The sequence below is a fragment of the Aquarana catesbeiana genome, linkage group LG05 (assembly GCF_042186555.1).
Source record: "Aquarana catesbeiana isolate 2022-GZ linkage group LG05, ASM4218655v1, whole genome shotgun sequence".
Classification (NCBI taxonomy): Eukaryota; Metazoa; Chordata; class Amphibia; order Anura; family Ranidae; genus Aquarana; species Aquarana catesbeiana.
Window position 1 is genome coordinate 495,875,758 of NC_133328.1, and position 288,358 is coordinate 496,164,115.

Genomic DNA, 288,358 nt, shown 5'->3' on the forward strand with positions numbered 1-288,358 from the left:
TTACAGGGTCTCAGGTGTGGATGGGGAGCAGGTGTGTTAAATTTGGTGTTATCACTCTCGCTTTCTCATACTGGAAGTTCAACATGGCACCTCATGGCAAAGAACTCTCTGAGGATCTGAAAAAAAATAATTGTTGCTCTACATAAAGATGGCATAGGCTATAAGAAGATTGCCAAACCGAAGCAAGAAAAGAAGTTGGGACTTTGCATGAAGCATGCGGATTTGGAAGCAAACAATGTGTTATATAGTCTGATAATGTTAAATTTATTAAATATAAAATACATCAAAAGCATTGATACATATTGCGTCTTCCGTCATGATTAATTGATACATACAGAGGCATACTGCACATTAACGATTATATTCAAATAAATTGGTGAAACAGTATGTACAAAATGTGTTACAAAACTGCATGATTGTAAATTCTGGCATCTGATGCTCAACGCGTTTCGCGGCTAAACTTGCCGCTCATCAGGAGCTGATGTAAACCGGATGTCTGTAAAACGAGAGTATTGTATCAGGCAATAAGTGGGTCTTGTATATGAAAAGTAAAAAATAGATGGGATTAACTTGAATCAACAGCCCATACTCACAGGTGAGGCAATGGAAAGGGCATAGCAGTGGTTACGTGGGCAGCCAAGGACAGAATCTGACATGGGAGCTGAGGCGGCACAAGAGGCCGAGCAGGAGAGCAAGCCCTGTGCTGAAACTGTGAAATGCAATAATCAGTGAAAAATTAAAAAAAAAAAAAAAAAAAGAAGATTGCCAAGACCCTGAAACTGAGCTGCAGCACGGTGGCCAAGATGAAACAGCGGTTTAACAGGACAGGTTTCACTCAGAACAGGCCTTGCCATGGTCGACCAAAGAAGTTGAGTGCACATGCTCGGCACGTGCACCCTGGTCTGTAGGGTTCAATATTGAGTTGGCCCACCCTTTGCAGCTACAACCGCTTCAACTCTTCTGGGAAGGCTGTCCACAAGGTTTAGGAGTGTGTCTATGGGAATGTTTGACCATTCTTCCAAAAGCGCATTTGTGAGGTTGTCTTTGGGAAATAGACGTATGAGTGCTGCCAGCATTGCTGCAGAGGTTGAAGGGGTGGGGGGTCAGCCTGTCAGTGCTCAGACCATACGCTGCACACTGCATCAAATTGGTCTGCATGGCTGTCATCCCAGAAGGAAGCCTCTTCTAAAGATGATGCACAAGAAAGCCCGCAAACAGTTTGCTGAAGACAAGCAGACTAAGGACATGGATTACTGTAACCATGTCTTGTGGTCTGATGAGACCAGGATAAACTTATTTGGTTCAGATGGTGTCAAGTGTGTGTGGCGGCAACCAGGTGAGGAGTACAAAGACAAGTGTGTCTTGCCTACAGTCAAGCATGGTGGCGGGAGTGTCGTGGTCTGGGGCTGCATGAGTTCTGCCGACACTGGGGAGCTACAATTCATTGAGGGAACCATGAATGCCAACATGTACTGTGACATACTGAAGCAGAATCTCCTCCTTACAGAGACTGGGCCACAGGGCAGTATGCCAACATGATAACGACCCCAAACACACCTCCAAGATGATCACTACCTTGCTAAAGAAGCTGAGGGTAAAGGTGATGGACTGACCATGCATGTCTCCAGACCTAAACCCTATTGGGCATCTGTGGGGCATCCTCAAACAGAAGGTGGAGGAGCGCAATGTCTCTAACATCCACCAGCTCCGTGATGTCGTCATGGAGGAGTGGAAGAGGACTCCAGTGGCAACCCGTGAAGCTCTGGTGAACTCCATGCCCAAGAGGGTTAAGGCAGTGTACTCACTTTTGTTGCCAGTGGTTTAGACATTAATGGCTGTGTGTTGAGTTATTTTGAGCAAATTTACACTGTTATACAAGCTGTACACTCACTACTGTACATTATAGCAAAGTGTAATTTCTTCAGTGTTGTCACATGAGAAGATATAATAAAATATTTACAAAAATGTGAGGGGTGTACTCTCTTTTGTGATATACTGTGTATATACACACTCTAAAGAAATGTAAACATTTATCCACAGAGCAGTGGACGTGTCGATAGGGCAGTGGACGGTGTCAGCAATTTATTTATTTTTTATTATTTTTTCCAAATTCATTTTTTATTGTTGTACAATTTTTTTCACTTTTTTTTTAAGAGCTTTGGTGAAATATCAGCAGGGGGAATCTGCACCACAGGGGGTAGTTAGGGTATGCTCAGGCACACCCGGAACACCCCCTGAGCACGCCTGTGGTCAGGGTCATGAGGGATACTGTACAGAGATGCTTGCATAAGCAGCTTTTACAAATGATCCACAGTGTTATATTGTAACCAATAGGCAATAAATAATCCTTATGGTGTAGATATAGCACTATAAAGCTTTGCTCTTATAGTGGGTTCTCTGCCTTGTCCATTAACAAAGGTCTTGAAATAGTTTTTAATACAAGATGTTCTGTGAATGGAAATGGTGTGAATGGTTGTCACAACCCCCCCCCCACACACACACACACACACACACACACACACACCTTCCTCTCCTCCAATCACAGACATTGGATTTAATGAAAAGAATACAAGGCATTCTGAGAATGGAGGAGGTAGAGAATGAGTGGTCCGCTATCAAAGTTGTACTACAGCTGGAATAGTAAGCCCAGTGCTGGATGTTTGTCGCTTACAGTACTTTATAGGCTGAATAAAAGTAAGAGTTTTCCTGAACACATCAACAGCCACATATGACACAGGCATCAGCAGAGGTCATTCATATTTACATAGCAAATGTACAAAAATCTTTAGGCAGAGATCAGCTTTAAGCACAGATGCACATGTCTGTTGGTACAGATGCACATGTCTGTTGGTACATATGCACATGTCTGTTGGTACAGATGCACATGTCTGTTGGCACAGATGCACATGTCTGTTGGTACAGACGTGTGGTCAAGTCTGCACACATGAATGGGGGAGATTTACCAAAAGTGGTGCACACAGAATCTGGTGCAGCTGTGCATGGTATCCAATCAGCTTCTATCTTCAGCTTGGTTACTGTGCACAACTGCACCAGATTCTGTGCGCATTGGTTTTGGTAAATCTTCCCCATAATGTCATATACATAGGAGCTGTAAACTGCTGTAACCACTAACAACCAGGGTGACAGGCGCTGGATCCAGAACATACTGTATCTACTCTAGCTGGTGATTGCCACCTGAATAAGAAGGTAGTGGCTTGATTGTGTGGTTGTGACATGCAGTGCTGTGCATTGAACTGTGAAAAAATTCAGACCTGCTATATTTGTATGCAGTGCATCCTAACGCAGTCTATGTGCCTTTGCATAGAGCTATGCAAATCAACGCATGTGAATGTGATCGGTGTGAATGAGTCCTTATAACATCTGCCTCTTTATGGCCACTGGACCCCATTCAGATCTGCGAATTCCAGGAAAACGTGCAAAACGTTGTACTTGTGTGCGGTGCCATTAATTAGCAGACCCCATTCATACCTGCTAGTCACAGTAATGTGCATTTTTATCATGCTTTTTTTAGCGCATTTTTTTTTTTGTGCAAACGCACGGGGCAACCCATTTACTTGAATAGAAAGCCCTACGCATGACAAACACGCCACAAAAGGTTACCGCTTCTTTCAACCTGGTAAGCTTTGCAAGCTTTTTCACCAGGTTCTGACGCATTTGTCTTTTGTTTCCTAACCATATATATATATGGGGGTGCCAATAAAAGAGAAGTAAAGGAATTTTTTTTTTTTTAGGAATCATACTTCATTGGATGCAGCATCTGTCCCCCGGCACCTCTAACAGAGCGATCGAACATCACCAATCGCTTGGTTTTCCGAGCTCCGTGAGCAGAGAGCTGTAGACTGTCAGTGAGCGGCTCTCTGCTCTGAGAGGCTGAGCCCGATGTCAGTCCAGGCACCTGGCGGATGCAGACTTTACTGTCGGGAAGACGTGGTGCCTGGACTGATATTCGTGACGTCAGCAGAGAGACGACTTCAGCCTGCTCTCCACTGAAAACAGGTCACAGGAGTGCAAAGCGGACTGCCCTCCTGTGATCCATAGGAGAAGCCCAGCTAAACGAGCTTCTCCTTTAACAATCAATGGCACGGCGAGCACGATGCACAGTTTTTGCACTTTTTCTGCACTTTCCCAGAAAGCGTAGTTATAAATGGGGCCTCAATGGCACCGAAATACAACTAGAAAATGTGCGTTTTTGTTGCCAAGATCTTTCAATAACATAAGCACACAAAGCTCACCATCCGAAAAGGTGTGGAGATTTTTTTAGCACGTTTGACGTATGCTGCCGTATGAAAAACGCACCAAAAAGAGCAGGTTATCGTGACACGCAGGTGTGAACGGGCCCTTACTGCTTTGTGTACGTCTGGGTATTAAAAAATATTTAATGCCTTGTGACTTTTATTGCTCCAAAATCACAAATCCCCCCAATGATGAAAGGGTTAATCACCTGTCATAGTGTGTGAAGTAGACATAGAGATGGGATGGATGGAGGGTAACAGCAGAATATGAATCCTCCTGCTGAGTGATGATGATGATCACTGATGATCGGGATATGAATACATTATTATAGTACACAGCATGCTCGCAGTGTTGTCAGAGAAGACCAAGATTAGAACACACCTCACAGCTCCGGAAGTTTTACTTCTCGGTAACACCAAACGAACATTCTTCTGTCTATCCCTAGAGCCGCCCCTCCCCCCCATAGACCGTCCGTATACCTTCCTCTGTCCTGGGAGCACCGATCACCGGAGCAGCAGCGGCTGACATCACCATGGCAACCCCAGGAAACATAGTCGCCGAAGCCCCGCCCACACAGCACAGTGACCTCTCAACTCCGCCCCATCTGAACGATCCAGATCTCTCTGTAATCATTCCTCATCAATCTTCTATCTCTGGATACACATCTGTAGAAAGGAACTAGTATTCCAATACAAGAACTTGTTTATGTTGCACTGTACGACCATCCTGCAGATTAGTGCATTGTTTCAAAGGGAAATGCCGTGCCAACCTATGCTAAAGAACAATACTGTAAATGCACTTGTATTGATTAAGAAAAAAAAGCACATTTACATACCTTCCAACTTTTTGAGATGGGAATGAGGGACACCTATCAGCAAAAGTATGTAGACATAGGACACACCCCCTACCACTACTATTCCTTTTTATTGGCTTGTGGAATTTACAAATGCAGCAATTTAGAAATCAGATGAAAAGTTTAGCACTAGGAAACACTTTTTGATAGATAAAAAGTGCATTTTATATACAACTATATAGATCACCAAAATGAGGGACACATGAGGAGGAATGAGGGACAGAGGGACATTGCTCCAAATCAGGGACAGTCCTTTGAAATCAGGGACAGTTGGGAGATATGCATTTATTACATGTTTTTGCATTGCAACTGCTTGGATGTGGGGGGTGCAATGCTCAGGCTACTGTTGTCTATCCTCCAGTCAAGTGGCGGCTGGTGCTAAAAAAATTTTTTGGGGGGGAGTGCAAACCAGTAGCGGCTAGTGCTTCATTTTGGGGGGGTGCAGCGAACAAACCATCTGTCACCCACCCCTCCCCCCGTTCGATCAGTCAAACATGCCACACACACACACCCTCCCTCCCTCGCTTGTTCGTTCGCCCACCAACCCCACACTTACCCTATCTAGGTCGTGGGCAGCTTCAGCTCCTTCCTGCGTCTCCTCCTCTACGGCAGCTTACCCTATGTCTCCTCCTCGGCGCCCAATACGATCGCTTCTCCTCTCAGCCAATCGCGTCTTCAGATCCGCTTCCTGGTTGGCCTGGGAGGAGAATCAGGCAATAGCAAATATTAATTCGCTATTGTCACACAGCCAGGTGGGCTAAGGGCGCAGTGCACCCCAAGCTCACCCTTTTTTAAAACCATGTGCTTAAAAAAAAAAAAAAAAATAACCCAAATAAAATCCATGCGTTCCGCACCTTGCATGTAGATTGAGGGCCGGGCGCATGGATTAGGGGGGTGGCACCCCTGTGCCCCTTATGGAAGGGCCGCCACTGGTGCCAACAAATCCCTCCAGGTCCGCACTCATCAGAGGTGTCACGGCTCCCCTGATACCCGGTGGCTTCCGTGTTAACTCGATCTTCTTTCTGGGTTCCAAATCTTCAGCCTCCTGATTGGCCCGGGATGAGAAGCCGGAAACCGGAAGTGACGCGATGGCGAATATTTATTCGCTCAAATTAAAAGTTGGAGAGTTTGGGGCACAGAAGACAACCTAAGACAAGCCAATTAGAGCCTCAGGCTTTAATCACATGCTTGTCAAAAATTGACAGACCTAATAGACAGCCATTAGTCTGGCGCCCTGAAAAGTGCACACACATAGAACGATTTATTTTTAAGTAAGTGATAATGTGACTAACATTTTTTTACTTTAAAGAGGATAATTTGTAATAAAAACATCTTTGCCATTTTGAAGCTTCCCTCCAACCACTTTGCATATTATTTTATATATATAGTGATTCTGTACTTGCCAAATATGCTTCAGAAATCTCCTTCCACTGAGTCTGGCCGCAATCATTAACTGTGGGCAGCTGAAGCTGCTGCCCGTTCACTTCCTGGATTTACACAGACATACAGCGGCACACCTCCAGCTCTGCAGCTCTCATTGGCCCTCTTATGACTCCCCCCCCTTCCTGGAAAACTCTCATGAGAGTGAGAACTGTGCATGATGTCATAAGCCTAGGCTAATGACCAGACAAGAAACAGGAAGTGGGCTGTATAAGGTATTTACTGGCAGAATAAAAATGTTTTACTATCCAAAGATAAAACAACAAGGGCAGAAGATTTAATAGATGGAAAGTTCGAAAAAATGACTGAAGGTCCTCTTTAAGATATTAAAAGGCATATTATCACTTATTGAAAAATAAATCATTCTATGATTAGATTTTTTATTTGGCAAAACTTGGGGGGGGGGGGGGGGCAGCAGCGCCCCTTATGGACCGACCGCCACTGCTCCAATCACAGGTTCATACCGAGATACAAAAATTCAAGTGGGTCTTTAGTTTTACAAAAAAAATCAAAAGTCAGCAGCTACAAATAGTGTATCTACTGACTTTTGAAAAAAAGGACATTTACCCGTCCAAGGATCCAGCGCTGTCCTCACCCGGGGCCAATTCTTCACCAGTCTTCGGGCCCATGGCACCAGCATATTTACTAAGGGTAGCCGCCTGTGATTCCTTGTGGCTTCAAAGCCGACTTCCCACTGCGCAACATGTGAAAGTCACACTGAGCTTTGTGAATGGACTTGCAGCCCTCTGGGACCTGTGACATGTCCAAAAAGGTTGTGTGTGGAGGGGGGGGGGATTTGTAGAACTTCCCGCTATGATCTAGGTACCTGTAACCCTTATTAACGTGGTGACACCAGTCCAGTGAGAAGGGATCAAGGCATCACAACCATTTCTTTTAAATTTCCCCAACCAACAGCTTTTTTATTTTCTAGGTGCCTGCCCATCCCCCCACCCCCCATAAAAAACCTCCTAAAGTGGGAGAGGAGGGGGAAAGAGGTGTAGCACTAACTCTCGATGGAGCTGCTGGTTTAAACGTGCTTGTTAACTTCACTCTTCTTCCCTCTGTTTTATTGGCACCGGGTCTAGGGTTCCGTTGAGTTTACCTCTGGGCGATACACGCACCAACACTTGAATACGTTTTCAATGCTTTATTAAATGATTTACTAAGGAAGTAGCAGGGAAGAGGCAGAAGGGAAACCGCAGAAGAAACTCAAATATCTTCTTGTAAGATTCTTGACAAATGTCCTGGTAGAATTTGGATATTATAATAGAATGCGCTCCCCTCGTGGGACACACTCTTTGCTCACCTGGATAGGCCTCTCTCACTTGCCTAGCAGCCAGTACGCAGCACGAACAAAAGTCTCTGCCACAGACTTGTTTGGGATAAACCTGTACGATCCTCTGCCACAGGATGTATTGGTTTTCTGCAATGAACGTCAGTCACAGTGCTTGAACGTTTAAGCCAACCTGGCAACACTATGCTGTGTAGTTACTTTTAGGATACGTCCTCCAACCGAGTCACCAGGCCCCTCTCCAGACCAGCACGCTGCGTGATCCTTCCATGACGGGTCCTCCCCTGGGATTTCCTCGGTTGTCCAGCTTCTTCACTTCTGGATAGACAGCTCAGGACCATTCCTCCGCTGCTGTGGTAGACCCCAGACAAGCTTCTGGGCCCACCCCTGCGCCGCAGCGGCGTGGGCCTCCGGAACGGGATATGGGATTTCTAACTTATTTATTCACAGATTCCCATGAATGAATGATGCAACTGTGCAGGTGAAGCATAGGGAGCTGAGAAAAAATCTAGGATCCTGTAAGGAAGCGTCAGTTTAGAGATGGGGGACTGTGGACCGTGACCAGGGTGTAACATGAAACATGCTCAGAAAAGCACTTTTCACACAGGCAAGCAAATCAGTCTCTTGAGTCATGGTTTTACCGCCTCCTGGTCACCCACCTAAACAGGAGCAATGAAGCCTCCCAGGGCTGGACTCATGCCACAGCCATGATGCCCTGCTTTGTGGCCACAGCATGTTGCATTGGGCAGGCAGTTCTGCCTATGAATGCGTCCCATTCAAGTGAAAAAGGACACGCAGCAACCGCCTGCACCCATATGCAATGCACACACTTCGGTGCACTGAGTCGGCATTTTGAGGGTTAAAGCAAGTGATGAGGCAACATTTCACTTCTTGTCAAACACATGTGAAAAGCAATCCACTTTTCAGAGGTGCAGCAAGCACTACCGCACATGTAATCGCTCCCTATCTTTGGCTGATGCCAGTTTATGGGTGTTTCTATGGGTGAAATATGCCTAGCACTGTAGCCACTGTCTGCTCTCAGGAAAATCAAAATAACCCTTTTGTGGCTTTGAATCATCTCCTATTTTTAACATTAGATGGCAGAACCAGACATATATATACAGTATGTCACAAAAGTCAGATTTTTGTAAATATTTTATTATATCTTTTCATGTGACAACACTGAAGAAATGACACTTTGCTATAATGTAAAGTAGTGAGTGTACAGCTTCTATAACAGTGTAAATTTGCTGTCCCCTCAAACTAACTCAACACACAACCATTAATGTCTAAACCGCTGGCAACAAAAGTGAGTACACTGCCTTAACCCTCTTGAGCATGGTCTTAAAAATAATACAAAAATAAAAAATACATTTGTAAAAAATAATACAAAAATAAAAAAACAAAACAAAAAAACTGCGGACACTGTCCACTACCCTACTACATTTTAAAAATGTTTACATTTATCTAGAGTGTGTATATACACAGTATATCACAAAAGTGAGTACACCCCTCACATTTTTGTAAATATTTTATTATACCTTTTCATGTGACAACACTAAAGAAATGACACTTTGCTACAATGTAAACTAGTGAGTGTACAGATTGTATAACAGTGTAAATTTGCTGTCCCCTCAAAATAACTCAACACACATCCATTAATGTCTAAACCGCTGGCAACAAAAGTGAGTACACCCCTAAGTGAAAATGTCCAAATTGGGCCCAGTTAGCCATGTGACTCGTTAGTGTTACAAGGTCTTAACCCTCTTGGGCATGGAATTCACCAGAGCTTCACAGGTTGCCATTGGAGGCTTCTTCCACTTCTCCATGATGACATCACAGAGCTGGTGGATGTTCGAGACCTTGCGTTCCTCCACCTTCCGTTTGAGAATGCCCCACAGATGCGCAATAGGGTTTAGGTCTGGAGACATGCTTGGCCAGTCCATCACCTTTACCCTTAGCTTCTGTAGGAAGGCAGTCGTCTTGGAGGTGTGTTTGGGGTCGTTATGTTGGAATGCTTCAGTATGTCACAATACATGTTGGCATTTGTGGTTCCCTCAATGAACTGTAGCTCCCCAGTGCCGGCAGCACTCATGCAGCCCCAGACCATGACACTCACACCACCATGCTTGACTGTAGGCAAGACACACTTGTCTTTGTACTCCTCACCTGGTTGTCACCACATACGCTTGACGCAATCTGAACCAAATAAGTTTATCTTGGCCTCATCAGACCACAGGACATGGTTCCAGTAATCCATATCCTTTGTCTGCTTGTCTTTGGCAAACTGTTTGCGGGCTTTCTTGTGCATCATCTTTAGAAGAGGCTTCCTTCTGGGATGACAGCCATGCAGACTAATTTGATGCAGTGTGCGGAATATGGTCTGAGCACTGACAGGCTGACCCCCTCCCTTTCAACCTCTGCAGCAAAGCTGGCAGCACTCATACGTCTATTTCCCAAAGAAAACCTCTGGATATGACGCTGAGTACGTGCACTCAACTCCTTTGGCCGACCATGGTGAGGCCTGTTCTGAGTGGAACCTGTCCTGTTAAACCACTGTATGGTCTTGGCCAGCGTACTGCAGCTCAGTTTCAGGGTCTTGGCAATCTGCATATAGCCTAGGGCATCTTTATGTAGAGCAACAATTTTTTTTTCAGATCCTCAGAGAGTTCTTTGCCATGAGGTGCCATGTTGAACTTCCAGTGAACAGCATGAGAGAGTGAGAGTGATAACACCAAATTTAACACACCTGTTCCCCATTCACACCTGAGACCTTGTAACACTAACGAGTCACATGACACCGGGGAGGGAAAATGGCTAATTGGGCCCAATTTGAACATTTTGTCTTAGGGTTGTACTCACTTTTGTTGCCAGCGGTATAGACATTAATGGCTGTGTGTTGAGTTATTTTGAGGGGACAGCAAATTTACACTGCTATACAAGCTGTACACTCACTACTTTACATTGTAGCAAAGTGTCATTTCTTCAGTGTTGTCACATGAAAAGATAGAATAAAATATTTACAAAAATGTTAGGGGTGTACTCACTTTTGTGAGATACTGTGTATATATATATATATATATATATATATATATATATATATATATATATATATATACACATATACACACACACACACTCACATACATACATACACACACACACACACACACACACACACACTGCGCAAAATTATAAACATACGGTAAACGCACGATACATAGGGGCAAACACATTTGTGTTTGCCCCTATGTATCATGAGCTGAACTTAAAGATCTACGACTTTTTTCTATGTACACAAAAGGCCTATTTCTCTCAAATATTGTTCACAAATCTGTCTAAATCTTTGTTAGTGAGCACTTCTCCTTTGCTGAGATAATCCATCTACACCACAGGTGTGGCATATCAAGATGCTGATTAGACAGCATGATTATTGCACAGGTGTGCCTTAGGCTGGCCACAATAAAAGATCGCTCTAAAATGTGCAGTTTTATCACACAGCACAATGCCACAGATGTCACAAGTTTTGAGGGAGCCGGCAATTGGCATGCTGACTGCAGGAATGTCCACCAGAGCTGTTGCTCTTGAATTGAATGTTCCTTTCTCTACCATAAGCCATCTCCAAAGGCATTTCAGAGAATTTGGCAGTACATTCAAACAGCCTCACAACCACAGATCACGTGTAACTACACCTGCCCAGGACCTCCACATCCAGCATCTTCACCTCCAAGATCGTCTGAAACTAGCCATCTGGACAGCTGCTGCAACAATCGGTTTGCATAACCAAAGAATTTCTGCACAAACTGTCAGAAACCGTCTCAGGGAACCTCATCTGCATGCTCATCGTCCTCATCGTGGTCTTGACCTGACTGCAGTTCATCTTCATAACCAACTTGAGTGGGCAAATGCTCACATTCGATGGCTGCCACTTTGGAGAGGTGTTCTCTTTACAGATGAATATGTGAACAATATTTGAGAGAAATAGGCCTTTTGTGTACATAGAAAAAGTCGTAGGCCCTTAAGTTCAGCAAAACTGATATTGTGAATTTTGAGATTCTTTTCTGCTCCTTACAGTTGAAAAGAGGATTGCCTGGTTTACCCTGACCCGTCTGCTCTAACCCATTGCCCATTCTCTTCTTACCTCTCTCATAAATCAGGAGTTCCCAAATGTAATACATCCTGATGGCCACTGCCTCATTCCTTTCCCGTGTAAACTCTAGAGCCTGGTGTACTTGAGAAAACCAGCAGATCAGCAGTGACAGAAATATTTAAACCAGCCCATCTGGCACCAACATTCACGCCACTGTCTAACTACTGATATCACATTTTCCCCTATTCTGGTGTTTGATGTGAATATTGCTTAATGTAATTGTCATACATGTAGGCCATTTGCATAACCCTGCAAAGCCTTGCCCTTGGTATCACAGGAGAAAGCACCCTCCTAAGCTCAAAAGCTATGCAAGCGGACTGGGGAATGCAAACAATATGGACGTTTTTCTGTTAGACTTAGGGGGTGCAGCAAATGGCCCACTGGTATGGCAAATTTTTCAAAACTGCAGTGGATATTAACCTACTGGGGCCCTTTGGCAGTATATTCTATTTTACTGAATAGTTGAACTCACCCTTTAAGTGTTCTATGAGCTGTCTTTTAAGGGCAGACAAAAAATTGTGTAATTCAAGGTAGAGATAAGATAGTAATTCTTAAAAAAACGGAAACAAATAAGAAATAAAGCCTTTTAAAAAGTTTTGCAATGTGTAAAGAAATTCCACACTTATGCACTATTTATTGATGTAAACTGAACATTCAGTTAAGAATATTAAATGTACAAAAGCAGCAACTGGAGCAGACCTTATGCCATTTTCTAATTTTAACCCCAGGATTCACCCTGCTGAGCCTTCTAGGAGTTTACTGAGCAGGGAACAATGATGAAATCATCTCCCACCTATATCTGTAAAAGGTTCTCAATCTATCCTAATCCCAATCTATCCATGGTATATCTAGTAGCAGTTAGTCACATTCAACTGGGCTTGTTTGGTCATTTTCAAGATACTTTGTATCTTTTTCACACCACATCTGCAGCTCCAAAGAGTGTCAGGCAAATACTCCAGCATTTATAACCACACAGGTAGCATTGGCACCTCGGTCCAATCACCATGGAAAGGAAAATGTCTAAGAACAGGATGGGAGGTGTGAAAATTGTGGAACCACCCAGTTCTCTTTACATAATCCCATCCTTGTCAGGAAGGTTCATTGGTATTAACCCTTTACTTTTATTGGCTGAGTTCTGGTTCACACCAAATACGACTTTGAAATCGCATTACCTCACTTGAAATGGCACGATTTCAAAGCCGCATGTCAGTGCGACTTGGCTAACATCTATGCAACCATGATCCCGGGTATGCGATAAATAAGCTCAACAGCATAGTATGAGAAACATCCCCATATCATGATGCTTGCGCTACTATGTTTCACTGTCTTCACATTGTACTGTGGCTTGAATTCAGTGTTTGGGGGTCGTCTGACAAACTGTCTGCGGTCCTAGACCCAAAAAGAACAATCTTGCTTTCATCAGTCCAGAAAATGTTCCGCTATTTCTTTTTAGTCCAGTCAATGTGTTCTTTGGCAAATTGTAATCTCCCCAGCACATTTCATTTTTTTCAACAATGGGACTTTGCGGGGGGCTTCTTGCCGATACCTTGGCTTCACATAGGCGTCTTCTAATTGTTGCATTACTCACAGGTAACTTTAGACCTTCTTTGATCACCCTGGAGCTGATCATTGCCATTCTGGCTATTCTTTGATCCATTTGAATTGTAGTTTTTCATTTTCTTCCACGTCTTTCTGGTTTTGGTTGCCATTTTAAAGCATTTGAGATCATTTTAGCCTTAGCAGCCTATCAGTTTCTGCACTTCTTTATATGTTCTTATATGTAAGCTGTTCTTCTGAACAATGTCTGGAACGACCCATTTTACTCAGATTTTTTAGAGAGAAATGCACTATACTCAGCATGTACAACATTTGCTGCCTTAGTCTTTAAACAAGGGCCACCTGTTTTTTCACAGACAGAATTAATGATTCAATTATACAAAATCAGCAGGATGCATATCATGACTGTTGGTTTTCTATTACTCTACTACACCTACTAGTAAGTTATTTGCTATGTAGAAATAGAAATTATACCCAAAACAGTGGTTGATCTGGTTAGTGATGTTGGACTGCTATTATTTTGAACACAACCGTAATTGTTCCAACCATAAATCTAGAGTATGTGCTATGCAGGTGGTAGCCAAAGCTGGCTTAAAGTTAGCATCTCCTGCTTCCCAAGACCCCTTTTAAGAAATCTTCTGCTTTCCAATCCACTGGGTCTTTTAAAGTCTCAAGTCTTTAAAATACAGGTCTGTTTTCTTAGACAAGACATAGACATAGAAAGCGAAGCATTCAACCTTAAAACTTGTCTTATAAATTGGCATATTCTTCCTTTAAAGGGGAACTAATCCTGAACTTGTTTTTTTGGGGTCTGCCCATTTTGCAGCAGTTTCCTCCAAGGTCTGATGTCCTGTAAACTGAACTTCCCACAAGCTTCTCTACCGTGCCATGTTTCTTGCTGCTGATTACAGGGTAGCTACTAAAGTTGATAAATCTGAAAAAGTGGCTTGAATGGGGTGGTGGAGGAGTCCTATGGGTTTTTAGCTTGTGAGACTTTGGCCTAAAGCACACAATGGGTTTTATTTACTAAAGTTGGGAGTGCAAAATCAGGCTAATTTCTGCACAGAAACCAATCAACTCCCAGGTTTTATTGCCAAAGCTTAATTAACCTCCCTGACGGTATTCCCGAGTCTGGCTCGGGGTGGATTTTCAGCACTAAAAGCGGTAACCCTAAGCCACACTCAGGATCGCATTGCAGGATCCAGGTACAGCAAACTTACCTTGTCCCCAGGATCCTGCGATGTCTCCCTGCACTGCGAGCGAGCTGTCCTCCGCTCGATCTATCACAGAGCCAAGCTCCGTTCCCTGCGAGCATTGCGACGCACGGGGGCGGAGAACGACGCCAAATTCAAAAAGTAAAACACATAATACATATACAGTACACTGTAATCTTACAGATTACATTACTGTATCAAATTATTTCACATCCCTTTTGTCCCTAGTGTTCTGTCCAGTGCCCTGCATGCAGTTTTATATTATAAATAATTGTTAATCTGGGGTGATTTGCTTCCCTAGGTCAAGAAAAGCAGTGCCACATCCAATAACACACATGTATATAAGAAAAGAGTTTCCCCTAGGTGGACTTTAACGGCACTTGCTAACAAACATTTGCGTAATAAGTATGTGTAGCAGAGTATAGAGAGTAAAAAGATTTTTTATTTCAACATACCATAGATTAAAAACATAATGTATCATACAAACAATGAAGCATATTACAGAATCAATAAAATTGTGTTGTTATCAAACAATAGATTATACGAGGGCTCTTTTTCACCACCAACGCGTTTCGGAATAAACAGTGTTTTTGTCCTTCTTCAGGGAGGTAGCAGAAAAGAGCAATTCATCTAAAGTAATTAAAATGTGAAATAATGAGTGGGTTACCTTGACATGTAAATATGGATGTATATATCCAGTATTTGGTTAGATAATAAGGTGTGGCTCTCCGTGTCGGTCGGTCGGGTGTGCGTGACGCCGCCCCAACGTAAGTGCGCTCGCGCATGCGCGGTAGGGGCGGCGCCGCGCATACACTACTCAGGGGGCAAGTACGAGGCTTCCCCTACTTAGAACTACACAGATCAGCTGAGCGCAGTTACTAGCGCCAGCTGATTGTGAGTTCACCGACATAAAATGCCAGATCCTCTCACTCCCAGCTCATGCATCACACACGCTGGATGCTGGGATGCGTGGCTGGCATATTTGAAACTTGACACAAACAGGTAAGGAAACTGCTTTATATTGTGCAACATGGCTTATCTATTGTCATTTAAACAACACTTGAGCAATCTTCCCCTTGTTTGCTCTATAACTACTTGCTCTGAAACCATTATTTGCACATATAATTGCATTACATGCACCAGTATCTAGTTCATATGGCCTATTTATAAAGTATGTATAATCCCTATGTATGGGGCTCTTTTTCCTACATCGCTTAGAGTTACAGCTGGGGTAGCAGACTATAGTCTTTTTACTTGCTTGCCTCTATGCTGACACTAATACCATTGGTTAATATATTCTTGGGCCACATCTAATGCCACACAATTATATGATTTATGACTCTTTAAATTGTATATCTATGCACTTATCTGTATTATCATCAGTAATAGAAAATACTTTGCGATATTCCAGTGTCGCATGCAAACTATATATTCAGAAACTAAACCATATATATCAATTACGTCTCTTTTATTGATAAACCTTATGTTGGTGTACATTCACTTTAAAGACATAGATACATAAGTAACCATAGTTGTACCATATATATTCTACCCATTTGGGACACACATTATATATTTATATAGTAATAAACATCATTTCTTATATGAGATACTATGTACACCCAATCCTTTAGACCCATGTGTAATTTCTGCTTTCAAATACTTACAAATACTTCAAATACTTCAAATACTTTCAAAAACTGATTTAATAATGGATGACAAACTGATGTAAACTTCATCTGTTTTTTCTTTGAAAAAAACGTGACTGAACTAATGAAATGAAGGGTCCACATATGTGAAAGGGGCCAAAGAAGTCCCTCTGTTCACAATTTTTTAGTTTGTAAATTCTCCTTTAAAACGGATCTAAACCCATTGATTTAATGGTTTCCCAAAGAAGTTACTTTCAAGGCATGCCATGAATAATAACTGTCACAGCAGCTTTATGCTCTCAACTAAACTATCAAGCTTTTAAATAACTGGTGTCATAACTGATTATGTATACAGAGCCCAATAGCGACTGCAGAACAAACATAGAATGAGGGCCTTTTCACACAGGCCTTCAATCTGGATCCATTTGTCAGTTTTTCAGATGGATCCAGACTGAACCACAACGTATGTCTACTGGCAGGACGATGTAAATGATCATACATTTAAATCTGTCTAAATCCATGTTCCGTAAGGTCTGTTTTTATGGAATGGAACAAAACTTTGGCCTTATCAATTTAACGGATCTAAATGGATGTTGTCCCTTTATGCCTGTTTTGTTTATGTCTGTTTTTAGACACATATGATTTGTTTCTTCAAAAAAAAAAATTGCAAATATGGACGTAGACTGATGTAAACTGAACTGATGTGCGAACTGAATCCGTATTCATCAGTTTCTCCGTAGCCAAAAAATGGAACTGAACTGATGTGAAGTGCATGAAAGGACCCTAAGGTTGCATCTTCTTTAGCTGTAAAGGATAGGAGGGTTTAGTTCTGCTTTAACTAACAAGTTGAAGATAGAAGCTGATTGTACGCCAGGAACCTCTGAACTGCTGCTGCATTTTTGTAACAAATTTCCCCCATTTTTCTTCATGTCCAGGAGCAGATTAGATAATCTAAACATGTCTAAAGGCAAACAGAATAAAGTAGTATTAAACTCAAAAGCAAATATTTATTATATTTCAGCTCAGCAATTCACAGATGTGAGAGCCGTATTCGTTTTTAGCAATTTTTATTTTATTTTCACCTGGTTATCCAGCCAATAAGTCTGTTATTTTTTTAACAAAACAAGATTTCCTGCAGATGTAACAAGCACAGCGATGGGACAAACCATTTAACACTGACAGGCGTTCTTACTATGTTAAGTTTTTATTTATTTAAAAACTTTATCCTAAAAGGAACAAAACTGTTGCTCTAACTGCTTGTGTAATTGCAGTGTTAGCTGGAGTTTGGCTTCAATTTGTTAGCGCATCTAAATCTGCTAGTACGTCTAACACTCTCCTCCCCCCAGATTAACAATGCTGCTGTCCAAAGATGTCTCAGTTTCTCCTTCCTCCAGAGTGGGAGCGCTCCAATACAGAATGCGTGTCACTAAGGGGGTACGCCACGTACACAGTGTGGGAGTTCTATACGTACACAGTGCGGGGGTACGATACCTACACAGTGCGAGGGTACTCTACACAGTGTGGGGGTACGATACCTACACAGTGCGAGGGTATTCTACACAGTGCGGGGGTACGATACCTACACAGTGCAGGGGTACACCACGTAGCCACGTACACAGTGTGGGAGTGCTCTACATACACAGTGCGGGGGTACTCTACCTACACAGTGCGGGGGTACGCTACCTACACAGTGCGGGGGTACGCTATCTACACAGTGCGGGGGTACGCTACCTACACAGGGCGGGGGTACGATACCTACACAGTGTGGGAGTACTCTACGTACACAGTGCAGGAGTACGCTACGTACACAGTGCAGGGGTACGATACCTACACAGTGTGGGAGTACGATAACTACACAGTGCAGGAGTACGCTACGTACACAGTGCAGGGGTACGATACCTACACAGTGTGGGAGTACTCTACGTACACAGTGCGGGGGTACGCTACCTACACAGTGCGGGGGTACGCTACCTACACAGTTCTGGGGTACGCTACGTACACAGTGTGGGGGTACTCTACATACACAGGGCAGGGGTATGATACCTACAGTGTGGGAGTACTCTACGTACACAGTGCAGGAGTACGCTACGTACACAGTGTGGGAGTACTCTACGTACACAGTGCGGGGGTACGATACCTACACAGTGCGGGGGTACGATACCTACACAGTGCGAGGGTACTCTACACAGTGCGGGGGTACGATACCTACACAGTGCGAGGGTATTCTACACAGTGCGGGGGTACGATACCTACACAGTGCAGGGGTACACCACGTAGCCACGCACACACAGTGTGGGAGTGCTCTACATACACAGTGCGGGGGTACTCTACCTACACAGTGCGGGGGTACTCTACCTACACAGTGCGGGGGTACTCTACCTACACAGTGCGGGGGTACGCTACCTACACAGTGCGGGGGTACGCTACCTACACAGTGCGGGGGTATGATACCTACACAGGGCGGGGGTACAATACCTACACAGTATGGGAGTACTCTACGTACACAGTGCAGGGGTACGATACCTACACAGTGTGGGAGTACTCTACGTACACAGTGCGGGGGTACGCTACCTACACAGTGCGGGGGTACGCTACCTACACAGTTCTGGGGTACGCTACCTACACAGTTCTGGGGTACGCTACGTACACAGTGTGGGGTACTCTACATACACAGGGCAGGGGTATGATACCTACAGTGTGGGAGTACTCTACGTACACAGTGCAGGAGTACGCTACGTACACAGTGCGGGGGTACGATACCTACACAGTGTGGGAGTACTCTACGTACACAGTGCGGGGGTACGCTACCTACACAGTGCGGGGGTACGCTACCTACACAGTTCTGGGGTACGCTACCTACACAGTTCTGGGGTACGCTACGTACACAGTGCGGGGGTACGCTACGTACACAGTGAGGGAGTACGCTACGTACACAGTGAGGGGGTACGATACCTACACAGTGTGGGAGTACTCTACGTACAGTGTGGGGGTACGCTACGTACACAGTGAGGGGGTACGCGACGTACACAGTGAGGGGGTACGATACCTACACAGTGTGGGAGTACTCTACGTACACAGTGTGGGGGTACGCTACGTACACAGTGAGGGGGTACGCTACGTACACAATGCTGGAGTACTCTATGTACACAGTGCGGGGGGTATGCCGCGTACATAGTGCGAGCGTACGCTGGTCTTTGATAACGCCCTGTAGGTTGGTGAAACATGTCGACGTATTTCCGGTGGCACTGACGTCATTTCCTGCTCCTTGGAACGCACTTCCTGGTTTCTGGAACGCACGCCATGAGCATCGTCCAGATCCATCTCTAATCCCTTTACATGCCTGTTTTTATCAATTATTTTGTAAGCACCCATTTGTATATGGAATAAATCCCTTTTCAAACGGTACTTTTCACTATTAGCTCCATTTTTTTAATCCTTTTTTGGTGCCTGTTGAGAAATTCCAACAAGAAATCATTTGATCTGATGTGCACAACACCACTCCGGAGCTTCTCTGGATACCATCACATAAGCCTGAAGTGACCCCCAGACTGCAAAGCTGGGGGGTCATCGCCATTTGGTGAGTGGGGACACATGTGGGGGTGGTGTTTCTGCACCTGAAAAGTCCTGGAGCGTCTGTGGTCCATTGCACTTCAAAAGTTTTTTTCCATTGCGGATCAGAACATTCAGCACATTTATTTGGACTTTATTTACATGTTTTTTGCTTTGTATAGTCACATCTGCACTCATCTACACTTGGTCACACATGTTTAATAACATTTGCGTGCGCCACATTTCCATAATTGTACTCTGCACTGAGGTTGATTAAAGGCAAATACTGTGAACTAGAAGTGCAGTTGCTCTAGATCTGAGGGGAAGCTCTGGTGATTTCTATCATCCAATCATGTGCAAGCAAAAATGCAGTTTTTTATTTACCATGCATGTTCCATTTAGAACTAGAGCAACTGCACTTGTAGTGAAGACTATTTACCTTTAGTAAATCAACCCCTGTATGTACAGTAGCATTTCCCCGCACTCTGTACAAAGCGAAACCCCCGGCACTCTGGGTTTGAATCAAGGCAAATCCACTCTGTGCTACAAATGCAGTTGCTGTAAATCTGAGAGGTAGATCTGAAATGAGGGGAAGCTCTGCTGATTTTTATCATCCAATCATCTGCAAGCAAAAATGCTGTTTTTTTTATTTTCCTTGCATGTCCCCCTCGGATCTATCTTTGTATAGAGTTCAGGAGTGTGCTATGTACAGAGTGCAGAGGTTTGCTCTGAATAGTGGAGGGTTTAGGGTGCTGTGCAGGGAGATCGCTCTCTCTATCTGGAGATCTTCTGTGCAGGGATCTGTTACATCCAGGAATCACTGAGAGCAAAGCTATCCCTTGTAAAGTTTTCTGTGTGTACAAGTGACAGCAGGGAGAGGGAGCGGAGGGTGAGAGCCAGAGGCGGCGGAGTGGAGTTCCGCCATGTTCCAGGTCTCAAAACTGGTTGCGAGGGCCACATGATCAGGCCACAGGCCTTGCATTTGACATATGTGTTCTAGTTGATCTCAGTGGTTGACTGTGTAGGTGGTGGGTCCCAGGAGAGCGAGAACACAGACTCTGCACACATGGCCATGTGCAGGAAGCCATGATCACAGGACTTGGTCTGGGAGGAATTCTGGGGTTACTAAAACAGGAGAGTGTATAATCGGACTCACTTCTGCATGGTAACCAATCAGCTTCCAGGTTTTAGCCCCCGTTCACATGGAGTGCGGGAATAAAATGGTGCGAGTTCAGCTGAGCGTGCATGATTTCATTCCCACGTCAGTGTCGATCTCGGAGACATCTTTGCAGGATTCTCCACAGATGTCAATGGAAATCGCACCCCGAAATCGCCAAAAGTGGTACAGAATCTACTTTTGGAAATCTGTGCCGCAAATTGACGCTGATTAGGACGGTGCCATTGCCACTGATGTGACATGTCAAATCCCACCAATGTGAACCGGGACTTATTGTCAAAGTTTAATTGAACATGCTGATTGGCTCCCATGTACAGCTGCTCCAGATTTATTAAATCTCTAGCAATGTCAGTTCAGATCATTCCTTCCCCATGTTCCCCCCTGAGCTCCGCAGGTCAGTGTTCAGGCAGCCCAGAGCAGATGGGGGGTCACACCTCCTTCCATTCGCTGAGCCTGACCACACGGGAGAACGGCGGCCAATTCCAGGGACCGGGCCGCTCTCTTACAGGGGTTCCTAGCGCTGTGTGGTGGCGGGGAAGGAGAGGAAGGAGCGGGTGTCCGGCTGGATCCGGCCAAAGCCAGGGAAGGAGGGGGGGGGGAGATGCGCGCAGGGAAACCCCGGCCCCGCTCACTGGAATTCCAGGCGCTGCTTGACCACGGAGATCTCGCGAGGTTTGCCCGCCTCTGCCTCCGCTGCCGCTTCTCTCCTCGCGAGATCACCGGGTCGCCATTCGTAGTGACGTCAGTGTGTATTGTTGTGAGGGGGAACGGGAGCATCCCAGAGCTGTCAGCTGAGTAGTGTCGCTGCCTCCTGAGCCAGAGCCGCGGCGGCCCTTCTGCTCTTCTTGTCACGCCGAGCCATTGTCTGCTGTGCCCGTGGATTCCCCACGTCACCAGAACCATCAATGAGATGCCAACATGAAAGACAAGAGGAAGAAGAAGGACCGCACCTGGGCCGAGGCTGCCCGCCTGGTATGTCCTCTCCTTCCCGTCCTCCTCTCTGTAGCCGGATGTGGGCTTTGTTATCATAGGGGGTGAGGGGTGCACTGCCAGGAGCCTGACCCCTCCATACACTTCTATCACTATACTGACCACTCTATACATTCCCATCACTATACTGACCTCCCCATACACTTCTATCACCATACTGACCACTCTATACATTCCCATCACTATACTGACCTCCCCATACACTTCTATCACCATACTGACCACTCTATACATTCCCATCACCGTACTGACCTCCCCATACACTTCTATCACCATACTGACCACTCTATACATTCCCATCACTATACTGACCTCCCCATACACTTCTATCACCATACTGACCACTCTATACATTCCCATCACTGTACTGACCTCCCCATACACTTCTATCACCATACTGACCACTCTATACATTCCCATCACCGTACTGACCTCCCCATACACTTCTATCACCATACTGACCACTCTATACATTCCCATCACTATACTGACCTCCCCATACACTTCTATCACCATACTGACCACTCTATACATTCCCATCACTGTACTGACCTCCCCATACACTTCTATCACCATACTGACCACTCTATACATTCCCATCACCGTACTGACCTCCCCATACACTTCTATCACCATACTGACCACTCTATACATTCCCATCACTATACTGACCTCCCCATTCACTTCTATCACCATACTGACCACTCTATACATTCCCATCACTATACTGACCTCCCCATACACTTCTATTACTATACTGACCACTCTATACATTCCCATCACCGTACTGACCTCCCCATACACTTCTATTACTATACTGACCACTCTATACATTCCTATCGCTATACTGACCTCCCCATTCACTTCTATCACCATACTGACCACTCTATACATTCCTATCGCTATACTGACCTCCCCATTCACTTCTATCACCATACTGACCACTCTATACATTCCTATCGCTATACTGACCTCCCCATACACTTCTATTACTATACTGACCACTCTATACATTCCCATCACCGTACTGACCTCCCCATACACTTCTATTACTATACTGACCACTCTATACATTCCTATCACCATACTGACCTCCCCATACACTTCTATCACCATCCTGACCACTCTATACATTCCCATCACTATACTGACCTCCCCATACACTTCTATTACCATACTGACCACTCTATACATTCCTGTCACTATACTGACCTCCCCATACACTTCTATCACCATACTGACCACTCTATACATTCCCATTGCTATACTGACCTCCCCATACACTTCTATCACCATACTGACCACTCTATACATTCCCATTGCTATACTGACCTCACCATACACTTCTATTACCATACTGACCACCCTATACATTCCCATCACTGTACTGACCCCCTCCATACACTTCTATCACCATACTGACCACTCTATACATTCCTATCACTGTACTGACCTCCCCATACACTTCTATCACTATGCTGACCACTCTATACATTCCTATCACTATACTGACTACTCTATACACGTCTATCACAATACTGACCCCTCCATACTCTTCTATCACCAGACTGACCTCTCTATACATTCCTGTCACCAGACTGACCTCTCTATACATTCCTGTCACCAGACTGACCTCTCTATACATTCCTGTCACCAGACTGACCTCTCTATACATTCCTGTCACCAGACTGACCTCTCTATACATTCCTGTCACCAGACTGACCTCTCTATACATTCCCATTACTACACTGACCCCCTCTATACATTTCTACATTCCTATCACCGCACTGACCCCTCCATACACTCCTCTCGTCAGCATGACTGACCCCTCTATACATTCCTCTCATCAAACTTTCTGACCTCTCTATACACTCCTATTATCAGAATGACTGACCCCTCTATACACTCGTCATCAAAATAACTGACCCCTCTTTACACTCCTTGTCATGCTGACTGACCCCTCTTTACACTTCTCTCGTCAGCATGACTGACCCCTTCATCACACTCACTTTCCCCTCTATGCACTCCCCTCATCACGCTGACTGACCCCTCTATACACTCCCCTCATCACGCTGACTGACCCCTCTATACACTCCCCTCATCACGCTGACTGACCCCTCTATACACTCCCCTCATCACGCTGACTGACCCCTCTATGCACTCCCCTCATCACGCTGACTGACCCCTCTATACACTCCCCTCATCACGCTGACTGACCCCTCTATACACTCCCCTCATCACGCTGACTGACCCCTCTATACACTCCCCTCATCACGCTGACTGACCCCTCTATACACTCCCCTCATCACGCTGACTGACCCCTCTATACACTCCCCTCATCACGCTGACTGACCCCTCTATACACTCCCCTCATCACGCTGACTGACCCCTCCTATACACTCCCCTCATCACGCTGACTGACCCCTCCTATACACTCCCCTCATCACGCTGACTGGCCCCTCTATGCACTCCCCTCATCACGCTGACTGGCCCCTCTATGCACTCCCCTCATCACGCTGGCTGACCCCTCTATGCACTCCCCTCATCACGCTGGCTGACCCCTCTATGCACTCCCCTCATCACGCTGGCTGACCCCTCTATGCACTCCCCTCATCACGCTGACTGACCCCTCTATGCACTCCCCTCATCACGCTGACTGACCCCTCTATGCACTCCCCTCATCACGCTGACTGACCCCTCTATGCACTCCCCTCATCACGCTGGCTGACCCCTCTATGCACTCCCCTCATCACGCTGGCTGACCCCTCTATGCACTCCCCTCATCACGCTGGCTGACCCCTCTATGCACTCCCCTCATCACGCTGGCTGACCCCTCTATGCACTCCCCTCATCACGCTGGCTGACCCCTCTATGCACTCCCCTCATCACGCTGGCTGACCCCTCTATGCACTCCCCTCATCACGCTGGCTGACCCCTCTATGCACTCCCCTCATCACGCTGGCTGACCCCTCTATGCACTCCCCTCATCACGCTGGCTGACCCCTCTATGCACTCCCCTCATCACGCTGGCTGACCCCTCTATGCACTCCCCTCATCACGCTGGCTGACCCCTCTATGCACTCCCCTCATCACGCTGGCTGACCCCTCTATGCACTCCCCTCATCACGCTGGCTGACCCCTCTATGCACTCCCCTCATCACGCTGGCTGACCCCTCTATGCACTCCCCTCATCACGCTGGCTGACCCCTCTATGCACTCCCCTCATCACGCTGGCTGACCCCTCTATGCACTCCCCTCATCACGCTGGCTGACCCCTCTATGCACTCCCCTCATCACGCTGGCTGACCCCTCTATGCACTCCCCTCATCACGCTGGCTGACCCCTCTATGCACTCCCCTCATCACGCTGGCTGACCCCTCTATGCACTCCCCTCATCACGCTGGCTGACCCCTCTATGCACTCCCCTCATCACGCTGGCTGACCCCTCTATGCACTCCCCTCATCACGCTGGCTGACACCTCTATGCACTCCCCTCATCACGCTGACTGCCATTTATGACCACACATAGGCTACAATGACACATGGTGCATACCACACACCACCGCTGTACAAACTGCGCTTCATGTATGTATATCCTCTACAGCAGGGGTCTCAAACTGGCCGCCCTCCAGCTGCTGCGAAACTACAAGTCCCATGAGGCATTGCAAGGCTGACAGTTACAAGCGTGACTCCCACAGACAGAGGCATGATGGGACTTGTAGTTTTGCAACAGCTGGAGGGCCACCAGTTTGAGACTCCTGCTCCCCCTTCATGTACAGGGTTATTCGAATAGATTGAGCAAATTTCACCTTTTAATTTCAGACAAACTTTAAGGGATAGAAGCAGATTCTGCACATTACTGGATAGAGGAAGGTTCAAAGCCCGCCCAGAAGTTCCATTCAATCACACACAACCGTATGTCATGTTCTTAAAAACCGTCTGCATATGGAGCTGTACAAGTTGTAGTTACAGCAGGCATTGCATCCAGGCAGACCATAACAGAAGATTTGAATTTTGCACTGCCATTCTGCTGGATGTGGAAGAGGATAATTTTTCTGAACAACTAATGAGAGTCAATATTTTATCTCTCTGGTAAGGTTAATTGCTACAATGTTAGAATTTGGGGTAGTGAAAATCCTTGCATAGTCATAGAACAGGAAAGAAACTCGCAGAAGCTGAATGTGCTTTGAGCCATTTCTGTAAGCAAAAGTTTATGGACCATTCTTTTTTGCCGAGCAAACTGATAGGAATTTCATATCTGGACATGCTACAAAACGAGTTGTTTCCCCAACTTCAAGAAGATTTGAATGACTTCATTTGGTGCCTTGCCTCACTTCCACTTGGAGGTTTGGCGTTATGTGAACCGCATCATTCCAGGATGATGGATTGGAAGAGGTGGACATCAAGATCTTATTCGTTGTCTGTGGCCTTTCAGGTCACCAGACCCTATCCCCTGAGATGTTTATCTGTGGGGGTACATAAAAGAAAGGGTGTCTGTCCCATCTATGCCGGCTACTTTTCAGGATCTTAGACATCAAATTGGTGAAGCTGTGAATTCAATAGCTAGTGACCAGTTGATTCATGTGTGACAAGAAATGGTCTACCATTTTAATGCATTTCACGTAACACATGGAGCTCATGTTGAGTGCATACAACCTCAAGGACCATAAAACTCAGAACCTTCCTCTATCCAGTGGTGTACGGAATGTGCGTCTATCACTCATAGCTTGTCTGAAATAAAAAGTTGAAATCTGCGCCATCTTTTTGAATAATATCTTCTACAATCTGCATTCCCTTCATATGTATATCATCTATAGCCTGCTCTCCATGCATCTATACCAGTGATGGTGAACCTTGGCACCCCAGATGTTTTGGAACTACATTTCCCATGATGCTCAACTACAATGCAGAGTGCATGAGCATCATGGGAAATGTAATTCCAAAACACCTGGAGTGCCAAGGTTCACCATCACTGATCTATACCATCTACAGCATGTACTACATTCATAAATATCTTCTACAACCTGTACTCCATTCATATACATGGGCATCTCATAAAATTAGAAAATCATCAAAAAGTTAACATATTTCAGTAATTCAAAAAGTGAAATGCATATATTTTTATATACAGTAGATGCGTTACACACAGAGTGATATATTTCAAGCATTTCTTCCTTTTTAATTGTGACGATTATGGCTTGCAACTAGTGAAAACACAAAATTCAGTATATCAGAAAATTTGAATATTACATAAGACCAAAAAAAAAAAAAAAGATTTTAAATACAGAAATGTTGGCTTACTGAAAAGTATGGCCATGTACAGTATGCACTCAATACTTGGTCAGGGCTCCTTTTGCATGGAAGTGATCAGCCTTTGACACCGCTGAGGTGTTATGGAAGCCCAGGTTGCTTTGATAGCGGCTTCCAGCTCGTCTGCATTGTTGGGTCTGGTGTCTTTCATCTTCCTCTTGACAATACCCCACAGATTTTCTTTGGGGTTCAGGTTAGATGAGTTTGCTGGCCAATCAAGCACCGTGATACCATGATCATTAAAGCAGGTATTGGTACTTTTGGCAGTGTGGGCAGGTGCCAAGTCCTGCTGGAAAATCAGCATCTCCATAGAGCTGGTCAGCAGAGGAAAGCATGAAATTCTCTAGAATTTCCTGGTAGAGGGCCGCCCTGACTTTGGGCTTGATAAAACACACCAGCAAATGACATGGCTCCCCAGATCATAACTGACTGTGGAAACTTCACACTAGACCTCATGCAACTTGGATTCTGTACCTCTCCACTCTTCCTCCAGACTCTGGGACCAAGATTTCAAAATGAAATGCAAAATTTTTCGCAGTCCGTGATGACTTGAAGTCCTTAAAGGAGATGTATGGGATTTTTTTTTTTTTTGTTAAATCATACTCACCTAGGTAGATGCAGCACCGGTCCAGAAATGCATCTGTTCTTCGCTGGCTCTAACACTGAGAACTGAGCAAACACCACGATCGCTCGATTCTTGCAGCTCATTGAACAGAGAACTGGTGACTCAGTTACTGCTCTCTGAGCACCCCCCTGCTCACTGGAGCGCTGCGCTGTAGAGGGGGCAGGAGCAGCCGGTTTAGGCTCACTGAGTGGCTGAGCCAGGTGCTGGTCCAGGCATGTGGGCGGATCCCAACCATATGGTATGGTATGGTATATGCTTCCCTAGCCTGGACCAGCTCTGTGACATCAGACGAGGGTCCACTGAAAACGGATCACAGGAGTGCAGAACAATCGGCACTCCTGTAATCCACAGGGGAAGTACAGCCAAAAAAGCTTTGGCTGTACTTCTTTAACCACTTGGCGACCAGCTCCTGTACATATATGGCGGCAGTATGGCTTTCCTGCGCAAATTGCCGTATATGTATGGCGGACAGGGGAGTAGAGACGGATCTGCTGTTCGCAGTAATTGTGAACAGCGATATGTCTCCTCCCCCAGTCAGTCCCATCCCCCCACAATTAGAAACACTTTCTAGGGAACACATTTAACCCCTTGATCGCCCCCTAGTGTTAACCCCTTCCCTGCCAGTGACATTTACACAGTAATCAGTGCATTTTTATAGCATTGATCGCTGTATAAATGTCAGTGGTCCCAAAAATGTGTCAAAAGTGTCCGATCTGTCCGCCGCAATGTTGCAGTCCCCCTAAAAATCGCAGATCGCCACCATTACTAGTAAAAAATGAAATAATACAAATGCCATAAATCTATCCCCAATTTTGTAGATGCTATAACTTTTGCGCAAACCAATCAATATATGCTTATTGGTATCATTTTTTTTTTTTTTTTTTACAAAAAATATGTAGAAGAATATATATTGGCCTAAACTGATGAAGCAATTTGTTTGTTTTTTTTTTTTTGGGAAATTTATTATAGCAAACAGTAAAATATATAATATAATTTATATTATAATTTTATTTTTTTTTTTAAATTGACGCTCTTTTTTTTTTTTTGTTTATAGCACAAAAAATAAAAAACGCAGAGATGAGCAAATACCACCAAAAGAAAGCTCTATTTGTGGGGAAAAAAAGGATGTCACTTTTGTTTGGGTACAACGTTGCACGACTGTGCAATTGTCAGTTACAGCGATGCAGTGCCATATCACAAAAAATGGCCTGGTCATTAAGGGGGCAAATCCTTCTGGGGCTGAAGTGGTTAAAGTGATAATAAAGACAATAAAAAAAATAACAAACATGTTACACTTACCTGCTCTGTGCTCCTGGCCCCTCCCTTCTGCCGAGTGCCCCCATAGCAAATATACAAAGGCCTGTGTTATTAATTACACTCACTGTGGCAACGATAAAACAAAAACTAGACAAGGGTGCGCAACCCTGCGCACCAAAATGCCCCTTGTCTAAAACTAGTTATAAACATTTATAATAAACGTTTTAGACAAGTAGCTTTTTGGTGCGCAGGGTAGCACACCCTCGTCTTGAGTGCCCCAATAGCAAGCAGCTTGCAAAGGGGGCACCTGAGTAGGCGCCCTCCTGAGCTGCTGCCCTGCGTGTCCATTCACACACAGAGCCGTGGCTCGGCCCCACCCCCCTATCTCTCCTCATTGGCTCACTGGCTGTAATTTCTCAGCTAATGATGAGGGAGAGACCCAGCTCCCATGCACAGCCCTGGAGAAGGATATGGATCAGGTAAGTATTGTGGGGCTGCTGCAAAGAGAAGAATTTTTACCTTCATGCATAGAATGCATGAAGATAAAATACCTCAAGCCTTTAGAATCACTTTAAGGTAGAGTGAAGCCCTAATTTAAGGCAAATTCATACTAGAATGGACAGCTGCCAGAGCACTTTACCTCTTTGGCAGCTATCCATTCCCAACTGTGGTAGGAGGTGCTGTACGGTGCCATGTGGTTCTGTACAGTGTGCTGCGATAAAATGCATTTCATTGCAGCATGCTGTATCGCATCTCTAGACCATGTTACATTGTGAATGGGACACACAGAAAGCAAATATTTTCTGTGTTTTTGCAGTGACGTATTTTCCTATGCAATATGTGAATTCACCTTAAAATAGCAGCTCCCCCATCCCTTCAAGTGACATTGAGGAGGATTGCAATATGCACAGAGAAGTCACCCCATATGCATTGTCTCTACTGACACCAGCTGTCTACAAATGCATCGGTGACAGCCAGGTTAAAGTGATACTAAAGTCTAATTTTTTTTTCCTATGAAAATAACAAACATGTTATACTTACCTGCTCTGTTGCAGTGGATTTGTACAGAGCAGCCTGGATCCTCCTCTTCTCGGGTCCCTCTTCTGTAATCCTGGCCTCTCCCTCCTGTTGAGTGCCCCCACAAAAAGCAGCTTGCTATGGGGGCACCCGAGCCGCAGCTCCCTGCGTCCATTCAGACACGGAGCCACGACCCGGCCCCCTTTCTCTCATTGGCTGACCAACTTTGACAGCAGCGGGAGCCAATGGCTATTTGGGGAGGCTGCTGCACACAGAAGGTTTTGAATGTTTATGCATAGGCTGTATTAAGATAAAAATACCTTCTGCATTTTCAATCACTTTAATGATTGTACTATTATCCTGGTTTACTACAGGAGAATGAAGGTTGTAGCTGTGCCCCTGGACATTCAGTAGGGTACAGGCTCCTGTCTAGCTTGCCCTATAGATGATCTGATTGTTGGGTGTGATAGGTGTACGTTCAGTTAGTTTTTCTACCAATGCCTTATGATACCAACTTACATCATCTATGACCAGTGTTTGGTCATATTATTTTTTCCATATGTACAGTCCCATGCATTATCTCCCACCAGTGTACAGCCAGCACTCCATTTATAGATTCCGTTTTCTATAAAGACATAATGATACCCACATGCATCATTTGTGACCAGTAACAAACAAATGGCCCCTGCCCCCACCTATAACTGGCCTTCACAGCAAGGAGCACATGGAAGGGCAAACACATGAAAGACAAAAACAGTACATTCCATAGCTCAACTCACCAACCAGTCTGTCAACTGACCAAATAAACCTGTCCAACAATCTGTGTTAAAAACAGGGGTTTAGTTAGCGCACATTTGCAACCGCATGCATAAGCTGCAAGGCCTCTTCACGGCACCCTGTGTAAGCTTGTAGTCCTAACGCTACTGAATTTATAAGCGTGTCCACAATGGAAGCACATGCATTAAATGGATAGATGAGAGCAGGTGGGCCTGGAGGCAGCCCAATCCCCCTTAAAGGAACAGGAGCACACTGGACACCCAGCACATAGCACTGTGGCAGCAAAGGTGTACAATAAAACAGTATCCCAAAAAGATGTGCATCAAAGTGTAATAAAATATGTGAGAAATACTGTAAATGAATACGTATATGGTAGACAAAAAGTGTGTCATGTGCAAAAACCATATGTGCAAAACATCACATAATATATAAAAAATCAAATGCAAGTAAATACAGGTGTAGCTGGAACATCAATGGTCATATAAGAAAAAAATACACCTGAAAATGATAATATGGATAAAAGGGTGTAGTATTGGTGCTAGTTTAAAATATCCCAAAATATATATATGACCATTGATGTTCCAGCTACACCTGTATTTACTTGCATTTGATTTTTTATATATTATGTGATGTTTTGCACATGTGGTTTTTGCACATGACACACTTTTTGTCTACCATATACGTATTCATTTACAGTATTTCTCACATATTTTGTTATTACACTTTGATGCACATCTTTTTGGGATACTGTTTTATTTTATTTCACTTTTGAACAGCGCCATATCCCCCACGTGAGTTCTTTAGTCTTTTGGATTTCACCTTGGTGTTCTCCTTTTCTGGGGGGGGCTGCAGTTCTTATAGGTTACTGTCCTAAGCGTGGGTTCACAAAGGTGTACAATGTGTCCCCGGACCATATTTACACCAGTAACAAACAAATGGCCCCTGCCCCCACCTATAACTGGCCTTCACAGCAAGGAGCACATGGAAGGGCAATCACACGAAAGACAAAAACAGAACATTCCATAGCTCAACTCACCAACCAGTCTGTCAACTGACCAAATAAACCTGTCCAATAGTCTGCGTTAAAAACGGGGTGCCGTGAAGAGGCCTTGCAGCTTATGCATGCGGTTGCAAATGCATGCTAACTAAACCCCTGTTTTCAATGCAGACTGTTGGACAGGTTAATTTGGTCAGTTGGCAGACTGGTTGGTGAGTTGAGCTATGGAACGGTCTGTTTTTGTCTTTCATCATTTGTGACCAGTGTACAGCCAGTACTTTGTTTAAACATTCATTTTTCTGCGTGTATATAATTACATTTTCATGCATCATGTATGGCCAGGTAGTACATTATTCATACATTTATTGTTTACCCACATTACACTGATATAGAAACCAATCAGCTTCCGGGTTTTATGTCAAAACTTAATTGAGCAAGGTGAAATTTAAAGCTGATTGGTTTCTATGCAGAGCAGCACCAGATTTTGCACTCTCCATTTTTAGTAAATCTACCCCATTGCATCATGTATATGGTTAGCTAGTACACCATACAGTTATTGTGCACATACATTGAACTCACTTTTATTGTGTAGGCCATTACTTATTCATATATTTCATTTTATTTACACAGTTATTACAAATATCTTATATGACCAGTACACAGCACACAAATGACTTATTTTATACACATATTGTGTTATCGGTCATCAATTATTTTGAACTCCTATTGTCTCATGTACCATGTGTACTCTCATTAACACACATACATGTATAGGGGCAGAATTTGCATCCTCCTAGTTGAATGCATGACTCTGCATTCATTTTCTGTATTATCTGCCCACTTGCATAATTTAAGTTGCTACATAAATATTTAATCTGCCATGACAATATAAACAAAGCCTAGTTCCCATTAACTAAATTCTGGGATAGCCTTATTTTGTTTTCACTGCCTTGCATTTGTTGTGTATATAAATAGAACATTTATCGGCTATTACTATACTTTTATATCATAATTGTGCAGTTGTTTATGTTGAATTGTATTCCACTATTCCCATACATATCATTTTGTATGAAAATATACAACACGTGCAATATAATCATGATGTACTCTTTTTTGGATATTCTGTATTTCAAATTGGAAGTTATTTTTTCAGTTTGTGGGAATACTGTAAAGTCTTAATTCAGAGGGCATACAGCTTTCTTTCCCAGTATAGCACTCCCAATACTTCATGGGTCAGCTCAGAACCCTTAAAGCAGAACTCCGTGATTTTCAAAAAATCCCCCATTAGTACACAAATACTAATACACAAATAATAAGTGTTCTGATATTATACCTGACACAGCGGGACATCCCCGCTGTGTCCTACAACTGTTTTCTAATAATAATCCCCACTGTGCACGGAGATAGCAGGCGGGGGGCGGTGTGGCGAGGACAGTGGATGGAAGGATTGGTGGCAGGGAGGAGGAGGAGGGGGAGGAGGAGGAGGGGGAGGGAGGAGAGAGGACATCTCCTCCATGGGTGGCACAAACCGGTGCTGTGATACCCCTTCTGCCCACAACATGTCTGCTTCCTCCCTGCTAGAACTAAAACGGGGCATGTCAGACCGCTGGCTGAGCTTAGGAGAGGGATAGAAGCCAGCGGTTTTACAAACAGGATATCAGCAGGCAGCAATGTTTTTTCAGCAAGTTCTGCAGCCTATTACAGAGGAACTACAGTGCTCAGAAGAACATGGATGGCAAAGTTGGTGAAGGTAGGAGAGCAGCAACAAGGATATGGGAAAAAAAAATTTGTCCGGAATTCTGCTTTAAAAACCAGGGTCAGTCCGGCATCCTTAAAGCCCTCAGTTTTCTGGTGGCTTGCTCTTTTCCTCCCTATCTGTTCTCCCGATCCTAATTTTTAGTTGGTGAAATCCATCTTCAGGCTCCATGAGTGGACTTGGATGTGACTTGTCTCTCTGCAAAGTCGGACCCACTGTTGCATGTAAAACTTTCAGGTGTGGCCCTCAAAGTTGGACCAAAGTAGTGTTTGAACTACTCCTGAAGTTGTTGCGACTTTAATTCGCACATATATGAATGGTTATCATTGCAAAATATGGGGTATGAGTTGTCATGCGACTTTGATGTCCAAAGACAACTCACACAAGTGTGAATGGGGTGTCACAGTGATAGGATAACCATATAGGGCTGAAGAGGGTAAATCAGAGCTGGTGGACCAGGAATCTGGTTGCTCTTGGCATGCTTGTGCTATGAAGGACAAGGAGGACTATGCAGGGATGTTTTTGCTCTATAGAGTAAGACTTGGGTTACCATGACAACAGATTTTTAATAATAACATTTTGTTCATGCCTTCTCAATCCGAGCATTACCCCAAAGCATCACAGACTAAGAGCCCATTCACACAGGGACGACTTGTCAGGCGACCTAGTCGCCTGACAAGTCGCCTCCCGTTCTGTGCTATGGAACCGTTCTAAGGGGAGCGACGCAAGTCGCTCCGACTTAGAAAAAGGTTCCTGTACGACTTCAGGGGCGACTTGCATAGACTTCTATACAGAAGTCGTTTTGCAAGTCGCCCGGGCAGTCGTTTGCAGGTCGCCTCGCTGAGGCGACCTGCAAGTCGTGTTGCCCCTGTGTGAATGGGGTCTTAGTGTTTAAGGTGGAACTCCAGGCTAGCAGCTTACACATACTGTATGTTTACAGTTTTTAGGGTTAATGCACACAGGCAAATGATTTTATTTTTAAATATATGTTTTTATTAATTTTCAAAAAAACAGACAACAAACAAAAATGAATATTTGCAGCAATTAAAGAAACTATATACATAGAAAACAAAACACAAAAAAAAACAAAAAAAAAAAAAAACACAAAACAAACCCTACATACATACATACATACATACATACATACATTGGTCATACCTGGTTCCTATGCCAGTTTAATTTTAGAGAAAGGTGTCATCCCGTGTTACATATGTACACCTAGAGCCCAATAACTAATGGAGAGATTGCAAAGAGTCATATTCCTCTAGGAGGCTATTGAGGCTGTAGAGGGGTCCGTGAGCCATTTGGACCAAACCTTTTCATATTTGAGGAGACAACCCCTATTTATATATGTTTATTTGTATAATGGTAAGCTATTATTAATGAGTTGTTTCCACAAAGTCAGCGATGGGGGGGGTGGTTTTCTTCCAGCTGAGAGCTATGGCTTTACGAGCATAGAACAAAAGCAGCCCCACCAAAGTGCGCCCTGCTGTTGTAGGAATAAATTGCTCTATCAGACCTAAAATACATATTGGCATTGATCGTTGCAGTGGGATATATGTTATTTTGAATATAAAAGCTAGTATTTCTTCCCAATACCTTACGATAGCTGGACAAGTCCAGAATATATGGGTAAAGTCTCCAGGAATCTCCCCGCATCGCCAACAGCCAGGAGCAGAGTCTGAATTAATTTTTTTTAATATATGGGGGGTGTAATATGCCCTGTGGACTATCTTAAACTGAATAAGTCTGTCTCTCAAGGAGACGAGAGAGTTGAAGGGAGAGTCCCATATATTATCCAAATCATCCTCATTAAGTTCAGGGATATCCTTAGACCATTTTGATCTTAATTTCTCTAAATCAGGTAGAGAGGCAGTTGTTAAGTGAAGATACAATTTAGATGCGGCATTCTTTGTGCAATCCAACCTAAGAAGCTTCTCTAAGGCAGATTGGGCTAGTTGTAGAGGAGAGCCAGAGAATTGACAGCTGAAGGCATGGGAGAGTTGAAGGAAATGAAAAGAATACGACTGAGGGATATTGAAATCAGAGATTAATTGGGAAAAAGAAATCAAAGATTTATCCAAAATGATCTGTGTCACTGTTTTTATCTTAAAATTAGTCCAAGCATAGGGGTCGTGTAGTGAATAGAAATGCTCCAGAGTGGGATTTAACCAGAGGGGAGCATTAGGTGATATTGCCTGTAGGGGATACCGTTCAATTTTGAGGCCCTCTCCCCATACACGTAGCGTGGTAAGCATAGATGGTGTCAATGAATATGGAGCACGAGGGCCCCGAAACATCAAGAATTTCAGCGCCTCTAGGGATCCCAGCGCTGCTGCTTCTATCTGAGTAGCAGAATTTGAGGTATCTGGGTTAAGCCACCAGGCCGTAGTTACTAGCTGAGAAGCTAAGTAATATTTATGGAAATCTGGACATGCCAGGCCACCTTGGGAGGTCGGGCGTACCAATGTTGCCCAGCTATACCTAGGGGGCTTTGATCTCCATATGAATGCTGACAAATGAATGAAGGCAAATGATTTTAAGAAGTATCTTTGTGACAGCAAGATCCTATGTAAAATCTTGTTACCTACACTGTACGCATGTAATGTTTGTGGTAACTCTACATGTGTACAGTGAAAATGTGCCTTGTTTGCTGAGACACAGGTGGCTTGTGCTGCCTAGTGTCTTTGGTTGCTAGTATACAGATGGCTCCTGCTGCCTAGTGTACTGAGTTGCTAGGATGCAGGCAGTCAGTTACCAGAAGTGGGTCTATGCAGCTATGTGATAGAGTTTATTTTCAAATGGCCTTGACGCATTGAACCCATAGGATCTTTAGCCATGATGTACAAATGTGTACATCATATTTGACCTACCTAAGGGCTCATTTGTACTTGCGGACTCACATTTCAGAGGGCGCTTGACTGGCAGCTGGAAAGTGATATGCAACACCACAACCACATGCATTACACAAAATTGTAGGGCAGGTTACAATGTAACCCCATCCTTTTAATACCCCATACTACTTTAACAAAAACATTGAATGGCTTATTAGGGCCTATGGTAACCGCATATCCCCTAATCATGATTTAAAGAGTCTTAAACTGTAAGCTTTAGATGTTGTCCCATCCCAACAAACAAAAAGAAAAAAAAATGTTGTTAGGGTAACATTAAGATGAGACCAATTCATATTTCAGTGAACAAAAATCATCATTCATGATGCTAACATTTTCACAGGTTTGCAGTTACTACAATTTGGAAGGACATTGAGTTGGATTACACAGGTGTTTAATGCTCACACAATAAAAGCAAATGTCATTGAGAGCATCCAACATATTTGTTGGGAAACAGGTGTATAGGCGCTGCAACCTTCCTACTATATTTGTTGGGACATGAGAATTCATTGTTTTTTGTGATTATTTTATTAATCAATGTATTTTTTTTTTTATTTTGCAATGATCATTTTATAGAACACTATGTAGCAGGAACTCAAGCCTAGGAGGTAATTGATTAAACTCCTGGACATAGTGCTGGATTTCTGCTGTAATTGACAGCCAGCAGTTCTGGCTCTAAAGCCCATTGGGAGGGCCGGAACTAATTGTTCAGCTGTCTGGAGCACAACAGGCTACGTTAGGCACCAATGATAGAGGCACATCTAGTGTCAGTTGTATCTTGGGAAAAAGTAGCAGTTGGCCAAATTCTAGTCCAACTGTTCTTGATAACAATCAGCTGTGAGTATACATTGATACGGATAGTCATAACAGTTATCACAATTAGACACCTGACCTACTGATCATCTAATGGCTCGTAAACATGATCCGAAAATCGGATGACAAATACCGCTTTTGTCGCGCTAGTACGATAATCGGATTGTTAGTACACCGCTTTTGAGAGCCAATCACGACAGGATTATTATTCGATCGGACAAGCATGAAAATTTTCCCCGTACGATACCAGATCGTACGATTTTCGTTTAGTCAGTACAGGTGTCATCTGAAAATACAATACAAATACACTACGACACATGACATCACTTCCGATTTTTAAAAATTTTTTTTTCCTGTTGTACAAGAATTTTTGTGACTTTAGTAACCTATTCAATTTCTACTTGCGACTAATAAGCAAATAAAGTCGGACAATCTGTCGTCTTATTTTCGGATCGTGTGTACGGAGCATTATTCTATGAGTACATTCAGACAAGAAATGGAAGAACATTTTATGATGTTTATAAACCTTTTAAACATTGAGTTTACTCTTTTATATAGCGCCCAGTAAGATTCTAGGTGCTTGTGCCTACACAGTTTTGTAGTGGCAAATAAAACACCACTTTATTATTATTTTACAGCTACTTTTTTGGACAGGTAACCTGTGGAATAAGTCCATTAATGTAAAACTCCAATTTTGATAGGCCCCTTTCACACGGGCGCTCCAATCAGGTCTGCCTGTCAGTTTTTCAGGTGGACCTGATTGGACCCTCCATTTACCTCTATGGAGCAGCAGATGTCAGCAGTGACATGTCTGCTGACGTTATCTGATCCTGTCCGTGAAATCCAGATGGATGGAAACCCTATTTTCTATCCGTTTGGAGGATGGGATCGGATGAAAACGGACAGGTGGTCTGTTTTCATCCTTTCTCCCATAGAGGAGAATGGGGCTCTGACTGGTCCGTCTCCTCACATGGACCTGTCATCTGCCTGCTCAGTGGGGATCAGTGGCTTGATCCGCCTCTGAGCAAGCGGAGTCCATGTAACAGACAAGCCCATGTGAAAGGACCCTTAGAAAATATACCCTGCAGGTCACCTGAATAATCAGCAATCCTATATGTGCTGTTTTGTTTTTTAGATGCCAAGATAAACTAAAATGGACCTTTTCCATTAGAAGTTACTATTAACTCTTTGATAAGCTGAGTACACACAAATGGTCGGTTCAGCAAGAAACCGGCTGACTTTCAGCCTGTGTGTATATAGCTGTCTGTTCTACAGAAAGGGTCTTACGACCAGCCTCTGTTAAACTGACATTCGTCCAGCATCTGATCAGCACTGGCAGCCAACTGACTGCAAGTGCTGATAAGTGTGTTCTGGCGGGGGCAGTCTCCCTGTCGAGACACAGCTGGGGAATTCAATTTACCTAACCTTTCTTGTGTGAGTACAGCGATATCTCCGTTTTTTTGGGGTTTTTTTGTTTTTATTCAGCCCGCTGGGTTAAAGTGGTTGAAAACCCTTTACTACCACTTTTACCTGCAGGTAAGCCTATAATAAGGCTTACCTGTAGGTACCGTAAATATCTCCTAAACTTGCACCGTTTAGGAGATATTCACTATATCCGCATGTGCCGACATCATCGGCACATGCGTACTGAAGAAACATCTTGCTCGTGCCGCTTCTTCAGTAGCTGTGCCATGACCAGCGGCACCCGGAGCCAAGTGTGGGAAAGATGACCCCCACTCGGCTCTATAGCATTGGATGGCGGAAGTGACGTCAAACGTCACTTCCACCCAATGCTCTTAAAGGGGAATTTTTTTTTTATTTTTTAAATGACATTTCAATTTTTTTTATTTATTTTTTTTAATTGCATTTTAGTGTAAATATAAGATCTGAGGTCATATTTAAGAGGTCCTGACATGCTTTTTTTCTATTATAAGGGATGTTTACAATAGTATTTTATAACAGGAATAAAAGTGACCCAAACGTTTTTTTTTTTTTTTTTTTTTTTTTAAAGGACAGTGTAAAAATAAAAAATAAAAAGTAAAATAGGAAAAAATAAGTTTAACGCACCCTGTCTCGCCGAGCTTGCGCGCAGAAGCGAACGCATACGTAAGTCACGCCCGTATATGAAAACCACACATGTAAGATATCTCCGCGGTCGTTAGAGCAAGAGCAATAATTCTAGCACTAGACCTCCTCTGTAACCCAAAACTGGTAACCTGTAGACATTTTAAACATCTCCAATGGAGATTTTTAAGGGTAAAAGTTTGTCACCATTCCACGAGCAGGCGCAATTTTGAAGCATGACATGTTGGGTATCAATTTATTCGGCGTAACATTATCTTTCACAACATAGAAAAAAAATGAGCTAACTTTACTGTTGTCTTATTTTTCCCACGTTTTAGGGTGGAACTCCGCTTTAAAAAACTTCTAGTGTGTTTACCCAGCCTTAGGCTGGCCATACTTTATACAATTTTCTTATTCAATTTCCTTTAGATTTACCTTTTGACTATGTAGTGCAAGGGCCTGTCTGATTGCATACAAATTGAAAGCGTTTAGGTTTTGACATCATATTATAGTAAATCTAAAATAATTGTATAATGTATGGCCTGCATTAGTGTCTCCATTTCCTAATTGTGCAGGGTGTGCAGTTGAGGTGGGAGCCTTCCCTGCCTCTGCATTTCCCAGCCGTATCCTGCATTGTGCAGGACAGAAATGTAAAATTTCACAGCTCAGTTCAGTGGATTACTGTCAATAACCATGAATCAGACGGAGACAGAAAATGCAGTTAAAATTACACCTTTTAATATAATGGTAAAAATAGTACAAATGGAAAACGTAGTCAAAACCGTAGCCAAAGCGAGTAGTTAGAAGAAGACAGAGATCAGCGTAGTTGGAGGCAGCAGACAGGATCAGGAAGTAGAAGGGACGTCAGTGCTGGCAATTAACCAACAGCTGAGCAACCTAAGCACTGAGAGGAGAGGGCTGAGCAGCCCTGACCATTGCACTGGGAGATGGCAGCTCTCTCTGTGTAACCAGAGGCACTCAGGGTTAGAGCTCTCATGGTTACACTCTCCCTGTGTAATCTGTATGACTGGGCTATCTGCCTGCTTGGTCTTGCTCTGTGTTAATTAGGTGTTCTTGCATAGCAAGACCACTTACTGTTATCTCACATATATATTATTATTATAGCCAAATTTACCACCCTAACTCCTCCCACAGTTTTTACACTACATAGACAAGTAATATACTGAAACGTGCGGATTGTTCCCGATTGGTGTGCTATTAATTTGTGGAACATTTCCCCAAATGGTTCACAAAATATTGTCGTTTTTGCGGCGAAATTGGTCCCATAGGAATGAATGGGGAAATGTTCAAAACTAGAGTGGGAGGTGACAAAAGCTGAAAAATCAGGACATGATATCTAAACTGCCACCACTCCCTCATTTTCAAGCCCACCTACACAAATCTTATATCAAAACGTTCAGCTATCCCTGCTGCCACTAAACATGTCCACGGCTAAGCCATAGTCCTGATAGTTTTCACAATATGACCATTTGTTTGTAACTCACGCCGTCCATTGACATTCATTGAAACTACACTCTAGCCCCCTCCAAATTTGAAGGGCAATATCTAAACTGTGACTGTGCCTTCATTTTTAATATTTCAGAGATATACTATGCATCAAAATCTAGGTCTGGGTTTTGTGATTCTCACAATATAAAGATCTTCGCTGTAGGATTTATAATTTTTAAAATACGACCGTTTGAATTACTGCACAGTTATTACAGCTATCATGATCCTATGTATTGTGTATTGAGCAGTGGTTGTGAAGCATAAACAGGACATGTGCGTTGCTAGGAAACAGTGAATGTAAACACTGATTATCATCAAACAGATAGCACACCTTCACCTCCATTCTAAGTCAAGATGCTGAGACCCCCCAAATGTATGTGATCATACCTTCATCTGCTAGGCTTGATAATGCTTGTAGACTACTGGTGGAGGCAAGAACACTTCACACAATTTCCCCAGAAATTGTAGCTTTTCTAGTTTATAAATAAAAACTACTGCTTTTATTTATGAATTACTTTGTGTAAATGGAAAAAAAAAATCTTCATTATGAACTGTCGTTGACATAGATGTAGAAGCAGAAGACATGTTTACAATGATAAGACATCATTATGTGTTTTAAAGCGGGGGTCCACCTATCTATTGTTTTTTTTTTTTTTTTGGAGTTCATTCACAAACTTTTCTTCTCATGATTATCTACTCACATGTTCTGTGTAATAAGTCCGCCTGTGTCCGATTTCGTTGTAAAGAATAACTTATAAAATTCACTGAAGGCGGTTTCCATCTTCATTGTGCATGTATTTCCTGGATGCGGTGAATGCTGTGCTCCCAGCATTCACCGAGATGTTGTGATGACGCTGTTGCACAATGCATGCTGGGAAGCCTGAGACTAGCTCCCAGGGAACTGTGGGATGTCTGGGAGAGGCTAGAAACACGCCTACTCCCATGGGAGGAAAACCAGGAAGTGCTAAGAAGATTAGAAAAAAAAGGTAATTACGGCGATTTAAATTTTTTTTACACAGCATGTCAGCATCTAGGCAAGGAAGAGAATGCATAGAGATAATGTTCAAAATTTGGGTGGAACCCCGCTTTAATGAAAATTCCAACTTTGCCATCAAAAAGTCATCTTTGTACACAGGGTGTGTGGGTAGCACATAGTCTCTCTCTGCCTTGCTTCTGGGACCCCTCTCTAATTACAGCATTTGGTCATGGCGGTCAAATGATAACAATGTAAACAACCTGTCATGAATGGCTTTCCATTTATAAACCGTTTGCTTATGCCCCGTACACACGGTCGGACATTGATCGGACATTCCGACAACAAAATCCATGGATTTTCTCCGACGGATGTTGGCTCAAACTTGTCTTGCATACACACGGTCACACAAAGTTGTCGGAAAATCCGATCGTTCTGAACGTGGTGACGTAAAACACGTTCGTCTGGACTATAAACGGGGCAGTAGCCAATAGCTTTTGTTTCTTAATTTATTCTGAGCATGCATGGCACTTTATGTGTCGGATTTGTGTACACACGATCGTAATTTCCGACAACGGATTTTGTTGTCGGAAAATTTTATAGCAAGCTCTCAAACTTTGTGTGTCATAAATTCCTATGGAAAATGTGTGATGGAGCCTACACACGGTCGGAATTTCCGACAACAAGGTCCTATCACACATTTTCCATCGGAAAATCCTATCGTGTGTACAGGGCATAAGGCTACTTTCACACTGAGGCGCTTTGCAGACCTTTTAGCACTAAAAATAGCGCCTGAGAAATGCCTCTCATGCCTCCCCAGTGTGAAAGCCCGAGTGCTTTTACACTGGGGTGGTGCTGAAAGCTGCATCATTAGGCCTGTGCGGGATCAGTGTATACAGCGCTCCCGCACCGCCCCTGCCCATTGAAATGAATGTGCACATAGACCTGGGGGCCTCCAGATTCCCATTAGTCCCCTGCCCGCAGACCCCCACAACCACTGGCCATGAGGGACCTTGTCTCCATCATGGGGACAAGGAGATTTGGGCTGTGGGCGCTCACTCGTCCCCCCCCCCCCCACTCTTTTCCTAACCTGCCGGGCTGCATGCTCAGATGAGGGTCTGGTATGGATTTTGGGGGGGGGACCCCATGCCGTGGTTTTTTTATATTAATTTTTTATTCAGCCTGATATTGACTGGGGGGGAACCGCAGGCCGTTTGTTTTTGTTTTTTCAGACTTTTTAATTGCCGCGCCCTTAACAACTGATGATCAACTTGCTGGGGAGTTTACTGACTGCAGAAAAAAAACATCTGAAGTCAAAAGCAGCAGCTGTAAAAACGTCCAGTGTGCATGAGGCCTAAGCCCTGGTTCATATTGGAGCGATCTGGCATGCGATTTGACATGCCAAATCGGCGGCAATGGCACCGTCCGAATCGGTGTGACGCCGCACCAATTCCCAAAAGTAGTTTCTGTAATACTTTTGGCGATTTCAGGTGCGATTTCCATTTCATTCCTGCATGTCAGTCCCGACTCCCTTGGGTAATTTCAGAGACATCTGTGCGGGTTGCAGCACAGGTGTCTCTGAAATCACCCCCCGAAGTCAGGACTGACATGCAGGAATTAAACTGTCTAAACGTGCATAAACACTTGATGTGTAAAGGATCATAGAGATTAATGCATTTCAGTGGTCAAAATAAATATTCTGGCCTATAGAAGGCATTTACGCTCAGATGCTGTACATGCCTAAATGCGTGTGCAATATACGGCTTTTTATGCATTATTTTCATGCCAGGAGTTCTGACACAAATTTTTACAAATGCCCCATGTGCATGAGGCCTAAAACATCATTTCAGAAACCAGATTTATGTCCACCTTATTTTCAGCTGTGAGTTATACAAGAAACAAGAGCGCAATAACAAGAAATAGAGCGCAGGAGATTCATAAAGGAATTCTATATCAACATGTGAGAAGTGTATACCGGTAATTTGCCTCAACAAACAGGAGATCAGCCAAGGGTTTGGCAGTAAAGACCCATATCTGGGTCCAGTCTACCGCTGTAATAGGCTTTGTTATGGGCTTTCCTCAGAGGGCTGAGGCTGGAGAAGTCCAAGAAATCAGAACAATTTCAGGTGTTTGGAGGTATACAGGCGCCTGACCTAGCTGACATATATTAGCTCAGGTGCCATATAATAAGGTAAGTCAGGTACAAAAGGGACCTGCTAGGAGCACACGGTGTGGTGTGGAATGGAGTGTATACTACACTATTCATGCAGGCTTGAATTGTGTGAAAGGAAGAGTCACAAAAAAGAATTATAGTGGCATATATACATGTATATGTATATATTGTTTATGGAATGGGCTCACTGATTTTTGTTTTCTGATTGATAAGTTGCACATCACTCTCAGGTGGTGTTCGATATGACATGGTTGAGGTGATTCTGGTCACTGGGTGAAATTTATTATTTAGATTAGTTGCTGCACTGTTTATTAGGTGTATTGATTTAAGGACATGTGATTTGGTGAGGATTCGCCCAGCTCCCAACCCAGGACATGATGAGCTGTAAAAGAAAAGCATTTAATATATACCACTTTAACATAATACTGACTAGAGCTGCACGATTCTGACTAAAATGAGAATACCAATTTTTCTTTGCTTATAATAAAGATCATGATTCTCGCGGTGTTACATCAGCTTTCCCATTATACAAAAAAATTGGGCTAACATTACTGTGTTTTTTTTTTTGTTTAAATTCATTAAAGTGTATTTTTCCCCAAAAAAATTGTGTTTCAAAGACCGCTGCGCAAAAAACAGTGCGACATAAGATATTGCAACAACCACCATTTTATTCTCTAGGGTCTCTGCTAAAAAATATATATAATGTTTGGGGGTTCTAAGTAATTTTCTAACAAAAAATACTGATTTTAACTTGTAAACAATAAGTGTCAGAAAAGGTTTAGTCTTCAAGTGGTTAAACTGCCCTCATTTACAGACAGAAGTTCAACCCTTTGATCTAATAACGAAATATTACAATGTTTCTCTTTATCTCCTAAGCAATGTTGTGAGAAACTTGGCAAGCTGTCTTTTTTTTTTTTTCTTTTGACAGCTGTTGGCAGTGAGCAGAGAACGGCTCTGCACTGAGGCTGGGTTCATACTGGTAAGACCCTGTTGTACGACTGTCATCCTACTTTGCCCTGGGACATCGGTCCTACTTCCATCCTACTTGAATGAACAAGATAAGATTTTGCTCCGACTTTGAGATCGTACGACTTGTCCTTTGACCAATAAAAACAATCCCAGTGTGACATAAATTCTGCTACTTTAATCACCATGTCGGATGTCACAAGTCAGATGGTTAGGACAAGGATCCTACTTTGATCCGACTTCAATGATATTCAATGGGCAGAAGTAGGATCAAAGTAGTGCAGGAACCCTTTTTAAAGTCGGACCGACTTGTGTTGGACCAGTTAAGACGGCTCTCATAGGGAATCATTGATTTACACACATCATGCGACATGTGCTCCCAATGTCGGAGCGTATTTCGTACCAGTGTGAACCCAGTCTCAATCAAGGAAATGCTTTTTTAAGAATGGCAGGGGGGTAGAATCATGATTTTGTTTTAACGATTAGTCGTGCAGCTCTAATACTAACCAATAAAGGGATGGTGGCATGGGGGAGTTGGTGGGGTAGGGAGCATGCCCTTTTTAAATTTCATTTATTTGGTCATCTCTTCTTTATTTGTTTAATGCATAAGAATGTTATGTGTAACAATAGGAAGAGCTGTGCTAGAGACTTGTTGTATCATGTCCATAGAAGAACATACAGTTGTGCTCATAAGTTTACATACTCTGGGAGAATTTATGCTTTCTTTTTTTCAGAGAATATGAATAACACAAAAACTTTTATTTCACTCATGGTTAGTGTTTGGCTGAAACCATTTATTATCAATCAACTGTGTTTACTCTTTTTAACCACTTCCCGACCGCCGCACGACTATATACGTCCTAAGTTTGAACGGGGATATCGTTGTTATGGCAGCAGCTAGCTGCCATAACCCCGGTATCCCCGTTTTCGTGCGGCGGCCGGCTTTCAGATAAAAGTGGTCCCTGCGGCGGATTCGCCGCGAGATCACTTTTATTGGTGGCGGGAGAGGGGCCCCCCCCTCCCGCCGCGATCCGGTGCCCTCCGCCGCTTACCGGAGCCGTCGGTAGCGGCGGGAGGCGATCGCGTCCTCTTCCGTTGTGTGTCAGGAGACAAGTGAGGCCAAGATGGCGCTCACTCGTCTCCAAGATACTGCTGGGCGGAAGCGACGTCAAAACGTCACTTCCGTCCACGCCTCTTAAAGGCATATTTTTTCAAATGTCATTTTTCTAAATGACTTTTTTTTTTTTTTTTTTTTTTTTTTATTGCATTTTAGTGTAAATATGAGATCTGAGGTCTTTTTGACCCCAGATCTCATATTTAAGAGGTCCTGCCATGCTTTTTTCTATTACAAGGGATGTTTACATTCCTTGTAATAGGAATAAAAGTGAAACAATTTTTTTTTTTTTAAACAGTGTAAAAATAAATAAAATATTTTAAAATAAATAATAAAAATAAAAAAAAAATTTTTAAAACCCCCCTGTCCCGACGAGCTCGCGCGCAGAAGCGAACGCATACGCGAGTAGCGCCCGCATATGAAAACGGTGGTCAAACCACACATGTGAGGTATCACAGCGACCGGTAGAGCGAGAGCAATAATTCTAGCCCTAGACCTCCTCTGTAGCGCAAAATATGCAACCTGTAGAATTTTTTAAACGTCGCCTATGGAGATTTTTGAGGGTAAAAGTTTGACGCCATTCCACGAGCGGGCGCAATTTTCAAGCATGACATGTTGGGTATCAATTTACTTGGCGTAACATTATATTTCACAATATTAAAAAAAATTGGGCTAACTTTACTGTTGTTTTATTTTTTTATTCAAAAAAGTGAATTTTTTCCAAAAAAAGTGCGCTTATAAGACCGCTGCGCAAATACGGTGCAAAAAAAAGTATTGCAATGACCGCCATTGTATTCTCTAGGGTGTTAGAAGAAAAACCATATATAATGTTTGGGGGTTCTAAGTAATTTTCTAGCAGAAAAACCTGTTTTAAACATGTAAACACCTAAAATCCAAAACGAGGCTGGTCCTTAAGTGGTTAAATCATAATGGCAGCAGAAACTACCCATATGACCCTGATCAAAAGTTTACATACACCAGTTCTTAATACCGTGTATTGCCCCCTTTAACATCAATGACAGCTTGAAGTCTTTTGTGGTATTTGTGGATGAGGCTCTTTATCTTCTCAGATGGTAAAGCTGCCCATTCCTCTTGGCAAAAAGCCTCAAGTTCCTGTAAATTCTTGAGCTGTCTCCCCAGAGTGGCTCAATGATTTTGTGGTCAGGTGACTGAGATGGCCACTCCAGAACCTTGACTTTATGCTGCTGTAGCCAATGACAGATCGACTTGGCCTTGTGTTTTGGATCATTGTCGTGTTGGAATGTCCAAGTACGTCCCATGCGCAGCTTCCTGGCTGATGAATGCAAATGTTCCTCCAGTATAACATACTGCATTCATCTTGCCATCAATTTTGACCAAATTTCCTGTGCCTTTGTAGCTCACACATCCCCAAAACATCAGCGATCCACCTCCGTGTTTCACAGTAGGAATGGTATACCTTTCATCATAGGCCTTGTTGACTGCTCTCCAAATGTAGTGTTTATGGTTGTGGCCAAAAAGCAAAATTTTGGTCTCATCGCACCAAATGACTTTGTGCCAGAAGGTTTGAGGCTTGTCTGTGCTTTTTGACATATTGTAAGTGGGATACTTTGTGGCATTTGCATAGTAATGGTTTTCTTCTGGTTAATCTACCGTGCAGCCCATCTTTCTTCAATTGCCTCCTTATTGTGCATCTTGAAACAGCCACACCACATGTTTTCAGAGAGTCCTGTATTTCACGTGAAGTTATTTGTGGGTTTTTCTTTGCATCCTGAACAATTTTCCTGGCAGTTGTGGCTGAAATTTCAGTTGGTCCACCTGACCGTGGTTTGGTTTCAACAGAACCCCTAATTTTCCACTTCTTGATTAGAGTTTGAACACTGCTGATTGGCATTCTAATTCCTTGGATATCTTTTTATATCCCTTTACTGTTTTATACAGTTCAACTACTTTTTCCCACAGATCCTTTGACAATTCTTTTGCCTTCCCCATGACTCAGAATCCAGAAACGTCAGTGTAGCACTGGATGAAAGATGCAAGGGTCTGTCAGGAGTCCAGAAACTCATTGACCTTTTATACACACACACACACACACGTGAATTACAAGCAAACAGATCACAGGTGAGGATTGTTACCTTTAATAGCCATTTAAACCCCTTTGTGTCAACTTGTGTGCATGTTATCAGGCCAAAATCACCAGGGTATTTGATTAGTTTCTGTTGTCATTATGATTTAAAAGGATTAAACACAGTTGATTGATAATAAATGGCATCAGCCACTAACCATGAGTGATAGGAAAAAGTTTTTGTGTTCTCATTCATATTCTCTGACAAATGGCCAAGAAATCCATAAAATCTGCCAGGGTATGTAAACTTATGAGCACAGCTGTATATCTAAATTGCATGTTATTAGACATTTGGACAAACTCCTGTAAGAATACATTGTTTCATATGGTACACCTTGTGATGGCCTTGTGTTTAATAAAACCAAAAATTTGGAAAAAATAATGCATTTAAGTAGTTTAGTGTATATAGAAAAGGGGTTAAACCAATGCATGAGATAAAAATGGAACTGATATTGAATAAAAAATATTAGATCGCTGAGATGAATATTTTGAAGAACTAACAAATATAATATTAAGTACTGAAAATGGGTTACTGTTTTTTGGTACAGAAGCAGAATTGGAAGTGCTATGGCTCTAGAAGCAGAAACCACTAGTAAACAACTGAAAAAGAATGACACTTCAGGGTAGTATACTATAGGTTAGGGCTGGGAAAAAATAGATTTTAAATCTTGAATCGAGTTGAGCTTTCAAATCGATTCAAAATATAAGCAAATCTATTTTTTTTTTTAGATTTTTTTTTTTTCACCGCGCCAGTCCTAAGGAGCTGCGGGCAGCAGTTTTTAGGTGAGGCCGCGGCTTCGGCCTAGTCCGCGGCGTTCGGCCTCGCGCACTAGGGCGAAGCCGCGGCCTCGCCCAAAAACTCCTGCCCACAGCTCCTCAGGACCGGCGCGTTGTCCAAAAAAAAAACTCGATTCAAATCGTGAATCAAGTTTTTTTTTAAGAAAATCGCAGATTTTTCTTTTTTTAGAAAATCTCTCAGCCCTATTATAGGTTCAGAATTAGTAAAAACAACTTACTTAATTCACATGTATTTTTTAAGGAAGTGCATATATGAACCCATGATTAAGCTACAGGGGGCAGAAATACATCCAGCCCATTTTGACTATTAATTGACAAAACATATCAGCCTGGTCCAGACAATGTAAGGCTTTGTTTTGTTAACTCTCTGTTTTGGGAATGCAGCTTAGTGGGCCTTTCCAGGCCAATCTTTTTAAAGTAATTTGATTTATCAGAAATAGTGTTGTCCTGATACCGATACCAAGCATTTGCCCGAGTAATTGTACTCGGGCAAATGCTCCCGATACTTTACCCGATACCTGGTCACTCAGGGATGAGTGGGGGAGTTACAAGCTTCTCCCCCCCCCCCTTCAGCTGCTTTAGTGAAATGATCTATACAGCGGTGATCGGTGCTTGTAACTCCCCCACACACGATCAGCGCTGACTGTCACCGCATCCTCCTCCAGTCCCCCTCCAGTCCCCCCCCCATGCCCCCTCCATTCTGCTGTCCCCCTCCTTTCTTCCTCCGCGTCCCCCTCCATTCTGCTGTCCCCCTCCTTTCTTCCTCCGCGTCCCCCTCTGTTCTGCTGTCCCCCTCCTTTCTTCCTCCGTGTCCCCCTCTGCTCTGCTGTCCCCCTCCTTTCTTCCTCCGTGTCCCCCTCCGTTCTGCTGTCCCCCTCCTTTCTTCCTCCTGTTCCCCTCTGTTCTGCTGCTGTCCCCCTCCTTTCTTCCTCTGTGTCCCCCGCCGTTCTGCTGTCCCCCTCCTTTCTTCCTCCGTGTCCCCCGCCGTTCTGCTGCTGTTCCCCTCCAGTTTTCCTCCATGTCAACCTCCGTTCTGCTGTCCCTCTCCGTGTCATCCTCCTTCCTTTGATGTATGAACAGAGTCAGTGATCACTGACTCTGTCCATTCACATAACTGAAACATTGTAATCTCCTGTGATTACGATGTCTCAGTTTATGAATGGAGAGGAGCCGCTGTCTTCTCTCCATTCATTTTCGGTGTAGCTGAGGCTGCAGAGAAAGGAACTGGGGAATCTCTATCCCCGGTCTCTTTCTCTGTCTCAAGGGGGAGATTTCAGGGGTCTATTAAGACCCCTGATATCTCACAAAGCCCCCCAACAGGGCTGATTAAAAAAAAAAAAGTATTGCAATAAATAATAAAAAAAATTATTGTAAAAAATAATAAAAATTAAAATAAAAAACACAGACACCATCCACCCCCCCCCCCCCCAAAAAAAAGAAAAAAAAAGAAAGCATTGAAAAAAAACAATAACAAAAAATTGTAAAAAAACCCCCCAAAAAACACTGTCACGTGACATAAAAAAAAAGTATCGGTGATCGCCATCGCTGAGTACATGAAAAAAAGTATTGGTACTTGTACTCGGTCTTAAAAAAAGTGGTATCGGGACAACCCTAGTCAGAAACATAATGAAATCTCTACTGAATACAGTGTGTTTAATTTAGAAAAATGTCCCACAGTGAAATTTTATCTGGAATATCTCTTATTATGTAGCTGAAGAAATCTATACCTGTAGGGTACACCAGATCCTGACGAATTTGAAAATTGTTATCAAAAGGAAATGCACAACTCTGCTCCAATGCTGATAGATTTTCGACTAAGGATCGAACTTAAGCTTTCCACCCATTACAGTATACAGCAGTGACAAGGGGGTCAGCAGGTGGAAATTGTGAGAGCTGCGGTCCCTTCATAGTTTGAATGTAATAAAATTAGGTCCTCCATGAAAGCTTGGAGAACAGCCCACTTAAAACGATGCCACAGGGAAGTTTCTAGTCTTAGCGGGATTAGTAAAGGGCATTTTCAAAAATTAGGCAATAAATATCAGTTCCTTTAGGGCTCTTTCACACGGGGCGGATCAGTGATGATCCGCCCCGTGAACACCCGCTTGCTCAGCGGGGAACGCTCCGCCGATCCCCGTTGAGCAGGAAGATGACAGGTCCGTCGCTGCACACTGTGCAGCGACGGACCTGTCAGAGCGCCGCTCTCCCCTATGGGGGATCAGATGATGACGGACCGTAGTGTCTGTCGTCACCCGATCCGATCCGAAAACGGATGGAAAAGTAGGGTTTTCCTCCGTTACACTTTTTGGATCGGAGTGGGTCGGATGTCAGCGGACATGTCACCGCTGACATCCGACGCTCCATAGGGATACATGTATGTCTGTTTTTCATCCGAAAACGGAAGGATGAAAAACGGACATACGGATCCTCCGTGTGAAAGAGCCCTAAGTCTGTAATGGTGGCTTCAAAATAAACAGCTGCAATTATTTTACAGTATATCTGTACAAGCAGCAGTAACATCAGTGTCTCTCCTATTCTCATGAAGGTAAATTGACAGCATAGTACCAACTGGTGGACTATATTTTTCCTTACTACTTCTAAACCATTTCGAGTCTGGTCCACAATCTTTTTTATATGACTGCCAGTACAATGTATCTTGGCCACACATTAGCGTTGCACCGATACTGATACCGATTTTACCGGCACAGGTGTCGATACTAAGGATTAACACGTGTATAATACTTTTACTCATGTAAATGCTCCGATACTAAAACCTATACCTGTGCAAATTACATGCGGTGTCTGCACTACAGCAGTGTGGACCCAGGCTAACTGATGCTTAAGCTGGCCACACACGAGTCATTTAATTTTCTTTCAACCGCATGAATTCATACATGAATTTTGATCCATACATGGCTGGCTTTACACTGACACTAACTGACACCTACAGTGCCACTAACTGACATTTACACTGGCACTAACTGATACTGAGGGCTGGCTCCATCACTAATTGCAATCCGGCTGAGATCTGCTCAGTGAGGATGCGCTGAGCTCTACAGATTGCACGGATTCCTTTTTATTTATTTTGTTTTTTGTTTTTGTTTTTTAAAACAAATTACCTTGAAATATCCCACAGCATCTCATAGGTTCAGTTGCTGACCATGTAGTGCAATGCAGTGGATTGCCTCACACTGTGCTTCACTGAAAAAAAAAAAGTACTGTATTAAACGCAGCATGCCCAAACACCTCTGGTTTGAACCTGGCACATAGGGGACAAGGCCTATACTGCCACTAACACTGCCACTTACACTCAATAAACTACTAGGTCAAGCACTAAACTATTTAAACTTTTTTTTTTTTTTTTTTTTTTTTTTGTGTGTGTGCAAATGCCTCTTCCAGAAAGGAGGAATATATACAATGTATCTTTTCCTTCTTGCTAGCAGAGAATTCTGTTTTTCTCCTATTCACAGGAGACAACACAGGGAAGGGCTATAGAATGAATGATCACTGTGACAGCCAATCAGAGGCTATCACAGCAATCATGTGATTGGGATTCAGTTCCCCCGGGTCCCAGTTGTTAGTAGAAGACTAAGCCTGGTTTCAGTGCAGTGAGTGAGCTTCCAGCACAAACAGAGGAACACATACAGTGTGGCAAAAAAGTACTTAGTCAGCCACCAATTGTGCAAGTTCTCCCACTTAAAAAGATGAGAGGCCTGTAATTGTCATCATAGGTATACCTCAACTATGAGAGACAAAATGTGGAAACAAATCCAGACAATCACATCTGATTTTTTTGAAAGAATTTATTTGCAAATTATAGTGGAAAATAAGTATTTGGTCACCTACAAACAAGCAAGATTTCTGGTTCTCACAGACCTGTATCTTCATCTATAATTGGCTCCTCTGTCCTCCACTTATTACCTGTATTAATGGCACCTGTTTGAACTTGTTATCAGTATAAAAGACACCTGTCCACAACCTCAAACAGTCACACTCCAAACACCACTTTGGTGAATACCAAAGAGCTGTCGAAGGACACCAGAAACAAAATTGTAGACCTGCACCAGGCTGGGAAGACTGAATCTGCAATAGGCAAGCAGCTTGGTGTGAAGAAATCAACTGTGAGAGCAATAATTAGAAAATGGAAGACATACAAGACCACTGATAATCTCCCTCGATCTGGGGCTCCACGCAAGATCTCACCCCGTGGGGTCAAAATGATCACAAGAACGGTGAGCAATAAATCCCATAACCACACGGGGGGGACCTAGTGAATGACCTGCAGAGAGCTGGGACCAACGTGACAAAGGCTACCATCAGTAACACACTACTCCGCCAGGGACTCAGATCTTGCAGTGTAAGACATGTTGAAAAAAATGGAACTGCGCTAATAAAACAAACTTATGTAGATGACAATTAACCATCATAAAGTGCAAAAAGCTCATAAGGATATATGAAACATATATATAGTGCTCATAAAAAAGTGTGCATTAAATAAACACACAGAAGTGCATTTTCATGTGCATCAGTACAAATTTACTACATATTGAAAGTCCATAAAGTTGATACGATGATCACGCAAGTGTTGATAAATGTTGGAAAATCTTGATAATTAAGAATGAAGTGTCAGATCCACCATCACCAATATAAATGCTGGCCGCTTACCAGAGACCCATGACCCCCCACTACAGAGGGTCTGGGTGAGCTGTTAAGAAATGATTACTCCGGACCACCATCAAAGAACCAGATAGTTTCGCTATGTTGAAATGTTGGGGGCCTCGATGTCAGATGGATCAATAGCTGAGCATCAAACCCTCAGATTTTCAATCCCCTTTCTTCCCCATGGATCAATAGCTGAGCATCAAACCCTCAGATTTTCAATCCCCTTTCTTCCCCATTCTGATGTTCAAGTTTGAACTTCAGCAAGTCGTCTTCACTGCATCCAGATGCCTGAGGGCCAGTTCACACCACGTGCAGTCCAGTTCTTTTTTGTTCTTAGTCACACGAGCCAGGAAGCACGCATGTAAGACGTGTCCCCCTGCTTAAGCCAGTACATGTCCGGGCCCGTCTGATGTTTGCTAGAGAGCATTTGGATGATCCAGAAGAGGATTGGGAGAATTTCATATAGTCAGATGAAACCAAAGTAGAACTGTTTGGTAGAAACATAACTCGTCATGTTTGGAGGAGAGAGAATGCTGAGTTGTAACCAAAGAACACCATACCTACTGTGAAGCATGGGTGTGGCGACATCATGCTTTGGGGCTGTTTCTCTGCAAAGGGAACAGGACAATTGATCCATGTACATGAAAGAATGAATGGGGCCATGTATCGTGAGATTATGAGTGCATACCTCCTCCCATCAGCAAGGGCATTGAAGATGAAACGTGGCTGGGTCTTTCAGCATGACAATGATCCCAAACACACCGCCCAGGCAACAAAGGAGTGGCTTCGTAAGAAGCATTTCAAGGTCCTGGAGTGGCCTAGCCAGTCTCCAGATCTCAACCCTATAGAAAACCTTTGGAGGGAGTTGAGGTCCGTGTTGCCCAGCGACAGCCCCAAAACATCACTGCTCTAGAGGAGATCTGCATGGAGGAATGGGCCAACATACCAGCAACAGTGTGTGACAACCTTGTGAAGACTTACAGAAAACGTTTGACCTCTGTCATTGCCAACAAAGGATATATAACAAAGTATTGAGATGAACTTTTGACATTGACCAAATACTTATTTTCCACCATAATTTGCAAATAAATTCTTTCAAGAATCAGACAGTGTGATTGTCTGGATTTGTTTCCACATTTTGTCTCTCATAGTTGAGGTATACCTATGATGACAATTACAGGCCCCTCTCATCTTTTTAAGTGGGAGAACTTGCACAATTGGTGGCTGACTAAATACTTTTTTTGCCCCACTGTATATGCGGCACCCAGGAATAAAGTCCGCTTCCAGGTTAACATTACATCTCATTTTCCAAATAGTTGCCCAATCAAAAAGTGAATTAAAATATAACTAAAGGCAAAACTTTTTTTCAGTTTGGATAGCGTAAGAGAGGGTTATAACCCTCGTCATATTTTTTTTTTTTGCTATCTATGTCCTGTTTGGGAGATTTCACTTCACCTTCTCTCCCACAACCAAAACCGAAAATGAGATTAAATACCCCCAAAGTGGGAAAATTCCACTGTGTCATCAGGGTCACCTGAATTGGTGTCCCCATTGGAAAATCTCCCCACTAATAAATTTCTGATGTCAACCCAAAATTTTGAATTTTCTTTTACTTTCACTTTTGACGATAATGGTAAACAGGACAAATAGAGAGGGTGAAACTCCCTAATAGGGACAGAGATGGCATTAAAAACTGACAGGTGTTCTAATCCTTCTCCATTCTGTCCAAAATAAAAAGTTTTGCCTTTAATTACACTTTAACCAATTCACATCCCGCCCATTGCCATATGACATCCGCAGATAGGAGCTCCCATCCTGGGCGGGCGTCGTATAAAGTTCTCGACAGTATAGGGGGCGTGTGCGCGCGCTTCCACGTCACTGAGGAGCTGATGTGCGTGCCCGGCGGCCGCTATGGGCGCCCACGATCGCTCGTGGCAGAGCAGGAACGTTGATCTGTGTGTATAAAGGCAGGGGAGAGGAGACAGATCGTGTGTTCCTAGTATATAGGAACACTGATCAGTCTCCTCCCCTAGTCAGTCCCATCCCCCCACAGTTAGAATCACTCACTAAGTAACACGTTTAACCCCTTGATTGCGCCCCGGTGTTAACTCCTTCCCTGCCAGTGATTTTTATACAGTAATGAGTGCATTTTTATAGCACTGATCACTGTATAAATGTCAATGGTCCCAAAATATTGTCAAAAGTGTCTGATCTGTCCGCAGCAATGTCACAGTCACAATAAAAATCGCAGATCACTGCCATTACTAGTAAAAAAAGAATAATAATCAAAATTCCATAAATCAATAACCTATTTTGTAGGTGCTATAACTTTTGCGCAAACCAGTCAATATAGCCATATTGCGATTTTTTTTTTCTTTTTTTTTTTACCAAAAATATGTAAATATGTAGAATACATATCGGCCTAACCTAAGTAAAAAATAATTTTTTTTTTTTTTCAAAATCGTCGCCCTTTTTTTTTTTTTGTTTATAGCGCAAAAGAATAAAAGCCGCAGAGGTGATCAAATACCACCAAACAAAAGCTCTATTTGTGGGGAAAAAATGATAAAAATTTAATATGGATACAGTGTTGCAGGACTGCGCAATTGTCATTCAAAATGTTACAGCGCTGAAAGCTGAAAATTGGCCTGGGCAGGAAGGGGATGAAAATGCCCTGTATTGAAGTGGTTAAGGTCTGCATTTAGGTTGGAGACATCCTGGAAGGATGTTTTTCCACTAAATATCTTGGTGTCATCTGCAGAAACAGACATGGTACTCTTAATCCCAAGCTCATTTATAAATACTGTAGGTTAAAAAGTAAGGGTCCCAACGCTGAACCGTGGGATACATCACTAATAACCTTAGACCATTCAGAGTACGAATCATTAATCACTACTTTCTGAATATGGTCTTTTAGGCAATTTGTTTTCCCTTTTACAAATTGATTTTTTCCCAAGCCTATAGACTTTAACTTGCACATGTGAGGAACTGCATCCAAACGCATTCACAAAGTCCAAATATATACTTTATCTATAGCTATCTCAATTTTTCATTTTTTTTCTTACTTTCTCATAAAAAGAAAGCAAATTTATTTGACAACATTGCAGTCATTTTTTTTCTAACAAAAACTCTTGTATGTGTGTTTTTTTTTTTTTTTAATTTTATCAAACTTTATCAAGTGTCTTCCCTTCTATAGATTTTAAACTATCAGGTCTGTATTTGCTTGGTAAAGTTTTTTTGATCCCTAAAATAGTCTCTAAAAATTAGAAACAACAGCTTTACAATTCCAGAGTTCATCTTTATGAGGACATGTGGGTGTAAGCCATCTGGTCCTGGTTCTTTATTCACCTTTATTTTGTCTAAATGTTTCTAGACCATATTCGTTTGGAACCATTGTGTAGTATTGACTGTGTCAATACTAATCCCCATTATGAACTTGAGTGCCCTCATTTTTTCTTGCATACACAGGGATGAAGAAGGCATAAAATACATTTGCCTTCTCTTTGTGCCCAGTCAACAGCCAACTCCGAGTTCTCTTGTTAAGGGCCCATTTGCTCAAACCTAACCTTTTTTTTTTTTTTACTATTTGTTTATAAGGGGTAATTGCATTTTATCTTTTAGAATTTTCTACACTGGGAATCATTCATGTCAATAGGTCGCTAAGACCCCCAATTACAGTGTATCATTCAGTGCATGTGCGTGGGTTGGGTGCCTCAGCATTAACTATTCAAAAAAGTTGAAGTAAAAAGACATTTTGAATAAAAAAAAACATTTTTCTTAGTTTCTGTTATAAAACTTTGCAAATAAATAAACTTTCTTCATAAATTTCAGGCTAAAATGTGATTAGTGTGGTGGTAATCGAGGTGACGATTATTTTGTACATCCCTGTGCAAGCAGTCCTATTGATGTCTATTGGTTTGCAACAGCCACAAGGACGCAACTGCTGTGTCCCAACAGACATCAATGGGACCACCTGCACAGTGATGCACAGAAAACGTTTACATTTCTGTGCGCCTTTACGCATCAATAAGCCCCATGTGAACGAGGCGTTATAGTGGCAGTTATCAGGGACACTGTGATTGGTTGCACTAGCATACAGTGTCATTAAAGCAGTAAGCCAGTGCCTCTATGATCACTAGCAAGGGCAGTGCAATGTCCTCATTACACTGCTCTGCTGACTGCGACTTTTTTTTTCATTCTGCTGAGCACTGCAGTAAACTTTCCTTTCTCTCACATCTGATAGCTGTGAGAAGAAATGTTTCAAAGTTTGCAACATGCAGCCTTTGTTTACAGATGTGATTGGATTGATTTTGCACAATTTCTTTTCCCAGCAATGCTTGTTGGACGGATTATTGATGTTTTGATTTATGAACCTTTATTGATTTCATATAGTTTTTGTCATTAATTATTTTATTTTTATATATTTATTGAAGCGTTGATGTACTGATTTAATGCACATTTTATTTGTATAGAATATTTGTTATGATTTTTTTTTTTTTTTTTTTGAGTAGTGCTGTATGTTGTGTGTAAAGTGTTTGATACCAACCAGATATTTATACAGCAGCTTGGGTTAAGAGGGTTTAGGGTAAGCACAGATTTTTTTTTTTTGTATTTAGTTTATCGTGCCCGTATTGGCTTGAAATATTAGTTATGGGGCTTTAGAGCTAATAATATTCTGTACTTCTTTACATATGATTTTTATTAGAAGTGTATAGATTTGACTAAAATGTGAAAAAAATGCATGTATATAGCCTTTTTAGTGCGTGCCATTTTTTTTAATAACTTATACTTTTGCAAAAGACATTATGGAAGTTCTATACAGGGACCCCAAAAATGCATAAAAAATTTCAGACACATACTGGCAGATTTGTTTTGCGGAATATGTTTTGTACATTTAGATATCAAGTTACATAGTTACATAGTAGGTGAGTTTGAAAAAAGACACAAGTCCATCAAGTCCAACCTATGTGTGTGATTATATGTCAGTATTACATTGTATATCCCTGTATGTTGTGGTCGTTCAGGTGCTTATCTAATAGTTTCTTCAAACCATTGATGCTCCCCGCTGCGACCACCGCCTGTGGAAGGGAATTCCACATCCTTGCTGCTTTTACAGTAAAGAACCCTCTACGTAGTTAAAGGTTAAACCTCTTTTCTTCTAATTTTAATGAGTGGCCACGAGTCTTGTTAAACTCCCTTCCGCAAAAAAGTTTTATCCCTATTGTGGGGTCACCAGTATGGTATTTGTAAATTGAAATCATAAACCCTCTCAAGCGTCTCTTCTCCAGAGAGAATAAGTTCAGTGCTTGCAACCTTTCCTCATAACTAATATCCTCCAGACCCTTTATTAGCTTTGTTGCCCTTCTTTGTACTCTCTCCATTTCCAGTACATCCTTCCTGAGGACTGGTGCCCAGAACTGGACAGCATGCCCAGTGTATAGATTGCATTCATATTTTTGCCACCCAAATGCATTATTTTACATTTTTCTACATTGAACCTCATTTGCCATGTAGTTGCCCACCCCATTAATTTGTTCAGATCTTCTTGCAAGTTTTCCACATCCTGCGGAGAAGTTATTGCCCTGCTTAGCTTAGTATCGTCCGCAAATACAGAGAATGAACTGTTTACCCCATCCTCCAGGTCTTTTATGAACAAAACAAATAGGATTGGTCCCAGCACAGAACCCTGGGGGGACCCCACTACCCACCTCTGACCATTCTGAGTACTCCCCATTTATCACCACCCTCTGAACTCGACCTATAAGCCAGTTTTCAATACATGTACTCACCCTATGGTCCATGCCAATGGACCTTATTTTATACAGTAAACGTTTATGGGGAACTGTGTTAAATGCTTATGCAAAATCCAGGTACACCACATCTTCTGGCCTTCCTTTATCTAGATGGCAACTCACCTCCTCATAGAAGGTTAATAGATTGGTTTGGCAAGAATTATTCTTCATGAATGCATGCTGATTACTGCTAATGATACCGTTTTCATTACTAAAATCTTGTATATAGTCCCTTATCATCCCCTCCAAGAGTTTACATACTATTGATGTTAGGCTTACTGGTCTGAAGTGATTTAGCTATCTCTCAAACTATTGTTCAAGGGCTATAACTCACTAAGCAAGCTGCTCCCTCTATGAAAGCAGACACCTCAGGATATTCAGTGAGTGGTATAATGTAAAACTCTCTGTTTTCCATTTTTTTACAGGTTTTATTGGAATGTTGCTTAAAAAAAATGTACATTTCTTTACCCAAGTTGTCTGTTTACAGGTTTATTTTACACACATCAATATGGGAAAAATCCAAAGTTTCTTTTGAGATTATGTAAATATCCAAACACGTAAATCATATATATGTTGTTTACCTGCTGCATTGACTTCTTGTAGGGCTTAAAGTAAGTATTTTAGCATTTAAATCGCATTATTTACATAGTTTTTTTTATAACAGCATACCGTGTTAAAGTAACCTTTAACACGGTATTCTGTAGTCATCCTAAAGAATTAAAATCGATGTATTAAAAGTTAGAAGGGTATCTTAATGCATGTGCTTCTAATACCTGTCACGTGAGTCTTGGTGGTCATCAGCAAAGCAGCGGCTGCCTTAAGAGCTAGCAGATGTTTAATCACCTGTTGTCCTCTGTAAAGATTGGACCAGGTTCACACTGGTACGACTCAATAGTCTTACCATTTTGGATCCGACTTTGCCCTGCGCCGACTTCAAAGAACAGGGATCCTACTTTGATCCCTGACAATACCAGGCACTGTGTCTGGTATTAATCTTTAAGGGGAACTCCATGCACAATGTAAAAAAAAAAAAAAACTGCATGGGTTCCCACTCCAAGACATACCAGGCCCTTCGATCTGGTATGGATTTTCAGTGGAACCCCCACGCCGAAAAAAAAAAGCGTTGTGGTCCCCCCCAAAATCCATGCCAGACCCTTATCTGAGCAATACAGCCTGACAGGTCAGGAAAGGCAGTGGGGACGAGCGAGCGCCCCCCCCCCGAACCGTACCAGGCCGCATGCCCTCAACATGGGTGGGTGCTTTGGGACAGGAGGGCCCTGCGCCCCCCCACCCCAAAGCACTTTGTCCCCATGTTGATGAGGACAAGGGCCTCTTTCCGACAACCCTGGCAGTTGGTTGTTGGGGTTTGTGGGTGGGCAATTTATCGGAATCTGGAAGCCCCCTTTAACAAGGGACCCCCAGATCCCGGCTTCCCACCCTATGTGAATGAGTATGGGGTACATTTTACCCCTACCCATTCACCTAAAAAAAAGTGTCAAAAATAAAACATATTACACGTTTTTAAAGTAATTTATTAGGCAGCTCCGGCGTCTCTTCCGATCTCTTCTTCCCTCTCCAGTTCCTCTGTCTCCTCTGCTGACGTCTTCTGCCTCTGTTGGTTTTCTCCCCTCTCCGGGTCTCCTCTGCTATCTTCTCGCTCTTTTGCTCTCTCTTTTGCCCGATCTTCTCTGCTGTCTTCTCCTTCTGTTCTTTTTCTGATGTTCGACTCAACGCTCTCTCCCGCTCTAATGCCGGGTGCGCGGTATTATATAGGCATGGGGCGGGGTCATCGTGTGACGTCATCTGGAGGCCCCACCCCTTATGACATCTCCGCCCGGGGCATGATGTTGAGTGAACAGAGGGAGAAGACAGCGGAGAAGACCCAGCAACAGAGCGAGAAGATAGCAGAGAACACCCAAAGAGGGGAGAAGAACCAACAGAGGCAGAAGACGTCAGCGAAGGAGGCAGAAGAGCTGGAGAGGGGAGAAGAGACGCAGGACCTGCCTAATAAATTACTTTAAAAACATGTAACGTGTTTTATTTTTGACACTTATTTTTAGGTGAATGGGTAGGGGTACAATGTACCCCATACTCATTCACATAGGGTGGTGGGCCAGGATCTGAGGCCCCCTTGTTAAAGGGGGCTCCCAGATTCTGATAAGCTCCCTCGCCCACAGACCTCGACAACCAACGGCCAGGGTTGTTGGGAAGAGGCCCTTGTCCTCATCAACATGGGGACAAGGTGCTTTAGGGGCCCCCTTCCCCAAAGCACCCCCCCATGTTGAGGGCATGTGGCCTGGTGCGGTTCAGAAGGGAGGTGGTCCACTCGCTCGTCCCCACCCCCTTTCCTGACCTGCTGGGCTGCGTGCTCGGATAAGGGTCTGGTATGGATTTTGGGGGAATTTTCAGGTTCCCCTAAAAATCCATACCAGACCGAAGGGCCTGATATGCTCTTGGAGGGGGAACCCATGCCATTTTAAAAAAAAAAAATGAGCATGGAGTTCCCCTTCAAGATAATCAGAGCTCAAGTCACATGCCAAAGTCTGATCAGTCAAGATGGCAATCCGACTTCAGTGATATTCAATGGGCTGAAGTAGGATCAAAGTCGGACCAAAGTAGTGCAGGGAGCATTTTTAAAGTCGGACCGACTTGTGTTCGACCAGTTAAGACGGCTCCCATAGGGAAACACTGATTTTCACACGTCATGCGACATGATCTCCCAATGTCGGAGCATTTGTCGTACCAGTGTGAACCTGGCCTTATGCCTGTACCAAGTAAACACAGATGGTATGACCAATTAAAGAATCAGCAGTGAGTGGAGGTTGGCTTACAAGCACATCCAGTTGTTAAAAGAACTATTTTCTTAAATACAAGGGGAAAAAAAGGAAGAAAAACTGTGTGCCTTCCATATTTATCCCTTAGAATTCTTTCACACAGGCATTCCATAACCATCTGTTTTTCTGCATCTGTTTTCGCATTGGTTGTTAGGAGCCGGCACTCGCTGGTGTCCTAACAACCAATGAGTCTTCCCTGCTGTCAACTGCAGTCATTGGTTGGTAAGGAATTAGCACCCACTGGCTTCCTAACAACTGTAAGTCATCCCTAGTGTCAGTGGTGAATTTCCCACTGACAGCACAATGTAAACAAAAGAGCTGAATCTAAAACAAAAAAAAAATGTGTGGAGGGTCCCCCCCAATCCACCCCAGGCTGTTTGGGTTTGGTATGATCCCCCCCCCCCCCAAATCCATAGCAGACCCTTATCTGAGCATGCAGCCCAGCCGCTTCCTTCACCATATCAGGTCACATGCCCTCAACATGGCAAATCACCTTATCTCCATGTTGATGAGGAACAAGGGCCTCTACCCCATAAGGGGGCCCCCAAATTCTCTTCCTCAAAGGGAATGTGTGTATGTAGGTGTGTGTGTGTGTGTGTGTAGATAGATAGATAGATAGATAGATTACCCCTACTCATCCTTTATTTTAAAAAAAAGTGTCCCCCAATGTAATTCTATTGTCAGTCACATTGTCCAGCTATGTAGATCCATGTCAATTGCAATGAATGACAGTCGCCGACCCCCACGAAAAAAAAAAAAAAAAAAGCCTGCCGAACACGACTACTCCTATTGCTTGCCGGTTCTTCCTGCAGCAAAGGTCAACACAGGGGTGGTGATGTCTGGTGATGTCACGAGATGACCCCGCCCCTTTATGATTTTGCATATGGCCAATGACATAATAAGGGGCAGGGCCATCTGATGACCCCACACCTTTTGTCTACTTTAGTGGCGGGAGAAGCAGCACTTACATTCGACCGTACCGCTAAAATAAGCGAGGAGGTCACTGATCACATCGGGTTGTTTTTGAATAAAGCATTTTAGTTGATTTAGAATATAGTTAAATTGTTGTCTCTTTGGTAATAAATTGGTATTCAACCAAAAATGTAATATATTGCAGCTTAGCAATCATTAGATATGGTGGCTGCATTAGTTCTCTTTTTTTTGGCTTGTTTTCCTGTGTTTTTACAGAGGTGATCTGGGCAGTAACACCTCTCCTGCATTAGCGTACCTACACTCTGGATGAAGGAGCAAAAGAGACACATTTGCAGCAGCAATGTTAATCTGGGGGGAAGGGGGTGTTAAATGCACTTGCAGATTTAGATACACTAACATGTTGATACCAAATTCAAGCTAACACCTTTAAAGCAGTTACAGCAACAGTTTTGTTTCTTTTGGGAAAAATGTTTTACATAAATGAATAACAGCTGACTATTGTCAGGACCCCTGTAAGTGGTAAATTGTTTGTTTCAACCCTCTGACTGCTACATCTGCAGGATGACTTTCTCTGTTGAAAAACAATAGACTTACTGGCAGGCTCACCAGGTGAAAATAAAACAAAAAACCTAAAGAAGAAAACGAATGCAGCCGTCACATCTAAGAACTAGGAACTGCAATATATTCCGTGTTTGCTTTTGGGTTTAACACCACTTTAATTGTAAATGTTCTTATTGTTTTAATATTTCACTTATGGCAGACTTGACTAGTGGTTATGCAGAGTAAAAAAAAATATAATATTATCTTGCCATTGCTTACCCATCTGGGTAATTTCCTAAAATACAATTCAAGATCTATAAATAAACTGTTAATATTCATAACATTAATTTGTATTGTGAAGTAATTTAGTTTTTACTGGGAAACCAAACATTGTAACCTCCAAAGACAAAATCTATAATTGCAGGCTGTAAAGATTTAGTTTGAAATAGAGAAATAATAACATCCATAAATTGCTTTCTTGGGGTTAAAATGTATTAGTGCTCTGCTTGTGCATTTCCTGCTCCTAATATACTGTATCAGTCCAACAGTTTGCACTGATGGGCAAATGAAGCTTGCTTTCAGATGCATTACGTTTTTTTTTCTTTAGGCTGCATTTACACCTGAGCGTAGCGATTTACTGGGGTTTTTTTTGTGAGTCTTTGAGTGTTTTTAGAACAGTATTACAAGAGTTTTATAAGTGTATTACAAGCATTTTACAGCTTCAGGCATATTTGTTTAGCCAATAGAAAGCACAAGGGAGAGGAAACGAGGGGTGGGGAGCTGCTGTTTGAGCAGAAAACGTGCAACAAAACGCTTGTAAAATGCTCAAATCGGGCGTTTCTATTGAAGTCTATGGGGCCAAAAACTATTGTAATCTGCCAAAATGAAGCTCATGTACTTTTTTAAGCGACTGGCACTTTGCTTTAGGCAACAGTACGCTCATATGTGAACAGGGGCAATTGAAATTAATGGGATTTGGCTTGTTGAGCGTTTTAGAGCTACAAGCTTCAAGCAGAAAATCGCTCAAGTGTAAACAGGGCCTTATATCAGTTTGAGATGCTTATTAGATCATTCAGTATTGAAAGGTAAACTAAACCTTCAGCTGACCTGCCTTTAACCCCTTTCTAAGCTACAATGTTTTTTTTGCATCTCGCTTTACTTTTATGGGAAGAGAGGAGGCTTGGCGGTGCATGGATGACCTGTAAGTTGCTATCTGGCAATGGACCCCACAGGAAACACTCACAGTGACTTGCAGCTGCATTGCATTGCGAGGCTTATGGAGTGCTCTACAGATCCAGGGTCAAGGTCTGCTGGTGGAGCCCAGACTCTGAAGACCCCGTTAGGAATAAACCTGACCTTGGAAAGGCAAAGATTAGGCTAGGACCCAGAAATAGTTCTGCACCTGAAAGACATCTGACTGGTAATTACCCCTGACTGCCCATTCTCATGTGCTGTTGCTCCTGTTTTGTGGGGCATAGAGGAGCATTGACCATGGTTAGGGCTATGCTGCCACCGGTGTTTACCTTTCACTGTTGCAGAAAGAGAGGGGCAGGGCCTCTGCATCATGTGTACGAGCCCACCTAGCGGGTCATTCTGCGCATGCACACGCCATTTCGGATTCTTCCTTCCGGGCTTCTGATCAGCACAGACACCATGCAGCTCTACCAGACTTCAGCAGCATAGAGCATAGGCTTTTTGGGGTAATTCTGGGCTCTGTAGACTTCACGTGTTTGGACACAGCAAGACTTTGCTCTCCATGTACTGGGGTCTAGGTCATGAGTAACCTTTGGGGGACACCTACATTGCAGAACACAGCATTCATTATAAAGAAGAGGAAATATCGAGATTCCCTTCGGTGTGTTTTCCCTTAGTCTTCCTCTCAGAGGCACCTTCCTCTGCCGCCTTTGTATGCAAGAAGTTCTTTGTTACTATGGTAGTCGTCATGGAGCAGTTGGCTGACCTTGGTGGGTGTTAGGTGCAAGAGCCATAAGCACTCTTGATCATTCTCTCCAAGATTTGTCCTGGGATTTTCTTCTAGCTGAACTGTCTGGCAGGCTTCAGAGGAAGACGAATCGGGGGATGCAGCTGCATCTCCCAACTGAATTGTTACAGAATCCTCATAGGAGAGTGTCCAATCATCTGTCATACCTCCACCTCTAAATCTATGTCTGGGACACTTATTGGCGTGGTGTGCAAAAGCCCAGGGTCTCAGGTTTAAGTTCTTGAAAGGCTCCCAAGCCTCCTAAAACCTTTCTAGTTCATTCTCATATGCGGAAGGGTACACCCAGACAAGGTTTTCATTCCTTTCAAAATGTTTTATGCAGCAGTATCCCATGGATTAAAGCCTCATACACACGATCGGATTTTCGGCAGGCAATTGTGTGATGACAGACTGTTTGCCTAAAATCCGACCGGTAGTACTCTCCATCAGACAATTGTTGTCCAACATTACGCCAACAAATGTTCAATGGCAGGCTAGTACATTTTCAGCGGACAACAGTCTGTTGTCAAATTTTCCTATTGTCTGTACACAAGTCCGTCACACAAAAGTTGAAAGTACAAACACGCATGCTCAGAATCAATGCTCACCAAACACGACATTAGCAGAAGGTGCCCAAAGGGTGGCGCTCAAGAGCTGAAATTCCTAATAGTACGGCACTACGTTTGTGTTTGTTGGCCGACAGTTGTGTACCGTTTGTATGCAAGACAAGTTTCTGGCACACGCCCTTCGGACAAAAGTCTGACACTTTGTTTGCCAACAATCTGAACGTGTGTACGAGGCTTTAGACTTCTACAAGCAATGGACTGTTTTGGCTATCGATTTTACTGTCTTGTACCTGAACAAGACCCTGATGGTTCATGTGGATGAGGTTCTGGTATTAAAGGACCCTTTGCCCTCTGGTGTCTTTCTTTCCTGGTGTGTACAGCCACGCAGTCTTCTGTTGTTGCAATGGAGGTCTGCCAGGCGTTGTAGGTCTGCATGGTCTTGGAGCTCCCCTATAGGAAACAGCTTGACCAGGTGCACCTTGGATTCCTTTATCCTTAGGATTACTATGGGCAAGAGTATATTGTTGCCTCTAAATGAACTGCTAATAGCAAAACTTACAAACTCTTGCTGTGGTTTTTTTTTTTCAAATTTTTCTCCTCAGAACTTCCTCCTCATACTGCACTCTCTTTACAAATACAACCTTACAGGCGCCTTTCATGAGAAGGACACAGAACCAAAGCTATGCTAACTCAAGAGCCGCAGTCCGTCACTGCTATGGAGGACTTTAATATTACCATATCACTTTAAGGATCAAAGAGGACTCTTGAGGGTCCACTTTTAGAGATAATCTTGCTTTTCTTTACATAGTGAAGGCTTTTATGCAGGGAGTTGCTTGCATTACTCCTTAGAGCACTTTCACACTGGGGCGGGCGTCGACGGTATTTTTAGTGGCGCTTTACCGTAGTTTTTCCGGAGCTTTTCTGCCTCTAGCGGGGCACTTTTAACCCCCACTAATGGCCGAAAAAGGGTTAAAAGCGTCCGCAGATCGCCACTGCAGCAGCGCTGCCCATTGATTTCAATGTGCAGGGGCGCGTTAGGAGCGGTGTATACACTGATCCTACAGTGCCTCAAAGATGCTGCTTGCAGGGCTTTTTTTAGCGTCCTGCCAGCGCACCGCTTCAGTGTGAAAGCCTTCAGGCTTTCATACTGGAGTGAGAGGAGAGGAGCTTTGCAGGCGCTATTTTTAGCGCTATAGTGCCTGTAAAGTGCCTCAGTGTGAAAGCAGCCTTATTTGTGTACTCAATGAGACCTCAGCCTGGCTTTGTCTGTCTGTTCTTCCTAAACCATCATTTGAGTCTACCAGGGATGTCACCCTTCTCATTTTTACTTGTATTGTTGTCTTCTTCGTGGCGATTACTTTGGCTTGTAGAGTTTCCAAGTTAACATCCCTATTGTTACTAAGCCGTTCATTGTACTTCAGAAAGATACGTTCGTTCTGCAGCCTCGGCCTTTCATTTTTTCCAAAAGTGGACATTGCACTACCATCTTTCTTACTTGCTCCTAAACGTGTTAAGATTGATTTCCATTGTTTGGAATGTGGTTCAGGCTGCAAGAGTGTATCGCACACCTACGCCCTCGATTCGTCAGTCTCACTCATTGTTCATCTTGCTGGAGGGCTCTCGTAGGGGGCAGGCTGCTTCTTGTTTCACCATTGCTAGGTGGATTTGTCACTTCATACCTCAAGCCAATGTCCTAGGGGAAAGGTTCCTCACTTTCCCTTCCGTGCTCATTCTATCAGCACTGTTATGCCCTGTACACATGGTCGGACATTGATCGGACATTCCGACAACAAAATCCATGGATTTTTTCCGACGGATGTTGGCTCAAACTTGTCTTGCATACACACGGTCACACAAAGTTGTTGGAAAATCCGATCGTTCTAAACGCGGTGACGTAAAACACGTACGTCGGGACTATAAACGGCAGTAGCCAATAGCTTTCGTCTCTTAATTTATTCTGAGCATGCGTGGCACTTTGTGCGTCGGATTTGTGTACACACGATCAGAATTTCCGACAACGGATTTTGTTGTCGGAAAATTTTATAGCAAGCTCTCAAACTTTGTGTGTCGGAAATTCCGATGGAAAATGTGTGATGGAGCCCACACACGGTCGGAATTTCCAACAACAAGGTCCTATCACACATTTTCCATCGGAAAATCCAACCGTGTGTACAGGGCATTTATTGCTTCTAGGGCCTTCCAACGTCTGGCTTCAGTCTCAGGTCTTTAAGGTTTTCTGTTCACGTGTTCTACTAGGTGGATATCTAAGCCCTAGTGATGCCAGCTTTGGTGCTTCTGTCCTTCAGGTGGCCCCTTGATGTTTAAATAGCATTAAAAAATGTTCTGTGTAGCCATTATTTTGTTTTTTAACTTAAGTTTTCATCACATAAAAATGTAGTCCTAAATAGAGATAGATTAAAGTAGAACTATAGGCAAAAAAATTTTCATTTTGAATAGAGCAAGGTTTATAACCTCTGTCAGATTTTTTTTTTTTTTTTTCGCCATCTTTGTCCCTTCACTTCTTCCTGTCCCATAGCCAAACAGGAAGTGAGAGGAAATCCCTGCAAATTAAGGGAATTCCTTGGGGACTCCAAGGTCACCAGAACTAGTGTCCCTATTGGAAGATTTCCCCTTTATTACTTTACTGGGGACGACCCAAAATTTTATTTTCAATCATAATGGTAAACAGGACAAATGGAGAGCGTGAATCTCGCTAATGGAGGCACAAACCGCAACAGTTCTTATCCCCCTCCACTCTATCCAAAACGTTAAAAAAAAGTTTTGCCTATAGTTATAGTTATAGTTATACTTTAATATTCTTACAAAGCATGTGATAACAATTTTATCGTTAGACCATAAAGTCTAAAAAAAAAAAAAAAAAAAAAAAAAAGTATTTGCAATGAATAATTATTTTGTTATTTTAATATATACCGTATATACTCGAGTATAAGTCGAGTTTTTCAGCACATTTTTTTGTGCTGAAAGTGCCCCCCTCGACTTATACTTGAGTCAAGCACTTTTCTGCAGCAAAAAATTTCTTTTTCCGAACCGACTTTGGGGCCCTGTATCTCAGGGCCACTTGGTGCTAGGAACCCCAAACTTGGTGTGCAAACACAGTGCACCTGGTACCATAGCACTAAGTGGCCCCGAGATACGGGGCCCCAAAATATGTTCGGAAAATGTAATTCTCTGCTGCAGAAAAGTGCTTGACATTTTCTGAACCGATTTTTGGGGCCCTGTATCTCGGGGTCACTTGGTGCTAGAAATCCCAGCTTTGGATATTTTATGGTGCTAGTTCCACTGGGCTTGCACACCAAATTTGGGGTTCCTAGTACTAAGTGGCCCCGAGATACGGGGCCCCAAAGTCGGTCAACTGTGTCCACCTGCAGCAATGTCATTTCGGGACACTTTGGGTTAAGAGACCCCAAATTTTGGCTGCAGCTAGGGGGCATCTAGGAACACTTAACTACCGAGTTTGAAGTTCGGGGGACCTATGGCTGCAAATGGGCACAATGAGGCATGCAAATGGGCACAGTGAGGCTGCAAATGGGCATTGTTGACCCTCTTTTCCACTTACAGTAGCTGTGCATTTCTCACCCTCGTCTTATACTCGGGTCAATAATTTTTTCCCATTTTTTTTGTGGTAAATTAGGGCCTCGACTTATACTCGGAACGACTTAACTCAAAGTACCTCAAAGTTATGGTTTATTTTTCTGTTCTTGTAGGATTGCTGTGAGGTAAGAGAAGCAGTTACTACAATACTAAGTGTAACAGTTTGGAATGTCATGACCAAATATGGCTGCCCCACATACAAATATAATTACGTATATAAGCAGACATTTTTTTACACATTAACCGCTTGATAACACCATTCACTTTAAACTGAGGACAACCACATTTAAAAATATACATTTTGCTACATTCCTTAATCTCTTTGCTAAATTCATTTTTTTCTATTTTACACAGCGATAGCTACAACTTCTTTGGCCAGTCACTGTGAGGCCTCATACACACTGGACGTTTTTAACACTGCTGTTAGGGGCGTCTGCCTCTAAACGCCCCTACATATTAGCCTATATTTCCATGCAGAGGAGTTTAGACGCAGGGTGTTTAGAGGCAGGAAAAAAAGGCCACTACCTGTGCATCCAGGTAAAGCAGTGTTTTGGCAAAAGAAATGCTTGACGCCAGTAAGTTGTGTTTAGTGCTTAAGCGTTAATTAATTTCACTGACCAGAATAAATTATTGTTCTGGCCAATCAAATGAATTAACGTCCAAGCGCTTGATGCGCCTAAAGGCGTTACACGCATTTACAAGTGTCAAGCGTTTTTTTTTTCTGCCAAAACGCCATTGCCAGGAGGAAAGGCGTCTAGGAGAGATGGCCAAACGCCAGTGTGCATGAGACCTGTGCATGAGTTGGCTCACTGCAAAAAATATTAACAAAATGAGAAAATAGGGACACACTATACTTTGTCACATCGGCTGTGCTTTGCTGCGTTTTTTTTTCTATAAATACATTTTTTATATGTTGATATGCATACAGAGTAAACTTTTTACTAACGTGTATGCATGGCATTTTTTCCTTTAACCTCATGGGTTATTGAATTCTGTTAAGGTACCTATAGAAATGGGTCTGTCTGTAAAGCACCTGCTACTACAGTTAGGACACAGAAATATAGGGGATTATATAGAGCGACATTACCAAGCTGATAGCTAGATATGTGTTAAAGCATTTTCCACCCTTACCAAGAATGTAGGATGCTGCAGTCACGGGGGGGTGGGGGGGGTTGGAGACACAAAATGCTAAAGGGGTTCCCAGACTTGCTAAATGAGCTGGCGGGGGAGCTGGTTGGTGTTTTTCAGGATGTTGTAGTGCCAGTATCACAAATCTACTGAAGTAATGGGTGTTCTGGTATGAAACAAGGTTGTGCCAAGCAGGCCAAGCAGCTCCTCATCTTTAGGAAGACTCAAAGCTGCTCTCGATCTTCACTGAAATGGTAGATAAGTAGGATGGTGACCCCTTTGTGTGTCATAATTATCCTACTGAAATTATTTTCTTTTTCTTTCCAGAACGTCGCAAGCCCCTCTACAGTAAGACCTCAGAAAATGTATTGTAGCTGTTATAATAAATTTAGGTATGCAATTCAATTCCACCTCTCTTAATAAAGTGTTACGCTGATGGTAGTTTACCTTTTATCAAAAAGGGCCTCGGGTGCTTTTTTAGAAAAAAAAAAAACCCCTTTTAACTCATATATATTTGTTTCCTACTGTTTTCCTCCACACTGACCAAAAAAGCAATTTTCAAATCATTTTAAATAAATATAAAATGGCAAAAATAATGTCCAAATAATTTGTATTCAAATGATATCCTCCTTTTATTAATCTCTTTATTAATATCTCATTGCATTATAGCTTCTGGCTTTGCCTCTGGCGTCCACTCCTCCAGTAGCAGCATAAATGTTGTTAATTTGCTCCCCGCTTGTGACTGTTAATTTAATATTTTCTCTTCCCACTTTTTTTTTTACATTTCTAATTCAGGAGGTAGCATCTGCTGCCCTGTGGCTAAAGCAAAAATAAAACTTGTGTTATAATTAATTTCTTGGATGCTGTGATATTATTTAAATTGCAGAAGGTCCCCTAAAGCTTGAAGTCAATCCTTTTTCTTTTTTTTTTTCTTTTCAATTGTTTGTAACTATCTTTGCATTACCTATAAAAATGTTAAAATGGTTCACCTGAAACCTGTTTTAGAAAATAACAGAACCACTAAGTTTAAAGGGTTAGTTAACCTTCAGTGACTTTTGCAAAAACATCCCTGTGCCTCACAGGGTCCACAGTACATTATTATACAGAGCTCCGTTTTGTAATAGAATGCTTATTTTAACCCTTTTGCTGCCAGAGCAGGTTTTGCATTTTTTGCACACCACACATTCTTAAAAAAAATCATTTTAGGCCTAAAGATTACATAAACCCCCCAAAACATTATATGTTTTCTGAAAGCAGACACCCTAGAGCAGGGATATGCAATTAGTGGACCTCCAGCTGTTGCAAAACTACAAGTCCCATCATGCCTCTGCCTCTGGGTGTCATGTTTGTTGCTGTCAGTCTTGCACTGCCTCATGGGACTTGTAGTTCTGCAACAGCTGGAGGTCCACTAATTGCATATCCCTGCCCTAGAGAATAAAATAGTGATAGTTCCAATTTTTTTATGTCACACAACACAATATTATCGTAAAGGTCTAGAAAAGGCAACATTTCAATAAAAAATACACTAAAGTTAGGGCACACAGACACAATAAATTACCCAATTGTTTGGTAAAATATAAAAGATGAGGTTGCACAGAGTAAATAGATGCCCAACATGTCAAACCTTAGATTTGCATGTGCCCATGGAATGGTGGCAAACTTGAGTACCCTATATTTGCCATAGGCGACACTTTAAAAGCCCCCTTTGTGTCATCAATTTAGTGTTACATAGGAGGTCTGGTGCTAGAAATATTGCTTTCACTCCGACATGCGCAGCGATATGTAACGTGTATTGCAATTGGTGTTTTCATGCGCAGGTGACTCGGACGTGTGTGTATGTCTGTTGGTGCGTATATGTGGAGGTTGGAAGGCCTCAAATATTTTTTTATTTTTTTGGGGGGGGGGGGGGGGGGATTTTATGTGCTTGGGTGTATGTGATGATTTTTTGGTGACAGGTTCTCATTAATGAGACGACCCTGGATGTCTCCCCTGTGCTCCACTGACTGTAATGCAATGTCGTTCCTATCTATCTATCTATCTATCTATCTATCTATCTATCTATCTATCTGTGAAAATCTATTTATTTTTTAGTGAAGCATATTTTTGCTAGAGGATAATGGGACTATTTTACAAAGAAGAGATGACGGTGACCTGGTTATGCCATGGACTGCATAGCTTGCAAATGTTTAGTGCTGTGTGTTTTGGCTATTTGTTTGGAAAGCTCAGTTGTATGTCTGTAGGACACTGTCATAGAAGATAACTATATCTAGTGAAGCGATACTAAGTGTAAAGGCATGTATGTCTTGATTTGTTTATTCCCAGGAATACTGTTGACAATCATTCCACACACTCTTTTATAAATGGGACATCTGAGTACCCGCTTACAAAATTTGCCCTATAGAATAAAGGCTGAAACATGACCTTTCTGATTTTGCTTCTTCTAAATATACTGAGATTAGTATTGAATTGTATATTTTCTATGTTTACCATATCAGTTGACTATAAAGAGTAATTTTACGGTGACGTAATTATACTGGATAACGAACGTGTAAATCCTTTCTTCAAACATGACTTTATCCTAGAATGACTGTTCTGGAAAAAAAATGAATTTATGTTAATTTTTTCACCTTTCTGTGATGTTTCATAATGCATTGTGAAATAATAACACATTTGCACACTTGAGCGGACTCGATCCCGAGCTGCGCCGTGTGTGTACAGAGACTTACAGCACTAAACGGCCCTGCCCTCCACTCTCTCTCCTCGCAGTCTTTGATTGAAATCATCAGGAGCCTATGGCTGCTGCCTCTTTGTTTAGTGAGGAAAGAGCTGCTGTTCTTGTGCGCAGCACTGGATCGAGATCGGGCTCAGGTAAATATAAGGGGAGAATACATTTACATTGAGGTAAAAAACCTTCTACCTTTACAGCCACTTTAACTGTAAAAAGGTTACTTGTGAATGGCATGCCTGAATAGAAATCATAATGTTCCACCATTTGTAATCTGAAGCTTGAATCCGATTGATGATCTGGTGCAGTACAGACAATGTGCTAACTCGGGCTAATCATTTTTTATTTGCCTTTATAAAATAAAAAAAATAAAATGGTCTATTTATTTTGATCGTACATACTAGGACACAGCCTGAGTATTCATAGACCTTGGGTTATAGGCTCATTCCTTCAAGTGATTAGTCACTGGCAAAGCTTTTGAGGACATGCCTCCAGGTTGCCTCCCCCATAACTCTACTCCACTCAGTCCTCAGTTTTTTCATAGTGGCCTAAGGTGATCGATATTTTCCCTTTATAAAGAAACCACTATTAGCTTAACCAGTTTATTATTTTATCTTTGGATTGTTCAATCGACTCATTCACTGTCCTCTAATGCCACAAGCAGCACATCTGGTTCAATGATGCCTCAGGCACTGGATGATACAAAAGAGCGCACCTCTGCATTTTGTCCAATGGCTGTAGTCAGCCGCAGGGCGCTATTACAGGTCCAGGGCCGTGGTCCATTCCTATGGAACCCAGAACCTGAAATGCAATTCAGAGGTAAGCCCGCTGTGAAGGGTGAAGCCTGGACTCTATATAGGGCCCAGTATTGTGGCCATATAAGACAGGCTCACCCTGTATATTTCACTGTCGCTATAAAAACCAGGGATATCTTTGGAATGTATTCACTTTACAGTGTAAACTTTTCAAACTTGGTTCTAAAACGCAACCACTTGGAACTTAGTCATGCAGCCTTGAAGGAAGCAAGCATCTCATGAACAGAGATTCACTGTTTAGCAATCTCTGCGGTCCACATCCCAGGAGTGTACAAATGAAAAGTGGATTACCTCAGCCGCCACCATCTAGATCAAGGGTAAGGGGCCCTTCACCCTGATATATAAGAGGTGGGGGCCCCAGAAATCATGGCCTTTAAATTTAACAAACTACTTTTGTTTGTGGCCAGGACCAAGGAGCCTCTAAAGCTGGCATCTGATACTTTGATAATCCTCTGGTTTCATTTAGGCTAATCTATATATCACCCCCCCCATGCGAATTCTCCCTTGCCTGCTCCACAAAATAGTGCAAGAAGAAGATAGTATTTCTCATTGTGCCAAACTGGCCCAGATGTACCTGGTACACAGACATACTTGGACTATTAGGAGACTAGCCCTAGCCTCTTCCCAACAGGCCAGATCTGCTGTCTCAGGGCCCTCAATTCCATCCTGCTTCTCAGTCACAGACTTTAGCGACATGGCTGTTCTGAAGCCCAGGTCTTAAGAGATGGGGGGGGGGTCTCTCAGGTCGGTCATTTTCCCATTACTAAAAGCAAGAAAAGCCACTTCCAAAAAAGATCTACTGTTGTACATTGAAATCCTGCTTTGCTTGGTGTGGACACAGGCACGTGCATCCCAGAGATTTCTCTGTGACTCTCATTCTGGCCTTCCTACAATCAGGACTTGACCAGACCGTGGCTTAATTACTCTGAAAGGACAGCTTCTGGCTTCGCTCTCCATTGTCCAAACCTTTATTAAAGGTGTATCTCACATCGAGCCTTCCTTGCAGCCCCCTTGTGCTTCCTTGGGACCTTAATTGGGTTTTCTCTGCCTGGTAGAAACCACACTTTGAACCCATCTGCGACATCCCCTTGGTGACCTCTCTTGCAGTATGTCCTTTTGGTTGCTATCAAGACTGCTTTAGACATGTCTCTGATTTAGCGTCAATTTTCTGCTTTCAGCGCTGTCGCACTTTGAATGACAATTGTGTGGTGATGCAACACTGTACCCAAACAATTTTTATTATTTTTTTGAGACAGCCTTCTTTTCACCACTGGGTTTTTTATTGTTTTGCTAAACGAACAAAAAAGACCGAAAAAAAAAAGCTTTTCTTAATTTCTGTTTTAAAATGTTGTAAATAAGCAATTTTTCTCATTCACTAATGTACGCTGATAAGGCTGCACTGTTGAGGCAGCACTGACAGGTATCACTGGTGGGCACATTTAGGCAGCACTGGTGGGCACTGTTGGGGCTACACTGATCATCAGAGTGGGGGTAGGGTTATATAGAAGGAGGCCGAGGGGTGTATCCTCCACAGCTTTGCCAGTGTCCAATCACCCAGAGGTACTTGCCTATAACCCAGTGTCTGAATACTCAGCCTCTGTCCTGTACTGTACTTCAAGATATGGAATTTACACATATATCTAAATTCCTCTTTTTAAAAACATTCTTACAGCATTTCTTCACATCTGCCTATAACTTTTGCACACTGCTGTATGTGGAAGCTGCCAATGTGTCCTCATACCAAATCATTGAAAGCATTTTATTATAGCTGTTCAACAAGTGCAACAAAAATTAAAAAATAAAAAGAAACTGTTTATCTAGCCAGAAGTCTTGTGGGCTGATAACTTGCTATGCTTTCTGTCTTTGAACTGTCATCAGTTAGCATTGTTCCCTGTCATCTCCGTGGACTACAAAACACTTTTCCCTGTTATGGAGAATAGAGGGATGTGTTATGTAGTCATGACACAATATTATGTTATACTAACACACTCCCTGTCTAGGGTGACAATACTGCTCCGTATGGTTGTTTCTCTAGGACCGGAAGTGATGGCAGGATTACTGGGTAAAAATACAGGAAAAAGTGTCAAAAAACAGATGCAGCCACCACATCTAAGGACCAGTAAGATACAATATTATACATTTTTGTTTATAGGTTTAGAAGCGCTTTAAAACAGAGCTTTGCACTAAGCAAATATACAAGATATGTGCATTATTGTGCCCGAAATGGAGAACCAAGTGGAAAATAGACCTAATGCCCTTTTCACACAGGTGTGCTTTTGCCGCAGTAAAAGGCACCTTTCCTGTGTGACAAACGTGCATGAAAAATAGTTCCCTTTAAATTCTATCTTTTCAAATCTCTGTGCTGGGTCCTGCTTGCTGCATCTTTGGTTTGAAAAATGCACTGCACGTTTTTTTAATTGTTTTTTTTTTTTTTTAATTCACGTCACGTAATTTTTTCCCCAGGTGACCTGGGATGAAAGTGCATGCAAATCACATCTTAAATACATAACGAGCCCAAAACTGCTTACTGTGAAGCCCGGTTCACATCAAAATGCGATGCATTAAAGGTGCATTCTGTGCGCAATTTCCACATTGTAGGTGAACTTGCTAGTCGCATGCGAGTGCCAATGAAGTGTTAAAGTGGTTGTAACCCTAAAAGAGCCTTTTATCGACAGCCCCTCTCCTTTATCCGGAGATAACTCACTCTGTGTTTGCTTAAAAGGATGCCTTTAAATATCTTTTTCCAAGTATCTTCAGGCCGGTCACGTGACTCCAAGCTGCTCTGCTACTACGATCCAGGGCTACAGGAGGAGCCGAAATCTCCTTCTGACATTGGCCGGGAGTCACGTGGCTACCATGCTGGCCGCTTGGCACCTCCACTGTAGCCTTGGATCGTAGTAGCAGAGCGGCCAGGAGTCACGTAACTGGCTTGAAAATAACTGAAAAAAGGTATTTAGAAGCATGTTTTCAAACAAACACCGAGTGAGTTATCACCGCATAAAGGAGAGGGGCTGCCAGGATGTTTTGTAAAGGTTTTTTTTTTAACAGACTGCAAGCTGGCAGGGAGGGAGGGGGAAAGGAAGACAGAGGAGAACTGCGGATGGCAGAGGGACACAAGCTGACCACGGTAGTTAGGGCTCAGTAGCCATGATTATCGTGGTCAGCTCAGATAGGGGGACACAGGAAGTGGCAGAATCGGACAGTGTTTTTTTTTTTTTTTTTTTACAGTTTAGAGAGGGGCAGATTAGACCGCACAAGCACTATGCTGTTTAAACTGCTATAAGAGAACAGGAACGCTGCTATTTTTTCATTTTTTTTAGGGTTACAACATTTTAAAGATACCCTAAATGCATCTTGCAAATGCAGCGCATTTGTGGCCGCTAAATCGCATGGTCATGCAGTACCATGTAGTTTGATTCAGTGTGTTTTGAAAAAGTAGTGCTTGCACTACTTTCTGTGTTCCAGTGTGTTTTGCAGTCCATTCCAATTAATGTGCTGTCAAAACGGACCACACAGGAACATCCGGAAATCACATGGGAATGTGCACAGGTCAAGTGTGAAGCAGCCCTGAAAGTTTCGTATTTGGAAATTCTTTCTTTTAGCTACACACGTAATGGGGGAAAAAATATATAGGGAAACTTTGAGAAAAAGGCATGACAGTTGTTTGCAGAAAGTAAGAAAGTGCTTTGAATAAATTTAGGTTCAGAATACCAAATGGAAGTATTCATGCCTTGTTCTGACGGTTATCTAAATATTATTGGTACAAATAAACCAATAATTAGGCATTAAGCTATATTGGCCACTCTGGGAGACTAAGCCCTATTCTATGTGTATAATTTCACCTGAGTAATAATTGCTTTTACTTACTCACAGTAAAATAAAGAATGGTAAAGGCTTATAGTATTATATTTGAAACTCTCCCAGACAGTTTACATGCAAGAACTCTTTCATTCTAGCTAATATCTTTACATCTTGTATATTATATAAACGTAACCACTTAGCGCCCATCCACCCGCAATAATCTGCAGACGGGCGGCCACTGCCAACTTCTAGGTTTTGGGCGCGCGGAAGTATCATTAGTACAGTGACAGTGTATAGTATTAGCACCAATCACTGTATTAGTGGCACTGGTGATGTCAGTGGCAGTTAGTCAGTTTCCCCCAGCGTCAGTGTCAGATCGCAGTCCCATTATAAGTCGTTGATCGCCGCCATTCGTAGTATAAAAAAATGAAAATTCTAGTATATATACCATAGTTTGTTGGCGCTATAGCTTTCATGCAAACCAATCAATTTACACTTTTCTTTGTAATCAAAATCATATAGCAGAGTACATTTTGGCCAAAATTTTTATGAAGAAATTTGATATGTTTTATAGCATAAAGTAAAAAATATTGTTTTTTTTTTGGTCTTGTTTCGTTATTGCAAATAATGGGAAAAAAAAAGGTGATCAAATGCCACCAAAAGAAAACTATTTGTGCAAAAAAATGATATAAATTTAGTTTGGGTACAGTCTTGCATGACCGCGTAACCACTTCACCTCCGAAAAGGTTTACCCTCCATGACTAGGCCATTTTTTGCTACACAGCACTTTGTTACTTTAACTGACAGTTGTGCGATCGTACGACACTGTACCCAAATAAAATATATGTCCTTTTTTTTGCCCACAAATGCAGCTTTCGTTTGGTGGTATTTGATCACCACTGCGTTTTTTTATTTTTTGCGCTATTAAAAAAGACAAACAATTCTTTTTAATTTCTGCTATAAAACATATCCAATAAAAAATGTCAAAAATCTAATTTCTTCAATAGTGTAGGCCAATATATATTCTGCTACATATTTAAAAAAAAAAACCCAATAAGGCCTCTTGCACATGATACTCCTGTTTGAGCATCTACTTTTTCAGATTTTTTTGTATGTATTTGCGCTTATTTTCGCACGCACTCACGCAGATGCGCAAAAACTTATTATCTTGTTATGCACAATATGTAAATCAGAATTTTCGCGCATGAGGCATAAATTACTGACCAAAAAAGCAGATTTTTCTATTTTTTATTTATTTTTATTTTTTTTACTGAAGAATGCACAGCGTTTGTAAAACCTGTATTGAGCTTCTTTAAGCTGCAATGTGCAAGAGGCCTTAGCATATATTGATTGCTTTGTGCAAAAGCAATATCATCTACAAACTATGGGATATTTTTATTTTACTTTTCTTCTTTTTTTTTGTTTTCTTTTTACTAGTAATGGTGGTGATCAGTGACTTATAGCAGGACTGCGATATTGTGGCGGACATTCTGACACTAATTGACACTTTTTTTGGGGGACCAGTGACACTAATACAGTGATCAGTACTAAAAATATGCACTGTCACTGTACTAATGACAGTGGCTGGGAAGGGGTTAACATCAGGGAGATTAACCACTTCAATACAGGGCACTTTTCTGCCTTCCTGCCCAAGCCAATTTTCAGCTTTCAGTGCTGTCGCACTTTGAATCACAATTGCGTGGTCATGTAATGCTGTACCCAAATAAAATTTTTATAATTTTCTTCCCACTAATAGAGCTTTCTTTTGGTGGTATTTGATCACCACTGGGGTTTTTATTTTTTGCTAAACAAAGTAAAAAAGACAGAAAATTTTGAAAAAAAAAAAGTTTTTCTTTGTTATAACATTTTGTTTTCTCCTTCACTGATGGGCACGGATGAGGCGGCACTGATGAGGAGGCACTAATATGCAGCCTGATAGGCGGCATAAATAGAAAGTAAAAAAGACCGAAATGTTTGAAAAAAAAAAAATAAAAAGTTGTACTTTGTTATAAGATTTTGTTTTCTCCTTCACTGACGGGCACTGATAGGTGAAAATAATAGGCAGCACTGATGGGCACTGATAGGTGAAAATAATAGCCGAACAGTGCCGATCGTCGGAGTTCGGAAATGCACGAAAAGGCCTGAGGACAGTTCGGCTGACCTCGGCAAACCTCGGAAAGGCTCGTGAACTGAGTCTTTCCGAGGTTTGCCGAGGTCAGCCGAAGTGTACTCAGGCCTTTTCATCCATTTCCGAGGCTCTCCGGCGCCCCCGCCTCTGGCCGCATGCGGTATTGCATCCCATTGAAGTCAATGCAGAACAAATTATTTTCATTTCAATGAAAAACTCGCTTTGATATGCGAGTACTTTGGATTACGAGCATACTCCTGGAACGTATTATGCTCGTAATCCGAGGTTCCACTGTATATAAATCTTCTATAATTATTATAATGTATATGTTGAGGTTGCACTTGGCAAATACCCAACTAATTGCTTTAATTTTTTTTTTTTTTATTTTGGTTTTCCAATCTGAGCCAAAAAATGAATGGCTTAATGTAACCAGCACTTCCTAATTTCTCCATTTATGTTTACACACCAACCTCATGATACAAGAAAGGGTTATATCCAGTAGCTTATATCAGAAGACAAATATAATTAGTCTGTATGGCCAATTAATAAAAAATAGCAATGGCTAGTTATTAGAGTATAGAGTATACCAGACATTGCCTTAGGATGATTAATAATGTTTAAAACCTGTTAATTGAGTTGTTGCATATTATGTCAGTATGGTGGCTTAGAAATAAGCACTGTAGCCCGGGAAATCTGGGACTCTGACCTCCATTCCAAAGAGGACACCATCTACTTGGAGATCATATGATCTTTACACATTTATGTAAGTTCCTGCCCATAATCCAAAAACACATGTTAATTGGCTTCTTTCTTACAAAATCTGTTATAAAATGTAATGCTTCTGCGTGGCTGCGATTGAGACATGCTTCTGTAAAATCACATTGTTAGGTTAACTGACTTTTATCCAAAATTGGCCTTTCTGGTGTCTGGCTGCTGTAGAAATGTGTGGATTAAATTAAAATAAATATTAGCTAGCAAGTGAGTTCACAAAGTCTGAACTCAGTAAAGCCCTGTACGCTTTGAATTATTTTGCCATTTTTCAGAAGTGACAGAAGCAGCTACTAGCAGATACAAAGGAATGCTTTTAAAATAATGCAACAAAGAGTTTTTATAAATGAAGAAACTTTCCAGAACGTGCAATAAATAGAACAAAGATAAATGAAAACAATATATGCCATTTGCCTTAACCACTTGGGGACCAAGCCTATTTTTTTTTACTAGAAATCCAAAAAAAAATGTGTATGTGTGTGTATATATATATATATATATATATATATATATATATATATACACACACATTTTTAATTTATTTTTTTATTTTTCAGACACCCTACAGAATAAAATGATGATCGTTGCAATACGTTGTCACACCAAGAATGTAAACATTCTTGTAATATAAAAAAAAAAATCATGACAGGCCCGCTTTAATGTTAGATCTGGGGTCAAAAAGACCTCAGATCTCACATTTATATTTAAAAGAAAAAAAATAAATAAAAATGTCTTCTTTTTTTTACATTTTTTTTCAATAAAAAAAAAAATTGTCCCTTTTAATTCCCTCACTCGACTTCCTGCCCATCAGGGAAAAGCATGAGATCGTCTCTGCCGTTACCGACGGCTCCAGTAAGCGGCGGAGACGACCGGGACGTGGCGGGAGGGGACACCTCTCCTGTCCCCTTTAAAAGTGATCTCACAGCAAATCCACCTTTTATCCTAAAGCGGACCGCCCACCGTTGAAAGAAATACCAGGGTTATGGCAGTTACTTGCTGCCATAACGGTTTTTAATGTCAAATTAGCGATGTATATCAAAGGTGGGCGGTCCGGTCCGCAAGTGGTTAAAGGGTAACTCCACTTTGGTGAGAAAAAAATAAATAATATAAAGTATACAATGGTGACACAAGTCATATTGTATGGGAATGATTTTAAAATTGCCAATCGGCTGGTGTGCTTGCAGGGCTCTAATTAGGAAAGCGGCAAAGTCTGTATCCCTTTAAACATGCTTTCCTTTTGTGAAAAGCTCACCAAAAATGACATTTTTGTTGCAGGGAGTGCCCAAAATCTGATTTGTATCTTACTGCAGACTTCTGGGCAAATCAGTAATCCAATCACACAAAAGGAAATTAAATTGCTAGGGGGAAATCTGTACACTATCTGTGTACAGAAAGCCTCCAGGTTGTGATATTGCATTGCAATTTACAGAAAATTACAGAGCTGCATATAGAAAAGGAAAGGTAATTTTTAATAACACTCAGTTACACAGACAAACAGCTATTTCTTCAAAATAACAATAAGTAGGAACTTGAAACAACGTTTGTTAAAATCCTTGCAATGTACATAGATCACCCAGAGGGTTTTTTTATCAACAAAAGTGCAATTACTCTTTAACAAATTCAGCCCCGGAAGGTTTTATCCCCTTCATGACCAGGCCATTTTTTGTGATACGGCACTGAGTTATTTTAACTGACAATTGCGTGGTTGTGCGACGCTGTACCCAAATAAAATTGATGCCCCCCCCCACAAATAGAGCTTTATTTTGGTGATATTTGATCACCTCTGTGTTTTTTTTATTTTTTGCGCTATAAACAAAAAAAGGCTGACAATTTTGGAAAAAAAATATATTTTTTACTTTCTGCTATAAAACATATCCAATAAAAAAAAATTTAAAAAATCTAATTTCTTCATCAATTTAGGTAAATATATATTATGCTATTTGGTAAGAAAAATCCCAGTTGGTCCCAGTGGTCTCCTCAGCCTGCTCTGTGCTGGAGGTCTCGGTTTCTTCTTTTGTTGAAGGAATGGCGTTTGCGAATTTACGGAACTTTGTGATATTGATTGGTTTGCGCAAAAGTTATCGCACCTACAAACTATCAGATATTTTCTTATGGCATTTTTATATATATATATATATATATATATATATATATATATATATATAAATTTCTAGCAGGTCTGCGACATTGCAGCGAACAATATGGACACCTAACTGACATTTGTGACACTTTTTTTTTTTGGGAACCAGTGACATTATTACAGTGATCAGTGCTAAAAATATGCACTGTTACTGTACTAATGACACTGGCAGGGAAGGGGCTAACAGCAGGGGCGATCAAAGGGTTAAGTGTGACCCTAGGGGATGCTGTCTAACTGTGTGGCAGATGGACTGACTGGAGAAACACAGAGATCTGTGTTCCTGCTTAGCAGGAACACAAGATCACTGTGTTCTTCGCTGTCAGAATGGCAATCTGCCTTGTTTACAAAACCACTGTTCTGCCTCTCTGGGGAATGATCGGTGGGTCCCAGCGGACATTGCATCTGCCGCATCCGCTGATTGGCTCCCCCTCTGTCTATTGCACGAAATGACGTTCAGATACGTTGTTTCGTGCAATAGAGCTGCCCTGCCGCAGTATAACTGCGGTGGGTGGTCTTTAAGTAGTTAAACACAGCAGCAATTCTCTAAGGAACTTGCACACAGTTTCTGAAGATACTCATATATTATGTTTTTCCAAGCATGCTTTACATACTTGCCACATTTACACAGCAGACTATTTCTAACATTGATCTCAACATCATCGATCCATTTTTTAATTATTGCAGGTCATAATCTTCACCTTGTCCTACCAGAGAACGCTTTGCACTCATTGAGAAAATGCAAAGTATTCTTTGAATGGTGCCTGTGCCAAGTGAGCGAATCCCTGTGTTCACCAAGTAGCGGGGCAGCTGCTCTGCATGAGACCTGGAAGCTAGCAACAATTGCTGTTGTAGTGGTACCTACTACAGTAATGTTCAGCTTCCACGGGGATGAGCCAGGTATGTCACATGCTTATATTAGACCAATGAAACTATGCATGCACTATCCATACTTAACCACTTGCTTACTGTGCACTTAAACCCCCCTCCTGCCCAGACCAATTTTCAGCTTTCAGCGCTCTCACAATTTGAAAATTACTCAGTCATGCAACACTGTACCTAAATGCATTTTTTGTCCTTTTTTCATACAAATAGAGCTTTCTTGTGGTGGTATTTGATCACCTCTGGGCTTTTTATTTTTTGCACTATAAATGAAAAAAGACAGAAAAAAAAAAATGTTTTTCTTCGTTTCTGTGATAAAATTTTGCGAATTAGTGATTTTTCTTCATAAATTTTGGCCACAATTTATACTGCTAGATATCTTTGATAAAAATAACCCAAATTAGTGGATATTATTTGATCTGTGTGAAAGTTAGAGAGTCTACAAGTTATGGTGCAAATCATAAAAAATCTATTACATCTCATGTACTGGCGGTGTATATCATTTCTTGAGACCCTAACAAGCCAGGAAAGTACAAATGCTCCCCAAATGACCCCTTTTTGGAAAGTAGACATTCCAAGGTATTTAGTAAGATGCATGGTGAGTTTTTTGAAGTTGTAATTTTTTCCCACAATTCTTTGCAAAATTAAGATTTTTTTTTCACAAAATTGTCATTGTAATAGGTTATTTCTCTCACATGGCATGTGCATAGCAAAAATTAAACCTCGAAATACATTCTGCTACTCCTTCTGAGTATGGCAATACCACATGTGTGAGACTTTTACACAGCCTGCCCACATACAAAGGCCCAACATGCAAGGAACACCGTCAGGTTTTCTAGGGACACATAGCATGCACATACCAAGAATTACACCCCAAAATACATTATGCTGAGCAAAAGATAAACAAAAGATTAGCTGTGGTTTTAGTAGCGCAGTTGTCCACAGGATGATAGCACTGGTCCAGGCAGCAGGCAGGGTCTTGGTCAGCAACAGTGAACACAATTGTCCAGGCAACAGACAGGAATGTTGTCCATAGTCAGTACAGGCAGCAGGCAGGGATACTGTGCATATACAGTCCAGGGAGAGGTATTGTGAGCAGTGCCAAAATATTGGTCCTGGTAGTAGGCAGGAACATGGTCCATGTGGTGTGGTCAGTGCGACAGGCAGAGGCATGATGGCAGTAAGTCCTACAGGCAGCAGGCAGAAGTTGGGCCTCATTCAGGACAGAATGGGGACAGGGGTAGAGGCTTCTCCCACCCAAATCTCTTTGAAGCCTCTGAGTCTCTAGACCCTAAGCTAGGAATGAGAAAACAAAAAAAATAGTTTTCTTCATCGAGAAAAGAAATCTCACATATGTGAGACCCCTGTGTTATGAATCCCACTAGTTCAGTAGCAGGGTACAAGATCAGTCCAAGAGGCTAGCAAAAAACATGATCAAACAGTCCAGGGTCAGTTCCAGATCAGGCAGAAGTATGTACAGAAACGGTAGGCAAAAGTGTGGTCGAATAACAGTCCAGGGTCAGTTCCAGATCAGGCAGAGGTATGTTCAGAATCGGCAGGCAGAAGCGTGGCCGAATAACAAGCCATGGTCAGGTACAGAGCAGGCAGTGGCATAAGGGGTGTGAAGGTAAATGTCAGGAACAGAGGATTACGTTTACCATACTTCACTAATAATTTACTGAAGTATGGTAATGGCAGAAACAGTCACCTATGCAGAGGACACTGGGTTCAGTAATAAGATGCGTCTCTTATGACTCCTCCACTGGTACACACCTTACATTTTTTCTGACGTCTTTGGTCCACATATGTATATGGCCAAATGAAAAAAATAAATTGCTCTTTTTTTATACCAATGGTATGTCCGTCTTGTGGCAAGGTAGGGTTCAAGCATTTGGTCGTTGAAGTCGACTCCCCCCATGAACAAATTGTATTCATGGACACATGTTGGCTTTTGGATGGGGCCATTCCTTCTGAGGATTTCCACGAAGGTATTATTGTGGATCGAAGCCAGCATGTTGACATCCCTTCTGTCCCTCCACTTTACTGCCAGAATTTCCTTGTTTCGCAGATTTGCCTTCTCCCCTCTTCTCAACTTCATATTGACGAACCTTTGAGGAAAGCCCTTCCGGTTCTTCCTTACAGTGCCACATGCTGAAAGGCCGAAAATATAATTTTTAACCAATATATTTTGACTCCCGAAATTTCAGTGCATCACTACCCCCTATAGTGTGTACTTCTGTGTACAGTTAAGAGCACTAAGTGTCATTTCTGTCTGCTGCTTCCTTCCTCTGCTATCAGTATGAATCGCTACTGACATGTTTTCCTGACACCAAGAGATAAAAGGTGACAGGGGAGGAGCTCCAGCACACAGCCTGCGATTGATAGCCGCAGCTCTGTTCCTGTGTGCTGTGTGAAGGGGTGTGTGAGCTCCCCTCACTGAGCTCTGCTGTGTGTATTTCAGCTCTCCATTACCTGTTTTCTAAAAGCTCAAACAAGCTTTATAACTTCTGGATTTTGAATGGTTGTAGAAAAGACAGCGGATAAATGGATACAACTTATGTAGGAGAATTTGTTTCATCCCTGTGTTTCACCCGAGGCTCGTCACTGCACTGGGTATATGTAAGGGTTTACAACCGCTTTAGCGTGTGCCAAAAAAACGATGGAAAAAGAAAAGGCTCTGGCAGCGAAAGGGTTACAGACATTCAGGTATCTTTATTTATTTATTTATTTTTTTATTAATTTACTTTTCCAGAAAGAATGTTAGGAACAATACTCCCTTTTCTACTTATACAGTAGACAATTACTTTAAGAAAAGGATCTTAACAATGTCTGTAGACCAGAAGCAAAGTATGTTGCCATGGTGTGTATATATGTATGTGTGTGTATGTGTGTATGTATATATCTGTATGTATATATCTTTTGGTGGTATTTGATCTCCAGTAGGTTTTTATTTTTCATTATATAAATGAAAAAAGACTGAAGATTTTGAAAAAAAAAAAAAGCAATATATTCTCATTTTTGTGATAAAACATATCCAATTAAGATTTAGACCAAAATGTATTCTGTTACATGTCTCAGGTAAAAAAAAGAAGTGTATATTAATTGATTTGTGCGAAAGTTATAGTGTTTACAAACTATGGTATATGTACTGGAATTTATGCAGCTATAGACTCTATACTGTAATGGTGGTGTTCAGCGACTTATAGTGGCACTGTGATAGAGTTGCGGGCAATCTGGCGGTAACGGACACTATCTGGGAGAGTCACTAACCGACACTGATATCGCTAATACGGTGATCAGTGATAATACTGTACACTGACACTGTACTAATGACACTGGCTGGGAAGAAGTTAACATCTAGGGGCAATGTTTCTAACGATGTGTAATGTGTGCTGCTTTTACTTTCTGATCTGGCTGTTATTTTTCCCTGCTTTTCAGGGAGAAGGAACAGCCAGATCGCTGTTCCTATACACACTAGAGCTGCATGATTCTGGATAAAATGAGAATCACAATTTTTTTGCTTAGAATAAAGATCACAATTCTCTCATGATTCTCAGCGTGTAACATCATCTTTCACATTATGTAAAAAATTGGGCTAACTTTACTGTTCGTTTTTATTTTTATTATTCATTGAAGTGAATTTTTTCCCAAAAAATTGTGTTTAAAAGACCAATGCACAAATACAGTGTAACATAAAATATTGCAACAGTCGCCATTTTATTCTCTAGGGTCTCTGCTAAAAAAATATATATATATAATGTTTGGGGGTTCTAAGAATTTTCTAGCAGAAAATACTGATTTTAACTTGTAAGCAACAAGTGTCAGAAAAAGGTTTAGTCTTTTAAAGTGGTTAAACTGACCTCATTTGCAGACTGAAGTTCATCCCTTTTGATTTGTAAATAATGAACAGAAAGATATTGAGCAATGTTGTTGATAATCATTGTCAGCTGCTTTTTTTTTTTTTTTTTTGACAGCTGTGAGCAGGGAACTATTCTGCACTTGTTACATGAATCGTGGAATTGCTGGATTAAGATTGTGTGTGTGTGTGTGTGGTGGTGGTGGTGGTGGTGGGCTGTTTGAATCAAGATCGCAATTTTTTTAATGGTTAATCGTGTAGCTCTAATGCACACAGAGTTCTGCTGATGCCAATCAGCTGATTTCAGCTGAAATCTGCTGACAAACTCATGCTGTGTCCAATCACAGGGGTGGCAGGGGGCACGCAAACCCGGAAGAAGGCCATGTGTGTGATTGTGCCTGTACCTGTTGTCCGCTAGCAGTATATTTTACTGTGAGCGGTCGTCAGGTGATTAATTCTATTCCTTGCCCCCATCTCCTCCGCCTTCTCTTTTTCCACTCTCCTTTCCCCACTGCTGGATGGAGGACCCCATAGGTTTTATCTGTTATTTAAATCTATTCACCTAGCCGTCAACCTATATTACTGTACGTGTATACTACCTTTGTATTTTATTATATGCTATTGTAAGCTAAGCTACTCTGTAAACCCTAACATTTGTCCTACAAGGATATGTGCAACTGTTGATTGTTGGCTTATTTGTACAAACTCAATAAAACCTTTACCTATTTAAAAAAAATACCATTTGCAATATTGCACCATTAAGTGCTTGTAAGTATATTTACCAGACTTCTAGACACCATGAGAGACCTAGATTCCAAAATGCATAATAGGCAAATACCAATCAGGATCTCTTAGGTTGAGGCTCCGTATGCCAGTACACAACAGAAACTCTCTATTGCATGGGTGCGGCCCTCCAGCTGGTGCGAAACTACAAGTCCCATCATGCCTCTGCCTTTGGGAGTCATGCTTGTACCTGTCAGCCTTGCAATGTCTCATGGGACTTGTAATTCTGCAACAGCTGGAGTGCCACAGGTTGAGCTCCCATGCTCTATTGGCTAGCAAGGCATGTTGCATTGATTGGAGGGAAGGGGGGTGCTTGTCAGAGCTCCAACCTCAAATCCAGAAAGGTACCATTTCGGATGGTGCTCCTTGGGCTTTGGTGCTCCAGTAAACTCTTAAAGATTGATAGATGTACATTTTGGCATCTACAATTGCCTACTTTTATATTTCAATGTTACATTTTATATTGCTGAATTAGACCATAGGTTTGCTTTAAATGCTTGTACATTGGCTAAAGCATTGGGGTGTCCAACCTTTATGATCAGAATTCCAGTTACTAACCGTAATTTCCTTTTATCCTTCAGGCTTTAGAAAAACATCCCAATTCACCAATGACTGCAAAACAGATCTTGGAAGTCATCCAGAAAGAAGGCCTAAAAGAAACCAGGTGTGTACAGCATGTCACATACACCATCTATGTTTCATGTTTAACAGTCTAAACATGTGACAAACACATAAAGAATTGGACACCTTAGTGGCACTGTGAGCAGAATATTATCATAACCAAAATGTTGGGTGGCTGCCATGAACATAAGGTCATTGCACTGTCATAAACAATGTGCAGTACATCAGTGAAAGTTGTTGTAAGTGCACATGGTGCTTGTTCTTGTCAGCTCATGTTATGTGTTCCTCAAGAAAATAGCATAATGCCTTATTATTCTTGGCTGCCTGACTAAACAGCGGGTTACCGTATGGGGTCTGTGTTGTATAGAACTCTGAAATAAAACTCTTTGGCTTGTTGTTTGAAAAATAACCACATGCAGCTGTGGATTTAGATGATGACTTTGTGTGCCTAACCAAAAGCAAATATTAAAAGTCAACCCCACCCAAAACTGATATATTATTTTCTGGTTTCTGGCAAGCTTAAAGTGATCTTAAAGGTTTCTTTTTTTTAATAAAATAATAAACATGTCATACTTACCTGCTCTGTGCACTGGTTTTGCACTGAGCAGTCTCGATCCTTTTCTTGTGGGGTCCCATGATGGTGCTCCTGGCTCCTCCTCTTCGGTACGTGCCCCCATAAGCGCAGCGTCGCTGTGTGAAACGCGTCTACCTGTACATGTTTGCCTGTCCTGTGGTGTTATTCATGTTACGGATTTTACAATAAAGAGATTCATCACTACCTCGGTGTGCAACCATCCATTCCTTTTATCCAAATTGCACCGCTGGAGAGCCAAGGCTAGCACCCCTGGGAGGAGTCCATTCCCTAGCCTAACTGGTTCCATCACTCACCTGGCACCGCATTTTCTTTTCCTATTGCTATCCCTAGCCACCCTGTCTGCATCTATTGACACAGACCAGGCGGTTTGACCCTGCCTCCCGCTCCTCTTCACAGCATTTGGTTGACAGCAGCAAAGGCTCCTGCTGCTATCAATCTGCCCAGAGAGGAGGGACAGAGTCGGGAGAGCCTTGGCTCTCATGCACAGCACTGGATTGGGAGTATTAAAAGGGGCCTGGGGATTCTGTTACACAGAAGATTTTTACCTAAAGAAAAAACTTTAGGCTTTAGGACCACTTTACATATAGCTTTGCAGTGAAATAACATCCTAACAGGATGTCTCCAACCTCAATGCACTGTAATTGGGCAACTATGTGGCAAATGAGGATTAATGTGGATAAATGTAAAGTTATGCACTTGGGGGGCTAAAAATATGCATGCAGAATACATACTGGGGGAGTACAGCTGGGGGAATCAATGGTGAAGAAGTATCTGGGTGTTATGGTAGATCATAGGTTTAATAGCATGCAATGACGAGCTGCAAAGCGAGCAAAATCCTTTCTTGCATTAAGAGAAGTATGGACTCCAGAGAGAGAGAGATATATCATTTTGTCCCTGTACAAATCATTAGTAAGACCTCATCTGGAAGTTTTGGGCACAGGTTCATAAAGAGGATATTGGGGGACTGAGACAGTGCAGAGAAGGGCAACCAAACTGATAAGAGGCATGGAGGAGCTCAGCTATGAGGAAAGATTAGAGGAACTGAATGTATTTTCTCTCTTGAGAAGAGGAGATTAAGGGGGGATACTATCAACATGTATAAATACATAAGTGGTCCATATAGTGAACTTGGTGTTGCGTAATTCACCTTAAGATCATCACAGAGGACAGGGGGGCACTCTTTACACCTGGAGAAAAAGAGATTTCATCTCCAAATATGGAAAGGTTTCTTCACAGTAAGAGCTGGGAAAATGCAGAGTAGACTCCCTCCAGAGGTGGTTCTGGCCAGCTCAGTAGATTGTTTTAAGAGAAGCCTGGATTCTTTCCTAGATATACATAATATAACTGGGTACTATTATTTATAGGTAAAGTTGATCCAGGGAACATCTGATTGGCTCTTGGGGGATCAGGAAGGATTTTTTTCCCTGCTGCAGCAAATTGGATCATGCTTTATTGTGTATTTTTTTTTTGCCTTCCTCTGGATCAACTGTGGGTATAGGATTGTACACCCCCCCTCTATTGGTTGAACTCGATGGATGCACTTGTGTCTTTTTTTTTTTTTAACCAGACTAACTAACATTGGTGAGATACTATCATCAAAGTTCATATTTGTGCCAAATTACTTTGGCCACTGCCATGAACGGATCTATGATACTAGAGAATTAACTACTAGTTGGGGAATCCAACTGAAGTAAAGTGAAGAATCTGTGCTATGACTTTATGGTGGAGGCTAGAGGGCTAAAAGTGTGCAAAAATGATTGCATTCTAATCTCTGAGAATTGTAGGAATTCAGGTGGAGATTTAACCTACCATTGCCAACCCAAAACTGTACTATAACTTTTGGGTAGAGCTGACTTTTAAGAGCATATCATTTGTGCTGGCAAATCATTGTGTGCTGGAAATAGCAACCAATGGCTTCTATAGTGGAAATGTACAGTGATTAGCACATAAATGAAATGTCATAGGAGACTTCTTTCAAGTGTCCGCATGCACAGCAGCTTGAAGTAGTGAAAATCCTGGTTGGAAGGTAAGGCACATGAGAGGCTACAGTATATGTGTTCATTGTAGCAGTGGATTTTCATTTGGTGACCGCCATAACAAAACATTATCAGAAGCACGCATTTAATATAAATGCATTTATTAATAAAAATTAGATTGCATTAAAATAGCCACAAAACCTTTATTTCAGTTGTAATGTACCCTATTTGAGCATCATCATAATATAGTATGAAATCATATTATAGTAGAGCAGGCATAGCTACCAATAACAATTATAATTAGGGCTGTTACTGATTAAAATTTTCGTGTCCGATTAATCGATTTTTTTTTTTTAATCGATTACTCGACTAATTTCGATTAATTATAACGCACATACAGATCAAACTACTTTTAGCTGATCTCCTTGCATTGCAAGTCTGCATTAGTCAGTGGTAAATGTGGTGTACACTATATACAATCACCTGACACTAGTTAGTTTCCACAATCCATGACTTAACTTCACAGTTCACACAAATACGTTTTAAATTCAAACTGTAGCCAGTCTAACTAATCACTCTCACCTTATGGCATGGACCCCTGTGCAAACAGGTGGTCATGCAAGCGGGTATCAAAAGGGTTAACACGGACCATAAACTTCTCTCAAGTCTCCTTAGATCTCAGCAAGGATGCCAGGTCATGGGTAGAAAGAAAAGATCGAAGTGCTCAATACTTAAGTATAAGATTTAATTTTTGTGTTCAAACACAAACTACTCACATAAAGATGATAAAAACACAGCATGTAAAGCCGACAATCGTGTTAGTTCCGTAGGGCAGGAGCGGGTGACATCATGCGTAGCTTCTCCCCCGTACGCGTTACGTTCAATCAGAACTTCAACGTCACTGGACTCCTCCCCCCTTCCCTTCATTAGCAGACGGAGGCACTTGGGGAAGGGGGGGATGGAACTCCCTGAAGACCCAGAAGCTGGTGGAGAGGTGAGTACCGAGCAAAAGAATTTTGATTGATCAAAAAAATTAATCGATTAATCGAGGAATTAATCTTTAATTTCCACAGCCCTAATTATAATGTTATTGCCTGATATCATGATAGATATTGCAATATTTAAAATGAATACATTAAATTTGTTGTTTTTTGTGAGAAAGTTATGTTTTTTTAGATTTTTTTTTTTTTTTTCGTCCAATAATATAGCAGAAGTGTATGAAATTGGGAATTCTAACATTTTGCTTTTGTAGTGAAGGTTAACCTGGGAAACAAAGAATCTTTCCTGAACAATGCATACCCATATCCTATTTTTCGCAGTCGTCCCTATGTAATATAAGTCAGCTTTCTCATATAAATATTTAGGAAAATGCACATGGGGAAAAAATTCTCTAAAGACTCAAGATTAAATGTTTTTACATTTGCAAATAGTAGATTCAGCAGCATAAATCCTCTGGGATAATGTACATGTTGGCAACATTAGGAATGTATTGGCAAAGATAGTTAAGCACGTTGCTCAAAAACTCCAACTGTGCAGAGAGTCATTCTCTATAAACATGAATATTTAATGTTAAACATGATCTACTGAGGGGCATGCTTTGAAAGTGTGTGTCATTTAATGAAGGTAATTAAACAAACTTGAATTATACAGAAATGGAAGATCTATTCAGCAATAACTATTCAGATCAGTCATTAAAAAGTAGCCATATGATTACCAGGAGGAGGTTTACAGTATTAGACTGATTTTAGTGAAGCTGTCCTTTAAATATACCTCCCACCCAACCCTCCCCCCCTTTAGCGTAGCCACCTAAATACTTAATGTTTTTGCTGCCCCAACATTTCATATTCATAATATGTGTCTGTTGTACCATGTACTTGTGTTAAAAAGTATCCTGTTCCCTTTGTATTGCTTCCTTTGTGTGAAATACCTGGTGATCCTGCCAGTCTCTCTGCATATCTTTAGCATTGATCACTGTAATAATGTCACTGGTTCGCCAAAAAAGTGTCAAAAATGTCAGTTAGGTCGACTTGTCTGCCGCAATGTCGCAGTCCTGCTAAAAAATCGCTGATCGCCGCTATTACTAGTAAAATTAAATAAATAAAAATGCCATAAAAATATCCCATACTTTGTAGACTCGATAACTTTCGCGCAATCAATCAATATGCGCTTATTGGCTTTTTTTTTAACCAAAAATATGTAGTAGAATTCATATTGGTCTAAATTGATGAAGAAATTTTTTTTTTATTGGATATGTTTTATAGCAGAAAGTAGAAAATATTGTTTTTTTTTTTTTTTTTTGTTTTTTTAAATTGTCAGTCTTTTTTTTGTTTATAGCGCAAAAAATAAAAAGCGCAGAGGTGATCAAATACCACCAAAAGAAAGCTCTATTTGTGATGAAAAAAGAACATCAATTTTATTTGGGTACAGTGTTGTGCGACCGCGCAATTGTCAGTTAAAATAATGCAGTGCCGTATCGCAAAAAATGGCCTGGTCATGAAGGGGGATGAAGTGGTTAACTGACAACTGCACGGTCCTGCGACGCTGTACCCAAATTAAATGAATGTCCTTTTTTGCCCACAAATATAGCTTCCTTTTGGTAGTATTTGATCACCTCCTGCGGTTTTTATTTTTTGCCATTTAAACAAAAAAAAGACCAACAATTTTGAAAAAAAAAAAAACAATATATTTTGCATTTTGCTATAAAAGATACCCAATTTAGGTTGGGAAGTTTTTTTTTCATCAATTTAGGCTGCATTCACACCTAAGCGTTTCAAAGTCGCGCGTTTTTACCACGATTTTGCCGCGATTTTGTTCAGGTCACCAATGTAAAAGGCAGAAAACCGCCTGTAATCTGCCCCAAAGAAGCTCATGTTCTCTTTTGAGCTTAAGGCGTTTTTCAGGCGTTTTGCTTCAGGAGACAAAACATTTAGATGTCAACAAGTGCCATTGAAATGAATGGGGTTTTGCTTGTTGGGCGTTTTTCAGACGTTTTACGAGCTTTTTATGAGCTTAAAACGCTCAGGTGTGAATTCAGCCATAGGCTAATATGTATTCTGCTACATATTTTTGGTAAAAAAAAAATCACAATAAGCATATATTGATTGGTTTATGCAAAATGTATAGCATCTACAAACTATGGGATATATTTTTGCAATTTATTTATTTATTACTAGTAATGGCGGCGATCAGCAACTTATAGCAGGACTGCGATATTGTGGCAGACAAATCAGACACTTTTTGGGGAGCAGTGAAACCAATATAGTAATCAGTCCTAAAAAATATGCAGTCACTGTACGAATGACACTGGCAGGGAAGGGGTTAACGTCAGGGGCGATCAAAGGGTCAAATGTGTTCCTAGGGAGTGCTTGCTAACTGTGTGGAGGGGGTGCTTGTACTGTGGGAAGGCAGAGATCCGTGTTCCTGCTTAGCAGAAATACAGGATCACAGCCTTCCCTTGTCACAGAACGGCAATCTGCTTTGTTTACAATCTGCCTTGTCTCCCGAACAATCGGCCGGTCCCGGTGGACATCGCATCCGCCGGACCCTTGTGTCCAATCACATCCGGAGCAGGTAGCAGGTGGCACGCATGTGCTCCCCAGACCCGGAAGTACAGAAGCACGTGGGGCAGTCTGCATCTGGTTAAAGTGTATTTCCACTTTTGAAACCAAGTTAGGAAAACACCTACTGTATTATTGTGACATGTGGGCAATCACATAGCATAAAATAATATTTAAAGATTGGTGCTAACTTTTTTTAGATGCTCTTTTCTTGAAACTCCAGGGCTGAAAAATCCTACTAGTTCTCTTTATGAGGGGCCTGGATAGCTGTGTTTGCCATAATTACCCTGCCTATACTTTGCTTTCATATCATCAGTTATATACTAGATTTGAACACTATGAAGCAGCGTTAACTTCCTTGACGAAAACTTTTTTATCATAATTTTCGTCAGCGGCATGTCACCAGTGACGAAAACTAAACTAAATTACTGTCCGTCCAGACCACTGTGCAGCATTATAGGCCTCCTCAGACCACCGTCCAGAGCACTGTGCAGCATTACAGGCCTCCTCAGAACACACCGTCCAGACCACTGTGCAGCATTACAGACCTCCTTAGATCACCATCCAGAGCACTATGCAGCATTACAGTCCTCCTCAGATCAACATCCAGAGCACTGTGCAGCATTACAGACCTCCTCAGATCAACATCCAGAGCACTGTGCAGCACTACAGGCCTTCTCAGGCCACTGTCCAGAGCACTGTGTGTAAGCATTATAGGCCTCCTCAGACCACTGTCCAGATCACTGTTCAGCATTTACAGGCCTCCCGACCATCCAGAGCATGGTGCATTACAGGCCTCCTCAGCAGTGTTCATTTCGTCCTCAAAAAATATTTTCATAGACTAAAATACGACTAAACAAAAACAATTCACATGACTGAAATACGACTAAAACTAAAATGGCATTTTAGTCAAATAACTATGACTAAAACTAAATCAAAATTTGACATCAAAATTAACACTTATGGAGTTGATTTACTAAAACTGAAGGTTGCAAAATCTGTTGCAGCTGTGCATGGTAGCAAATCGGCTTCTAAAGTCGGCCATAGATGGAGCAATTTTTTTTTCTTCTTTTCCCGCAACCCTGCAACTGACTGTGTTGCTAGGGGAAACCCTCCTGCAGAGCTATTGTATTCTCCTTGTGGGAGAGACGCCCTGGCCAAGAGAACACAGTAAATATTGCCAGCGGCTATAGCTGCTGGCAATAATCACATGAAAAATCAGACAGGCTGGTTGTACCCAAGTTTAACGATCAATAAATTTGGGTACAATCCACCTGCCCATACATGGTTCGAATCTCGGCTGGTCCTTGCTGAATCAGCCAAGATTCAAATCGTATATGGCCAGTTTTACTTAAAGGGGTTGTAAAGATGTTTTTTTTTTTAAAATAACAAACATGTTATACTTACCTTCACTGTGCAGCTCGTTCTGCACAGAGTGGCCCCGAACCTGGTCTTCTGGGGTCCCTCGGCGGCTGTTTCAGCTCCTCCCCGCAAGCATTTACCACCTTCATGCGAGCTCCCTCGCACGGTGGTGAGTGCTTGCGGGCGCGCTCCCGTGATACAGCCGGCGGCTATAGCCGCTCGCTGTATCACTCGGCCCCGCCCCCCGGCGCGCCGCGTCATCGGATGTGATTGACAGCAGCGCGAGCCAATGGCTGCACTGCTTTCAATCCATCCACTGCAGCCAATCAGCGACCAGGCTGAGCTGCAATGAAGCTGACGAGGACGAGGAGCGAAGATTCGAGGCGTCAGGTAAGTAAAACGGGGGGGCTGGGGGCGGCGGTACTGTCAAAAGTTTTTTCACCTTAATGCATAGAATGCATTAAGGTGAAAAAATTTTTACCTTTACAACCCCTTTAAGCTTGTTCAATTAAGCTTTGACAATAAAACTGGAAGCTAATTTGTTTTTATGCAGAGCTGCACCAGTTTTCACACGTTTCGGTTTTAGTAAATCAACGCTTGTTTATAAGCTAGGCTTCTCTATTGTATGTTAATGAAATGTACCTCACCTCAAGCAATTCTATTGGGACAGATCACACTGAACTTGTTGAGAAATGCTTGCAGTTAGTAATGACACCTTCTCCTACGAAACATATAAAGGGCAAGAAATGTTTATTTATGGATGAGGGTTTTGTTTTGTTAGGGACTAGAAGGCAGGGTCTCCCTATTCTTTTTTTTTTTTTGAGCCAACGACAAACATTAAAGTAACATAAAATAACTAGTATAAAAAGGATCTTGTAGAGGATATATGTACAGTGCCACATTGGAGGGTTTTTCGAGCATGAACGGCCTGTTTAAGAACATGCCACAGCATCTTTATTGGATTTAAGTGATTCGTCACTGCGTCGCTTTAACAGACAATTGCGCGGTCGTGCGACATTGTACCCAAACAAAATGTATGTACTTTTTTCCCCACAAATAGAGCTTTGTTTTGGTGGTATGTGATCACCTCTGAGGTTTTTAGCATGCTCTTCTTTATCAGCCAGCTTCTATTTAAGTGATTTCAACAGGTCTGGCAGTAATCAGGCCTGGGTGTGGCTAGGCTTTCCAAAAAATGTGTTTTAATTACAGTTTGTTCATTATTTAGCAAAGGGGGGATTACTTTTTCACATAGAGCCAGGCAGATTTTGACAGCTTTTTTCTCTTAATAAATAAAATCATCATTTAAAAACTGCATTTTGTATTTACAATTTTTTATGTAATATTAAAATTTTGTTTCATGATCCTAAACTGGTTGTAAAGACTGAAGGCTTTTACCTTTATGCATTCTATGCATGAAGGTAAAAAAACCTTCAGTGTGCAGCTCCTCACTCAGCCGCCTCTAATACTTGCCTAAACCCGATCTCGATCCAGCGATGTGCACGAGACCCGAGTCTCTCCCTACTGATTTGGCTCAGATGCAGCAGCAGGAGCCATTGGCTCCCACTGCTGTCAATCATAGCCAGTGAAGCGGGGGACGAGGCTAAGCCACGCTCTCTGTGTCTTCTAGACACAGAGAGCTGGCTTGGGAGTGAGCATGCACGAGTTCCCCCACAGCAAGCGGCTTGCTATAGGGGCACTTGGCAAGGGGGAGGGACGGGGGACCCAAGGAGAGGAGGATCGGGGCTTCTCTGTGCAAAACCACTGCACAGGGCAGGTAAGTATGACATGTTTATTTATTTTAAAAATACAATGTTTTCCTTTACAATCACTTTAATCATGTGACATCATGCAAAAAAAAAAAAAAATCATGAAGGGGCAAATATTTTTTCACATCACTGTATATCCTCCATCTTTTGTCACTCTTATAGTTAAAAACATCCTCTATATACACAGAGCAACTTATTTCTCCCTTTGAAATTATGGTAGGGGTACTTGCCCCTCTGATGGGTGAATATAGAAAATTATGGCTTCTAGATCTTGTTTTCTTCTACACCTCCTCTCCCCCTGCCTGTAAAGGAACAGTAAAAGAGCAGCAGATCATCCCCGTGCTCACCCATCCTGTATGAATGCCCACATTTGTTAGACTGGCAACACCATGTAAAGCAATTGAGCCCTGCGTAGCTGAAAATGCTTTAATTTTTGTCATAAGATAGTATATTGCGCTAACATGCTTTTTTGTCATGAGTCAGCAGCAGGTTCTCTGAAATAATTGAAATATAAGGCAGAGCAATATATGTGTGTGCATGTGTGAGACTTTATGAGCAAAAGTCTCACATGCACAGACCCCAAAGAAAATTACAACTATGGAGACTGTTACACTGTAAGAAAATTTTTATAGTGGCACATTGAAGAGTTGCTGCTTTATTACTATACACCTCATCTCCTGGCTTCAGGTGTGAGATTAAGGCCTCGTGCACACTGAACGTTACAATAACATTATAAAAACACCAGTAGCTTTGCAGTGTTTTTTTTTTACGTTTTTTAATAGCGTTTTTCAGCGTTAGCGTTTTTTTTAAATTATTTATTATTTTTTTTCAAATGGATCAAAAACGTCAAAAACCGCTGGTGAGATGCGTTTTTTAGCACTTAACATCGTTTACCACCGTTTTTTAACGTTAGAGCATTTTTACAGCTGAAAAACTCCTCTCAGAACCCACTAGTTTTGTTTTTTCTTTAAAGCCAACAAACGCCCCAGCCAAAAACTGCTGATAACAGCTTATGTGTGCGTGAACACATAGGATAACATGATGGGGAGTTTATTGACTGTAGAAAAAAACGTCTGAAGCCCAAAAAACCAGCTGCTGTAAAAATTTCCAAAAACGCCAGTGTGCATGAGGCCTAAAAGAGCCAACATTAATCTTGCTGCTGGACCAGTGACCAGCTGTCATTTGCTGCGACCCCAAACACACGGAACCTATGTAGTTCAAATGATCCAGAAAATAAGCTTTCACTCAAGGTTTGCAGAAATGATATAATTTATATTGTGCTAAAATATTTCTGAATTTACAGAAACAAACTAAACTCTTTCTCCTTCTTTTCCTTTACTTTTTGTGTCTCCTGCATCACTTGGATTTCACCTTTCCAGAAAGTAAGTAATTTTTCTAAGTTCTACATAGAAATTGTAATATTAAAGTACATTTAAACCGAAGAACAAACATTTGATGCATTGCATTTTATCATTCCTTAAATGTGCTTTCTGAATTAGTTTTCTGTTTTATAATTGATTCCTTTATTATGACCCAGTGATCATTTCAGTAACACACTAACTGTCCTAGGGAGACAGAGCTGAGGTGAGCATCATCATGCTTATACAGGTTGTGTATTGCTACTACACAATGCGGTTGCTTTACTAAAACTGGAGAGTGCAAAATCTGATGCAGCTTTGCATAAAAACCAGTCCGCTTCTAACTTCAGCTTGCACAATTAAGCTTTGACAAAATAAAACCTGGAAGCTGTTTGATTTGTATGTAGAGCTGCACCAGATTTTGCACTCTCCGGTTTTAGTAAATCAACCTCAATGCCGCCTCCTCTTCCTCTCGCTTACATAGCATAGGGGCAAGAAGTACTTCCTTAGGCCCGGTTCACACTGGTGCACATGCTGGCCGACATGGAGAGCACAAGTGGAACCCCAATAAGTGCATTGGAACAGTTCTAATAGGAGCGATTTCAGTCCTTCCTACTTTGAAAAAGGCTCCTGCACTACTTTGGCCAAAAGGGAGCAAAAAAGGGGTTTGTTTTCTTAATCGTGCATCACGGGACACAGAGCCATAGTAATTACTATGTGGGTTATAGGCCACCTTCAAGTGATGGACACTGCCACTCCCTATATAACCCCTCCCACTACTGGGAGTACCTCAGTTTTTCGCCAGTGTCTTAGGTGTTGGTCACGAGTAAAGATGTGCTGTGCTGAGCTCCACTGGAGCAATCCTTGCTGGGACTAGATATGCAGCAGGATCCATTCGAAGTGTCTTTTTAGGTCGAATTGAATGGTACCTGGGCCTCGTGGCGGAAGAAACGAGGTTTAGCTCTCTTTTTAGAGAGCTGGACCCTGGGATTCAGTACTTTTGTTATTTTCAGCCATAAGGTTTTTCTGGAGGGGTCTTTTACGGGTCCAGGAGTGTAGATCCCCTGATAAAAAAGGGGCCCGGTTCCTGAAGGTTTTTAAACGGAGCCCACCACGAGAGGTGAAGATTGGGTCTGTTGGTTTTACCACAAAAATCCCTGTGGTGGGAAAGGTAAGTGGAGATTTCTAAGGAATTTTTAAGTTTCTTATGGATTGTCTCCTTTAAAAAAGTAAATGTTGTCATGCCTAAAAGTCACCACTGGAGGCTGTATAGGACACTTACCTTGTCATGCTTTCCCTAAAAGATCATGCTGTCTCAGCAGAAGCTGCAGATTCCCTCCGGCAAGTAGCCCAGGCCTCCGGTAAGATTGGGGGGATTGTCTTACAAAAAAAATCCCCTCATCTGGATAAAGCTCCTCCGCTCTGTTTTATACTGTCCCTGCATGGCGATTTGTTACCAGGTCTCCTCCTCGATACCCCACCACCACCACCACACACACGCCGATCCCATCGAATCGGAGGCCCGCGCGGGAAAGACGCTCTTTTGAAAAGAGAGGGAGGGCGCGATGTGACGGAGGGGGCAGGGCTTAGTGTGGCATTGGCGTGCGGCATTGGCGTGCGGCAACATCCAGCGCGGGAGTATGTTTTAAAAGCTCCATTTTTGCTGGCTGCAGCTGTCGGAGGGACAGAAGAGCAAAAAGGGGCATGTAAGAGGTTTGGTGACAGGCATTTCCTTGGCACATTTACTAAAGGCATCAGGCTGATCATTAAATAGCAGTGGCAGTCGCTGGACTGTTTGCTCAAGCAGTGGATGCGATTTCTTTAGGTAGTACCTCTGCATTTGTGCATCGGGCTATGGTCAGAAGGGGGGTAGAAACACATCAAAAAAAGGGCTCAAGAGGGACTCCTTCAAGCTCAAAAAAAGCCTAAACTCATCTCTATAATGGCATCCTCCCCTGAGAGATCTGAAGTGGCTGGTCAGAGTGAGCCATCAGGGACATCAGGTGTTGCAACTGTTTCCAACACTGCAGCCCCTGTCTGTTACTGAAGAAGTTTTTTTCTCAGCCATATTAGGATTGGAGCAGAGGTTAGCAGCTTTAATCACATCCCAGAGTGGGACTAAGCGCGATAGGTCCCCTTCCGTTACCCAGGACCCTCAAACTGAGGAGCCGGGGGCGGGGGGATGATGAATTTTTCTCAGGGGACCAGGAAGAAGCTGATGACTCCTCTTCTGAGGGGTCAAATGCAGAAGGATCAGGTTCACAATCTGAAAGATTGATGGTACAATCTCTTACTGAATTGGTCCGCTCCACATTTATGCTACCCTTAACTGAGTCGGTTGACAAGCCTACTTCTTGTTTGGGTTCGCTAAAGACTCCCCAAGCTGTGCATGTCTTTCCTATCTATTCATTGCTGGAAAAGCTTTTGTATTCTGAGTGGGATCACCCCCATAAGCATTTTTATCCTCCTACAAAGTTTTCAACACTTTATCCTATGAAGGAAAAGTTTAATTAAAAAATGGGCGATACCAGCAATTGATGCTGCTATATCCTCTGTAAATAAAAGTTTGACTTGTCCGGTAGACAATGCTCAAATGCTTAGGGATTCAAAGAATAAGAAGTTGGAATTCCTAATAAAAAACACTTTTTCTCTGACAGGTTCAGTAACTCAGCTGGCAGTAATTGGTGTATGTCAATCCTTTAGAGACCAGTTTAAACAGGTGCCTTAAGATTATTCCTGATCAGCAGGCCCAAGATTTGGCTGAGCTACCAAGGGCGTTATGTTTTGCAATAGACGCTATGAGAGTTTCTATTCTCCAGGCCTCACGCCTTACGCTTGGACTGGTGTATATGCGTAGAATACTATTATTGAAAAATTGGTCAGCCAAAGTGCCCTACAAAAAGCTCCTGGCTAGTTTTCCTTTTTGCGGCGAACGGCTGTTTGGGGATGATTTGGATAAGTACATACAAAGAATTTCTAATGGGAAAAATACCCTTTTGCCAGTTAGGAAAAGGAGTAAGTGTATTTTATTTAAACAAGCCTCTTCTCCAGTGCCTGGAGCATGAGCCTCCAGGCAGTCTCAACGGCCTCCACCGTCAAATTCAAGAGGTGGGGTTGACCTCAGGGTCAACACCAGGGACAAAAGAAGTCCTGGGGAAGGAAACCTACAAAACAAATACTAAAGCTATAAAGCTTTTGAAGGGGTGCCCCCTCTCGCTTGAGTTGGGAGAAGACTTCTGCAGTTCTCAAGGATCTGGCAGGAAGAGTGTCAAGACAAATGGGTGGCTTCCTCAATAAATCTAGGGTACAAACTAGTTCCGAGAGTCCCCATTTCCTTCTTTTCTCAGATCAAACGTTCCCAGGGATCCAGAGAAAAAGAAGTCTCTCTTTCAAGCATTGGAACATCTTTTGTCTCAAAAGGTGATATTGGTGGTCCCCATGGAAGAGCAGGGATTGGGGTTTTATTCAAACCTTTTCACGGTACCAAAACCAAATGGAGATGTCAGACCCATTCTATATCTCAAAGATCTAAACCGCTCTTTTCACATGAAGGCAATCCGATCAGTAGTCTCCATCCTACAAGGTGGAGAAATTCTGGCGTCAATCGACATCAAGGATGCATACCTCCATGTGCCCGATTTTCCACGCTCACCAGAAATATCTACGTTTCGATATAGAAAATCTTAATTTTCAGTTTGTAGCTCTGCCTTTCGGACTAGCTACTGCTCCTCGAGTAGTTACAAAGGTTCTGGCCCCTCCATTAGCCAGGATAAGGGCTCATGGTATAACGATTTTAGCGTACTTAGACGATCTGCTCTTGATAGACCAGTCGGTAGCCCGCTTAGACCAAAGTATGTTCACCACAGTTAACTACCTGGAATACCTAGGTTGGATTCTCAACCTAGAGAAATCTTCCTTAAAACCATCAAGGAAATTGGAATACTTGGGTCTGATCATAGATACAGCCCAGAAGAGGGTATTTTTACCCCAGTTGAAGATCGTTACCATAAGGGAGCTGATTCAGGTAGTCAAGGCAAAGAAGAATCCTCTATTCGACTTTGCATGAGGTTGTTGGGAAAGATGGTGGGTTCACTCAAGGTCGTTCCTTATGCTCAATTTCATTCGAGACTGCTGCAAAACGGTATCCTATTGGCTTGGAACAAGAAGGTCTAAGCTCTAGATTTCCCAATGTGTTTGTCTCCAAAGGTGCGCCAGAGCCTCAGTTGGTGGTTGATAACCAGTTACCTGGAAGGTAGTAACAACAGATGCCAGCCTTTCGATTTGGGGACCAGTCCTGAAAGAGGTGACTGTCCAAGGGAAATGGTCCAGGTCAGAAATTACCTTGCCCATCAATATTCTAGAGATTCGAGCAGCGCGCTTCGACCTGAGGGCCTGGACGTTCAGATTATGGAATTGTCCTGTCCAGATCCAGTCCGACAATGCCACAGCAGTGGCCTATATCAATCACCAAGGGGGCACGAGAAGTTGTGTGGCCAAGAGAGAGGTGAATCATATCCTAACTTGGGCAGAAAACAATGTACCTTGCCTGTCGGCAGTCTTCATTCCAGGAATAGAGAATTGGCAGGCGGACTACTTGAGTCGCCAGCAATCGTTCCCGGGAGAAAGGTCTCTTCACTCTGATATCTTCCTGACAATATGTCAAAGATGGGGGATTCCGGACGTAGATCTGTTTGCGTCCAGGTTCCACAAAAAAGGTCGACAACTTTGTGTCAAGAACACAAGATCCGCTAGCTTGCGGAACAGATGCATTGGTATTCCCGTGGAATCAGTTTTCACTGATTTATGCATTCCCTCCTATTCTGCTGCTTCCACGACTTCTTCGCAGGATCAAACAGGAGGGGAAGTCTGTGATTCTTGTGGCCCTGGCATGGCTCTTGGTTTGCAGAGATAGATCATAAAGATGGCGGTAGGGGACCCATGGACCCTACCTCCACGTCCAAACCTTCTCTTGCAAGGTCCGGTTTTACATCCTACCTTACAAATGCTAAATTTAACGGTTTGGCTATTGAGACCCACATTCTGAAGAAGCGTGGGCTGTCAGGTTTAGTGGTATCTACCTTTGTTAATGCAAGGTATCCGGCCTCCAAAATCATATATTATAGAGTCTGGAAAGCATATGCCTATTGGTGTGAATCCAGGGGTTGACACCCCAGGAAGTATGTCATAGGTAGAATCCTTGACTTTCTACAAATGAGGTTAGAAACTAAGTTGGCCTTGAGTACTATCAAGGGCCAAGTCTCGGCCTTATCGGTATTATTTCAGCGACCACTTGCTTCGCATTCTTTGGTTCATAGCTTTATTCAGGGGGTAACACGGCTTATTCCTCCGTTTAGGTCACCCCTGAACCCATGGGACTTGAATTTAGTTCTGTCAGCATTACAGAAACAGCCTTTTGAGCTGATACGACATATTCCCTTGGTCCTTTTGACAAGGAAACAAATTTTTCTCGTAGCAATATTTTCTGCAAGAAGGGTATCAGAGTTGTCTGCTCTTTCTTGTAAAGAGCCATATTTAATTATTCACAAGGATAAGGTAGTATTGCGTCCTCATCCTAACTTTCTACCGAAGGTAGTGTCACGTTTTCATTTAAACCAGGATATTGTTCTACCTTCATTTTTTCCAGAACCCGGATCTATGGAAGAAAAGTCACGACATTCTCTTGACGTGGTGAGAGCAGTTAAGGTCTACTTGAAGGCGACTGCGAGGACAGGCAGCATCGAAATCTACTATTTCTAAATGGATTCGACAAGTAATTGTTCAAGCTTATGGTTTAAAGAGGAAGATTCCACCTTTTCAAATCAAAGCGTACTCCACAAGGGCTGTTAGTGCTTCATGGGCAGTGCATCACCAAGCCTTCATGGCTCAAATCTGTAAGGCCGCAACTTGGTCTTCAATCCATACATTTACCAGATTCTATCAGGTAGATGTAAAAAGTCATGAGGATCTCGCCTTTTGGCGCAGTTTGCTGCAGGCAGCAGTATAAGTCCTCTGATCTCATACTGCCCTAATTTTGTTGTGTCTCCCTCCCTTCAGTTGGCATTACTCTGGGACATCCCACATAGTAATTACTATGACTCTGTGTCTTGTGATGTACGATTAAGAAAATAGGATTTTTATAACAGCTTACTTGTAAAATCCTTTTCTTTGAAGTACATCACGGGACACAGAGGTCCCACCCTTCTTTCTGGTATACACGTGTATTGCTTTTCTACAAAAACTGAGGTACTCCCAGTAGTGGGAGGGGTTATATAGGGAGTGGATTTCCTGTCTTAGGGTGTGCCAGTGTCTATCACCTGAAGGTGGCCTATAACCCACATAGTAATTACTATGGCTCTGTGTCCCGTGATGTACTTCAAAGAAAAGGATTTTACAGGTAAGCTGTTATAAAAATCCTATTTTAAGTATACATTGATTATACATCTGCAACATGGTCAGTGTATTATTGTGGTTGTTTTGGTTATATTTTCAAACTGAATTCCTGTTGCATATGATCAGTTATTTGCATATTGTGTGATGGGGCTAGAATATTTAATAGAAATTGTAAGTTATTGTTTAGTAGAAGAATATATCAATGTACTATATAAATATTCTGCTTAAAATGCCCTTTGATAGTTCTTTCTACAATTTTAGCAGTCCCTCTTTTTAAACAACAAAGAAGAGTTTCTCCCCCCCCCCAAAAAAAATGAAAAGGCAGCAGCTACAAATACTGTAGCTGCTGACTTTTACTATTCGGATTATCAGTCCTGTCATCCAGCGGTGTCCTCAAGAATCGGCTCTTGGTTTCCTATGTCACCATCTTGGTTAAGGGAAACCAGCTGTGAAGCCTCAATTCATGAATCGCGCTGCGCTTCCTCAATGGACCGGCTGCGAGGGGGAGGGGCCGAACTTCCGGCTCACTTCACCTTGCTGAACTGAGCCAGAAGTGGGAGCTGGTACCTGTCAACCCCCCCCCCCCCCCCCTCCACAAGGTGGCAAATGTGGCAGCAGAGGGGGGAGGAGGAGGCAGGCAAGCAGAGCTTCTCCTTTTGGGTGGAGTTTCGCTGGAACCAAAAAAAACATTAGAAAAAAGTTTATGGGCATACTCCCTTTGTTCAGGTCTGCTTCCCCTTCCACCACTCCCCCGACACTATTATTGCAATTACCGGCTGTCAAAATGACAGGTGAGAATTACATTGTATTACATAGCATGAGCAGCTGTCAAAATGTTGCCACTCCTGTAAATAATGACACTTGCAGATAGTCGGCAGTTATCATTGCGTAATACAGTCCAGCGATGTATTCACGGTTTCACTCATGTGTAGATCAGAAGTGTACAGAACTAGAAACAAGCATATGTTTTTCACAAGAGACGTAACATTTTTTATTTATTTCAGGTACTTATATAGTGCCGTCAATTTACACAGCGCTTTACATATGCATTGTACATTCACATCAGTCACTACCCTCAAGGAGCTTACAATCTAAGGTCCCTAACTCACATTCATACATACTAGGGACAATTTTAGACAGGTTCCAATTAACCTACCAGCATGTCTTTGGAGTGTGGGAGGAAACCCACGCAAGTACAGGGAGAACATGCAAACTCCAGGCAGGTAGTGTCGTGGTTGGGATTTGAACCAGCTACCCTTCTTACTGCTAGGCAAAAGGGCTATCCACTACACCACTGTGCCGCCCATCACCCCTGTGACATTTGTTTTTCTGTCTGTGCTCCTCTTCAGAAGATTTCACCTCATTTTCTGTCCCAATGACAAATGTTTTTTGACAAATACTATTAGGGTTACCTTTACACCATTTTGGAAGTTAATAGACGCAGATAGGATGCTGATAATTGCATTTAGTTCTTTCTTTGTTACTTTGAAATCATAATGCTTTTCATTGCTGTTAGTTTACCTAATTTTGTTTTCTTTTTTTGAAAGTACCAGTTTAAATAGAATAAGAAAGGGTTGCACTTTCTGTCAGGATTTATTATTGCCTCTGACCCCGATGAAGAGATTTGCACTTTCAGTCAGCATCACACTGCTATTATTACTTTTTCTCCTTACTCCGTTCTCTGAAGCTTCTGGAGTGTAGACAGAATCCTCAATGTCCTTGCATACAATGAAGGACCACTGGTCCTGATTTGAATGCAATGACATCAGGAAAGGCTGATATGGATGAGCAAATAGGTATGTTGCGCTAAATAAAATAAACAATACATTAATTATATTAAACAAGAGAGTCCAAGAGTCAAAAATGTGACAAAAATTGAAAGTTTGACTGTTGTGTCACCAACTTCCTCCACCTTGTGAGACCACCACCAAAAAATAGGATGTGCCCTTACCAAAAGCATTGACCACCTATTACGGGGGGTCAGCATAGGCTTGTATATCTGGGATGCTCCACGTCTATGAAGAGGTCTGCTCAGCAAAAGCTCCAAGCCACCACCGGGTAAGACATCAGGTTTATTTCACTCCAACCGTGACATCTGGTAATATACCCCAAATAAGAGACAAACGCCACAATAGTGTAAAACCTTTTCAACTTCTTCCGGTGCCCTGGAAGAAGTCAGATTAGCGACGAAGACGGTCGGGCGATAGCATCATTTCCTGTCATTGCGATTGGAGGATGGATACAGCTTTGAAACCATTGTGTCCAGTACATGCTGTTTTTAATTGTCTTTCATGTAAGTGCCTTATCTTCATTAAATCCCGGTTCAAAAGGTTTTACGCCATTGTGGAATTTGTCTCTCATTTGGGGTATATGACCCAGGTTGGAGTGAAAGAAACCTGATGTATTCCCCGGAGGTGGCTTGCTAAGTGGGTATTCCAGATACACAAGCCTATATTCATCCCCCCATAATAGGTGGTCAACACTCTTTAGTAAGGGTACATCCTATTTTTTGGTGTTGGTCTCACAAGGTGGAGGAAGGACACAACAGTTAAACTTTCACTTTTTGTCACATTTGTGACTCTTGGACTCACTTGTTTCATATAATTCATTCATTGTTTATTTTATTTAGAGCAACATACCTATTTACTTATTTTGTTTTGTGATAATATCTCACTTGATTGTTGCAGTTGTATATTTAGTTTTTTTATCATAAGCGCAGTTTATTTTCTGTTTTCCCCATGATATGGATGAGCGGCAAAGAGGAGCAGCAGGGAGGAAACCTGTGAAAGCAATTTATACGGTTGCTGACTGGAGTTTAGTTTTAAAGGTTTGGCAGGAGTGTTTGCTATTAAGTGTTTATTGGTTACTACAGCTAGCAGATTTTTTTTACATTTTAATGATTAAGCTGGCCGTAGTGTAGCACAAGCAGATTTATAGATGTCCGCTTTATATGTATTCAATAGTAATTCCCGCTAATTTCTGATAACTTAATCTGCTCTACAAATTTGATTCAGCAGAAGAGAAACAACAAGGCTTATAGGTTTACATTCTCCCCAGAGACCAAGATCATGAAAACAAAGACTGATTTGGAAGTGGAACAGCTTAATTGTGTCTGTTTAAACATAAAAATCACTAAAGTTAATCCTGTTTGTAGCATAATCCTAAAATGTAGAAAGCCTCAAGTGGTTTGATGACCCTGCACTTCTACAGAAAACAGTCTTTTTTTTTTAAAAAAAACTTTACATTTACTGTAAAATGAAACCCTTTTTTTGCCAAAAAAGGGCTTCCTCATTAAAGAAAATAATTTAATTAAAACTGATTTTCTTGTGTCCTTGAAGAATCAGGAGGCAAACAAAGATGCTTTGGTCTGTTTTTTTTTTTTGTTGTTTTTTTTTTTGCATATCAAGCTGCAGTGGATACTGAACTGGATATGAAAATAAATGAATCGAGGAGCAGAGGTTTTGCCCTTCATTTTTTTTTCAATCAGCCTCTGGGGGAGATTCAAAAAAACATTTGTGGCTATTTTCTGGTGATAGTTAAATTTAGAACTACTTGTTTCTAATTCAGGCAAGAATTTGTACCAGTTTCAGTAAAATTACCACCTCTTATGCCAGGAACCTTTTGCTGCGGCAGCGACAGGTTCTCAAAGAATTACTGCAAGTTCGCAGATTAGAAAACTGGCCACAATAAAGACCAGCTCTAAACTGGTGTACAGAAATACACCAGTGCTCAGAGTTATAGGGCATGTCTGTGATAGGACTCTGTTATAAATGTGACAACTTTCCACACAGGACTCTATCCCTGGTCCACTTCGTCTGTCAGCCGGGAAATTCTGGGAGAATGTAAACAAATGGACCAAGAGGATCCATTTTGATCTTTACCGAAATATGGCAGATATGGCTGTGCCCATATTCGGGAAATGGGCTGAGTCACAGGGAAGGCTGACCTTACTGGGAACTTGGTTCCCATGGCTGCAGTGTCTGTTAGATGGGCAGAGCATTACGAAGAACTGAGAAACTAACCTTTGATTGACAGCAGATGGCAGCAGGCAGATTTGAAAGCTGCTGTTGAAATGAATCGTGGCTGTGAATTTGCCCACTGCTATGTGCTCACTGTCAATCAGCAAGAAAGACTTTATGGGTATTAGTCCCTCAGTTTCCTATCAAGCTTCGCCTGGCACACTACAAAACTCCTCAGCCATGTACCTGTCTGTGTGACTGGCACAGTGGCCAGGGAGGGAGGACACTGAGGAGGGAGTATCCAGTATGGACATGCCAGTCTTAGTTCCAGACTCGGACAGATGTCTCTGACAATTACACAAATTGGGCACAAACACCATCAGTTTTGGTGCCTCGTACCGAAGAAAATTCTATCTTTCATTTTCCCAGTGCAGTTTAGATGCTGTAAGGTAGATTAACATGTGTGTTTTTGTAAGTACATATTCTCTCTTAACTCTAGAGATATGCTGGCCAGAATGGATCATATCATCGTTCAGTTGCAGACTGCACCGACTTTTTTTTTTTCAAATCTACATGTAATAAAATACATATAGATATATAAAAAAAAGTTTTCATTTAAATTGCTTTACCACTATAGCAGCATCAGGACAGTTACCCAGCGTGACATTTTAGCTAGTTTTTCCAAATTATATAAACGTTTACAAATCAATTTAAAAGCAAACTGACTCTTCGTGCAGTATCGGTAACCTTTTCTACTTTTGAACAGTACTTTTTTTTTTTTTTATATTTTTAATTCTATTAAAGTAGAACTATACAACTATAAAGCTTTTTTTTTCATGCATAGAATAAGAGAGGGTTGCAACCCCTGTTTTTTTTTTTGTTGCTATAGCTACAACAGGAAGTGAGAGGAAATGACTCCAAAATGATTGGCTCTTTGGTTGTCACCAGGGTCACCAGAACTAGCGCCCCATTGGAATATTTCTCCTCTTACTATTTTTGAGACGACCCAAAATTTGGGACTTAATGTAAAGAGGGCGTATTACGTATAACAGGGGCACATAAAGCAATAACAACTTAATCCCTCTCCAATCTATCCAAAACGAAAAAAAAAGTTTTGCCTTTTATGTATACTTTCATTTTTTCAATTTTTTTTTCACTGTATCAGGCTTCCCTGATTTAGTTATTTTTTTCTAAAAGTTTTAGGTGACAGGCACAACTCCATTTTTGTTCTTTTGCTGTGCTTTTAGTCTGTATCAAATTTGTAACTGTTATGCCCTGTACACACAGTCAAATTTTCAGACGGAAAAAATGCGATTGGATTGTGTTGTCGGAAATTCTGATCGTGTGTGGGCTCCATCGGACTTTTTCCGTTGGAATTTCCGACACACAAAATTTGAGAGCAGGATATAAAATTTTCCAACAACAAAATCCGATCCGTTAAATTCCGATCGTGGGTACACAAATCCGACGGACAAAGTGCCACGCATGCTCAGAATAAATTAAGAAACATAGCTATTGGCTACTGCCCCATTTATAGTCCCAACGTACGTGTTTTAAGTCACCACGTTCAGAACAATCGGATTATTCGACAACTTTGTGCGACCGTGTGTATGCAAGACAAGTTTGAGCCAACATCCGTCGGAAAAAATCTATGGATTTTGTTGTCGGAATGTCCGATCAATGTCCGATCGTGTGTACAGGGCATTATTGTGAAAAGTGTCTTCTAAATATATAAATGTAATCTGTTCACAGGTATGTAAAAACAGAAAAAATCTATATGTCTGTAGCGCAATATAAGGGAAGACTATAACTGAAAAAGATAGATCCCCCCAAATATCTACACAACAAATTAGCTTCGGTATTCAGTAAATGCTTAAGGCTCGGTTCACATTATTGCGGGTCCTTCATGCCGCAACTGCGTAGACACAGCAGCCCATTTAGTTGAGTGGACAGCAGTATCTGCGGGAAATGCAGGAAAAATATCCTCGACTCTGTTTTCAAAACAAAGCTGCATGGAATCATGTGCTGCTGCGGCACCATGCAGTTTTGCGCACCAAAAATGTGCTGCGCTTTCGGATGTCTGGGGGTGCCATTAAGGGTGGCGTTTTGGGTACGGGAACAGATTTACACACACTTCCACACCTGCGGTAGTGTGAACCTAGTCATAGGCAGTGATAAATAGCAGAAATTTTAAAAAAGTAACAAAATAAAACAGCAGAATGTAACTTTGTTAAGATATAAATGGACAGGAGATGAGTTCTGTCACAAGCAGTCAGCATTACAAGTTCCTCATAACAAGCATGAATATAAAAATCATATTGACTCACTCATCTGCCTGTGTATGTGGCATCCTGCTAACTCATAGCATTTTGGATCGTAAGGTGGATCCCCTTGGCAAGAACCAGGCAGAGTAGATGTAGGCAAAGGAGGAGTTGGCCAAACCTGCCAGAGCCCTGGCCACCAGTCTCCTGACAGGCATCAGGCAAGATGGTGAAAGTGTTGCAGGGAAGCTCATTGTGGTCTAAAACATCTACCTGCATCACTTCCTACGCGTTTTATTTGTAATACCACTCATTATGTTACAAGGACTAACACAGAAATGTAGAGCCTCCCTTCTAAACCGCATCCATTGCCCTGTAATAAGATTTATCTGCTTCATTGCTGCATCTTCTTTTCAGGTTTTACAAATCCATCAGTGGAGTAATATTCCACAGAAAAAGGGAAAAAAGAAAAATGATACTAATAAAAAAATAAATAAATAATAATTGTAGATGTTTTGCAAACAATGCAAAAATGGGAGAATCTGTGCATACAGGAGCAAACTGCCTTTTTACACATTGCAGAAGATTAACCCTTTAGGTTGCACAGTGAGTATAAGGCCTCTTGCACATGATACTCCTGTTTGAGCATCTACTTTTTCAGACTTTTTTATGGTATGTATTTGCGCGTATTTATGCGCATTTTTGTATGTTTGCGCACAAACTTATTTTCACGTTCTCTTTCTGCATAATATGTAAATGAGCATTTGCGCATGTTGTGAGCATTCACGCGTGTTTGCGGGCATGAGGTGTAAATTACTGAAAAGCAGGTTTTTCTAATTTTTTTTTTTTTACTGAAGAATGGGCTTGTTTTCATGCCTGTGTGCATAGGCACATTACAATTAATGAGCTGTATTTTAGCTCAGTAAAAAAAAAAAGCTGTACTGAGCCTTTTCAAGCTGCAATGTGCAAGGGGGCTAACAAGCATTCTTTACTGCATATACAGACTGATTTTACTGTTGTGGGTTTTGTAACACTCTAATTAAAACCCAAAAGCTCAGTGTCGTTATTGAGACCTGCAGAACATTTTGTGGATGAAATTGCCACCCCTCAAATCTTTCTTTTATGCTTTCTATTGCCCAGAAAGATGTCGTGATACGAACCTAAATGGATTGTGAAGTAAATATGCCTGCAGGTCTCATTGATATTTTCACTTATTATTATTATTACAACAATAATAATATTTAAAATAAAAATAAAGTAATTATTATTATAATATTATTTATTAATAATGTTAAACATTTTTTTTTAAGTATCTACAATTAAAGTTCATCTTTTTATTTATTTATTATCTTTCACTGTACTTCTTCCTTTTTATTTTTTTGTGAAACATTACTTCACAGGCGAATTTGTGAAACTTGAACTCAAAAATGATGCAGCAATGAAGCAGTTAAACCTTTTTTGAGGAGGATAGATGCGATTTTTAGGGAGGCTCTACACTCTTCTTTTAGACCTTGATAAAGAGAGGCATTACAACCAATACGTGCCAGAAGGGACACAGGTAGATGTGTGACATCACATTGAGCGCTCTCTGCTTCTATCATCTTGCTGCTACCTGTCAGGAGACCAGCGTCCGAGGCTCAGACAGGTCTGGCTCACCCCTCCTTTGCCTACATCTACTCTGCTGGATTCTTGCCAATAGGATGCACTTAGATTATTCAATGACGATTTGACAGTGGGATGCCACACACACAGCCAGATGAGGGAGTGAACGATATGATTTTTTTATTCATACTTGTTATGAGGGACTTACTACACTGACTGCTTCTAAAAGAACTCATCCCGTCACAGATATTCTAACACCCATCCTGCTGTTTTATTTTGATACTTTTTGATTCTTACTACCATTTAACTCTGCCTATAGCGCTGACTGAATACCACAGTTTACCAGTTCACAGATAAGTCTCATTTGATAATTTAGCAAGAAGCTATGGCTGATGCGAGTTCTTCTCAGGAAGTTTCTTTTGTGTGCACTGCACGTGGATATTCAGTTTGGGCTGTGTACTTCGTATGGAAAAATGTGTCATAGATGTTGAGCCGAGTAGGGCAGCTTGGAAAGCAACAGTTCTTGCAAAGACAGATTTGCTAAAGGCAATGCGCACAGCAAGTCTGTGTTTGCATAGGGAAGTATTCTCCTGCTCAGTGTTATGTCTCCATTTCAGCTACAACCTTTTTTGTCTTTTCTCTTCCCTTTCAGAAAAAAAAAACAAAAAAACTGGCCTGTATGGCCAATCCAATTGGATTGGATTTTTCATTTATTTGCTTTTTTTTTTTTTTTATTTCACTAAGCTGTTTTCTGTTTTTCCTGATGCTTTTTGATGCATACTCATCTCTCCAGACCGGCTGCAAACTCGAGCATGCAGAAGCAACTTAATTTTGACTCTTGAGGCAGATTTCTAAAGGGAGAATCATTACCACTTGTAACTTAAAACTGTTCTTCCGGGGCCTTTTCTCACTCTGCTTTTGTTGCCTTTTATCCCACTGGATACAGCTGCCAATGAACTTGATTTTTTTTTCCCTTCTGATCATTCATGTGCATCAGTGGCATTGTCTGCAGCATGTTGAAAATCCACAGCTTTACTGTGTTATTTACTGAATGATTTTACTTAAATATTTGTACACTGCTTTCTTGAAAGCGCATGGTTCATTTTTTTTTTTTTTTTGTTTGCATGGAAGAAATATAATTATAATGCACAGATTTTTCCCCTGAAGCCTATGGAGCAGATGCATTTGATTAGGATTGTTGAACCCTTTATTGTAATGTAGATGCTTTCAGGCTCCGAAGAATTTCTCTAAAGGGAACCATGAACAGAAAAAAGGAAGAGGAAAGAAAGCCAGGGGGGAGAGAAGGCATTGTAGGATGTAGATGAGCTCACGTGTTTTACACTCATTTTCATGCATGCTTTTTCTTCTCTCTGTTTTGTTATTGTTATCTTGCATTGCAGTGGTACTTCTCCGTTGGCTTGTCTAAATGCAATGCTTCATACTAACACTCGTGTGGGAGATGGGACCTTCTTCAAAATCCCTGGGAAGTCAGGACTCTATGCTCTTAAAGTAAGTACATTTCTTGGACACTGACCAAATTCTATGTTCTGCTGCTTCTTATCAATGTAATGTAATGATTAATCAGCATTAAAGACCGATCTTTTAGGATGCAGGAACTAAAAAGCAGAGTGTGCTAAATGTAACCATGTTACTGTTATATAAGGAATTTTCTTGAGGCAGATTTTAATGGCGCCAGACAAGATTTGCCCAAATGAAAGATCTGGCTCACTCTAAACTATACAAACAGTACTATTTATTAAAGTGAAATGATTTACCAAAGGGCAAAAAAGCCAGTTGATACAGTAATTCATAGCACACTAAAAGATTTTAATATTCTGCCCATATTGGTGACAAATATGTATGCTGTCATTTTCACATTGTATTTTGCGTTGTTATAACCTAAATGCCAGGTGTTTTCATGGGTTCTAGCACTATTAAGACAAATCTTTCACATATTTTCTTAACTTTATAGTACACTAAGCTAAAAAGCGTGTGGAATTATTTATTTGAAGAACATTCACGTTAGTCAGTTTAGATGTGTTTACCCTATTTTAAAACTGTAAAAAAAATTTTGTAAACCCATAGAAAGATTCTGGACTCCAGCATGAATGCCTTCTAAATAATGATCTGGACTCCACAAATATTGCCAATTCCTTACTAGACAAATGCATTAAAGATGAAGGTCATTAGTGGGAAGGGAAATGTAAACCTTTTTGCTAATGACATTGTAACACCTCAAGGGTACCCCAAATGCCAGGGCCCATAATCTGTAGGCAAGAGGCTCACATTCAGTCCCCTCCAAAAGCTCCTGTCCCGGGTGAGTCTGTCACAGACATTTTAAAGATGGGTTCATTGGGCTATTGCAAACAGTGAGTCAAGTGTTTTAATCAATTCAGGTGTATGTCTGACCTGTCCTGTCAGATAAAACACACAATTTTGCTGACCTGATATTTTCTGTTAATGCACGCTATGGCCTGATTAAATGAGTATGCAGAAGACCTAATGGCTCGTACGCACGATCCGAAAATCGGACAAAAAATACCGCTTTCGACACGATCGTATGATAATCGGATCGTTAGTACAGAGCTTTCGAGAGCCGATCACAACAATTCATCCGATATTATTCGATCGGACAAACACGAAAATTTTCCTTGTACGATACCAGATCGTACGATTTTCGTTTAGTCAGTACAGTTGTCATCCAAAAATACAATACAAATACATTACAACACATGACATCACTGCTGATTTTTTTTTTCTGTCGTACGAGAATTTTCGTGACTTTAGTAACCTATTAAATTTCTACTTGCGACTATTGAGCGTAAAAAGTCGTACAATCTGTCGTCCGATTTTCGGATTGTTTGTACTGGCCATTAGAAAAGTTTTTTTTTTTTTGTTTTTTTTTTAAACCTAATAAGGATATAAAGAGTTATTAAAGATTCTTAAAGACTTATGGCTTCATCAGTCCACAGTGAGATCATTCACAGAGGACACAGTGTGCAGATAGCTGAAAAGTATCTGCAGGCATCTCTTTATTTTAATGAATCTGCAGCAAGAATACAGTAAACGACTTGAGATTTGTGATATTTGTATTTATCATGGAGGAAACCACTGCACTCCAAAATAATTCTGTTTGTCTTAAAGTGGTTGTAAACCTCTAGCATGAAATATGAACAAAGCACAACTCTCTATAGTGTGTACTTGTCTAAATTCAGAGTGTCATTTCTGTCTCCTGATCATATTATTGATTTTTTTTTACAGCACTACTGGAACAGTTTTCTGTAATGACATAAAATGAAATTGTGTTTGCAGAAATGCATACATACAAATACTGTACCCTAGCTGTGAAGCATGAAGTAGTGCCAGTTTATTTATGATTGATTGTCTTGGTCTGTTTGGTTGCAATAATTGCTGATAAAGCCAGTCCATCTAACTGCTATGTAAAAGTTTTTTTTTTTTTTTTCACTCTTTGCATTAATGACCTTGATCTCTTTAAAGCAGAGTTCCACCTTCCCCGCAGAAAATGAAACGTCAGCAGCTAGACATGCCTGACATGACACTTGCCTGTCCTGGAGGCCAGCGATGACGGCACCGGAGCTGATGTTTCCATCGGCTGTTGGGTGCTGTCACCGCCATTGCTAGTAAGGGAACCCAGCCATGAAGCTTTTCGGCTTCACGACCGGGTCCCTCCTGCGCATGTGTGAGTGTGGCTGCACTCTCCTACTGGCCCGACAGGGGGAGGAGGAGGGGTCCGGACTTCTGATGTACCTCGCCGTGGCGAGGTCCGATGGAAGTGGGAACAGGGTACCTGTCAAAAACAGGTACCCGCTCCCCCCGACAGGTGCCAAATGTGGCACCAGAGGAGGGGAGGAGACAGATAAGCGAAGGTTCCACTTTTTGGTGGAACTCCGCTTTAAGCATTTGAATATATGACAGTGTAATCATTATATATGTAATTTGTTAAATAAGACTGTGTTTATTTATCACTACAACATGAAGATCAGATCCCACTAGAGCTTCTGTCACTGATGGGAAGGTGGCAAACTGCTGCATGCATGAGATGCAGACATCTAGAGGTGGCTGTGTATACCTGCAGCATTCTATAAAGCTTTCATGTCATGGCTAATTCTCAGGATTTTCTTAGGCAAAGCTTCATAATCTCCTGTTTGTACTAAAGCTTCCTACATTCTGCAAATTCCTATTGGCCACTGAGGCTGCCCATTTTAATGATGGGCTAGAAGGAATGTGTAGAAGCAGGACTTATAAGCAAGCTTCAACATTACTGGAGGATTGTCCTGAAATGTGCCCAATAAAGAAAGGTTTTAGAAATGTGGGTATAGGCATGCACCTCACACCTGCAGTAGTTTGTCGGCATCCCATTACAGAATCTCTTAAAGCTGAACTTCGCCACCCTGTTTTATTTTTTTAATCCCCTCTTACCTTGTGTGCTGGTTTAGCCACAAAAACATACTCACACCCAGTGAAAATAACGTTCTGGAGTAATTCAGCACTCTGTGCTGCTGTGCACCCAGTCCTGCACCTCCATCTTCTCTACTTGCATCACTGCGAGACTGCTGTTTCTTCTTGGTTCTTACAGCCATCATTGGGTGGCCAGCTGCAAGAACCAGGAATAGACAACCAGCTCCCTAATGATGCTTTTTTGGTTGAGTGGCTCAATGACATGAGTATTCCAGGGGGCTGCATTTGGCTGCTGGGTACTTCATTCTAACCTAGGCAAGAAATCCAGAAGGGATGGGGGGGAGAGGTGCATGCTTACTTTAAAAAATATAAGAAAATAAATGGTATGACGGGAGAGGTGGGTGAAGAGTGTGAAGGTCCATTTTAAGCAAAGAGCCAAAAACAATCCTATGGGTTCACAAAATCCGTTTTTACTATTGGATTTTCAGTTAAAGTTAACTTGTACAACATTATTATTATTATTATTTGTTTGTTAGCACATGATGACTTAAAGTCTATTTTAAACTGCAATCAGATTTCAGGTGCATCAAAAAAAACAAAGGGTGTGCAGAGTCATAAAGTCAGCTTTGATTAGAAAGCAGCTACAGCCCGAGTAGAAATGCCTATCTCCTGCCTGCATGCTGCAAAGGACCGACCCTTGCTGTATGTGTGGAAGCAGTGGTCTTTCTGCAGAGGTATGAGACATCCCTTGGTGAGTTGGAGCTAGAGTTCTCCAATCAGCATGGAGCATGAGCTTCCACACAAAGAGAAATTGTCTGTCTTTGCAGCATGCTGCCAGGGAAGAGGCTTTTCTATTCAGGCTGTGGCCGCTTTCTAAAGAAAACCAACTGCAGGTCTTTTAACACTTTTTGCTTTTGATTGTATGTAGCCGATTTAAAACTGGAAGTTTAGTTGGGCTTTAAATAAATAAGTGTGCACTTCTGCCTAGGGATTTTTCTTTAAGCGAAGTAGAGTAGTGGGTTGACTAAAACATATTTATAAAGGTTGTTATCTTCGAATTTGTTCAGATCTACTTTTTCTGTTTGTTTACTATAATTTCTGTCTTTTACTGTTTCTATCAGAAAGAAGAGTCTAGTTGTCCAGCTGATGGGACACTGGAGATAGGCTGCGAATCTGAGTTGGATGGGACAGAAATGGCGGAAGCAAGCAGCAATGGAGAGGAAAATGAAGGTGTGTAATTATTGGTAAATCCTCAACTTTCTTCATGCTCAATAAAAATAATAAATACTTACAGGAACTAACTTGTATTTTCAGTATGTACACATAAGCACAGATTAGCAGTTCTTCGTACAGCTTTGGTGGGTCTTCTGAAGCAGATCTTTTATTCCTCAGTCCCTGTGGTGGAACAATTACATGAGTGTTATTCATACCTGTTCACAGTTCTGAAACTATAGTGGGGTGTCTGTCTTATCTCCAGTGTTTGGGTGCAGGAGGTGGAACCTTAGCACTCCACATGTGTTTTCGCTCCCCCATCCCTTCTCTGCTTATTGTCTTCCATCCTTCTTGTGTCACTGCACAAGTTGGCTTATCTTCATCTAGCTCTCTTGGATCCTCTAGATCAGGATGTCTTTTCTGTTAGGGAGCTGTTCAGGGGGTTTTACCCCAACCTGTTCATATTACCAAATCAAGAGAGGATATGTCTTCATCTAGGATCAATAAGCTGTGCAAGTCTTCTTTTGAGTCCAGAAAATATTCATGGAATCCACCAAACTTGTCCTCACCTCCCCTCACCATGTAGATTTCCTGGCTTCTCTGGACATCAAGGCTATACATTTGCATGTCCCCATCTTCCGGTGCTCTGTGTTTACTATTTATGCTGTGGAAACTCTACTCCATATGTTTGTGACATTGCCCTTCAGCCCAGATGGCTTCCCCAGTAAATGCTCTGCTGCACCCTTGTAGCATACCCATTGTTGGGTATTTAGATGAACTTCTGTTGAGAGAAACAATCAGTACAAGTTTCTGTTGGCCACCATGGCCTTGACTGTCCAGAGAATGCAATGGTTCAGGTGATTCATGAACCTTCAAAATTATTGCTAGAAGCTACTCTTCAGTGGGGATTTTTAGTCTTAGACTCAGCTCAGGCACGTTTGTTCCTTCCTCAGGAGAAACTTTTAACTTTCTGGTCTCAAGCTCTCTAATTTAGAAATCACCTGACTCTGGTTTGGCATGAGAACCTTGGCCTGGATTGTAGCCTTCTTTGAGGTGGTCTCATTTTCTCAGTTTATCACCAAACCTCTAACATTGCATTATTCTGTCACTGTAGGACAAGTCTATCAGGTTCTTGTGTGGATAAATTCATAACCAAGGACCAGGTTGTTCCTGGCTTTGTGGTCCGGAAGCCAGCTCTGGAATCTGGAAATGTTTACCTTCCTATCTTGAAGATCTTTACTATGGATAACAGCATGTCAGGCTGCTGAAAGGCCCTAGGCTCACTGTTGCTGTGGGGCAGTTTGACGTTGTTAGCGTCTCATCTTTTGTCCACTGTCCTGTTACTTCAGGTGATCAACTACCTCTGTGGTGTTTAACTACCCATCATCCCATCTGGATTCATTTAGACTGTGCCATGGCCTTGGCATATATTGACCATTGGGGTATTTGTTTACCACATTTTTAAAAAATATATAAATGAAAGAAAGGTTGAAAATTTTGAAGAAATGTCTTCATAAATTTAGGCAAAATGCATTCTGCTACATGTCTTGGAGACACTATTCTATTGAGTACACCAGTATAGTTTTGATTGTGTTCAAGATACTGATCTGTGCAAACACTATACTAGTAATGGCGGTGATCAGCGGCTTATAGTGTGACTGATAATATGGCGCTAACAGACACTGGCTAGGAGGAACACTAAGGCTACTTTCACACTGAAGGCAGTTTTCAGGTGTTTTGGCGCTAAAAGAAGTGCCTGAAAACTGCCTCCCGTGCCACCCCGGTGTGAAAGCCCGAGTGCTTTTACACTGAGGCAGTGCGCTTGTGGGACGGGGAAAAAAAGTCCTGCAAGCAGCATCTTTGGGGTGGTTTGGGAGTGCTGTATACAGCGCTCCTAAACCGCCCCTGGACATTGAAATTAATGGGCAGGTCTTCCGAAGCACCTGAAAAGCGATTTGGAAGTGCCGCAACACGACGCTTGTAACCCCTTCTTGGACCGTCAGCGGGGGGTTAAAAATGCTGCTAAAATGACGGTAAAGCGCCGTTTAAATGAGCGGCGCTTTATCATCGGCGCGGCCACAGTGTGAAAGTAGCCCAACTGACGTTGCTAGTGACACTAATACAGTGATCATTGATACCATACACTGACACTGGCTGGGAAGGGGCAATCAAAGGGTTAAATGTGTGTCTAACAAGTGTAATGTGTTGCTTTTATTCACAGATTTGGCTGATTTCTGGGAGAAACAGCCAGATCGCTGTCTGAGTACAAAGTTCTGTGTGTTTGTAAACACAGAACACTGTGCTGTGATTGGCCACAGCTGATCAGCAGGTGTACAACACTAATTATTGGCTGTAACCTGCTGACAAACTAGTGCTGTGTCCAATCATGGCACAGGTCAGCAGGGGGCTCACGCATGTGCACCACTAAACCAGGAAGTACACCGTGACATACTGGTACGTTGCGGTGCCTGGCTGTGCCACCCACTTGCAGCAAATCTACTGTGAGTGGGCAGCAAGTGGTTAAAAAAATGACATGAAAAATGTAAAAATCTTAAAAAAATGATAGAAAGTAAATCCTTCAAAATAAAACTTCAAAACACATACTTGAATATAGTCAACACTTTTCCTCTAAATATGGATGGCAATGTTACAAAACCTTTGATGACTTAGACCCCTTTCACACGGGGGCGTTTTTCAGGTGCTATAGTGCTAAAAATAGCACCTGTAAAGTGCCTGAAAAACACCTTCCATGCCTCCCCAGTGTGAAAGCCCAAGTGCTTTCACACTGGGGCACTGCGCTGGCAGGACGTTAAAAAAAAAAGTCCTGCAAGCAGCGTCTTTGGGGTGGTGGAGGAGCGGTGTATAAACCACTCCTCTACTGCCCCTGCCCATTGAAATAAATAGGCACCGCTGCCAAAGCGCTTCGGCAGCAGTGCTTTTCAGCCGCATTTAATCCTTTGGCCACTAGCCGCTAAAACGACTTAGATTAGATTCGATTTTTAACAATTTACAATGTATAGTTTTTTTTTCCTTTAGCATTTGTATAAATGATACATTACCATACGTCTCCGTGTGTCTGTATACTGTATTTCTAAAATATAAAGGTACCAACATATTGTGATCAGATTGTAAAAAATAATCCTAATTTATGGGAAGTCTGTAATGTACACTGAACATAAATAGTATTCACTTCTTTATAATTCATATTATTTTAATTTCATACATTAAATTCTTTCTTTTTTTTTTTGCTGCTTTTACCCTGGTCATCAAAAATAGATTGTTTTAAATGTATCCCTCAAAAGTGATTTCAATTAATTACAGTACAACAGAAATTAATAGATGTCATGTATACACCCCCTGTACAATAACACATCAAAATAATTGCTTGCACAGCCAATTCTGTTCCACAGTTACATAATTAGTGAAATGGAGATCTCCTGTGTGTGCAAATGGGTCTCAAGTGATTGCAGCATAAAAACACATGTAAGTCAGTATAATGGCATAACCTTACACCGTAAGGACAAAGGAAAGTTCCAAAAAAACTGCATGGGAATATTCCCATGTCAATGAATTCCCTTGGAGCACAGTTAATTAAATCGATAAGAAATAAATAAGGAGTATAGCACAGCTCCATATCTGCCAAGAACGGGACATGGGATTGCAGGCTGCATGCTCACAATATCACAAATGCCATTAAAGAAAATATACACAGACCAGAAAATTGGCCGCAGCACTTTATTGGTTTACAAAATAAAATGCATATCCAACGGATTGAATTAAAATAACAAATTCAAATAGCGTATTCTACTTAGGCTTAGTCAAAGGACTCAAGCCAGATAACAACAAAGTTTTTCAAATACAAGTCCCCCCCTTGATTCAAGGGTGACAAACCACATAACACTGCCAGTGATAAGGGTGGGTGGGTGCTTGCTCTCCTTAGGTTGTCAGAAAAGGCCCGCTCTCCAGGGAAGGCTGCTTATATAACCTTCCCCCAGCCAAGGAAACTTCCAGAACGGCCTGTGAGGATGTGAGGAAGGGAGAAATCAATAACGCCTATACAGTTAAGCTGCTACAATTCAAGGGGCAATGGCCCCACACCTGCCCCAATTGGCTTGCATCTGACTGGGGGGTAAAATTTATATCAGAGCCGCAGCCGCAAGCCCATGATGGTGGGCCTACATTGTGTCCACCCTAATTAATTCTTGCAAAAGTGAGTGTCTGTGTAAGGAGGAGACCGGTGAGAGAGGCCACCTAGAGACCTATGACCACTCTGAAGTAGTTACAGTGGTTGTGGTTGTAGAGACTATGCAATTTGTTGCTGGTGTGTTTTACAAGTTGAATCTTTATGGAAGATTGTAATGAATTTAAATAACATTGACAAGAGTATATTTCTGTTGATAACTGTAAAAGGAAAAAAAACAAGATTTAGTCCACTACAATTCAATGTTCTATGGCAATAAAAGGCAAATATTTTTTAATATTGATGACTTTTTGTAGACACTGTAGTGTATAGGCATCAATATAGGGTTATTTAAAATAACTAGAAAATGACTGTGTTCATTAGGCTTTTTGTGTTTTTTGTTTCCTTGAGTCTATAGCAGCTGGGTCTGTGTTGTCAGATTATCCCTATTATGAGAATATAATCTATAAATGTTAATTAAAAAAAAAAAAACTTAACAAACCTCATACTTACCTGCTCTGTGCAATGGTTTTGTACATAGAGCTCCAATCCCCCTCTTTTCGGGTCCTCTGCCAATGCTCCGAGCTCTCCCTCTTCAGCCAGTGCCCCAAATAACAAGCTGGTTGCTCTGGGGCCACTGGTGTGTGCTCGCTCCCGAGCCCCGCTCTATACATTCATCAGACACAATAAGCCACAGCTCTGCCCCGCCTCCTGCTCTCTGCTCTTTGGCTCACTGGCTGTGATTGACAGTAGCAGGAGCCAATGGCTCCTGCTGCTGTCTTAGCCAATGAGGATTGAGAGACCTGGGAGAAGCTCAGCTCTTGTACACATCACTGGATCGCAAGGGAGCTCAGGTGAGCATTAGGGGGGCTGAGGGGGACCGCTACATACAGAATGTTTGTTTTTTTACCTTCATGCATGAAGGTAAAAACCTTGAGCCTTTAAAACTGCTTTAAGTATGAACATGGTGAATTTGTCTGAAACATCATCTTCCCAAAATATAAAGAAATATGTTTGTCAGTTGAAAGGTAGTAAATTATGTGGGTAGCATAACCCTTCTTCAACCCTGTACATGCATACAAAGGATGCGCTTGGGAAGTGTAATTCACATTGATCTGTATGAAGAAGAAATTCAGCTAAAATAGAAAGAAAAGCCCATTTACATGAACCAATAGGCTGGTAAAATTCAGAAAATGATGTCGAGGTGGACAATACTTAAGTTAGTAACCGCTTCAAGTTTGGCAATTATTATTTTTTCCAGATCTTATTTTAATGGCTGCACTCTGTAACTCAGAGGATTCAACTAGCTTTTATTGTGTAAGCTGGTTGATGACCCCTGTTGAAGAATGGAAGCTGTGTCTGATGGAAATGTTATTAAAGCAGAACTACACTGTATCTGAGCACCACAAACCAAAAGCGCTCTTTAACTGCTTGCCGACCACCCGCTGTCAATCGACGGAGGCACAATGGCACTCCTGCGCGAATCGCCAAAAATCTATCCCCTATTTTGTAGATGCTATAACTTTTCCGCAAAGCAATCAATATACGATTATTCCGTTTTTTTGCTTTGTTTTGTTTTTTTTTTACCAAAAATAAGTAGAAGAATACATATCGGCCTAAACTGAGGAAGAAATTACTTTCTTTATATATTTTTGGGGATATTTATTATAGCAAAAAGTAAAAAATATTGCTTTTTTTTCAAAATTGTCGCTCTTTTTTGTTTATAGCGCAAAAAATAAAAACCGCAGAGGTGATCAAATACCACCAAAAGAAAGCTCTATTTGTGGGAAAAAAAGACGGCAATTTCGTTTGGGTACAACATCGCACGACCGCACAATTGTCAGTTAAAGCAACGCAGTGCCATATTACAAAAGATGGCCTGGTCAGGAAGGGGATAAATTCTTCCGGGGCTGAAGTGGTTAATTTATTTTTAATAATCAAAGTAAACTCACCCATCCATCCATCTCCATGCTTTATTTTGCTGATAAATCACTTTGAAAAACGCCCCCTAGCATTTCTGGCCGTGGCCATCTTGAGTAAGGGCAGATGATTCATGTAGCATTTACTTCCTGGAATCCATCTGCCTTTAACTCGGGTGTGCAGACAGAAAGGTGTGCTTAGCTGAGAAAACCCCTCCTGAAGACACCTGGGATGTATGACATCATTTGCCTACACATGAAAATAAGGAAGTAACCAAAGAAATAAAAAAAAAAAGTTTAAAACAAGTAAATATGATATACTTTCCTATCTATTCATTAATGCTAGCAGCATAAGGGTTCAAAATAGTCAATGATGATTGAGAGAGTGAAGTTCTGCTTTAATTATGACAGTTTTCAATCTCTCATTGTCATAGAGCAGATCTTGCATGTTGTGATCCAGTCATTAAACACCCCAATACCGGACACTTCCTGCCCAGGTCAATGTTCAGATTTCATCGCTGCCGCACAATTACTCAGTCATGCATTACCAAACGCAAATGAAAAATTCCTTTTTTTTTTTTTTTTTTTTTTTTTTTTTTTTTTTTAGACAAAGCTTTCTTTTGTCGATATTTTTTCACCACAGGGTTTTTAATTGTTTGCAATATAAATAAAAAAATAACAATAAAAATTGGAAGAAAAAAATGTTTTTCTGTTATAAAATTTTACAAATAAATAATATTTCTTCATATATTTAGACTAAATTAATTCTGCTACATTTCTTTGGTAAAAATAACCAACATTAGTGTACATTATTTAGTCTGTGTGAAAGTTTTAGAGTCTACAAACTATTGGATATACAGTACATTTGAAAATTGATTCTGATGTACTGTCTGCCTATCTAATCTCTTGCGGTTCTAGCCAGGACAGTAGAAATCCTCCCCAAATGACCCTAATGGGTCGGATGTGCATTCCTCGGCCCTTTGTTACTGCTGGTACTCTCACCTAAGAGAATTAAGGTTGGGCTCTCTCTATTTGATGTTAAGATGTTTTATACTTGGCAGCCTTTTGAAGGAAACACATTTTTGTACTTGGGATTATTTGCACTATCGTTCTAAAAATGTGCTTTGTACAACACTATCTTGTTACTTTAACCACTTGCTTACTGGGCACTTAAACCCCCTCCCCTCCAGACCAGTTTTCAGCTTTCAGCGCTGATGCATTTTGAATGACAATTGCGCGGTCATACAACACTGTACCCAAATGAAATTTGTATCATTTCTTCCCACAAAGAGCTTTCTTTTGCTGGTATTTGATCACCTCTGCGGTTTTTATTTTTTGTTAAAAAAAAATTTAAAAAGACCGAATTTAAAAAAAAAATGTTATCTTTTTATATTTTGTTATAACATTTTGCAAACAGGTCATTTTTCTCCTTCATTGATGTACGCTGATGAGGCGGTACTGATGGGCACCGATAGGTGGCAGTGATGGGCACTGATGGGTGGCAGTGATGAGTACTAATGGGTGGCAATAATGGGCACTGATCGGCACTGGTTGGTTACACTGATAGGCAGCAATGCTAAGTGGCACTGATTGGCACCACTGTTGGGCATTGATAGGTGGCACTGGTGGGCATTGATAGGTGGCACTGTGGGCACTGGCAGGTGGCACTGGCAAGGGATACTGGTGGGCACAGATGAGGCAGAATTGCCTCTTCCTCTTCGAGACCGATGTCCCTTGCACATAAGTGGTGATACACATAAGGTGATCGGCATTTTTTTAAACGATTACCGAGATTTTGTTTACATCATGTGATCAGCTGTCATTGGCTGATCGGCCCCTTACTCGGATCTGTGATCACCCGAGTCTCGGTGACTCGGTGATCACAGCGCGTGGCCACGCAGAGAGCGCGCAAAGGGTAGGCCGTCAAAGGACGGCCTCCTGGAAATTGAGGTCCGTGCTGTGGCCATCATTCGGCTATAGTGCGGACGCCAAGTGGTTAATGAAAACTATTGTAATTAAATTAAAATAAATAGTGATTTTATGGCGATACCACACTTTGTCGGCTTTTGTTTGATCTGAGCACTTTAGTGACTGGGCAAGCTGAAACCAATCCCTTAAAGTGGTACACACATGATTTGATCTGGCGAGAGCTCCTGCACCTCTCAGTTCACCCTGATGTTTTGGAGAAGGTGTGCATGACCTGTATATATTTATGGGTCCATATTGTAAGGTGAGAGCACATCTTTACACAGAGGTGGACCAGTATTGAATGTGAAGCGTGTCACTGGAGTTGTGGTATCACTTCATTAACACACAGAAGTAATATTGGACTGTATTGTGGAATCACATGGACATTGCACAGTGATATTAGCTGGGACTGTTATTTGTTTGGCACCTTATGTTCGTTTATTGTGTGGTTTATCTACAGTATATCGGATACTTCACGTAAACTAATTCATTTACTTTGTTGATTAACACAATTTATTTGTCTTTCCTTTCAGCAGCGCAAAACACTTATTTTTTATATATTCTACATATACATAATGAGCTAATTTGATTGACATTCATTGGTCCTTTATCTCAGCATCGCAACACTTATTATTTATTTATGTTCTTTAATTTGTTTGTGAGCATCAATTCTCTTTAGGTGGCAGTGCATTAGGATTTTTTGTTTATATTCCAAGGCCATCGACAAGGTAAAGGAGGACTCTGATGGAGACATCTAATGTAAACGAGGACTCCGATGGGGACATCTAATGTAAAGGGGGACTCTGATGGGGACACCTGATGTATAGCGGGACTCTGATGGGGACACCTGATGTATAGGGGGATGCTGATGGGGACACTTGATGTATAGGGGGTTGCTGATGGGGACACCTGTTGTTGTAAAGGTGACTCTGATTGGGACACCTGTTGTAAAGGGGACTCTGATTGGGACACCTGATGTACAGGGGGACTCTGATTGGGACACCTGATGTATAAGGGGGACTCTGATGAGGACACCTGATGTATAGGGGGATGCTGATTGGGACACCTGTTGTAAAGGGGACTCTCATTGGGACATCTGATGTAAAGGAGGACTCTGATGGGGACCTCTAATGTAAAGGGGGACTTTGATGAGGACACCTGATGTATAGGGGGATGCTGATTGGGACACCTGTTGTAAAGAGGACTCTCATTGGGACATCTGATGTAAAGGAGGACTCTGATGGGGACCTCTAATGTAAAGGGGGACTTTGATGAGGACACCTGATGTATAAGGGGATGCTGATGGGGACACCTGTTGTAAAGGGTGACTCTCATTGGGACATCTGATGTATAGGGGGACTCTCATTGGGACACCTGATGTATAGGGGGACTCTGATAAGGACACCTGATGTATAGGGGGATGCATATTGGGACACCTGTTGTAAAGGGGACTCTGATGGGGACATCTTATGTAAAGGGGAACTCTGATGGGGACATCTAATGTAAACGGGGACTCTAATGGGGACCTCTAATGTAAAGGGGGACTTTGATGGGGACATCTAATGTACAGGGAACTCTGATGGGAACATCTCATGTAAAGGGGGGCTCTGATAAGGGCACCTGATGTATAGGAGGATGCTGATGGGGACCCCTGTTGTAAAGGGGGACTCTGATTGGGACACCTGATGTAAAGGGGTGCACCTGCTGTAAAGGGGGACTCTGCTTGGGACACCTGATGTATAGGGGGACTCTGATGAGGACTCCTGTTGTAAAGGGGGACTCTGATTGGGACACATGTTGTAAAAGGGGAATCTGATTGGGACACCTGATGTATAGGGGGACTCTGATGGGGACACCTGATGTATAGGGGGACTCTGATTGGGACATCTGATGTAAAGGAGGACTCTGATGGGGACATCTAATGTAAAGGGGGACACTGATGGGGACCTCTAATGTAAAAAGGGACACTGATGGGGACATCTAATGTAAAGGGGGACTCTGATGGGGACATCTAATGTAAAGGGGGACTCTGATGAGGACACCTGATGTATAGGGGGCTGCTGATGGGGACACCTGTTGTAAAGGGGGACTCTGATTGGGACATCTGATGTATAGGGGGACTCTGATTGGGACATCTGATGTATAGGGGGAGTCTGATGAGGACACCTGATGTATGGGGGACTCTGATGAGGACACCTGATGTATAGGGGGACTCTGATGAGGACACCTGTTGTATAGGGGGGACTCTGATGAGGACACCTGATGTATAGGGGGACTCTGATGAGGACACCTGATGTATAGGGGGACGCTGATGGGGACACCTGTTGTAAAGGGGGACTCTAAATGGGACACCTGTTGTAAAGGGGGACTCCCATTGAGATACCTGATGTATAGGGGGACTCCCATTGAGATACCTGATGTATAGGGGGACTCCGATTGAGACACCTGATGTATAGGGGGACTCTGATTGGGACATCTGATGTAAAAGGGGGCTCTGATGAGGACAGCTTATGTTAAGTGGTTTTATCTTCTTTTACTTGAAATGTGGATGTGATTGGCCTGCTGTGACGGGCACAGTGAGGCTGCATATGATGGGCACAGTGAGGCTGCATATAATGGGCACAGTGAGGATGCATATGATGGAAACAGTGAGGGTGCATATGATGGGCACGGTGATACTGCATATGATGGGCACAGTTAGGCTGTAATTGATTGGCACAGTTAGGCTGTAATTGATTGGCACAGTGAGGCTGCAATTGATTGGCGCAGTGAGGCTGCAATTGATGGGTACAGTTTTATCTAGCAGTAATGATACACATTCACCTGGCAAATGGCTAATTACAGTCCTGCATTTCTAACAGTTTAATTTTTCAGTTTGTTAGCTTCCCGGTCCCTGCTGAAGAAAAGCATCTCCACAGCATGATGCTGCCACCACCATGTTTCACAGTGGGGATGGTGTGTTCAAGGTGATGTGCAGTGTTAGTTTTGCTTTTAGGCCAAAAAGTAAAATTTTGGTCTCATCTGTCTCACCTTCTTCTTCCACATGTTTGCTGTGTCCCCCACATGCCTTCTCGAAAACTACAAACAGGATTTCCTATAGCTTTCTTTCAACAATGGCTTTCTTCTTACCATTCTTCCATAAAGGCCAGATTTGTGGAGTGCCTGACTAATAGTTGTTCTGTGGACAGATTCTCCCGCCTGAGCTGTGGATCTCTGCAGCTTCTCCAGAGTTACCATGGGCTCTTGGCTGCTTCTCTGATTAATGCTCTCCTTGCCCGGCCTGTCAGTTTAAGTGGACAGCCATGTCTTGGTAGGTTTTCAGTTGTGCCATACTCTCCATTTTTGGCTGACGAATTGAACAGTGCTCCGTGAGATGTTCAAAACTTGGGATTTTTTTTTTTTTATAACCGAACCCTGCTTTAAACTTCTCCACAACTTTATCCTTGACCTGTCTGGTGTGTTCCTTGGCTTTCATGATGCTGTTTGTTCACCAAGGTTCTCTGTGGGCTTCACAGAACAGCTGTGTATGTATACTGAGATTAAATTACACACAGGAGAGCTGTAATTATTAATTAGGTGTCTTCCGAAGACAATTGGTTCCACTAGATTTTAGTGAGGGGTATCAGAGTAAAGAGGGCTGAAAACAAATGCATGCCACACTTTTCAGATATTTATTTGTATTAAAAAAAATAAAAACCTTACCCTCAAAAGATTTTATTAGAGGTCGACCGATATGGGTTTTTCTCTGGCCGATGCCAAAGCCGATATTTAGAAATCGCAGTGGCCGATGGCCGATATATGATGCCGATTTTTTTGGGCCGATATATTAGGCCGATTTCTTTTTTTTTTTTCCCTTCATCGCATAAAATCTAACAGATAGACCCCTTTCACACTGTGGCGTTTTTCAGGCGCTTTTGGGCTAAAAATAGCGCCTGTAAAACGGCTCCCCTGCAGTCTATATGAAAGCTCGAGTGCTTTCACACTGAGACGATGCGCTGGCAGGATGTTAAAAAAAAAGTCCTGCAAGCCTCATCTTTGGAGCGGTGTATACCGATCCTCCACCACTCCTGCCCATTGAAATGAATGCGCACCGCTGCCGAAGCGCCTGCAAAGCGTTTCGGCAGCAGCGCTTCAGGGGCGCATTTAACCCCTTCTTTGGCCGCTAGCTGGGTTATAAGCACCCCGCTAGCAGCCGAATAGCGCCGCTAAAATGACGGTAAAGCGCCGCTAAAACTAACAGCGTTTTACCGTCAACGCATGGCCGCTCCAGTGTGAAAGCAGCCTTAAGTAATAAGTGATACAGAAAATTTTTTATATTTAAACATTTATTAAACAAAACAATCAGTTCACTTCTCTGTATAATTTAGATTAAAAAAAAAAATAACTATCTTAAATATTAAATACACAAAAACAGGTAATCAAAACTTTTGGATGAAAAAAATGGGCTAACTTTACTGCTTTTTTTTTTTTTTTTTATTTCATTAGTGTATTTTTTAAAAAAAAATTGCGTTTGAAAGACCGCTGCGCAAATACCGTGTGACATAAAATATTGCAACAACCGCTATTTTATTCCCTAGGGTCTCTGCTAGAAAAAATATATATAATGTTTGGGGGTTCTAAGTGATTTTCTAGCAGAAAATACAGGATTTTTACTTGTAAGCAACAAGTGTCAGAAAAGATTTAGTCTTTAAATGGTTAAACTGAGAACTTCTCCAGGAGTTCAGTCTATTGATAAAAGAACCTGAAAGAGATACAAATGTATCTTCTTATCAGACTTGGCAGGCTGCCCAGAGGAGGAGAGAAGAAAACTTCAGACAACTTGCATTGACTTCTATTACAGAAGTCCCGCTGAAGGTATAATCGGCTTTTTTTATCAGCACAATCGGCCGATGCCGATTAAGTAAAAAAAGCCAAATATCGGCCGATATATCGGCCGGCCGATATATCGGTCGACCTCTAGATTTTATAATATAAAAGCAGCTAAAGATGCACCTATCATTTGCATATAGCAACATCCTAGAGAAAAAAATTGCATTGGATGTATTAGAAGAACTATATCAGGAAGGAACTGGACCGCTCCTTAACCCTGATAATCCTGAATCGGACGCCCTTTTATATACCCAACATCTAAATTGTTCTCCCGCAGTTAAACACACCAATTTTCGTCCCGTCTAATTTTTATTCATCAAAGGACATTCAGTTCACGACTCAATTTCATAACAAATACAAGAATATGGAACACATAGTACATAAACATTGGACAATACTACTGCAGGATCCCCATCTTAAAGACAGTATACCAAATAAACCCAAATTTTCATATAGGAAAGCACCTAACATTAAAGGAGAAATTGTCCCAAGCAAACTTAAATAGAAGTATAGCCACCCCTGTAACACTTCTATATACGAATTCACAGTTCAGTTTTACCCCTCACAGTGAGATTATTGCTACGGGCATAATCTGTACAGTTTGTATAAGCATCCACTATTTTCCTCTACCTCTTTAGTGTATAGACACCTGGCCGCCCTTGTAACACCTCTATACACTTATTGATAGTCAAATAATATTCAGCATTGTTTTATCATTGTTGCTGCCATAATCAGTACAACTCACACAACATCCACATATGTATAGACACCCGGCCTCCCCTGTAACACGTGTGTATAGACGCCTGGCCGCCCTTGTAACACGGCTGTGTTTATTCATTGTCAACTCAACATTAGACTTGCGACCTTATTTGCAAGTGTACAAACGCCCGGCCGCCTTTATAACAAGTGCATATAGACACCCGGCCGACCTGTATACTGATTCAATGTCAACCTTAGGTTTGTATACTTATTTATTATTGCTAATTTAACCACTGCCATCTGTGCCCTGTACCTCTGTTTAAAATTCCTTCAGGACTTCATTGTATGTAGCACTGACATTAACGGTCCAATTTGCGGGTGCACGGTTGTCTTGGCTGTCCTCGTAATATACCTGTCACTTCCCTTATCATTGTGTATCCAACATCTGCCCATACTCCTCCCCCTCACCATTCATAAGCCAGCTTGAGGAGTATGGGCGTAGGTCTGACAAAGGAGCCGCACATGCTCCAAAATGCGTTACCGCCCCTATCTCCTCACTGACGCCATCAGCCTTGTGTGTCCCGCAGTGGGCTAGTTCTACAGTAAGGAATTTTTCAAGTAAAGGCTCAGATTGCAGTTTGTTTCATAAATCTCTCTCCCCTCTTTACTGCTCAGAGGTAGCACTACATCTTTACAAAACAAACCCATGTTTTGCTTAATTAAAAATATAAAGGTTGAAAATATTTTGGTAAAAGTATCTTCCATATTTTCAGCAGGGTGTCCATGTTTGTACGGTCTGGGAGATAGACAGAACGGTTAAAAACCTGGCCGAGGGACGCAGCATCTAAAAACAAACTGTGCGGGGTCCCTTTTCTAGGGGATTTATTGTTCGGCCCCGATTTGGACTTAGTTCTTGACAGGACTGCAGATAAAAAGAAATCTTTTCCTGTCAAGAAGAAACAGCCAGTCAAACGTTTTTTTTTCATCCTCAAAGGGCTCAGGAACAAAACAAGCCTCAAGAGAAAAAGAAAAATTGGTCAGGTCAGAGGGGAAAAGGCAAAGGAAATGTCCTTTTCCATCCTCCTGCGTCAACCAGCAAGACGCAATGACAGCCGGTTACAGGTGGGAGGAAGACTTCAGGGTTTTCTCCTCTATTGGGCAAGTATAACAGAAAACCAGTACATTCTGTGCATGCTGGCCCAAGGTTACAGAATAGAATTTTCGGTTCTCCCCCCAGAAAGGTACTTTATAACAAACCTACCAAGAGATGCAACAAATTTCCTAGCGATGAAGAACCTGTTTAAAGGATCTGATAGATCAGGTGGTTGTGACTCAGGTTCCACAGGGAGAGCATTATCGGGGATTCTATTCCCATATATTCCTGATAAAAAAAAAGCCATCTGGAAGTTTTCCATTAATCCTCATCTTGAAAACGCTGGACAGATCAGTCCCATACAAAAGGTTTCGTATGGACTCCATCTTCACGGTCAGAAACATATTGACAAGGGAATGCTTTATGGCATCAATCGACCTTCGAGATGCCTATCTGCATATCCCCATAGCCCCTCAGTCTCAGAAATTCCTAAGGATGGCGATAAACATGGGGTATGAGGTCCTGCACCTACAATTCAAGGCCCTCCCCTTCGGTCTTTCTTCTGCCCTGCGAATATTTACAAAGGTGATTGCAGAAGCTCTCGCACCTATCTGCCTGCAAGGGATCGCTGTAATTCCATACCTGGACGACCTGCTCTTCTTTGCCCCTTCCAGGGCGAAATTGTTAGAGGACCTCGGAAAAGCCCGCGGTCATCTAGAAGCCTTGGTTTGGATCGTAAATATGCAAAAGTCAAATTTCAATCCAGCCCAAGAAGTACAATTTCTGGGGTATCAAATCTGTTCAGTGGAACCAGTAGAGAAGAAAATATGCAACTCCCGGTGTTCTTCTCCATTCACAGAAACGACAGTTCCCAGGGGACAGATGCATTGATACAGCCTTCGAACTTTCATCTAGGTTACACCTTTCCTCCGTTTCAACTAATCCCGTTAGTATTGAGGAAGATACAGAGGGAGAAAGTGGCAGTAATGTTAATTACTCCATTTTGGCCAAAAAGGGCATGGTTTACCACCATTCTACAGATGGCAGTCAAACCATCGTGGCAGCTGCCTCTCTGGCAAGACTTGCTTCTACAAGGTCCAATACATCATTCGGAAGTGGCCAGTCTAAGCCTCAGCGCCTGGTATCTGAGGAGCAGTTGTTAAGAAACAAAGGTCTGTCACAACCTTTGGTAACTACCTTACTTTCCAGTAGAAAAATAGTAACCAGAAAAATCTATGCTAAATATTGGAAAGTCTACAACTCCTGGTGTCGTTCGACAAATAGAACTGTAGAAAATTTGGTGTCAATTTTAGCATTCCTTCAAAATGGGGCAGACAAAGGCTTGTCAGTCAGCACGCTTAAAGTGCAAATAGCCCCATTGGGAGTTTTTCTGGAAAGACCAGTCTCTTCTGAGCCCTTAGTTACAAGATTTTTCAAGGGGCTTACTAGATCCAGACCAGCTCCTGCTAAGCCCTTTCCCAATTGGGATCTATCAGTGGTCCTACAAGCCCTCACGAAGGAACCTTTTGAACCACTACAATTTTTGGTTGCAATAACATCGGCAAGGAGAATAAGTGAGCCGCACGCCCTATCTGTTAAAAAAACCCTTTTTATCCATCTACACAGATAGGATTATACTCAAAACCGATCCGGGTTTTTTTTGCCAAAGGTAGCATCACCCCACAACAAGTCGCAGGAGATCATCCTACCAACCTTTTGCTCAAACCCTTCAGGGGAGAAAGAAAGCCAATTCCACAATTTGGATGTAAGAAGGACTTTATTATATTATCTTGAAGTAACAAAGAACTTTCGGTCTTTGGACTCTTTGTTTATACTTTTTTCAGCAAAAAAAGAAGGGCCACCAAGCATCTAATGGGTCAATAGCTAGATGGCTTAAATCCGCTATTCTGGCAGCCTACTCTCAGTCGGGGCTATCTCCCCCGCTGGGAATTAAAGCACATTCTACCAGGGCTCAGGCCACTACATGGGCAGAAATAGCTGGTGCCACCCCAGATCAAATTTGTAAGGCGGCTACATGGTCAAGTTACCTAACGTTTGTCCGTCATTACAGACTGGATCTTCTGTCAGCAAGTGAGCAGGCTTTTGGCAGAAAGGTCTTGCAGGCTGTGGTCCCTCCCTACCTCCCTAGTGGGTAAGTCTCTTTTATGCTCTCAGGGTGCTGTCCTGAAAGACGTTGAGGGAAAAATCAAGTTAGACTTACCGGTATCTTGATTCTTCCCTTTGAGCGTATCTCGCCAAAAATGCAATTTTTGTTTCAGGGGATGCCCGAAATCCGACTTGTATTTTAATGCAGACTTCTGGGAAAATCAGTAAGCCAATCACACAAGCAGGAAATTACATATTTGGGGGGCATTCTGTACACCCCTGTGTACAGAATGCCTCCAGGTTGCCATATTGCATTGCATTTTACAGAAAATTACAGCAGTGTAGATTAGAAATGAAAGGTCATTTTTAATAACATTAAATTACAATATGACTTGTGTAGCAATCGTGTATGCTATATACATTTTTTGCTATTTTTCCTTCTATGAAAGTGGAGTTACCGTTTAAGGATTTTTTGTGCCTTCAGGATTGGGCTTTCACACTGGAGACAATGCTGCAGCTGTTTGAGGGTGGATTGCAGGCGCTATTTTTAACGCTATAGCGCCTGCAAAACGCCCTCAGTGTGAAAGGGATCTAGGGGTTTGTTGTGCCTTCAGAATTGGTAAAAATTTATATATATATATATATATATATATATATATATATATATATATATATATCCCTTCAACTGGATCAAAATTGTTGGTTCCCACAGGCCATGAGTTTCTACTATGCAAATGGTATTTTTATAATATAATGCAGCTGCATGTAATATAGAAGGCAATCATGTTCTCACTTTTTTTTTTTTTTTTGAACGCTCCCTGAAATATTTTCTTTAAAGTAGTAACTGCGATGCTAGTGAATGCCATGCTTACACATCACGTATATAACATCATATTTTTAATAATACAGCAGGTATGTAGAGTTTTTTTAAATATTTTCTTTCTGGTATCTTTTTATAATCTTTTAAATTGTTTAGTATTTTTTAAATGTAATGTCTTTCTTAAAAATAACTGCTATGCTTTGTTTTATGTGCAGTGTGCCTGAAGCAAGTCACTGAAGAAGCATCTTCCAACAGAGTACAAAGCAAGCTAGTGTCTTCCTTTCAGCAGCACACTAAAAAGGCGCTAAAGCAGGTAGGTATACTTTAAAGTGTTTGTAAAGTTACTATGTGACTGTACATGTATCCTACCATTTAACAAAAGTGTACTTGTTTATTTAAAATAAAAAGGCTAAATACCTTTTCTGACGTCGCAGCTGTGCAGTCACGTGATCCCCCTGTACTGGCCGGCCCCAATCTATGGAGAGAAGCGGGAGGGGCAGAGATTACACTGTGATGTCAGCCGGCCAGCAGGGGGAAATATCGGCCCCTCCCACTTCTCTCCATAGATCGGGGCCTGCCAGCACAGAGGTGTCACGTGACCGCACAGCTACGGTCTGACAAAAGGTATTTAGCCTTTTAATTTTAAACAAACGCATACACTTTTGTTTATGCAGCTGAATAGCAGCGTTAGGGGCAGGGAGGAAAGCACTCTCATGCTGACAGGGAGGGAGGGGGAGAGGGGAGAGACTGTCAGAGGTGATCAGCAGATGACAGAGGCATGTAAACTGACCACGGTGATCAGGGCTCAGCAGCCATGATGACCGTGATCAGCACAGACAGGGGGACACAGAAACTGGCAGGATTAACCAGGTTTATTACAAGATAGGAAGAGAAGAATTGCACAGCACTGTGCTGTTATTCATGCCTTAAAGGAATAGGATCTTAGGTTTTTTTATAAGGGTTACACACACTTTAACACCTGAATTTATACAGAAACCCAGGTTTTAATGTGAACCCTGTTCTGTAGGCTCTATGCATGAAAGGTAATTATCTGGTCACTTTGAAACATAAACAATTAATGTGTGATTCATGGCCAGCTCTATTTTTTTATTTGAAATAACAAACATGTCATACTTACCTCCACTGTGCAGTTCATTTTGCACAGAGTGGCCGGGCGCGCTCCCGAGTCCAGCATTCGGCGTCCATAGTTGCCGAATGTATGACTCGGCCTCGCCCCCAGGCTCCTGCATCATTGGATTTGTTTAACAGCAGCGGGAGCCAATGGCTGCGCTGCTATCAATCTGTCCAATCAAGCGCCAAGAACCCCAGACAGAGGGACAGCGTGTCCTCGCCGTGGGATATTCCAGGGCTCAGGTAAATAAAATGGGTGGGGGGGGGTGGGGGGCTGGTGGGCTGGTCACTGCCTGGTGTGTTTTCACCTTAATGCATAGGATGCATTAAGGTGAAAAAACACAAGGAGATTTACGAGGAAATCCAAGTAGGGTATATAGAGGCCACGTCTGCTCGCTAGCAGCATGCCCTGTCATGGCTAGATCTGTCTGTCCATTTAACTTGGTTGTCAGAACCCACATGGTGGCAAGATCTCACTCTAAACATACGCGGAAAATAAATTGCTGAATCGCCACAGAAATTTTACAACCTGCTGGCAGAACTTCATTTGACATCCAGCAATTATGATATAAGTACTTGTTATTCATAGGGAGTTTATACTTAATTGGCTGGACTTTCCTGCAAGCAACATTTAAAAGCTTATACATATTTTATAGTTTGTAAATATCTGCCAATGTGTGTGTCTGACCTAAAACCACTGTTTTAAATTCCCAAGATGTTGCTGTACATGGGTCTGTACATGATGGAGGAATTTTTATGACGTACTGTATTATGTCTTATCCAAAGTGTGTGATCTAGACTTCTAAGAGTAGGAACTGATGACTGACGTTTGAGTACAGTGGCAGTTTTCAGACCAGGGAGAGGTGTCTAGGATCTCTATACATTAAAGACATCTGAGTCCTTTCAGGCATCAGATCAGATTACTACATTGTGTATTCAGCCCCCTGTATTATATCTAGTTATTTAACTACTATAATACAGGGCACTTTCACCTCCATCCTGCCCAGGCCATTTTTCAGCCTTCAGCGCTGTCGCACTTTGAATGACAATTGCACGGTCGTGCAACACTGTATCCAAATTAATTTTTAATCATTTTCTTCAAACAAATAGAGCTTTCTTTTGGTGGTATTTAATCACTCCTGGGTTTTTTATTTTTTATAAAAGAAAAAAGAACGAACATTTTGAAAAAAAAATTTTTTCTTTCAGTAAACTTTGTAAATAAGTAATTTTTCTGCTTCATTGATGTGCGCTGATGAGGCTGCACTGATAAGGTGGCACTTATGGGCACTGATAGATGGCACTTATGTGCGGCACTGAGCACTGATGAGCAGGCACTGAGAGGCAGCAATGACTGGCATTACTGATGGGCGCTGATTTGCAGACAAGGTGCCTGCTACAGTAGCTGAATAAAATGGAGATTGTATTGTTCTGGTCGAAGGTGAATGGCTAACAGGTGCCCAGCAGTCGGTTTAAAAGTAGGACGGTCCTGGCATATGCCAGCAGCACAGGTACCTGCTAGAGATGTCGCTTGGGAGGCAAAGGCAATAGCTCCCTTGCAGAGAAAAGTAAACCTGAACAAAAGTTCTGAGGGATGCTTTCCAAACTACCACTAAAGGTCAAACACTCAGTTGCAGTTTCCTATTACCTTTCAGTTATTTTGGGTGCAGTTACATCAGATGTAATCCTGAGCCACCGTACAACTTAGCTGCTGACATCTAGTTGGAGCAGTAATATAACAAGTGATGGTTTTCTGGGAAGTCCAGAAGAGGATCTTGGTGGAGATGTGCCATAGCAGTGCTCTAACCCTCTTTGAAATGGTTATTTTATAGAATGAGAGAAATGAAAGAATAAGGTTACAGTAAAAAGGGACTGCTTTGGAAAAAACTGTATTGAGGAAATCTCCAACTTCGTTTGCAGAAACGCAGCTCCAAATTTGCAAGGAACCTCCACCATGCTTCACCGTTGCCTGTAGACACTCATTATTGTAGCACTCTCCAGCCCCTCATTAGCAAACTGTCTTTTGCTACAGCCAAATATTTTGGCTCATCAGTCCAGAGCACCTGCTGCCATTTTTCTGCACCCATGTTCCTATGTTTTCGTTCATAGTTGAGTCACGTAGCCTTGTTTCCATGTCCTATGCATGAAAACATTGGAACTGGAGTGCAGAAAAATGGCAGCATGTGCTCTGGACTGATTAGTCGAAATTTGAAATATTTGGCTGTAGTAAAAGGCAGTTTGTTCTCCAAAAAGGCTGAAGAGCGTTACACTAATGAGTGTAGGCAAAAGTGAAGCTGTATTTCTGTAAATGGAGTTAGAGATTTGGTCAGGATCAATGGTGTCCTCAATGCTGAGGAATACAGGCAGATACTTGTCCATCATGCCGCACCATCAGGGAGGTGTGTGATTGGCCCCAAATTTATTCAGCAGCAAGACCCCAAACATACAGCCAATGTCATTAAGGACTATCTTTAGTCTAAAGAAGAACAAGGAGTCCTGCAAGTGATAGTTTGGCTCCCACAGAGCCCTCATCAAGTCTGTCTGGGATTAACCACTTCATGACTGCGCTATAGCCAAAATACGGCTGCAGCGCGGCTCTCTCGTTATGGGAGGGTGTCCATGGATGTCCTCCCAGAACCACACCCCCGGGGCACACATCTGGTGCACTCTGTGATCGTTGTGTCTTTCAGACAACTGATCACAGATCATGGTAAAGGGCCAATCACAGCGGCCCTTTACCATGATCAGACACAGCTGATCCCCTGTAAACAAATGCCGTTTATTAGTATTTCCTTTCTTCAGCGCTGTCACTGTGTGAGTAAAGGAAAGCTGATAACCGGCAATCCTGTGACAGCTCACATTTACACTGATAATCAGGGAAATGATTATCAGTGCAGCCTCGTCAGTGAAGGAGAAAAATTACTTATTTGCAAACTTTTATAACAGAAACTAAAAAAAATTTGTTTCTTCTTTTTAAAATGTTCGTTCTATTTTGTTTGTTTAGCAAAAAAAAGATAAAAAATGTAATATCTGTACAGTGTTGCATGACAGGGCAGTTGTCATTTAACCACTTCAGCCCCGGAAGGATTTACCCCCTTCCTGACCAAAGCACTTTTTTCGATTCAGCACTGCGTCGCTTTAACTGACAATTGCGCGGTTGTGCGACGTGGCGCCCAAACAAAATTGACGTCCTTTTTTGCCCACAAATAGAGCATTCTTTTGGTGGTATTTGATCACCTCTGCGGTTTGTATTTTTTGCGCTATAAACAAAAAAAGAGCCACAATTTTGAAAAAAAAAACAATATTTTTAACTTTTTGCTATAATATATATCCCACAAAAATATATAAAAAAAAAACGTTTTCCTCAGTTTAGGCTGATATGTATTCTTCTACATATTTTTGGTAAAAAAAATCGCAATAAGCGTATATTGTTTGGTTTGCACAAAAGGTATAGCATCTACAAAATAGGAGATAGTTTTATGGCATTTTTATTAATTTTTTTTATTAGTAATGGCGGCGATCTGCGATTTTTTTTTTTTTTTTATTGTAACTGCGACATTATGGCGGACTCGTCGGACACTTTTGACACTATTTTGGGGCCATTGTCATTTATACATCGATCAGTGCTATAAAATGCACTGATTACTGTGTAAATGAGCCTGGCAGGGAAGGGGTTAAACACTACGGGCGATCAAGGGGTTAAGTGTGTCCTAGGGAGTGATTCTAACTGTGGGGGGGATGGGCTAAATCACTGTTCTCAATGACAGGAAGCAGTGATCTCTGTCATGTCACTAGGCAGAACGGGAAAATGCCTTGTTTACAAAGGCATCTCCCCGTTCTTCCACTCATCCGCGGGACTCATGGTTGCGGAGCACGCAAGGGGCGCGCGGGTGCCCACAATGCTGCTTTTTAAAGGGCCTGGGCAAGATTGGCCTGGGCAAGAAGGGGGTTAAATTGCCCAGTATTGAAGTGGTTAAATGAAAAGACAGAAGGATTAGAGGCAGCCTACATCCACAGAGGATCTGTGGTTAGGTTGTTGGGTACATCCTACCTGTTCAGTTCCTGCAAAAATTGCGTGTGAGTGTACCTAGAAGAATTGATGCTGTTTTGAAGGCAAAGGGTGGTCACACCAAATATTGATTTGATTTGTATTTCTCTTCTGTTCATTTACGTTCCATTTTGTTAATTGATAAAAACAAACTATTAACACTGTGTGTGTGTGTGTGTGTTTGTATAGTATATTTTGTACTGTGTACACACCTTAGATCAAACGTGGAGCTTCAGGAAGCATGGAGCTTTTACAGTACCGAAATCTGTTTGGTTTTTTTTGTTTGTTTTTTTTCAAACAGTCTGACATTGACATGCAGTGAACTAATACTGCTAATATGCTATGCTTTTCTTTGCGACTGGGCACACATGTCATGTATGAGAGTAGTTGCTACAGTCATATCCTATGACCATGCTATAGATGGATGTCTGCTTCGTTAAACTGGTTCTTGAGAATGAATATCAAGTTGTTGCTTGAGTTACATTTTGGCTAATTTAGTGTTTGTATGTAATACTGGCCATATGGGTATTTTTCTGACTCTTTAACATGTCCGCTGATCCCCGCTGAGCAGTCAGATGGCTTGTCTGTGTCCGCTCTGCTTATGCAATGTCAACGGTTGTCAATGGGCACATGCCTTTTGAAACCACTGCTCCATAGAGGGCAATAGATGATCCAATCAGGTCCGCCTAAAAAGCTGACAGGCGGACCCGGTAGATCTACCTGTGTGAAAGGGGCCTTAATCCATATAATATGGATCATTTTTACCACTGTTTCAACTCTTTTTGACTGATTTCCCAGGACTGAATTGAAGTTAAAAACAGACATTGGATAGTTCTGATTGTTTATGCTAATCATTGATAATTTGTCCAAGCATCATTTGAGTCACTTTTAACCGAAAAGAAGTGCATTTTCTTTAATCTCCTGTCACAAAAAAAAAAAAATAGTCAAAGTGCACAACAACAGATGAGTAACTTTTTGCCAATCGGTGCAGACAATTTACAATTTGTATTACTTTCAACATCCAGTTTATTAAACTGACAGAGTGAACAGTCAATTGGATAAAAAGAATATTTGCCCAGATTTAGAGTTCACATCCTCTGAATATTTACAGGAATCACCAGGTCATTTTCTTGTAGTAGTGTCTCTACAGATTACTTTATTATAAGACTACCATGTCTGGACTTTAACATTGGTAATTGAACTTGAAGTGTACCTTGAATACAGAAACTACACTTGCCAAAAAATGTTGCCTAAATCTTTGTGCTGATTAAAATACAATATTCAATTCTGTTAGCTATGAAAATTATAAAGTACACTGTAACTTTATCTACAAGTTATCTGACTGGCTTTTTTTGTTCAGACAGTCTTGGTGCCAGTGAAGCTATTATCACCTTGTTGTTTACATTACCAAAGCTGAGTACATCTGTACATTCAAATATAACAGCACTGCTTTGAAAAATAGGATTTTTGTGCTTGCTGTAAAACTCTTTTTTTCTGAGTTCATAGAAGGGCACAGCTGAGGTCTTGGTCTTTGACCTTTTTAGGTTATAATGCCACAAGACAAAAGCACAGTATAGGGCAGGGATATGCAATTAGCGGACCTCCAGCTGTTGCAAAACTATAAGTCTCATGAGGCATAGCAAGACTCTGACAGCCACAAGCATGACATCCAGAGGCAGAGGCACGATGGGACTTGTAGTTTTGCAACAGCTGGAGGTCCGCTAATTGCATATCCCTGGTATAGGGGCATCCACTAAAGGTGGCCAATGCACTCTTCTGCTAAAGGCAGCTCGGCTGGTCAGAAAGCATTTAGAGAACAGCCAGTCATAGACAAAAAGCAAATGAAGGGGGGGTGCCTGCATGCACACTGAATCTCATAAACGTCCGTTTTTTTGAGTTTTGATGTTTTTTTTGTTTTTTTTTAACAGCCCATAAACTCCTCTCTATGTTATCCTATGTGTCCATGCACACATGGACGTTTATGGGCTGTTGTCTGAACATGAAAATCTAACAAAGTCATAGGAGAGAGTACTGGAAAAGCTGCATAGGATAACCCCTATGCAAAAACAAAAAACTTTAACAAGGAATTGAACTCAAGTATCCCAATGCAACCCCGGTGGAACAATATGACCAGCGCACTGGTCAAGATCTTCCCCATAGAGATATTCCTGGAGCAAAGTTTTTCGCTTTACAACAGGCAAGAGTGCTAATATGTACGACGGACGACCCAGTTGGAGGTGGACCAGTGTTTTTCAACTCCAGTCCTCAAGTCCCCCCAACAGGTCATGTTTTCAGGATTTCCCTCAGATGAAACAGCTGTGGTAATTACTAAGGCAGTGAAACTGATCAAATCACCTGTGCAAAATAATGGAGAGCCTGAAAATATGACCTATTGGGGATACTTGAGCACTAGAGTTGAGAAACACTGAGGTAGACTACCCAGTATTTTTTTTTCTGATAAATTCTGTTTTATTGATTTAGAAAAACATACAATACAAAAAAGCAGTCTAGCAGTCAGCTGCCAACTAACCAAAAACTTTTAGAGCTTCTTTTCTTGCTCTAAGCCAGGTACATCGATTACATCAGAGGTAAGAAATCAGGATTACAGAAACAGAATTTAAGGCCAGAAGCCTGCATTTTGCAGTCAGACAAACACAATACTGTGTATCATACTCCCACAATAAGAGAGGATGCAAAGCAGACAAATGCGTAAGGCCATCTCAGAGGACCCAAGTGTACTTAAGCCACTCGTCAAGTGGAAATACAGGAGGGATATATAAGCAACTAGGGAGTCTGCCCAGGCATCCGTACAACTTATGGATCATGAGCAGTATCTGGGTGTTCAAGCCACTGAACCCAGATTTTGTCAGAATTTTTTGGACATCAAAGTACCCAATATTTCAGCACAGGAACGACCATCTCAGAGAAAACCCTTTGCACTCATGGCTGAGGAAACAACAGCGAAGCCGTTAAGTCTGCAATGCAATACATGTGTGCACTACTTACTTTGTTCCTGCCTTTTCAACGTGAGGTAGCATCATTCTGCCATTGCTCCTGTTTTTAGAGTCGCTCAATTTCACCTCAGTCTTTGCTGCGGCTTGCAGTGACCTGGGCACTTATGGTCATTTAAACCTTCAGGGTCCATGCATACTGGGCTTAAAAAATGTTGCTTCTACAGGAGTTTTGTATTTTGCCTGTAGAAGAAGCTCAATGTTATCCTATGTGTCCATGCACATTAGGACGTTTAGAGGCATATTTCAAGCTCAGTGTTTAGAGGCAGAGAAAAAACCCTTCTGGATTGTGTTTTTGAGAGGAGTTTTCTGGAAGAAAAACACTAAACACTCCTAAATGCTTGTACAAAAACACTTTATATGAACGTTTTTTTCTGCCTGGGGAACTTGCTTTTTTTTTTTTTTTTTTTTTAAGCCTAGTGTGCATGGGCCCTTACTGCTTTCAGCAGCTGCATTGTAACTACCCAAGGTTTTTACCCATTGTTCTCAATCTGCACCGGGTCTCCCCAGCTCACAACACATTAACAGTTCCAGGGACTTGACACTGGATCATTGTCCCCTGCTTGTTTCCCTACATTCTTCAGAGACTTCCTTAACTCCATCGGTGTTGTATGTGAGTTTAGCTGCATGATATATTGTTTTTATGCAATTTTACCTGTTCATTATATGCTCTTTTAATAAATACTACACTATGAGGCATATCTTTTGTTTATGGCCTTTGGTATTTGGTATGAATGGAGCTCTACCCTGTGACGTGAGATATGAGAGGAAATCCTTGCACTGATACCCTTTGGACATACCCATTTTTACCTTTGATGCTTCTTATGATCTTTTGTTGGGTGAGTGCGCACTGCATTTGGGTGAAAGCTGGTGGAGCCTGGAGATTATTATTATTATACAGGATTTATATAGCGCCAACAGTTTACGTAGTGCTTTACAACTTGAGGGTAGACAGTACAAATACAATACACTTTAACCACTTAACAACCGGCCCATAGCCAAATGACGGCTACAGGGCGGTTGGATAACTCTGGGAGGGCGTACTATGACGTCCTCCCGGAGAAACAGTCCCGCGCGCCCCCCCTGGCGCGCACACGGGAACATCCGTGTTCGCCGGGTCCACGGGACCCGGCGCAACACGGATCGCGGTAAAGGGCCAATGACAGCGGCCCTTTACCATGTGATCGCTCCGTCCAATGACGGAGCGATCACAAATGTCAACAAAGGCTGTGCTGCAGGGTCAGCACAAGTTCATCGCTCTCCTCTCCTCACACCGATGCAGCGTGAGAGGAGAGGAGAGCTTCACAGTGCCGAACAGTGATTTTTTTTAAATTACCAGTGCCCAGCAGTGCCACAGCAGTGCCCCAACAGTGCCACAACAGTGCCCCAACTGTGCCACAACAGTGCCATCTGTGCCACATCTGTGCCACCTGTGCCATCTGCCACCTCTGTGCCACCAGAGCCACACCAGTGCCACACCAGTGCCACACTAGTGCCACTTGTGCCAATCAGTGCCACCTGTGCCCATCAGTGCCACCTGTGCCCATCAGTGCCACCTGTGCCCATCAGTGCCACCTGTGCCCATCTGCGCCACGACAGTACCTCATCAGTGTCGCCAGTGCCGCCTGTGCCCACCAGTGCCACCTGAGCCCACCAGTGCCGCCTGAGCCCACCAGTGCCGCCTGAGCCCACCAGTGCCACCTCTGTGCCACTACAGTGCACACCAGTGCAACCAGAGCCACACCAGTGCCACTACAGTGCACACCAGTGCCACCTGTGCCCAACCAGTGCCACCTGTGCCCAACCAGTACCACCTGTGCCCATCAGTGCCACCTGTGCCCATCAGTGCCGCCTGTGCCCATCAGTGCCGCCTGTGCCCATCAGTGCCGCCAGTGCCACATCAGTGCTGCCTGTCCCACATCAGTGCCGCCTGTGCCACATCAGTGCCGTCAGTGCCGCCTGTGCCCACCAGTGCCGCCTGTGCCCACCAGTGCCGCCTGTGCCCACCAGTGCCACCAGAGCCACCTCTGTGCCCACCAGAGCCACCTCTGTGCCCACCAGAGCAACACCAGTGCAGCCAGAGCCACACCAGTGCAGCCAGAGCCACACCAGTGCAGCCAAAGCCACACCAGTGCCACCTGTGCCCATCAGAGCCACCTCTGTGCCCACCAGAGCCACCTCTGTGCCCACCAGAGCCACACCAGTGCAGCCAGAGCCACACCAGTGCAGCCAGAGCCACACCAGTGCAGCCAGAGCCACATCAACCTCACCAGCTACCAGTATGGCAAAACAATTATTTACAGCCGAGGAGGCCTACCAGCGTCTCAGCATGACCGATGAGAGCAGCGGGGAGCTCTCTGAGTCTCTGTCCGATTCGGATTCGGCCTATGAACCCGTGACAAGCAGCGGGTCCGATACAGAATCAGAAGAGGAACGTGTGCCCGTGAAAAGAAGGCGTTCTGGCGTGGAGCAGCAGCCTACTACCACCTCGAGTGCAGTGCCGTCCACCTCCAGGGCAGCGCCGTCCACCTCCAGGGCAGCGCCGTCCACCTCCAGGGCAGCGCCGTCCACCTCCAGCGCAGTGCCGTCCACCTCAAGCGCAGTGCCGTCCACCTCAAGCGAAGAGCCACTGCAACAAAGGCCAGGCACCAGTAGGGTGTCATCTCAGCCCCAAAGGGATAGAGGCCATGCCAGCCTACCCTATGCCCTTCAAAACCCCCTGTGGCTTCCCCCTAATTCCGGAGCAGCAAATATCCCCCCTTTTACCGCCCAGCCAGGTGTCCAGGTGAACACCGATAATTTTGTCATGCTCGATTTTTTTTATTTGATTTTCACGGAAGACTTTCTATCATCCATTGTGGCCCAGTGCAACCTTTACGCACAGCAGTACATCGTAAGCAACCCTGGCTCTAGTTATGCCCGTCCCTTTGAGTGGAAAGAGCTTACCATAGCAGAATTTAAAATTTTCTTAGGCCTAACTTTTACAATGGGTCTCACAAAAAAAACCCAAATGTACTCATATTGGTCAACTAACCCCGTCCACCACATGCCACTCTTCTCTTCAAAAATGCCAAGATCAAGATACCTTATGATTTTGCGCTTCCTTCACTATAATGACAACACCCAGTGCCCTCCCCGAAATGACCCAGCATTTGACAAATTATTCAAACTTCGGCCACTCCTAAATTATTTCTCAGAAAAATTTCCCCAGCTATATACCCCCGACCAGAATATTTCTGTTGATGAGTCCCTAGTAAAATTTACAGGCAGGCTTGGCATCAAACAGTTTATCCCCAGCAAAAGGGCCCGATATGGGGTTAAAATGTATAAACTTTGCGACCGAGCCACGGGGTACATTTACGCCTTCCGGGTGTACGAAGGGAAGGACACCCAACTGCATCCCCCTGAATGTCCAGAATATATTGGAACCAGCGGCAAAGTTGTCTGGGAGCTCGTTTATCCACTGCTTGGAAAGGGGTACCACCTTTATGTGGATAATTTTTATACTAGCTTGCCCCTCTTCCGCAATCTTCACCGGAGGGACACCCCAGCATGTGGTACTGTAAGAACCAATAGAAAAGGCTTCCCGCAAAAATTGGTCAAGGAAAGGCTACGCCGAGGGGATACGGTGGCTTTGCGGAACCAGGAGCTATTGGCTGTCAAGTGGAGGGACAGACGAAACGTCCACATGCTGACGACAATCCACAATGACACCTACGTGGAAGTCCCAAGAAGAAACGGCCCAGTCCAGAAACCTGCTTGTATTTATGATTACAATTTATTTATGGGGGGAGTGGACTTTAACGATCAGATGATTGAACCCTACCTTCCCACAAGAAAATCCCGTCACTGGTATAAAAAAGTGTCCATTTATTTTTTCGGTTTGGCCATGTACAACACTTACGTAATTTACCAAGAATCTACTGAGACCCCCGTATCCTATCTGCAATACCAGGAACAAGTAATCTCCTCCCTTTTGTACCCTGAAAGCCCACCAGAAAATATTCGCTCTGATTCCGTGAGCAGACTTCACGAACGCCACTTTCCTGACAAAATCCCCCCCCGTGAAACAGGCCACAGACGTCAGAAAAAATGCCGGGTGTGCTCCAGAAGAGGAATTAGAAGAGACACCACGTATTATTGTCCCGATTGTCCTTCCCAACCAGGCCTCTGTATAAGCGAATGTTTCCGCCGTTACCATACTTCTCTACAATATTAGGGAAGTATGGTAAACGTAATTCTCATTTCCTGTAATTTTCCTCCACACCCCTTATGCCACTGCACTGAACCCGATTTACCTCTGCCTTCTCCGGAATCGACCCTGGCCTGTTATACGACCAAGCTTCTGCCTAACACTAAAACTGTACCTACCTCTGCCTTCTCCGGAACTGACCCTGGCCTGTTATACGACCAAGCTTATGCCTAACGCTGATTTGTACCTACCTCTGCCTGCTCTGGAACTGACCCTGGACTGTTTGACCACGTTTTTTGCCTGCCTCTTGGACTGATCATTTACCCTGCTATGCTAGTGGGAACACAGTGGTCTCACATATGTGAGGGGCTCCAGAAATGTTTTTCTGGATGAAGAAATCTAACTTTTTAGCTTTCTCATTCCCAGATTTAGGGTCTGGAGACTCGGAGGCTTCAAAGAGATTTGGGTGGGAGAAGCCTCTACCCCTGTCCCCATTCTTTCCTGGTCTGCTACTTGGACCATGTTCCTGCTTACTACCAGGACCAATATTTTGGCACTGCTGGCAATGTCTCTACGTGCACTGACCCTGGACTGTACAAGGACATTATCCCTGCCTGTACTATGGACAATATTCCTGCCCGCTGCCTGGACAATTCCATTCACTGTGGATGACCACGTCCCTGCCTGCTGCCTGGATCAGGGCTCTCCTCCTGTGGACAACTGCACTACTAAAACTACAGGTAATCTTTTGTTTACCCTTTGCTCAGCAGAATGTATTTTAGGGTGTAATTCATGGTATGTTCATGCTATGTGTTAGAAATATGAAGGGCCTTCAAAAATGTAATAGACTGTAAGGAAATTAGATGTGTAATTTATGCTCCTAGAACGCCTGAATGTGCTACTTCAATGTTGGGCCTCTGTATGTGGCCAGGTTGTGTAAAAGTCTCACACATTTGGTATCGCCATATTCGGAAGGAGTAGCAGAATATATTTTGGGGTGTCATTTTTGCTATGTACATGCTATGTGTCGGAAATATCTTAGAAATGGACAACTTTGTGTAAAAAAAATGCGTTTTCATTTTTTTTCCACATTTTCCACAAACTTCTGGAAAAAAATGAACCATTCAGAAGACTCAATATGCCTCATAGATTATACGTTGGGGTGTTTTCTTTCCAAAATGGGGTCACTTTGTGGGCGTTTCCATTGTCCTGGTGCTCCAGGGCCGTCAAAAGTGTAATAGGTGGTTGAGAGATTAGATGTGTAATTTATGCTCCTAGAACGCCTGAATGTGCTACTTCAATGTTGCGCCTCTGTATGTGGCCAGGTTGTGTAAAAGTCTCACACATGTGGTATCGCCATACTCGGAAGGAGTAGCAGAATATATTTTGGGGTGTCATTTTTGCTATGTACATGCTATGTGTCGGAAATATCTTAGAAATGGACAACTTTGTGTAAAAAAAATGCGTTTTCATTTTTTTTCCACATTTTCCAAAAACTTGTGGAAAAAAATGAACCATTCAAAAGACTCATTATGCCTCATAGATTATACGTTGGGGTGTTTTCTTTCCAAAATGGGGTCACTTTGTGGGCGTTTCCATTGTCCTGGTGCTCCAGGGCCTTCAAAAGTGTAATAGGTGGTTGAGAGATTAGATGTGTAATTTATGCTCCTAGAACGCCTAAATGTGCTACTTCAATGTTGCCCCTCTGTATGTGGCCAGGTTGTGTAAAAGTCTCACACATGTGGTATCGCCATACTCGGAAGGAGTAGCAGAATATATTTTGGGGTGTCATTTTTGCTATGTACATGCTATGTGTCGGAAATATCTTAGAAATGGACAACTTTGTGTAAAAAAAATGTGTTTTCATTTTTTTTCCACATTTTCCAAAAACTTCTGGAAAAAAATGAACCATTCAAAAGACTCATTATGCCTCATAGATTATACGTTGGGGTGTTTTCTTTCCAAAATGGGGTCACTTTGTGGGCGTTTCCATTGTCCTGGTGCTCCAGGGCCTTCAAAAGTGTAATAGGTGGTTGAGAGATTAGATGTGTAATTTATGCTCCTAGAACGCCTAAATGTGCTACTTCAATGTTGCGCCTCTGTATGTGGCCAGGTTGTGTAAAAGTCTCACACATGTGGTATCGCCATACTCGGAAGGAGTAGCAGAATATATTTTGGGGTGTCATTTTTGCTATGTACATGCTATGTGTCGGAAATATCTTAGAAATGGACAACTTTGTGTAAAAAAAAATGCGTTTTCATTTTTTTTCCACATTTTCCAAAAACTTCTGGAAAAAAATGAACCATTCAAAAGACTCATTATGCCTCATAGATTATACGTTGGGGTGTTTTCTTTCCAAAATGGGGTCACTTTGTGGGCGTTTCCATTGTCCTGGTGCTCCAGGGCCTTCAAAAGTGTAATAGGTGGTTGAGAGATTAGATGTGTAATTTATGCTCCTAGAACGCCTAAATGTGCTACTTCAATGTTGCGCCTCTGTATGTGGCCAGGTTGTGTAAAAGTCTCACACATGTGGTATCGCCATACTCGGAAGGAGTAGCAGAATATATTTTGGGGTGTCATTTTTGCTATGTACATGCTATGTGTCGGAAATATCTTAGAAATGGACAACTTTGTGTAAAAAAAATGCGTTTTCATTTTTTTTCCACATTTTCCAAAAACTTCTGGAAAAAAATGAACCATTCAAAAGACTCATTATGCCGCATAGATTATACGTTGGGGTGTTTTCTTTCCAAAATGGGGTCACTTTGTGGGCGTTTCCATTGTCCTGGTGCTCCAGGGCCTTCAAAAGTGAAATAGGTGGTTGAGAGATTAGATGTGTAATTTATGCTCCTAGAACGCCTGAATGTGCTACTTCAATGTTGCGCCTCTGTATGTGGCCAGGTTGTGTAAAAGTCTCACACATGTGGTATCGCCATACTCGGAAGGAGTAGCAGAATATATTTTGGGGTGTCATTTTTGCTATGTACATGCCATGTGAGAGAAATAACCTGTTGTGATGACAATTTGGTGTGAAAAAAAATAAAAATAAAAAAACTCTTCATTTTGCAAAGAATTGTGGGAAAAAATAACAATTTAAAAAAACTCACCATGCCTCTTACTAAATACCTTGGAATGTCTACTTTCCAAAAAGGGGTCATTTTGTGGGTATTTGTACTTTCCTGGCTTGTTAGGGTCTCAAGAAATGAGATAGGCCTCAGTACATCAGGTGTGATCAGATGTGATCAATTTTCAGTGATTGGCACCATAGCTTGTAGACTCTATAACTTTCACACAGACTAAATAATATCCACTAATTTGGGTTATTTTTACCAAAGATATGTAGCAGTATAAATTTTGGCCCAAATTTATGAAGAAAAATTACTTATTTGCAAAATTTTATAATACAAATGAAGAAAAATGCATTTTTTTACAAAATTTTCGGTCTTTTTTCATTTATAGCACAGAAAATAAAAAACCCAGAGGTGATCAAATACCACCAAAAGAAAGCTCTATTTGTGTGAAAAAAAGGACGAAAATTTCATATGGGTACAGTGCTGCATGACTGAGTAATTGTCATTCAAAATGTGAGAGCACCAAAAGCTGAAAATTGGTCTGGTTATTAAGGGGGTTTAAGTGCCCAGTTGTCAAGTGGTTAATACAGTAGGAATCAGAGGGCCCTGCTCCTTAGAGCTTACAATCTAAGAGGAGATCATCAGTTGCACTTATAATTTATGCATGGAGTGTTACTCACCTGGATGTAATTTGTCAGAGTGGTAACAATATTACACCATATTAGTTTTTTTTTTTTTTCTTTTTCCAGCCTATCTGGAGTTCCAGAGATAGGGATAAAAGGAGAGGATTCATCATACTCCACATGAGTGGCATTATCAAAGCGTGTTTGCTGTACTTAATTGTTTAGCCACAAATTCTAGTAAGCCTCCATCCTTATGGTGGTCAGACACCACCTTTTGCACATATTAAGTGGGAATATTGGACTTTTTTGTTTTACACAGAAGGACTTTTTTATATTTTTTTATGTTTATGTAACTCAAGTTTATAATCATCATAGCGCTGCATGTTTTATGTTCATCATAGATACTAGCTTCTGTGGACAGCAAGGATAAATTAAACCCTCAACTCCCACACTCCGACTCTACAGTCCACGAGCGGTCCAACAATTTTATATGAGAATTCTAGGCTTGATGGTAGCCTCCTTTGATGCAGTACCATCTGCTCATTTCTACTCCAAACCTCTACAATACAACATTCTGTTTCTGTGGAACAGATTGGTTCAGTCTCTAGACAAACTAACTCAACTGACTCAAGATTTTAAGTTTGAGAAACTGGAGTTTGAGAAATCCTTCCTCCCAGAGTCTTAGAAGAGCCGAACATAGGATGCCAGTTTTAAGAGCTGGAAAGGAGTCCTAGACACCTTGTTTGTGAAGGGCATTTGGTCACCAGAGGAATTTGATCTCCTAATCAATATTCTGGAGCTCTGAGGGATTTGGTAGTCCTTGCAGTGCTGGATACCCACACAAGTGGGTCATCCAATCAAGATCCAGTTAGACAATAGTTGGACAAAACCACAGCAATGGTATACATCAATCATTAGCGAGAAACCAAAAGTCTTACTGCGGCGAAAGAGATGGAAAGGATTTTAGTCATGGAAAAACTGTTACAGCCCTGTCCACCATTCACATTCTAGGAGTGGACTGTTGGCTGGCAGACTACTTCAGCCAGCAGCATCTGGTCCCATGGGAATGTTCACTACATCCAGAAACATTTCAGGACCTGTGTGACATGTGGGGGAGGCAGTTTATGAACCTTCTAAACTCCATGTTCAACAACAAACTGGACAGGTTTGTCTGCAGATGCAGAGATCCTCTGGTGGCTCATTGGAAACAATAGAGTCTAATCTAAGCCTTTCCCCCTCTAAAGCTCCTTCCTCCTCTACACGGCAGGAGCAATATGGAGGGCATTCTGGTGAGCCTCATAGCTCTAAATTGGCCCAGGCAGATGTGGTGCTCAAACCTGACAAACTTCTGGCAGACACCCTGTGCATATTTCAGATTGATTGGTTAACCACCCTGCTTCATGGTTGCTGACTTCAATAGTGTGGCCGCTTTAGCCCAGGTTTTCAAAGAAAGGAGTCTCTCTGATTCAGCAATTTCCAAACTCTTAAAAGCTAGTTTACCTCCCACAAGATCTACTATCGCACATGGAAGGCTGGGAAGAATATTTACCTTTCTGCAATCAAGCCTGAATAACATACGGCCTTGAGTACCTTGAAGAGGCACATCCCAGCCCTTGCTATCTTATTTCAAAGGATGCTGACCTCCCATTGATTGATCAAGACTTTTGTATAAGGTGTCTCTCACTTGGTTCCTTCTGAACAACCACCTGTGACGCCATAAGATTTGAAGCTATTTCTTTTAACACTTCAAAGATTGCTTTTCAAACCAATCAAGGATGTTCTTTCTACTCACTCACACGGTTGCATTCCTTGTTGCTATCACCTCTGCAAGGCTTGTGTTTGAGCAGGTAGTGTGTCCTGTAAAGAAACCATCATCACTTGCCTGACGAAGGGGTCCTGCGCGGCCCCGAAACGTTGCACCTTCCTTGTGATGTAACTTTTTTCATTAAAAGAACCTTTTTTGGACAACTTTCCTTGTCGATCCATGGTGTGCTGGCGAAGATGTACGTTTGTCTGATGCTTCCAGAACCCAACTGGTAATCGCTACAGCACCCATTAATTTCTTACGCCATTTTTCCGGGAACGCGTGCGATTGGAATATCTGATTGACTGTAAAGAAACCTATCTGGTCTTACACAGGGATAATCGGATGTTGAGGCCTAGAGTCTCCTTTCTTCCCAAGACTGTTTTGGCCTTTTAGCTCAACCAGGACATTGTTCTCTATGCTCTTTGGCTTCAGTACAGCAAAAGAAAATTTCCCTTTTACTGCCTAGATGCAGTTCATGATGTGTAGATTTATCTCTCAGCCACTGCATTCATTAGAAGTATTGACTCTCTTTTTGTCATTCCTGATGTTCCTTGTAAATAGAAATCAGTCTCTTGCTCCACCATTACTCAGACAGATGACTGTCCAAGCTCAAGGTCTTAAAGATTGGGTTCCACTTTCTGCCCTGTTAATGCTCACTCTACTAGATCTTCTGATGTTTCTTGGGCTTTTTGTAAAAGAAACTGTTTCCTTTCCCAGATTTGCAAGGCTGTCACCTGGCCTTCTGTTCACAAGTTTTACCAGTTGAATGTTCAGGCTTCATCTGATGATGGCTTCAGATACAAAGGTTCATCAAGCAGCTGTTTGAGCAGTAGGCTGCCCTCTCTTTTATTTTATTGGCCTGTTAGTTCTTTGTTACTGTTACACACCCCTCAGTTGGACTGCTTTTGGCCATAGCCATTGTCTCTAAATTACCGAATCCTGTGTCTCTTAAAGAATGAGAAAATAGGACTTTTGCAACTGCTTTAAAATGCGTTTTTTTTTTTTTTTCATGGAGTTCATTAGAGACATAGGTTCCATCCCTCTGTATTTGTGATCTATGTCTAGTACTGCTTTCTATAAAACTAAAGCATGCAGGCAGTAGTAGGGGTTGTACTTGGTTGTACTTGTTTGCCAGTGTTGAAATCCTACAGCCGTATAACCCAAATATCTCGGAATAACTGTGTTCTGTGTACTTTAATGAATACCATGAAAAAATGTTATGGCAAGTACAAAAATTCTATTTTTTGTTTTCTCAGAATCATAATAAGTCCTGTCCTGGAGCCTGGAGTCTTTTTAGAGCTTTGGGTAGTAAAAGCTTCTATTCCTATGTCAACATCTTACCTAGTAATCAGACCTCGTTAAAAGAATTATGGCTTTTTTAAAGAAAAACAAACATTATACTGACCTAGGTGGATGCAGCATCGATTTAATGCTGCATCTGTCCCCTGCCAGCTCTGCAGTGAGAACTGAGTGATCAAACCCCACTGGTTGCTCAGTTCTCCCCCTCTGCTCTGAGCAGAGAGCTGTGACTGTCAGTCAGTGGCTCTCTGCTCTTCCCTCCAGCACTCTCTGGAGCACTGAGCTGTGGAGGGGGCGGAAGAGGCTGGCTCAGGTTCTTGGTAGATCGCTGAGAGGCTTTGCAGAGCCTGGACTGGTTCTTTGACATCAGCCAATGGTGAGCTTCAGCCCACTGTCAGCTGAAAACAGGTCACAGGAGTGCAGAATGGAATGCACTCCTGTGATCCATAGGAGAAGTATAGCCAAAAAAGCTTTGGCTATACTTGTCCTTTAATTAGTCTCAGCTGTCCACAAGCCATTTTAAATGTGAGCTGACTGATGCTCAGGACTCTCTCTCATGCTTCCTCTGCTTTAGAGCCTGCTGCTTGGAGAAAAGACTGAGTGCTGACAGAACACCAAAAAGGTACAATGGTCGCCTGCTTGTTTTGGGGAACATATTGGGGAGTACCCTGTTAAGTCTGAACTGGCATGAGTTTAGTTAGTGACTTTAAGATATACCTACAGTGATGTCACTGGTTTAAAGCATGTGGTCTGGCTGTCAAGAGAAGGAGCTTATCTTCCTGCTTGTGTAATAGATGAGTTGAATAACCTGTTGGGAGATTGACTCCTGCGGGAATTGTCTTAAAACAAATGAATGCGGGTTGATGGGATTTTAAGGATTTTATTTCAGCTATTACTTTTATCAATACGTTTTAATTTTGAATGTTTTTTTTTTTTAGCATCTGTTTTTCTTTAAAGGTAATAGTTAAATATATTTTAGGATATGCACATGTGATTAGTTTAGGGCCCTTTCACTTAGGTGGTCCATCTACCTATTTTTTGACCTGTGATTACACAGATCACAATGGACACCAATATGTCCTTATGGGTGGGTTAATTTAAGCAGACATGCATCCGCCCAACTCCAGGTTAACTCCGGTCCGTCAGACTGGGTGGAAAAAGTTTGGGCTCAGACCCATTTTTACTCACCAGACCAAAGGTGGGCAGATATTGGCAGATGCAATAGAGATAATAGGAGTCCACTTACATCTGCCCACCCATAGGAATTGCATGGATCTGTTTTTGCCATGGAGGAATATTCTCAAAACACACGCTTCTGATCCAGCCTAGCACGGGATCGGCCCAGGATCCTCTAGTGAGACTGGACAGACTGCTAAATTAAAAAGGGCTGTAATGTAATTTATGGTATTTAATATGTGTTACCATTTTAAAAAATGTGTGTTTTTTTGCATTTGATTGTTAGAGAAAGTCAATCAGTGCTTTCCACCTTGTCTAATCACTGTACTTTACATTTGCTCGCTCAATGCATGGCTAGCTGTCTGCTTGGTCTTTAGCTTGACCTGTGTATTGGTTGTATTTCAGCAGTTGTTCAAAGAAAGTGCTATTTGATCTTTTGTTACATGCCAATAACTACTAAGGTAAGAATGATAAAATCTCAATATAAAAACATGAACACTTGTCAATAATTACATTCAGATAAACTTTTCAATGACACGTACTGTATACATCGTATAATCACAAAAAGTCCACTATAGTTTCCCTATAAATGGCCCGTATATTTTGTTTCTGCTGCACTTGATAGTGTAATTGAGGCATAGCTGCTAGTGGCCCTGCTGTGCAATTGCTCAGAAGCTACAGACTTTGTAGAACAATGTGTGTTCTTCCAGCACATTTAATGTAAGCACTCAGAGATACTGACTGAGAGCAAATTCCTGCTTCTTTGACTTCATATGTCATATGAAATACTGTCAAAGGATTGGTATGGCAGAGAAGTGACAAGCCAAAGTCATTTATGCTTTTTATGACTTGAAATATGAGAGCAGATTTTTGGAAATGCGAAATAAACTCCCTAGATAGAATAGAATCTTCGGGCTTGTCATTATTTGACACTGCTTTATTATTTGTCACATTGGATGGGATTTTTATTGTACCTGTAAACATTACCATTTTGTTTAAGATATATTTATTTTTGCTAAATGCTTGTCTTGTGTCAGTTTGCCATTGTGTGGAATAGTCTCATGTCATTAAGCCAGATCTTCTGTTTTGGTTTTGTTTACATTGGTACATTATTACATATTATTACCATTGTTCTTGTCATATAAAAAAAATCTTTAGCTTATGCTATGATATTTTCAAGCATGCGCAAAACTATCATGCTATATTTTTTGTTAATTAAGTGAAGTTATAACAATAAAAAAGGAGGACATCTATCTGTAGCCCTGGGAACTAACCATTTTGGAGTCTTCACAACTTCCTATTCCTAATTTAATACACAGCATGGTATAGCTACTAGTATCTAACCAGTAATTTAACATGTTTGCCAGTCTTTGGAAAATTTCTTCCTTAATCCTAATCATATCCATGACCGTTTTCAGTCAATTTCATCCACTTTCGTTTCACCAGTAAACACGATGCAGTTAAAGTGAAATTCCTACTTACACATAACTAGCCTTAAAACTGTCTCCTCTCTTCCTGTTAACATCTATGCTAACTAACCCATGTAAGAAAGATGCATATACTTACCTATTTTCATGCTGCAGTTGGTTTGAGCTCTCCAACAACAGCTAGTAAGGCCTGGAGTGGTGACGTCACCCTTAGGCTTCATTGGCTCATCTGTTGTCAGCGCTGTCTCCTTTCTTCTTAAGCCATGCTGTCTGACACGAGGGTGCTGGGTCATGTGACTGGACCGGAGCAGCCTGAAAATAGGTAAGAATATACATCTTTCTTACACAAGCTAGTTAGCATAGGAGTTAAGAGGGGAGAGGGAAAAGTTTTATGGCTAGTTAAGTGTATAGCTGAAATTCCACTTAAAATGTTCTCTTCAGAGACTAAGTAAACTAAGAGACTCCTTGCAATTTAACTATGAGTTAAATTGACTACCCAAATTGAGTCAATTTTGAAGTCAACACTGGCCACCAGCATTTCTGTGTATGGACTTGAAGCTGGATCTTTGCATTTTGACCACTATGTTTTGGTGCCATTGGCAACCCAGGGACAGCCCTTGCTAGTGGCCAAACCCTCTCCCCCACAACTCCCAGGTCCAGTCATCTCTACCCTAGCCCTGCTTGGGGTTGCTGCGGCAGGCTTTCTGAATGGCAGTGGTATCTGCCACCACCAGCTTTGTTGAATTTCCTCTTTCCGTTGTGGTAAGGAGATGAGCTTGACCATGGGCGGTTCTTGTAGATCTTGGAGGGCAATACAGTTGGGTCAGCAGCTCAGTGAAGGATCGGTTATGAGCTCAGTTTCTGCCTGTGCGCACAACTGCTCCAATTCCTCTTCATCCTGTCTATTAGTACGTTTTATATATGATAATGTAGATCTCGTTACACCTCTTATAAACGCCTTAAAGGTATCCCAAAACATACCCCCCATTTTCCTGTCCCCATGCGCTTCCAGAAACCAGAAAATTTCCAGCTGCTTCGGTATTCTATCATATGGGTTAACCATCGAGATTGAATCCTATAGCCCGGAAGTCTTCCTACAGGCCCTATTTTTAAATCAAAGGTCAAACCAGAGTGGTCAGACACTCCTCTAGGCCTGTAAGTGGCAGATTGCACCATTGGGAGTATCTTCTCATTCCCCAGAGCCAGGTCTATTCTAGACATGCATCCTCTCCCTGGTGCATGCCACGAATAAGACCTAGCATCTGGGTTTCTAATCCTCCAAAGATCAGCCCATCCAACTTCCTTTATACATTTTTCCAGCACCCTCGACCCTACTATTCCTTTTTGAGTATTCCTCCCAAACCTATCCATCTTTGGATTTAAACAGATATTAAAATCTCCCATGCAAACGACATGTGCCTCTGCATACTCTGACATAAATAACATTGCTTCCTTCAATACTCCCATCGTAGCAGGTGGGGGATTATATATTCCCATAATTACAAATGGCAGTGAGTGCATCAGGGCAAAGATGAAAACATATCTCCCATCCGGGTCCCTCTTTACCCTGATGAACTCCCATGTCACCGCTCGATGCACCATAAGGTAGACCCCTCTTGAATATGATGTGTGACATGAATGACTCGACCACTGTATTTAGGGCTTTTTTAAATAATCCAGTCTTTCTTTAGTCAAGCGTGTTTCTTGAAAGCAAATTATTTTAGCTTGCACTTTACTAATTTCTGTAAAGACCTGTGTTCGTTTTAATTGTGTACCCATACCTCTCACATTCCATGAAAAAAAAGTATACTGATTACTCATGTTTATTATTTTTTTGTTTTAACCTTCTTTTCACCAGGAATCCTAAATCTCATTCTTTCCCTCGTGACCTTTCTCCTTTCTACATACCCCTCCCTCCTACCCCATCCACTTATCCATTCATCTTCATTAATCCATTTAAAAATTTTTAGGGCTTTACCGACATATTGCATTTTACCCTTATATAGATAAGTCGTATCGATTTCAACCTCTCTGCTCCTCGACCCCCCCTCTTTTTCTTGAGAAAGAGTATGAGGACGTGGGGAAAGAGGAGAAAAAAAAACCCTGCACCCGTATAAGTACACATATACACCCACATATAAATATACATATACATACATTTCCTTTCTTTTCAACTCACACCTATACCCTATCGCACTTATACCCACCCAACTATATGCACTCCCATATCGCTTCCTATACATGTGAATATTTCACATACATCTCTCCCCCTCTTCCCACTACTATGTGCTTTCATATATCTCCTATATTACCTGAGTATCCTCATGTGTTATCCATATTTCATTTTGGTCTCTCTCTTGTGTTACTTCGGCTCTTAACCCCCCCTCCCCCCTAATTATAATCTACCCCCCCTCCCCCCCAACCTCCTTCCTCAGTGTTGCGTTTGCTTGTGTTTACACTTTTAATCTTTAGTGTCTATACCTCCCCTTCCCCCTCCTTCTCAATCCACTCGTGTATTCTCAATCCCTTGGTATTCACTCACCCCGTGCATCATTCTTGCTCCAAACCACCCCCCCCCCCCCCCCAAAGTCCACCAAGAAAAAAAAAATTAAACCATTAAAAAATAGAAAAATCTCAGCAATCCAAAAATAAAAAAATTTAAAAAAAAACATCCAAAAGGAGAGAAAAGAGGGTTGGGGAGCCCCCGGGGGGGGGGGGGGGGGGGGGGTCCAATCCACCTACCTACCAAAAAAAAAAAATTTCATTTAATAAAATAAATAAAAACACCTCCTCCCCCCATTCCTTCATAATAAAAAAAAAAAAACATAGACTCCCGATAACGTCTGTACTTTGGGGGCTTCCGTCAGCCCCCTATTTTCCTTTATCGAGGTAGCAATTTAACAGTCCGCATCCAATCTTTGGCTTGTTCCGCTGTACTAAAATACATAGTCTTTCCTCCTTCCTCCACTCTCAGCCGTGCTGGGTACACCATAGAATATTTAATTCCTGCCTCTCTCAATTTCCGTTTTATCTCATAAAAAGTTGCCCTTTGCTTTTGTAGCTCTAAGGAGAAGTTCGGAAATATTGACACTTTGCTATTCTCATAATGAATCTCTCCCTTTTGTCTTGCCTTCCGCAAAGTCAAATCTCTGTCTCTGCAATTCAATAATTGCGCCAACAAAGGTCTGGGAGGGAGCCCTGGCTTTGGTAATGCTGCCGGCACCCTGTGTGCTCTGTCCACTGCAAATGCTGCTGAGACCTCCATATCTGGAAATACATTTTTCAACCATTTTTCTATAAAGTCTCCAGAGTTAAACCCCTCCATTTTCTCCGGTAAACCAACTATTCTTAAATTATTGCGGCGCATGCGATTCTCAAAATCGTCTGTTTTTTGTTGCCATGTAGCAATCTGTTTTTCTGCTAATAATATTATTTTGGCCATAGGGTTAACTGCATCTTCCAATATAGATATCCTATTTTCCACTCCTGCCATCCTGTCTCTCATACTCTGCATATCATGCCTGATCAGTCCTATGTCATTTTTAATCTCATCCATTTTACCTGTAAGGGCTGCATTGCTTGAGTGGATGGCCTCCATTAATTGTGAATTCATCTGCTCCAGTGTCAGCTTAGGCAACTTCTCTCGCTTTTCTGGCTTCTCAGGCTGTGGCTGGGGCGTGCTGGGCTTCTGGATCTCCAGAGCTGATGTTCTGCCTCTCCATGTCTGTGGAGGGCTTCGCCCGCCATCTTGCCTGTCGGATCATGCAAATTCCTTGAGGCGATCCTCCGACGTCTGCTTGCTGCTCATCTAGCCACCAGGGGTGTTTGTTTTCCGGGTTATGGGTCTCGGTAGCAGGAACTACACAGGATTCTGACGGAGACTCAGGCTGATCTCGGAACTCCCGCTAATCACATCCGCCTGTGTCAGCGGAAGTCACGCCCCTCCCTTGCACCTTGTTTCTGATGAACCTTAAGCTCTTTGCTTCTTCCATGAACTTCCTGATATAGGCCATCCCTCTGCACTTTCTGTTTGCCAGATATTTTGCTGTTCTTCAGCCGATATCATGCTGCTTTCACACCCACTGCCATTCATATCTTCACTACCACTCGTTACCGACCTTTGGTTTCTTCCTCGACTACACGTCCACTTGATCCCACCCTGCAACCATTTGTTATTGATCTTTGGCTTGTTCCTCGACTACACTTACACTTAATCCCTACCTGCAACCACTTGTTGTTACTGACCTTTGGCTTGTTTACTGACCATATTCTGCTTGATCCTTACCTGCTATTGGACCCTGACTTGCTCACCCCCTAGTGCAATCCTGAGGACCATGACCTGGCACTAGCCTGTATCTATCAGGAGCTCTGGGGAAGTCCTGCTTAGACCCTGTGCTGTTGAACTGGGCATTAGGGCTGTGGTATTGAAAGAAAAAATGATTACTTAGAGATTAGAATATTGAGTTATTGAGTGAAGGAAATTGAAAGTAATGATTCCAGGAACCATATGCTTCTGAGCCTTGAATGGGTCACACAAGGTAAAAGAGGTTTATGTGTATACGGTTTGTTTCACCCTCTCAACTGCATAATGCCAACTTGCACAGTGAAACCATAGCTAAAGTTTCTGTTGGATCTTAGGGTCAGAATTTTTTTTCTCGTTTAGGCTTATTCAGCTATGGTGTACTGTTGTGGAGGATTGGCCTTATGCTGGTTATGTTTTTTTTGTTTAACAGACGGATTGGTAAACCACATAAACCATCATTTTTTTTTTAAGGAAATATCTATTCATTTTTTTGTAATACAGCTGTGGTCATACAAAGATTGCCAGGAGTTACTTTAAAGCTTGACACAGCATAGCCATGAGATTCTTACCTGATCTTCTAGACTTGTTTAAAAAAACCTGTCCAGTCATGAATGGTTTGTCCAAGTTGTGCCTGGGGTAACAGATCACTCTTTCTCTTTACTGCTTCATTCATTTAAATGTGTATGCTCAGATATACACAGGGATCCAGGAGTATGTTTATTTGAATGCCTGTAGAAAGAAAGCTTATAGAATGGTTGGCCATTTGAACGTTGCCCACAGTTGAGATTAGTTTGAGAACCCAGAAAGTATATTTTTAAATGTGCCAACAGACCTGTTTTACATGCTGATGAAATGTGAATACACTGCTTGTTTTTTCACAATTTTTTAAAGTACCTTGTTAATGCACCTGTTGAAATTATTTTATTATGTAGCCCTTGAACTGAACCTATAAAAGAATCCTATTATATGTTTATGTTCTGCCCAGTAATATGTAATCATTTGTCTTCTAAATGTTCATTGGCTTTTAACAGACTGCTACCGTGCTGTGCGCTGATAATTTCCCTGAGATAGATTCCCCTGTAATTTACTTTTCTTCTCTGGATATAATTGGTTCAGGGTTTAAAAAAATGTGCAATAAAAATGAAGCTGTGGCAGTACAAATAATAACAGAATCATGATTGAATTTGTAGCCCTATTTCATGATGCTATGAAATGAATGCAAACTATCAGCGGTACATTTTTTGCATTGATTTAATATCAAAGGATGTATCACTGTGTTTCCATTTTTTTTATTTAGCATAGAAGAATTTCCCAAGCTACTTTGAGCCTTTATTCGTATTGCAGAACGGTTGAGTTCCCGTTGCTTTGCCGTGGCTCTTTGTCTTTGATCAGTATTGTGTGAAATTTCAAAGGTTATCTTTCATGCTGTTTTTTTTAATTTTCTGGGGACATTAAATTGACATTTTGGAACAGTAGTGACAAAATAAAAGCGGTTATCACTGCAAAGAAAAAAAATACTTGAATGATGTCTTAACAAAAGTCGCAATTGGTATATCTGTAAAACATTTCCTAAATAGCCCACCTATTGTGCATGGATGGTATATAAAAAGGGGACTGAAAATCTTTTTTTTTTTTTTCTTTAAACATGTATCTTTATCGCTAATGAGCCCAGGAAATCTCTTCATGTTCTAGTAAATTATTCAGTGTTTACAGTCTAAAGGAATCCAATAACTTTTTCCACTTGTGTTTTAATTAAATCAATTTTCTGACTTTGCCAAATATTTGTGTATAGGGCCTGTTATACAAAAAGCCTTATTCTAAAAGCTGACCCTCCTTTGTCAATGTTTTCTTCCGCTAAACACAAGGGCATACACATACATGGTCACATGGATTTTTTTAAATGTCTAGTTACAGTATTTAGTTTTCCCCCATAAGTATAGAAAATTGTTATATAATCCTGTTGATTTAAAAAAATATTTGTGATTAATGGGAATGCAGATGTCTGCAGAAGATATTTTAACATGCTGGCCTCCTACCAATTCTGGAATCTAGTTTCTTCTACTGAGGTATCCATAAGAAATCTAAAAATATCTCTCATGTCTGTGGGTACTCTCATACATATTTTGGGAAATGCTGACTTTTATATAAAGAAAAGCAACTTTTAACTATGTCTGTAATTTAGATAATGGTCTCTCATTTGGGTGTGGAATAGAATACTTTTCCAATTCGTAATGTCTTACTATTATGTTCTATATTTTACACACATCAATGCATCATTTAATACATTTAAAGTGTAGGCTGCCATTTTGAGGACAGATTTATTAATGTTTGTCCTACTGTCAACTAGTGTCATTAACCGCTTGCCAACCGGCTCATGTACAGGCAGATTAACATACCTGTACATTGCTTTTTAAGAAGTGGTTTGTGGGCGCACGCACCCGCCGCAACCTCCGTGAGTGTGATCGTGGGTCCCGCAGACTCGATATCCGCATGGGATACCCGCGATCGTCTCACGGAGAGGAAGAACGGGGAAATGCTAATGTAAACAAGCATTTCCCCATTCTGCCTAGTGACAGGACACTGATCGCAGCTCCCTGTAATCGGGAGCAGTGATCAGTGTCGTGTCACACATAGCCACGCCCCCCACAGTTAGAATCACTCCCTAGGACACACTTAGCCCCTACACTGCCCCCTAGTGGTTAACTCCTTCACTGCCAGTGTCATTTACACAGGAATCAATGCATTTGTATAGCACTGGTTGCTGTATAAATGACAACGGCACTGATTGCTGTATAAATGACAGTGGTCCCAAAAATGTGTCAAAAATGTCCGATGTGTCCGCCATAATGTTGCAGTCCCAATAAAAATCGTAGATCGCTGCCATTACTAGTAAAAAAAAAAAAAAATTAAAAATAAAAATGCCATAAAACAATCCCCTATTTTGTCGACGCTATAATTTTTTCGCAAACCAATCAATAAACGCTTATTGTGATTTTTTTTTTTTTTTTTTTTTTTTTTACCAAAAATATGTAGAAGAATACATATCAGCATAAACTGAGGAAAAAAAATGTTTTTTTTATATATTGTTTGGGGATATTTATTATAGCAAAAAGTAAAAAATAATGCGTTTTTTTTTCAAAATTGTCGCTTTTTTTGTTTATAGCGCAAAAAATAAAAACCACAGAGATGATCAAATATCACCAAAAGAAAGCTCTATTTGTGGGGAAAAAAGGACGTCAATTTTGTTTGGAAGCCACGTCGTACGACCACGCAATTGTCAGTTAAAGCGACGCAGTGCTGAATCGCAAAAAGTGCTCTGGTCTTTGGCCAGCCAAATGGTCCGGGGCTTAAGTGGTTAATATTACTTGTAAACTAGCCAGGTACCTTGTGTTTAAATAAACCTGCCTACCTTTTAAATTAGAAAAACGGGTCAGAATAGGATCAGAAAGGCAAAGAGAAGAGCAATCAGAATGGCTTTTTTGATCTATAAGGATGACAACAGGAACTACAAGCTAGAATTTATAAGGATGAGAGCCGCACTTCAATATTTGCTATTCTTGGCATTTTTATTCAGCCATCAATGAGGTAACTGCACACATAGTATCTCCACCTTAATGCCACACTTCCTTAACCACTTGCCACCCAGGCCAATTCTGACATTTCTCTCCTACATGTAAAAATCATAATTTTTTTGCTAGAAAATTACATAGAACTCCCAAACATTATATATGGGTTTTTTTTTTTTTTAGCAAAAACCCTAGAGAATACAATGGCGGTCGTTGCAACTTTTTATCTCGCACAGATTTGCGCAGCAGTTTTCCGAATGCGTTTTTTGGGGGAAAAAAACTGTTTTGTGCTTAAAAGTAAAGTTAGCCCAATTTTTTTGCATAATGTGAAAGATGAAGTTACGCAGAGTAAATAGATATCTAATGTCACATTTCAAAATTGCACACGCCAAACTTATAAATCCCCATAGGTGACGCTTAAAGTTTTTTTACTGGTTACATGTTTTGAGTTACTGAGGAGGTCTAGGGCTAGAATTATTACTCTCACTCTAACGTGCGATATCTCACATGTGTGGTTTGAACACAGTTTTCATATGTGGGCGGGATGTATGTGTTCGCTTCTGCGTGGGAGCACACGGGGACAGAGGCACTTTACATTTTTTCTTTTTTATTGTTAATTTTTTTTTTTTTTTTGACACTTAAAAAAAAAAAATTGATCACTTTTATTCCTATTACAAGGGATGTAAACATCCCTTGTAATAGGAATATGGCATGATTGGTCCTCATTACAGTGAGATATGGGGTCAATAAGACCACATCTCATCTCTAGGCTGGGAAGCCTGAAAAAAAAAAAAAACAAGAAACGATCTCGACTTCCCAGCTGAGGCGGCACCATTTGTTTGAATGCAGAGGCCGGGCGTGACGTCATAACATCGCGCCTGGCCTCCGAACGATCATAGAGACATTGGCAACCATCTGGTCCACCAGAAATCTCTATTGTAAATATCCAGGGCCGGCGGATCCTGTCTCCGATTCACCGATGGAAGCGGTGAGTCGGTAGAAGCACCAGAGGGCGGCGGGAGGAGGGGTGTCCCCTCTCACCGCCCGCAAGAACGATCAAGAGGTGGAACAACCACTATGATTGTTCTTATGGTGTAGGGAATTGCCAGCTGAAAAAGCCGATATCTGAATGATGTCTGTAGCTGCAGGTATCATTAAGATATACCCGCACAAAGTCAAGGACGTCATATGACGGCCGGCGGGCAGGAAGTGGTTAACAAATTTAACCACTTCAGCCCAGAAGATTTGGCTGCTCAATGACCAGGCCATTTTTGCGATACGGCACTGCGTCTCTTTAACCACTTAAGGACCAGCCTCGTTTTGGATTTTAGGTGTTTACATGTTTAAAACAGGTTTTTTTTGCTAGAAAATTACTTAGAACCCCCAAACATTATATATGGTTTTTCTTCTAACACCCTAGCGAATAAAATGGCGGTCGTTGCAATACTTTTTTTTTGCACCTTATTTGCGCAGCGGTCTTACAAGTGCACTTTTTTTGGAAAAAAATCACTTTTTTGAATAAAAAAATAAGACAGCAGTAAAGTTAGCCCAATTTTTTTTTATATTGTGAAATATAATGTTACGCCAAGTAAATTGATACCCAACATGTCACGCTTGAAAATTGCGCCTGCTCGTGGAATGGCGTCAAACTTTTACCCTAAAAAATCTCCATAGGCGACGTTTAAAAAAATTCTACAGGTTGCATATTTGCGGTACAGAGGAGGTCTAGGGCTAGAATTATTGCTCTCGCTCTACCGGTCACGGCGATACCTCACATGTGTGGTTTGACCACTGTTTTCATATGCGGGCGCTACTCGCGTATGCGTTCACTTCTGCGCGCGAGCTCATCGAGACGGGGGGGGGGGGGGGTTTAAAAATTTATTTTTATTATTTATTTTACAATATTTTATTTATTTTATTCACTGTTTAAAAAAAAAAAAATTGTGTCACTTTTATTCCTATTACAAGGAATGTAAACATCCCTTGTAATAGAAAAAAGCATGACAGGACCTCTTAAATATGAGATCTGGGGTCAAAAAGGCCTCAGATCTCATATTTACACTAAAATGCAATAAAAAAAAAGTCATTTAAAAAAAATGACATGTGAAAAAATGTGCCTTTAAGAGGCGTGGACGGAAGTGACGCTTTGACGTTGCTTCCGCCCAGCAGTGTCATGGAGATGAGTGGGCGCCATCTTAGCCTCACTCGTCTCCAGACACAGGACAGAGACAGATGCGATTGCCTCCCGCCACTGATTAAAAGTGATCTTGCAGCGAAGCCGGCCGCCGCACGAAAACACGGATACCGGGGTTATGGCAGCTAGCTGCTGCCATAACAACGATATCCCCGTTCAAAGTTTGGATGTACATCGTCGTGCGGGGGTCGGTAAGTGGTTAACTGACAATTGGCGGTCGTGCGATGCTGTAACAAAATTGATGTCTTTTTTTCCCTACAAATAGAGCTTTCTTTTGGTGGTATTTGATCACCTCTGTGGTTTTTATTTTTTACGCTATAAACAAACGAAGAGCGACAATTTTTAAAAAAACACAATATCTTTTACTTTTTGCTATAATAAATATCCCACATTTAAAAAAAAAAAAACACATTTTTTCCTCAGTTTAGGTTGATATGTATTCTTCTACATATTTTTGGTAAAAAAAATCACAATAAGCGTATATTGATTGGTTTGCGCAAAAGTTATAGCATCTACAAAATAGGGGATAGATTTATGGCATTTTTATAATTTTTTTTTTTTTACTAGTAATGGTGAGTAATGGGTAAGCGTTGATCTGCAATTTTTATCGGGTCTGCGATATTGCGGTGGACAAATTGGACACTTTTGACACATTTTTGGGACCATTTACAATTATACAGCGATCAGTGCTATAAAAATGCACTGATTACTGTATAAATGTCACTGGCAGAGAAGGGGTTAACACTAGGGGGTGATCAAGGGGTTAACTGTGTTCCCTAGGAGTGTTCTAACTGTAGGAGGGATGGGACTGATTAGGGGAAGAGAAAGATCGGTGTTCATACTTTGTATGAACACATGATCTGTCTCCTCTCCCCTGAAAGAACCAGGATTTGTGTGTTTACACACCCAGAACCCGGTTCTCGCTCTGTCACGAGCAAGCGCGGGTGCCCGGCTTGCATCAGCTCCGGGCACATGCTGCGAGTGCACCCATAGTGGCCAAAAGGCGAAGCAACATAGGGTAACATTGTTTTGCCCAGCCGCGCCATTCTGCTGCAGTAAAACTGCAGCTGCTGGTCGGCAAGCAGTTAAATGCCTGCTAATTGGTATCTCCTGAGCACCTTTCACAGGTATGCTATTTATTCACGTATTCAAACCGCTCCCTGTGCAGCCAAAATCCTTTTCATTGATTGTCAGCAAAGCAGGAACTACAGATGCAAGACTTAAGCTGGCCATACACCTATAGATTATCTGCAGATTTTCTATGGTTAGATGGAAAAAGTGGGAGATTCCTCCATCCACACAGTTTAGCGAACATGGAGAAATCTGTTGCACTTTTTCCATCTAACCATAGAAAATCTGCAGATAATCTATAGGTGTGTGGCCAGCTTTAGGCCCCTTTCACGCATGTGGACTGTTTGTCCGTTTTTCATCCATTCGTTGACGGAAGAAAAACAGGCATCAATGCACCTCTGTGGAAAAACAGATGTAAACGAATGATCATCCATTTACTGACGATTAAATCTGCTTCCGTCAATATCCATTTTTTGGAATGGTCCTATTTTTCTTCAGTTAAAAAAAACGGATTGGACAAAAATTGGATGCAAAGGGACAAGTGGTCAATTTTTGCATTAAAGACGAGGTTTGGGACTCAAGTAGTTAGGACAGGCAGATGGGAAAAAAACTGATGTAAACTTTACCTTTTTTTTCTTTGAAAAAACGTGACCGAACTGATGGGGAACGGTCCACAAGTGCGAAAGGGACCTTAGTTTCAAAAGTTTACAGAGGCTTACAAGTTTCTTCCAGAAATTAATTTGACTCTTTCCAGCTTGCAAGTGTTGTGTCTGATCCTGGGTGCTCTTCCTCAGAGTGGATCCTCCCTGGAACTATTGGATTTTAAACCTGTTTTTTGTTTTTACAGACTTTGTGTAAGTCTGATTAGTTATGTGGAACCTAGTCTCTTAATACTGAATTATCCAATTTTTAACAGTTTGAAATTCTGGTAATTAAGCATACATAATTAATTTATGTGTAATGCCCATGTTTGTGTTCTTTGCTTCCTTGCTGTGTGATTCAGTGATCAGCCTTGCTATATTTGGAGCGCAAGCTGTTCAAAATGTACATTACTGATTTATACCAACCTACAACTGGTATTGTCTAAAATGAACATTGAAACTAATACTGAAAAGATCTGTCTTGCTTGCACAGTCCATTAGTAAGAAAGAAGGAAACACTGTGTGAAGCCATGCAAGTGGTGAGCTTGCTGGAGAAATGTCCATAGGTAGCACTGCAAATCTGAACTGATGATCAGTGAAGGAATTTCTCAGTTGGACTTCCAAAGCTATCATAACTTACACTGAGTAGACATCTTGCAGTACTGGCACAACGCCTTAGCACTTTATGTATCAAGGCCATACATTTTTTTTTTACATTGCTGGGATAAATGTAAACAAAAATATAGATTACTGACTATTCTGTTCAGTGGAACAAAAATAATGTAAAGAATGTGAATGTAAAGCTTCTCTGACACATTATGTAAACCATGTTTGTTCTCTGTCTTGCATTGGCAAGAAGGTGTGAGGTCAACGTTTGTAGAGATTTCTTGTTTACTGGAATACGTAGTGCAGACTAACCAAAGATGAAAATGCTTACAGAAATACATATATAAGCAAAAAAATTCTAATGGAAGGGTGATTTAGTTCTCTAAATATAACCTAATAAAAATTATCTGCTTATATTGGGAAGGCTGTTCATATGCAAATAGATGAACTCCTAAATTAGACATGCTAAGTGTCTGTGTACCATCCCCTGGAGCATCAACCACAGGTTTACCATTTAATTGTTTGTAAAATAAGTGTTTCTTATTTGAAATGTTAGCAAATTGTTTTATTTTCTGGAGGCCCTATAAAAAAAATGACTTGTGCAGTAATTGTTGTCTGTACTAATCCTAAATCATTTAGGGTCGGTGGAACTGAGGCTGAAGTTGAGAATGTTCACAATAATTTGTGTGATTATTCACGTCAAGTATACAATCGTGTGTATATAAAAAAAAAACAGATTTTTTTGTATGATTGGATAAATAAAATGAATCTTCACGCAATTGTTGTGTGAACTTTTTTAAGTCAGCCTTACTGTGTCCCCTCCCCACCATATCCTAACCATTCACAAACTAAGCACGGGAAGAAAAATATTCTGTTGGGTTTTTTCTATTGTTTTTATGTTTCAGACCTTCTTGCTAATGACATGCTGACAGTCAGAAGTGGACACACTAAGGTTATAATTGTTGAATTTGTCCACATGTGTGAATTTTATGTTCAATCAAGGTAGTTTTTTCATCAGATTGTGCATATCAAATGGTCAAAGTAAGTTTTTATTGTAATGCTGTGTGGACTTTAAACCACTTTTATTGAACATACTTATTATTTGACTTTTAAGCACTGCCTATGTCTTCCAATTAGCATGCAGCATTTCTTTAGCAACAGTAATCTGACATATTGATTTCATAGAAGGCAGATCATAATAAATATGTGCTAAGAAATATGAATCTGCCACTTGTATCTGCAGCTAATGATTATATCTGAGACGATTGGAATCTCCAATTTATTATTGCTTTTTCTTAGAGTAGCCGAGATAAAGCAAGCAAAGATTACTCCTGCCTTCTGGTAGCCAAGAACCTAAATCCTGAGATCATTTATTATATGAGGAAAAAAAAAAAACACTGTTAACTTTTGAGAGGTCTGACAGTTAACTGAAAACATGTTTTACTCTCTAATCTTACAATATAGAAGTATTTTGTTTTTATGTAATGGCAGTTAGGCATTGATTGAGCCATGTACACACTCAGGTCCCAGTGAAGTGTGTGAGAGGTTTGCAAAGCCACATTTCCTTGCTTTGATATGTTATCAACAAAACAGCACAACCCCCCATCCCACATCCTCCCATCCCCCATCCTTTTAAACAAAATTCTGCAGTATCATGAAATACTGTTAAACGCTTGTCATTGCCACAATTGAAATGATCTGGTTACTCGGCTTGGCAATATATCATAAACATTGTCCAAATTAGATTTTATATGAAGCAAGCAAAATCCACCCTTTATATGTATATTTATAGAGCATTGAATGTGACAATTACCAAACACTCAGTGCAGTTAAAGACTTACTGCTGCATATGTTATAAGTGACAGTAATTGATTCACCTGCAGTGAAGTTTTGGTGAATGTCACAAGCACTGCTCTATAAATAAAAAAGTTGAATGAATATTCACTATGTTCCAGGAGCATTACGTTCCTAAAACATACAGTGTTTGTTAGCGTTACTGGCTGGAACCAAGACATGGACTTCTTCAGTAAAACAAAGAGGGAAAATACAGTAACCTTGGCAACTAGTAAGATTTCATTATTTACTGAGTTGACTCCAGTTAAATGGAAATCTGTAGGTTACTGCACTTTCAGTATCATAATTGCTCTTCATATTGTTTTCATGGTGTCAGTTTCACCTTAGAAAATTGACAGCTTGCTTTCCATTCTGGAAACGTATCTAGGGTCGAGAAGTTTGAAACAATTTTGGGGAAAAAAAACCTTAGCTGTTAGTGTTTTATATATTTTAAGTCTTTAGTTCCATTTATATCTTTGCCTTCACTTTAGAGGCCCTATTGTCTTGTACTATTGCATAAATGAAAGAAAATAGTTTTCAGCTCCTACACTGCATCTTACTGTTATGGTTGGCTGGTTGTCCAATATATACAATAAACCTAAGTTTTAAATCTGAAGTAGGAACTGTATAAGATGGGTCTTATCTTATTTAGTTCTTATGCAGGCTACCAAAAGTGAGATTTAGACTTTTTATTCTTGTTTTCTCTGTTGCTTTCTACAGGTTACTATATTGTATCTGATGTAGACTGTACATCTAATGATAAATGAATAATCATCCATACATTCAATCTTTACAAACAATCTCTTTGGCAAATATGATAGTTTGATACAGAAAAGATAAGAATTCTTTTGACCAAATCACCAATTTATCGTGGTCAATTCCGAGACATTTCTTTCACAGAGTTGTTTGCCAGCATGACAATTTTCTGCCCAAAGTCACTTTTAAATAAGTTCCTTTTAAAGCTGAAATATGAATGGCTTCTGGCTATTGGGCTTCTAACATTTACTGGCGTTGTCAGATGGAGGTAGGAAATATGGTAGAGCTGAATAATTCTTTAATCATTTTGGGGCAGGGTATGAAGAACCATATCAGAATGTTCCATTTTTTGCAATAGAGAATAAGCCTGAAATTATACTCTATATCAGGGATATGCAATTAGCTGACCTCCAGCTGTTGCAGAATTACAAGTCCCATGAGGCATAGCAAGACTCTGACAGCCACAAGCATGACACCCAGAGGCAGAGGCATGATGGGACTTGTAGTTTTGCAACAGCTGGAGGTCTGCTAATTGCATATCCCTGCTCTATGGAATCTATCTAACCATAATCGTGGACACTCAGATTAGAGCAGAATGGTAATACTGCATTCTTTTTAAAGGATTCTAATTTTAAGTAGATGTAAAGCAAATCAATAAAATTTCATATAAGCTTTACCGTGTTATTGTAATTTCAAAAGTAATTTTACATTTTTTAATTCTTTCATTCAAATAATACTATATTATAATATAAATTTATTATAAAATATATAAATAATGCCTTGTTCAGGCACTACCTGTTATGTGGTGACCACACTCTGTCGCTCTCTCCTTGTTGATTTGCGGAGTTGTCACCATGTTAGGTGCTTTCAGTTGAGACTTTAAACAGCCATGCATAGGCATGTTCTGTCGTTGCCATCAGTAGGAAATATATACTAGTATTGACATGCAGCCACCACTGCAGTGGGAGATGGGGAGTGACTGAAAGAGGACGCAGGGGATCAGCAGCAATGAGATGTAAATAAATAAATAAAAACACTTTTCTAAAAGAGGTAAACAAAGAAGCTGTTGATGTTCCACAGTGCTTTAGCAAACTTAACTCATCCAGTTAGAATTTACTTTTATTTTACTTTATTTACCTAAAGTAATTGATATCACTATACTCCTTACAGCAATGACAAATCTGTTTTCTTTCTTTCTCTTTTTTCCCTTTCCTCATTATTTTATGTAGCTCCTCTTAAACCATTTTTCTACTTTTGCATCCCCCCAACCTTTTTTCCCTTTATTTTATTCTGTCTTTTTCCAATCTCTAGAACCCCTTATTAACATCTAACAATTGCAACCTCAAAATCTTCAGTTATTATAATTCTTTACTTAGAAAGCACCATACAAGTTGATAAATACTAAATATGTACAGAGGATCACATTTTTATAAATAAGGCATTGATGTGTCACCTTTATACGTAAACCATATAATCAATGTTTGTTTCTGTATTTCTCTGTTCCGGGCTTAGGTCAACATTTAATGAAAATATCTGATTTGTTTAATAAAAATGTATGACTTTTAGCATTTTGTTCAATTGTTGTGTTTAAAAGCAATGAATAAGAGACCAACGCATTAATTGCCACTTTGTTAATAATTACGAAGGGTTAACGGAAAGAATCCAACTTATTATCATGGAGTATAGTCTGTAGGAAAACTGCCTGGGGCTTTTACTTCTTCTGCTTCTATTTCCATGAGACATTTTGCACAATTGGATCTGAACATTGATCGTGAATGTATTGTTGTCAAGTTTAAACTTTTGTTTTGTGTCTTTTCATTGAAGCATATTTAGTTTGCCTTTTTTCCCCTTCTTTTTTGAACCACCCTCAAGGGTTCATAATACACTGTTATTGGCCCGCGTTCCCCTCCCAAATTGAGAAGGAATGGAAGCAGCAATAAATGCCTGTTTTATAAAGAGCTGCTATTGAAGGGCATGAATAATTTGTCTTGTAAGCATGGATTATATTGGTAACAGTTGGGTAATTTTGAAAAACATGAGTAGCAGACTTAATGTGCATAACTATGCGTAAAATGTGCTGTTATGTGTTGATGGTTTTATAACGTTACACACTTGAGCAGTCCGTTGTGTCATTTAAATATTTCTTTCCATGCTGCGATCGTCCTGTCAGTTTATTTGCTGATGTGTTCATCTCTGTTGATTTGCGCTTTTCAGTTAAAAACAGCTTGCTGGGGAAAATACAAACAAAAATTAACTGACTTGTCATACATTGCCTTGAATTAGTAATCTTTTACAATTGTATCCTTAGAAACACAAACAAAGAGCACTTGAGTGATTGAGCTCTTGGCCTGTTATGGATAATGAACAGATCTTTAGAAAACATTAGCTCATCTGTAGCAATTTCGTGCTTTGTCATTCGTTGTTGGCGAGAAGAATCTATCCCCCCCCCTTTCAAATGGTGGATTTTTCCAATCATCTCCTGTTGGTAGCTTGAAGGTTAATCCCCAAAGCAAAAGCAGACAGAAGCCCTGCAAGAGCTGCAAGTGTTCCAAGGCTGGGAGCGATTCCTTCCCTGAAATAAACGATTCCTGCCTTGTTCAGTGATTTTTGTGCAGCACTCCACACGGCTGAGCAAGTGCATCAATACTGTAGTCCTTACATGCTGTACATACTGATGACACTCTCTCTGTTTAACTTGATTGACTGAGCAGGATAGCGAAGCAGAAGCACCTGCGAGAGATGTGCAGCCATATACAAACTGGTCTCCAGCCTGCTTTTTTTTTTTTTTTTTTGTTAACACTTAACGCTGTGTATTTGACTTGAAAATCATGGTGTGGTGAACTGGAGGTAGTACAGTCAGCTACAGATGCCTTTGTTGTGATGAGCTGTGACAGTAATGCAGTTAGGTGCCGTCTGATTGTGTTTGGAAGTCCAAGTTTTCGTTTTGCTTTGTCTAGGGTCGAGCAGTGTATCGTTCATGAGGGCTGGCACCTGTAAAACAGACAGAGACAGTATGCTGTGAATACAGCTAATGTGCTGGTGATTGAATGCTTGTTTTGATATTGTGCCGGCTGGTATTGCTGGTAAACCTAACACTGTATTCTTTCCTTTGTTTAGGCTTTGAGGCAGCAGCAGAAAAGAAGAAATGGGGTCTCTATGATGGTAAACAAGACTGTCCCTCGTGTTGTCCTGACGCCTTTAAAGGTGTCTGATGAGCAGTCAGATTCACCTTCAGGTAAAGATGAAACAGACTACACATTTCATGTGAAAATCCACTCGCTAAAGCTTTATGGAAGGGGGGGGAGGGTGGTGAGATAAGGGGGGAGCTGAATAATAAGGCAGATCTGCTGCTGTTTTCCTAGTTTTCTAAAATTCACAGATAGTTATTTGTACATATTGGCTCACACCTATACATGCATAAGTATACATTAGAATTCAGAACACATAACATAACAGTCCGGCTGCAGCAGAAAGATACAGGAATCCAATCATTGTAGGCTGGTTGAAGAAATGTAATACCGGACCACATGCTGGCGCTAAATGCCTGCAAATAGAGCTCAGTTACACACTGTTATTTTGTGTGTTTGCCTTTGAGAACCTTAACAAATACACCATGTGTGTATTTGTACTTGTTGCTGACTGATATTAGGCTGGAGTTTATTCACTATGTACACCTAGCTATCACAATATTATTTTTCTCTATTTCTTCCTTTTTTCATCGTTATGCAAGCATGGCTACACACAGTGTTGTTTTTGTATTCCATATATGGAAAAGTAAATATGTTTTTATATTCCACCTGTATTTTTACCTGTTACTTTATAGCATTATATCTGATTGCTTAAAGTTTTTTTTACCACTGTAGTGTTTTTCTTCAAATGGCTATAGTGACTGCCTTTTTATATTGTGTCCTATAAGTATTTAATCATAATTTACTGTTCTTGCTTCACATGAGTAAAAAAATGTAATTTTTTTTAAAGGTAGAATGGTACAGTTTTGATTTTTGAGATTAGATGCAAGACACATTTTTTGCAGAAACTGTTTCCCTATCCTTTTTTTTCCTTCTTTTATAACTAATAACTATTAATTTATAAATAAATAAATAAAGTACACTATAAGGATGGTAACATGTATGCCACGAATTCCAATGCTGCTCCTCAAGTCATGACTGTATGTGTGTAAACGGCACTGAAGTTAATGACAGTGATCGGAAGGGGATAACTGTTCTACTGGCTTAACAAGGATAATACCAGGAGCAAGAACATCCTCTGTGGGGATAGTCTTCAAAGCAATGCATTAGCTGGACACAATTTCTCTTATCTATTGTAACACTCTCTGCAAGTTATTGATTATGTTATTTTATCCGATTTCACATCCTCTTGTCTCTCTTGTCTGTAGTGTACTGAAAGAAAGGGATTTAAACATTAAAAAAATGATCGTTTGGACCAAATAATAGACAATACCAAGATGACCTCTTTGTGTACCTATAAGAGCCATATAAATTTGAATTTGCATTTTCTTTCCTCCTCCCCAAGGGTCTGAATCAAAAAACGGTGAAGCAGACAGTTCTGATAAGGAAACCAAGCAAGGGCAAAAATCACCCCCTGGCAAACAAATAAGCCAGCACTTGAAACGGCTTAAAAAATCAGGTTTAGGTAAGTGATGGTAATGCATGCCTTCTTATTCAACATTACTATCTAGCCTCCACATTACGTCACTGTGACAGTGCAAGTAAAAGAAAGACCTGAAAATCGTGTTGTCCTACTAAAATTTGTAATATATACTTTGTGATTGCCATTTATCTTTTTATTTTACAGAAAATATTGCTGCACACATTTTGTATCTTGTGACAACTCCAGAAGCCTATAACAGTTAAAGTAATAATCACCTTTATAAGGAATGATAGGGAACTGTTGTCTTTCTCCTTGCTGATTTTACTGGGGTAACTGAGCCTTGGCTGTGTGGACCCCTTTATAGGCTTTGTACTAATACATTTACGGAGCTTCAAAAAGTTTAACAAATCCGCTTGTATGTATTGTATATATGTCTAAGCATTGCAGTGTCATTTAATCCAGCACTGAGTATACCTATTCCACAGCTTCAAATTTTTAACAAAGTAATTTTGACTTTAAAGTGGTTCTAAACCTTTAACTTTTAAAAAATAACAAACACATTATACTTACTTGCGCTGTGTGATGGTTTTGCACAGAGCAGCCCCAATCCTCCTCTTCTTGGGTCCCCACCAGCATTCCTTGCTCCTCCTGCCTTCTGAGCACAACCCCCCCCCCCCCGAGCATTGCCATTGGCTCCGGCTGCTATCAATCTGCCCTGTAAGGAGGGAGAGAGTGGAGAGAGACGCACTCTGGTAAGTATAAGGGGGCTGGAGGGGTGGGGATCCTGGACACAGAAGGTCTTTTAACTTAATGCAGAGCATGAATTAAGTTAAAAAATCTTAAGGCTTTAGAACCACTTTAACCACTTGCTGCCCGCCCACCGTCATATGACGGCGGAATGGTGCAGCTGTTATCCGGGGCCGCCGTCCTATGACGTAACAGCCTTCCAGGCCCTCCAGGGAGCGCGCCTGCCGCATCACTCGGGTTCCGGTGCACGTGCTTGGCGACCGAGATATCCGCCGGGCACCCGCGATTGCCTGGTAACTGAGCAGGACCATGGATCTGTGTGTGTAAACACACAGATCCACGTCCTGTCAGAGGAGAGGAGACCGATGGTGTGTTCTTTGTACAGAGGCCTTTGACAGGGTAGACTGGGGGCTCATGATACAGACCCTGGAAATCATGGGAATTGGCCCAAGAATGATCCAGTGGATCAAAACTCTATACCAGCACCCAACAGCAACTATAAGAATAAATGGTTCACTGTCCTCATCCTTCGAGATGAAAAAAGGGACAAGGCAGGGATGTCCTCTATCCCCACTCTTGTTTGTGCTATCCCTGGAACCATTACTGGCATCGGTACGAACGAACCCTGATATAAATGGATTCAAGATTGGAGAGGAGGAACATAAACTTGCAGCATTTGCGGATGACGTAATGTTTTTTGTCTCTTACCCGCGGATCACAATACCCAATTTATTAAACGCTTTGAAATATTATGGGGAGATATCCAACTTTAGAATCAACTTAGCAAAATCAGAAATCTCAATATAAGTTTAAGCAAGACAGCAGAGCTAACACTGAAAACGGAATTCAAGTTTGCCTGGAGGAAGGAACTGAATTATTTGGGAATCAAGCTAGCTAACACCATGAATAAGATATATAAAATAAATTTTATAACATTGTTAGACAAAATTAGAACTGAATGTAATAAAATAGTAGGGAGGCCTATATCATGGATAGGTCGTATAAATATTATAAAGATGGTCCTCCTACCAAAGATTACATATAAGTTTCAGATGTTGCCACTGTCCCTGCCCCCATCTTATTTAAAAGAACTAAAATCAATAATCATGAATTCAATATGGAAATATAGAAAACCGAGAGTCTCTTTTGCAACCCTAAGACAGGAAAAGAAAAGAGGGGTCCTATCGGTACCAGACACCCACAATTACTATAATGCAATTGTGCTGTCCAGAGTAGTGGAATGGGTCAAGGAAAAGAATGAAAAAAGATGGGTTAAGATTGAAAAAGCACTTAGTAGGGCACAACTAGGAAATATCATTTTGAATCCACCACAGTACAGAACGATTGATGTAAACACACCCTCACTTACACAAAATGTTTTAAAAATCTGGGACAAAACGTACAAACAATTAAATGGGAAATATAACTCGCCACTAATTGGGTTAAAAGATAACGATTTTTTTGCACCAGGGGAAAAGGCAATGGGGGGAAAAAAAACACAATACAGTTAAGAGATATAATTAAAAAGGGAAAATTAATACACTCTTATGCTGTACACATGGTCGGATTTTCCGACGGAAAATGTGTGATAGGACCTTGTCGGAAATTCCGACCGTGTGTGGGCTCCATCACACATTTTCCATCGGAATTTCCGACACACAAAGTTTGAGAGCTTGCTATAAAATTTTCCGACAACAAAATCCGTTGTCGGAAATTCCGATCGTGTGTACACAAATCCAACGCACAAAGTGCCACGCATGCTCAGAATGAATTAAGAGACAAAAGCTATTGGCTACTGCTCCGTTTATAGTCCCGATGTACGGGTTTTACGTCACCGCGTTCAGAACGATTGGATTTTCCGACAGCTTTGTGTCACTGTGTGTATGTAAGACAAGTTTGAGTCAATTGATGAATGGCGGTACCTCCAGTTGAGTCACTTTATTCAAAGTCATCCTCACCCCATTAGATCTGGGGAAGAGTTGACCCCGCTGGAAAGGCTGTGTTGCATTGACAGAGCAAAAAACACGATATCTAAGTTATATAAACTCTTGCTGAGGGGGAACGAGATGGAGATGCCGCCATACATCAAGAGATGGGAACAGGATTTGGGGTCACATAGAGATAAGATTAGCATTGGAAAAATACTGACCTTGACACATAGCTCAGCGGTTAACACCAAAACCACGGAAATGAACTATAAATGCTTAAAGAGATGGTACGCAACCCCTGACAAAATTAGCAAATACCAAAAGGGTAAATCAGCTAACTGTTGGCGGGGTTGCGGGGAAGTAGGGACAATGGTTCACCTATAGTGGGTTTGCCCCAAAATCAAAAAAAATTGGAAAAAGATTATTTACTACATTAAAGAAATAACTAAAAAAGAAATAGAGGAAGATCCGTGGGTAGTATTGTTTCACGGAGCAGGGGGAGACTTGAAGCAATACAAGGAGTCATTGATGCCACATTTGCTAAATACTGCCAAAAAACTCATCCCTAAGAAATGGCAAGAGGAGGAAAGTCCATCAATATGGGATTGGATAGATTCTGTTGAGGAGACATTTAAAATGGAGCGATTGAGAACAAATTTTGAAAACAACAATGAAGGGTTTAGAGCGAAGTGGGCGTGCTGGAGGGAGTTTAAAAGATCCTGGAGTTTTGCTGAGGTATTGAGAATATAGCTTTACTATGGTGGTAGAAGAATTTAAAGGTTTTCTTGTAGGGCAAATATGCAGAGGTGGGATAGGGGGTGGTGGGAGGGAGTGCGGGGGTAGTTGGGGCTCTAGATTGGGTATCCCGGACAGTTACCCTTGGGGAAGGCATGTTTGTATTAAATTTATCAGTGCATATACTAAGCTACAATGATGTGACAAAGAATTGGTATAATAATGAGCCAGTTGGGTGATTTAAGTTTCCCAATTAGAGTACGCTGAAGTAGCAAGAAAAAAAACAGAAGAAAAAAAAAAAGAACCACTTTAGCCACTTGCTGCCTGCCCACCGTCATATGACGGCGGAATGGTGCAGCTGTTATCCTGGGCCGCCATCATATGACCTAATGGACTTCCAGGCCCTCCAGGAGGCGCGCCCGCCGCGTCACTCGGGTCCCGGTGCGTGTGCCCGGTGGCCGCGATGTCCGCCGGGCACCCGCGATTGCCTGGTAACTGAGCAGGACCGTGGATCTGTGTGTGTAAACACACAGATCCACGTCCTGTCAGAGGAGAGGAGACCAATGGTGCGTTCCTTGTACAGAGGAACACCGATCAGTCTCCTCTCCTTGTGAGTCCCCTCCCCCCACAGTTAGAATCACTCCTTAGGAACATAATTAACCCCTACAGCGCCCCCTCCTGGTTAACCCCTTCATTGGCAGTCACATTTATACAGTAATCAATGCATTTTTATAGCACGGATCACTGTATAAATGTGAATGGTCCCAAAAATGTGTCAAAAGTGTTCGATGTGTCCGCCGCAATATCGCAGTCACGATAAAAAAATCGAAGATCGCCGCCATTACTAGTAAAAAATAAAAATGCTATAAATCTAGCCCCTTTTTTTGTAGACGCTATAACTTTTGCGCAAACCAATAAATATACGCTTATTGCGATATTTTTTACCAAAAATATGTAGAAGAATACATATCGGCCTAAATCGAGGAAAAATTTTTTTTTTTTTTTTTAAATGTGGATATTTATTATAACAAAAAGTAAAAAATATTGTGTTTTTTTTTCAAACTTGTCACTATTGTTTTGTTTATAGCGCAAGAGATAAAAACCGCAGGGGTGATCAAATACCACCAAAAGAAAGCTCTATTAGTGGGGAAAAATGATAAAAATTTAATTTGGGTACAGTGTTGCATGACTGCGCAATTGTTATTCAAAATGCGACAGCGCTGAAAGCTGAAAATTGGCTTGAGCAGGAAGGGGGTGAAAATGCCCTGTATTGAAGTGGTTAAGGATTTTTACCTTAATGCATTCTCTGCAATAAGATAAAAACACTTCTGTGCTGCAGGATCCCCCCACCCCCTATTATGTACCCGAGTCTGATCTTGATCCACATCTGTGCCCAAGAGCAGTGGCTCTTTCAGCTCTCTCCTTCCTTACAGGGCAGATTTATAGCAGCGGCTGCCATTGACTTGGGCTGCTCTCCATCAAATCCTATAATGAGGGAGCGGGGGTGGGGCAATGCTGGGAAGGGGGGTGCTCGGAAGGCAGGATAATTTTAGTGTTCTCACTTTAGTGTTCTAGCTATTTGTATAGACCCCCCCCCCCCCCCCCCCCATTTTTTTGAATGCCTTGCTGCCTCTGCCTAACTCTTCAGGTGATAATATGGCTGGGAGCACACAGGTAATTTATAATCATGCAGTTATACAAGCTTTAAGTTACTAGCGATCAATCACTACATGTCACAGGACAGTAGCACATGCTTCAAATCGGTCGTATTGTGAACAAGCATTGCATTCAGTAGAGGGATTTGATTAATCCCATGCTGTAGTACTGATAGGGGACGAACCATACTGTACAAGAATATAGAAAGAGGGGGAGTGGAAGGATGCACCCATGGCTCACAGAAAAAAATAACTACTAAGACAGACTCTCATGGGGAGCAATTGAACCAAAAGTGACAGAAAAAGGCCACAGGTACTGTTGAAAGCTGCAGCGTATATAAATCAGCTGTGGGTGGAGTTGCACCTTAATTTTATAAAAATGTTTTGGGAGCTTACTGTAAATAAATAATTATACCAAATATGTGTTCACAGGCTAATATAGGTTTCAAAAAAATAAACCTTTTTTTAAAACAAGAACAGTAGGTACATGACAAATTGCTAATTAAACCTACATCTTGAAAAGACATGTACAGATTTAACATCATTAACCACTTCATATCGTTAGGCCGTCATATAACGGCCTCGACTTTCCGGGGTTATATCTAAAGGATGCCTGAGTCTACAGACATCATTCAGATACCGGCATTTTCAGCCAGCGATTCCGTACACCATAAGAATGATCATAGCGGCTGTTCCACCACTTGATCGTTCTTACAGGCGGCGAAAGGGGACGTCCCCCCCCCTCCCGCCGCCCTCCGGTGCTTCTACCGTCTCACCTCAGCGATCGGTGAGTCGGAGAGCGGATCCGCCGGCGCCGGATGTAGATCATAGAGATTTCCGGTGGACCAGATGGTCGCCGGAGTCTCTATGATCGTTCGGAGGCCGGGCACGATGTTATGACGTCACGCCCGGCCTCTGCATTCAAAAAAACGGCGCCGCCTCGGCTGGGAAGCGGTGATCTTTTTTTATTTATTTATTTATTTATTTATTTTATTTTTAGGCTTCCCAGCCTAGAGGTGAGATGTGGGGTCTTATTGACCCCACATCTCACTGTAAAGAGGACCGATCATGTCATATTCCTATTACAAGGGATGTTTACATTCCTTGTAATAGGAATAAAAGTGATCAAAAACCATTTTTTTTTAAAAAGTGTCAAAATAAAAAATTTTAAGAAAAATTAACAATAAGTAAAAAAAAAAAAAATTTTAAAGCGCCCCTGTCCCCGTGAGCTTGCACGCAGAAGCGAACATATACGTAAGTCCCACCCACATATGAAAACGGTGTTCAAACCACACATGTGAGGTATCGCCGCAAACGTTAGAGCGAGAGCAATCATTTTGGCCCTAGACCTCCTCTGTAATTCAAAACATGTAACCAGTAAAAAATTTTAAAGCGTCGCCTATGGGGATTTTTAAGTACCAAAGTTTGGCGCCATTCCACGAGCGTGTGCAATTTTGAAGCGTGGCATGTTAGGTATCTATTTACTCAGCAGAACTTCATCTTTCACACTATGCAAAAAAATTTGGCTAACTTTGCTGTTTTTTTTTTTTTTTTAAAAACGCGTTTGAAAAATTGCTGCGCAAATACCGTGCAAGATAAAAAGTTGCAATGACCGCCATTGTATTCTCTAGGGTCTCTGCTAAAAAAATATATATAATGTTTGGGGGTTCTATGTAATTTTGTAGCAAAGAAATTATGATTTTTGACATGTAGGAGCGAAGTTTTAGAATTGGCCTAGATGCGAAGTGGTTAAACAATCAATGCACCAGACGTGCTACTATGTGTTACTAGGGTAACAGAGTAAAACTATCATGCTTCTGTCCCAGGTTTATGGCAGCATGAAGCTTAAGACCTATAAGTTGGTTTAGTCAGAGTCTCCTGGCTACTTGCCACCTTCTGTTCTATAAAAAGAAAAATTTGTATAGCAGAAAAAAACATATATATTTTGGGTAAATAAACTTAAACTTATATATGGGAGCCATAAAGACGGAAAAGGGGGGAAAAAAGGCACCTACATTAGATCCATCCTGCAAAATTGAGGAAGGAGAGAGGTATGGTCTTCTCACCAGTGAAGAAGAAATTTATATTCTTTTGATTCTACAAATTAATTTCTGTAGAACCAGGTTTTTGTGGAATCACAATTATCAAAGCAGAAATTATGTCTTTCATGTATTTAATATTGTTGACAGATTTAATATTTTTGACAAAAACCCCAGGCCTTGTTCTCTCAGGCGGTAAAAATGGACAGTTTGACTGGGTTTTTACTGCCTCTTGACCACCAGCAAAACCTTAATAAGGCAACGAGGAGGGGATTGTACACATGCCCTGGCTGCAATACTTTGCAAATTTAACTCTGCTTGTTGAGTTTGACAGGAGGCATCACCTATCAGACTAGCCCATTAAAATCAATGTAAATGGAACGCCTTGCTTGCAGTTGTGGCTAGTTGGTTCTGCAAAATCGCCTATTGGCAAAAAGGAAAAAAAAAAACAACAGACCTCTAGGAGGTGGCATTATCAATTTCTGAAGCCCTGGAAGCTGCTGCTCTACCGTACTCTGAAAAGCATTCCACCGCAGACTGCTTTTCAGAGATTGTCACTATGTGTACCTAGTCTAAGGGTGCAGTAAGCTTCAGTGACAGAGAACTAAGCACTTTTACATACATTTTTATATATTTTGTTATAATTGCTAAAAGGGAGTCTGTGGTATTGAATATGTCTGTTAAATGGCATGCAATTTGCAAATTGACCAAAAGATGCTTAACATAGGACAGGCACAAAAGATACAATCTCCACAGCCATATGCTATTTTAGAGATTTGAAATAGCAGAATTTATTAAAGTGTAATAGTGGTCTTATATCAAGGAAAAGAATATTGACACTGTGTTTTTAATAGTGTTTACTGATAAAATATTTATGTGTGAAGTGCAGGATTTTATATCTTAACCTCTTCATGCTGGCAGCATGCATACATGTGGCCGCATATATGAGTAGCAGAATGTAAACAAAGCTGTGCCAAGAGCGCACGCCCTGCTCGCTCCCAGCACAGTTACCGGCAGCTGATGGAAAGCTCCCGATCTCTACTTGCGATCAGGAGCTTTCTGATTATGTGACCACTGTGACAGTCAATCACGGCGGTGACTTGATCAGAAACCCTGTCCCACGTCCTGGCATCAGAAACCTCTTTGAGAGCCGTGAGGTGCTGGCGGTATGGGCCTAACCACTTCGACACTAGGGCAATTTTTTAAAATTTTGTAAACACATAAAAATACAAATTCTTGGCCATAAAATTACTTAAACCCTTAGATCATTATACATTTTCTGAAAGCAGAGACTCTGTAGAATAAAAAGATGATAGTTGCAGATTTTTGTGTCGCTTGATATTTGTGCGACTGTTTATCAAATTATCAGGAAAAATATAATCAAATTAATTTTGGTGCAAACACACACAATATAATACCCATTTTTTTTTTTTTGTAAAATCTAAAGGGCTTGCATTTGGTAAATAAATACCAAACATGCTAAGTCTTAAAATTGTGTGCACCCGTGATAACGCAAAAAACGAAGGTACTCAAAAATCTCCATAAATGACCTGAACCTGTTCAAAAGGCACAGCAGCGCAAATTCTGAGACTTCTGCAACCAGTATTAACCGATTTAGTTCAAACAGCTTGATAAGGCAGTATTTACATACCATTATGTTATCAAATAATATCAGTTATATCTTCCTGTAAAATCACTTTCTTTCCCATAATAAATATTCCATGTTTCATTTCAGTAATCCAGTTAATTGGCTGTAGGTCCACTATAGCTGAGATGGGGGCAGTTACAGAAATTTGCTGACCCATACAAAGCTGAATGTAAAGATTTAAGAAATGGCATTAGACTCTGTATTGTCTGTAATGAGCGCAAAATGAGTACTATCCTTCTGAAAATGAGGTAAAAAAAAACTATTTCCTCTTAATGACTGATTGCACCATTCCTTTAACCTCTTGACGTCCTCATATGACGGCCTCGACTTTCAGGGGTTATATCTGAATGATGCCTGAGGCTACAGACATCATTCAGATACCGGCATTTTCAGCCGGCGATTCCGTACACCACAAGAATGATCATAGCGGCTGTTCCGCCGCTTGATCATTCTTACGGGCGGCGAGAGGGGACGCCCCCCCCTCCCGCCACCCTCCGGTGCTTCTACCGACTCACCTCAGCGATCGGTGAGTCGGATAGCGGATCCGCCGGCGCCGGATGTAGATCATAGAGATTTCCGGCGGACCAGATGGTCGCCGGAGTCTCTATGATCGTTCGGAGGCCAGGCGTGATGTTATGACGTCACGCCCGGCCTCTGCATTAAAAAAAATGGCGCCGCTTCGGCTGGGAAGCGATGGTCGTTTTTTTTTTTTTTTTTTTTTATTCTAGGCTTCCCAGCCTAGTGGTGAGATGTGAGGTCTTATTGACCCCATATCTCACTATTAAGAGCACCTGTCATGTCATATTCCTATTACAAGGGATGTTTACATTCCTTGTAATAGGAATAAAAGTGATCAAAAAAAATTTTTTTTAAAAAGTGTCAAAATAAAAAATTTTAAAGGGGTTGTAAAGATGTTTTTTTTTTTTTTTAAAATAACAAACATGTTATACTTACCTTCACTGTGCAGCTCGTTCTGCACAGAGTGGCCCCGAACCTGGTCTTCTGGGGTCCCTCGGCGGCTGTTTCAGCTCCTCCCCGCAAGCATTTACCACCTTCATGCGAGCTCCCTCGCACGGTGGTGAGTGCTTGCGGGCGCGCTCCCGTGATACAGCCGGCGGCTATAGCCGCTCGCTGTATCACTCGGCCCCGCCCCCCGGCGCGCCGCGTCATCGGATGTGATTGACAGCAGCGCGAGCCAATGGCTGCGCTGCTTTCAATCCATCCACTGCAGCCAATCAGCGACCAGGCTGAGCTGCAATGAAGCTGACGAGGACGAGGAGCGAAGATTCGAGGCGTCAGGTAAGTAAAACGGGGGGGGCTGGGGCGGCGGTACTGTCAAAAGTTTTTTCACCTTAATGCATAGAATGCATTAAGGTGAAAAAATTTTTACCTTTACAACCCCTTTAAGTAAAATTAACAATAAAAAAAAAAAAAAAATTTTTAAAGCGCCCCTGTCCCCGTGAGCTCGCACGCAGAAGCGAACGCATACGTAAGTCCCACCCACATATGAAAACGGTGTTCAAACCACACGTGAGGTATCGCCGCGAACGCAATAATTTTGGCCCTAGACCTTCTCTGTAACTCAAAACATGTAACCAGTAAAAAATTTTAAAGCGTCGCCTATGGGGATTTTTAAGTACCAAAGTTTGGCGCCATTCCACGAGTGTGTGCAATTTTGAAGCGTGACATGTTAGGTATCTATTTACTCAGCGTAACTTCATCTTTCACACAATGCAAAAAAATTTGGCTAACTTTGCTGTTTTGTTTTTTTTTAAAGCATGAAACTGTTTTTTTTTTTTTTTTTTTTTTTTTTAAAAAACGCGTTTTAAAAATTGCTGCGCAAATACCGTGCAAGATAAAAAGTTGCAATGACCGCCATTGTATTCTCTAGGGTCTCTGCTAAAAAAACATATATAATGTTTGGGGGTTCTATGTAATTTTATAGCAAAGAAATGATGATTTTTGACATGTAGGAGCGAAGTGTCAGAAATGGCCTGGATGCGAAGTGGTTAAGCCTATTAGAGCTACGTTTTAAAACTACTAATACATGTGTCTTGCAGTAATTAGTCTTATTAACTTTGTTTTTCATACGCCAGGGCACTTGAAATGGACCAAAGCAGAAGACATTGATATTGAAACTCCAGGATCAATTTTAGTGAACACTAACTTGAGGGCTTTAATAAACAAGCATACATTTGCATCTTTACCTCAGCATTTTCAGCAGTATCTCCTTCTCTTACTCCCGGAAGTAGATAGACAGGTGAGTCCTTCTACTTGCATAACAACACTATCTGTCTTTTATTTTTTTATTTTGCATTTCATAGACAAACCATTTTTAAAGCTGCAAATTGTGTGAGGTAGACTGTGGACTCTTTACTGTCAGCCCCTTCCTTCAATATTCTGTTGAACAGAGCGGTAACAATGACTGAAAATACTTGTAGAAGCTCTCTTTCCTGATCTACTCGGATCAGCTATCGCAGTGAGAACAACAAAAACGCACCAGATATATTGATCGTAACAATTACTTGGCATCTCAAGGTTGATTTACTTGAATTCTTTCTAGTACATGCTATGAAGGCTTTGTAAGTAACAAAGAAAACATAAGGATGGAAAACTGCTTGTGCAGTGAATGCACTTCAGATAGAGTACATTTTCATTTGGACTTCAGATAACAGATTCTAAGTAAGTGTTAAAGACCAAAACGTTGATCATATTCCAAGAATTATTTAATTGTGTTGCCTCTATTGCTGACTGCAAAGGTGCTGTGTAGTGAACACATTTTTATTTCTTTTTAAAACACTATTATAAACTACTACTGACAGTAAACTTGAGCATCTGGTGGTGCTGCTTGTATTGCAGTCATTTTTTTATTTCTTTAGCGACAATAGTACTGGTCCTTTTTAAGCTGGTAGGGCCTTCTATATTATTTCCAATTGCCTATAAATGGGGAGTACTCAGAATAGTCAGGGGTGGGTAGTGGGGTTCCCCAGGGTTCTGTGCTGGGACCAATCCTATTTAATTTGTTTATAAACGACCTGGAGGATGGGATAAACAGTTCAATCTCTGTATTTGCAGACGATACTAAGCTAAGCAGGGCGATAACTTCTGCGCAGGATGTGGAAACCTTGCAAAAAGACCTGAACAAATTAATGGGGTGGGCGACTACATGGCAAATGAGGTTCAATGTAGAAAACTGTAAAATAATGCATTTGGGTGGCAAAAATATGAATGCAATCTATACACTGGGGGGAGAACCTCTGGGGGAATCTAGGATGGAAAAGGACCTGGGGGTCCTAGTAGATGATAGGCTCAGCAATGGCATGCAATGCCAAGCTGCTGCTAATAAAGCAAACAGAATATTGGCATGCATTAAAAGGGGGATCAACTCCAGAGATAAAACGATAATTCTCCCGCTCTACAAGACTCTGGTCCGGCCGCACCTGGAGTATGCTGTCCAGTTCTGGGCACCAGTCCTCAGGAGGGATGTACTGGAAATGGAGCGAGTACAAAGAAGGGCAACAAAGCTAATAAAGGGTCTGGAGGATCTTAGTTATGAGGAAAGGTTGCGAGCAGTGAACTTATTCTCTCTGGAGAAGAGACGCTTGAGAGGGGATATGATTTCAATTTACAAATACTGTACTGGTGACCCCACAGTAGGGATAAAACTTTTTCGCAGAAGAGAGTTTAATAAGACTCGTGGCCACTCATTACAATTAGAAGAAAAGAGGTTTAACCTTAAACTACGTAGAGGGTTCTTTACTGTAAGAGCGGCAAGGATGTGGAATTCCCTTCCACAGGCGGTGGTCTCAGCGGGGAGCATTGAAAGCTTCAAGAAACTATTAGATAATCACCTGAATGACCGCAACATACAGGGATATGTAATGAAATACTGACACATAATCACACATAGGTTGGACTTGATGGACTTGTGTCTTTTTTCAACCTCACCTACTATGTAACTATGAGCACGGAGAATATATTTTGCCATATAGAAAGTAGAGCAGGGCAGTTACCTTGCTAGACATGGAACTTCCATTGGAGAAAACACAAAAAAAAAAAAAATACTGCGCTACCTATAGAAAATACCCCCCCAAAAAGCAGCAGTTAAACAGTGAGATGTGCACTAAAATAACTAATAAAAAGGAAATAACCGCGCTAAATATAAGTGAAACACGTGAAACAATCTCCAAGACTTCCGTGAGGAAGTACATATATAAATACAAAAATGTTGAAAATTATTAACAATTAAATTATGAAAAGTACATGGGTCAACACATGTATGTATGAATCAAACATGAGTGTCCATATGTGATATTTGCGAATAAAAATAAGTGTCCATATATAGTAACAGAAAATAAAAATGTGAAGTAATGATCTGAAAAACAGTCCAAGAAAGACCCCTAGGATGAATCCAACCAGAGTCAATGGTGTACAAAATATGAGTGACAACCCATACAGTATCCGCAAATACCCAATAATTGCGCTTACCACAGCTTATGTTCAATAGCAGTATGAGAGATCCATTGGCGTTCTGGACTCGGAGGCGTGGTTTGGCTGTACACTATTTAGAGCGTCGCCCGTTCCCCAGACGACGCCATTTGTGGTGAAACGTACGTCGGGAGGTTGACGCTCTGACGTCATCGCCATTTTCAGTGTGGACGGGTGCTCGCTATGTCGGCTGGCTGTTTGCTGTATTTTTACATACTCATGTGAGTTTTCTACCTTTATCTATTAAATCGTTATTATCAGTATTACACTATGGCCAGTTCCTTTTTATTTACATGCTTGTGAGATGTCATTTTGGAGTCTCTGCTGTATCCCCCGGTTCCTGCCGCAAGTAGTCCAGAACGCCAATGGATCTCTCATACTGCTATTGAACATAAGCTGTGGTTGGGTTGCCTTGCGGTAAGTACATTATTTGCCTGGTGGTGGATCACGTAGTGTGGTGTGGTTAACCAATACTGAACACAAGCTGTTGTTGGCTTGCCTTGTGATGGAAGTTTGGTGTCCTCATTGCATCTTTTCAGCTACGATGTATACAGTCTAAGAGCACCATCTGGATTCTCCAACCCAAGACGTGATACAGGCTGGTGTACGCTTGCCTTGCGGTAAGCGCAATTATTGGGTATTTGCGGATACTGTATGGGTTGTCACTTATATTTTGTACACCATTGACTCTGGTTGGATTCATCCAAGGGGTCTGTCTTGGACTGTTTTTCAGATCATTACTTCACATTTTTATTTTCTGTTACTATATATGGACACTTATTTTTATTCGCAAATATCACATATGGACACTCATGTTTGATTCATACATACATGTGTTGACCCATGTACTTTTCATAATTTAATTGTTAATAATTTTCAACATTTTTGTATTTATATATGTACTTCCTCACGGAAGTCTTGGATATGGAACTTCCATTGCTAGACAGTTGCCACCAGTGTGATGAGCTGTAAAGATCAGTAAATAAATCTACCAACATAATTTAATAAAATAAAGGTAAAAAGTTTCTTACATACAATCACTTATGTCACAGAGAAAAAAATGTTTCTTTATACAAAGCATGGTAACGCACTAAATACCACATACCAATGTGCAGAATACTGCTTCACATTGGTTTGAAGGGGACATAAAAGTGCTCCTGTCTAGTAAGCCTTAGCATTGATATTAAGGTACAAACCTGTACCCTGAAAGTCCATTGGTTTTCTCTTAACTAGTTGTACTTTACTTTGTTTAGTTTTGACCCAATTGTATGACTCTCTATAACTAATTTTCTTGGGCTTTGAATAAGGTAGATCTATACAGAAACGGTATTCTATGTCTGAAAGCCATCCTAGATAATAACTATGCACATGTTGTACACCTTTGCTTCAGACATTCATTCCCCTTCCATATGGGCAAGTGATGACTCCAAAACTGCAGCTCTTGTGGGATGTTCCCAGTCTGCAGTGATCGGAACCTACCCAAAGTGGTCTAAGGAAGGAAAACCAGTGACAGGGTCATGGGGCGCCAAGGCTCATTGATGCACGTGGGGAGCAAAGGCTGGCCTGTGTAGTCCAGTGCAATGGAAGAGCTACTGTAGCTCAAATTTATGAAAAAGTTCATGCTGGTTCCGATGGTGTCAGAACACACAGTGCATTGAAGTTTTCTGCGTATGGGGCTGCGTAGCCATAGACTGATCGGGGTGCTCATGCCGATCTGTGTCCACAGCCAAAAGCAACTACAATGGGTACTTGTGCCTCAGAACTGGACCACAGGTCATGGTATGTGGTCATAATGTTATGGCCGATTTGTGTATATTACTACAAGTGTTATTGATTGATTTTGTTTTCTGTGTACATTAATAACATATTGATTGCAGGTCACAAAATGTTGTTATAATTGTAAGGTATATAATCTTAATATTTAATATGGTTACGGACTTAAGTTAAAACAAAAATGTACTCATATCAACATGGCATATACTTCATACTCTAGCTACATAATTGAAAATTTTAGCCATTTCATTATATTATGCGTTGGCCATTTATTCCTGAATATATTCAACAGACCTTTTGCTATGCATGGAGAAACCATTCTAGTTACAAAAAGGGCACTTCAGTCATAACTTTTCTCCTGTTCCCCTTCCAGATGGGAAGTGATGGGGCTTTACGTCTTAGCAATTCTGCACTGAATAATGAATTCTTTGCATATGCTGCACAAGGCTGGAAGCAGAGACTATCAGAAGGTAAAAGTCATTTTTTTTTTATTCTGCTAACATTGCTATGTAATTGATACACAAAGCTGCAGAACTAGATATCTGATCTAGGAACTGTTTATTTAAAGGATAACTAAGTTAATGCCTGATACTGGAAGATAATAGTGTGGACCTCAAACTTATAATTACCCTTATGTACCTTGTTTGCAAGAAATGCTATTATAAAAGACTGTGGCCTGTAGTATCTGAGTCTTGGGTACAAATCTTAAAGTCATTACTCCTGCCTGCACATGTGCTTGCAATGAATAATGTCCAATCCAATACAGAACCTGTTTCCCTGTCTACCAACAGCACACTAGAGATAAGGAGTAAAATAGTTTTTTTAACTTGCATATGTAAACATAGGAGCAGATAAGCACAGGCCAGAGACATCTAAATTAGGGGTTTCCTTGCCTCAAAAATGTATTCAAACATTCAGCAGTTAAACATTTTCTCATTTAGTATGACCAATTAAGTTGTAGTGATGCATTAAATGTGCATGTTTCTCATGGCTTGTACACAGTGTGTAATTATCAGGTATTGTGCAGATCTCTGTGTACTGTGTGTATACAGTCCTTACAATTTGTCAAAAATATTTTACATTGGAATAAGAAATGAAAGTAAAATAGATTAATAGTTTGCCAAGCCTATTTTCTACTGAAATCTGCTAGGATTTTGAACCAGTGGGATGAAAAGCTGACTCAAGCCAATTTGATATGTTTTGATCCAAACTACTATTTTATTTAAATATAATATTAAAAATTCTTGTTGGCCAGTACCTCCCCTGCCCCCACTAGTTCCTGGACTAAATGTCAGTCACGATGGCAGCATCAGACGTATGAAGTGGCTTCGTCTCAAAGAAAAATGAGATTGGCACCCAAGAAGGTCACTCCCTGCCACTACCAGGGGAATGCCAGCACAGAGATTTTACAGCATGCTGGAGCAAAACCCAGGTGCTCAAGGGTGGGGCTTTTGTTTTCATATCTTCTTTTTTTTTTTCTACTTCAGCTGAGCTGTCATGAAAATTACTTGAGGGAAGTAAACAAATAGTAATAGGGTTTGTTAGAAACGTACTATGCAATGCATAATTCGATTTCTGTCAATGCATTTGGGACTTTTGATCTCATAACCTTCTTGCTATATACTGGGCATAATTTATTTTGTTTTGATGTTGTTTTTTTTTTTCCTAATTTGTGTGATTACTGATGTAGGCCTTTACTGTCATCTCATTTTACAAATGTTAGTGTTCTGGCTGTCATGCTGAGTCATGCTGAGTCTTGCCTCAGTACCTAAAATCTTTACTCTGACTTTTCACATATTCACGCTTTTTCTTGGTCTGCGACTCAAAGCATTACAGCCAAAGGGTAAACATAACAGCCTTTCAACAATTACTTTTACTAGGTGGCCAGCATTAGCAGTCCATATATTTCCCCTAGGAAAACTGTATGTTAAATGGGTTTGCCACCTTACCATGTATACACTTCGCCAAGCCAGTGGGATTTGGCATAGAGGGGATCTTCTTTTGTGGATCTGCATCTCAATTAAGTACTGCAAAGGAGATCTTTACACAATTGTCTTGCACTGACTTGCCTGAGCTCAAACATATGCATTATATAGCACAACTAAAAGTTATCTTATATGGAATTGTAAAGCTGTGATGTCAGTTCATTATAGCTGTGATCTAGTTTAATTGCACCTGTGAACCCTATATAGTAGGATGGGTGCAGAAAATTTTGTCAAGGAAGTAGGGCTCTGTGTTGGTGCATATGAAGAAAGTGTACACAATTTTGTTAAGGAAGAAAGCGCCTTAAGGCTGAACGTCCACTTTACCAGAATTCCTTGAAGTACATGTTCATTGCCTTGAAAAAGTGTTCATACCCCTTGAAATTTTCCACATTTTGTCGTGTTACAACCAAAAACATAAATGTATTTTATTGTGATTTTATGTGATAGACCAACACAAAGTGGCACATAATTCTGAAGTGAAGAAAAATGATAAATGGTTTTCAAAATGTTTTACCAATAAACATCTGAAAAGCGTGGCGTGCATTTGTATTCAGCCCCCTTTACTCTGATACCCCTAACTAAAATTTAGTGGAACCAATTGTCTTCAGAAGTTAATTAGTAAATAGAGTCCACATGTGTGTAATTTAATCTCAGTCTAAATACAGCTGTTCTTTGAAGCCTCCAGAGGTTTGCTAGAGAACCTTAGTGAACAAACAGCATCATGAAGACCAAGGAAAGTTGTGGAGAAGTTTAAAGCAGGGTTAGGTTATAAAAAAAATATCCCATGCTTTGAACATCTCATGGAGCACTGTTCAATGCATCATCCCAAAATGGAAAGAGTATGACACAACTGCAAACCCACCAAGACATGGCCGTCCACCTAAACTGTCAGGCTGGGCACGGAGAGCCTTAATCAGAGAAGTAGCCAAAAGGTCCATAGTAACTCTAGAGGAGCTGCAGAGATCCACAGCTCAGGTGGGAGAATCTCTCCACAGGACAACTATTAGTCGTGCACTCCACAAATCTGGCTTTTATGGAAGAGTGGCAAGAAGAAAGCCATTGTTGAAAGAAAGCCATAAGAAGTCCCAGTTTGTCATAAGCCATGTGGGGGATACAGCAAACATGTGAAAAAAGTTGTTCTGGTCAGATGAGACAAAAATTTAACTTTTTGGCCTAAAGGCAAAGCGTTATGTGTGGCAAAAAACTAACACTGCACATCACCCTGAACACACGATCCCCACTGTGAAACATGGTGTTTGCAGCATCATGTTTTGGGGATGCTTTTTTTTCAGCAGGGACAGGGAAGCTGGTCAGAGTTGCTGGGAAGATGGATGGAGCCAAATACAGGGCAATCTTAGAAGAAAACCTGTTAGAATCTGCAAAAGACTTGAGACTCAGGTGGAGGTTCACCTTCCAGCAGGACAACGACTCTAAACATACAGCCAGAGCTACAATGAATATGATTTGATCTAAACCATTCCATGTGTTAAAATGGCCCAGTCAAAGTCCAGACCGAAATCCAATTGAGAGTCTGTGGCAAGACTTGAAATTTGCTGTTCATAGATGCTCTTCATCCAATCTGACAGAGCTTGAGCTATTTTGCAAAGAAGAATGGGCAAAAATGTCACACTCTAGATGTGCAAAGCTGGTGGAGACATCCCCAAAAATACTTGTAATTGCAGCAAAAGGTGGTTCTACACGGTATTGACTCAGGGGGGGCTGAATGCAAATGCACACCACACTTTTCACATATTTATTTGTAAAAAATTTTGAAAACCATTTTTCATTTTCCTTCCACTTCACAATTATGTGCTACTTTGTGTTGGTCTATCATATAAATACCAATAAAATACATTTAGGTTTTGGTTGTAACATGACAAAATGTGGAAAATTTCAAGGGATAGGAATACTTTTTCAAGGCAGTATAGGTCCTACATGCACTGTCATTGCAAAGAAATAAACCCCCTCCCAGTTCCATGAAATACCCTAATTGTAAGTAAAAATTAGTTCTTTTGACTAACTTTTATTCACCACATCAGCTCCGGAATGTTAAAGTAGAACTATAGGCAAAACTTTTATTTTTTTTCATTTTGGATAGAGCAATGGAGGGTTCTGACCCCTGTCAGTTTTTTTCTTCACCATCTTTGTCCCATTGCAGAGATTTTCATTCACTTCCTGTCCCATTGAAAATTCCCCCTCTATTACTTTTCTGGGTACAACACAAAATTTTGGATTTTCTTTTACTTCCACTTTCAATGATGATGGTAAATATGACAAATAGAGAGGGTGAATATGCTTAACAGGAACACTGACAGCAATAAAAACTGACAGATGTTCTAATTCATCTCTACTCTATCCAAAACTAAAAAAAAAAAAAGTTTTGCCTTTTAGTTTTACTTTACCGCTTCCGGACGGCCCCACATACTTTTACTGTGGCAGGGCAGTCCGTTAGCGCGAAATCACATACAGATACGTCACGGCTTCTTCTGGGTCTGGGGCAAACGCGCATGCCACCGCCGACCCGCTGTGATTGGACACAGCAGGAGCCAATCAGTGGGTCCGGCGGACCCAAAGTTTGCCTGCGATCTCTCCCGAGAGAGGAAGAACGGCGGTCTGCCTATGTAAACAAAGCAGATCGCCGCTCTGTCAGAGGGGAAGATGGAGATCTTGTGTTTCTGCTAATCAGGAACACAGATCTCTCTCTTCCCACCCCGGTTAAATCATCCCCCGCACAGTTAGCAAGCACTCCCTAGGAGAAACATTTACACCTTTGATTACCCCTGATGTTAACCCCTTCCCTGCCAGTGTCATTAGTACACTGACAGTGCATTTTGTTAGAACTGATCACTGTATTGGTGTTACTGGTCCCCAAAACAGATTTGTACGCTGCAATGTCGTTGTCCCACTAAAAATCGCAGATCGCCGCTATTACTAGTAAAAATCTAAATTCCATAAATATACCCCATAGTTTGTAGACGGGATAACTTTTGTGCAAACCAATCTATATACGATTATTGGGATTTGTTTTACCAAAAACATGTAGCAGAAAACATATTGGCATGAAGAAATTTGATTTTTTTTTTTTTTTTTTATTGGATGTGTTTTATAGCAAAAAGTTAAAAAAAAAAAAAAAAAAACGCAGAGGTGATCAAATACCACCAGCAGAAAGCTTTATTTGTGGGAAAAAAAGTACAATTTTGTTTGGGTACAGTGTTGCACGAACATGCAAATTCCAGTTAAATTAGCGCAGTGCCAAATTGCAAAAAATGCTCTGGTCAGGAAGGGGGTGAAAGCTTCCGGGGCTGAAGTGGTTAAAGGCCATTATTGGGCATAATAGAGAGCTGTATTCTGGTCATCCTGCCAGTCCTCCTGCTTTCCTGTTTCAAACTGACCAAGCTAGGGCACGGTTCTTAATTGAGAAACATTAGTGTACTGCTGTGTCTCTGCCTCCTTCTTACACATCCTCCTGCCCAGCTCTCAGTTTTTTTTTTTTTTGCCTCAACGTTTTATAGTGGACTGTGTCTGTTTTCTGTTCAAGCTGCTGCTGTCCCATCCCCTCTATGGTCACAAGGAGTCTTCATCCCTTGTGCAGAGAACATGATCTCTGAAAACAGAGATCATGTGATCACTTAAAAAGAAAGAAAAAAGTATTTAGAATGATATACTGTGTAAGTGTGTGTATATATATGTATATATAGTGGATATAAAAAGTCTACACACCCCTTTTAAAATGTCAGGTTTCTGTGATGTAAAAAAATGAGACAAAGATAAATAATTTCAGAACATTTTTTTCGCATTTTAATGTGACCTATAAATAACTCAATTGAAAAGCAAAGTAAACTATTTTTTTTTGGGGGGGGAATCACACCCTCTTATAAGTGGGGATGTAGCGGTGTTCAGAATTAAGCAATCACATTCAAACTCGTGTTATCTAGGAGTCTATACACACCTGCCATCATTTAAAATGCCTCTGATTAACCCCAAATAAAGTTCAGCACTTCTAGTAGGTCTTTCCTGACATTTTCTTAGTCGCATCCTACAGTAGAAGCTATGGTCCACTGTGAGAGTTTCCAAAGCATCAAAGGGATCTTATTGTTAAAAGGTATCTGTCAGGAGAAGGATACATAAAAACTTAAAAGGCATTAGATATACTATGGAACACACTGAATACAGTAATCATCAAGTGGAGAAAATATGGCACAACAACAGTGACCTTACCAAGAACTGGACTTCCCTCCAAAATTGATGAGAAGAAAACTGGTCAGGGAGGCTTCCAAGGGGCCTACAGCAACATTAAATGTCCCATATTAATATTATGTTTGGGCTATGAGTAGAGTGGCAAGACGGAAAGCCTTTTCTTACAAAGAAAAACTTCCAAGCCTGGCTAAATTTTGCAAAAACACATCTTAAGTCTTTCAAAAGCATGTGGGAATATGTGTTATGGTCTGATGAAACCAAGGTTGAACTTTTTGGCCATAATTCCAAAAGATGTTTGGCGCAAAAATAACACTGCACATCACCAAAAGAACATCATACCCACTGTGAAGCATGGTGGTGGCAGCATCATGCTTTGGGGCTGTTTTTATTCAGCTGGAACAGGAGCCCTAGTTAAGTTAGAAGGAATTATGAACAGTTCCAAATACCAGTCAATGGTGGCACAAAACCTTTAGGCTTCTGCTAGAGAGCTGAACATGAAGGGGAACGTCATCTTTCAGCATGACAACGACCCAAAGCATACATCCAAATCAACAAAGGAATGGCTACACCAGAAGAAAATTAAAGTTTTCAAATGGCCCAGCCAGAGCCCAGACCTGAATCTGATTGAAAATCTGTGGGGTGATCTGAAGAGGGCTGTGCACAGGAGATGCCTTCACAATTTGACAGATTTGGAGTGGTTTTGCAAAGAAGAAGAGTGGGCAATTATTGCCAAGTCAAGATATGCCATGCTGATAGACTCATACCCAAAAACACTAAGTGCTGTAATAAAATCAAAATGTGCTTCAGCAAAGTATTAGTTTTAAATTGGATGTAAACCCAAATTTATTGTTTTTTAAATAAGGCTTGCACCTTGTACAGTATTAGATTTCATGTCATCTGTGCCCAGTCTTGCCACAAAGAGTTAATCCAGCTCTGAGCAGTCCTCTTATCTTTTTTCAGTGAGATAAAAGTGGAAAGACAGAGAAATGGGAGTCCTTTCTTCCCCTTGCTGTGAGTGACAGGTGATTTACATATCTAATGCAGGAGCCTGAGAGAGACATTCTGTGTACTACAGATCTCCTCCTCCTTTCTTTGTCTCATTTTCTTTTTTTTACATCACAGAAACCTGACATTTTAACAGTGGTGTGTAGACTTTTTATTTCCACTGTGTGTGTATATATAGATATATGTATCTATCTATATAGATAGATATATAATGTGTGTGTGTATGTGTGTGTATATATATATATATATATATATATATATATATATATATATATTGTGGCAGTAGGACCCTGTGCTACCTGGAAGATTGCTGGTTTACGCCAGATTTTGGAGAGAAAGGCACGCTGATTGCACAGCTGTGTGCTGGGCTATTTAATTGTGACCTGACTATGGCTCAGGGTTCCACCCAACAGACAGGAAGTCTGTGCATGGGAGTCAGGTGGGCTCCCATTCCTCTGAGAGGAGTCAGAAGCTGCAGGAGGCAGACGTACTTGGTGACAGAGCAGCAGGAGTAAGCTAGGAGAGAGCTTCACTCTAGGAAACTCTTTTGGGTCTGAGGAGCAGACCTAAGGCCTAGGCTAAAGGCCGGAATCAGTCATATGGCAAGAATGTACGCCAGGAGGCTAAAGTATTGAGTGTGCAAGATACAGTAATGGTGGAACCCCCTGCGTGGGCTACTGATGGCTTTGTGAACTTTTCCGTGCTTTTAAATAAAAGTGGGCTACCAGGCCCTTAAAAATACAGTTGTGTACTGGAGTACTCACTGACAACGCACCTACCATTTGAGTCTGATACCCCAATCATACATATGGTGGAGATATTGCTTTGGGCAGATTTGGAAGAGTTCCAGATCCTCGCATACCAAAAACAGTGAGTAGCAAGAAACTGTGTTTTGCAGCAATGCTGTGAGGAGCGGCTCATGTGAACCAGTGGAGTCTGCATGTGAAAGTGTGCTGTTTGCAAGTCTTAAAGAGACGGTACGCAAAATTTTCCTGTGTTAAAAGGAACTGTGTTAAAAAGCGTTGTGTGCCTGACTGCAGAGATGGGGCGGTCAAAGCGCAAAAAGGAAGCGATGTTTGCTGAGATGAGAGACAGAACCTTGTGGCTGGAGGGGTTGTTACCGACAGAACAAGCCCCAGACTGGTGCAAGATGCATTTGGCCGCACTGGAGCAAAGGAAAAAGGAAAGCAAGCCGTCCTTTAGTGCAAAGAGTGAGCAGATGGGTGCGGTTGTCCATGGCAACAAAGCAGAAATCCATACAGCTGACTTCATACGGCCTATGCTGCCTTCTGAACATGTTATAGACTTTTTGGATGATTTTGCGATGATTGCTTCCTACAGAGGATGGCCTAAAAGTCGCTGGGTTGAGTTGGTGCAACCTTTTTTGATGGAGGAGTACCAAGAGGTGTACCGCGGGATGTATCATAACCGAGATGACTACGACAATTTCCTAGGAGCAATCCAATCTAGAGAGCGCTGGAAAAGATCAACAGGGAGAAAGTGGTCTCCCATGGCAACCGGAGAAAGTCTGTTTGCAGAAAAGAGGAGCTACAGCGGAGATGTGGCTCAAATTCTAAATGAAGAGGTTTGTGCAAAAGTGTCTGTTGTCACCCCTGGCAACCGTGAAGGAAATTTTGTTCAGCCTGCAGGGGGTGATGGAGAGCACAAGAAATCAATGGTTTCAAGTTATGGCTGCTTGTGTGAAGTGGTCAGCCCAGAGAAGAGGGCACCGTATCCAGCATCCTGCAAGGGGTATGACCATATGTGTAAGTCTGCTGTTACCCCTGGCAACAGAAAACCTGTTTGGCCTGCAGGGGATGTTGGAAAATCCAAGAAAGATGCAATGTTGCCCTGTGTCCATGTGGGGGCATTAGCTTGTGAGAGCACAGCAAAGAAGGGACAACGCCCTCAATTGAAGCTTTCAACACCTTCCAAATGTAATGGTAAGACTGTTGCAGTTACAAATGTGAGAGAGACTGGTTATGGGACTATTCCCTGTGAAGTGGGAATAAGTCCAGTGAGAAAAATTGCTTTCAGAGACTTGCAAGTGAATACCCTGTGTAGTAACAAAGCCCAGTTTGAAGCTGAACCTACAGCAAGCTTGAGGACTGGTGGACTTGTCTTCAGGCAGTGTATTGTTTAGCAGGAAGACAAGTGGTAAAAATGAAGATATGTTGCTTGCTAATGCAATTAAAAATGTGATATTGCATCCAGAAATGTCAGGGGTGATCACTGAGAAATGTGTGCCGTTGCCCCTAGCAACCATGGCAGGTGTAGCAGAGGTGTCCCTGGAGACCGCCCAGGAGCTCATGGTGTCTGAGCTCAGAGTTTCCCAGGACAACTGTGTCGCCGCACCGACTGACAAGTGTGTTTCACATGAGGTGAAAAGCAATGTACTAAATATCCTACAATATCAAACTGATAATGTGATAACACAGCCTATACAAGGCAGGAAGGTTGATAATGATGATGTTGAAAAGTGTATTACTGACAATGTTGATGGTTTGGTGTCTCCCATGGTAACCACAGGCAGTGCAGCAGAGTTGTCCCAGGAAATCTCAGGAGGACTCCCTGTGTTGGAGCCGACGGGGCTCCCGGACAGCTCTGATACTGCTCAGGTGGAAAATGATGGGAAAATAGCTCAAATGAGGGAGTATGTATTATCACAATCTGATGTGGTTGACAGTGACTGGTGCAGATTGTCTGCTGCTAAACCACTCTGTCCACCTGTGTCTCCATGGGCAGAGGGAGCCGTACTACAGAGTGCTGATGACTGGAGCACAGACAGGATAGACTGGGATAGTCTCGCCATTAAGGTGATAGCGTGGTGGAAAGAAATTTCTGAAGGTAATAGTAGGCTGGACACTATTGCTGCTGTGACAAATGGAGAGGCTGCAAAGCCAGTAGACACAGGTGTGTTGGCTGTTGCAGAACTTAACCCCCTCCAGGCGGAAGGATCGGAAAAGGGCGCATATATAGCAGAAGTTTTGTCCACAGCAAAAGAGATGAGTAATGTTGAGTGTCAGGATGATGGGATAATAGATAGGGACTTGGAAGGGCTCAGTGTTGCTGAAAATGAGACGATGAGTGTGACACATGCATTTAGCGGTGCTCATGGGGAGCCGCAAGTTTTGTCAGTGGCCTCTGAGGTGGAAGTCTCTTTGAGTGTCTCGGCCTCTCAAGCCTTAGCAAATGAGCCCCTCCACGTTGTTAGTAAGCGAAAAGTCCCTAGAGTTCTGTGTTTAGATGTGGCATGTCTAGAAATAACTGAGATGTTGTTGGAATTGGTGAAAACCTTTCCGCTGTATACCTGCATGTATCCACCACAGATGGGCGACCTGGTACTGCGTAGTACCAATCAGTGGAGACACGTGGTACAGGCGATGTTAAGCAATGTTGATAAAAATTGGTTACTGCAATGTTGGTTACTTTTGCGGAAAGTGGTCTCGCAGTTCTCTGCGAGAGTGCTTCCAGCGACAGTTATGTGCGGAAGGCGTTCAGGGGAACTGCTAGAGGAATCAAAAATGATAGACATAGTGGAAGTCTCTCCGTATGCTGGTGTGATGAGGTGCATTCCTGTTGGTGCGGTCCGAGGTGCAGCTGAGCAGTGGTTGGTACATGGCACTTGTGCTGTCTCACCCGCTAGACCTCATGTAAAGGAAGGGCCCGGAAAAGACGCGGCAGTAGTGGGAATTCAATCCATCACTCTCAGGGAGGTGCAGTTTGAGGTACCCGGAGACACTTTGACAGGAAATGACAGTGTTGGTAACTGTAATAAAAAAGTGTATGAGAAGCACTGTAGAGCACTGTCAGACAGCTCAGAGGTATTGGTTGAGGTACCAATGGACACAGAAATAGTTAAAGAGATTGGTGTGGAAAAATGTGCGTTGGTAGGACAGTCGCTATTGGAGTGTTGGACAACAGGGAGCGATGTGAAACTGCGGGAATGTCCCATAGGGAGTAACTGCTTGCCTGTAGATGGTCCCTCCCTAGACACTGTCTTAGCAAACAAGGTGACAAGAGGTCTTGATGATAATAATATTGAGTTGAATAACCCCTTGTGGAATATTGCTATTGAGGTTAAACAGAAGTATGTGGTGTTGATCTCAGATGATTTGGTTGCCAAGGGTAACCACACAGGGGTCAGTGAACCTGATAAACGGATGTTGTTGGTTAGTGTTGCATCAGGTAGTGAGAGGGGTCAGTCCCTGACAGATTTCATGGAAGTGGGTCCCCAACAGTCCCAGGAGAGTAGGTCTGTGGGAGGAAAAAGGAGGATCCCGTGGCCAGAAGGTGGAGGGGATAGAGAGATTAGTGGGAGCCCACGGTTCAGGAAGAAGTGCTGGTGGAAGCACACCCGGAAGAAGATGTGGGTGGAGTGCCCCTTTAGAGAAAAGGTTGGGCAGATTAGGACTCCTACTGCTGATAGTTGGCACAGAGGTGCCAAGGTGAAGTGCTGGTGGAAACATACCCGGAAAAAGAAATGGGCCTACGCAGCTAATGGCCATCACAGAGGTGTCCCATCCATGGTGACGGGTTTATGTGTTCCTCCCTCCGGTTCGAAACAAGGGGGGAGGATATGTGGCAGTAGGACCCTGTGCTACCTGGAAGATTGCTGGTTTACGCCAGATTTTGGAGAGAAAGGCACGCTGATTGCACAGCTGTGTGCTGGGCTATTTAATTGTGACCTGACTATGGCTCAGGGTTCCACCCAACAGACAGGAAGTCTGTGCATGGGAGTCAGGTGGGCTCCCATTCCTCTGAGAGGAGTCAGAAGCTGCAGGAGGCAGACGTACTTGGTGACAGAGCAGCAGGAGTAAGCTAGGAGAGAGCTTCACTCTAGGAAACTCTTTTGGGTCTGAGGAGCAGACCTAAGGCCTAGGCTAAAGGCCGGAATCAGTCATATGGCAAGAATGTACGCCAGGAGGCTAAAGTATTGAGTGTGCAAGATACAGTAATGGTGGAACCCCCTGCGTGGGCTACTGATGGCTTTGTGAACTTTTCCGTGCTTTTAAATAAAAGTGGGCTACCAGGCCCTTAAAAATACAGTTGTGTACTGGAGTACTCACTGACAACGCACCTACCATTTGAGTCTGATACCCCAATCATACAATATATATATATACACACACACATTATCTCACAAAAGTGAGTACACCCCTCACATTTTTGTAAATACTGTATTTATTGGCGTATAACACTCACTTTTTCACCATGAAAATTGCGTGCAAATAGTGTGTGCGTGTTATACGCCACTACTTCAGTTTTAGCTGCCTCGGAGGGGACAGGGAGGGGGGGCAGGACGAGCGCCGTCAGATTACATACAGTGAGAATCTCCTGTTTATTTGGCAGCCTCTGTAATAGGAACTCCTGTCTCCTGGGCCGCCATTGGACCACTGTTCTGTCTATCATAGGAGATTCTCACTGTATGTAATCTGTCGGCGCTCGTCCCGCCCCCCTCCCTGTCCCCTCTGGGCTGCAGATGGGCATCGATCAGGCTGTACTGATGGCAATGGTGAGGCTGCATTGATGTGGACTGATCAGGCTGCATTGATGGCAATGGTGAGGCTGCAGATGGGCACTGACCCTTATTTTACTTCAAAGTTCCTTATTTAAAATTTAAGTTTTTTTCCTGAAACTTCCCTCTTAAAATGAATGTGCGTGTTATACGCCGATAAATACGGTATTTAATTATATCTTTTCATGTGACAACACTGAAGATATTAAACTTTTCTACAATGTAAAGTACTGAGTGTACACCTTGTATAACAGTGTCAATTTGCTGTCTCCTCAAGATAACTCAACACACAGCCACTAATGTCTAAACCGCTGACAACAAAAGTGAGTACACCCCTAAGTAAAAATGTCCAAATTGGGCCCAAAGTGTCAATATTTTGTGTGGCCACCATTATTTTCCAGCACTGCCTTGTCCCTTTTTGAGCATGGAGTTTACCAGCGCTTCACAGTTTGCCACTGGAGTCCTCTTCCACTCCTCTATGACGACATCACGGAGCTGGTGGATGTTAGAGACCTTGCGCTCCTTCACCTTGAGGATGCCTCACAGATGCACAGTAGGGTTTAGGTCTGGAGACATGCTTGGCCGGTCCATCACCTTTACCCTCAGCTTCTTTAGCAAGGCAGTGGTTGTCTTGAGGGGTGTTTGGGGTTGTTATTATGTTGGAATAATGCCCTGTGGCCCAGTCTCCGAAGGGAGGGGATCATGCACTGCTTCAGTATGTCACAGTACATGTTAGCATTCATGGTTCCCTCAATGAACTATAGCTCCCCAGTGTCGGCAGCACTTATGCAGCCCCAGACCATGACACTCCCACCACCATGCTTGACTGTAGACAAGACACACTTGTCTTTGTACTCCTCACCTGGTTGCCACACACACGCTTGACACCATCTGAACAAAATAAGTTTATCTTGGTCTCATCAGACCACAGAACATGGTTCCAGTAATCCATGTCCTTAGTCTGTGGCGTATGGTCTGAGCACTGACAAACTGACCCCCCACCCCCTCTGCGACAATGCTGGCAGCCCTCAAACGTCTATTTCCCAAAGACAACCTCTGGCTATGATGCTGAGCATGTGCACTCAACTACTTTGGTCGACCATCACAATGCCTGTTCTGAATGGAACCTGTCCTGTTAAACCGCTGTATGGTCTTGGCCACCGTGCTGCAGCTCAGTTTCAGGGTCTTGGCAATCTTCTTATAGCCTAGGTCATCTTTATGTAGAGCAACAATTCTTTTTTTCAGATCCTCAGAGAGTTCTTTGCCATGAGGTGCCATGTTGAACTTCCAGTGACCAGTATGAGAGAGAGAGAGAGTGATAACACCAACATTTAACACACCTGCTCCCCATTCACACCTGAGACCTTGTAACACTAATGAGTCACATGACATTGGGCACGGAAAATGGCTAATTGGGCCCAATTTGGGCATTTTCACTTAGGGGTGTACTCACTTTTGTTGCCAGCGTTTTAGACATTAATGGCTGTGTGTTGAGTTATCTTGAGGGGACAACAACTTTTAACTGTTATACACGCTGTACACTCATTACTTTACATTGTAGAAAAGCATAATTTCTTCAGTGTTGTCACATGAAAAGATATAATAAAATATTTACAAAAATGTGAGGAGGTACTCACTTTTGGCAACATAGTGTGTGTGTATATATATATATATATATATATATATATATATATATATATATATATATATATATATATATATATACACACACACAGTATCTCACAAAAGTGTTGGGACACCTACCTTTACACGCACATGAACTTTAAAGTGTTACTAAACCCTCAATAGTGAAATCAATCTGTATATGCAGTAAAGCATGCTCATTATTTTCACTGTGGAACCTAAGGGGTTAATCCTCAGCATTGTGTAAAAAGGATGTTTGTTCCTGGCTTCTCTGATCCTCCCCTCCTTCCACTGTCCCCTGGAAATTTCCTGATAACACAAAGTCTATAGAGTAAGGCTGCACATGCTCAGTTTGGTATATATTGCTAGAGAAGTTTTTTTTTCTGGGGAAAGTGCATGTAATCAGCACAGGGCCAATCAGCACTGTCCAGACAGTGGTTCATGTGTCTTGAAGTTTCATAGGACAGTCAGAAAACTCCTCCTACAAGCTTTAACCAGTGCTTGGCTAGAAACTGATAAAAGTCACAAGACTGCTCTAACTGCTGATGAGAAAAGGTACTTAACAGTTTATATTTACTAAAATAATTGCATTTCCACATTCTGTGTACTGTGGTAGACCAGATATAGTGAATGCAGGGTCCTGGATTTAGTAACACTTTAATGGCATCCCAGTCTTTGCCCGTAGGGTTCAATATTGAGTTGGCCCACCCTTTGCAGCTATAACAGCTTCAACTCTTCTGGGAAGGCTGTCCACAAGGTTTAGAAGTGTGTCTATGGGAATGTTCTAACATTCTTCCAGAAGTGCATTTGTGAGGTCAGGCACTGATGTGGATGAGAAGGCCTGGCTCGCAGTCTCCGCTCTAATTCATCCCAAAGGTGTTCTATTGGGTTGTGGTCATTACTATGTGCAGGCCAGTCAAGTTCCTCCACCCCAAACTCGCTCATCCATGTCTTTATGGACCTTGCTCAAACCGATAGAACACCTTTGGGATGAATTAGAGCGGAGACTGCGAGCCAGGCCTTCTCGTCCAACATCGGTGCCTAACCTCACAAATGCGATCCGGGAAGAATGGTCAACCATTCCCATAGACACTCTTAACCTTGTGAACAGCAATCCCAGAAGAGTTGAAGCTGTTATAGCTACAAAGAGTGGGGCAACTCAATATTCAACCCTACGGGCGAAGATTGGGATGCCATTAAAGTGTTACTAAACCCAGGACCCTTCATTCGCTATATCTGGTCTTCCTCAGTACACAGAACGTGGAAATGCAATTATTTTAGTAAATATAAACTGTTAAGTACCTTTTCTCATCAGCAGTTAGAACCCTATGAACTAAAACTGGGATGCCATTAAAGTCCATGTGCGTGTAAAGGCAGGTGTCCCAATACTTTTGACAATATAGTGTGTGTGTATGTGTATATATATATATATATATATATATATATATATATATATATATATATATATATAATATAGCCCTGCATTTCTGTTTTAAACTGAATGGATTGTTAAGGATAAAGGCTCAAGTATACATGATATGCAGATGGGGGTCATAGAAAACCATTGCTCAAATGTATTGGATTTCAGCTTTAACTCTTTGACCTAAATATTGACCTGTGTATCAAAAGGCATTTTATTTCATATTTAAAGATTTAGATGTCACCAGTACACATATAAAATCATTTATGCAACTACTTTGCAAGAATTTGTAAAATAAAGTAAAAAATCTGCCAAACTACCCTGGGTTTCTTTTCTTATGTCCTTTTTTTTTTACATATTTTTTTTTAGGAGAATTTACTCCAGAAATGCAAATGCGAATCAGACAAGAAATTGAAAAGGAAAAGAAGACAGAAGTTTGGAAAGAAAAATTTTTTGAGAAGTTTTATGGAGAAAAGTAAGGAAGTTTTTTTTCAATTATTAATTGTATTTGTATTGTAAAATGTATGCATTGCAACCAACAAGATTGAATAACATATTTTCCCAAGTCCCCGTGCAAGTCTTTTACTCACATGTCCCTAATTCACTAAGATATCACCCATGAAGCTGCTAAGTCTCTTGTCAAAATCTTCTGAGCCAGACCCACGCATGTGCAGTATACTCTCCATTCCTATGGAGAATTCGAACTTTTGCTGGAGCAAGGACTTGGAACAAAGAGTGTACTGTGCATGTGCGATCCGGCTCAGAAGGCTTTGACAAGCATCTCATCTCTTTAAGAAATATCCTCTAGATCTGAGTGTGGAGCTGCATATGATCACTCTTCTTGCTTGATATGTTTAGTGGTATAAAACATGGGTAAATATACATTAATTGCAGAGATGTACAAAATATTATTGTTATATATTTTTCCTTGTCAAAAGAAGTTTATTGAGTATACAATGTTATAAAGATACATAAAGTAAGTTTAAAAGGATCTATAAAGTAAGCTCATTGTTTTACAGTAGGGTTTATATAGGTAAATATCATGAAATTTCAAATATTAAACATTGGGTTCACGTAAACCTAAATTAAAGATATATATAATTTCCTTAGTTACTTTTGTAGGTATTTAAATGATTTATACCTACTATACATATTGTTTACAAGTAGAGTGTATATAGGTCAAATAAATTCTGATAATGAGCTTTAATCGTAAGGTGGAGAAAAGGAAAGAGAAAGAAGAAAAAGGGTTGAAAGGTAGAGGTATGGTCCACAAGGTTGTCCCGCTCGTCAGTTTATTATTCTTTTTAGTTCTCTTTGAAGCCTTAGAATGGGTGTCTCTGTAAGTCATTTAATCTGTTACCATGGCAACAGGACAGAGTCATTGAAGTTTGACAGGAACTGTTGTTTTATCCAAGGATGCCAAAGTTTTTCAAATTTTGGAATTTGATTTTGATCGATGGCTACCATCTTAGCATGGGACATTGTATTATTCATTCTGTGAATTGTTTCTGCTAGTACCAATGTAGGAGATTTCCATGCCTTGGCCACTGTTTGTTTTGCAGCCGTTATTAGTTGGATCATAAGTTTGAATTGAGAGAGTGTTAACCATTCCGGTTTTAGATTAAGTAAAGTTATATATGGATCTGGTTGTATTATTTTTTTAAATATTTTAGATGCAATCACGAAGACTTCCTTCCAGAAGGTTTGGATTACTGGGCACGTCCACCATATGTGTAAATATGTGCCTATTTCTGGGCATCCTCGAAAACAAAGAGTTGAGGTATTAGGTGAATATTTTGCCACTCTAGCGGGTACAAGGTACCAGCGAGTTAGGACTTTATAATTTGTCTCCAGTGCTAAGATGTTGGGTGAAGATGACTTAGATGTGAGCCATATGTTAGACCAGTCCGTGTCTTCTAAAGTTCGTCCCAGGTCCTCCTCCCACCTCTGAACGTAAGAGGGTCTATTAAGATTTGCTACTCCATGTAATTGATTATAAAGTGATGAAATTGTACCTTTAGCAAATGGATCTTTTGTACAGATTGATTCAAAAATGGATAATTGGGATAATGGTGTATCCCCCTTTAGGAATGGTGTATAGAAATTTTTGATTTGGAGATATCTAAATATCTCAGAGTTTGGTAGATCATATTTTTCTCTAAGCGATGGGAATGAAAGGAATGATTTAGATGCTATGAAGTCATTTAGTGTCTGAATGCCTGATGTTGTCCAAGCTTTAAAAGAATTTGGGTAGATCCATGCCGGATAAAAGGCCGGATTTCTGATAAAAGAAATGAGAGGATTGTGTGGAGATTGTAACTGATATTTGGTTTTTAGTTTATCCCAGAGAGATAAGAAGTGTTTAGTTATGGGATTATGAATTTTAAAGCGGTCTTTAGGATCAAGCCATAATAAATTTGATATTAATAGAGGGTCATTTTCTGAAGCCTCTATAAATACCCATAATGGGATTTCCTGTTTTGCATGGTATTTGGACAGACTGGCCAAATGTGCTGCTCTGTAGTAGTTAGTAAAATTAGGGTATCCCAGGCCTCATTTATTTTTGGGAAGATGTAGTGTGTGTATAGGTATACGTGGTTTAGAAGAGCCCCATATAAACGAAGTTGCTCTTTTTTGTACTATTCTCAAAAAATAGGAAGGAATTGGAATAGGGAGGACTCTGAATAGATAAAGCAATTTGGGTAGAATAGTCATTTTGATTGCATTAATCTTCCCTATCCAGGATAAAGGAAGTTGCGACCATTGTTTTATTAGATTTGTGATCTGTCTTAATACAGGAGGATAATTGGTTGAGAATAAGTCAGAATGAGATGCTGTTAAATGAATTCCAAGATATGGGATTGATTTTTCTGCCTATGTGAATGGGAGTGCAGCCCTAGCCGGGATCAGTTCCATGTTTGTGAGTGAAATATTAAGCACTAGGCATTTCTTAGGATTAATCATAAGGCCGGATAGGGCTGCAAATCCATCAAGAGCTGGCATTAAGTTAGGACCAGAGACCTGTGGTGATGATAGAAAAAGTAATATATCGTCTGCAAATATACATAATTTGTGTGTAATACCTCCTACTTCAATGCCAGTTATAGTTTGGTTTGTTCTGATGTATTGGGCCATGGGTTCGAGTATAAGGGCAAATAATAAGGGAGATAATGGGCAACCCTGTCGGGTACCTCTTTCGATATTAAAGGCTTCAGATTTGTATCCAGCATATTTTATATAGGCTTTGGGTTTATTATATAATGCTTTGATCCATGTTAAAAAGTGGGGTCCAAAACCCCATTTTTGTAATGAATATTGCATATATTGCCAGGATACTGTGTCAAATGCCCTCTTAATATCGAGAGATAGAAAACATAATGGGATTTTCCGTTTTTTAGCAATATGTGCCAATAACACTGCCCTGCGTATATTATCGCCTGCCTGTCTATTTGGCATGAAGCCTACTTGATCTCTATGTATTAATTTTCCTATAATGCTATTGAGGCGTTTTGCTATTATTTTTGCTAATAATTTAATATCGAGGTTTAACAGAGAGATAGGCCGATAATTCACACAGGAAGTATCAGAAAGGGGTTTTGGGATCATACAAACAATTGCCATTAGTGTTTCTTGCCGAAAAGAATGTCCATCTAGAAGTTTGTTAAAAGTTTCAGTGAGAATGGGAGAGAGTATTTCTGAGAATGTTTTATAGTATAAAGCCGAGTAGCCGTCTGGGCCTGGTCTTTTGTTAAGTTTTAGGTCTTTTATGGCGTTAGCAACTTCATCTATAGTTATAGGCTCATCCAAACTGCTTTTTTGATTCTGAGATAACTCAGGTAAGGTTATTTTTGAGAAGAAGGATTCAGCTTCTGTAGGATTACATTCATTGTTTGTCTTGTATAAAGTTGCGAGATGTGAGTGAAATTTATGGACTATTTTAACTGGATTACAAGTGTAAACATTTTTTGATAATTTCAAACGTATTGGTTTGAAAGATTTGTTAGTTGAATTTAATGCCCGAGCCAAATATGTACCTGGTTTGTTTGTATTCATGTAGAAATTGTGTTTGGAGCGTTTGAGGGATTTATCAACTGACTCAGTGAGAAATAGATCGTATTCCAATCTAGATTTTTCCAGATGAGATTTTGTACTCTGAGATGGATTATCTTGAAATGATATGTAGGCTGCATTAAAATTGAGTTCTAGTTTTTTTGCTAGATTTTTGCGTTCCCGTTTAAATAGTGCCATTTGTCTTTGTATTGTACCACGCAAGACAGGCTTATGAGCTTCCCACAGTGTTATTGGGGAGATGTCTGTTGTATTATTAATTGATATGTATTCCTTTAAAGCTTGTTCAATGGCCATCTGATGTAGTGGGTGTTTGAGCATTATGTCCGGTAAGTACCACGTTGGGTCATGCGCTTTTGGTATGGCTGAGGCTATAGTAGTGTATACTGCATTATGGTCAGACCACGGAATCGGAATTATATCTGATGCAATAATTTCTGGTATCATTCCTATTGTTAGAAAAATATGATCTATTCTGGTGAAGGTTTGATGAGGGTGCGAGAAATAAGTGAATTTCTTTTTCATTGGGTTACTTTCTCTCCATGAATCTACCAGATTGTATTTGGAAAGAAGTTGAGAAAAAGGTAATCTAGAGGTTATTTTGGATGGTGTAAAAGGTGATTTATCTAGAAATGGGAGGAGGACCTGGTTCGAATCCCCACACTTGTAATATATGTGAGAGGAATGGTGTAGGTTGTTTGTTAGGAGCGTAGTAGGAAATCACCGTGATTGCTGTATCCATTATATAACCCATGAGTATCAGGTATCTACCTTCTGGGTCTTTAATTTCTGATGATAAGGTGAATGGTGTGGATCGGTGAAATGCAGTTAGAGTTCCCCTTTGCTTGGTACAGGCAGAAGCCGTGTAAATTTGTTGATAAAAAGGAGAAATATATTTTGGAGTAGAATCTTTGGTGAAGTGTGTTTCTTGGAGGCATACTATGTGAGCCTTCTTGTTATGGAAAGTACGGAAGGCTTTGGTCCTTTTTTGAGGGACATTTATTCCCTGAACATTCAGGGAAAGTATATTCAGTGGTGCCATGGCAATAGATCAAATAGTTTTGACTTACTTTTTGTTATGCAGAGCTGACTGCGCAGATCAACCTGTGTGGACTGAAGAGATGAATAGATAGAAAAGAAACCAGTGAATTCTGGAGTAAGGAGTAAACAAAAAACATATGAGATTAGATGATACATTGTATAAATTATTTTTTGCAAGTAATCACAATTTACCCGTGAAAGAGAATAAATATCTCTCTCAGGGGAATAAGTGCCTTCGTCACACTCCCACATAATATGGTTGGGAGAATGAGGAGGGCTAATGGGGGTACACGGATCTTCCGCTTACAGGGGAGAAGTGCTATGTCAAAAGACATCAAAATGATGTTTCATTAATTGGAGTGCAGAATATAGTTTTTGTTGAAATTATTTATTCCAGGGTGGTTGTATATGGTTAGTCTTGCCCTAGGCTAAATAATTCAGTTAGAAAGGTACTGTTAATAACTTTGGTATTGATGAAGATAGTTTGAATTATTTTGGGATTTTAACCCTTTTAGAGTAAACAATTACATATTTTATTCATATGTAACTGTTTAGATATGTTAACTCATAAAATGAAGGTTGTATTGCTTCAGATTAGAATAAACAAAAACATAATTCTAGGAACTAGTTAGGTAATAATATATTTGTTTTAAGAAAAGAAAGAAAAAGCTTCCATTACTTCTGGATTATTGAACATATTTGTCCTAAAAAGTAATAAATCTATTGTTATTACCTGATCATATATAACTGAACAAGAATTTCCTTATTTCACTTATATATTCTAAGGCTATATGAATCAGAAGTAATAAGAAATATAACTGGAATGTAACATGATCCCACACAGTGTGTGACTATCAGAATGCAGTTACATTCAGTTATAAATACAGGTTTTTTATAGAGAACCATCTCTTAGTATAATAAATGAAGAGATATCAGGAATTAGGATGTCAGTCCATTGAATCTTCTTGGTCCATGGATGATGTGGCATAACGGCCTCTTTTGTGAGAATGATGATTCCCATTTTGTTCTGAAATTTTCTGGGTGCTGCCTGAAGGTGAAGATGACGCCATTCTTCTGCGTGTGGGAGTGTTGCTGCTTGTGGGTTCTGTCAGATTTAATTTTAAAAGGGTTTGTTGTAGTTCATCTGCTGATCTGCTTCTGTAAATTGTACCTTGGTAGTTAAATCCGACTGAAAAGGGGAAGCCCCATTGATACATAATGTTGTGGCGTTGCAGTTCCATTAGTTGGGGTTTCATGGATCGTCTTTTAGTAATAGTAAGTTAGTAAGTAAGGTAGTAAGTAAGCAAAAATTTGATAATTGTGTCCTTGAAAATTAAGTTCCTTTTTTTCTCTTGCAGCAATTAGTATTTGTTCTTTCGTTCTGTAATAATGAAACTTTGTGATTATATCACGTGGGGGTCCATCTTTCTTTTTGGCTGTGAGGGCTCTGTGTACTCTGTCCAGTTCTAAACGTTCAATAGGGATATCTGGCTTTAGTTCTTGTAATAGAGCAGTAATAGTAGATTGCAGGTCTGTCACAGTTTCAGGTATTCCCCTTATGCGCAAGTTTGAACGTCTGGCTCTATTTTCGTAATCTTCGAGCTTAGTTTGAAGTATTAAATTCTCTTTTTTTAATTGTTCCAATTCTGTTATATTTTCTTGGGTTGTAATTTCAATTTCATCCATTTTTATTTCTAAGGCTGCGGTGCGGTTTCCCAGCTCTCTTATTTCTTTGGTTAGGCTTTTTGTTATTTGGTCTGAGGTTTGTTTTAAAGCCTTATGAAGCATCTTTTCAAATTGTAATAATATTACTGGGGATACTGAGGAGGCTTGTGGAGAAGTTTGTGAGAGGATTTGTTCTGTATCTGACTCAAATGGAGAGTCTTGCTGTGACATTTTCTGTCTGTGAGAGCGCCCTGATGCTGTATCTTGTGAGGTGACTGGAGCTGCTTCAGCTGCAGTGAGTGCCTGTGAGCTCTTTGTGAGGTGATTTTTATTTCTGCCACGGTTTCCTCCCAGTACCATATTTCCTGCCCAAACTTTCACAGTTTGTTCCCTGGGGCAAAAAGGTTCAAATGGATACCTTTTGAGCCTGCAGGCTCCGCTTTGTCCTTCTCTTCTCTCCTCAGCGGTGTGGAGCTCTAACAATGCATGTCTGCTCCGCTAGGCTCCGCCTCCTGCCCCCCCATTGTTATATATTTTTGCCTGGACATACACCGTAATTACATGCCCTAATTATGATTATATAATAATGTTGTTTAATAATCATGAATTATATAACTTTTATTGCTAGCATTTAGGTTGTGTTTTTTTTTTTATAAAGCAGTGCCTTGATCTCTTGTCATTTCTAAAATTCTAAAATAAATGTTTTGCCATGTATGACCAGTACTGTATACCAGGTTGCCTTGTAAAGTAAAAAAAAAACATGCACAGTGCACTTGGTCAGTTCACGTCAAACCAGTTACTGTTTTTAGTGTTCCACTGTCAGTTATTAGCTCTAGCTTTGCTCTACTCCTACTCTCACTTCTTTTTCCCTATTTTACACTTTATTTCATTACATTAATACATTAACATACTGTACATCCAACCCATTTATGGGCAGACTGGAGACATGTAGTCTGTTGCAGACATGTAGTTTTCTTATGTCTTCTGCCATTGGGAACTGAGAGAAGAGAAATGGGAGCAGTCTTTCGCTGAGGGGAAAGGACAAGTAAGGGGCCACTAAGCATCGGGGTAGACCCAAGGACCAATAACTGTATTTGACTATAACTGGACACAGACAGTGGCCACAAATACCACTAAATTCAAAAGTTAGGGATATGAGGTGCTGAAACTGCTATTTGAGTCCAATATCACCAGGGTAAAGTATTTCTGAAATTCACTGGCTCTGGTCGGCAGCTCTCATAAACCAGGGGAGATCTCCAATTGCAAAATGGATGGAGTCCGGAAGTAGGTAATGTAGAATCCAATCTTTTTTTTTTTTTTAATGGTGTGGTGCTCTTTTATCAATCCGTTTTTGAGCAAATTTTTCAGTTCTAATCACTTGCCAAATGCAATACGTATATACACGTTGCAGATTGTAAGTGGTTTACCAGGATTATGGCTGAAGATATCGGCCATAACCCCGGTATTGTTTATGACAGCCGGCGGCTGGCTTTCTCATGAAAGTGTTCCGGGCGGTTCATGAATCGCTGAAATGGCCGACCCCCCCCCCCCCCCCCCCCTTGCTGCTCGCCAGTGTTTTTCTGGCTTTCGTTCGTTCGCCCAAGAAACGATCCGACTGAGGCTGCCGGCTGATCACACAGGTGAAAAAACAATAGATTCGCTTTGATTGCCTTGGAGGACTGAAGCGACATCATGACATTACTCCCGGTCCAGACTGGAAGTAAACAATTTTTTTTTTTTAATATTTTGCTTTTAACGGTAATGAAGAGATTTGGGGTCTTTTTGACCCCAGATCTCTCCATAAAGAGGACATATCATCCTTATCTCTATTACAATGGATGTTTAAGGGATAGAAAGTTAAAGGGACAGTGTAAAAAAAAAGTAAAATAAATGAGAAAACAATATTTAAAGAGCCCCCATGCCTTCGTACTCGTGCGCAGAAGCGAACGCATACCTACAGTGGGGACGGAAAGTATTCAGACCCCCTTAAATTTTTCACTCTGTTATATTGCAGCCATTTGCTAAAATCATTTAAGTTAATTTTTTTTTTCCTCATTAATGTACACACAGCACCCCACATTGACAGAAAAACCCAGAATTGTTGACATTTTTGCAGATTTATTAAAAAAGAAAAACTGAAATATCACATGGTCCTAAGTATTTAGACCCTTTGCTCAGTATTTAGTAGAAGCACCCTTTTGATCTAATACAGCCATGAGTCTTTTTGGGAAAGATGCAACAAGTTTTTCACACCTGGATTTGGGGATCCTCTGTCATTCCTCCTTGCAGATCCTCTCCAGTTCTGTCAGGTTGGATGGTGAACATTGGTGGACAGCCATTTTTAGGTCTCTCCAGAGATGCTCAATTGAGTCAGGGCTCTGGCTGGGCCATTCAGGAACAGTCACTGAGTTGTTGTGAAGCCACTCCTTTGTTATTTTAGCTGTGTGCTTAGGATCATTGTCTTGTTGGAAGGTAAACCTTCGACCCAGTCTGAGGTCCTGACCACTCTGGAGAAGGTTTTTGTCCAGGATATCCCTGTACTTGGCTGCATTCATCGTTCCCTCAATTGCAACCAGTTGTCCTGTCCCTGCAGCTGAAAAACACCCCCACAGCATGATGCTGCCACCAACATGCTTCACTGTTGGGACTGTATTGGACAGGTGATGAGCAGTGCCTGGTTTTCTCCACACATACCGCTTAGAATTAAGGCCAAAAAGTTCTGTCACGGTCTCATCAGACCAAAGAATCTTATTTCTCACCATCTTGGAGTCCTTCGGGTGTTTTTTAGCAAACTCCATTCAGGCTTTTATGTGTCTTGCACTGAGCAGTAGGCTTCCATCGGGCCACTCTGCCATAAAGCCCCGACTGGTGGAGGGCTGCAGTGATGGTTGACTTTCTACAGCTTTCTCCCATCTCCCGACTGTATCTCTGGAGCTCAGCCACAGTGATCTTTGGGTTCTTCTTTACCTCTCTCACCAAGGCTCTTCTCCCACGATAGCTCAGTTTGGGCGGACGGCCAGCTCTAGGAAGGGTTCTGGTCCTCCCAAACGTCTTCCATTTAAGGGTTATGGAGGCCACTGTGCTCTTAGGAACCCTAAGTGCAGCAGAATTTTTTTGTAACCTTGGCCAGATCTGTGCCTTGCCACAGTTCTGTCTCTGAGCTCATGAGTTCCTTTGACCTCATGATTCTCATTTGCTCTGACATGTACTGTGAGCTGTAAGGTCTTATATAGACAGGTATGTGGCTTTCCTAAGCAAGTCCAATCAGTATAATCAAACACAGCTGGACTCAAATGAAGGTGTAGAACCATCTCGAGGATGATCAGAAGAAATGGACAGCACCTGAGTTAAATATATGAGTGTCACAGCAAAGGGTCTGAATACTTAGGATTATGTGATATTTCAGTTTTTCTTTTTTAATAAATCTGCAAAAATGCCAACAATTCTGTGTTTTTCTGTCAATATAGGGTGCTGTGTGTACATTAATGAGGAAAAAAATGAACTTAAATGATTTTAGAAAATGGCTGCAATATAACAAAGAGTGAAAAATGTAAGGGGGTCTGAATACTTTCCGTCCCCACTGTAAGTCACGCACGCATTTGTAAATGTTATGCGCACCACACATATGAGATATCGCAGCAAAGGTTAGAGCGAGAGTGATAATTCTAGCTCTAGACCTTCTCTGTAACTCTAAACAGGTAACCCGTAAAGGCGTTTAAAGTGTTGCATATGGGGATTTTTAAGTACCATCGTTTATCGCCTTTCCACAAGCGTGCGCAATTTTAAAGTGTGACATGTTGGGTATCTATTTACTTGGTGCAACAGTTTCTTTGTCATTTTACAAAAAAATTGTGGTAAATATTGTTTAGCTCTTAATTGTATTTACTACTTCTGACCCCTACATAAAGTGTATGTTAATTTAAAAAATAAAAACACATATGCAGTACATTTCTGCTACACCTGCACATTTGCCCATATTTTGTCCCTCCACTCTTATTTTTCTTATTGTGGGCTGACAACACACAGGATTTTGAAGAATGAGTAGTGTCAGCTCCACCAACTGTGTTTTGCTAAACTGTTGTACCACTCCCACTGTCTTTTAATCCACTGCATAGGGACTAATTGACTTATGGTCCAAGTTGAGAACAGGGAGAACTAAACAATCACTCTAAGATTACACAGGCAGAGAGCACAGGACAGTTCTAATTTTCTGACAAGATCAACAGGTTTTTTTTTTTTTTTTTTTGCACTTGTAAAACAGACATTACAAAACACATTCATTGTTATATTTAACAGATCAGAAGAGAGGAAATAAGAGAAGTTCACTGTAAAGATTTAACAGGAGGAACCACAACTATTGTCAGGATTTGACCACTGCTTAAACTTATGGAGCAGTAACAACTAGCTAGGGAATTATTGTTACTGTACTTAGGAAGTGGTTATTGCTTTCTTGAGTAAGGACCACCACTCAATACCTGCCAGTAATCTCAGGAAGTGTCCAACTCTTTAACTCTGCTACAACTAGGCAGTGACTGCCTCTATAATCATAACTAGACCCAGGAAGGAACTACCACAACATTACCGCTACTACCAGAATGAACTGGGTCTTGTCTTTTTGTTAGGACACGCATAGATTTAGATGGCTCCTGCTTTGCTATTTTTAGTACTGTTTATGCAACAGAATGATTTACCTGGCTGTCAGAATTTGGAGCAGACTTCCTGTTGTAGGGCACATTTGCCAGGCTCTGGTCTTAAAGTAGAAATATAGGCAAAACTCTTTTTTTTTTTTTTTCATTTTGGATAGAGCATGGGAGGGTTCTAACCCATCAGATTTTTTTTTTCACCATCTGTGTCCCATTGTGGAGATTTCCCTTCACATCCTGTCCCATAGCCAAACAGGAAGTGAGAGGAAATCCCTGCAAATTAAGGGAATTCTTTGGGGACCCCCAGGTCACCAGAACTATTGTTCCCATTGGAAGATTTTCCCCTCATGCTTTTCTAGGGACAACCCAAAATTTGTGTTTTTTTTTTTTTTCCTTTCACTTTCAATGACAATGGTAAACAGGACAAATAGAGAGGGTGAATCTCCTTAATTAGGACACAGCAATACAAACGGACAGGTGTTCTAATCCCTCTCCACTCTATCCAAAAGTTAAAAAAAAAGTGCTATTAGTTATACTTTAAGCTTTTTTAAGTTCAGATTTTTTTCAAACTACTTTTGTTTTTAATAATAATTTGGTTTGATGGCTGTGAGATCTTTTCCCTTTTCTTTTGTATGTAGGTCTGGAATGTCCAAAGAGGAATCGTTACAACTCACCTCTGCGCAAAACAGCAGTGAAGATGAATGCAGTTCTCTGGAAACGTCTTTGAATTTACCTGGTCCATCTACTCAGTTTGAGAGTAGCACAGGAGCTAGTGATGAAACTCCTGCTGTGTTGGAAACTGAAGTTGTTGAGGAAACTGTGTGTAACATTGTGTGCAACATGGATCAGGTTACATCCAAGGATATGATGGGAGAGGGAGAATTAGAGGACATACTCATATCTGAAGAGTCATTAATTCATGAAGAGATTGCAGAAGAGGTGGAGACCAGCATTTGTGAGTGTCATGAAGATGTTGATAAAGATGAGGTAGAGCTTGCTGAAGAGGTGACAAACCAAGACTCAAAGAATGGAGATGAAGAAGAGACTGCAGAAAATGTAGAATCCTGTGTTGTCATGGAGGATGAATTGGTGCCTAATTCAGAATCTAAAACTGAGGAGGAAGTTAAATGTGATGAGGAGCAAGGAACCCCCCTGGAAGTCACAAGTGATATAACTGATTGCAGATCACCAACTCCTTCTGTGTCCTCTCATAGTTCACCTGGGGAACCAGCTGAACAGGATGCACCACCAGCTGAAGATTTACCTACATCAGAGGATAATGGTGCTTGCAGTGCAATTGCTGATTCTACATGCATTGAGGAGACTGCTGCTGTGGAGATGGAATTGATCAGTGAGCCAGAGGAACAGTTTTCTGAAGCTGCATGTGTTTCTGAGACATCCTTTTCTTCCCAAAGTCCAGAAGGAGGATGTGTAAGCCTGGCTTCTCCTGGAGGTGACACACAGTCTGCTTCAGAGGAACCTTACACTCCTGCATCTGTTGAAGCTGCTTTTCTGTCTGAGGTGTCAAGTTTTGAAAATGCTGAGTCAGAAAGTCAACAAAAAACAACCGCAGAAAGTCCCCCAACTTCTGTAGCTTCAGATGTTTCACCACTTTCCACCTCTCCAGTGTTATCAGAAGCATCTCCTGCCTCTAATCATCCACTAACACCTGAACCGTCTCCAGCATCTAACTTGCCATTAACTTCTGAAGCCTCTCCCATGTCAGATGTACCTTTAATATCAGAAACATCTTCTTTATCTTCAATAGCACTTGCTTCTGAAACTGGACATACAACAAATTTACCTGCAAATTCAGATGCGTCTTCTGTATATAGCCCCCCTCCAAATGAACACCTCTTGCTTAGGCAAGCAAGTTCCCCAACTTCATCCGATGAATCTCGATCACCCTCAAAAGACGAGACTGATGCTTACTCTGAGGCATCACAAGCAGACACCATTGGTACAGAGCATGAAAGCTCTGAAAACCTCAAATATAATTCAGAAACCCCAAATTCTGATACTTCTTTGTCAGAAGATGCTTTGACTCAAAAACATTATAAGACTGAGACAGACCAAGAGAAACAAAGTGTCTCATCTGCCACTGAACTGTCACCACCTGATACTATAACAATTAAAAACAATTCAAGTCATTATAGGATTCTTGATAAAAAATATTTATCTCCCTCTCAAGAAGGATTTGATGGACTCCATTCTAAGAACAATGAGTCTGTTCACTCAAAGTCTCATGATAAACCTTATTGTACCTCGGCAGAAGTATCTGGATATTATGAATCTTCCAGAAGTAAATCTCATAAACAGCAAGTCGGCTCCCAAAGCAGTTCCCATTGCAAGTCATATGAACATAGTAAACAGTCTGAAACAATTAGTCGTGAACCTGAAATTTCAAAAAGAAAAACGGCAGAGCTGCATACTTTTGGTAACTACAAAGAGAAACGACCAAGAATAGATGATGACCACCCAACTCGATCATCCTCAAATTCTATTCAAGCTGACAGGGAGCACCCACCTAGGGAAGAGCCGCGAGTTCCACCTCTCAAGGTAAAATGCCTGATTATCTGTAAATTTCTTTTTCAGAATAGAAGAATAATGTGTGACAATCTTGCGCTAATTATAAGTGTAGACTGCTGCACTTATACCACTCCTTGGATACAAGCAGATAATGGAAAAAAAAACTTGAAAATATAAAAGGTTGCCCTGTCTCATAAATAAAGAAAACTCTTATTAAAATTATAACAAACAGTGTTATCAACTGGTGTTAAAGAGTTCAATAAACAAGTGTCTATGTGTATCAAAAATTATTCCATCAACTGGATGTGCTATCCACCTTTCCCAGTGATAATAAAGTATAACAATCCAAATAAAAATTAAATTGGCCTCTTACCAACCCCCGATCTCTAGCTCTAGAGATCATCTAACGCATGAGGTAAGTAAATACCTGATGCCTGGCCACATCCTCTGTGTGTCTCCCGACCTTCAAGATGGATAGATGGATCCAACGCTCAGTGTCCCCACACCGCTCACTCTGGACTCTGACTCCACACTGAAAGTGTACTCCACAGCATCCCAGCACAGCTTGCCTCACTCAGGATGATCACTGTGCTTCACTTAGGTATGTGTGCAGGATAAGGGAACACAGAAAAGAAGGCTCATCGCATAGTATGTAAAAACAGGGGGTTTATTTAAGCTAAAATATGCATTTACAACAGAGATACTAATATTAGACAGTAGAGAGAGGATGATCCAGCATGGAGATCACCAACAAATCTGGATGCTCATCATGTCACAGCTCCTGTCTCCTTCCAACGCGTTTCCTCTTAACAGGCTACGTCTGGGAATGGAGGATGGAGCTGGGATGTCATGCACTGGTTTTTAAACCAATCGTGACACCGGAAGTAAATTGCATAACCATGTTGACCGGGGTCACATCGCATCCAAGTATGCAGCCATAACTTTTGAAGTCTCCAACATATAGAAGTTAATTACCCTAATAAGGGGGTTGCTTCCTACTTCTCAAAAGTTCATTTAATTATATAAAAGTAAAAAATAAAAAAAATTTTTTTTATCGTACATCACGGGACACAGAGCCATAGTATTAACTATATGGATATATAGGTACCTTCAGGTGATGGACACTGGCACACCCAAGACAGGAAGTTCACTCCCTGAATAAGCACCTCCTCATCCCAGGAGTACCTCAGTTTTTTCACCAGTGTCTAAGGTGTTGGTCACGCTGGAAGGATCCCTATTGGATTTAAACAGCCTCCACAGACCGGATCCATCCAAAGTGCCACTGAGGCCAGGGTGGATGGTACCCGGGCCTCACATAAGAAGAGCGAGGTTTTGCTTGTAACGCCTCTCCTTGGAGGGCTGGACCCCGGGACTCAGTGCTTTGGTCATGATCACATTACCTAAAGTTTTTCCTGGCAGGGTGCTATACAGGTCCAAGAGAGTGGAACCCCGATAAAAAGGGACCCAGTCCTTGAAGGTTTGCTAAACATAGCCCGCCGTGATAGGTGAAGTTTGGATCTGTCTGTCAGCAGTATCCTGCGGCGAGGATAGGGTAAGGGAAGAAGCCTAAGAACTGTAAAAAGTCCACCTATGGTTTTTCTTCCTTGCGTAAAATGTTATCATGTCTTAAGTTCTCCACTAGAGGGAGTAAATGCACATACCTTTGTACGTTGCTTCTCAGTTCAGCTCTGTGTCAAGCAGCTAAGACAGCATGTGTGTGGGGGATCCTCAGGGGATCAGGAGAAAAGGCAATCCAATGACTCCTCTTCTGAGGAACCAACGGTAGATGAACCCTTTTCAGCTTCGCAATCTGAAAAGTTGCGGGTACAGTCCCTTACATAAATAGTTTGTTCTGCTTTCAAGCTGCCCATAATAGAGTCAGCTAAAAGTTCTGTTTCTTCTTTGGGTTCCTTAAAACCTCCACAGACTTTGCATGCGTTTCCTGTCCATGCATTACTGGAACAGGTTATTTATGCTGAATGGGATCATCCAGATAAGCATTTTCTCCCTCCAAAAAGGTTTTCAGTACTTTATCCCATGGAGGAGAAATTCACCAAAAGATGGAATGTACCAGCAGTTGACGCTGCCATATCCAGTGTGAATAAAAGTCTAACTTGTCCAATAGACAATGCTCAAATGCTTAAGGATCCAACAGATAAGATTGGAATTCCTGTTGAAATCCTCTTTTTCTTTGGCAGGTGCAGTTACTCAGCCTGCAGTCGCTGCAATAGGCATCTGTCAATCCCTGAAGGACCAGTTTAGACAGGCCCTTAAGGAGGTTCCTGTACAACAGGCCCAGGACTTAGCCGAACTGCCAAGAGCATTATGTTTTGCCATTGACGCCATCAAGGATTCTATCCACCAGGCGTCTCGCCTTGCACTTGTGCTGGTGCACATGTGAAGGATCCTGTGGTTAAAAAAATTGGTCAGCTGAAGCACCTTGTAAAAGGCTCCTGACTGGTTTTCCTTTTCATGGGGATCGGCTATTTGGGCATGATTTGGACAAATACATCCAAAAGATTTCAAGTCGGAAAAGTACTTTTGCCAGTCAAAAGAAGGAGTAAACGCCCTTCCTTTAAGCGGGCTCTTTCTCCAGCACCATGGGCATCTGCCTCTAAGCAGTTGCGATGCCTCCACCGTCAGAGTCTAGAGAAAAACCTCAGGGTCAGACCCAGGCACAAAAGAAGTCCTGGGGGCGGAAACCTGCAAAGCAGAATTCTAAAGCCTCATTATGAAGGGGCACCCCCGCTCGCCAGGGTGGCAGGAAGACTTCTGCAGTTCTCAGAAGTCTGGCAGGAGGAAATTCAGGACAGATGGGTCATCTCCACGATAACTCTAGGGTACAAACTGGAATTTGGGGAGTTTCCACCGCCTTGTTTTCTGAGGTCCAACGTTCCCAAAGATACAGGGAAAAGGCAGTCTCTGTTTCGGACAATAAATTGTTCTATCAAAGAATATATATATATATATATATATATATATATATATATATATATATATATATATATATATATATATATATGTAAATATTTTAAAACTCTATATCAATGACAAGTATATATGTGGGATATTTAGCTATTATTTATAAATATTTAATGTCCCACTCCACATTAGGCCATGAAGACGGAAAGTACAGAGGTCAAATAAATAATAGCTAAATATCACACCTATATACTTGTCATTGATATATAGTTTTAACTATTTACTATATATATTCATTGATAGAACAGTTTATATTTCCAATTAATGTGTTTGCAATTTATTGACATAGTCTTCTAAATAGCCTAATGTATATGAGATAGTAATATTGGTTATTAATTGTGTAAATGTATACATCTCTATAGATAACATTATCCATGTGACTGATGATTTAGTCAATACTCATCATCATTAGTTTTTATATAAAACGATTTTACTTTTTTAATGAAATATATTTTTCATTTTTTACTTTTATTTTTATATAATAAAGTGAAGTAGGAAACAACCCCCTTATTAGGATAATTAATTTCTATATGTTGGGGACTTCAAAATTTATGGTTGCACACTTGAATGTGATGTGACCCAGGTCAACATGGTTATGCAATTCACTTCCAGTGTCACGGTTGCTTTAAAAATCAGTGCATGACATCCCAGCTCCATCCTCCATTCCCAGACATAGCTTGTTAAGAGGAAACGTGTTGGAAGGAGACGGGAGCTGTGACATGAAGAGCAGCCTCTCTCTACTGCTTAATATTATCTCTGCGGTAGGTGAATATTTTAGCTTAAATAAGCCCCCTGTTTTTACATACTATGCGATGAGTAAGTAATTGAAAAATGGTGCGCTTATTATAACATAAACCATAAACAGAACATAATAAATATAAGTCCCATAGATATGTAAATATATAAAGCCCTCCTAATGAGTTAATAGTGACTTCTTAAGTGTTCATACAGTACTCCTCCAACACTACAAACTTTTCCGTGACAAGTGACACCGCTTCCACAACCGGGTGCAATGCCCGCTCACCTTAAGAGATGACCCCACTGGGTCAAGTAGTGCCTTTTAGATATAAAATCTTAAATAGTCCAAAAAACAGGGGCGTGCTGCTGTTGAAGGTAGGTATTCAGAGTATCCTTTGCGTTGCGTCACAGATCACGTGACTTCTTTAAGGGTTCACTATTAACCCATTAACAGGACTTTATATAATTTATATATTTACATATCTATGGGACTTTGTGCAATTATATTTATTATGTTATGTTTTTAGTTTATATTGGAATAAGCGCACCATTTTTCAATTATTTACGCTTAAAGATCATTCTAATGGTACAGCTGTTCTATTTGGATTTAACACTGTTCACTTAAAACACACATAGTAGCGCTTCAGTATTTTATATCACATACTATGCAATGAGCCTTCTTTTCTGTGTTCCCTTATCCTGCACACACACCGAGTGAAGCACAGTGATCATCCTGAGTGAGGCAAGCTGTGCTGGGACACTGTGGAGTACACTTTCAGTGTGAAGTCAGAGTCCAGAGTCAGCGGTGTGGGGACGCTGAGCGTTGGATCCATCCATCCATCCATCCATCTTGGCGGTCGGGAGACACACAGAGGATGTGGCTAGGCGTCTGGCGTTTACTTACCTCATGCATTAGATGATCTCTTATAATCTAGAGATCATCGGGAGTTGGTAAGAGGCCAATTTATTTTTCCTTTGGATTGTTATAGTTTATTATCACTGGGTACAGTGGATAGTACATCCAATTGGTGGAATACCAATGGAATAATATTTGATACACAGGGACACTTGTTTATTGAACTCTTTATTTATCACCAGTTGATACAATGTGTTTATTTTTTGATAAGAGTTTTCTCAGAATAGAAAAAGGTTCTGATTTAATATTTACACATTTTAATTAGAGAAATTCCGACTGGTTTCTGTGCTTAAACTAAACCATTTAATTTCACACAAAAAAGGAATTCCTTGTGACAGATTAATTTATCTGTAATCCTAGTAATAGAATGATTTACCACCAGCACCTCTCTGGTCCTCACTGGAACTACAGGATTTATTTTTCTGTTAATATCTGCAACATTTAGCACCCAGTATTATTTATTAGTGTGTTAACACAAAAACGTGTCTTCCAGACTGCCTACTTTATTTTAACAGTGACACTTATCCTTTTTATGTTCTTTTTGCTATCAGAGTCCTATGTTTAAGCTCCAACTCCACCTTGTGGGCAGGAAAGTTTCTTAAAGCAGAGTTCCACCCATTTAAAAGTCAGCAGCTACAAAAAGTGTAGCTTCTGACTTTGAATAAACAGACCTGTCACACGGTCCAACAATGCGGGCGCACAAAGCCTCGCTCCTCTCCCCCTCCTCTCCATGGCACTGGCTTTGTAACTGTGGGCGCCCAGCCGTGGCTTCACAGCCAGGTATGCACTGCGCAGGGAGGAGGGGGGAGAGGTGAACTTCCTTTCGGCATCAGGGGAGGAAGTACCCGCTCCCCCCCAAAAAAAAAATGACATACCAAATGTGCAATGTCAGGGGGTCACCAGTACTTAAAGCGGAAGTTCCATTTTTGGGTGGAACTCCGATTTAAAATCACATGTGGCATAATAATAAGTACTGACTTTTCATTTTCTGGATTGTTTCCTACAGTTCCAATTACATTTTCCTGTTGGCTAAAATAGCACCTTTAACAAATATTTTTGACTGCATTGGTTTCTGTCTGCTAACAGTACTCCCTGCGGTCACTATGGAGTCCTCTCCCCATTCATTTTAATTGGCTGCTGTACCTGTGGGGAAACTTAGGGGGAAAAGTCCTGATCCTTTTTTAAAAAATGAAGCCACATGGAACCATGCAGTTTTGTGCACCCGAAAATGTGACACGTTTTCTGAAACGTGGGGGCAACGATTTACAGGGCTCCTCTCGCACAGCCATATCATTCATTTAGAGCAATCTGAGTGTATAAACTACAAGTCCTTTCTGCCACCATGGTAGACGGCTTGTAGTTTTCAATCGACTGTGAGGGTTCAGTTACATGTTCACTTGATAGCAGGCACCAATAATTATGTATTATTCCTTCCCTGTGGTTCCTAATTATGTATTATTCCTTCCCTGTGGTTCCTTACTGACCTAATTCACTGTCACCTCCTTTAAAATTTTTACTGCTTCCTACAGAGTACAGTGTCTCAGTGTTCGGAGTGGCCAATAGCCAAGTAAGTTCATTTTTAGACCTTTGGATTATGTTTCACCTCAGCCCTCCATAGCCCCTACACTCTCCACGATGCTTCAATATTTTGCTAGTGTCCATAGGTGATGGACCTGGACTACTGCTTTGCTGAGCCTTGGTGCTCTATAGCAGCAGCAATTTGGATTGGTCCCTATGGATCTTCATATTCCTAGAGGGCCTTATCCAGACAGTGGTGAAAAAAGAGAAAGGGCTATTACTGGCATTGGATCCTGCTTGTGTTGCTGACCTTGGCAGGCAGTTGCATCATGAGTTAGCTGGAGGGGTGCTATGCAGATCCAGGGATGTTGTCTTCTGCAGCAGAGCCTAGTCCCTGAAGACCCTGTTGGGTAGCCTGACCAAGATTGGCAAAGATTAAGCTATTTGCAACTCTGTTGTGTACAAAGTAAGTTGCCCCTTATTGTGGGTGGTCTCTTGTGTTGGCTCCCTGCCTTATGGCTGTGAAAGAGGCTTTTGGTGTGATCAGCAGTGTCCCTGCTGCTCCTGGGAGCTATGAGGTTTAGAGGGTGCCATTGTGTTGCATAGCCATTTCTTAGTCTCTGTAAGTGCCAGGTGAGTGTATCCAGACGGAGATGAGGAAGGCCTTTGGATTGTGCGCAAGTGTGGCCCACTGCCATCTGCATATATGTGGCTTGGCCCTCCCGGGCAGTCACAGCCGAGAGGTTGCACTGCACAGGTGTGGGCACCATGTTAGCCTTTAGCCCTTTTCAGATTGGAACCTAGCAAGGATGCAGTAGAAGCAGCTCATAAAATTTGGCATGGGCCAGGAAGCAACCCGGGTCTTCTGGCCTCCAGATGGTCTACACTAGGAGTCCAACACTCCCCTAATGATCTGGTGCTGTACTGCATTAATCCCCAACCCAGATGTAGCAGAAATGAGAGATCTGATGCCCGGGTTACAAGAAACAAGGGTGCCTAAGCTCCAGCATTGCCTTTGGAGACGGTCTACTTCACACAAACTCCTTTCTGGGATAAAAGACAGGCTCTAGCTTGAAAGCAGCATCCATTTTTTCATTCACTTCCTCTAGGACTTCTGTGTGTTTGTGGAATTTACAACTGCTTTTCCCACTTTGCTGGAACAGTTGGCACATGTTACTAAGAATTTATGGCAGAAAGACCATAAACAGTCTAGGTCTTCTTCAACGCAGGCGATGCCTTTTGAGGGTCCTCTCCCACCCTTTTTAAGGTTGGAAAGGGAGGAGGAAGAGAGGGAAAGTTTAGAATCGGACTCCCTTTGAGGTTGACGAATCCTTGGAGAAGGACAGCCCAGCCTCATATATAGTTTTCTCATAGGGTGGTCCATAAAAATCTGAAGCTGTCACGTACTGCACCCTCTGGGCCTAAGGCTTTAGGGTTTGGGGTCTTGGAAAGCATCCAGGCCAGCTAAGTCCTTTTCGATGCATCCTAATACTGAAAAGGATCTGTGAAGGGACTGGGCCCATCTGAAAAGGTGTTGAAGCTATTTCAGCAGTTTGCGCAAGAATACCCAACAGATGACAACTTACAGTACCAGTAAAAGATGTACCATGTTTATAACCACTTCAATACCAGGCACTTAGACACCTTCCCGCCCAAGCCAATTTTCAGCTTTCAGCGCTGTCTCACTTTGAATGACAATTGCTCGGTCATACAACACTGTACTCAAACAAATTTTTTATCATTTTGTTCCCACAAATAGAGCTTTCTTTTGGTGGTATTTGATCATCCCTGCGAGAAGTGGTTAAGGATCCTACAGACAAAAAAAATTGAGTCCCCAATTCCATCCATATAACCTGCTATTTTATCTATGGGGGTTTATCAACCTTTCCTGGTTTGAACAAAGAACATGGGGTTCTTAAGCAACATTCCTTAGCTAGGCAGCACTTGGAGCTCTTTTCCAAAGCATTACATTTCTGTGTGGATGTGTTGGGGGATTCCCTGAAGTAACTTTCTTGCCTGGGACATATGTTGGTTCACATGAGGTGGGTGCTGTGGCTGAGCGCCCCTGCAAAAAAACATCTGGAACACATGCCTTTCAGGGCAAAAGCCTTTTTGCCAATGCCTTAGACACATTTATCCAGAAGATTACAGGAGGGAAGAGCACCCTCTTCTCTCATTTGTTGATTGCAAAATAGTGCACATAATAGTAGTGTCCAGACCTTTGTTGCTAATTAGAAGAGCACTCTTTCACCTCTAAAGAAATTGCAGAAGCCATCTTTGTTCAAAACCCAGAAGGGTCCCTTGCATTCTTTTCAGAGCTCAGGAGCTAAGCAGAAAACTTTCTTTCGGAAGAAATACTAGAGCTCCAAGCCCACCCAGATTGGCAACAAATTTTCATCCCAGTGAATGGGCGCCCCCACTTCTGTTAAAAATGTGTATGTTAAGCAAAATGATTCTTACTTCTATGAAGTCATTCATGGTTGCCTTTGTATATATTTACTCAAATTGATATCTGAATGGGAGATTCTGATATTTATTAGTTGATAGTTTGATGGATGTGATTAGTGAACCTTCCTAGAATAATAGATTTGTGAATATGTTTTCCTGTTTGCTTTGCTAATATTACAGTTAGTATGTTTGGCTATTATACAATGAAATATGCTAATAGGGCAGTTTAATAATTATGACTGTTTTTAAGTTATTTTAGTCTATTTATTATTAGGAATCATTAATAAATTGTGGTGTTTTTGAAGAGGGTTTTCCAGCTCAGACTTGCAGACTTTTGATTACAAGAGTTTACTTGTGCTAAAAGTTGTTGTTATAAAATACACATGTGATAGGAGCAACATGGGGAATACTATTCCTGGCTGCCTTTTGAAAATGCTAGATTTTAATGCCTGTGTTTTCAGTGCAGCCATGGAACAAGCTTGCAGCAAATGAAGCCAATAGGAAAGTCAGTATTCATTTTATTTATCCTTGTTCTGGGCCACTATTAAATCCAGGCACATCCAAATAGCTAGCATTATCAGAAAGGCAGCCTTTATATTTATCTCATGGCCGGTCCCCACAAGGAGATCTGACATTCTCCACTCCTTGTAGCCTCTGCTAGTGTTTGACACGTTTCTGGGAAAATTTCCCAGATACCCATACAAAATACTGAAGGAAATGGCAAACATAGGAGTTTACCAGCTGAAGTTTGTAATGCCAGGTGTCTAGAGGTACAGAACAACCCTTATATCTTCCAAACTAATTAAGCACTTCTTAGGTGAAGATCTTTTTCATTTGTTCAAATTTCCCATCTATTCGCTCAAATACATGAATGTGCTTTTTTGATATAATGTTATTTTGTTGTTTTAGATCCAATTGTCGAAGATTGGTCCACCATTCATCATTAAAAGTCAACCTGCTCCAAAGCTTGAATCCAAGATTTCTTCTAATACATCTGTCAGTGGAGGCAGGAACACTGGAGCTAGAACCCTTGCAGATATTAAGGCAAGAGCACAGCAAGCCAGGGCCCAGAGAGAGGCGGCTGCCGCAGCTGCTGTTGCTGCAGCTGCAAGTATTGTTTCTGGTGGTGTTGGAAGTCCTTCAGAAAGCAGCAAGACTAGAACCTTGGCCCACATCAAAGAGCAGACAAAAGTGAAGCTGTTTGCTAAGCATCAGGCCAGAGCTAGTACACAACAGTCCTGCAGAGATGGAAAGTCAAAAGAGGGTATTTCAGGAGCTGAACCATTATCCCCTCCTGATGCAAAGGTTGAAGGCTCTACTGGTGTGATTATCATGAATCCTAACTGTAAATCTCCTAGTAGTAAGCCCAACCTGCACCGAGAATTGACATCCATGTTACAGCAATCCCTCAGCTCTTCAACATCATCAGAAACTGACTCTGATGTATCTTTGCACAGCTCTACTGAAAACATTCATGTGCCACATTCCATTGACAAAGCTGTTACATCTACCTCCACTGAAGATTGCAGCATGCCAATGCATTATAGCAAAAATATAGGTTCAGTATCTGTTTGCCCCTCTGCTGATGCCCCCTTTACAAATGCACTTGAAAAGTCTGCAGTTTTAATGTCTGTTGACAATGAAAACACTACATCTCCTGTCTGCATGAAAAAACCCATGAAGGAAAGTGACATTCCTTTCATTACTGCTACACCAAAATGCACTGATGACAATACCAGTCATGCCTCCATAGTATCTGACTCTGTAGACGACAAGCGAGTGCCAGTATCAAACAATAATATTCATCCTTACACCACTGTGCCAGTTTCATCCATGGGGAGTAGTTTGCCAAATCTTCATCTTACAAACTCTTTGAGTTCACTGAGCTCATCAGTTGGCTCAAGTAGTAGACACTCTGATAAATTAGCTGCAGCCATATGTGAAGAAGATGTCTGCTCCTCTGTTCGAAGAATGTCAAACCCTGAGGAAACCATATTAGATTCACATGGTAGATCTTCAGTTCCATTGTATTCCAATTGCAGAACAGTGAGTTCAGATCCCTCCCTTGCCAAATTGCATCTTGATAATTTACACAATAGCTCATGTAGTAATTTAACCAGTCTTAATAGTAAAACCTTGCCTTCTGGTTTAATACAGACAAATAGATCTATCCCTTGCAAAGTGATTGTTGATCACTGTACAACTCCAAATTCAACTTATCCTTTCAATACTGAAAATGTTGAAAATACAGATTCCCAGAACAGAATTGGTAAAACAGATGTATCCATTCAAAGTAAAACATGTCCTCAAGTCTCTGTCATAAGTAGACAAGAGAATCTCATTAATGAAAGTGCTGAGCATATGCCAAGCCCAAACATTGCTGCTAGGTTAAACCGAGATGACAGAAACAAGCCCTCCGCTTGCACTAGCCATTTGGAAACCCCTTACATGCAGCAAGAAAAGTTAAGCGTTTCTGTTCCATGCCAACGGACCTTTAATGAGCAACTACACTCTACTTCATCCTACAAATGTGGAACAGACAATATGACCAACACTGAGTATATTCCTAATAATAGAATCTGCTGGAGTGATAAAGAACAAATGAACAATGACGAAGTAGTTCGCAACCATTTAAATACACAAAAGCACATAGAGTACTGTGAGGAAAACATTGTGGACAATATAAAAAGTGAACCAGGAGGTTACCCACATGTCTCAAAACTTCATACACGTTCACCTGTCGCCAACAGTATTACCATCAAATCTGAAGCTACTGACTCCAGTAAGTGTTTTGGGATGGAAACAGAAGTTTTTTCAGGCCACAACACTACACCCCAGGTATCTGACTTGGATTTAGGTTTGCCATCATCCAAAACACCTATTGGGGTATCCAGAGAAGAACCGTTGTCATTAACATCAGATGGTTTGAAAAGAGTAACAGCTGCAGGAAACACAAGTTGTCGTCTGTCATCAGTTGAAGCAAACAATCCATTAGTAACACAGCTCCTTCAAGGTAACTTGCCTTTAGAAAAGGTTCTCCCTCAACCCAGACTTGGGGCAAAACTCGAAATAAGTCGTCTACCTTTGCAGACTACCTCTGTGTATAAAACTTCATCGGAGAGATTGGTTTCTGAAAACCCCTCTTGCTCGCCTACGCCTGACAGCAAGGGGTACCCAATGGGTAGTCTCAACCCTTTGCAAATGAGGAAGCGTGAAAATCATCCTAAGAAAAGAATGGCTAGGACTGTGGGTGAGCATGCGCAGATTAAGTGTGAATCTGGAAAGCTTTCTATGGACACTGATGCCAACTTGTCATCTTGCATGATGGGTTCCAAAATAAACTCTGTGGGCCAAGAGCAGGCATTTAAGCAAGAGTGGATGAATAAGCATTCAGTTCCAGCTAGGATGGTTCACAGCCCAGAGATAAAGCAGCAGAAGCGGCCACTGCCTTCTTGTAGCTTCCAACAAAGTGTATTTAATGCTGATAAAAATGGCAGCTATCATGCAGAATCAAGTACGTTGCACAGGCAACATTACTACCAAATGTCCATGGCTCAGAGAGGACCAGGTCCTAATGTGTATGTGCCATCATCAGGTTCTGCAAAGGCCCAGAACAGTAACAACACTTTTGCTTTCTCTAGACAACCTGAGCAGAAGGTTTTGGGTGAGGCTAATGTATCATCCCTTCCTTTTAGAATGGGCAATGCCTATTCACCGAACATTCACGTTAAAGAAGGCGATGACCTAAGCAATGCCCCACAGACTCTGCAAAATAAATTTTTAGTCCATCCTTCCTTATCTAATTCAGAAGTCCCATCTGATCAAAAGCAGCCAGCAGTTACTATGGAAACCACTAAAAGACTCAGTTGGCCTCAGCCTGCGAGCATCTGTAGCAATATAAAGTCAGAGCCCATCTCTTTTGAGGATGGGTTAAACAACAGCTGTGAACTGACCATGAAACAATCTTCCTATGAGCAGAGTGAAGTCAAAGAACAGTTAAAAGCATTTGCCTTGAAAAATGCAGATTTTTCTTCCTATTTACTGTCTGAGCCACAAAAGCCTTTTTCTCAGCTTGTTGCACAGAAAACACAAACACAGCAGCTGCCACAACAGCAGCAGCAGTGTGGGAGTTATCCAGCAATTCACTTTGGTAGCACAAGCTTCAAAAGAGCAGCATCTGCTATTGAGAAATCTATTGGAATTTTAGGGAACAACTCTAAGCCTGTTTCTGGACTCAGCAGTCAAAACACTCCCATTCCTGCACAAAAGTTTGCTGACAGCAGTAGTGCAGATGAACTGGAACTGAAGTGTTCTTGCAGGCTGAAAGCCATGATTGTGTGTAAAGGCTGTGGAGCTTTTTGTCATGATGACTGCATAGGCCCTTCAAAATTATGTGTAGCTTGTTTAGTTGTTCGATAGAAACTGAATCTAAGATGGAGTATCCCCTTTACAACCTATATGTCTACGCCAAGAGCAGTAACAAATCTCCATTTTTTGTGTTATATTTTATTCTAGGTTTTTCCAGAGAAGAACAATATTTCTGAAAAAAAAAATAGGTCTCACCCCCCCCTTCTAACTTATTCACTATTTGGATATTGAATTGTGTTATTAGTAGACTATATCATGTGAAGCATTTGTGATGTTTCAGTTTGATTTTTCATTGCAAAGCACCTGTTTGCATTTGATTTGGAGACCTTAGGTTTCCCACAGATCTCCATTATGTCATTTTCGTGATTACTCTGATTTTTCAGCTGATGGAAAATATCTTTAAGATATCTTGTTTCTGAAGCAATTTGCTCTCTAACACATCAAGCATTGTATATTGTAATTTTAATTAAGCCAGCTGTTCTGTCTACATCCCAGGGAGAGTTTGTTTTATGCATGTGGAGGATTAACAAACTCCACAGTTCGATTCTTCACAATATCAATTGCAATTGAGAGTAAAAACTACTTCATATTAGACTCTGTATGCATTGTTTCAAATGCATAAGAGTTTTACAGGCTCCTAGAAGAAAGGTGATATAAAAGAGCACTGTTTTTAGCAGATACATTGTTTTTGTTAGGTACTCATTCTTTTAATAACATAAAATTGTTAGGCCATAGTCCCATGGAAATACCACCTTCATGACGATTTACATTAGGTACATAATGTATGTGGTCAGCTTTGTAGTTTAGGTCACATTGGTTTTTAAGGTATCCATTGCAAAAGTTTACTTAATTTAACAAATAAGACGATTCAATGGTCACATCAATTGTGGAAAAGAAAGTTTACTTCACTTACACATGATTTTGAATTCAAAGTAAGCACCGTTTTATCAATTGAACATTTACTTTGCACAGTGAACAAGACTCTACACTTTTAGTAAATCAACATTAAAATGTTCAGAATGTTTGTGATAACAAAGGGTAACTTGTTGGTGTTCCCATGGCTAAAAGTAACTTATACCTTTTTCACACATGGGGCTATAAATTATTACTGAATTGAAGTAAAATATAGTTAATGAATACTGCTTTTTTTCCCTACTTTACACTAAACAAATTGTTAGAAAACTGGTGGTAATAGTTGGCAGGCATCAGTATTGGTTCTAATCACTCAGTAAGCACACTCCTGACCTTTTCAAAAGCAGTGGTAAACCTAACAAATTATACTTATACTCCCTCAAGGTGAATTGAAAGGTTTCTTCACAAGTTTTACTTGTTTTCAGCAAAGTTTTCTTTTTAAACAGGTGCATTCATTGGTGCAACTCTATGCTTCTTACTGATTTCTGGTTGGTTGTTTAAGCCTATTAACAAGCAACTGTGGCAGTAAATAAAGGAGCTTAATCAGTTGCACAATAGAGATGCTTGATAATCCTATAACACATTTCTTTATTCACTTTTGATGAAAAGTAGGTAAAACTTTGCAGCTGGACTGTGGCAATATGTAATGCTCTCAAAACACTACTTGTATCTTCAGTGTCACCCATTTTAAAACGAACTGAAATGATAATGGTTGTTACTAAGAAATCTGTGCATTTTTTAATTTTTCTCCAGTATTCAATTGTTCCCATCGTTCTTCTGCCTCTTTGCTTTTCCCTTAAGGTCCCACTAGGTCTTTTAAAGACCTAATTTGCATTTCTAGCTGAGCACAATACAGCTCTGTTTTTACTGGATCAAAAAAGGCCTCTTTCCAAGGACATGTTTTATTGCATTCTATTGACAATCCTTTAGAAACATAGTACATAATATTTTCCAGTGTGAATGCCCAATATCAACAACCCAGTTGCCCAAATGTTGTTTTAATATTTAGTTGTTCACTTGAACTAAACAAACAATGTGTACAACTAGCAGAGCAAGAGTCAAAAAATATACTTCTAAATAAAGGGAAAGCATGGTTTCATGTATTGATTACAACAGCCTAAACCATTTTACCGGCCATATTAACATGATGCATGTACTAGTATTTTTAGTACTAATTTACCATACTCATATTTGGCCTGCAAGGTATTTTTTAATTGATGCATTGCACAGGACCCCAGATGTTGCAGGACACTTTGAAATCTTGCACTAATCAAAAGAACCAGATGGCCCATCATATAATAGTGTATACGGTGTATAATATATATATATATATATATATATATATATATATATATACACACACATACAGTTGTGCTCATAAAGTTTACATACCTTGGCAGAATTTATGATTTCTTGGCCATTTTTCAGAGAATATGAATGATAACACAAAACTTTTCTTTCACCCATGGTTAGTGTTTGGCTGAAGCCATTTATTATCAATTAACTATGTTTACTCTTTTTGAGTCATAATTGCATCAGAAACTACCCAAATGACCCTGATCAAAAGTTTACATACCGCAGTTCTTAATACCGTGTATTGCCCCCTTTAACATCAATGACAGCTTGAAGTCTTTTGTGGTATTTGTGGATGAGGCTCTTTATCTTCTCAGATGGTAAAGCTGCCCATTCCTCTTGGCAAAAAGCCTCCAGTTCCTGTAAATTCTTGGGCTGTCTTGCATGAACTGCATGTTTGAGATCTCCCCAGAGTGGCTCAATGATATTGAGGTCAGGAGACTGAGATGGCCACTCCAGAACCTTCACTTTATTCTGCTGTAGTCAATGACAGGTCGACTTGGCCTTGTGTTTTGGATCATTGTCATGTTGGAATGTCCAAGTATGTCCTATGCACAGGTTTCTGGCTGATGAATGCAAAGTTCCTCCAGTATCTTTTGATAACATACTGCATTCATCTTGCCATCAATTTTGACCACATTTCCTGTGCCTTTGTAGCGCACACATCCCCATGATTGGCATTCTCAATTCCTTGGATATCTTTTTATATCCCTTTCCTGTGTTATACACTTCAACTACCTTTTCCCGCAGATCCTTTGACAATTCTTTTGCTTTCCCCGTGACTCAGAATCCAGAAACGTCAGTGCAGTACTGGATGAAAGATGCAAGGATCTGTCAGGAACAAACAGATCACAGGTGAGGATGGTTACCTTTTAATAGCCATTCAAACCCCTTTGTGTCAACTTCTGTGCATGTACCAGGGTATGTAAACTTTTGATCAGGGTCATTTGGGTAGTTTCTGTTGCCATTATGATTTAAAAAGAGTAAACACAGTTGATTGTTAATAATGGCTTCAGCCAAACACTAACCATGAGTGAAAGAAATGTTTTTGTGTTATCATTCATATTCTCTCAAAAAAAGGCCAAGAAATCATAAATTCTGCCAGGGTATGTAAACTTATGACCAGAACTGTGTGTGGGGTTTGTATATATATATATATATATATCTCAGGGGTGTCCAACCTACAGCTCATAGACTGCCCTGTGGGCCAATACAAAGAATTGAACTTACTTTAAAAAGTTGTTTTTTTTGTGGGGAGGGGAGCACACAAAGGACAAAATTAGTACCAAAATATCTGATGAGCACCTTGAGAATTATTACTACATCCATTAAACCAGGTAATGATACAGTAGTTTATCAAAAACTGTCAATTATCGCACTTTGTTGGCCTCTTTTACTTTTTTAATGAAAAAATATTACAAAAAAATGTTGTTACTCCGGTACATTATCTATATGTGTGATTGTTAATTGAATTGCCCAACTTTTTCTGCCCATCAGCTAGCCATATTGTTAATGTATGTGTGGCTCAAGACCATTCTTTTTCCAATGTGGCCCAGGAAGTTCAAAAGTTTGGACACCCCTAATATAAGGTGTACATGTATACTAGACACGTTCTCTAATTTTCTGATGTAATCCTTTCTGTTAATAACCTACTTAGAAGCCAACATTTCATTTAGGGTTTTTTTCCTCCAATGTGCATAAATGTAATGCCCCAAAATATTTAAATGCACAGTATTTTATACTATTATAATATAGCCCTCTCCTCCTAGGGTCTATATCCCTGCAAGTGTTTTGTACAGTAATATTCATATAAGTAATAACCTATTAATGATTTGAAAAGGTTAAAGATAAAATGTTCTACTTTGCAAGTTTCATATCGCACAATGCCCAGTTAATTTATGTCCCACATTTCAACAATTTACTGGTCTCTTTAAAAATTAGGAAAGTGTTACATGGATGAAAATTATTTAAACGCACAATTCCTACTTTTGTTTATTTTTTTCCTTTTAAGGCTTTCATTTATCTTAATACCGCACTCTTGGTTTTGTCTGTTTCGTCTGTAACCATTTTAGAAACTCTTATGCATCAAGAGCACTAGGATGCTTTCATCGAATAAGTGGCTGTTAAATTATGTTTGGCTATCATTAAATTTACCAAGTTGCAATTTGCTATGAAATATCCTTCAAGGTCTGCCTCTATTCGTAAGCATTCCTAAAATGTTTTGTAAGGCAGTAGGGAATATCAAGAAATGAAAATAATTCAGTTTAGCATACCTAGAAATACAGTACATCACTGACCATATGTAAGTGGTGATTTTGGTGTATACAACTATCTTCACCTAGAAGATCGGCATTATTTACAGTCCAACTACAGGGTGTTCATGAGTCAGTATAGATATGACCGATATTACAGGTATGATGCCTGTAAGTATACCTAAAGGTTGTCCACACTCCATTAGATTAGAATTTCAAATTTGGACCCTTTATGCTTATAATATTTGCAGTAAATTTGGGCAACACGTTTAATATAATATTATCTCCCACTCCTTTGGTTAGTGTTTTTAACATTTTCTCATATTCCATTTCCTCAAGAAGCTGATCTAATTGGGTCTTAAATATACAGCTGATCACTCCAGTTCTCCCCCACAGTGCCAGGAAATTCTGATAACAGCAAGTCTTCATAACCCAAGACATACTTTTATAAGGGTGTGAGTAAAAGGCCATTTCACAACGTGAGCAGTCTTTTCTCTAGGACTTGAGGTGAATTCATACAAGCGACTGTTAGATCAACAGTAACAGTTTTTTTGTGAAGAAGTATGCATGGAGTATGTGCAAGAAATTATCTGAGTTCTGTTTTAGAATTGTTCAATAATCTGAAGGTGGACATGCAAATAAATAAATCATCCAATGGGAGATGGATACAAATATTCAGTTATGTGGGTCAATGTTTGTGTAAAGTAGAACTGGAGACATGTTTGTAATAAATAGCAGAGTCAACTACTGTATAAGGTTTTATTTGGAAAAACATGGTGAGTGGAAAGGTACAGTTGCCAACATATTTTAGATCTTTAAAGAAGAGTCAGTACAGTAGTATGGTATTACTTTCTTTATAGTAAGTGAATCACTCTCTGCTTTTACCCATTTTTATCATGGAATTTTATTTGAACTCAAAACAAACTTTAACCCCACAGGCTCCTCTCCTATACTGAAATTGCTTACGCTGATTTTACTGCACACTGTGAGCTGTTCAGAGTGTTTATTTAAAGCTGCAAGTCAGACATAGCCTCATTTCCTTTATAATCATTTGGCTCGTTCGTCCCCAGCCTGACTGTCCTTGGCCCACCCCTTAGTTGCATTTCAGTAGTCTTGGATGGTCTACACTCTACCCCTCATGGCATTTTGATGCTTGCATAACTCCTACAAAGAGGAAGCTCTTTAGAGTTGAGAGCTCTTGAGAAAAGTATCGAGGCATTGGGCTGTAATGTTTTTAGCGCTCAGCTTTCCCCTCCCACCAGCTATGATCTTCCTGCATTTTAAAGAGAAGTACACGGACCCAGTGATGATGTCACTAGGTCTAAAATACGGTGTGTAATGAAAATGAAAAGGTTTTATTTAAAAATGTAATGTGCATGTTGATAAGCTGAGGAAGGAACCAGGGAAGGCAACATACAAGCAAATTAAATTTCTGCATTAAAATAAGTACTTTAATTTGTGGGAAACAGGAACAATATTCTTTAGCTAGCTAACAAAAAACAATCATTAAAACTTTTCAAAACAATTAAAAATTACAAATATATAATGCAGATTTTTTTTTTTTATAATTGGTGAAATAATTGATTTTCATTTTGCAGCAGTTTATCCTAGTTGGCTGCATTTTTTTCTACTTTATATATTGCAAGGTTGCAATTTCAAATTAAAGTGGAAGAAATGGTGTAAAGTTGACTGCTAAAAAAACTTCATAACAGGAGAAAAACAGAGAATTTGAAATAAAGGAAAATAATTATTTTGTGAAAGGTTCTTTCTTCTGCTTCCCTTCACTAGAAATAACAGAGGTTCCTGGCTTAGAAGATCCTAAAATTATTTGCAATATTACTTCCTAAAAGAAATGACCTTTATGAATTAGTTACGTTTTATGCAAAATAGATTTTGTTGGATTATCATCTTAGGAAATGTATGGTGAAAATGAGTGGAGATTTATCTAAAGGCCAGTTTACAGAACAGAGTAAAACTGTTGTGAAGGTTTTCCATGAAAAAACTTCTTTTGACTTTTAAAAATAAGTTAATGTTATATTGTATTTAAAGTACAGACACTATTTTATCCAAATAAGTACTTCTCAAAGATTTCAATTACACGGGCAGCACTTTATGTACTATTGTGCAATGCTGACATCATGTGGTCATGCTGAATTGTGATCCATACAACACTCCCCAAGGATACTGTCTATTGTGCAGAATCATACCTTGTTATGATACAATAGCTCATTCCTGTCTTGTCACAGCACAATGGTGTGAGCCAAATAACGCATAGTATGCAGTATCAATAAGTAACAAAAGAGAAATTGCTTTTTTTTCTTATTAACGGTACATTGTGCAAGCAGCAATTGTGTGCACTAACTGAGAGCAGCCAGTCACAGGTAAGCTAGTGCTAAATTTAGATTGAATTGACTTGTAAAGCTACAAGAACCATAGCCCTTTGTGCTGTTTTCATAAATCATAGCAAACTGCACCCAGTTATTTTATCAAGAAAAATGTGGTTGTAGGAAAGAAAACTAAAAATGAATGCATTTGTTTTGATAATGTATAGTATAAGGTAGCTACGTGTTAAATATTATGTAAGACCATAATGTTTACTCTGCCATCATTTGAAAAAATAAGTTGCCACACTTAATAGCAGCTACTCTCCCTGTAGTTTTCATCCTATATATTCAGTTCAGTGACTTAAGAAGAGGGGGGCGTGGACCTTTTCTGAGAGACATAGATTCTTTTTATTCTGTGCTGAGTTCTAGATTATACTTTTATTATTAATATTTTCTTTTATTTTGTGGACACTCTATGATTTGATCTAATTTTATTTATTTTGCATTTTATTCAAAAACATTAGTGGCACCATGCATTTTGCTTCCGTCAAAGGTTCAACAGAATTTTTAAGTTTACTTTTTGTTTCAAATTTACTATTTACCTGTATTCATATTGATGCTACGTTTTTATTTCTTTTGCCATACATGGTTGTTACATAGATTTCCATGTAATCATTTTCTGGCCTATATTGTTATCACACATTATTTGTGTAGCTAATGTTTTGATATAATGTGAGCTGTTAACTTTATATTTATTGACCATTGGAATGATATGGAGTGTAAGTAATTTGGATATTGATAAATGTTTAAGAGTAAAGGGAACTAATCAATTCTGGGCTTGTATGAAAAGGTCCAATTTTTTTATTGTTAATTTTGTTTGTGGTGCTTTTGTGTGAAATTGATGTATTAAGATTGGCTGCATCTATGTAAGAGTTCTGGCCTCATATCTAATAAGAAAAAAAAGTATACATAATATGAAATGCATAAAACTTTCTGATCTAATTGCTGTTGGCCTGTAAGAGGTGTGAATTCATTTTCTGCAAATGTGTTTCCAGTATGTTAAAGTGTGCCTGTAAGCCATACACAGTGGATACAACACATTTCTTTCTTGTTTGCTGTTCATGAACTCTGGCTATCAGTTCATGCCACATTGATGTGGGTCATTAGTCTTAAGGGAGCAGCGAAATTATTGTCTCTCCTGTATGTGGATGGGGGTATACTTTAATGTGTCAGTCTGCCCTCAATTGTTAGTTGCCTGGATGATGGTGAACAAATTTACCCAATAGCTTCCTATAGCTCTTAGGTTTGACATTGCTCTCCCTTCACCATGGAGGTCTGCTTGTCCCTCCGCAGCATTGCAATTTCCCTGCTGCATTTTGAATTTTATTAAAAAAAAAAAAAAAAAAAAAACTTGCAAAAGCACCAATAGAGGGTTTTATGGCACTCAAACCAAATTGTACTAAACATCTGTTAGAAAAAAAAAGAATACCTTTTACAAAAAAATGAAAAATTAAGGGTGGGTACAGAGGATGCTTTTTTACAAGCAATCTATCCTAATATTCGCTTATTTTTAATTTATACTAAAACATTAAAAAATAAAAGTTAAACAAATGTGTTACAACAAATGGGTAATTTGTAACCATGCTCTGTCTGAACCCCCCCTGCCCCCCCCCGCTCCCCAAAATTATATTCATGTAGTTGTCTTACTCTTTGCTTTTTAGAGTGGAAGTATGATTTGGTTTGATATATATGCATATTAAATTGGTGTTTTTGGAAGATATGCTGGGGGCCTTATAGGATCCCTGCTGTTTAGATCTCAGGTTTTGGAACTGTGGTTTCTCTAATTTTCTTTACTAGTATGACAAATCCACCAGGATATGTGTAATCTCATCATACCGACTGTAGCATGTTGTCCATCCCTGAGAGATATAAAAAGTTAATGGGTTAGTCAAACCAACGCATCTCCCTAAAATTCATGTATTAGTTGGTGGTTTGACCCATTGATTTAGTTTCAATAAACATATGAGGTTGTATAGGAAAACAAAAAGCTGCTTATCTCCAACATATTGGGCTATAAGTGTCCTATATCTATTAGTAATTGTATATTAGAGTTTCTAGAATATCATTGTACTGTTAATAAGTGTTCAACGCTTCAATCTGTGGCCATATTCCATGAGTTTTGTACTGATGTAAAATATTTTTTCCTCAGAAACAGAAATAACAGATGCGCCTTTTCCCTCATCACAGGGTTTTTGTTTTGTTTGTTATGTCAGTATTTCTGAATGTTTACATGTTTCCTGGCTCTTTGCAAGGAGTATTCTATAGATTTGCAGTTTTAATAACGGCAGGTTCCTGTGTGTAGCCCAGTGCTGGAACGATCCTCTTTGCATTGCTGGGCAATGCATTACTAACCCTTCACTGCAGCAAAGCCTGATATTTATGCTTACAAGGTTCATTTTTTTAAGAACAAGCATGTGATTGTCAGCTGGTTTCCCAAATCCTGTAAAGCCTTATTTCCATGATTGCAGTCAGAGGTGAAGGGGTTTAGCTGTGTATGTACCTTGATGATGTTCTTCGCATGAAATGTCCCCTTCTTTTTCCTACCAAAGACATTGTTCTTACACTACAGACTTATTAGTATTTAATTTATTCAGAAGAGAATAGAGCTCATTCCTCTTATGATAAAAACAATCTCTTCTGACTAAACTTCTTTCCCTGCATTATTACCTGGCAACCATATGGCGTAGTACAATTACACATTTCTTTTTCCACAATAATATTACAACAGTATTTTATTTTAGAATTCAGGGATCATGTATTTTTTTGGTGCTTTTTTGTTTATGGTTTTCAGACATTGCCTGCAGTATCGACTGCCCACACAGTACTCTAACTTATATACTACAGGACATGTTCCCCCATTCCTTCAGTCTCCATCAAGTTTTTAAAAAAAGTCTTCTATGTTATTTTATTCACAAGAAAATAAAGAAATTAAAACATGATTTACTTTCTTGTATCTTTTTCTTTCACATCTGTGTTTTACTTAATTGTGTCCCGAAAAATGTTTATGTACCAGTTTAAACTGGAAGATCAGCATGGATTGCAGGATAAGATTATCTGACAGGACCAGTGCTTAGGTGGTTATTTATGGAGTGTATGTGGAGTGTGTGTCCATATACAAAGTAATTCTGTGGGTAGTTTTAGAATTATCAGTCAGCTGCTGCACCTGCAGGGCTGTAATGAGGAAAATAGCAAGATCTGTATCCCTTTAAATGTGATGTGATGTCCCTTTGAGAGAATCTCACCAAAAATGAAATTTTTTGCAGGGGATGCTCAAAATCTGATTTCTATCTTATTGCAGACTTTGGAGAGCATCGGTAAGACAATCTCACAAGCAGGAAATGACATCTATGGGAGGCGTTCTGTACACCATCTGTGTACAGAACGCCTCCAAGTAGCCATGTTGCATATTATTTTACAGAAAATGTCAGCTCTGCAGATTGAAAAGGAAAGGTAGTCTTTAATAACATTCAATTACATTATGACTTGTGTCGTAATTGTATATGCGATAATATATATATTTTTTTATTTGCTATTTTTTTTCCCCAATAAAGTAGAGGTTCTCTTTAACCACTCCTCTCCCGGCCTATAGCAGAGTGACTGGACATCATATAACATTGAGGCGGCACAGTGGTGTAGTGGGTAGCACTCTTGCCTAGCAGTAAAAAGGGTCGCTGGTTTGAATCCCAACCACGACACTACCTGCCTGGAGTTTGCATGTTCTCCCTGTACTACGGTTTCCTCCACTCCAAAGACATGCTGGCAGGTTAATTGGCTTCTGTCCAAAATTGGCCCTATGAATGTGCATTGGGGACCTTGAATTGTGGGCTCCTTGAGGGTAGGGACCGATGTGGGTGTGCGATGTATGTGTGGAGCGCTGCGTAAATTGACGGCGCTATATGGGCACCTTAAATAAAATGATATACTAGATGAGCATCTTAATGAGACACAATGTACAGGGATAGGAACAATTGTAGACACTCACTCAGGTTGAATTGGATTGACTGGTGTCTTTATTCAACCTTACTATGTAACAAGCCAGCGCGGGGGGGCGATCGGTGGTGTGGTGTGTTACTCTGACATGCCGCATCTCCAATCGTGGTAAGGAGCTTCTGACGTGATCAGCTGTGACCAATCACAGCGTGAACCAGGAAGTGCCGGTAATTGGCTTTTCCTCGGTTTGCGCTGACAGGGAGAGACGATCGGCAGCTCTCCTGTCAGAGGGAGGGTGTGCGGTGATAATCATTGCCAGTTGCCACAGCTGCCAGTCAGTGCCCACCCAAATTGCCAATCAGTGCCCATAAAAGTGACAATCAGTGCCCCATCAATAATGCCTGTCGGTGCCCTTCAGATACCCATCAGTAATGCCTGTCAGTACCTCATCAGTAGTGCCCATCAGTGCCCGCCTATCAGTGCCCATCAATTCTAAATATTAGTGCCCATGAGTGCCACCTCTTCATTGCTGCCTCAGTGCCCATTAGTGCAGACTTCGGGGAGAATTAGTGAGACAATCGCACCATCTGTGTACAGAACGACTCCAAGTAGCCATATTGCATATTATTTTACAGAAAATTACAGCTCTGCAGATTGAAAAGGAAAGGTAGTCTTTAATAACATTCAACTACATTATGACTTGTGTCGTAATTGTATATGCGATTAATATATTTTTTTTTATTTGCTCATTTTTTTCCCATGAAAGTAGTTACTCTTTGACTACTTCCCGCCCGGCCTATAGCAGAATGACGGCTAACAACCCCTTTAAGCCCAGGTTCATACTGAGCTGTGGGAATGAAGCCGTGCAAGTTCAGCTGAACTTTGACAATTTCACTCCCGCATGTTAGTCCCGCTTTCAGCCGCGATTTCAGACATCTGTGCAGGTTTCTACACAGATGTCAATGTAAATCGCAGCCCGAAATTGCAAAAAGTAGTACAGCAACTATTTTTTTGAATCGGTGTGGCGCCGCACCGATTAGGATGGTGTCATTGCCGCCAATTTGATATGCGATTTGACATGTCAAATCGTACCAGCGCTAACCAGGGCTAAGTTCTAGTATGTTCTAAAAAGAATAGATCTAATGATCTATGGACTGAATGGACACATAAGGCATCTGCAGTGCGTGTGATTTTTATATGCTGACCATACACTTATGACTGCATTCACACCTAAGCGTTTCAAAGTCGCGCATTTTTACCGCATTTGGCTTTAGGTGACAAAACGCTCAGATGTGAGCAGGCGCCATTGAAATGAATGGGATTTTGCTTGTTGGGCGTTTTATGAGCTGAAAACGCTCAGGTGTGAATGCAGCCTAAAAGTCTGGTTGTTCAATGATACGATTGTTTCAATATTCTGATTTTTATATAGCAACTATTGATTCTATTTAACTACCATTTTGAATATTTTGAGCCAGTTTTGTATCATGCTATAGGAGATAAAGATCATTGGGTAATAAAATTTTAAAAACCTTTTTGCTATTTTTTTTAAAGGGGATTGAGCCGATCACTTCATATATCTATTTGTTAAAAACTATCAAACTAAACCGATAATTGTATGAAAAATCAGTAAGTGTAAAAATCTGCATAGAAATCATTGGCAATGAATGGTCAGGTTATGTTCAATTGATATTTTAGCGAGTGTCATTGTTACTAGTTGAAGACTTCCTCAACTGCCACCATCAAATAATGGCAGGGCGGCCCTCATTCTGGGACGCCATCATACGATGGCGTCCCAGAATGGCCACTCTTGCGCCCCCAGGGGGGGGGGGGGGGGCGCGCTCATTTGCAGCAGCCGCGCCGTGTTACTAGGACACGGCACGACCCCGATCTCTGTAAAGAGCTGACAGTGTGTGTGGCATTGAGAGCCGACCAGCGGCATCTCCACGCAGGGGGACATCTAGGAATGTAATCAGAGCCTGTAACAAAAGGAAGAAACTTGATATTTCGATTAGTAAACCTTCCATCAAATTTAACCACTTGCCTACAAGGCACTTACACCCCCTTCCTGCCCAAGCCATTTTTCAGCTTTCAGCGCTGTCGCACTTTGAATGACAATTGCGCGATCATGCTACACTGTACCCAAACAATTTTTTATCATTTTCTTCACACAAATAGAGCTTTCTTTTGGTGGTATTTAATCACTGCTGGGTTTTATATTTTTTACAAAACAAAAAAAAGACCAAAACTTTTGAAAAATAAAGTTTTTTACTTTTATTTTCTGTAAGTAATTTTTGAGGTGCCACTTATGGGCACTGATGAGGAGGCACTAATATGCCGCACTTATGGGCACTGATATGTGGCACTGATATGTGGCACTGATAGGCGTCAATGGGAAAATGTATTAAATTTTGCAGATGTACTATGCCTTTTGACTAAACCCAAAAGAAGAAACCGTGGGAAAAGACATATTAAAATGTTAAATAATTTATTAATTAATTTAAGAATGACCAACAATATCAAACGTTGTATAACGTAGCATCACACTTACCCCCAACATATACTGTAAAAACTGGCAATGTTTTAAACATATGCCCCAACTCTATACCCCACCCAAGCAAGCTGTTTAGATTCAAAATAAAAAAAAGTATACAAAATCTATCCACAGATAGCTATACCAAAGATATTGTACGCTGAATGTTACCAGTATTTCTGAGATTGAGATTAACCACTGAGTACCAGCCTGTAGTTTCCACTCATTACCAGGCCATGCAACACTGTACCCAAATGCATTTTATATAATTTTGTTAAAACAGATAGCTTATTATGGTATTATTCAGTAACTATTGGGTTTTCTACTATATTAGGGGGGACAAAAATCACCCACATCTGTGGAAAAACTTTTTTTTGTTTTTTTTCTGTTAGAATAAAATTGTCAGTACAATATGAATACCTGCAAATTGACCCCTTTTTGGAAAGTTGACACCCCAAGATAATCTCATATTTTGCCACAATTCTTTGCAGATTAAAAAACAGCTGGGTAATGGTGCACTGGATACAGGTTACTAAGGCAGAGGGAAGAGGAGATGAAGGGGATAATATATTGATTACATAACGACAAGCTAGAGATCAGTAGGGTAGGAGAGGAGGGGAAGTGAAAAGGTTGAACTTTATTAGCAGCTGCTGTGATGTGCACAGTACTTATAAATTAATAAATGAAACATTCATTCATAAGCTTCTGTTTATTCCCCTTCCTCCGTTGTAAGAGGAAGGAATGGACTCACAGATGTAAACACTACATTATTTATATGTGTGTTTGCTGTGATGTGCTCCTATAACCAATCACAGTGATTCCAAGGTACAGAACTGCTTGGATCGACTCTGTACACTGTGTCTGAACCAAGCCTTCAAATGCCTCAGTTCACATGAATTAACAGGTGGAATGGTCACCCAAAGGTGCTTTATCCAGTGGCATTTATACTTGTCCACCACTTAGCCATTTTTTTTTTTAATAACAAGAGTAAGCTTTATTATTGAATTGAGGACAGTTATACATCGACAGTACATAAAATTGCATGTCAAGAGAAAATAGGCAAAAAACAGATATAAGGAGTAGGGGGGTGTCATACTTTTCCTAAACATACGTATGCTAGTTGAAGGAAGATATAGCGTCGCATCAAACCATACTTAATTACAGCAATATCAATGGCAATTCCTAACGGTTAGAGTGGTCATAAATAGCAGTCTATTCCCATGGTTTAAGAGAATATAATAAACTAATCTGTACAGGTGCTTGTCTTGTCTAGCCATTTATCCCATACTTTATGGAATTTAGTTGGGCAGCCTCTGTTTTTGTACATCACCTTTTTATATGGTAGCACTGTATTAACTTCCCTGATCCAGGCTTGTAAAGTAGGGGGTTCTGTTCTCATCCAATGCTTGGCTATTAGTTTCCTAGCACTAAATAGTGATTTGCTTAGGAGTGTAATCAGGGATCTGTCTGTGATGGCGTCTGGGAGTAACCCAAGAAGGCATGGCCTGGGGTCAAGTTGAACTGGTGATCCCATGTGGTCGTGAAGGAATGTTATGATTTGTGCCTAGTAGCTTTGTATTTCCGGGCATGACCAGAGTAGGTGGAAGAATGAACACGGGCTATTGGAGCATCTTGGGCAGTGTGGGTCCTGGTGTGGGGAAAATTTGGCAATTCTGGATGGTGTTAGGTATGCTTTGTGTATTATATACAGCTGGGTTAATCGGTCGGAAATTTTAGGTGACGTAGTTTTAACATTTGATAGTATATCTTCCCAGTCAGAGATGTCTATAGGCCCCACATCATCCTCCCATCTAATTCTTGCTGTGTCCACAATTCGTGCTACCGATTTGGTACGGAGTGTATTGTAGAGGGTGGATATGAGCTTTTCTGGGTTTGTCCCTGTGATTATGTCTACAAGAGGTAGTACTTGGGGGTTGGGAAGTCCGTGCCCGAACTGGGTTTGGAGCGCGTGCCTCAGCTGTGTGTAGCTAAATTGCATATGGGGGGGAGATCAAATTCCTCGCAAAGTGTCTGGAAGCTTCTTATTCCAAAGACAGTAGTAACCTGGAACAAGAATACTATTCCCTTGGCTGCTCATCTAGTGGCACCTGGTAGGGAGAACAATTCCCTCAGCTGGGGGTTGTGCCATAAGGGTGTGTGCGAGTGAAAGTAGTCAGCTCCAGATAGTTTAACTGCTTTTTCCCACACATATCTATGCTGAGATAGTAATAGGTCTCGGTCTTTACGTTTGTTATGTTTGCTGGCTTTCCTGAATATCACCTGTAATGGGGAGTGCATATCGCCGTTTGGTCTTTTGCATATTAAGGCTTGATACCTAGTCTCGTCGGTTTTATGGATATGATAAAAGTGCGAAAGTTGTGCCTCGATGTAATACGTGTATAAGTCCGGCAGGGCCGCACCTCCCGAGGTGGTTGGGTTTTTAAGTATGTTCCAGGCTAGCTTATGTCTGTTGGGCCCCCATATAAAGGAGTTAACTATTTTGTCTAGAGATTTAAAGATACTAAGAGGGATGAGTACCGGGGAGTTCCAGAATATATATAGGAATTTTGGGAGCAGTATCATCTTAAATAAGTTGATCCTGCCTGATATGCCCAGGGGGAGTCTTGCCCATGTTTGTGTACGGGACTTTAAGTGTAGAAATAATGGTTCAATATTGTTGGTGATGTAATCTAGCGGGTCTTTGGTAATCTCTAGTCCCAAGTACTTAATAGAGGAAACTCTCTGCAAGGGGAGTGAAGCTGCAATTTGTGGCGGGGGCGATACATCAAGAGGGAGGATTTGGGATTTGGACCAGTTCATGTTTAGGCCTGAGTGTTTTCCGAATTGCTCAATGGTAAGTAAGGCTGCCTGGAGGGATGGGCCTGTGTCCTCTAGGTAGAGGAGCATGTCGTCTGCATATAGACTTAACGTCTCAGTTAAAGATCCTATGCGCAACCCACGTATGTCCGGGTTGGTCCTAAGGGAAATGGCAAGTGGCTCCACCGCAAGGGCGTACAACAGCGGGGACAGTGGGCACCCCTGACGAGTTCCTCTTTTCAGAGGGAAAAGGTCTGACATCCAGCCGTTCACCACAACCCGGGCCATAGGGGAGTAATACAACAATTGTACCCATTTTACAAAGTTTGGGCCGAACCCAAATTCCTTTAGACATTCCCACAGGTAACTCCACTCCACAGAGTGGAACGCCTTTGCGGCGTCGAGGGTCACGATCGCTCTGTCTCCCGTGTGGTCATGTTCCGCCTGGACGTTCATATGAAGGCGTCTTAAATTCATGGCTGTGTTTTTCCCCGGCATGAACCCCGTCTGGTTAGAGTGAATAAGTGTAAGAATGCTGTTATTGAGGCGCATGGCTAGTATTTTAGCTAATATTTTGATATCGGCTTGAAGAAGCGAGATTGGGCGGTAGGATTCAGGTAGGCGGGGATCTTTTCCTGATTTGGGAATTACTATAATTACCGCTTGGCGGAGGGTTTCAGGAAGGGGCTCAGTGTCAAAAATGTGTTGGTATAATGTCAGTAATTCAGGGGTCAGAATCTCCGAGTATGTTGAATAGAAGTCTAATGGAATGCCATCACCTCCAGGCGCCTTAGCAGGGGCAAGGGATGCTATGGCAAGAGCTATTTCGTCTACTGAGCGAGGAGCTTCCAGCTCTTCCACTTGGGACTCTGAGAGTTGTGGGAAGGGGATGTTCTGAAGGAAGGTCCTGGTTTCCTGAGAGGTAACCTCAACCTTGGAGGAGTATAGATCGGTGTAATATTTCTGGAACGTTTCAGCGACTAACTGGGGATCCGAGAGAGCTTAGTTGTGTGGGCCAGCCAGGGTTACCGTTACGGGGGGTGTGACTCCTGCCGGGCTAAATATGCTAGCAGCTTCCCTGCTCGCTCTCCCTGTTCAAATGAACGCTGTTTCAGAAAGAAAAGTTTCTGTTTAGCTTTCTCGTAATGAAGTTGGTCTAATAGGCGGGTGTGGAGTTTGAGTGCGGTTGCCCTGTCGGGGAGGGGTCATTTTGAAATTCCCTTGTCAGTACGTCTGCTTTAGCTGAGGCTTGGTGAAGAGTTAAGTTAGAGGAGGTTTTAATTCTACGTATTTGTGAGGATAGGATAGTGCGGACATGCAATTTGAATGCTTCCCACACCTGTCCCACCGAGGCTGTGTTTCTGTTTTTGTGGTAAAGTAGAATTGCCACTGTTTGTATATGTCTTCTTGGTTTTTCAACAGTGATAACCAGAAGGGATGGAGACGCCACGTAGGGGGTCCCATTTTCGGGTTGAGCTGTAAGGTCGCCCAACATGGAGCGTGATCGGATAGGGTTCTAGTATGGTAGCCCGAGTCTGAAAGGCGGGGAAGCAATGTGTTGGACACCAAAATCAAATCGATTCGGGACATAGTGGAGTGGGTTGCTGAAAAGCATGAATATGCCTGAGAGGTGGGATGTTTGTATCGCCATGTGTCTGTCAGTGAGAATTCTTGTAGTGTCCGTCCAAGCCGGGTAGTGTCTGGGAGAGTTGTGTTTGGGTTTGTCTGTGTTTTGTCTTTTTGGGGACTTAGGACCATATTAAAATCGCCCAACCATACGGCTGGTATGTTGGGATGTTGTGCCATGTATAATAGGCCTTCAGTGACTAGATTTGATTTGTATGGTGGGGGTATATAAAATGCCATTATAAGGTATTGTGAGCCATTTAGGGTGCAGTGCAGGAAGATAAATCTACCTTGGGGGTCAGTGAGTATGGTAATGACTGCAAAGGGAGTGGTTTTGGCTACGAGGATTGATACTCCCCTCGAGTGTGGAGAGTGGGTGGCATGGAATGCCCATCCTACCCATGGTCGCTTCAATGCGAGTTGAAGTTGGCCAGTAATATGTGTTTCGACTAAAACTGTGATATCTGCCCGGTATGTTTTAAGGCAGGCAAAGACTGCAGCATGTTTAATTTTATCACGGATCCCATGGATATTCCAAGTGAGAAATTTTAGGTTAGCCATAATAGTATGGTATTTGATTGTATTTGGAGGGGTTTGTGTAGGGTATTTACATGGGCCTGAGCCGTCACTCTCCACACTGAAGCAGAACCACACCTCACCCCGCGTCCTGATTGATTACATGTACATGTTCTCATAACATTAATCCTCAAGTTGTAATACTTATTCTTCATCTTAACTTTTGCTTTAACCTTTCCCTTGCCCTCCCTCCCTGCCCTCAGTTGCCCCAACTTGACTGGGGCCTGCATCTCAAAACTTGTGCAACATGTATAAACTATTTCTTGCAAGTTGCTTAGCATTGAAAGAAAAAAATGTTTTTCTTCTTGAGAAAAAAACAAAACCAGGTGCACATTAAACCAATCAATCGTGGCAGTTGTCTATAGGACAGTGCCAGTATTGATATGACGGTCTCCCGCCGAGGACGAACAAATTCTGGATATGAATTCAGCGATAGAGTAAACGCTGCAACGTTTTCGCTCCAGCGTGGCATTTAGGAGAATAAAGATCATCACAGTTCGAAGTAGCCTAATGTGGCTGTGTGGAGCTGTCCCTTCCCCTGTTCACCTCCATAGCACGGTGCGAGTTCGAGAAGAAGTTCAGGAGAGCAGGAGGAAAAGGCGCTGGCACAGTCATTCCGGGTGTATGGCTCTTCACGCAGGAGGTTAACAAAAGCAGAGGGAGAGTTCCCCAGGGGGAGGGGAAAAGGTAGAAGCGAAGAGCAGTGGAGGAGAAAGGATAACAAGTAGATGTAAGCCCATGGCAGTTCAGCAGTGATGAGGGGCACAATGGGGAGTTCCGATCAGCACAAAGGGCCTTGGTGTCTCATGGTTATCTGCCTTGGCTGCGGCATTATGGGTGATCGAGGATCGGTATACATTTTGTGATGATCGCTTGCGGCACAGGTCAATGGGCAAATAGTGTGTAGAAAATTAAGAGGAAGCACTTACGGTACAGGCAGGTCGATTTCTTTGTGCGTCCAGGTGGTCTACCCATGTTGAGGCCTGGCCAGGGTCTTCAAAGAAGTGCACTCGATCCTCTCCTACTATGCGCAGGCGGGCCGGGAAGAGCATCGAATATTTAATATGGAGTGCTCTAAGGCGGCGCTTGGTATCAGAGAAGCGCGCCCTCTGCCTCTGGACCTCCGCCAAGAAATCCGGGAACACTGAGATGAAGCCAGATCGAAATGGAATATTCCCCTTCAGTCTGGCTAGTCGCAGGACCGCGTCCCAGTCTCTGAAATTAAGCAGCTTTGCAATGAAAGTACGTGGGGGTGCACCCTCAGGCGGTCGACGGGCCGGCATGCGGTGGGCACGCTCCACCACAAACGTGGTCGAAAATGCATCCCTGCCATACGCTGTGATTAAAAGCTGCTCCAGGAAGGTGGCTGGGTCTGTGCCCTCAGAGCCCTCCGGTAATCCAATAAACCGGAGATTAGACCGGCGGGCACGGTTCTCCAGATCGTCATGCTTTTGGGCTAGTTGTTGTAGCTGGCGTTGTAGTTCTTCTTGTGAGTGCTGCATGGGGTGCAATATGTCCTCCGCCTGCCCAATCCTAGTCTCAGCCTCGGTTACTCGTTCCCGGAGTTTGGTCATATCATGCCTAATTAGTGATATGTCCACCTTCACCTCCTCTATCTTTGAGGTCAGTGTGGACTGGCATAGAGAGATTGCCTCCAGTACCTTTGCTGTACCATCTGGCTCGGGCTCCACGTGTGAGGCCTCGTGAGGTGCTGCCGAGGCGCCATCTTGTCCCTCCGAGTCCCACTCCGTCCGTCTGTAGTGGTCGAGAGATGTGGAGGCCGCGCTTCTTTTCGGCGGGGACATGGTGATCTGAGGTCACAGCGATGAATCCCACAAAGGCAGGGGTGTAGGACAGATTTTTAGGGTGTAGGATGTGTAGAAAAGGGTCTGCCACGAGCGGAGCTACAGACACGCACGTCCACTCACATCGCTGTCCAGGCCACGCCCCCCACAACTTAGCCATTTTTAGATGTACAGAAGTAGCGAAGTGGTTGTAGTGCCCATACCAATATGTATAATATTAAATCTGGGTATCCCAGTAGAAAGGTGATCCCCCACCTGGAGAGTATTTTCCTCAAAACCAATCTGTCTAAAGTCCTTAAAGAGATTGTAAACGATCACCTCAACCCATTCTGTTTAGGGTAAATATGAAATGCAAAACAATTTTGTATACAGTTTCACAAAAGTGAGTACACCACTCACATTTTTGTAAATATTTTATTATAGCTTTTCATGTGACAACACTGAAGAAATTACACTTTGCTACAATGTAAAGTAGTGAGTGGATAGCTTGTATAACAGTGTAAATTTGCTGTCCCCTCAAAATAACGCAACACACAGCCATTAATGTTTAAACGGCTGGCAACAAAATTGAGTACTCCCCTAAGTGAAAATGTCTAAATTTGCCCCTAAGTGTCAATATTTTCTGTGGCCATCATTATTTTACAGCACTGCCTTAACTCCCTTGGGCATGGAGTTCACCAGAGCTTTACAGGTTGCTACTGGAGTCTTCTCCCACTCCTCCATGACGACATCACAGAGCTGGTGGATGTTAGAGACTTTGCGCTCCTCCACCTTCATTTGAGAATGCCCTACAGATGTTCAATATGGTTTAGGTCTGGAGACATGCTTGGCCAGTCCACCTTTACCATCAGCTTCTTTAGCACAGCAGTGGTTGTCTTGGAGGTGTGTCTGGGGTTGTTATGTTGGAATACTGCCCTGTGGTCCATTCTCTGAAGGGAGAGGATCATGTTCTGCCTCAGTATGTCACAGTACATGTTGGCATTCATGGTTCCCTTAATGAACTGTAGCTCCCCAGTGCCGGCAGCACTCATCCAGCCCCAAAACATGACACTCCCACCACCATGCTTAACTGTAGGCAAGATGCACTTGTCTTTGTACTCACCTGCTTGCCACCACACATGCTTGACATAATCTGAATCAAATAAGTTTATCTTGGTCCCATCAGACCACAGGAAATGGTTCCAGTAATCCATGTCCTTAGTCTGCTTGTCTTCAGCAAACTGTTTGCAGGCTTTCTTGTGCATCATCTTTAGAAGAGGCTTTCTTCTGGGACGACAGCCATGCAGACCAATTTGATGCAGTGTGCGGCGTATGGTCTGAGCACTGACAGGCTGACCCCCACCCCTTCAACCTCTGCAGCAATGCCGGCAGCACTCATACGTCTTTTTCGCAAAGACAACCTCTGGATATGACGCTGAGCACATGCACTCGACTTCTTTGGTCGACCATGGCGAGGTCTGTTCTGAGTGGAACCTGTCCTGCTGTATGGTCCTGGCCACCGTGCTGCAGCTCAGTTTCAGGGTCTTGGCAAACTTCTTATAGCCTAGGCCATCTTTATGTAGAGCAACAATTCTTTTTTTCAGATCCCCAGAGAGTTCTTTGCCATGAGGTACCATGTTGAACCTCCAGTGACCAGTATGAGAAAGTGAGAGCGATAACACCAAGTATCTTTTTCGCACATCACAGGACACAGAGCCACAGTATTTACTGATGGGTTATATAGGCACCACTAGGTGATGGACACTGGCACACCCTAGACAGGAAGTTTAGCCCCCTATATAACCCCTCCCCTTACTGAGAGTTCCTCAGTTTTTTCGCCAGTGTCTTAGGTGTTAGTCACAAGTAAAGACATGCTGTGCTGAGCTCCACTGGAATATTCCTTACTGGGGCAAGCCATGCAACCGGATCCATTCAAAGTGCCTTTTCCAGGCCAAATTTAATGGTACCTGGGCCTCGTGTCCGAAGAAACAAGGTTTTGCCTGTAACGCTTCTCTTTTAGAGAGCTGGACCCCGGGATCCAGTATATGTTTTTTTCAGCCATATTCCTGGTGGGGTGCTTTACAGGCCCAGGGCTGTGGATCCTCATTTTAAAAAAAGAGGGCCCCAGTCCCTGAAGGTTTTGTAAATGGAGCCCACCGTGAGAGGTGAAGATTGGGTCTGTTACCACGGAACCCCGTGGCTGGATAAGGTAAGGGAGTTTCCTATAGAATTTTTCTAATTCTTGTGGGTTTTTCTCCTTTAAGTAAAATGTTGCTATGCCTAAAGTCGCCACTGGGGGCTGTCAAGCGCATGTACCTTTCCAAGCTTGTCAGTCTCGTCTCTCGTCAGTCTGTGTACAGGCTTCACGCTCCTCTGAGCCCATGCTCTAGGTAAGATGTGGGAAGGGTTTTTTTTTTCCTTTCAGGAATGTCCCCCCACAGCTTCCTGTAGGCTAGAGGCCATAGGGCAGTCGGCGGTATGCCGCACCGCCATTATGGCGGCTCTTTATCCACCGGCCCTCCTCTTCTCCGCCCCATCCTCCCCCCTCCATGCACAATCCGATCAGAATCCGAGCCCTTGGCTCGTGCAGGAAATGCAGTCTTTTTTTAAAAAAAAAGACGAGGGGGAGGGGTGGTCGGAGGAGGGAGGGTGGAGCATTAGCGTGGCGTGGTTTAACGCCCACAACACGGGCTATACAAGGCTATAAAGTGCACTCTTTTGCAGGTGCACACAGCTCAAGGAGGGACACAGAGCAGATGGATGGCATGTCAGTGTGGGTGACACAGGAATTCCCAGGCAACATTTACTTAGCATCATACTGAACCTTACTGATCATACTGATAGCAGCGGCAGTTGCTGAACTATATTGCTCAGTAGTGGATGCATTTCTCATAGTACCTCTGCATTTGTGCTTAGCACTATGGGCAGAAGGGGAGGTACAAATAGCCCGAGAAATAGGGGCTCAAAGGGATCTCCCTCAGGCTCTGAGGGCCCCCCTCTGCAGCACCATCTCCCCCTGAAGGACCCAGGGAGGCTGGTCAGAGTGAGCCGTCGGGGTCAGGGGCTGCAACTGCTTCTGGCATTTCGGCCCCGTATATATTACTCAGGAGGTTTTTTCCTCAACCGTAAGTGGATCAGAGGAAAGATTAATGGCCTTAATCGCATCTTCACAAAGTGGAAGAAAATGCATTAGATCCCCTTCTACCACCTAGGACCCTCAAACAGAGGAACTCTGGGAAAGGGGAGACGCATCCCCCTCAGAGGACCGGGATGAGGAAGGACCCTCTTCAGCTTCACAGGCAGATAATTTGCTGGTGCAATCTCTTACTGAAATGGCCCACATTTAACAAGACAGACACGTCTTGTTTGGGTTCACTGAAGCTTCCTCAAGCTGCGCATGCTTTTCCTGTTCATTTCTTGCTGGAAAAGCTTATTTATTCTGAGTGGAATCACCCATTTTTTCCCTCCTAAAAAGTTTTCAACACTTTATCCTATGGAGGAAAAATTCACAAAGATGTGGGGTATACTTGCAATTGAAGCCGCTATATCCTCTGTGAATAAAAGCCTGACTTGTCCTTTTGACTACGCTCAAATGCTTAGGGATCCAACCAATGAAAAATTGGAATTCCTGTTAAAAAACATTTTTTCCTTGGCAGGTTCAGTAGCTCAACCTGCAGTGCTGGCAACTGTGGTATGTCAATCCTTGAGAGACCACTTGAAGCAGGTGCTCAAGGTTTTTCCTGAACAGCAGGCCCGGGAGTTGGCCAACCTGCTTTATGTTTTGCAGTTGACGCAATCAGAGATTCTATCCTTCAGACCTCTCGCCTTACGCTTGGGTTGGTGCATATGCGTAGAATCTTATGGTTGAAAAATTGGTTGGCCTGCAACGCCATGCAAAAAGCTCCTGACTGGTTTTCCCTTCCATGGTGTAAGGCTGTTTGGGGATGATTTGGACAATTATATCCAAAAAATCTCAAGTGGGAAAAGTACCCTTTTGCCCATTAAGAAAAGGAGTAAACGTCCCTCATTTAAACAAGCTTTTTCTCCAGTGCCAGGGGCATCAGCCTCCAGGCAGTCGCGATGGCCTTCACCATCAGGTTTAAGAGGTAAAACTCAGACTCAACCCCAGGGACAAAAGAAGTCCTGGGAGAGGAAATCTACAAGACAGAATGCTAAAGCCACTTTATGAAGGGGCACCCCCGCTCGTTCGAGTGGGGGGAAGACTGCTACAGTTCTCAAGGGTCTGGCAGGAGGATTTTCAGAACAGATGGGTGGTCTCCACAATAACTCTAGGTTGCAAACTAGAGCTCCAAGAATTCCCGTCTCCTTGTTTCCTCAGATCAAATGTTCCCAAAGACCCAGAGAAAAAAGTCTCTCTTTCAAGCGTTGGAGCGACTTTTGTCGCAAAAAGTAATCATGGTGGTTCCCATGCAAGAGCAGGGATTGGGGTTTTATGTAAACCTTTTTATTGTGCCAAAGGCAAATGGAGATGTCAGACCCATCCTAGATCTCAAGGATCTAAACCTGTTACTAAAAAATTGATCTTTTCGCATGGAATCAATCCGATCAGTAGTCTCCATCCTACAAGGAGGAGAACTTCTGGCATCAACAGACATCAAGGATGCATACCTGCATGTACCTATTTTCCCCACCCATCAGAAATATCTGCGCTTCGAAGTGGAAAAATTCATTTTCAGTTTGTAGCTCTGCCTTTCAGTCTAGCTACTGCACCTCGGGTGTCCTGGCCCCTCCTCTGGCATGATTAAGGGCCCAGGGTATAATGGTTATAGCATACCTAGACGACCTGCTCTTAATAGACTGGTCGGTAGCCCGCTTAGACCAAAGCTTGGTCACCACAGACAACTACCTGGAATACCTAGGTTGGGTCCTCAACCTAGAGAAGTCGTCTTTAAAACCAGTAAGAAGACTAGAGTACTTGGGTCTGGTCATAGATACAACCTAGAAGAGGGTGTTTTTACCCCAGGCAAAAATCAGTGCCATAAAGGAGCTGGTTCAGGTAGTCAGGGCAAAGGGGGATCCTTCTATTAGCCTTTGTATGAGGTTGTTGGGAAAAATGGTGGCTTCATTTGAAGCGGTTCCCTATGCTCAGTTTCATTCGAGACTGCAAAACAGTATCCTGTCTGCCTGGAACAAGAAAGTCCAGGCGCTAGATTTTCCGATGCGCTTGTCACCAAAAGTGCGTCACATCCTCAGTTGGTGGTTGGTGCCTGAGAATCTGCGGAAAGGGAAATCCTTTTTACCAGTTAACTGGGAGGTGGTAACAACAGATGCCAGCCTTTCGGGCTGGGGAGCAGTCCTGGAAGTGACGACTGTCCAAGGGAAATGGTCCAAAACCGAGAGGACCTTACCCATCAACATTCTAGAGATTCATGCAGTGTACCTAGCCCTAAAGGCCTGGACATTCAGGTTGCAGGGTTGTCCTGTCAGGATCCAATCCGACAATGCCACAGCAGTGGCTTATATCAATCACCAAGGGGGCACCAGGAGTCGTGCAGCCCAGGGAGAGGTAAACCAGATCCTAATCTGGGCAGAAAAGCATGTGCTGTGCATATCAGTGATCTTCATTCCAGAGGTAGAGAACTGGCAGGCGGACTACTTAAGTCGCCAGCAGTTGTTCCCAGGGGAATGGTCTCTTCACCCCCACATCTTCCTGTCTATATGTCAAAGATGGGGGATCCCAGATGTAGATCTGTTTGCGTCCAGTTTCAGATCAACGACTTTGTGTCAAGAACAAGGGATCCACTTGCATGCGGGACAGATGCGTTGCTGACTCCGTGGCATCAATTCTCACTGATTTATGCATTGCCTCCTATTCTGCTGCTGCCACAACTTCTTCGCAGGATCAAGCAGGAAAAGAAGTCGGTGCTTCTGGTGGCCCCAGCATGGCCCAGAATATCTTGGTATGCAGAAATAGTGAAGATGGCGGTAGGGTCCCCATGGACCCTACCACCATGTCCAGACCTGCTATCGCAAGGACCAGTGTTCCATCCTACCTTACAAACGCTAAATTTAACGGTTTGGCTATTGAAACCTACATCCTGAAGAATCGTGGGCTTTCAGGCTCAGTAATTTCTACCTTGATTAATGCAAGGAAGCCAGCTTCCGAAATCATTTATTATAAAGTCTGGAAGGCATATGTCTCCTGGTGTGAATCCAGGGGTTGGCATCCCAGAAAGTATGTCATAGGGAGAATCCTTGCTTTTCTTCAAATGGGGTTAGAGATGAAGCTAGCCTTGAGTACTATCAAGGGCCAGGCCTCGGCCTTGTCGATATTGTTTCAACGTCCGCTTGCTTCGCATTCTTTGCTCCAGAGCTTTATACAGGGGGTAACGCGGCTTAATCCACTGGTTAGAGCTCCCCTGATCCCCTGGGACTTGAATTCAGTTCTGTCGGCATTACAGAAACAGCCTTTTGAGCCGATACGACATATTCCCTTGGTCCTTTTGACAAAGAAGCTAATTTTTCTGGTAGTCATTTCTTCTGCAAGAAGGGTATCAGAATTGGCGGCTCTTTTTTGTAAAGAGCCATATTTAATTATTCATAAGGATAGAGTAGTATTGCGTCCTCATCCTAGCTTTCTACCGAAGGTGGTTTCTGGTTTTCATTTAAACCAGGATATTGTTCTGCCTTCATTTTTTCCAGATCCCTGTTCTACGGAAGAAAAGTCACTACATTCTCTGGATGTAGTGAGAGCAGTTAAAACCTATTTGGAAAACACAAACTTTAACGGATGTTTTGTTTGTGTTACCTGAAGGTCCTAAAAAAGGACAGGCAGCGTCGAAATCTACCATTGCTAAGTAGATTCGACAGGTAATTGTTCAAGCTTATGGTTTGAAGAGGAAAGTTCCACCTTTTCAAATCAAAGCACACTCCACCAGGGCTGTTAGTGCTTCATGGGCAGTGCATCACCAGGCTTCCATGGCTCAAATCTGCAAGGCCGCAACTTGGTCTTCAGTCCATACATTCACCAAATTCTGTCAGGTGGATGTGAGAAGACATGAGGATATTGCCTTTGGGCGCAGTGTGCTGCAGGCAGGGGTCCTCAGATCTGATTGCACCCTACTTGTGTTGTGTCTCCCTCCCCTCAGATAGCATTGCTCTGGGATATCCTATCAGTAAATACTGTGGCTTTGTGTCCCGTGATGTACGAAATAGAAAATAGGATTTTTATAGCAGCTTATCTGTAAAATCCTTTTCTCCGAGTACATCACGGGACACAGAGGTCCCGCCCCTCTTCTAATACACATATATTGCTTTGCTACAAAACTGAGGTACTCCCAGTAAGAGGAGGGGTTATATAGAGGTCTAAACTTCCTGTCTAGGGTGTGCCAGTGTCCATCACCTAGTGGTGCCTATATAACCCATCAGTAAATAATGTGTCTCTGTGTCCCGTGATGTACTTGAAGAAAAGGATCTTACAGGTAAGCTGTTATAAAAATCCTATTTTAACACACCTGCTCCCTATTCACACCTGAGACCTTGAAACACTAACGAGTCGCATGACACCAGGGAGGGAAAATGGCTAATTGAGCCCAATTTGGACATTTTCACTTGTTAGACTGAGCATGTTCAGAGACCTAGCCATTTGGGATATATCTCTTGTTACACTGATTATGCTCAGAGACTTAGCCGTTTGACAACTGATAAGTAACTGGCAGATAATGCACTTGGTGCTCTCCATCTCACATAAATCTAAACCAAAAGTCCCAGAGCTGTCTTCACGAACCACCCACTATAACTTTTAAAATGAATAACAATTTTGTGTGTTGTTTAGTATATCCAAATGATCTTAATTTTCACCACAAAAATGTGATATGTGTACCAACATCATAAATTCAAATCAAAATGTAATTACCAAAATTCAGAGGGTAACACCACTATTCTACACTCACACACCAATAAACAACAAATATCACAGACTAAATAAAGAAACATAGCTCCTGACTGATGTAATTCCACCACCTATAGGTAAATGTCCAAAGAAATGTAATATTTAGGTTTAGGAGGGTTCCACCACCATTGCAAATCATGCCATATGTTTTCCATTGGGAAGGACAAGAAGAAGCATTGTGAATTCCACACCAGCACCATGTATATATTGTACAATTCACGTGTATATATGTCTCTCGCTGATACTACTTATGCATTCGCCATTGAAATTCTAGGGAGGTGGTAGCATAGATGGGATCATGGTACTAATGTATATTCCATGTATAATTGTACTCAGCACAGTTGCGTAGTGGTCTGCACTCCTAGCTAGCAACAGTCAGGTCATGGGTTCAAATCCCACCCATGCTACCTACCATCTCCCTAAATTTTCAATATGTGTGTAGGCGAAGCATATTTGCCATCAATGTGATACATTTAAATATTATTATGTAAATATTATATAATGCAGAGTTTATAAATAACTCACTGATGGCACTTACTGTACGCATTCGCCTAAGGACATGCATTTGCAATCTCAACGGAGGTCCAAGAATGGGTGGGATTTGAACCCATGATCTGACTGTTGCTGGCTAGGAGCGCAGACCACTAAGCCACTATGCTGAGTACAATTATACCTGAAACATTCCATGATTAAAGAATTCACATATACAGTGGATATAAAATGTCTACACACCCCTGGTAAAATGTCAGGTTTCTGTAACATAAGAAAATTCGACAAAGATAAATCATTTCAGAACTTTTCCATATTTAATGTAACCTATAAACTGTACAACTCAATTGAAAAACAAACTGACATTTTTTAGGGGGGGGGTAAAACTAAAAAACTAAAATAATGTGGTTGCATAAGTGTGCACATCCTCTTATAACTGGGGATGTAGCTGTGTTCAGAATTAGGCAATCACATTCAAACTCATGTTAAATAGGAGTCAGTACACACCTGTCATCATTTAAAGTGCCTCTGATTAACCCCAAATAAAGTTCAGCTGTTCTAGTACGTCTTTCCTGACATTTTCTAAATTTGCATCCTGCAACAAAAGTCATGGTCTGCAGAGAGCTTCCAAAGCATCAGAGGAATCTCGCTAGCAAAAGGTATCAGCCAGGAGAAGAGTACAAAAGAATTTCCAAGGCATTAGATATACCATGGAACACAGTAAAGACTGTCATGCTCAAGTGGAGAAAATATGGCACAACAGTGACATTACCAAGACTGGACTTCCCTCCAAAATTGATGAAAAGACGAGAAGAAAACTGGTCAGGGAGGCTGCCAAGAGGTCTACAGTAACATAAGTAGCTGCAGGAATATCTGGCAAGTACTGGCTGCTGTGTGGTACATGTGACAACAATGTCCATTATTATTTGAATGTCTAGCCTATGGGGTAGAGTGGCAAGACGGAATCCTTTTCTTACAAAGAAAAACATCCCAGCCAGGCCAGATTTTGCAAAAACGCATCTGAAGTCTCCCAAAAGCATGTGGGGAAAATGTGTTATGGTCTGATGATACCAAGGTTGAACTTTTTGCCCATAATTCCAAAAGATATGTTTGGCGCAAAAACAACACTGCACATCACCAAAAGAACACCATGCCCACAGTGAAGAATGGTGGTGGCAGCATCATGCTTTGGGGCTGTTTTTCATCAGCTGGAATAGGGACCTTAGTCAAGGTGGATGGAATTATGAACAGAATACCAGTCAATATTGGCATAAAAACCTTCAGGCTTCTGCTAGAAAGCTGAACATTCAGCATGACAATGACCCAAAGCATACATTCAAATCAACAAAGGAATGGCTTCACCAGAAGAAGATTAAAGTTTTGGAATGGCTCAGCCAGAGCCCAGACCTGAATCCATTTGAAAATATGTGGGGTGATCTGAAGAGGGCTGTGCACAGGAGATACCCTCACAATCTGACATATTTGGAGTGTTTTTGCAAAGAAAAGTGGGCAAATATTGCCAAGTCAAGATGTGCCATGCTGATAGACTCAAAAAGACTGAGTGCTGTAATAAAATCAAAAGGTGGTATTAGTTTAAGGGTGTGCACACTTATGCAACCATATTATTTTTTTATTTTTACTTCCCTCCACCTAAAAGATTTCAGTTTGTTGTTCAACTGAGTTGTACAGTTTATAGGTCACATTCAAGGTGGAAAAACTTCTGAAATTATTTATCTTTGTCTCATTTTTTTTTACATCACAGAAATCTGACATTTTAACAGGGCTGTGTAGACTTTTTATATCCACTGTATAAATAGAACTCAATATTCTCATAAAATACAAATTCAACATTCAAAAGTATTTGACATGTAATAGAGATGTAACGGTAAATGTTCAAGAAATATAATGTTAAAGAATAGCAGACATTACTCTGCACTCGTTAAATGCATTCATTTGCAGAACAGGAAAAATAAATAAACCAGGAAATATTATAAATATCAGCAAAAGATGTAGAGCACATCCCATAAATGAATGGTTTATTGTTACATATACTCACAGGACCATGGCTAAATCCTGCAGTGCCATATAGGAAACACATTTGTAATTGCTGACTGTAGAACCGCGACTATGCAGATGACCATGCTAATTCGGCTAATGTGCGTTCACCTAGTTGCTCGCACTTTTCTGTTCGCCTAATCAAGTTCTTTATTGTTTTAATTAGGGGCAATTGGAAGTACAATGACCATTGCATCTCCTAATTCTTAGAAAATTAACCCCTCTGTAAAACTTTTCGGGACCAGTGACACCAATACAGTGATCTGGGCTAAAAAATATGCACTGTCACTGTACTAATGACACTGGCAGGGAAGGGGGGTAACATCAGGGGCGATCAAAGGGTTAAATTTGTTCCTAGGGAGTGCTTTCTAACTGTGTGGGGAATGCTTTAACTGTGGGAATACAGAGATCCGTGTTCCTGTTTAGCAGAAACACAGGATTTCTGTCTTCTCTACTATCAGAATGGCAATCTGCCTTGTTTACATCAGCAGACCGCAGTTCTGCCTCTATCGGGAATGATTGGCAGTTCCGTGCGGACTCACTGGTTGGGTCGCCAGCGGTGCGCACCACAGAACCTGAAGTGCAGAATCACATACTTGTATGTGATTCTGCCCATGGGAGCCACAGTAAATGTAGGTGGGGCGGTTGGCATCTGGTTATCAGAAAGTAGAAAATATCTTTTTTTTTTTTTTTTTAATTTTCTGTGGTGATCAAATACTACCAAAAGGAAGCTCTATTTGTGTGAGAACAATGGCAAAAATTGAATTTGCATACAGTGTTGTATGACTGCACAATTGCCAGTTGAAGTAGCACAGTGCTGAATAGAAAAAAAATGCTCTGGTCATGAAGTGGGTAAAACCTTCCAGAGGTCAAGTGGTTGATTCCTGTTTCCTCCCCCTCTGTTGTAAGAGGGAGGGGTGGGCTCACAAATTTAAATGCTCTCATTGGTCTCTCTATGGCCAATCACAGCAATACTAAGGTACATAGCCTCTCGGTTAACAAAATGGATCGTCCGGCCAAAGTTGCTTTATTCTGTGCTGTTTATAAATAAAATTAGGTAAATAACTGTCCACCACTTTGCTTTTTAAAGACCTATGCCACTACTGAAGCTGTTAAGAAAGTAGAAAACATTTTTAAAATGTAAGCAGCATTTTTTTTAAATATAGTACATAGTTATGCTAAATAGGAACATGTAACAAATATAAAGTGGGTGCTATCCTAATTTGGCTGCAAAAGTGTAAATACACTTTCAGGATATGTGCATTTATTTTTTCAGTGTACCTGGGTCACGAGCTCTAAACTATTACCAGTAAACAATGGACATCTGTCCTATAACTTTGTAAATGTCTCTTCTAAAGTTTTATACCTGGCCCACCCCAAAATCTGGCTGGTGCAGTACGGTTACGTTTATCTTAAGCTACGTGGATCTTAAATACTGTATCAAAGCTACAGTCACTGAGCAGAGATAAAGAAAGAAAAGAAAAATGCTGAAAATTAAAATGTTCAGTCATGTGGGAGCAACTGGGGAAAAAAGAAAAGAAAAACCTACAAACTAGAGGTAACAGTGTTACATTTGCATATAACTAAACAAAACTGTGAGCTATAATTTACAAGAAAAGGTTTCATTTAAATGTTAGCAATCTGAATGTTGGTTTTAGATAGAGGATAGCCATTCTGCATGATTAATAGAACCCTAACGCCTATTCAGTCCTATTTGTTAGTGAATAAATCTGGTAGTGGTAAATATACCATATAATTAGTTTGACATACACTAAAATACACATTTAATTGTTGTATTTAGTCTAGTCTGTTACAGGCCAATATAAAGGTAGCAGCTAAGAGAATTAAAAAGACTAGCTAGATCTTTGTCCTGCAGCTTTTTCTGGAATGAGGTAGAATTAGTGCCTTGAAAAAGTATTCATATCCCTTGAAATTTTCCACATTTTGTCATGTTGCAACCAAAAACTTTGTTTTAATTTTTTTTTTTTTATTGGGATTTTATGTGATAGACCAACAAAAAGTGTAACATTATTGTGAAGTGGAAGAAAAATGATAAATGGTTTTCAACATTTTTACAAATAAATTTGTGAAAAGTGTAGCGTGCATTTGTATTCAGCCCCCCTGAGTCAATACTTTGTAGAACCACCTTTCGCTACAATTACAACTGCAAGTATTTTTGGGGATGTATCTAACAGCTTTGCACATCTAGAGAGTGACATTTTTGTCCATTCTTCTTTGCAAAACAGCTCAAGCTCTGTCAGATTGGATGGAGAGCGTCTGTGAACAGCAATTTTCAAGTCTTGCCACAGATTCTCAATTGGATTTAGGACTTTGGCTGGCCCAGGGGTCTCCAAACTATGGCCCTCCAGTTGTTCAGGAACTACAATTCCCATCATGCCTAGTCATGTCTGTGAATGTCAGAGTTTTACAATGCCTCATGGGACATGTAGTTCCGCAACAGCTGGAGGGCCGTAGTTTGGAGATCCCTAATCTAAACCATTCCATTGTAGCTCTGGCTGTATGTTTAGGGTCATTGTCCTGCTGGAAGGTGAACCTCCACCCCAGTCTCAGGTCTTTTGGCAGACTAACAGGTTTTCTTCTAAGATTTCCCTATATTTGGCAATGTGGAAAATTTCAAGGGGTGCGTATACTTTTTCAAGGCACTATGTGTTTGAACACTCAAGAATTGAATTTTTATTTTTTGCTTAAAGGACCACTACAGATAACATTCAGTATAATAACCACTTCCTGCCCACCCTATTGCCGATTGACCACAATGTGGCTTTGTTATCCTGACTGGACATCATATGACATCCAGCAGAATAAGCCACTCATGGCGCTGCAATCTGTGGTGCTGTGTGTCGCTCTGACACACCGCATCTCCGATCGTGGTAAAGAGCCTATGACGTTTTATTTATTTTTTTTTTTTTCTGTTAGTTTAAATGTAATTTTAGTTGCTTAGTGGGTATGTATTGTGTGTACTAGTTTATTTGTAAATTGAAAAATGTTCTCAATAAAAAAAGTGTCTGATTTAAAAAAAAAAAAAAAAAAAAAAAAAGAGCCTATGACATAGGCTTTTTCCCATGTGATAAGCTGTGACCAATCACAGGTACCGGTAAGCGGTTTGCGCTAACAGGGAGAGCCAATCTGCAGCTCTCCTGTCAGAGGGGGATCTGCGCTGATGATCAGCGCATTGATTATCAGCTCAGTCCCCATCAGAGGTGCCCACCACATCTGCTAATCACTGCCCATCAGATGCCAGTCAGTGCCTATCAGAGATTCCAATCAGTGCTGCATATTAGTGCCTCTTCATCTGTGCCCATTAGTGCAGCCTCGTTGGTGTCTGTCAGTGAAGGAGAAAAGAAAATTTTATAACAAAGAAAAATATTTATTTTTTCAAAAAAATTTTTTTCTTTGTTTAGCAAAAAGAAAAACCCCAGTGGTGATTAAATAACACCAAAAGAAAGCTCTATTTGTGGGAATAAAATTATAAAAATGTAGTTTGGGTGCAGCGTTGCATAACCGCGCAATTGTCATTCAACATGTGACAGCACTGAAATCTGAAAATTGGCCTGGGCAGGAAGGGGGGAAAATACCCTGTATTGAAGTGGTTAAAATCGAACTATAGGCAAAACTTTTTTTTTCTCATTTCAGATAGGGTAAGGAAGGATTATACCCCCTGTCAGATGTTTTTTCGCTATCTGTGTCCCATTGCAGAGATTTCCATTCTCTTCCTGCCCCATAACCAAACGGGAAGTGAGAGGCAATCCCTGCAAATTAAGGGAATTCCCTGGGGACCCCCAGGTCACCAGAACTATTGTCCCCATTGGAAGATTTGCACTGTATTACTTTTCTGGGGACAAAACAAAATTTGGGATTTTCTTTTACTTTCACTTTCAGCGATAATGATAAACAGGACAAATAGAGAGGGTGAATCTCCCTAACGCAGACACAGACAGAAATAAAAACTGACAGGTGTTCCAATCCCTCTCCACTCTATCCAAAGCTAAAAAATAAAATTTTATCTTTATACTTTGTGTTTTGTTCATATACTTTCATCAGTATTTTTCTCCACATTTTTTTTTCCACAGACCAGCAAAAGTGACAGTTGGGACAAACTTATATGGTGAGAGGGGTGCTTATGACTTAAATAGCAAATAAAAAAAATAATATAGCATATACAATTGCGACACAAGTCATATTGTAATTAAATGTTATTAAAATTACCTTTTCCTTTTCAATCTGCAGCTCTGTATTTGTCTTTAAAATGCGATGCAATATGGCTACCTGAAGGTGTTCTGTACACAGAACGTGTACAGAACGCCCCCCTAGAAACATAATTTCCTGCTTGTGTGATTGGATCATTGATTTTCCCAAAAGTCCACACTAAGATACAAGTCAGATATCGGGCATTCCCTGCAACAAAAATTTCATTTTTGGTGAGATACTCCCAATAGAAAATCACGTCTAATGGGATGCAGACCCTGCACTTTTCCTCATTAGAGCCCTGCAGGTGCAGCAGCTGGTTGATAATTATGAAACCACTCCCATTAGATTCACTTTTTCACATGGATACAAACACACAGGGATTTCTTCAGAATAACAAAGGTAGGAGTCTGTAACAAAGTTTGTTAAAATCCTTGCAATGTACATAAATCACCCAGAAGGGAATGTTTTTTTCTCAACAAAAGTGAAGTTACTGTTTACATTTTTTTGCCCAGACATTGCTTTAACTGCTTAACAAAATTGTTAACTAAACTTTGTCTTTAATTTTTACTTAAGCTGGCCATACTCGGGGCGTTTTTTCAACCAGCAGGTCAGACTAAATAAACAGACCCAATTCCCCCGTCCACACATTTGAGGTGGATAGGGGAATCCTCCCTGATGCACTGATGTATTCTGACAGTGGGGAGACCACTGTCAGAATACACAGATCAGTGCTGCAGTCTCTTGCCTACAGCACTGATCGAGCAGCTTTTATCTACCACAGTGTTTGAACAGAAGTTAATCAGTAGACCAATTTCTGTTCATCTGCAGTGTTCACACATGGATCAAAATTCTGCTGGTTCCTGCTGAACCAGCCAAATTTTGATCCATGTGTGGTTAGCTTTAAAGTCCACCTTGACTACATCTTTATTTGAGACTACCTTGTCTACAGGGTTACAACACTGCAGTGATTTCATTGCAGGAAGAGCAGTGTTGTCGCCCTCAAACAATGTGGAAATGTAATGGCTCTACTGGCAAAACCAAAATTGAATAAAACTATGTTATGGGGGGACTCAGAAAAACAAATATCACTGTGTTAATGCTGCTGTTAGACTGCATCACGTAAGCATTTTTAATTTTGCCCATAAGTTCCACTTTAATTGCTTTTACTGTGAAACATATCAGCAGTCTTGTGGTTTTTGGCTATTTGTCTTCTATATTAAAAGCTTAACAGTAACAACTTGATTAGTGCAAATATATTTCTTCTCAATTACAAAAACAATAATAAGTACACATGCTCATGCACCCAAGTACCAAAATTAAGAGTTTAGTGCCTGAAATAAAAACAGCATTTTGAGCCATAATTTGACAAATTTTATTATAATCTCAAGTGGTGTTTACTAAAGTTTTTTTATTTCATTTAATAGATCTTTTTGCAATTCCTGGTCCAAAAAAGCATTGAGACTTTTAGCTGCTATGTGCATTTTCTTACAAACAATGGACATGTATGAATCATTAGTATGTGAAATAAATATTGGGTGGTTATGGACTCCCGCCAATTTATTATAAATATGTACTAACTTGTCCATTCCTATAATTAGCTAGTCTAGCAAAGGTCTGATAAAGTTAATGGTGATGTTACAATAACAAGGTTAGCTATAAAAAAAAATAAATAAATACTGTTTAACCGGTTCAATACAGGGCATTTTCACCTCCTTCCTTCCCAGGCCAATTTTTAGTTTTCAGCGCTGTCGCACTTTAAATGACAATTGCGCGGTCGTGCGATGTTGTACCCAAAAAAAATTTACGTCCTTTTTTCCCCACAAATAGAGCTTTCTTTTGGTGGTATTTGATCACCTCTGCGGTTTTTATTTTTTGCGCTATAAACAAAAGAAGAGCGACAATTTTGAAAAAAACACAATATTTTTTACTTTTTGCTATAATAAATATCCCAATCTAAAAAAAAAAAAAACACATTTTTTCCTCAGTTTCGGCCGGTACGTATTCTTCTACATATTTTTGGTAAAAAAAAATCGCAATAAGCGTATATTGATTGGTTTGCGCAAAAGTTATAGCGTCTACAAAATACGGGATAGATTTATGGCATTTAAAAAAAAAAAATTTAGTTTTTTTTTTTACTAGTAATAGCGGCGATCGCGATTTTTTTTTCGTGACTGCGACATTATGGCGGACACATCGGACACTTTTGACACATTTTTGGGACCATTCACATTTATACAGCGATCAGTGCTATAAAAATGCATTGATTACTGTGTAAATGTAACAGGCAGTGAAGGGGTTAACCACTAGGGGGACACAAGGGGTTAAATATGTTTCCTAGGGAATGATTCTAACTGTAGGGGGCGGGGACGTACAAGGGGAGGAGACCGATCAGTGTTCCGCTGTACTGGGAACACAGATCGGTCTCTACTCAACTGACAGGACGTGGATCTGTGTGTTTACACACGCAGATCCACGGTCCGGCCCGGTTAACGGGCAATCGCGGGTGCCCGGCGGACATCGCGGCCGCCGGGCACACGCACCGGGTCCCCAGCAACGCGGCGGGTGCGTGCATGCCCCCTAGGCGGCCGGGAAGCCCAGGCCGTCATATGACGTCCACCCAGGATGGGAGATCCCATCTGTGGACGTCATATTACAATACGAGGGTAGGGAAGTGTTTAAATAAGCAAGAGTCTCATTCATTTCCCAAGAAAATAGGAATGCTAACATAAAACACTAAAAGAAAATATTACAGAGCGTATGAAACAAAAGAACATTAATGATACTTTACGGAAGGTCATCCTCTGTGTTTGATTTCTTCAGCTGGGCTCAATGGCAAGAGCCAAGAGCAAAAAGAGGAAGAACTTTAGGTTTATCATTACTTTTAACCACTTGCTTACTGGGCACCTAAACCCCCCTCCTACCCAGACCAATTTTCTGCTTTTAGCGCTGTCACTCTTTGAATGATAATTGCACGGCCATACAACACTGTACCCAAATGAAATTTTTATCATTTTTTTCCCCACACACAGAGCTTTCTTTTGGTGGTATTTGATCACCTCTAGTTTTTTATTTTTTGTTAAAAAAATTTAAAAAGACCAATTAAAAAAAAAAAAATACAAAACCGGTTTATATTTTGGTAATAAATTTTGCAAACAGGTAATTTTTCTCCTTCATTGTTGTACGCTGATGAGGCTGCACTGATGGGCACCGATAGGCTGCATTGATGGGCACTGATGGGCGGCACTGAAGGGCACTAATAGGTGGCACTGATCGGCACTGGTAGGTGACACTGATAGGCAGCACTGCTCGGTGGCACTAATGAAGCACTGACTGGCACCACTGGTGGGCACTGATAGGTGGCACTGATTTCTGGCACTTATGAACTGGTGGGCACTAATTCATGGCACTGTGGGCACTGGCAGGCTGTACTGGTGGGCACAGATGAGGCAGCTTTACCTATTCCTCTTCAGGAACGATGTCCCTTGCACAGAAGCAGGTGATCTGCTTTTTTTTTTCCTCATGCTGTCAGCGTGAGGAGAAAAAAAAACGATTACGATCTTCTGTTTACATCACATGGTAAGGAGCTGGGATCGGCGCCTTACTCCGATCTGTGATCACCCGAGTCTCATTGACTCTGTGATCACAGCGCGCGCCCTGCAAGGGGAGTGTGCAAAGGGGAGGACGTCTATTTAGGGCCTCCCGGCAAAGTAGGTCCGCGCAGTAGCCATCATTCAGCTATAGCGCGGATCTGAAGGGGTTAAAGCCCACTCAGACACCCCCCACACAAACACCCACTGTCCATTGAAAAATAAATAATAGGCAGTCCTTCTTATTATATTCTTAATATATTCTTCTAATATATTCCACTAGGGGCAGCAAATGAATCTGATTCTAACCCGGACCATCTTTCAGTTACAGCTTTTGATGTTCAGTAACAGGACATTTGAATTCGCACCCCTCCAGGAGGTCTTATCTGGTGCTTCTCTACCCCCATACTTCACATCAGGAAGCCTGCAAAAACATCCTGTTGGAAATGAATTCCCATTTTTCTGACTCTTTATCAACACTCTGCTGGGTGAAGTTGCTCTGCTGGCATTACAGGCCAGGTGTAGTCAGGTTTTAATGATCCAGAAACATCTGAAATTAAAACAAAAAAAGTTGCCGTCCAACATGTGCAGCTTTGTGCCTGAAGGGCACACATTCGCCTTCTTCAGAGACAACTTCTATGGAACAGTCCATAAATGTTTGACCTTAACCACTTCCCGACCGGGCCATAGCCAAAAGACAGCTACAGCGCGGTCGGCTTATTCTGGGTGGGCGTCCATGGATGTCCTCCCAGAATCCCGCTCTCACGTGCCCCCTGGGGCGCGCACCCAAGAACATCCGTGACCACCGGGTCCTATCATGGTAAACGGCCACTGATCGTGGCCCTTTACCATGTGATCGCTCCGTCAAATGACGGAGCGATCACATGTAAACAAACCGGCGTCATGTCATGACGCCAGTTCCTCCCTCCCCTCTGTTTACCGATCGGTACAGAGGGGGAGGGATCGGATGGCAGCAGCGCTGCGGGCTGGATCTGTAGTGCCCACAGCGCTGCTCTGTGACAAATACAGTCACATCCATCCATGCTCGGCCATCCCTCCATACTCTAATGCCCAGCAATACCCTGCACTACTCTGCAGTACCCCACAATACTCTGCAATACCCTGCACTACTCTGAAATGCCCTGCAATACTCTGCACTACTGTGCAATACCCCGCAATACTCTGCAATACCCCGCACTACTCTGCAATACTGTGCAATACTCTGCAATACCCTGCACTACTCTGCAATACCCTGCACTACTCTGCAATACCGTGCAATACTCTGCAATACCCTGCACTACCCCGCAATACTCTGCAATACTCTGCACTACTCTGCAATACCCTGCACTACCCTGCAATACTCTGCAATACCCAGCACTACTCTGCAATACCGTGCAATACTCCGCAATACCCCGCAATACTCTGCAATACTCCGCAATACCCTGCCATACTCTGCAATACCCAAACATACCCAGCCATACTCTGCACTACACGGTGATACCCAGCCATACTCTACCATACTCAGTGATACTCGGCCATACCCTGCACTACTCTGCACTACTCTGCAATACCCTGCAATACTCTGCACTACTCTGCAATACTCTGCAATACTCTGCACTACTCTGCAATACCCTGCACTACTCTGCAATACCCTGCACTACTCTGCAATACCCTGCACTACTCTGCAATACTCTGTACCACTCTGCACTACTCTGCAATACCCTGCAATACTCTGCACTACCCTTCAATACACTGCAATACTCTGCAATACCCAGACATACCCAGCCATACTCTGCACTACTCAGTGATACCCAGCCATACACTGCCATACCCAGCCATACCAGTGATACTCGGCCATACCCTGCACTACTCTGCAATACCCCGCAATACTCTGCAATACCGTGCAATACTCTGCACTACCCTGCACTACCCCGCAATACTCTGCAATACTCTGCACTACTCTGCAATACCCTGCAATACTCTGCAATACCCAGCACTACTCTGCAATACCCTGCAATACTCTGCAATACCCCGCAATACTCTGCAATACTCCGCAATACCCTGCCATACTCTGCAATACCCAAACATACCCAGCCATACTCTGCACTACACGGTGATACCCAGCCATACTCTGCCATACTCAGTGATACTCGGCCATACCCTGCACTACTCTGCAATACCCTGCAATACTCTGCACTACTCTGCAATACTCTGCAATACCGTGCAATACCCTGCACTACTCTGCAATACCCCGCAATACTCTGCACTACTCTGCAATACCCTGCACTACTCTGCAATATCCTACACTACTCTGCAATACCCTGCAATACCCTGCACTACTCTGCAATACTCTGTACTACCCTGCAATACCCTGCAATACTCTGCAATACCCAGACATACCCAGCCATACTCTGCACTACTCAGTGATACCCAGCCATACTCTGCCATACCCAGCCATACCAGTGATACTCGGCCATACCCTGCACTACTCTGCAATACCCCGCAATACTCTGCAATACCCTACACTACTCTGCAATACCCTGCACTACTCTGCAATACCCTGCACTACTCTGCAATACTCTGTATGACTCTGCAATACTCTGCACTATTCTACAATACTCTGCAATACCCTACGATACCCTGCAATACCCTGCCATACCCTGCCATACTCTGCAATACCCAAACATACCCAGCCATACTCTGCACTACACGGTGATACCCAGCCATACTCTGCCATACCCAGTGATACTCGGCCATACCCTGCACTACTCTGCAATACCCTGCAATACTCTGCACTACTCTGCAATACCCTGCAATACTCTGCAATACCCAGACATACCCAGCCATACTCTGCACTACTCAGTGATACCCAGCCATACTCTGCCATACCCAGCCATACCCAGTGATACTCGGCCATACTCTACACTACTCTGCAATACCCTGCACTACTCTGCAATACTCTGTATGACTCTGCAATACTCTGCACTATTCTGCAATACCCTGCCATACTCTGCAATACCCAGACATACCCAGCCATACTCTGAACTACTCGGTGATACCCAGCCATACCCAGTGATACTCGGCCATACCCTGCACTACTCTGCAATACCATGCAATACTCTGCACTACTCTGCAATACCCTGCACTACTCTGCAATACCCCACAATACTCTGCACTACTCTGCAATACCCTGCACTACTCTGCAATACCCTACACTACTCTGCAATACCCTGAACTACTCTGCAATACCCTGCACTACTCTGCAATACTCTGCAATACTCTGTACTACTCTGCACTACTCTGCAATACTCTGTACTACTCTGCACTACTCTGCAATACTCTGCAATACTCTGTACTACTCTGCACTACTCCGCAATACCCTGCACTACTCTGCAATACCCTGCAATACTCTGCACTACCCTGCAATACCCTGCCATACTCTGCAATACCCAGACATACCCAGCCATACTCTGCACTACTCAGTGATACCCAGCCATACTCTGCCATACCCAGCGATACTCGGCCATACCCTGCACTACTCTGCAATACCCCGCAATACTCTGCAATACCCTACACTACTCTGCAATACCCTGCACTACTCTGCAATACCCTGCAATACTCTGTATGACTCTGCAATACTCTGCACTACTCTGCAATACCCTGCAATACTCTGCAATACCCTGCAATACTCTGCAATACCCTGCCATACCCTGCCATACTCTGCAATACCCAGACATACCCAGCCATACTCTGAACTACTCGGTGATACCCAGCCATACCCAGTGATACTCGGCCATACCCTGCACTACTCTGCAATACCCTGCAATACTCTTCAATACAGTGCAATACCCTGCACTACTCTGCAATACCCCGCACTACTCTGCAATACCCTGCACAACTCTGCAATACTCTCCAATACCCTACACTACTCTACAATACCCTGCACTACTCTGCAATACTCTGCAATACTCTGTACTACTCTGCAATACTCTGCAATACCCCACAATACTCTGCACTACTCTGCAATACCCTGCACTACTCTGCAATACCCTACACTACTCTGCAATACCCTGCACTACTCTGCAATACTCTGTACTACTCTGCACTACTCTGCAATACTCTGTACTACTCTGCACTACTCTGCAATACTCTGTACTACTCTGCACTACTCCGCAATACCCTGCACTACTCTGCAATACCCTGCAATACCCTGCACTACCCTGCAATACCCTGCCATACTCTGCAATACCCAGACATACCCAGCCATACTCTGCACTACTCAGTGATACCCAGCCATACTCTGCCATACCCAGCGATACTCGGCCATACCCTGCACTACTCTGCGATACCCCGCAATACTCTGCAATACCCTACACTACTCTGCAATACCCTGCACTACTCTGCAATACCCTGCAATACTCTGTATGACTCTGCAATACTCTGCACTACTCTGCAATACCCTGCAATACTCTGCAATACCCTGCAGTACTCTGTATGACTCTGCAATACTCTGCACTACTCTGCAATACCCTGCAATACTCTGCAATACCCTGCCATACCCTGCCATACTCTGCAATACCCAGACATACCCAGCCATACTCTGAACTACTCGGTGATACCCAGCCATACCCAGTGATACTCGGCCATACCCTGCACTACTCTGCAATACCCTGCAATACTCTTCAATACAGTGCAATACCCTGCACTACTCTGCAATACCCCGCACTACTCTGCAATACCCTGCACAACTCTGCAATACTCTCCAATACCCTACACTACTCTACAATACCCTGCACTACCCTGCACTACTCTGCAATACTCTGTACTACTCTGCAATACTCTGCAATACCCCACAATACTCTGCACTACTCTGCAATACCCTGCACTACTCTGCAATACCCTACACTACTCTGCAATACCCTGCACTACTCTGCAATACTCTGTACTACTCTGCACTACTCTGCAATACACTGTACTACTCTGCACTACTCTGCAATACTCTGTACTACTCTGCACTACTCCGCAATACCCTGCACTACTCTGCAATACCCTGCAATACTCTGCACTACCCTGCACTACCCTGCAATACCCTGCCATACTCTGCAATACCCAGACATACCCAGCCATACTCTGCACTACTCAGTGATACCCAGCCATACTCTGCCATACCCAGCGATACTTGGCCATACCCTGCACTACTCTGCAATACCCCGCAATACTCTGCAATACCCTACACTACTCTGCAATACCCTGCAATACTCTGTATGACTCTGCAATACTCTGCACTACTCTGCAATACCCTGCAATACTCTGCAATACCCTGCAATACTCTGCAATACCCTGCCATACTCTGCAATACCCAGACATACCCAGCCATACTCTGAACTATTCGGTGATACCCAGCCATACCCAGTGATACTCGGCCATACCCTGCACTACTCTGCAATACCCTGCAATACTCTTCAATACAGTGCAATACCCTGCACTACTCTGCAATACCCCGCACTACTCTGCAATACCCTGCACAACTCTGCAATACTCTCCAATACCCTACACTACTCTACAATACCCTGCACTACTCTGCAGTACTCTGCAATACTCTGTACTACTCTGCAATACTCTGCACTACTCCACAATACCCTGCACTACTCTGCAATACTCTGCAATACCCTGCAATACTCTGCAATACCCAGACATACCCAGCCATACTCTGAACTTCTCGGTGATACCCAGCCATACCCAGTGATACTCGGCCATACCCTGCACTACTCTGCAATACCATGCAATACTCTGCAATACCCTGCAATACCGTGCAATACCCTGCAATACTCTGCACTACTCTGCAATACCCTGCACTACTCTGCAATACCCTGCACTACTCTGCAATACCCTGCAATACTCTTCAATACAGTGCAATACCCTGCACTACTCTGCAATACCCAGCACTACTCTGCAATACTCTCCAATACCCTACACTACTCTACAATACCCTGCACTACTCTGCAATACTCTGTACTACTCTGCAATACTCTGTACTACTCTGCAATACTCTGCACTACTCTGTAATACCCTGCAATACTCTGCAATACCCTGCACTACTCTGCAATACCCTGCAATACTCTGCAATACCCTGCACTACTCTGCAGTACCCCACAATACTCTGCAATACCCTGCACTACTCTGAAATGCCCTGCAATACTCTGCACTACTGTGCAATACCCCGCAATACTCTGCAATACCCCGCACTACTCTGCAATACCCCACAATACTCTGCAATACTGTGCCATACTCTGCAATACCCTGCACTACTCTGCAATACCCTGCACTACTCTGCAATACCCTGCACTACTCTGCAATACCGTGCAATACTCTGCAATACCCTGCACTATCCCCGCAATACTCTGCAATACTCTGCACTACTCTGCACTACTCTGCAATACCCTGCACTACTCTGCAATACCCTGCAATACTCTGCAATACCCAGCACTACTCTGCAATACCGTGCAATACCCTGCCATACTCCGCAATACCCCGCAATACTCCGCAATACCCTGCAATACTCTGCAATACTCTGCAATACCCTGCCATACCCAAACCTACCCAGCCATACTCTGCACTACACGGTGATACCCAGCCATACTCTGCCATACCCAGTGATACTCGGCCATACCCTGCACTACTCTGCAATACCCTGCAATACTCTGCACTACTCTGCAATACTCTGCAATACCGTGCAATACCCTGCACTACTCTGCAATACCCCGCAATACTCTGCACTACTCTGCAATACCCTGCACTACTCTGCAATACTCTGTACTACTCTGCACTACTCCGCAATACCCTGCAATACTCTGCACTACCCTGCAATACCCTGCAATACTCTGCAATACCCAGACATACCCAGCCATACTCTGCACTACTCAGTGATACTCTGCCATACCCAGCCATACCCAGTGATACTCGGCCATACCCTGCACTACTCTGCAATACCGTGCAATACTCTGCAATACCCTACACTACTCTGCAATACCCTGCACTACTCTGCAATACCCTGCACTACTCTGCAATACTCTGTATGACTCTGCAATACTCTGCACTATTCTGCAATACTCTGCAATACTCTGCAATACCCTACAATACCCTGCCATACCCTGCCATACTCTGCAATACCCAGACATACCCAGCCATACTCTGAACTACTCAGTGATACCCAGTGATACTCAGCCATACCCTGCACTACTCTGCAATACCATGCAATACTCTGCACTACTCTGCAATACTCTGCAATACCGTGCAATACCCTGCACTACTCTGCAATACCCCGCAATACTCTGCACTACTCTGCAATACCCTGCACTACTCTGCAATACCCTACACTACTCTGCAATACCCTGCGCTACTCTGAAATACCCTGCACTACTCTGCAATACTCTGTACTACTCTGCACTACTCTGCACTACTCTGCAATACTCTGTACTACTCTGAACTACTCCGCAATACCCTGCACTACCCTGCACTACCCTGCCATACTCTGCAATACCCAGACATACCTAGCCATACTCTGCACTACTCAGTGATACCCAGCCATACTCTGCCATACCCAGCGATACTCGGCCATACCCTGCACTACTCTGCAATACCCCGCAATACTCTGCAATACCCTACACTACTCTGCAATACCCTGCACTACTCTGCAATACCCTGCAATACTCTGTACGACTCTGCAATACTCTGCAATACTCTGCACTACTCTGCAATACCCTGCAATACTCTGCAATACTCTGCAATACCCTGCAATACTCTGCAATACCCTGCCAAATCGGGCCAACATCAGCCACTGTCCCTTTGATCCCACTCTTCTCTGTTTTTGTATATTAATTTGGATGATGGTAAGTTTTTAACAATTTATTATTTTTGATTACATGAGGCTATACTCAAAATTTGTGCATATTCATCGGGTGGATAACACACCCCTTTTTCTCTCTCCTGAGTGCCTCTAATTTTAAGTTTACTACTCTTTATGTGTATCCATTATCGATTACGTTGGTAGTTGCCCCTCTTACACGGTTCAGACATGTGGATCTTCCCATTACGGTTCAGGCAGACCTACCATTTCCATACAGCCATTCTTTTAGTCATCTTATTATATCAAGGTTGGACTTTAGGTTCAACTTACTATGTTTCATTAGTTGGGTCATTCATCTTTAACTCACTACCTTTACCTAAGAGTATGTGTTTTATGGACCGGAAACTTCCCGGCCCAACTGTGATTGTTTCTGTTACCCACATTTATAATCCTTAGCTGATTTTTACCCACGGTAACTACTCTTCCTTTAAATTTAACCCATTATATTGTTATATCATGGCATTATTTGCAATTATGTTTGTATCAATTTGAATGTAGCACTGTATGGTGATACCTGCCTCCTGTGTCATTGTATCCCCAATTCAATCTCTTTGGGATACCCTTCACCCATCAAATCACATGGCCTCCCCTTTGTGGGTCGTCATTACACTACATCACCCTCATTATTTTTCACATTCACGGCACACCTTTTCACCCTCAATGCACTTGTTCTATAATTACTGTCCTTCACTCCCCACAATTCCATTCACTTTATTACTTTCCCAACTGTTTCGTTCACATACTTCCCATCATCCAGAATGTGCCCGCAGTCCAGTGATCATCTATGGCTGCGGTTCCTCACTTTTATTACTTACTAATAACCATTCCTAGTGCACTACTCCCTTCACTTTACACAATGGCTCCCGTTAGTGGGTTCCCCTTGTAATCTGTGCCGTGTATGGAGTGTCAATTTCCTCTGTGTTTACCAAACACCGTAATTGTTATTGTGGCATTCACACTGCCACCTATACCCAATTTTACTTGTAATTGTTTACATAATTATTTATTTTCTTTTTTATCATTGTTTGATTGTTGCTTTATTTTTGTGGCGATCCCTGGGTGCCTGGTGCGGTTCCTGGCTGCCTATGCCTCCCTTAGCGGCGGACTTGTGTTTCTCCTGGCAGGGATGACATCAATCGTTTATTCCCTGCTTGCTCTCGTCGAGCCCAGGGCTCTCCGCCCGTTGGCTCGCCTTGAACGCGCTTGCGCAGTAGCGCTGGTCGCGCACCTGCGCAGTGTGGAGAAACTGACCCGGCAACGTCGGGCGCCGGCAGATGGTGATGTCAGACGCCGCCGGATGGCGGCGTCGTGGGCGTTTCCGGGTTGGGGAGCTCACTTAATGGGCCCTCGGGCCTTTTGGGTGAGCAGTGCGGCTCTCCCCACTAAAGATTGCACACGTGGGCTTGGATGGAAGGGACGCCTCCGTTGTCCTACCGGGGATCCTTTTGGGTACGTTTGTCCTTAATTTTACCCTCGGATACTATCCTTTACCCCACGTTATCTATTATTGATACCGTTTCATGGATACTACCCTGTATCTCATGTTATATGCGATACGTTTTTATTGACAGACTTCCATTTCACCCTGTGGGTATCCCCTTACACTGTTGGGCTCCCACACCCGTGTACCCCCTTTGATGCCCCACTTGGTGGACATAGTGGGTGCTCCTGCTCCCCACGGGCCATCCGACCTCTGCGCTATCAAGAAGCCTCCATGCGGCTTGGTACCTTATTACTCCTTACCATGGTAAGCTACAACTTATGCCTCAATATCATTAGCGAGGGTGCGGGCAATTTTACCCCTCTTTTCCTCCCCTGTTTCTATGCCCTGTCTGTCCCATCCTGTTCCCTCTTCCCCCCCTTCCCCTCCCTCCCATTTCCTCCTTCCTGCCTTCCTGATCCTCCCCGTCCTTCCCTTCCCCTTTCCCCTACTTCCTGTTCCCTTCCCACCCTCCCCTCCCCTGGTTTCCCTCCCTTCCCCTTTTCCCCCCCTTCCCCTTTTCCCCTCCCCCCCCCTGGGCCCCCTTCTCTATTCTCCCTCCCCACTACCCTTCTTGTCCCTTCCCCTTTCCCCTCTTTCCCCGTTGTTTCCCTTCCCCCTTTCCCCCTTCTCCCCTCCTTCCCCCTCCTCCCCCCCCCCTCCTCTTTCCCCTCCCTATCCCAATTTTTCCTTCCCTTATTCCCTTCCCCCATCTTACCCTCCTCCTCTTTCCTTCTCCTTTTCCCTTCCTTCCCTTTTGCCCCTAATTATCTCCCTCTTTCATGCTAACGGCTATCCTCCCCCTTTTTTACCCCTAACCTGCTAACATACCAGACCCCTCAATTGCTATTTGTTATCCATCCAGGGAATTTCGCACAATCCCCCTTGTCCGCCGCGGGGGAGTTATGTTTGGGCAGCTGGGTGCCGCACATATTCACCTAGATATAGGGTAAGCCACTTCTTTATTTACCTCTTATGGTGTTTTTTCTACATGCTGTATTACGATCTTTGTATGTATATTGTCTGCATTATTATGTACTATCTTTCTCATAGATTGGTCCTCCTGAGGAAGCGGTAATACCGCAAAACTAGTCGAGAACCAGACCATTCTATACCCTGTAACAACAGATGTCTCTTGGGCAATTCCGAGCCTCTGTTTTTGCAATTTTAACAAGTACACTATGTAATTTCTTTCTTTGTAATAAATCTTTTTACTCAACTGTTCATTGTTGTCTATCTGTACCGATATAGTCCAGTCATTTCCAGGGTGGGAGCATTATCGGGCCAACATCAGCCACTGTCCCTTTGATCCCACTCTTCTCTGTTTTTGTATAATACCCAGACATACCCAGCCATACTCTGAACTACTCGGTGATACCCAGCCATACCCAGTGATACTCGGCCATACCCTGCACTACTCTGCAATACCATGCAATACTCTGCAATACCCTGCAATACCGTGCAATACCCTGCAATACTCTTCACTACTCTGCAATACCCTGCACTACTCTGCAATACCCTGCAATACTCTTCAATACAGTGCAATACCCTGCACTACTCTGCAATACCCCACACTACTCTGCACTACTCTGCAATACCCTGCACAACTGTCCATGTGCTCGCATGCAGAAGCGAACGCACACGTAAGTCCCGCCCACATATGAAAACGGTGTTGAAACCACACATGTGAGGTATTGCTGCAAACGTTAGAGCGAGAACAATAATTTTGACCCTAGACCTCCTCTGTAACTCAAAACATGTAACCAGTAAAAAATTTTAGTGTCGCCTATGGGGATTTTTAAGTAGTGAAGTTTGGCGCCATTCCACAAGCGTGTACAATTTTGAAGGGTGACATGTTAGGTATCTATTTACTCGGCGTAACTTCATCTTTCACATTATGTAAAAACATTGGGCTATCTTTACTGTTTTGTTTTTTTTTTTTAAAGCACAAAAGTGTTTTTTTTTCCCAAAAAAAAAGTGTTCAAAAAATTGCTGCACAAATACCGTGCAAGATAAAAAGTAGCAACAGCCGCCATTTTATTCTCTAGGGTCTTTGCTAAAAAAACATATATAATGTTTTGGGGTTCTCTGTAATTTTCTAGCAAATAAATGATGATTTTTAGATGTAGGAGGGAAATATCAGAATTGGCCTGGGTGCTCCAGAACGCCTGAAGGTGCTCCCTGCATGTTGGGCCTCTGTATGTGGCCACGCTGTGTAAAAGTCTCACACATGTGGTATCGCCATACTCGGGAGTAATAGCAGAATGTGTTTTGGGGTGTAATTTGTGGTATGCATATGCTGTGTGTGAGAAATAACCTGCTAATATGACAATTTTGTGAAAAGAAAATAAATTTTAAAAAATCTTGATATTGCAAAGAATTGTGGGAAAAAATGACAACTTCAAAAAACACACCATGCATCTTTCTAAATACCTTGGAATGTCTTCTTTCCAAAAAGGGGTCATTTGGGGGGTATTTGTACTTTTCTGGCATGCTAGGGTCTCAAGAAATTACTTCAGGTGTGATCAATTTTCAGATATTGGCACCACAGCTTTTGGACTCTATAACTTTCACAAAGACCAAATAATATACACCAATTTGTACTTATTTTTACCAAAGATATGTAGCAGTATAAATTTTGGGCAAAATTTATGAAGAAAAATTACAAATTTGCTACATTTTATAACAGAAACAAAGAAAAGTTCATTTTTTTACCAAATTTTCAGTCTTTTTTCTTTTATAGCGCAAAAAATAAAAAAAACAACGGTGATTAAATACCACCAAAAGAAAGCTCTATTTGTGTGAAAAAAAGGACAAAAAATGTCATATGGGTAAAGTATTGTATGACTGAGTAATTGTCATTCAAAATGTGAGAGCACTGAAAGCTGAAAATTGGTCTGGTTAGGAAGGGGGTTTAAGTGCCCAGTTGTCAAGTGGTTAAAGGAGTTGTAAAGGCAGAAGGTTTTTTATCTTAATGCATTATATGCATTAAGATAAAAAACCTTCTGTGTATAGCAGCCTCCCCAGCAGCCCCCCCCCCCCAATTACTTACCTGAGTTCCTTCTCTCTCTCTCCAGGGATGTCCACGATCCCCTCAGCCACCCGGTATACTCCTCCTGATTGGCTGAGACAGAGCAGTGGCGCTATTGGCTACCGCAGTTGTCCATCAAAGTCAGTCAGCCAATCAGGGGAGAGAGGGGGCGGGGCCAGGTCAGGACTCCATGTCTGCATGGATACACGGAGCTCTGAGTCAGCGTGCCCCCTGTAGCAAGCTGCTGGCTGAAGGCCACTCAAAGGAGGAAGGTACTAGGAGCAGCAAAGAGGGACCCGAGAAGAGGAGGATCCAAGCTGCTCTGTGCAAAACCAACTGCACAGAGCAGGTAAGTATAACATGTTTGTTATTTTAAAAAAAAATGAGCCTTTACAATCACTTTACCAGTTGCCAACCGCCGCACGCCGATGTACGTCGGCACAAATGCACGGGCAGGCATAAGGGCTAACCTGTACGCCTCTGCCTGCCTGCGGGCGGGGGTCCAATCGGACCCCCCCTGGTGCCT

General features: G+C 41.7%; 2 protein-coding genes across 9 annotated transcripts in view; one reads left to right on the forward strand and one right to left on the reverse strand.

The window, feature by feature from the left end:
• Positions 1 to 4,837, reverse strand: part of CCDC178 (coiled-coil domain containing 178) — a 476,741-nt gene extending 471,904 nt beyond the window's left edge. For 3 of the 8 annotated variants that reach the window (XM_073631538.1, XM_073631535.1, XM_073631531.1), the window contains exon 1: positions 4,734 to 4,837. The gene's annotated coding sequence lies outside the window, so the exon portion shown is untranslated. Of the gene's footprint in view, positions 1 to 4,462; positions 4,562 to 4,635 lie in introns of those variants that run through there. The other 5 variants (XM_073631539.1, XM_073631532.1, XM_073631536.1 and 2 more) reach the window with 4 other exon arrangements.
• Positions 4,838 to 21,852: 17,015 nt separating this feature from the next.
• On the forward strand, positions 21,853 to 239,294 carry ASXL3 (ASXL transcriptional regulator 3). The gene is made up of 13 exons (XM_073631540.1): positions 21,853 to 22,106; positions 89,787 to 89,869; positions 93,556 to 93,558; positions 116,053 to 116,161; positions 120,193 to 120,301; positions 138,153 to 138,250; positions 177,808 to 177,925; positions 179,224 to 179,343; positions 190,150 to 190,313; positions 194,688 to 194,784; positions 210,453 to 210,558; positions 222,139 to 224,059; positions 233,541 to 239,294. The coding sequence occupies exons 1-13, from the start codon at positions 22,053 to 22,055 to the stop codon at positions 237,048 to 237,050; spliced, it is 6,492 nt and encodes a 2,163-aa protein (XP_073487641.1). The 5' UTR covers positions 21,853 to 22,052; the 3' UTR covers positions 237,051 to 239,294.
• Positions 239,295 to 288,358: the final 49,064 nt, after the last annotated feature.

Bases quoted from the DNA above. Each gene is read 5' to 3' on its own strand.
- ASXL3 (XM_073631540.1), top strand. From the start codon at position 22,053: ATGAAAGACAAGAGGAAGAAGAAGGACCGCACCTGGGCCGAGGCTGCC. The intron at 116,162-120,192 runs GTAAGTACATTT...TGTTTCTATCAG, and splicing joins CAGGACTCTATGCTCTTAAA to AAAGAAGAGTCTAGTTGTCC. The intron at 120,302-138,152 runs GTGTGTAATTAT...TTTTATGTGCAG, and splicing joins CAATGGAGAGGAAAATGAAG to TGTGCCTGAAGCAAGTCACT.